The following is a 288,358-nucleotide window of genomic DNA, read 5'->3' as shown; positions in this document are numbered from 1 at the left end:
AATGCTCTGCCAACCTAACAAGTTATCCACAGGTTATAGTAAAGCCAAGAATACTAAAAGGCTGGAAGCCAGTTGAATCTTGTATTTCAATATCAGGGCTTATTTGTCTTGTTTGTAAAGTTTAAAGACATTAAGAAAAGTTTTGCCAACCATTAAGACTTGCCAATCATTCCTTCCTGTCACTCATATCACAAATGGTTATAAAGTGAACCCAATGGGGAAACTCAAAGTCAAGATTAATGTCCCACTTATTTGTATAAGTAAACTTAGTGGTTCATTTATCAGCTCCCACTAAGTTGCATTAACTGTCTCTCCAGATTACAAATCATTCTTATTAAACCAGAAGCATTTCAGTGGCAAGGCTGGGCACTATAGCCAGGAAAATAACTCACCCCACATGCTCTTAAGCCAGAGGAGTCTGTAACATCTTCACTCTAAAATCAAAGTTAAGATTCTTTATTATTGGTCACACATTATTTCTCCTTCACCAAAAATATCTGATTTCACATTGGTCAAATCACCATAATGAACATTACTAATTTCCTTATTTATTTTAAATTCTTAAATGTTTTTCCTTCTCCACTACCTTCCACCCTTCGCTAACCAAGATTTAACCAAAGACAATCCACTGCAGAACCACACTTAGATGTTTTTGTTTTTTTTTTAAAGGCCAAGAGTTTCTTGGCTCACTGAGGCCATCTTGATGTGTGGTGCAAGACAAAAAGGTGCTATGCTTCCTATAAAGATCTTAACTGCAATGGCTGGGCCCTGGAACCACATTCTAAATTATCCATTGTCCTTTGTAGGCATCCGTTGTGCCCCATCGTGTCAGATAACCAAGCTAACATTCTGTGGGCAAACATGGTCCCATTCATTCCATCAAGCAGTGAATAATTCATATAGCAAGTTTTACCCTGGGCAAAATACACTGACATCAGGAGGCATTAAACTGGAGTCATTCAAGGAACAAATGGTTATTCATGCTTTCAATGTGAACCATTAAATCTTGCCAGTTAAGTTAAAGAATGAATTAACTCAATTCATCAGACATATCACACGAGTCCATAATAACACAAATGCACGAGCAAGTTTCTTTCTTGGACTATTTCTACCTGAGAACGGAAATGCCAGTCATTGTCAAGCAAGTCCATACCGGTTGGGGGCAGGGGGTGGCTCTGGAGAAACACTGCTTCTTTTGAGAGGTCCTTAAAAGAAAATGGTTTCCATTTATCATTTTTGTTTCATCTTGTTCCCAACCCCCTTCTCTTTATTATTTTACCACCCACCTGTAGCCAAAAAAAAAAAAAAGAAGAAGAAGGTTTAAGAGTTGTTGGCTTTTCTCTATAGCAACTAACTTGTGCCTAGGGATGATGGACTTGGATATTTTTGGCATTTGTTGGCTACTGCTGGCTATGGGTCCACTATTTGCTTTTTAAAAGACGGATGAGGGGCGCCTGGGTGGCGCAGTCGGTTAAGCGTCCGACTTCAGCCAGGTCACGATCTCACGGCCTGTGAGTTCGAGCCCCGCGTCAGGCCCTGGGCTGATGGCTCGGAGCCTGGAGCCTGTTTCCGATTCTGTGTCTCCCTCTCTCTCTGCCCCTCCCCCGTTCATGCTCTGTCTCTCTCTGTCCCAAAAAATAAATAAAAAGCGTTGAAAAAAAAAAATTTAAAAGACGGATGAGAATAGTGGCTACACATGCCTTTTGGAATTAATTTTCCAGAGCCAAAGACACAATGCACTTGACTGCTCCTGAAATGGTGCTTCCCTTTGGCTTCCAGTCTCAGCTCCGGGTCCAGATAAGAATGGTCTCCCACAGACACATGATTTAGCCAAAATTCTTCCCAAATGGGTCTCCAAGGAGAATAAAAATTTCTCCAAAAGATGGAGCAAGAAAAGAAAGGTTTCCAAACTATATGCACACACATGTTTTCCAACCAGCTTTCTCCCAGCACCTGACCCAGCCTTTCTCCTCAAGAAAGGAGGGAGAGACCCTTGGCTTCATTTCCTCAGCACCTGCAGTTGGACACTTTATTGTAAAACCGTATTGTCATGTTTAAGGTTTCCAATCAGACTGAAGAAATCTGGGGAAAAGAGTAAAGTGGATGGCAACCAAATACACATAAGAGGGAAAAAAATCAATAAAACTCCAGGCTGAAATGTCAAAACTACCACTATCGAGGTATTTTACAGCATCATGATATTCTTATTCCCAAACTACCCCCCCCACCCCAAGTTATAGGTCTCAGGTAAACATCAAACCCTGAGTTGATATTAGACTTTTAGCATTCAATACAGGAGAGTATTTGAAGATATGAGAGTATGAGAGAGGCAGCGGTGGGGAGAGGGAAAACCAATGCTGTATATGTGAGTTCACTGAATCCCACCTGTGAGTCTGCATTATTAACATCTGTATTTTATAAATGAGGTCCAGAGAGGTCAAAGGGCATACTCAGCTAATAAGTTGCTAAACTAAGATTTGATCCCTAGGACTTCAAAGTCTGTGCTCTTTCCACTGCCCTACAGTGCTGGAAGATTATGATGAAATCTTTCTCTCTAGGGAAAACAAATAAAATAAAATCCTACATGAAGTATTTAAGTATTCAAGGCTCGGACCAAACCTACCTTTGTCAGCACGATTCCCACTCTTTTCCTACGTAAACCGTCTGTAGCCAACTGGGTGTCTCACCATGCCTTCACACTGCTGGATGTAATTCAAAAGGATTTGCAAACTCAGGAAATATGTATCCACAGTGAAAATAATTCCTTTATTAAAAGAATGAATGACCAATTTTTTTTTTCAGAAAGTGATGATGTTTTATCATGAACCAAACATTGTTTTATCATTGTAATTACCAATGGTTTTCGGCAAAGACAGAATCAACGCTGGGGCATTTGTTCTTGTGCAGGTCAATATAAGTCCAAAGTTTATTTCTGATCACTTTTCAAATAATTCTACTCTGTCTCTTCCACCACTTTACCCAGTGCTAAAGCAAGAGGAAAGGGGAAAAAGAATGATCCATTCATTTCATTTTTTTAGGTGGATGCATGATTTCAAGATAGACCTAACCTTGCCCACTAGAAGAAGGTGGCAGAGACCAGGGGGAAAAGAAGAGCTATGAAGATCTTATTGGGAAAATTGATGAAATATGATTACTGACTGTGACTTACCTAATAGTATTGTATCAGTGTAAGTACCTGATTTTGATAAGTATACTGTGCATATATAAGAGAATGTCTTAATTTTTAGAAAATTAACCCTGGAGTATATGCAAGGGTAAAGTGGCCTGATGTCTCCAACTTACCCTCAAATGATTCAGAAAAAGAACACGAGAGAGAGAACAATCACATAAATGGGGAAAATGTGAACAGTGAACGAATTCTGGAAAAATAATATATGGAAAATACTTGTGTGTCATTTTTACAACTTTTTGTAAGCTTCAAGTTATATCAAGTAAAAAGTTTGAAATAAAAACGTTCATGGAGTTAAGTTCCAGAATCTCATGGGGAAAAAATGACTATTAGTGTGAGAAACAACTTTAGAGATCTCCCAGGCAAACCCCTTCAATTCAGAGTTGGGGAAATTGAGGCTGAGAGTGGGGTAGGGACATGTCTGAGCATCTATAAAAGGCAGAGTACACACAAGTGCAGAACCAAGCCCACCAACGCCCAGTGCAATATCCTTCCCCCAGGCGACCCCTTTGCTCTCACATACTTTTTCTTGACTAGTTTGTATCTCCTCTGATTACTTTCTCTGACTTTCTCAACTTGCCTCAAATCATTTTTATACACTTTTCCAAAAGTGTATTTCATGCACAGCACACTAATTCTGCAGGATTTTAATAGATGTTATATAAAAAAAGTCTGTGCCCAAATAAGCTTGGGAAATACGCGGTCAAATAAGGTGAAACAGACATCTCAAGTGTGATAACATGTATTTGCACAGAGGAGACTCTTTACTTTTTTTTTTTTTCCAGAGTCTTAGGGCCACATACGCCAACACGTTTTAGAAACGCTAGCCGAGAGCAGCAAATGAATCGTGACTAAATGCTGCATGACAGATGCCACGTGTCATTTCTCCCATTCAGCATGACGAAGCTCCATGTTTCCAGGACCATTGGGACTTATACGGTGTTGTTAATGGAGGGATGGAATATAGGGCTGAGTCCTAATTTTGGCTTTGAGTTTACAAACTACAACTTTGGATAAATTAGCAAATCCTTTTGAGCCCTGTTTCTTCATCTGTAAAAGACAGATAATATCTATATTGCAGAGTGCTTTGTGTGGGCTAACCCATTTCATCTGTGAAAGTTCTTTGTATTCTACAGACTGCAAGGTGGCATACAATGTTTCACTAAAGGTGAGGGTGGTCTCTGAAAACAAAAGGAAATAGGATACTGCTGCAGACTGTAGAAGAATACAGCAACTTGGTTTGCATAGATGGTGACTTTGCAGACTATGCAGTTACAGACTTGCTGATGACTAGCTTTATAAGCCCATTGGAAAAACAAAGAAACTGGGGTACATAACTGGCAGATGCTGAGAACCATTTAAGATACAACTAGGGAGGGGCGCCTGGGTGGCCCAGTCAGCTGAGCACCGACTCGATTTCGGCTTAGGTCATGATTCTAGGAGGATGGGATTGAGCCCCGAGTAGGGCTCTGTGCTGAGCGTGGAGCTTGCTTAAGATTCTCTCCCTCCCTGGGGCTCATGGGTGGCTCCTTTGGTTAAGTGTCCGACTCTTGACTTCCATTCAGGTCATGATCTCAAGGTTCGAGCCCTGAGTGGGGTTCTGCACTGACAGTAAGTGGCCTGTTTGGGATTCTCTCTCTCTCCTTCTCTCTCTGCCCCTCCCCTACTCTCCCTTTCTCTCTCAGCATGAATAAAATAAAATTTAAAAAAAAGAATAAACAAAAATTCTCCCTCTGCCCCTCTTGGTTGCTCACACGCCCTCTCCCTAAAAAAATACAACTAGGGAAATGCATGTTTTGTATTTTGGTTTGTCATGCTTGGACAAGAAACACTGCTCTAACACCTCTATCATCATTTTGCATGGTACTTTAACTAAAACGTCTCAACTCCCTAAAGGCAGCTCTTTATCTCTGGCAGAAGGAGTTCCCTTGCAGTCAGCCCGGTCAGAGGGAACAGCACGACCACCCAGCGCCCAGCACGTGGCCTCAGCCGTGGGCTCTGCTCACCTCACATGCAGTAGAAGCATGCCGCCACAGCCGTAACATTTTGACCAATGTGCCTCCCAATACATAAGCTGGTTCCCCTGTGGTTTTAGTTGCCGTTTTGATATCCCTTGGATGCAGAACATTTACAGTCTTGAGATTCTCTTAAATAAGCAATTTTATTCCTCTTTATGACAGTTCTTTGAGCAGGGCTTGACCAATGCTGTCATCCCCATGGCAGAGATGAGGACACTAAGGCCCAGGATAGTAAGTATGTTCCTAACCTGAGGTCACAGGGCTGAGATGAGACCCAGCTGGTTCATGGTCCTGCACACTGACCCCTGGTCCAGGCTGCCCCACAAAGCCTTCTGTTCCAGCATCTTGCCTGCAAGTCAGAGGCAGTGGCAGTAACAGGGCTGGGCTCTCTCATTTTAGTAGGGGAAAAAAATGGATTATCCAGTGTGGTAACCCTAGATATCCCCCAAACATCTCCCTACCTGGATACTTCAGTGCTAAAAACTGCACCACTAAAGAATCATCCTGCCCAGTTCCTTTCTTTGATGTCCTGTTTTACCCTGCAAAATCTCCCAGAAGGCCACCACTGAAACAGACCGGAAGGAAGATGAGTTGGCAATGGTCTCATCAGAGACTAAGAACAAACCAGAATGCTGGGCCTGGAGGGGAGGGAAAGCTGTGTTGACAAGGAAGGCAAGGGGCAGCTGGGACCCACTATACCTTCTTCCCATGGGTCCAGAAGGCAAAGAAGGTGTGGCTTCTATAAGACTCCCAAGTGCACAAGCACCGAACGAATTTGGCCGAAAGCTCTGCTCTAAGGTGCTGCGTCTCCAGGGTCCAGGGGGTGTCTGCTTGCACATGTGAATTCCAGAGCGGACGGGAGGCTTTTATTAAAATGCAGGATCCTACGGAACCCAGAAGGCCACAAGTCAAGGAAAGGAAGTGGTGGAAACAATTAAGAAATCTAAGCAGAAACGGTTGCCGGAGAGAGGGCCGCAACTGTTCTTTCGACCACATCCGATATTTGCTTCAAATTGTTATGCAGGACAGTAATTGTCTCCTGGGAGGGCAAGAGGCAAACTGGGCCGGGCTGGCCTCTAATAGGGTTTCAACAGCAAAGCACCCTCATAAATAGTGCATATTGTGAAACCAGAGTTTTCTCCTTTTCCAGTAGACCTCTCCCAACCCTCCTCCTTTAATTAAAGAAACGTGGCTTACCAAGAAACAAATACCTCTTTTCATAAGGCATTAAGTATGGATTAAGGAGTGGGGGGAAAGAAAAAGAGAATTCTACATTGAAGAAATGAACGTTTAATAAGCCATTCATGCTGAAGCTGTGATGTACAGATAATTCTATGTTTATGATCATCAGCACCACCTGACTATTCCCCAGCATTACCTGTCTGCCAAATGACAATATCATGCCCCTGAGGCCCTGGCTAGACCAAAATTTGGATGCGTCAGGGCGCAGTCTGGAGCGACCCTTTGTTCTCCTCCATCTGGTTCCTCACCAACTCTGATTTGTTACCTGCACCAACCATTCCAGTTTTGTTCACACTGTATTTTCTTGTGCCATCTGGTGGATTTCAAGTGAATTTGCAGAATGATTTTCAAAAAACAAAACCCACACACACACAAAAAAAACCCAACATAAAACAGTTCCACTTAAGTGTTGACTCGTTTCATTTCCGTACTCACCTCAGAGAACCATGATGACACCTCTAAAGCCACAATTTTCTTGATCTCTAATCAATTTGTGTTCTTCACACATCTACTTTGACTTTTTAAAAGTCACTTATATTTTTAAATCAGCAAATCAGGCACATGGTACAAAATTCAAAAGGAATGCCTCATGAAAACAAGTCTCCCTGTTCTTGCTGCCTAGTTCCTGTTCTAAGAGGGGACCTTATTCCAGGAATGCACAGCACACATGTGTGTCTTTAACAAACTGAAGTATGTTTTACACACTGATTTGTTCTGCTTTTTCCATGGAATCTATCTCAGGGGGCTTTGCACATCAGTATCTATCACTGCCCCATTGTTTTAGAGCTCTATCTCATGTCCCCGTGCATGCTGCCATGGACACTACTTAACCAGTCCCGTGTCTATAGATATTTAAACAGATTTTCATTTCTCCATATTCAAAACAATACCACAGTGAATACTCTTGTACATCTGTTACTCAGCTTTAATGAAGGCATATCTATCGGGAAGTCCTAAAAGGGATATTTCTAGATCAAAGGACCTTAGAGGCACTTTTCAAATTACTCTTTAGTGGGAGTAACAGTTGACACTTCCATGCGCAATGCAAAAGCAAGCCCGTTTCCTAGAATCTGGCCCGTGGTGCATGTTATCAGCCTTTTTGATCTCTGCCCACGTGATAGATGACAAATGGTTTTACACTGAGGTTGTTTTTTTTTTTTTTTAAATTTCTGAGTGAGGTTGAGAATTGTTTCATATACTTAAAATCTATGCGTACTTTCTTCTAATTGTCCACTCATCATCTTTGTCCATTTTTCCATTGAGTTGTCAACTGGCTTACTTATTTGTAGGAGGTCACTGTATATTAGCAAAATTAGTTATAGGAGTTTGAAACTCTGTTCCCAATTTGTCATTTCGCTTTTCTTTTCATTTGTGATGTGTTTTTCCATGAAGACATTTCTTCTTATTGTACTGTCAAATTTATCAATCTTTCCACTAGACATTAGAATCAGTCTGTCCCATTTATTTTTTATTATTTCTTATTTTTTATTGTTTTAATATGAAATTAATTGTCAAATTGGTTTCCATACAACACTCAGTGCTCATCCCAACAGGTGCCCTCCTCAATACCCATCACCCACCCTTCCCTCCCTCCCACCCCCAGTCTGTCCCATTTAAATATCTTTACAAACTATTGGTATTTTTCCTGGTGTTGCATTATATTTCTAAATTAATTAACGGAGAATGATCATCTGTGTAATGTTGCCTTCCTATCCTAGGATATGCTATGTTTCCTATTTGTTAAAGTATTGTTTTGTGTCCTTCAATGATCTGGTCCAGCTGTGCTCATGTAAGTTCACTCTTGCCTGTGTGTGAGTTTTTCCCAGACTCCACCTGCCTCTTGCCACCTTCACTCCTACTGCCCTTGCCTGAACTCCATCATCTCTCCCCTGGATCACTGCGATTAATCTTCCCAGCTGGCCACCCCTCATCTACCTCTTGTCACCAGTCTATTCTCAATGCAGCAGCCATTTAAACACCAGCAGATCACACTTCGGCTCAAAGCCCTGCAGGACTCCAGTTTCCACTCAGAGTAAAAGAAGAACTCATAAGAGCCTGTACCGTCCTTCATAATCTGCCCATCCATTCCCCCTTGCCGGCCCATTACCTCTCTGACCTCAGATTTCATTTCCTTCCTCTCACCTCCTGCTCCCTCTACTCCAACCTCTGGCCCCTCCCTGAGCTTTGGACATGCAGTTCATGCTCCCTTCTAGGGCATTCTACCTGGCTATTCCTTCTGTCTAGAACAGGTTTTGCTCTAAGTATGGTAGATTATCTTACCTGCTCCAAATCCACCCATATCTTATCTTTTCAATAAAGGCCGCTCTGACACCCTTATTTACAGTCACACCCTATTCACCCATCTTTCCCTAGAACTTCCAATGCCCCTTATTCTGCTCTATTTTTCCTGTAGTATTTATCACATTGTATTATTACTCTTATTACACTGTATAATTCAATTATTCATTGTGTTTATTATTTCTTGATTTGTCTCTCCCAGCTGAAATGCAACCTCAGTGAAAGCAAGAATTATTGTCTATTTTTTCACTGATTTAAATACTTAAAAGAGTACTTGGTACATAATAGGCACTTTATAAGTATTTGTTGAATTAATTAATTAATTAATTAATGAGTCCATCCATTGATGAGTCCATTAATGGTAGGCTTTTCTTCATGGCTCACTTTGTCCATGGGAAGGACTCATGCATTCTGGACTCCAGTACAGCCCTTGTCCTCGCTGGACCTTTGGACACTGAGCTGCAGCCATGTTCTCTTCTCCCCTGATTGTTCAGGTTTGGCCTCATACCAGCCCACTGTGTTCAACAACCTGGAGACCACTGACCTCCGAGTGGTCCCAGCAAAGCCCCTCTCATCTGCCTTAAAATAAAACTGTGCACCTCCCCTTTCTCAAAATGATAGAAGGGGACTCTTGTGGATGTTTATTCCAGATATTCCAGAGCAAACCTTTTACTAAATCTCCATTATCTCGACCTCTTCATCCTTTTTTAAAGATTAAAGTTGTGATCAATCACCACATAACCGGGCTTCAAATTACTTCTCTGTAAGTCCCGCACCACTGGTCTAGCATCTCTTTTTAAAATGTGGGAGCACTTCTGCTTTTTGATTTGGGGTCTCAGTTTAAAAAGAAACAGAAAAGCTTATTTTAATATCTTGTTTCATATGATTTTATAAACAATATAGAATATTGTCTTGTGTGTTTAAAACTGACAGTGAATGGGGCACCTGGGTGGCTCAGTCAGCCGAGCATTCAACTTCAGCTCAGGTCATGATCTCACAGTTTGTGGGTTCAAGTCCTGCATCGGGATCTGTGCTGAGAGTTCAGAGCCTGGAGTCTGCTTGGGGTCTGTGTCTCCCTCTCCCTTTGCCCCTCCCCCACACATGCTCTGTCTCTCTCTCTCTCTCTCTCTCTCTCTCTCAAAAATGAATAAACATTTAAAAAATTAAAAATAAATAAGTAAAACTTACAGTGAATGGTTTCATAGTGTATAGAACACTCCACAGTTTGATTTTCTCGATCAATATTATGCCTTTGAGAGATATCATGTTGATACAAAATAATCCAGTTAATTCATTTTAGTTGCTTTCTAGTATTCCATTGTATACTTCAATTTACTTATTCGTTCTTCCATTCATGGATATTTCCGTTGTTTTCAATTTTTAATATTACCAATTGCAGTAACATCCTTGTATATGTCCCTTTGGGCACAAGCAAAATAATATATCCAGGATATACAACCTACAAGTAAATTTGTTGAATATGCACACTATCAATTTTAAGAGTTATTGCAAAATTCCTCCCCAAATTATACTCCCACCAGCAAAATACTAGAATTCCCTTTTCTCTAAATAGTCACTTCCTTGCCAACCCTGGTTATGGTTGCAATTCTTAGTTTTTACCAAATTTATGTGCATAAAATAGCATTACGTTTAAAAATTGAGTTCTTTGATAACTAATGAGAGTATCTTTTTATATTTATATTTACATTGAAAAATTTTATGGATATAATTGTAGATTAATTTGAAGTTGTAAGAAATAATATGAAGGGATCCTTTGAGCATTTTGCCATTTTCCCTGTGGTAATATTTTGCAGAACTATAGTATAACATCACATCCAGGATATTAACATTGATACAGTACCAATCTTGACATTGATATTGTACTGATCTTATTCAGATTTTCCCAATCTCACTGGTACTCATTTACACTTATGTGGATGCCATTTTCTTTCTTATTTTGGGTATTCAAATTTACTCCTCTAAAAATTGATTATTTGTATCCTTTGGTGATTTTCTTTTAGTTTTTTTGTTTTTCTCATTTATATGTAATATATGTCATTCTAGATGACAATACTTTGTCATGTGTATTAGAACATAGTACCTTTGTTCCTTCCACTTTGTCTCTTGTATTTTAACTTTATCATGACTTTAGAAAATGTTGAATAATCAAATTAAATATATATTTTTTTCTGTTTTAATTTAAGCTTTTGCTGTTTTGCCTAGAGAAATCATTCCCTATCCTGAGATCATGAAATGTTCTCTAATATCTTCTTCTAATACTTTTTTAAAGGTTTTAAAATTTTTTTATGTTTCTTTCTTTATCTTTTGAGAGACAGAGAGAGAGCAAGATGGGGAGTGACAGAGAGAGAGAAGGAGAGGGAGAATCCCAAGCACACTCTTCACTATCAGCACAGAACCTAACACAGGGCTTGAACTCACAAACCGCAAGATCATGACCTGAGCTGAAACCAAGAGTCATATGCTTAATCGACTGAGTCATCCCGGTGTCTCATTCTTCTAATAGTTTTAAAGGGTTTTTTTCATATTATGATTTTTAATCCATTGTGAGATTGTTATTAGTATGATGTGAGGCAGTGATCTAATCTTATTTTTTTATATGAGAACCAATTTTTTATATGAAGAGTTATTTATTAGTTAAAGCCATCTCTCTGATTTATCTAATTTCCACCACCACCACCACCCCTCCCCAGGTATCTAATGTACTAGGGCCTATATATGCTTGGTTTCATTCCAAGAGTCTCTGTTTTGTTCCAATGATTTGTTTGTCTATCCATGCACCAATACCACCTTTCCTTACTTTAATTACTATAGCTTTATAACTAATCTGGATGTCACACAGAACAAGACTGTACTTTTCGTTCTTATCTGAGAGTAGTTTTAGCTATTAACTATTGTTTTATTATTTTCTGACTTCTTATGAAAAATAAAATTTTTCAAATTTCCTGAAAAATTATTGACACAGAATTTTATTGGCACTTATAGACAGCAAATTTTCTACTGAGTACTGCTTTTAGCTACATTTTAAAATGTAATACTATCATTTTAACTCAGTACTAAATAGTCTTTAATTTCCATATTTGTCCTCTTTAACACTTGAGTTTTTTAGAAGTATGTTTACTCCCTAAAGGTATGACAGCTGCTGTTGTTTTTAACTGTCTTTTTATTGTTTTTTTTTCTAATTTAATTATTTCTTTGTGGTTAGGTAACATAGACCATATGAATAGATTCTTTGGAATTTGTTGAGACTATTCTCATGACCCAGTGTGTGATTAATTTTTATAAACATTCAATGGGTTCTTTAAAAGAATGCATTCTTGGTCTGCTGTGCACAAGGTTCCATATTTACCATTAGATTGAGCTTTTAAGTTACGTTGTGCAAATCTTCTACACTTTTACTAGTTTTATCAGGTTCTGGGACAAACGTATTAGAATCTCCATGATTCTGGATTCACCTCTCTTCGTAGTTCTCTCAAATTTTGTTTTATGTATTTTGAGGCCAATTCATTAGAAGGGTGTGGGCTCATGATATGCATATCTTTCCGGGGGACTGTTAAACTATCCCTTCACTTTCAAAGGTCCACAGTCCCCAGAAAGCATTTGTTTGTTCCTGAATCATATAAATCACAAAATATGTCAAATTGCAGGTGTCAGTGTGCAGTTGATTTACTTCTCACTTGGGTCCCAACACAGCATCTTGCAAGCGAAGTAGCAAGAGCAATGGACTTCTGTATCCAGTGCAAAGCTATGTTATATAAAGAAGATAAATATTTTTAGATCTTTATTGACTACTAAAATCATTAAACATTGGTACAACTATGAGTACCAGTTATTCTCCTGAAACATGCCAGGCAATACAGCTAACTTAAAATATTTTCTCTCACTATCCCCGGTCCACTTTGGTCTCATCAACCTATACTCACTATCCTCCAAATGGCTAGTGTTTCTTGAAATGTTTTTCCTCCTCCCACATAATGAGGCAAACCCTACCCATCTTTCAAGAGTTGGTTCAAGCCTCATTCAGTGTCCCGGAGTGCTCTATGTGAGGAAGCTCTGAAGACAAATTATTTCTGAATCAAACTGAAGCTTCACACTTAACTACTATGAGATTATAGAGAGGTTAAGAAATATAACTATAACCTCTCTCTGTCTTTGCTTTTACATAGATTAAATGGGGCTAATGCCTGTTAGGGGGGTTAAGGATGTTTAATTTAAAGAAAAATGTAATGCTGCTAGAAACTTAGTTATATCTTCCTTCTTCTCCTTCTGTCAGCATTTTACCTAGAGGACCCGGTGCACTGTGCTTCTTTCCATTTATGGTCTCTCATAGTAGCTAGAACCACAAAGTTTCATACACAGTTGGTTTCTATCTTTTCAGGCCAGTGAATTCTGTCTCTTTCAGAAGGTTGAGAAAACGCCATGAAGGCAGGGAATGTTCCCTGTGTCTCTTTATATCCCTGATAGAGCTTAGAAGAACACTGTATGAGACATAGAAAATATTTGCTGTTAAAAGGAATAAAATTTACCTAATTAATTATTTTCTTGTTCAATTTTTGGTGGAGATTATAACCTAACCAAGAAGAAGAAGAAGAAGAAGAAGAAGAAGAAGAAGAAGAAGAGAGGAGGAGGAGAAAGAGGAGAAGGAGGAGGAGGAGGAGGAAAAGAAGGAGAAGGAGAAGGAGAAAGAGAATAAGGAGAAGGAGACGAAGAGGAGGAAGGAGAAAAAATCCTGGGTAATCAGACCTTTCCCACAGCTGGATTCTTGTACCCAAGTCTCACTAACAAGGAGAGAGATAAATGAATAGGAAAAATATATATACCAAATAGATTCCCATAGCTTCTGATACCAAATTTTCTAGAAAAAAAGTTAAATTTCTTATTCACTAAGTTTGAATTTGCACTTGAGAATTTGAATGATTTCTTTCCTTTGGAGAGTTCCTATTATAGCAGGCATGCATTTCCTAAATACAAAGAGAAGGCAATGTGGGCATGTGGAACTGTGAGCCTCTCTCTGTCACCTCTGTATCCATAGGGATTAGCAGATGGCCTGAAACAAAGGAAGCTTCTAGGGAATGTTGCAAATGAATAATTGAATGGATGAATGAAGTAGTGATGCCTGAACAACTATATAAACCCAGAGACCAATGCCTACCCCCATGCAGGTTCTGATGTCTACTTCTCAGTGCTGTTTCACCCAGGAATGCAATTGTAGGCAGTGGCCTACCCCCAGAGAAGTTGCAGTAGAGAAAGCAGCTGCTCAGAGATATACTTAACCTCTGTCAACTGAGCAATGTGGTGCCCGCAACCTCTCCAGAATGGGGTCCCTTGGAAATCTGAGCTAGCCCTGGGTCGGCCATGGCAAAAATGTAAACAACAAAGAATCAGTTCCTAGCATTCTGCCCTCTTCTCTTGCCATGGTTCTGTGTCCATCCTCCACTTCCCATCTCTAGCTTCTAGAGCATTAAGCCCTATGCCCATCTAAGAAATAGCATTCTATCCTCTCCCTCTAAAGAAAAAAAAAGAGAGAGAGGGGATAATGTTAGTGCATTAAAGGCAATGAGATAGGATGGGAGTTAGGGAAAGGGGTAGAGGTGATCAGAGAAGAACAAAGGTTATCAACATCTATTTTATTCAGATAATGTAGGAGACTTTGAGCTGGGCACTGTTAATACATTATCTCATTTAATTTCCCCAATTATGCTATGGGATCAGTATTATTCTGCTGAGAGTGGTTAAGTCATATGCAGAAGCTAAAATAGTAACAGGCCACAGACCTCAAATTCAGGTGTGTCTGATTCCAAAACCAAAGTATCTATGATGTTATGCCAAATAAATTGTTTGATTAATTTTCCAAATGGTGTTAGAAAACTGTCTAATACTGGCTTAAAATACAAAGTGGCCATAAAATCTGGTGACACAGATAAATTATTTTTTTTCCCAGATCAAACCCACTTGGTTACTTTTTCTGGGGCACCCTAAAGAAACAAGTATATTCACTGCAAATCAGAGACACAAATAAGGCAATATATCACATGTGAATATACAGGGATTGATGGAAACACTGAATTAACAAAGTGTGTTTCTTGCAATTTTGCACAGTGCATTGAGATATATATTTTTAACAAGAAACAACACAGTAACTACATTATGCAATATCATTGAACATATCATGTCTTTTTATGACAATTATCCATTATCTTGTATAATTGCTCATGTTTCCAGACTTTTTGCCCATCCTGCATAATCCAGAAATCAAAGAGTAACCTGAACCCAAAGGAGTAATTACATAATGAGTTTTAGACAGTGTGAGAGAGAAGTAGGATAGATATTTTTGGAGTAGCAAGGACTCCTAAAATCACACTGCATAAGAGATTTTCTGTTCTTCCCCCATGCAGGATGGGATTAATTCTGGGCCCACTTTTCACCTGATGCAAATGGTCTGACTATACTGCCACCTCATGCTGAATCTCCAAACTTATCTGCAGGAAAGGACCTTAGAAATCAGTGATTCCATTAGTCAAAGTCCTGGAATCCAAGCCTATGTGAGAATGGTCATCACGTCCTCTTATTCAGTCTGGAATTATATAAGGTGTTTTGCTCAGATCACCTCCTTCCCCCGACCTACTCCTCTACTTTAGTGCCTTGTACAATAAAAAATAGCAAAGTTGAGTGAAAATAAGACTGAAAGAGTTAATTAAGCTGTGGCCCTTAGCCCAAGTCTATAACATCGATCTTATTGAATCTCAATAAATGCTTACAACTCATCACTACTAAGAATCTAATTAGACATTTATTGCTTATGTAATTCTGAATTAATGGCATAGCAACAAGATTTATATCTCACATATTTGTTACACCTCAGCACTCTCCACTTTAATAATCAATTGATATTTAGTTAACATATATTAACTATCCTATTAAAACTAAATTAAATGCTATTCTGATTTGATTTTATTAAATAAATGCTAGCAACACTAATGAGGTGCAGGCCATTTAAATCATGAGAGAACAGCCAAATTCAGCCCCTCTGTTAAGTGAAGTAATTTCAGAGTTAAAAATAATGAGCAGATATGTTCCTCAACTTGACAATTTCATAAATACTGCACAACTCAGTCATGATGGATTCCTGACCAACATCTCGAAAGAGATGCAAAGACACTTCCATTACATGTACTTCATTTCTAATAAGGCTGTGCTAAATATGCCTTAGGAATATTTCTTAGGCCTTAGGAGATATATTCTTAGGAATATATCTCCCCATTGGCCTCTGTTGTAAGGTCACTGATTTTGAGAAGAGCAAGACAGTGTTACCTCATGCCAGGAATTCAGTTTAGCCCCCAACTTCTCTAGTAAAAGTACTTTTGAAACAAATGAAACAGGACTTCCTTAAGCAATTGATTATTTCTTTTTGGGTGGGAAACTGGATTTTGTCCTATCCAGGGAATAGCACTGAAGAAATAAATTATACAGGAAGTATTCATTCATTAAAAAGTTTTTTAGTGTTCTTATTATTTACTTTTGAGAGAGAGAGAGAGAGTGAATAAGGGAGGCACAGAGAGAGAAGGAGACACAGAATCCAAAGCAGGCTCTAGGCTCTGAGCTGTCAACACAGAGCCTGATGCAGGGCTCGAACTCACGAACCGTGAGACCATGACCGGAGGTGAACTCAGATGCTTAACCAACTGAGCCACCCAGGCACTCCAGTAGTCATTTGTTTAACAATAGTTGAGCACCTGCTATGTCCCAAACTAGATAGAATATGATCCTATGTTATAGAAACAAATATTCTGAAGTTACTTCTACTCACTGTGCCTGTCTATGAAAAATAGAAAGCATGAGGAACAGGCTGTGCCCTCAAGAAATCTACAGTATCATTAGGCAGAAAAGTCATAGACATGTGAAAATTACCTGGAACTCCCACACCAGAGGTCTGAACTCACCCTAGCTCAAGTGTCTTGTAAAGTGCTCAGCATGTAAAACATACTTAGTAAATGCTTGTTGAACAAACAAAAGCTTTTCTGACACAATGAACATGTGCTTCTCTTGATCTAAGGCCCCATTCAAAAGCATGCCATTGGAAGTTTCTTCTTCCAAAACTGCAGATTTCTAATCATAAAAACCAAATATGTAGGTACTAGCAACAATAGTCAAAAAGAGTGGATTCAACCATGTGTCTTGGCAAACATTTGAGCTGGTAACTCTTCACTTCTGTGCTGTCAAATTATGACTGATACATGGGGCTTACTTTTTTACAACTGAGAATTCATACTGTTCCAGCAAAGTCTGTAATTGGGAACTTGAGTTGAGCAGGAAGATCAGGAAGGGAATCATACATCCTGGTGTGCATAGGACAGTCTCTGTTTTCGCCTGCTTTCTGATGCAATTATTAATAAACTTTCACTCTCAAAAGTGTGCTGCTCAACATGATAAATTGTATAATCACCATGAGTATAGGCTAAAGTTTGCACAACCAGAAACCTGAGGCAAGGCTTCTGGTGAAGAAGGTAGACTGCACACACTTTTTCCTTGCTTTTTTCAGCTATGTTCTTTTCATGTGGTTAAGGTTTTTAGTACTTCCATTTTATAAGGGATGACTATGATTATCTTCTGTGCTTTGTCTACCTGTTGACTCTAAAATTAAGAGTACTTGTGGTAAATTATATTACCGATTAGTAAATATTCCGGTTTTCTTCCTTGTGGGAAGAAGATATATCCTTGTCTATTGAAGTCAGAAGTAAGTCATAATACTTGCTTTGGCTAATGTGGGTGGAAGTGATATGTGCCATTTCCAGATAGAAGTTTTGAGTAATAACACATGTATTACTGTCTCTTCTCCTTCTTCCATGAGATCATGAATGTTTCAGCTAGTGCCTGCTCCATTAGCCTTGGTCCCCCAGTGAAAGTGATATAGAGCACAGCAACAGCCACCCCACAATAGATGTATCATAGAAACAAGAAATAGATCTTTCTTGTTGTAAGCCATGATATTTTGAAACCATTTGTTACCTCAGCATAACTTCACCCATCCATACTGATACAAAAATTATTAATGGACACGAGGTGTTTTTGTAAACAACAACAACAACAACAACAAAGCTAAAATTAGTTGCATTGACTCTAGGGCTCATTAGTGGAAAGCAAGGAAATTGCTATTGGAGGTGAAAGGATGAAAGACAGTGTCCTTAATAAACTTGTAGTTTTAGAAGAAGATGTGACCAAACAGAATGTCAGTAGCTTTAGTTGATTGTTATTAGATGCATTTGACAAAAAAGAGATGAGCTCAAAAAAAATCAGTCATTTTGGAAGCAGAAAAAAAAAACAGAGCATCCAGAAACTTGGGGATTTTTAGTTTGGAATATACAACTTCTTCTCACTTCCACTCAACAAAACATAGAAAAATAATATCTTTGAATAAAAAATTCCTACAAAAACTTAGCCTCATGTCAAGGACCAAACTAAGGAGTTGATGCATGTCATTTGTTGAAACTTTTTAATGTATTAAGATGGCATCTAGTAAACCCTTTTAATCAGACAAAATGTCTCAAGAAGAGATTAAGAATGTGGGGGTCTTATAAAGAAATCAGATGGAGACAAGGTATTAGCAATTAAACACATACTTCACTGTCTTTTTTTTTTTTTTTAATATATGAAATTTACTGTCAAATTGGTTTCCATACAACACCCAGTGCTCATCCCAAAAGGTGCCCTCCTCAATACCCATCACCCACCCTCCCCTCCCTCCCACCCTCCATCAACCCTCAGTTTTAAACACATACTTCAAAACAGAATAGGAATTCTTTGACAAGAACCAGTTAGATAAGTTAAAAGTTGAAAACATTGTGCCACCAGGAGAACCACTGGTCTAGACTGAAAGAGACTGTTCAAGGCTTAAAACAACCCTTCCCTTTCACCCATCCATCCTGCTTGAGCTTGAGGCAGAGGACTAAAGCTCTTCAGCCTCCAGGAGACCATGTTCTACAATTCTTTGTGAGACATAACCAAAGAGAATACTGGAAAGAAAAAGACTTCCCAAATGGTAGGGCCAAAGACTAAGGAGAAAAATGACTAGGAGCTATTCCCCGTAAATGGAATCAAGGTTTAATCAAGGTATATTTTCCTCTCCCAGACAACATATGCCCAAGAGGATTCTAGAAATTTGTAGAGACTGATGATATCTGTGTGTCTCTCATTCTTCACCTTTCCAAATGGGAGTGCTTGTTATGGTTTCCCTGTTCCTATTCCATCATTGCTTATGGTTATGTGAGAGACAGATAGCTTCTCCTTTTGTTTCTGCAACTTTGTATTAAAAAGAGCTACTTCCAGACCTGATATGGAGACTACCTCACATTACCTGGAGATACTGGTCTTTACCTTAGAAGTTCAGGTAAAGAACAATTTCCTATTTGGGACTTCTGGTTGTCTCTCTTGGAGATGGGGTGAGTGGGTTCAGCATATGGGAAAAGGTTATTGAATAGTTGAATACTGGAAAGGTGGCCTAGGGGAATTGGTATTACGGTTCACCAAATATTTTGTTTCCATCCCTATGGTGCCTCTCCCTGTGGGAAGATTATACACACACCTAGTGTTGAACAAGGAGTAGTTTTGGCCAATACAGTGTAGATTAAAGTGATGAATGGCTGTCTTAGGCAGAGTATCAAAAATATGGATCATGAATGTCTTTTCTTTCTGCCATGAGACAGACAATACTCCGGACATAGTCCAGGTCCCAAAATGTAGGTAACATACATCTGAGTTGACCTATGATGGACATTTAATGTGAGCAAGAAATAAACTTTTATCATTGGATGCAACTGAGATTTGGGGTCATTTGCAGCATAACGTAGCTTATCCTGTCATGACCATAAACAACATTAACAATATTAAGATTATGTAAAGACTATTCACCATAGTCCCAAGTAATGTGATTAGACCTATAAAAAAGAAGATATCATTTCACATACTTAAAAGAGAGAGCTCCAAGTATGTAGTGACACACAATCTTGCTACATTTGTTTGCTTCATGCTTGAACTATGACTTTCTCATACAGCATTTAGTTTTTCCTGGACTTTCTACTTGCCTTTATTTTTTTTGCACTGAAAATTTTGGGAATCTTTGTTTTATCTTTGGTGGTCTGAAATTTCCTCAGGATAGGTTTAAATGTGGATCTCTTTTCATTTATGTTGTGTAACGTTGTCTTTCTGAATACAGTTCCCTTCTCTCCACTGCCTCATCTCAAAAACCTATACCAGACTTGCATTCATTATTTAGCTCTCCATCCTATGTTCCTACTTGCAATTTTTTTAGAATTACATTAGGAACTTTATCTTCCATTAGACTATGAAACACATGAGTACCGGGACTGAGTCTTGCTCCATTTTCTATGCTTCACTTAGCATAATAACTAGGGCAGAGAATAAACTTAATAGCAAGATGCTGAATTTTTTTACTTCCTATATGCTTCTGATGACAAAAGTACTTAATCACAAAATGGTAAGTTGGATTTTAAGAGACAGCTGTCCTTGGCTTTCAGTAATCAGTGATGAACATTGTCCACTAATACCCACAAAACAGGATAGGAAACATGAATGTGTTCCAATGTACAGATGCTCTAATAGCATGAAGCAGTGTATGGTGTTTCTCTGCTTCCTAAAATCAAAACCATGCTGAAACAATATTCAATGAGATATAATAAGGTTGCTTCAACTATAGGCACAATTCAAGTTCTTAGTACAGTTCAGTATCTAATTTACTTCCTGAACTATCTGGACTTATACATTCCAGCCTTTCTCCAGAGCTTCCATAGAGGAAGAATTAGAGAAGCCGATATTTGGAATTCCTACTACAAGATCTTAGTTGATTTTAATGGCTTCTTTGATATCTGTTAGAACAATATCTTTGTCTACATATAACTTTAGTTACGGCTTGATAGAGTGAGCAACAAGTGTATGGTGGAATTTCAAAGCTTTAAGAAAATTTATAATCTCTCCAAAATATCTATCTAATTCTTGGCTGGTCCTCCAAATTAAGTCTTTAATCCTTAGGTTAGAAGTTTAAAAAACCAACTTTTTTAATACCTGGAAGGAAACGTTATATAAAAGTCCAATTGTGACATACCTTGCCTCTCAAACCAGACTCTGGAAACTCTATGGAATTTAGATGGTTATGAGAATCATAGTTTGAAAACCACTGCAAAGCTCAAGGTTATATCTACCTAGAGATGTTTGCATTAAAACAAATAAAATATGCCTCCAGTCAGTGATACTTCAAGGTAGAGAATTTGAGATCCTTTCCTAAGAGAAGATTTTTCTCTCAAGTGCAGAGAAAGTACAATAGACACTGGTCTTTGGAGCATAGGGACCCTCTCCCCACCCCACAGAAAATAGACATTGGACAGATACACCAAATGTCTTCAATGTGCTTCAACACAACTTCCCAGAGGTCAAACCCTGATCTTGGCTACTTCTGTATAGTATCCTAACACCCTTCAGATGCAGGAGCTTCAATAAGATGATCCATGTGAGTTTTAAGAGGGGCTCCATAAATACAAATTGATGTTTTAGGCAGCCAAGAGTCTGCTAACTTTCTGGAAGATTCCAGTCCAGCCCCCACATACCCAGCTGCCTGCACCTGATTGGCCTTTTGGATAATTGATCACAGCTGGTGGCTTAATTGGGCCTGTCACAGGAAGGCCAGCTCCTTTTAGACACTAGGTTCCATCCTGCACAGTGCCCTCGGGGCCAGTGAACTCACTGGGAGGAAATGTGACTCCCACTTCTTCAGTTAAAGAACTTGGGGCATTTCCTAGATGGGGCTCCATGCCAGCAATCTGGTCTCAGCTTGGTGGGCTTGAGAGGAGAGTGTAAGTTACCTCCTTTCTACTCTGAATCTTCTAGTCTCTCTCTAGTTTTGTGTGACTTGTTTTTTAACGTTGAATGAGGTGAGAGTGGTTTTCTTTAATATCGGTTCATGGTAGGGAAGTCCGAATTAGTGGAAGGCCCAATTATTTGCCATTTTAAGTGTCTTTTTATTGGATTCAAGTCATCCCAATAGCAAGGACTCTGGGCCCAAACCCATTTGATTGACCCATTTGTGAAGAGGTAAGAGATGTTACCAAATATTTAGCCCTTTATGACTGAGACAGGGAGAAGGAGCTGGCTGTGGAGCAAGACCCCATCTTTCCAGGGTGGCCTTGAGGGCTTCATGAAGGGAAGAGTGCCAGTGGTGGAACTCTGTGCTGAGGTGCATCTTCATCAGGATGTAGACAAACGGGCTTTATCTAAAGGGGCACTGGTTACTTGAGGATGAGAGAACAGATAAGGATTGGCAATGGGAGTAGCTAATAAGAAAGTTGGTTAAGTTGGTAGGGCAGGACCCAAAGAAATTAAGGGTGGCAAGACCAGGTGAACTGGTGCTATTATTGCACTATGAACTCTACAGGACAGAGCTGTGTCCTCTTCTTCCTTGATGGTTATGTCAGTTTAGTGGGAAATATATTCTATTTTGTCTGAGATTTCCATAGGATAAGCAAATAAAGACTATCATGAAGAAATTGAATATACTCCACCCCCATCTCCCTCTCTCTCCTCCCTCTCCCTCTCTTTCTCTGTCTCTCTTTCTCTTTCTCTCTCTCTCTCTCTCTCTCTCTCACACACACACAGATAGCAAATGGTATAATATTCCATGGCAAATTAACTGAGTCTGTAGACACATATTAAGGCAAAAAAATTATGTGAATAACTAAATAAACAAACTGAATTTCAGCACCTCCATCAAGAAATTGAAAGACAAACTAATTACAGTAGAAACATTTGCTGAAACTTACTTTTTCCAGGTTAACAGAACCCTAATTTTCTGTACTCTGGTCCAAGTGGTCGTATCCTTCAAGAAAAAAGGACTCTAGCCAATGATCATGGGATTCTCATTCTATACCCCAATGATTGGTTAAGCATGGACACATGATATAATTCTGGCCAATAAGACATGATAAAACTTCTAGTTACTTCTAGAAAAGCTTTTTGGTTCTTCTTTAAAAGGGATATGTGGTGGGGGAGGGGTACTCCCTTTTCTGACTGTTGTCATGTCTGTGTGTGACCCCTGAAAGAGTGATACACATTTTATGACCCTGAGGAGAGAAGACTGAGGACAAAAGTCAATATGCTTCTCCCTCAAATGTTGGTGTTCCAAAGACAGAAGAAACCTTGCTTTTTGGTGTGTCAATGGGCCAGTGAATTACCAACCCTAAAACCTCCCTCAGGACTTCCTGTTACAAGAGATGATGAATGTCTTATTTTGTAAACTCCTTTTTGTTTGGTTTTCTGCTACTTCAGCCTGAAAGCATCCTAACTGATACACTAATAAACCCATAAGGCATCAACATATGGGTGACTTAATAAGAAATTCAACACAGAGCTTACTATTTGTCAGGTCTGGTTCTAAGAGTTTTAGCCAGTTTAATTGATGACTATTATTTTCATTTCCCGGATGAAGAACTTAGTTACAGTGCGGTTAAATCACTTGTTCAACGTCACAGGCCTAACTAGTGGTGGAACTCATACTACAAAGATAAGCAGGCCTCCAAATATGAGCTCCTATAACCAGGAAGTTAGAATGCCTCTCAGATTAACAAATAGAGCTGGGTTACTCCTATTCAAAGCCCGTTACTGGGAACCATTATGAACAGCAAAGCAGAAGTCAGACCAACACAGTTTTTACTTCCTCTTCAGTAAAATTCTTTCCACTCACTTTCTGTAACATCACCAGGTTCCTACTAGCTCTTGGCTCTGCCCCCCAGGCAAAATCTTCGCTCAGGCCCTGCTTCATCCTAAAGGTGCAAATGACTAACAGGAGTGTTTACATATGAACAACAATCAGAGCCTTCAACCCAACTTGAATTTTATCCTTCAGCTTGCCTGAACTTACCTGGTGAACAGTTCATTAAATTCAGATTTATTGGGAGCTGACATTACACAGAAGGAAGCAATATCCCTTCCTCCAAGGGGCCTATGGTCAATGAGAGGAACCAGAAAACTAAACTTAGGAATGACTGTGAAACCAAGGATATAAGTTACAGATAACGGTGGTTGCCTCTTGGAAGGGCACTTGGGGGGTTAGGGGTGGAGCGCTACAGGGAAGCAACTGAAGAGGACTCACTTTCTACTCTGTTTTATGCTGTTCTGCACTCTTTGAATTTTTTCCCATATGCATGTACTGCCTATTCAAAAACAATTAGAAAAGTTTAAAACTCAATAAAATATGACAAATCCATTTAGAGGTATAGGCAAAAGGCTTTGAGAGTACAAAGAAGTGAAAGAGACAGGGGAAATGTATGAGTTTGCTGGGGCTGCTGTAACAAAGTGCCATACACTGGCTTGGCTTAAAAAAACAGAAATTTGTTGCCTCACAATCCTGGGGGTTCATCAGTCCAAGATCAAAGTGTGCACAAGTCCATGCTCATTCTTCTGAAAAAGCTAGGGAAGGAGCTATTCTAGGCCTCCCATTTAGCTTCTGGTGGTCTCAGATGTTCCTTGGATTATACACAGACATCTTCTCTTTGTCATGTCTGTCTCTGTGTCCAATTTCCCCTTTTTTATAAGGACACCAGTCATAATTGGATTTGGGCCCACTTTTCAGAACTTTTTTTAACTTGATTACTTCTGTAAAGACCCTATCTCCAAATAAGGTCACGTTCTAAAGTACTGGGGGTTAAAACTTCAACATGTGAATTTGGAGGGTTGGTGGGGCACAATCCAACTCCTAACAGAAGGTATGGAAATGCTTTCTGGAGAAGATCTATTCCTTCAATACAGTACTGTCAGGAGACCACTTGAGGTTTCTTGTCTTAGAACACTAAATTTTCTCAAGTCCTGATAATAAGCAACCCCTTGACATTTTAATACAGTGGGATGAGAGCACATGGGCTCAGCTTTGAGGGACACAACTTTTTAAGTGAAATACATGACAAGCACATGTTAAATCAGGGAGCCTGGTATCTAAGCAACAGGCAGCTTATAATGCCATGTTCCCTAGTTTTGGCTCACTTCTCCCATGTAGCTACAAAATCAGAAAAGGCATATTGTTGAAGCTTGAATACTTACAGGCAATTTCCATTCTTATGCTACTGATATTGCATTTGTGGAAACATAAGGAGTCCCTGGTGGCTGATTCAACATGTACTAATATCTAAAATTTTATTTTATAATCAAATAACATACCCCACCCAAGAGAGTGTTGCCTTGTGCAGAGACAAGATAATTTTAAAATCATGTTCAAGTTATGTTTATAACAAATCAAGATAAAGCAATGTTTTCTTTCTGGTTGACCTTATGAGTGTGACTTAAAGGCTGGAATGCTAATGAATGCAAGAAATTAGAGAATCATCATGAGGATTGTTGTACATCCATGCCAGAGGACAGGCAATGGTGAGTATACAGTGGGTGGCCAAGATATTCTAAGTAAGTAATATGGTCAGAAATTAATATGAATAAAGGAAATTTGAATTTTTAAAATTAATAAATATTGTGAGTAGCATTAACATTAATAAGTGAATTAAATGGGGGCCTGGGTGGCTCAGTCAGTTAAGCGTCTGACTTTGGCTCAGGTCATGATCTCACAGTTCGTGAGTCTGAGCCCCACATCAGGCTCTGTGCTGACAACTCAGAGCCTGGAGCCTGCTTTGGATTCTGTGTCTCCCTCTCTCTCTGCCTCTTCCCTGTTTGTACTCTGTCTCTCTCTGTCTTAAAAAATAAATATTAAAAGAAATTTTAAAATAATAATAAATAAAAAAATAAGTGAATTAAAAGTAAAATTAATCATACATTTAAAATTAATATGTATTATATAAATTAGAACGAATAAGTATTCTGAACATGGATACCAGTAAAAATAAGAAAATACAAATCAACAGAGGCACCTGGGTGGTTCAGTTGGTTGAGCGTCCGACTTCGGCTCAGGTCGTGATCTCACAGTTTGTGGGTTTGAGCCCCACATCGGGCTGTGTGCTGACAGCTCAGAGCCTGGAGCCTGCTTCAGATTCTGTGTCTCCCTCTCTTTCTCTGTCCCTCCTTCGCTCATACTCTGTCTCTCTCTGTCTCTCCAAAAATAAATAAAAATGTTTAAAAAATTAAAAAAAAAAGAAAATAAAAATCAATAAAAAATCCATTAATGTGTTTTTTCAATAAGTTGATCTGTTACATAAGAATTTAATAAAGCGGCAAAGAACTTCAAAGCAGCATAGAAAAAATAGGCTATTTGAACCCTACATTAAACTATAAACCAAAATAAATACCAGATATATTAGCATAAAAGGTTTAAAAGTTAAAAAAATTATACATGAAAAATTTGAGTCCATTAAGGAAATCAATCTACAGATGAAAGTATACAAAAATTAAACTTTTTCCATGTTGATGAATTATAAAAATTAAAAACCTAAGAACAAACTAGGAAAAAAACATTTACAAAGAATAAGAAAATAGCAAATTTGGGGCACCTAGGTGTCTTGGTTAAGTGTCTGACTTTGGCTAGAGTCATGATCTCATGGTTCCTGGGTTCAAGCCCCTCATCAGACTCTGTGCTGACAGCTCAGAACCTAGAGCCTGCCTTGGACTTTGTGTCCTTATCTCTCTGCCCCTCCCCTGCTTGTGCTCTCTCTTTCTTTCAAAAATGAAAAAAACATTAAAAAAAAGAAGTAGCAAATTTTAAAAGGTGTACACTTTAACAGACAAATAGTTAAAGTAAATGAAGGGCAATGTATAAAAAATACTAATTATAGTAATAAACAAATGAGAAAAATTTAACTGCAACACTGATCAAGAAAATGCAAACAAGGTAACTTGTTATACATAATGACTTCACTAAACAGGGTAGACTCAATATTGGTTGTAGCGCAAAAGATGCATATAAAGTGGTACAACATTTCTGTGGGCCAGTTTGGCAAGGATATCCTAAGATATCCTAAGTTTATCCAGAAGGAAAATATCATGGATATATGCGGCAGCAGATGTTGTCAGTGCCTATCCATATCCCTTCCGTGCACACAGCCAGGTTTCCAGCTGCCAGCCCCAGCCACGCTCTGCCTGGGATCTTTCCTGGGTAAGGAAGTATGCCAGATCATACAGGAGGGTGGTGGGCAGTTCCAAGGAGTTAACACCCTGGAAGCAGTCCTCAACTCATGGCACAGAAGTTAAGGATTTCTCAGTCTCAATGGGGACAACCGTGAGGTGAGTTCAATACAGACCCCCAAAGATCACAGTGGAACTGAGCTTCAGTTCCCCAAGGTGTAACCTGCTCATTAACATACCCTGTATTGACTTTCTTTCCTTCCATTCTCACTCCCCTTACTGATGTTTCCTGGATCATTCCCAAACAAGCAACTGAGGCTCAAATCCTTATTTCCAGGTCAGCATCTGGGGGAACTTCCGAAGAGCATGTTGTCACAATGTCATTTACACTACTGGAAAACCGGAAGTACCATATATTAATAATAATAATAAGAATAGGTTCATCTGTATTATGATACAGCTTATACCACCAAAATATGATAGAAGGGGGAGGGGAAGGAGTAAATAGGCAGAGCATAGAAGATTTTTAGGGTAGTGAAAATACTGTGCATGATATTATAATGATGGATACATGTCATTATACATTTGTCCAAATCCATGGAATGAACAACACCAAGAGTGAACCCTAAGGTCAGCTATGAAATTTGAATGATGATTATATGTCAGTGTAGGGTCATAAGTGTAACAAACATACCCCTCTGGTGGGGGATGTTAATAATTGGGGACATTTATTTGTGTGGGGGCAGGAGGCACATGGCAAATCTCTGTAACTTCCCCTCAATTTTGCTACAAACTTTAAACTGCTCTAAAAAATACAGTGTTGGGGCACCTGGGTGACTCAGTTGTTTAAGCATCCAACTTCGGCTCAGGTCATGATCTTGCGATTCATGAGTTCGAGCCCCACATTGGGCTCTCTGTCATCGGCGGGGAGCCCGCTTCAGATTCTCTGTCTTCCTCTCTCTCTCTCTGTTCCTCCCCATTTTTACTCTCTCTATATATCAAATAAATAAACATTAAAAATAAAAAATTTAAAAAAAATTAGTGTTAATAAAAAATACGATGTAAAAATATTTAATGTCTGGAGAAGGAAAGCATTAATTACATTACAGGTTATATCACAGGTTCTGAAATGTTATATCACAGGTTCTGAAATGAGACATCACTTCAAGTTCTAAGTCCACCAACTACTTGCTTCATGACTTCAAGCAGTACTTAAATCCTTTAAGTGTCTATTCCTTCACGTGTAAAATGAGTGATGACAGTATCTCCTAAGGTTACTATGAAGATTAAATCTTAGCCCTGTGCCTGGCACACAGTAATAATCATTATCACTATCACTACTGGTATTAAAATATATTACAAAGTTTAAAATATGAGTTTGTAAAACAATATGTCCTATCATTTTAACACACATGCACACATACACATATACACATAAAACATACATATAAAAAATCCTCACACCCATATATATTTATAGACATAGAAAAAAATGGGGAATACATGCAAAGAAACATTGGCTATCCCTGTGTGTTGTGTGCTAAGATGATGGATATTTTTCTATGTGCTTTTCTATATGTTTTTAATTTTTATAATTATTATTCATGTTTTCAAATGGTAAAAGTTACTCATAATGAATTTTATGAATAATTTTAAAGTGAGTCAAGAAGGTGATTTAGCCAAATTTCATAAAAACAGAGTTTTTAGCCTATGCTTAGTCAGTCCTTATTGGTGAAATCAGGGAGAACAACACTATTTGGCCAATTCAATCTTTTGGAGAACTGAAGGTACATTCAGTCAAGGACCATTGCAGTTGGGATACCAGGTTTATATCATTGATGATGGGTCTCAGTGCCAACGAAATGAAGTGCATTGTCACAGAGCCATGAAAACACAGACATTTCCCAAAGATTGAATACAAGTACTCCAGAAACTGAGTGACACTGATAAGACAGATACTTGATCATTCAGGAACCTTCCATGTTTAAGCATCAAAAAAAGCAAAGAAGCTTAAAGCATGATTCATAGCACCAAAATGAGTGAATTGCTTCCTAAAGAGTGATTTCATTTTCTCAAAGAGTTCTGCAGAAATTTCTGATTCTTCAGAATTTCTGATTCCATGAAGTTCAGACCAGGCCACAGTGGAAAATAGCTCCAGCTTCTCTTTGTGGCCTAATAGATTGATGCTCTTGGGAGGCTCACACATTCCCAGGAGTCACAGACTGAAGTTTGGTAAATATCTTCAACAACTTTCTGCTACTCAATCATCTAACTGCTTAAAATAACCCAACCTTCACGGTAAGCTTCCACTCCTTCCAAATGACCAATAAGTTGTCAAAGGTCAAAGGCATGAGAACAAAGGAAACCCACAATTTTGATCACTTTTTGCATTGGCTCATGTAGTGAATTAATTTAAAAATGCTATGGTCAACCAATGTGACAATAAATTATATTTAATGTAAAAAAAAAAGAAAAAAGAAGAAAAAAATGCTATGGTCAAATTGTGATGAATCATAGAACGAAAGAAGAAAACACTAAACTTCTCATTGGATTTGGAAAATAAAACATAAAAACATATCTCCTTTTTCAATATAGGTGCCCTACCTGTGGTAAATGAATTCCACATTTTTTTTTTTAGATTTCAAGCAAATTTCTTTATTTTACTTGCAGCAAATGGTTAGTAAATGCTCTTTTTTTCCAGAGAGAGAGTGTGCACACAATTAAGGGACAGGCAGAGGGGAAGAGAGAGAGTGACTCTTAAGCAGCCTCCATGCCCAGTGCACAGTCCCAATGTGGGGCTCAATCTCATGATTGTGAGATCATGCCCTGAGCCAAAATTGAGCCAGATGCTTAACCAACTGAACCACCCAGATGCCCCTATGCTCAATTTAACAAGGTTTTTCTTTTTTTCTTGTGAAAAGCATCAGCCAGGCCAGGTCTCTGTCAGATTGCCACTTGGATGACCTATTGAATGCTGCTGAAAGAGCTTGATTAAAGGTTGAAGACTAAGGAAGAAAGTAAAATATGATATATACCGAATGTGATAGGGAGACTAGAACTATGGACTAAGAAGCAGAAGATTGACACCCTGTGCTGAACACGTCACCAAACAGATTGTGACCTGACAATTAACGACTTCAGCTGTCATGTCTCTAGCACAAGGGTTCATAAGATAGTGATCCTTCTACTCGTCAGCTGTAAAATTACCATTCTTCAGCAGGACATGACGAATCTGGAGTTTGCAGAAGAAAGCAGAAAAAAATGAATGTACCTGTCAAACACCAGTGGAACAGAGAAGGGAGAAATAAAGCTAAAATGGATTGATTTCACCGTTTCTGAGTGCAGACTCTGTTAGAGGCATTACCACACAGTCCTTCCACCAACGCCAGGAGACAGATCAACCATCCATTCATTCAACAACTATTTATTGAACAGCTGCTGTGAGTTAGGCTGCGTACAAAGAGCTTGGGATGCCACTGTAAGCCAGATAAATACTTCTTACCCCCATGGAGCTTATATTCCAGTGGTGAAGACAGATTACACAGAAAGTGATTTCATTATGATCCTCTTATGTGTTGTGAAGGAGTAGGACAGTGCTTTGAGTGGGAGATCATGTAATGAGGACTTACAGAATATGGAGATCATGTCAGGAAAGTTTTTTTTAGACAATCATGTTTGCAATGAGATATTAAGCATGAATAAGAATTGGCTACGCAGGCAGATGAAATGATGTGTGTAAGGGCTGAAAGCAGAAAAGAACACAGTAAGTCCAAAGGGCATTGTAATTCTTATCCTACAGGAGAAGCTCAGATGTATATTTGTCTCTTAAGGCACTTGTCTCAGCTGGGGGTAAAGTTTAATATTAGGGCTATTTGAGTTCAGAGACTTTTGTTTTTCCTGATAAACTGTGCCTGGTTTCTCTTTGATGACTCCATCTGCATCTTGTTGGAGTCAGGGTATTGAAGGGGCCCCAAAATGCACACAGTTTGAGTCCCCCATCTGTTGGAAGAAGAGCTGTTGGTAGTAAATTATCCATATGCATCTCGGAAAGGTTTGTCCAAGGCTGAGCAAGGGATTCCCCTTCTGGGAATCCCACAGCAGGAAGAATTGCTAAAGAGCTAGACAAAGGGCTTTATCTTCCTTGCTCCTGCAAAGATAGATAGAGAAAGTATTCCTGCATTTTGCAAAGCCCAAAGGAACACTGGGCATTATATTTACATTGTGCGAAAGATCTCCATTCCGACTGACTTACCATCTTGGAAGTTTCTAGTTACTGCCTACCGACACTTCTCACCAACTCCCAATGTGCCAAGTTGATTATAGTTATTATTAAGCTGAAGGTTAGGAAATTGTTCATAAGAAATCTGCATCCTGTCATGAACCAAAGCCGCATATATTTGTCCCAGTTCTTTCTCTGAGGGCAGATAAACATTTCCCCATGTCAGGGGGCTGTTCAACATTTCAATGGCCTAGTAGGATGCTCTTTTGAGCCCAGAGGGCAATTACTAAAACTTAAGGTAAGTGGGGAAGTGAACAGAAGACGTGATTGCCAGTCCAAACAAGTGAGGTCCAGGGGACGGCTTAAGTTGTGCGTTAAGTATAATCTTTTGGCTTTGACGAGAAGGTGAGGTGACCAGTAATTAGCCATTCAAGGCGAACCCTAAGCAGCATGACTGGGATAAGAAGTAGGCGGTTGCCACGCCCACAGATTCTGGTATTGAGAGCTTTGCAGGCAGGAACTCATCTTGAAACGAATAAAATGATTTGCTAGAGTGAAGTTGTTTGTTGATTTGTTTTTTTGAATATATACGTTTTTATTTTTTCCCCCCAAACATTGGCAGAGATGGAAAAGGGCACTGGCTCAACATGTACAAAGGCCTTGGAAAGACAGAAACTGGGGCGGCTCCTCTTTCATGGCCTGAGCACCTCTTTTTTCACTCCTTTGCTCAGCCTGTGGTGCATACCCATCCCAAGCTGGCAGAGCTGGATCCCTGAGAGCTGTCAGGGAATCCTTTCCCATCAGCAAGGCTTTCAACAAATATTTAAAATAGGTGTAAATCTCAGTCTATAAATTCATGTGTTCAAGAAACATGAATATTTTAGATTTCCTTACATCAAATTAAATTTGGATTCTGAGTAACCAGCCCACCAAGCTGGCAGGAAGTTTAACCCAGCCATGCTTGGACTGTTCCCACACCCCAGATACCAAGATTCTATAGAAGTCTGGTCTTAGGCAGTGTAGAGACACTGGGGAGACTCCTCCAGTACTTTTTGTCTGTCTACACTACTTAGTGTTGAGATAGCAATTATCCCCTGTGTATGTGGCCCAGCCAGGTTCCACTGCTGCTGCTTCTAGGCCACATGTAGGGTGAGGTTCTGTGGTGAGTGAGGAGACCTGATCCAGGGGTCTAGCCCACCTCTGGGCACACAGTCTTCCTCTCCGAGGGGTGCCGTATAACCACACTGTGTCTGCAGAGCCCCACAGCCCACTGTAGCCTCCCTCCCCAGCCTTCTTAAGTCACCCTTCCAAAAGCAGCCTTTCTCCTTTCTTGCCTTAAGCAAGATATAACAAGCCTGACTACATGTTGGAAATGAAGAGAAAGTGTAAAACATAAGGAAAGCAAACACAATTGAATTCACCAGTCAAGTGTGTGGGTGGGTGGGTGTGAGTGTCTGTGTGTGTGTGTGTGTAGGAGAGGAGGTGGGGGCTATAACAGCTAACTGGGTATCAGGTGAGGAGATTATAGGCTCAAAGTCCCTTTTATATTGATTGGTGGTGGCAGTCCCACCCTGTACAAAATATTCCTATGTATACTGGAGTTTGAGAATCCCTGAGTGTGTTAGGTAGATGTGAGCATTGGAAGGAATGGCCTGAGGCAAAGATCCAAGTCCTTGAAGGGAAATGACAGAGACAGAAGCTGGAGGCAAGGGCCTGATAAATAAACTACAGATTAGAAGTGGGGGGGCAGGGCACAACATCCTGACTTTGTGGCTTCCCAGACCTCAGGGCTGACTGATCAAGAGCCACAGGTGAGAAGCCTCTTCCACCTCTGCCCCAGAGTAACCCCTAGATTCATTTCAGTGTATTTGCATTGCAGGAATAGCCCACTCCTTGGACAAAGACTGCCTTGATGGTTTTGATACAAATCTTGAAGAAGCAAAAACCCCTCCTCCGTACCTATGGGAGGAGCTCCCCCAAAGGACTGGAGGCAGCCTCCTTTAGAGACCACTGTACTGTAGGTCACAGCTCCTCCTAGACCAAGGCTAGGCAATAATAGCCAACCCCAAACAGCCCTGGGTGGTTTCTACCTCTTGGAACCTGCACTCCACACTCTACCGCCTTGAGAGTGTACCTTTGCTTTAATAAACTGCTTTGTGCTTGTGGCTTTCCTTCTGGATGCCTTTATTTGAGCATGGATCCCTTATAAATCGTCAGGTGGGGAATCCAAAGAGACCTCCATTCACACAGAGCAGACTCTACCACCAGTAAGAGAAGGAACGTGAAGTCTATTTTCAAATGTCTAAAATCCTGAGTAGTGAAAAGAAGATGGTGTTTGCCTGCAAAATTTGCACCATTCTGAATCAATACACCTTAATAGATGTTGATTGGTTTGCTTATTAAAGGAGAGAATTCAGGTATTTTATGCAGGGATTACATTCTAATTTAATTTCTGTAAGTTTCCCCCTTTTCTTTTGTGTTCTGTAGCTTTACTATGAATGGATTTATTATTTTCTCTTTAATCCTGTTTGGTACTTGTAGAGACTATTCAACTCCAGGAGTATCTTTCTTCAATTCTGGGAAATTTTATAGCCAGTTTCTAATTTAATCAGGGCTGATGTGACTTTATTTCAGGAAACTATCTTTATTGAGCACCTATTTGGCAGGCACTGCATTTACTGGAATGGGGTACGGTGGGCATGGATAAATCTCTGGGTGCCAAAGGGGAAATTCTCTGAGTGGAACTGTGGTATAATAAGAAAGATATTTGGTCTTTGTCCCTGGTTCTGGGCCCAGAGTTCCTAAAACGCTTGGGACTTCCTAAGTGATCTGAGAGTGTCTTTTGTTATTCATATACACCCTATATCACACACTTGAGTTCCTGCTAATGAGGTGACATGAGGTGGGGGCCCCCTAGATAGCCTCAATGAGGCTAGTCACAAGAAAGACCAAATGAGTCAAGGCCTGGAGATTAATCTATGAAAATTCTTAAACAAGATTTGATGAGCTTCCAGGTTGGTGAACACGTAGGGGTGCTGGAAGGAGTGGAACAGTTGGAGAGGGCCTGGAAGCTCCATGCCCCTGCCCCCCATACCTTGTGCTATGCATCTTGCTATGCCTTTTATAATAAACCAGTAAACACAAGTAGTGTTTCTCTAAATCATAGCAAAGTATCAAACTTGAGGAGGGGGTCATGGGAACCCTGATTTATAGCTGGTCAGTCAGAAATACAGGTGACAACCTGCACTTGAGATTGGCATCTAAAGTGAGGGCACACTTGTGGGACTGAGCCCTTAACCAATAGGATCTCATGCTCTTTCCAGGTAGATAGTGTCAGAATTGAGTTAATTTTGTAAGTCACCTGGTCAGTCTCTGCCAGGAATTGGAGAACTGTTTAGTGTGAGGAAAATGCCTACATATATGGTGACCAGAAGTGAAGTGCTTGGAGTTGAGTGTAGTGAGTAAAGGAGAACAGAAGAGTTTTCCCCTCACAGGAACGTTGGAAGGAAAAGCAAGGCAGGGCATCCCAGCTAAGTCCTTCTCTGAAGAGGTGGATAGAGTTTGCTCATGTGCATTGCAAAAATATCCAAAGGTCTTTCTTTCTTCAGGCAAGATCTTACTCAGGAGTCCAACATGTGAAACAGTGGCTTTCCTCTTTCTCCTCCGCCTGTGGTAGCCCTCAAATTCCAGAACACCCCTGGAGCAGTGACAGACTCGGCTAACTCTGCCAGCTCTTCTACTGTTCGGTTTGTGGCCCGCATGTGACAGGATGCCCTGTGGAGACACTGACTGACTTTTAAAGAATCTGACCTTCCACAGTGCAAAAGTATATTTGTCTTGAGGCCTATATCATAGTCCTGAAGAGTCAGCTCTAGAAGAATCTGTTATGCAGATGAGATTGTGTCATTGGAGGAAAACTTGGGTCTCTCTCTGGGTGGAGGAGATAGTAGGGTCTAAGCTTAGAGGCATAAGCTATGGATGACAGAGAAGATTTGCAGGCAATGACTTGAATTGTTTGACTTTGAATTTTTAATATGAAATAGGAAGACTTTTGGTGGGGCATGTCCTCAGTTTATTACAAGTTCTACCATTCCCAACTGCCTTGCACCTGGCTGGATTCACATATTTATGGTGCCTGCTTGGCCCTTTTGGCATCCATGTTCATAGACCCCTGGCCTACATAGAAAGACAGCACTGACTCTGGATTATCTAAACCAATGAGGCAAAGAATCCTCCCCACACATTCCATTTTCTCTTTGACCAATATTCTCTGATTTGTACTCCTTTCTTTCAACCCCACCATCAAAATAATCTCTATTATCCCTATTAGTGTTGTTTATACCTCTCTTAGAGCATAAGACCGTCTACATCATACTACCATTTTGTATATTACTGTTTTGTATATTACTGTTACTCATTAAGCCATATCTCTACAGACACTTGGACAGTGTCATGTCTTCATAAAGTGCCCAATAATTATTCTTTGACTTGTTCTCAGTTTGAATCAGCTCTGACCACCATGGTATCTAGAACAGAACCATTGTCACAGACTCTAATGCTGTTACCTCCTACCTCAATTGATATGGCCTCTCCCAAGGGCTGTTTGGGTACAGGGATGAGGACAAGACCAAGAGCAGATGACACATATGAGATGATATTTGCTTAAAATGTAAATGTAAAAAATGTAATGTAAAATGAATGAAATGTAATATAAAAATAATGGTGCAGAATGTAACGGATTTTTATTTTTAAAAGAGAAATGGACTTCCTCCTTGCTGCTGATGGATTGAGAGGAGGAGAACATGAGAATGAGCACTTACATACGGAAACCAATTGCTTGCTCCACCCCTCCAGTCTCTTATGGGCTCTGATGGGTTGCCGGTTATTATAACAATATCCAATCCCTCTACCCAGATGGTGGCTCTACCTCCATCCCAGATCATTTTGGGACAGTAGGCAAGGCTCAGTAGTGCTTCTCCAGCTATGAAATGGGAAGAAGGGAAGAAGGGTATCACCATGATGAATGGAGCTAGTGTGTAGAACGAATTGATCATAGCAAAACCACAAGCAGTGCTATGCTACATTCATTTAAATAAAGAGAGCCGACATATTTTCCCAGGCTGGAAACAGAAATTGCATTAATGTGCTGTTAATTACAATCAAGACTATATCACTTTGACTTTTTATTCAGTTCATATTTTTGTTATTCCATATTAAAAATCATATACTTCTTTGCATTTCCCTAAATATTTTAATTGGTACATTTTAGTCTGAATGTGTGTACATTCTGTTACCTCCCATCTGGGTGTAATTTTCCATAGTCTCCCCTGACGATCTGCATTTTCTCCTTCAAGTCCTTCCTCTAAACCCACTTCTGTGGATCTTGCCTTCACATTATGCCATTAAAATCTCCAGCTGGAAGGAAGTGCCTCTGAATGGAGTCCAAGAGAAGAAACAAAGAAAATGGAAACCAGATGCCATTTAAGTCATCCCCGTATGAGTCATCATTTTCTCCTGGAAAGTGTCTATCTTAATGATGTGCATCTCTCTTCAGTCTGAAGCCCACCAGACAGAAGCCCTACCTCTTAACCTATATGTGTTTTAGCCATCCTCAGTAGACCTAGATATTCTGAATATTATTGGCATACAGTAAATTTATACATAGTCCTAGTAATAGATATTTGCTAGATTTTAGATCCAACATAAGACAGTCATTTCCTTCATGGGTCATTTACCCACTCTTATTCCAGGTTCCTTGTAATTCTCTCTTACCAACTACCCTCAGGACTTGAAGTGAAAGCTCTAGTTTGATAAGGCATGGCTTAGAATTGTTTAGCATTAAAAACAAACAATAACAACAACCCTTTAACCTCCAGAGGTTAGAATCAATTGATTTTCATATGCACCTCTTCCTGCTTTTAAACGCCAACTTAATCTGATTTCTGTGTAATATCTATTATCCCTGAAGTCGAAATCCGAATCGTTTATTCATTAGGGTAGCAAAACAAACAAGCAAAAACCCAATTAATTTTATTTAAAAGAAAAAAAAAGCAAAAGGAAGTTCCTATTTTCCCAGGGTGACTTTGACAAACAAGTTTTAAGACTCTCACAGAACAGTATCCAATTAAGCCAGTGGCAAAATTGGCAAGGTACAATTTTGTTTTAAAAATTCTATCTATCTATCTATCTATCTATCTACAATATTATATATGTATATATGTGTGTATGTTCAAGACTAGCACATGCATTTATCTATACTCTTTCAAAATTTTGCTGAAGAATCAGCAAAGGGAACAAATTGATAACCATGCTAAAGATAAAAAGAGGACTGTCAGCAGAGATTTGATAATTTTCTGTAAGATGGAAAGGAAGTGAATAGGACTGATGGAAGAAGCAGAACAGAGGAAGCAGCATCCCAGATTTACTCAGGAGAGGTCTGTAGAAAGGATAGAAATATTCTTTCCAAAGAAGCCTTGGGAAATCTCCACACTGGGCATCAATACATTCAGAGCTCAGGATTGGAAAAAAAGCCCAAATCAAGGTTGCTCAGAGAGCAGCTGTACCATTTGGCCTTTCTCATTCTTTTTCACCTTTTCCATGCATGCAAATAGGCTGGCAAGAGAAGATCCGGAATCTTCATCCACTCCCTGGGATCTCCCTTATTAAGAAAATAAGATTGCTGGGGTGCCTGGGTGGCTTGGTCACTTAGGTGTCTGACTCTTGATTTTGGCTCAGGTCTCAGTCTCAAGGTCATGAGGTCTGGCCCTGTGTCAGGCTTGGTGCTGAGTTTTGGAGCCTGCTTGGGATTCTCTCTCTCCCTCTGTCTCTGCCCTCCCCAGTTCTTGGTCTCTCTTTCAAAAAAAAAAAAAAAAAAGAAAAGAAAAAAGAAAGAAAGAAAAAGAAAAAGAAAAAAAGAAAGAAGATTGCTACCTGGGCAGAACTAAGACTCTGCAGGATTTTGTGTTCCACAGGGAAGCCCTCTGTTTTTGGTGGTGTGAGAGGCAAAAGAACACCATTTGTACAATTCTTATGCTAACACCCCTAAAGGAAAGTTTGTCAGTTGACACCACCAGCCATGTGCACAGTCTCCACTTTTAGAGATATGCAGTTGGAGGAAACATGCCTAGCCAGTGGCAGAGAACTTCACTACCCACACCCAGCCACCTTTATTAACTACTGAGTCTTTCCTCCATAAATAGAAACAAATACCTTGTATGATCAAGGTGATAGAAGTGGGAGATGTGGGCTTAAAGCAAACTCATGAGTATGATGTCAGGTGATACTATCTAAAACCAAAGGCTCAAGAAACAGAGTTTATAATATTGTTTAAAGTTATAATCATTGTGGTCTGCCATCCATTTCCTCTTCCTGTGGCCAATAGAACTGTGATCTTGGTTTGAGGTAGCCATTCTTCTTCCACTCTTAGTCCACATGTTTTGGGTGAATCTGAATGTAACCTCTACCCCCAGGATGGAATACAGACCTAGACTTAGACCAAAGTTTATGATCCACGCCCTTGGCCACCATCACTAGTATTGAAATGAGCAAGCTAAGTGCATCTGCTTTTAAATATTCACACCTTCTTTCTCACTTCTATGGGAAGAGTATATGTCCCCATTCTATTGATTTGGGGTGAGGTCATGTGACTTTGTTTAGCTAATGGGATGTAGTTATGTAGCTGGTCTTGTGCTCCTGGGCTTCTGTCATCACCATGAGGGCATGCTTGGTGTAGGTCACCTGTCCCAGGAAAAACATGAGAGATACACGGAGCATCCCTGAGCTATCCCAGCCCAGAGCTATGAGCAGTTTCACCCAAGATTAGCAGAAACCTCTCAGCCACGTCCAGCCAACCTGGGCCCACCTGATCTCAGCCAACCCACAGATACATGAGTTAAAGAAATGCTATGTTGTACAACACAGAGAGTCTGTGTGTGTGTGCGTGCGTGTGTGTGTATGTGCATGCGCTTAGCATTATTTTGGCCACTGTTAAATATCACAACAGTAAAGGCACATGAATTCTTTCCTGCTAGTCTAGAATCTAAGAAGTTATGAAGCTACAGCCCTTGCAGCTGTGGCCACCACATAGGATTAAAAAATGAAGCTTACAGGCCAAGGAGAACTAAGCTGGAATCAAGTCCTACTCACATTGTTTGAGCTCTGAATTCAGCCTTCATAATGTCAGTTCAACCTCTAATCTTAGAGTTTATATGAACCCATAAATCCCCCTTCATTATTAAAATCAGATTTATTTGGCTTTTTTCCCCACTTGCAATCAGAAGACTCTTATCTGATACCAAAGCATATAGATAAACAGTGGAAAAACTAAAATAATTAACAAAAGTTAGGAGGAGAGAAGGATGTGCAGGAGGGGCCCACAAACAAAATCCTCATCTTGCATGGTATAGTCAATCCAATGTTTAATTAAAAAAATATAAACAGAGGTGTATTTTGTGAACTTAGAAGAGATGAGCATGGGAGGGGTGCCTGGGTGGCTCAGTCTGTTAAATGCCCAAACCTTGATTTTTGCTCAGTTCATGATTTCACAGTTCATGAGATCAAGCCCCACTTCAGGTTCCTCGCTGACAGTGTGGAGCCTGCTTGGGATTCTCTCCCTGTCTCTCTGTTTCTTCCCCACTCATTATCTCCCTCTCTCTCTCTCTCTCTCTCTCTCTCTCTCAAAATAAACATGTAAAAAAGGAGAGAGATGAGCATGGGAAGGGACTAAAATCGGAAATAAACAAAAGTAGTTATCCATGACTGCTAGTCAGAGTGCGACAAAGATATGGGGTGTCCATTTTTTAAATCTTATATAGATCTGTGCTGCCCAATGAACAAGCTACTAGCCACGGTGGCTATTTGCAGTTAAGTTAATTAAAATTAAATGAAATGTAGAATCCAGTTCCTCATAAAAGTAGTGGCATTTCCGGCCACCACGCATATCTGGTGGTTACCTATTGGACAGTACAGAATAGAATATTTTTATCATTGCAGAAAGTTCAGTTGGACAATGCTATAGTAGAATGTCACATGTCACTGTGTAAAATCAATCAGTCAAACAACAGAAGTTTAGCTCTATGACTCATTACTGTACCACAGGGCTTTAAGGTTACAGGCCCTGGACATAAACTGCTTGGATTCAAATCCCAACTCTGACACTTGGGTAAGTTACTGATTATAGAACCCTGGGCAAGTTACTGAACTTTCTATAAGTTAATTCTGTTACTTGTAAGTGGCAAAAAAAAAAAAATAACAAGAAAAAAAACAAACCCAGACATACCTTACAGCGTAATTGTGAGAGTTAAATAAACTAAATATATAATAAGCTATTATATATGTTGTCCTTCTAAGAGTACCGAGCACTTGGTAAGCACTAACTGATTATTTTTTATTTGTTATCCTCCTGTAAGTTAGATTTTATTTTACCAAATGTGCATATTTTAAATAAACTATATGCGTATAGATGAGATTTAGAGATCAGTATTTACATATAATATGTAATATTTTGCATTTTGTATGTGACCTATATACATTTACCTATCTCAGCTCCAGTTCATGGGCTCTAAATGCTTTCATTTTCTCCTTTATACATTTCTATATTTTCCAAATATTTATACTCATCATGTGTTGTCTTTATCATCAGAAAAAACGAAGTTTTTATTTTTAAAGATACCAACATATTTTGAAATGAATAACGTGCTACATCCGGATCATTTGCTTTTGCTGATTTGGTCCACAGAGGCCCATTATATAATCTCTGTCATTAATCAATCAGGGCTTCATGACCTCTTTCATGGACTATTACAACATCCTCCTGGCTGGTCCCATCTCCATGGCCAGCCCTGCGCCAGCTTCCCGGTCTCTCTCCACAGCGCTGCCAGAGCAATCCTTCCACAGCATAACACTTATAACACTCCCCTGCTTAAAATTTGTGAGTATTCAACCTTTACAAGTGAAGTGCCCAGTCCATGACATGACCCACCAGAGCCTCCCCATGTTGATCTTGCCTGCCTTTCCAGTCTCCTACCATGGACATCCAAGTCCCCACCCACAGGCTGAAGAGTGAACACTCTTCTGCTGCACCTTTTCCATCTAGGAAAGTTCCATTTATTCTGCAAGATTCACCTAACACTGCCTTCTATGAAGGTTTCCTAGTCTTCCAAAGCAAAATAAAGCTCCCACTTCAACTGGTACCTCTGACTTACAGCCTGTTCTGTGGAACAGCAATCACTTGTTTACATTCTCCACTCACCCCCATTATGTGCTCCTTGCCAGCGTGGTATCTCTTGCCCTCCTATGAGCAGTCCAGAAACTGGCCCCACATAGTACTCAATAAACAATTGTTGCTCAGATACATGCAGGAAGAACTCATTTTATTATTTAAAAAATTTTTTCATTTTATTTATTTTAGAGAGAGAGAACACACAAGTAGGGGAGAGAGCAGAGGGAGAGAAAGAGAATCCCATGCAGGTTCCATGCTCAGTGTGGAGTTCCATGCAGGGCTTGATCCAGGACTCTGATATCAAGAGTCTGACACTCAACTGGCTGAGCCACCCAGGTGCCCCCAGAGGAAATAATTTTAAAATGACTTTTATTGTTTTACTAAAACAAGGGTTCATGATGGAAAAATTAGAAAATTCAAGATAAATCAAACGCAGAAAATGTAAAGTACACATAATGTCACCTCTCAGTAACTTTTAACACCTTCATCCATTCCATTTGCTGCTTTAGAGGCTCTCAAACTTTCTTGGTTCGTGGCACTCTTAGTGGTTCGGTAGTATTTTTCTGGTACTTTAAACCCATACAAATTATGTTTATTATGTAGTTAGGTCCAAACAATTTAATAGTAGAGTTCACAAACTGAGGGTTCATCAAGGGGAGGTAGGTGGGGGATGGCTAGAGGGGAGATGGGTATTAAGGAGGGCACCTGTTGTGATGAACACTATGTGTTGTATGTAAGTGATGAATCACTGAAACCAGTATTGCACTATATGTTAACTAACTACAATTTAAATTTAAAAAAGTAGTAGTTCACTGTGTCCAGAAGTGTTGCTTGTGTTCCTCTTGAAAATTTAAAATATCCTGTGGGGCCCCTGAGTTCCCTACAGTGGCCCAGGATGGCTTGGCACACAGTTTAGGAACCACGGGTCTACACTTTCTGAAAGGGTCTTTTAAAACAAAATATATTGTTATACTATACAAACTGTTTTGTTAACCTGTTATTTTTAGTTAATAATTAGTAAAAAATAATTTTCCTCTTGGTAATTGCTTATCTAACAATATCTAATATTTGATAAATATTTATTTTGTTTCTTATGAGGGAGGTATAATACTATACCATTATCTTCATAAAGAACTGAGGCACAGAGAATTTAAGAAACTTGTCCCATGCACCACAGCTAGTAAGTGGTCTAACTAGGTTGTCAACCCAAAAAAACTGGATTCTAGAATCCCTACTCTTAATACCTTCCTCTAATGTCTTTTAACGTTCACAGCATCATTTTAATGGGAAACTCAAGATGCAATGGTAGTCTGTATTCTATATTATAATTTACATATTTATACTATAATGTACTTTACCAAATCCCAAATATTAGACATTTAAGTTGTTTCTAAGTTTCTACTGCTCTCGAAAACCTAGAGTTGCACATCTTTGTAACTGAATCAATCCCTGCATGCTTTTATGTTTATTCCCTTGGGAAAAAATTTCTAGAAGTAGAATTACTTTGTCAAAGAGTATGCACACTCCAAGGTTTTGGGTACATATCATCAAATTATTCTACTGGAGAAGTTGGATAAATATCTATTCCACTCTGTCTTTCTCATCCTCACGAATACTGAGTATTTTCATTCTTTAAAAAAATTACCAATAAATTAAGGGAAAAAAGTTGTAGCTTATTGTTTTGTTAATTTGTACTACTTGACGTTTAAGGAGAGTGAGCATTTTTATCTTTTTTTTTCTTAAGTTTATTTATTTTGAGAGAGACAGAGATGGCGCAAGTGGAGGAGGAGCAGAGAGAGAAAGAGAGAATCTCAAGCAGGTTCCATGCTGTCAGCACAAAGCCTGATGAGGGCCTCGAACCCATGAAGCTGGGAGATTATGACCTGAGCCAAAACCAAGAGTCAGGCGCTTAACCTACTGAGCCACTCAGGCATCCTGAGCATTTTTATTTTAATAACTAGAATTTATTTTTTTATATTAGAAGAAAGAGGCAAAGCCTCAGAAGCAGCAAGACAGCTGCAACATGGTTGGAAAAGCCCCTTACTGGACCTGTCTAGGGTCTATTCACATTCAACTCAAACTACCCCACAACCCACACCCCATGTTGCCCTGGTGATGAGAATGTAACATGTGGTCTACATTATCCAAGATGGCGTTCCTTCTGCATTCTAGTCTGCCTACGGCAGGAAAATACTCTACTCTTAGAACCACTGCCACAACAAAGAATCATAAAGAGAATGGTAGACAAGGATTTAGGGGATGTTGGGCCAGTCATGCTATGACCACAGGAAAATCATTTATCATTTTTTAGTTTCAACTTGTCTCCTAAAATGACCAGTGCTTCTCAAACTTTTCACAGAAATAGTCCAAATATACCAGAGAGTGAAAATTCATTCCTAGGATTACTACCTGGGATGTTTCCACCCAAAAGGACTCATTGTAGATGTGAAGTTTTTCTCTTCTTTAAAATTCAAACCCAAACTGCCTTCTCTTCTATAAGATATTGGTGTTTTTCACAGGTAAGCATGGTTTGCTCATTTGTTCTCTTTGTTGTTGTTGTTGTTTCTCAAATAGAAGTGGTGCTCTTGGGGAGATATGCTGTAATTTTATACGTAGCTTTTAGGACACTGACACATTGCTACATACTCTGCTTTGAGAATTCTCTCCAAGATTCCTTCAACGTTGGTCAACGTAAGATTCTGGAGAACAAGATCTGCTTCATAGTTAACAGTAAAAGGCAAGTTCATTATTCTGGACGATAGTTAATTTTCCTAAAGGGGTGAGCATTTTTCCTTCCCATCAAGTTCCTTGATCCTTGACACAGAGATGATCCTTCTAGTCAGCCTGGACCATAACTGACCATTGTCAAATACGCTGCTAAGTTAGGTCCATATGCTAAAATCACTACTACTACTAATATGCCCACCTTCATCCTAAAAGCAACACACAGCTGTCTCATATAACTTTCTTCTTTCTATGCTGAATGCGTTTCGTGATAGAAGTAATGTGGTGCAGTAATGGAGAAACAGCGTTCCTGGCATAGAAAAATCTAGGCTGACATCTTAGATCTTGGGCAAATCACACTTCCCTGAAACTCTTATCATCTGTTAGTTTCAACTAGTCTATTAAAATGACCAGTACTTCTCAAGCTGCACTGACAAAATATTACCTGACAGATGTGTGTGGTGAGGAACATATAAACAACCTTAGGGCTACTCTTATTTTTTAAATATCCACCCTTAATCCATGATGAAGGAAAGATTACTTAGGCATGACAGTCCTTCAGTTTGGAATGCTGGTCATTGGGAATTACCTACTAGCTCTAGGAAGATGTAACGCTCTGCTGGGTGCTGCTGCGGACCTGCCTGTACAAGTGCTCACCAGACACCGGTGAAACCCTCTGGGAAACAATGATGGGCATTGTTGAGCTGGGTGGGGCGAGAAGAGGAACGTTGGTAACTACCAATGAACCTTGGCCAAGCCCCCATGTGGCAAGAAAAGCCGTTTCTCCTGTGATTCCATTTTCTGACTAGAAAGTAACGCTAAACTGTAAGATTTAACACCCCTGAGGCATCAAAGCCTCCAGGCTGTTAAGGAGCAGGCAGCAGAGGCCTCCTAGGGTCAGGGGCAATGAAGGGCAGAGGCCCTGCACCAGCTTCCACCTTTCTGCGGCCGCCAGCCCTCACCCTCGCAGCCCACTGAGCAAGACGCGTCAGGGAGGAGTACAAGCCAAGCTTCGTCTCGCCGCCAAGCCAGGAGGACCCTTGCGGCTAAATGAGACAAGCTATTATCTAGCAGCTCAAATTGAGCAACCCCAGGGAGGAGGCAAGCACAGGCGGAGACCACAAGCAAAACAAGGGCAAGAAACCCGGTAAGTGCACCAGTAGCTGCCACAGCAGGCGAGGAAGGGAGCCTCAGCACCCACAGCACAGGAAACCGGAAATGAAGGGCGCACCGGAAAAAGAAATGGCCGCGCCTCCTCCTGGATCTTCCTCGGATGGGCACGCGCAGTGTCGTTTGCCCAATCCGCAGCCACAGTTTTCCTGGCACTTTCTGTGCAGAGGCTTCACTTGGCGTAAGGGTGGATGGAGTTTGTAGGTCTAAAAGCGGGGTAGTGAGAATCACTCCTGGGTTGGAGGAAACAATGAGCAAATCTCCAGATTTGATGACTTCACCCTTGATCTCCAAATACTGGTTTGTTTTAGAAAAGGCTCTTGAATCAGCCGCATGCAATAAATATAGAAAAATGAACCTTATATCATGGGAGTGTGTGTATCTCCTAAGGTAGAACAAGTTGCCCATATTCGTTTTATTTACCAAGAACTATGTCCAGAAAATGTTCATTGAAGCCCAAGTCACACATATTAAAATTAATTTCTCCAAACACCATGTCAGCTGGTCATCTGCTACTAGTTTTTTTTATTTGTTTACTTCCTTCTTGAGGTGTTTTTGTTTGTTTTCATTGTTTTGTTTCTTTGTTTTTCCTTCTAGCTTCATTCAGAGAGGTAAAGAGTGGCAGAATAGACTAGTGATTACCAGCATAGCCTCTGATGTCAAATACCCAGCTCCACCCTACAGGGCAGAATTTGCCAAGCTCGGTATAAAATGAAAGTGCAGGGCTCTTTGTGTACAAATTATTAAGTACCTCAAGACAGTGACCTCTAAGCACTAAACCAAATATAGGACTTTTCTGACCACAAGGTCAGTGTGACTCACTAGGTCTGCACCCATGAAGCCAGCCCTGCTGTCCCATGCTAACCGTGTGACTTGGAAATGTTGCCCTCCAAAGCCTCAGTCTTCTTATCTTTAAATTAGAGACAGTAGTAGTACTTATAACACAAGAGTGGTGGAATGATATTTTATGTTAAATCAGATGATGTTTGTTAAGTGCTTTGTACAGTGCCCAGCATATGGCAAGTATTTAAACATTATCAGCTATTGCTCTCACCAATGCCCTGCTAATATAATATGCTTAAGTACCTCAATTAAAACAACGAGATCCCACTACACACTTATTAGAATGGACAAATTCTGGAACACTGACAACACCACATGCTCACAAGAATGTGGAGCAACAGGAACTCTCATTCATTGCTGGTGGCAATGCAGAAAGGTATAGCCACTTTGAAGACCAGTTTGGTGGTTTCTTGCAAGACTAAACATACTCTTACCATACAATCCGGCAGAGCCAGCAATCACACTCCTTGGTATTTACCCAAAGGAGCTGAAAATTTATGTATATACAAAAACCCGCACACGCACATGGATGTTTATAGCAGCTTTATTTATAGCTGCCAAAATTTGGAAGTGACCAAGATGCCCTTCAGTAAGTCAATAGGTAAATAAAATGCACTACATCCAAACAATGGAACATTATAGAATGCTAAAAAGAAACCAGCTATCAAGCCATAAAAAGAAATGGAGGAAACTTAAATGCATATTGCAAAGTGAAAGAAAGCAATCTGAAAGGCTGTATGCTTCACGATTGCAACAATATGACATTCTGGAAAAGGCAAAACTATGGAGACAGTAAAAAGATCCGTGGTTGCCAGAGTTGCAGGGTGGAGAGAGGAATGAATAGAGGTGGAACACAGAGGATTCCTAGGGCAAGTGGAAAGACTCTGTGTAATATCATAGTGATGGATACATTCATTATACATTTGTCCACATCCACCACATGCACAAGACCAAGAATGAACCCTAATGTAAACTATGGAGTTTGGGTGATTATGACCCATCAGTTCAGGGAGTATGTGGGAAATCTCTGCACCTTCCTTTCAATTTTGCTGTGAAACTAAAACTGTTCTAAAAAAGAATAAAGTTTGGGAAAAATAAAGAACCTCAAAATCCAAACAAAACGAGGAATTGGGGCAATAATCGGGTAACGGAGGACAATCACCACTAGACTCTTTCTTTTTAAATTTGTTTTAATGTTTATTTTTGAAAGAGTGAATGAGCACGTGTGAGCGGGGGAGGGGCAGGGAGAGAGAGGGAAACAGAATCCCAAGCAGGCTCCCTGCTGTCATGGGGCTCAAACCCACGAATCTGTGAGATGATAACCTGAGCTGAAGTCAGACACTCAACCGAGCCATCCAAGCACCTCATCACTACACTCTTTTCTCTGCTTTTCTTTAAATTATCTGAACAAGTAAGGTTTAATATAAGTTACCCAAATAATTACTTTAATTATTCCCATTCACTTTGGCATGAGTAGATCTGGTCAGATAAAATGTAATTGGAAGTTATAAAAATATATAGTAAAGGTCACATATTTGACATAAAACGAATCGAGCTAAAACTCACACAAAAGAGTTAAGGAACCTAGAAACTCTGGAGATCAAAGAGCTAATTTCAGTAGACAGTGCAAAATAAGAAGGTGCTAGTGACAATTTGGGGATGACCGTCATTTGCTGTCACTTTGGACAGACATCAGAAATAAAAACCTGTAAAAAAATTCTGTTCTTTAAAAAAAAAGTTGGAGGTCAAGGAGGAAACGGTTTTAATTAAACTTTTATGTTATGAAATATTCCAATGATACAGAAAAGCGTATAATGAATTAAGCACTAAAAATGTACTCATCTCATAGATTTATCGAATCTTGTCTTTATATATTTGCTTGAGATTTTAGGATTTTTTTTAAATTTTTTTTAATGTTTATTTATTTTTGAGACAGAGAGAGACAGAGCATGAGGGTCAGAGAGAGAGAGAGACACAGAATCTGAAATAGGCTCCAGGCTCTGAGCTGTCATCACAGAGCCCGACGCGGGGCTCGAACTCACAGACTGCGAGATCATGACCTGAGCCGAAGTCGGCCGCTTAACCGACTGAGCCACCCAGGCGCCCCGAGAATTTAGGATTTTTATTGTAAATTACAAAACACAAAAAACAAAACCCCTACAAAGTGAATTCATACTTTAATAAAAGAGGAAGGCACATGTAGCCTCCATTCAGGTAAAGAAAAAGAACTTGGGCACCTACCCTCCATGGACACTTTTGCATCCACAAGCCCTTCCCTTCCCCACCAAAGTAACCACTTTTCTGACCTATATAGAACTCACCAAAGACAGACTTTTTATTTTGGTTTGAGACAAAGAGAGAAAGAGGAATAAACTCTGACCATAGAATACCAAAATAACACAACTGATAAATAGTATCATATGTATGAACCAAAATCCAAAAAAAGTCAAAATTTCTCTTGGGCAATAAAATACTTCCTTTACTCCCCCTCGGATGATTGAGAGTCTTCGTCTTTTTTCCCTTCTCTCACACATGGACTCAACATTTTCCAGATCGGACCCATTTTGGCATTTTGCAACCTATTCTACCTCTAACAGTGAAAACATACTGCCTCTGTTTCTGTAATTATTTAGCTAAAGCCACAAAAACTGGGTAATGCTCAAAGTTAGAAAAAAAATAATTAGCAAGTATGTTAGGGTCTTGTTTCTAAGGGTCCTTACTTCTATCAGTAACTGTACTTTCAATATTAAGGTTAAGATATGTCACGTTTTGCTTTTATTTTTATGTTAGAGTCTGCTTTGAATAAAGCTGCTAGTGCCTACGCATAATGTTCTCTTATCCCCACATAGGATGGAGCCACAGCCAGAACCCAGGTGAGGCCAATGCTTTCAATGTACTAGATCTACAGTCCCTTAGATTTATGAGAAACCTTAGACCTTCTTAACCTCTCCCAACTTGGGGTGCTGATACCTGCAATAGACACGTAATACCCTCCTTAAAATTAATGGTTTAGGGCGCCTCGGTTGAGCATGCGACTTCGGCTCGGGTCATGATCTCGCAGTTTGTGAGTTCAAGCCCCGCGACTCGCTCTGTGCTGACAGCTTGCTCAGAACCTGGAGCCTGCTTCAGATTCTGTCTCCCTTTGTCTCTGCCCCTCCCCTGCTCACACTCTGTCTCTGTCTCTCTCAAAAATAAATAAACATTAAAAATGAAGAGTTTATTTAAAAAAGTAAAAATAAATAAAATTAATGGTTCACACACACACACATATCAAATATTAGTCAGGACTAAATGTAAGTAAAAGAAAAACAACTTAAAATAGGCTAGTATGAGAATTTATGGGCTCATGTAACCAAACTGCAAAAAAAAAGGGTAGAAATGACTACAATACTTTCAAAATTATTTTTGTCTCTTAGCTCTGCCTCCACATTGATATGTCAGCTTTCTTATCTCCAGCTGGCTTTCAGAATCCTCAGCTAGAGTCATAATTGCCCCACTCTGGGCTCACATCTTGGAGCCTCACCTTCCAAAAGGGAAAGAAGCTTTCTCTCTACTCCTCCACTCCTGTGAAAATAAATCTTGAAGGTACATATTTTTCAAAAAAAAACTCTGCAAATATTAAAATATGTGCATTTCATTGTATATGATTTTTATGTCAAAAGGAAAACCCACTGTAAATAAACACTAAACCTTACTATTTGAATGCATCCTAAAACTCTTACATCAAAATGTACTAATAATGTCTGTGATGTACTTGGAAATGCACCAACAATAATTTGAATTAATAGCTGGATATAAGGATAGATAGATAATAAATCAAATGTAGTAAGATGCTAAATGATAGAGTTGAGGTGGTGGGTGTTTACGATAAAATTCTTTTAGAACTTGTTTGAGAATTTTCATAATGAAGCATTGGGTGCGGGGAGAAACATCCTGAGGAAGGACTCTGGTTAGACCAGCTTGGGTGCCCCTCCCAGCCGCAACCCAAAGTGGAGTGTGAGACACAGACTGCTCAGTTTAAGTCAACTACCTACCATTTAACCCTCCGCTGTGGCCAGCAGTGCACTGTTGCAGCTCTGTCCAGGACATACAGTAGAACAGGGAGTAGAAGGATGAGAACTTGTGGAAGGAAAGTCATTCCCCGCAAAGAAAGGGTTATGGCACAGACATGGCTACTGGGGCACATCACAAGGCAGGCAGCCACCCCAATTGGACACCCTGAGAGTCTTCAGAACAATAGTCTTTGCACAATGACCACATGTCTCCTTGACATTCACAAAACAAAAACTAGTCACAGAAGACCTGACTTTTCTTAGCTGGTGACTTTTAATGACATGCCACAAGGCGTTGGAGAAATTAACAGACCATACCAAAGAGTATAAGTGACTGGTATTTCAGAGCAAAGACATACTGGTCTAAGGAAAAGCTACCTTTCACCATTTGCTAGACATTAGTTTAAAGCCAAATCAGCTTATATCATTCAGCATCTGGCTCCTGTAAAGGCCAGATCTACATTAAAAGTACATTGAAACAAGGGTCCTCAATCTGGAGCCTACAGGTATTTGGCTCGGTTAGGTTAGGTGTGAAGAAAAGAAAGGTTAGCCCTTTTCCTCCCAGCCAAAGGAGTACTCAAGGAGCTGCTTTTTAGGGTCAACTTATTAATTTATGTTTTTGTGCTACATTATTAAAAGGCCTAAATTTTTCCTTGACTCTCTCTCTTTCCTGCTGTCCAACTTTTGGAGGTTGGATTTTATCAGGAATTTTAATAGTCAGCAATAGGAGGTAATACACCCTTGCCTAGAAAATTCAAAACACATTTGCATAGTTTTTAATGGACAGGAACACGAGGTCGAGTTTGTTAAATGAAGCCGTGTGTCCTCAAGTTGGCTGAGAATGGACACACGTAAGCCAAGGCCATCTCGGCATTTTTGTCTTTTCTGTGTGATTTAGGAGCATCGTCCCTGCTCCCCTGCGCTCCCTTCACCGCCACCTCCCACACGTCAAACCCAGTAACTTGGGTTGCTTGCTCAGACCAGGCCAGAGCAGAAGAAGAGTTCCAGATCCAGCCAGGCCCTCCACCCAGGCTGGTGTGGAAGCTCGGAAGTGTACAAAATGACCAGCAATTAGGGAGTTGGCTGCACTGGCTTGTTTGAATGACTCTTCCCCCCCTGGAGTTTATGGCCATTAATTTCCGCAAACTCTACAGCAGCCATTTTCAAATTTTATCATGATTTTAAAAATCCCTAGAAACTCTATATCTGAAACTGTTGCTATGTTTCCTTCTGTCTCATCCTCCAGAGTTATAAATGTAAATTTAAGTAACAGTAATGATAACAGCGTCAGCCACCACTTATATAGAACTTATACACCAGGTACTACACTACTCCTTTTACATATAGTAGCTAATTTAATCTCCCCAGTAACCGAGTGACGTTGTTTCTATTACTATGTCCATTCTACAGATGGAAAGATTGAGGCATACAAAAGTTACGCAGCTTGGCCCAAGTCGCATGGATAGGAAGTGGCAGAACTATGATTCAGAGCCAGGGACGTACTTTTAACTACTATTGCTATGAAATTAAAGAAATCAGAGAAATTGAAAAGGTAAGGCTCTTGCCCAAGATCACACAGAAGCAGAGACTGGAAATCTGAATTTGTTACTCAAAATTCTGTGTCCTGTTCTTGCATGGAACAAATAGAAAGGTTTGACTTCTGAGGAATTTCTCATAAATAAGGGACAGAGGAGAGAGCCACACCAGAGTGTATTAACCTGGGTTTTCAATTCTGTACCAACAGTTTGGCTAATGGTCACAAACTATGTCTATATAAATGCAAACTGTTTAAAAAGGACCAAGTGACTTAGCCAAATCTGCTCAACCCCAATCTATAAAGGTATCTGTGAGGTAGGGACTGAAAGATGCTGGATCTCTTTGTCCCATCCCATTATTTACCCAGATGGAGACCCTACCATGGTGTGATGGGAGCCGATGAAAGACAGGAAATAATGAGATTAGCAAAATATATTGCAGACATCTACTTTGAAACAGTGGTTCTCAACTAAGAATTTTACATGTCTGATTCTTTTTTATAGCAAAAATGTTCCAACATACACAAAAGCAGAGAAAATGGTATAACGAGCCCCATGTACCCATCAGCCAACTTGAACAATTATCACTATTTTGCTATTCTTGCCTCATGGATTTCTTTCAAAATAGAAATTGTTAAGGCTCCACTCCAGGAGGGTCTGGAATGTATCTTTCAAGGAGCTGCCAGGTTGGAATAGCCTAAACTCCGGTCCTGGGCCTGGGGCCACACCTGCCTAAGGAAGGTAAGAAGGCTTCCCCAGTGCTGAGGGCATGGGGCTCCATGACTCAGAGAAGAGACCCAAACATCAGAGGTTTATCCGTCAAACAGGCAGGAAGGAATTCATTCCAGATGATTTGAATGAAGAGGCTGTAATGATAGGACAGAGGTGAGAGCAGGGATAAGAAAAAATTAGGGAGGTTGAGGTGCCCAGAGACCATCAGATGACCAGAGGCCATCATCAGTCCTAGAGCACAGGGCCCAGGGGAGGACACAGAGTCCTCAGAGCCTATTGAGAGCTGGAGCGCTAGGTTAGGGGCTGCTTGGCAAGAGCTGTGAAGTGGAGTAATTAGACACAGCTACTTCTAGAGACACGCTTCAGAAGCACAGGGTTTGGAAGATCTACATTGATCTCGCTCTCTTCCCACCCTCTTACCTGGGCCCCTCACTGGCCAGAGTGAACTGCACATCAGGGGGCAAGGTGGGAGATGTACCTGCAGAGGCCAGCCCCCTGGAGCCAAAAGCAGGGCAGAGAAAGGCAGAGAACACATCCAGGAAGCAGAACAAGGTGAGAAATGGGAGCAGAGAATAATCAGTCAAGAGAACAATCATTCTTTCCAAATTCTGAAGTAAGAGAAAGTAGTTGACTCTTTCTGGAGTGAGTTTGATGTTTCCAGTCATAGAAGAAGCCAAGTGTAAGAGCAGAGGGACTATCTGGTCCTTGGTATTATCAACCACAGCCCCTTTGTCATGGGTGGTATTGAGTGTGCTTTGCTGTAACAGCCCGACCCCAAGTTCCTTCCCCTGCTCCTGCAAAGTCAAGCTGGAAGGGGGGGGGCAAAAGCTCAAGGACTGTAATCATTGCCTATTTATGTTGTCACTGTGGAGAAACCTGGCTTACTGTTTTTGTAAGTTAACATTATTGACTGGTCAGAGGGACATTAGTTCTCAGTGAAATGTAGTTAGAGGCGATTACTTTCTGTTTACCACTTATTCTCAATTTACCAACTAAAAGGACAATGTAGGGGTTCCTATCACAGAATTTTTACGGAGCCCGTTTTCCCCTTGAAAGCTTGAAGTCTATTATTTGCATGTTGTTTAAAAGCTAGCATTTCAGTTTTCAAAGCTACAATCGCATTTATTTTTCTGGTTAAAAAGCAGAAGAAAAACAACTCCCCAGGTTGAAGTTAATCTTTTCAACTCCTTCTCCCCAAGGGATATATACATATGCAAGCTTGTACCTCTAGACTCCGGAAACATGTCAAGCAATGTAACTCCACAGATTTAGGAAACTGTTATTAAGACCCGAGTATCCCAACATGAGCAGAAAAGCCCAGGATGTAGAAATTCTGAGTAGTCTCCTTTCAAAGGGTCATTGACCAAGTGGACCGTGTCCAAAGGAAGGAGTGACCAGAATGACAATGGACTTTGAGGGGGTCTGATTGTTGTCTTCAAGTTTTTGGAGAAACGGAATAGCCAGTTATATGGTTTCAATGGGCCAGATGAGAGCTGGTCATTACAGAAAAGCCACTTTGACCCCATAAGGAAGACGTTGATAACTGTCTGATTGATTCACTGCCCCAGGGTCTGGCTCAGAGCTTGACATATAAAGGGCACCCAATATTTGTTAGATGGATGGTAATCCCTGATACTGGTCAGTGGTGAAACTTGTCACTGTCAAGCTAGAGAGCTGTCACTGGGTAAAGTTTGGATGAGCATTTGTAGGGAACACTGTAGAGGGTATCTCTGAATCAGAAAATTGTATTTATTCCATTTCTGGAATTGATCAGTTCTAAAGCTATTGCTGCTAAGTTTGGCTAGGAGTTGGTTGGAGGTGAAGGGTAAGAAAGTTGTCAGGGCAGGTCCATCCTTATTCTTGGGGCCAATTAGTAGCAGAAGATAAATCACATAAATCCTTCCAATGTGGGAGATAAATATGGCCTCTAAGGACAGAGAAACAAAAATCCGATGTGATTCAGTGATAATAAATAAAAATTCTTGCCTACAGATGTTGAATTATAATGTTATGCACGTGATACATATTTAATGTTATATACCAGTTTTATCTCAACTTAGAAAAAATGGTCCAAAGACCTTGACAGACTACTCACTGAAGAAGATATAGCAATGGCAAACCAGCATATGGAAAGATGTTCCACATGATATGTCCTGGGGAATTGCAAATGAAAACAACAATTACATACCACTATTCTCCTATTAAAATGGCCAAAATCTGGAACACTGACAACACCAAATGCTCACAGGGATACAGAACAACAGGAACTCTCATTCATTGCTGGTGGCAAAGCAGAAAAAGAACAGCCACTTGGGAAAATAATTTGGTGGTTTCTTGTAAAACTAAACACACTCTTACTATACAATCCAGCAGTTCTGGCAATGGCATGTCTTGGTATTTACACAAAGGAGATGAAAATTTATGTCTCCACAAAACTCTCCTCACAGATGTTTACAGCAGCAGTTAGGGTTCATAGTTGCCAAAAGTTGGAAGCAACCAAGATGTTCTTCAACAGATGAATGGGTAAATAAACTGTGCTACATCCAGACAATGGACTGTTATTCAGCACTAAAATGAAATGAGCCAGCAGGCCACAAAAAGACATGGAGGAGATTTATATGCATATTACAAAGTGAAAGAAGCCAGTCTGAAAGGGCTGTATACTATATGGTTCCAACTATATGGCATTCTGGAAAAGGCAAAACTATGGAGACAGTGAAAAGATCAATACTTGCCAGAGGGAGGAATGAATAGATGGAGCACAGAGGACTTTTTGGGCAGTGAAAATACTCTGTATGATACCATAATGATGGAAATATGTCATTATATGATTGTCCAAACCTACATAATGTACAGCACCAAGTGTGAGCCATAATGTAAATGACGGACTTTGGGTGATTAGGATGTGTCAATGTAGGTACATCAGTTGTAATAAATCTACCTCTCTGGTTGTGGGGAGGGTTTATAATGAGGGGAACTACACATATGTAGACAGGGGCAGGAGGTATATGGGAAATCTCTGTACCTTCACCAACTTGTGACCTTAAAACTGCTCTAAAACAATAAAGCCTTAATTAAAACGACAAAACTATGCAGAGACTCCCCGAGAAGTCATCTGAATATTTTCATTTGGTGGAAAAGAAGAAATCAGGAGTTGAATCCACTACAGCCTATCCTGGGAGGCAGATTTCAGGAGGCAGGGCAAACAGTGAGTTTGTGAGATGTAGGCACAGGAAACCCAGGAGGATTATTTATAAGTTGATCTTTAAGCACCTGAAACAAAATTAGTCCTCCAAACCATTAAGAGTAACACAGAAGAAAATGGATCCATCATTTCAACATCAGCAATCACAGCATATGACTGTGAGTATTTCCCTCCACCCGATATACCACCAAGTGAACACCTTTAAATATCCTCCTGCTTTTGCACACAGATAATTAAAGAGTGCACTTTGATTGCTCATCTCATCTGTTCTATAGATGTGAGTCAACGTATGGGATTTACACTCTGGCTGTGGTTCATCTCTGAGCATTCAATTTAGCAAGGAAATTTTCCTTTTCTCTTTCTACTTAGGGTCCTAGTTCTTTAAATTCTATCCTTATTGGCAGGCTGTTGTCATGGAGAAAAATAACTTTAAGTAGCTCTTTGAAAAGCTTTGAGTTGCTGTTCCCTGCTATTTAAAGATCCCCCAGTAAAGCGAAAAGTACACTCTGCTTCCATATAAGGCTCTGCCACTCCAAGGCAAGAGTGTCGCTGGGGCCTGATTCCATGTGCTCATAGCAGAACATGACATGTCCTGAACATCTGGGGATCACATTTATTAAGCATGTCTACCCAGTCAGGAGGCAAAAGAAAATCAGAAATCCAAACTCTACTATCTGAAATCTTTGGCCAACCACGCTTCTGAGTCATTATGAGCTGAAGCAAATAAGACAAGCCAAATCTTATAATCACCACCTATTTTGCCTCCCACGTGGAGCATTTGCTCTATGTGGCCTTGGAACTAATTGCCATAATCCATTTTCCCTGCCACCTCCTCGTCAATACTCAGTATCTAAAACTTTCTTCCTTTCAATTCACAAGCATTTACTAGACACTTAAGCTATGTCTAGCTCCTGGTGGGACACTGTAAGGGATACAAAAGTGTAGAATAGGGTCTCAACAAAGTAAGATTTGAGAGATAAAAAAATGCAGATAAAATAAATGAAGCACCAAACACAGTTGAAACACTAAGTGATACAGAATATTAGCGATTCCCAACTTTGTCTGATGATTGGACTCAATCATGAAGATATTTTAAAAATGCACATTCCCAGACCCTTGCACCTGATCTACCATATCAGAAAGTCTAGGAGAATGCCTTGGAATCAGCAGGGTTCTGCCTTAAGTGCATGACTGAATCCTGTAATACTTCTAACAAGAACAGCCTCTCTGGTCCCCAAATGCCTTATTTGTAAAAGAAGTGAGGTGATCTAGATAGTTTCTGAATTCCTGCTATCTCTGACATTCTATGATTTTGTTATTTAAAGTACCAATATGTATGATTTAGATAATAATCAATGTGAAAAGTCAAAAAGGCTTCATGGACAATGAGAGACTAGAAAAAGACAATTCCAACAAGTGCTTGAAGGCTATAAGCAGGGACGTTAGAATCAGACAGTCTTGGATTTGAGTCTAGTTCTGCCACATACTGGCTGGATGACCTTAGCCAAGTAATTTAACCCCTTGGTGATCCATTTCTTATGTATAAAATGGGGATAATAGTACTACCTACCTCCTTGAGTCATAATAAGAATTCGAAGAAACATGTATGTATATGTATATGTATAAAGCACATACTAACTGCTCAGTGGTTATTATGAGCACTGTTCTCATTATTGGTGAAGAGAAAAGAATAAGGAATTCCAGTTGGAGCAGAAGATATTGGGCAAATGCATATTTTCTTTAAGGTGCAAGGCACGTGGAACAAGGGGAAGAAACTGGCTTGACTCTATTGGAGGGAGAGAGAGAAGTTTGGTGGGGAGTTAGATGACCCAGTTTGTTGTGCAAACTTGATTAATAAAACTTGATTAAATAAGACCTCTTCACTCCCCCCAAACAGATACTTCTTCAGTGCCCTGAATCCACATGCTACTAAAACAGATCCCTCAACATTGGCTACTCAAGCAAGCGATTTCTCTCCTCCTGCACCAAAAGAATCCACATGGTGACTCTTTCAACAGTTGACGCCAGGGTGGATCACATACAAGAGAATCCAACTTTAGCAAAGCAGGAAAGCACAAGTCTCTGGAACCACAGCTTTCAGGGAAGTGGGCTGTGGCTGGTGTGGAGATGATTCAGACTTCCACTGGGGTCAGAAGAGCAGGGGTGTAGCCAGATTACTACTTTAGAGAGGAGTCTGTGCTCACCATTTTGTTTGCTGTAGCTATGTTCTATCCCTGTCTAGAAAGCAAGCTTGTTCTTCAGCGAACGTGTAGCCAAATCTAGTTATGCTCAGGTTCCAGGGAGGAATACATCGGAAAAACAAATTCACAGAGAAGTTGTCACGGATATTTAGGGGGTTGAGGTCCTAGAATGTTTTGTCTTCATTTCTAAGTGCCCAAGTATTTAAAAATAAATATTATTCTCCGTTTCAACTTATTTACATTTGAGACCAAGAGAATCATTTAAATGGTTTGTCCTCTTGGTTGTCAAAGAAAATGTCTTGCCCATCTAAAAAAGGGGCTTTTGGGGCACCTGGGTGGCTCAGTCGGTTAAGCATCCAACTTCAGCTCAGGTCATGATCTCATGGTTCATGAGTTTGAGTCCTGCATAGGGCTCTGCACTGATGCTGTGGAACCTGCTTGGGATTCTCTCTCTCTCTGTCTCTCTCTCTCTGCCCCTTCCCTGTGTTCTCTCTCTCTCTCTCTCTCTCTCTCTCTCTCTCTCTCTCTCTCTTGCTGCCTCTCAAAAATAAACTTAAAAATGTTTAAAAAAATTAAAAATACAAAAGGGTACTTTCTACTTTAAATGAAATAATGTGCCTCATCAAATAAATATGGTTTTAAAGGAATGGCTTCAGAGATTGGACCTAAGTTTGAGAGACTGCTTTATCTTTGTATCATTCATGTATTCATTCTATTATTTCCTGAGTCTCTAACATATACAAAGCCCTTTGCTAGGAAGTGGGGCAGTGATTGACAAGTGAGTAAAATAATGGATTCCCACGCCTGCTTGCAGAGATATTCTTTCTTTAGTTCTGGAGTAGGGTTCAGGACTGTGAATTTTAGCAAAGCTCTAGTTGATTCTGAATGATCAGACGAAGATCTTAGAAACACTATTATAGAAGATACAAAGATGAACAAGGGAATATTTCTGCTTCGAGGAATTTAAAATGATCTCTCATACCTTTCAAGTAATCAAATATGTTTTCCTGCTTCCAACTTTCTTCCCTCCTCTCTCCCCCAACCAATGCACCCATTGTCGGTATAATTTGTATAAGGAACAGAGCTGGCACTGGTAGAGGCATCTCCTTCTAAAAGCATGTATGTCAGAAGCTCATAATCATTAAAGTTTACCATGGCAAAGTATGCATAAGCTGCACTCCGACCCATATGCATCTTATATAACAGACATCCATGTAGGGCAATTTCCTTATCACAATTTAGCAGTCCCATAAATAAGCATATGAGATTAATTTCAAGAAGTTCATTTGGTGATAAACTTGAGAAAGTATAGGTCACAGAGGTAAAACATCTAGACTACATATATGTATTTAGCCACTACTCTGTCCTGAGAACTGGGCCGAGTTCTCAGGAGTATCAAAATTTAAAGCGAGATGATGTTTTTGAGGGATTTCAATATTTAGATTGTGTTGGCTAGGGTCTGTTTGACCCCCAGGAACAGTAGAACAAATTTAATAGTGGTGTAAATCATAAAGACATTAAATTAAATAATAAGAAGGATGCTCATTCCAGAGCTGGTGCACTAGCTCCACGCTCAAGAGCACTGGGTTGGCATCCCCAAGAGTCTCTTGGGTTTCCCATTTTGTTCACCAGATGGTTCTGCAGATCCAGGCATTACATCCCTCATAATCTCATCCAAAAGAAGTACAAAGGAAAAGCCAAGGCCATGAGAGAGGCTCCACACACCCCCTTTTCCTTTGCCATGGAGAATATATATAGTTATATAATTATATAATATATCTAATATATATATATATATATATATATATATATATATATATATATATATATAAGATACCAGTATATCTCCTCTTACATCGCTTTGGCTAGAACTGCATCATTTTTCTCATCCTTAGCTGCAAGGGAAGCTGGAAAAGGAATGGATGTTGGGTAGCCAGTCAATATCTTCTTTTAACAAAGATGAAATGATTATAAAATACTAAGAATGCAGTATTTAACCAAACTGCTCAATTACATGAGTGTTTCTGGAATAAAGAAAAAAAAAACAAAAGAATGTGCTTGGCATGCAGGAAAATTTTAAAAGAGACACAGATCCACTAAATGAAAGATGAGGTGGATTCAAGGTGGAGGGTCTTTCAGGTAAGAAAAGAAATCAAGAATATCGGAAATGGCATTAAGTGACCTGTCATGACTAGAACACATGTGCAATCTCAACAGCACCAAGCTCACAGTACAGTCTTACCAATATTTATATCAGAATCAGGATCATTTTCTTATTGATTGAAGTTATGCTTCAATCTTCAATAACTCATTGAAGTTATGCTAGGTAACTTTAACTTCAAATGAATGATATTTTTTATTTGATGTGTGTGTGTGTGTGTGTGTGTGTGTGTGTGTGTGTGTGATATTTCCCAAGAAGTGCTCCAACTATTCAGACAAAATGGATGCCAGTTAGCCGGTTATGTCACAGAAGTTTCCATTCTGAAGTGCAGAATGGAAAGAGACAGGCATATTCTTTCCAGCTGATGCCTCTCTCTCTCTCTTTTTAATGTTTATTTATGTTTTGAGAGAGAGAGAGACAGACAGAGTGAGAGCAGGGGAGGAGCAGAGAGAGAGGGAAACACAGAATCCGAAACAGTCTCCAGGCTCTGGGCTGTCAGCACAGAGCCCGATGAGGGGCTTGAACTCATGAACCATGAGATCATGACTTGAGCTGAAGTCAGATGCTTAACTGATTGAGCCAGTCAGGCACCCCACGGCTAATGCCTCTCTTAATGAAGCTTTCCAAGTGTCTGTGAGAGATGTACTGAGGGAGGGGGATGCTAGCACTAGCTATCAGTTACCAGTCATATTTCAAGCTTGGAAGGCACCAAAATGCTGAATTATGAGAACCTGCCAGAATCTATATAAGAGGAAAACAACCAAAGTAGGGCATAAATGTATCTCTGAAATCTGCTAGTTAGATGGAGAATAGCAAAGCCTTAGATAAAGTAATGCTTGACCTAATGTAGTATCTCTTTTCTAACTGCAGGTATCCTCTGTCTTACCCTAATACTTCTTTCTTTTGTCTGTCTTGTTAAAGCTCATGATTATTTTAGTGATGCATTTGTTTACCTGGCTTTTGTTATTTCCACACCCCCCCCACAATAAAACCTCTGTGAGGACAGATATTATAATATTGTTCACCATTGTATGCCCAGTGCCTGTCACAGACCTGTGGACTCCCAATATTTATTGCATAAATACATGAATGAATAAACTTTCCTATCTGTTAACTAATTTTCCAGACAGCTACTACAAAGCTGTCCAGCACTAGCTGTCCTTTCATCAGGCCCATGTTGTGCATCATAAAGGAGCAGTACCGGGTGTGTAACATGTTCAGCAAACAAAATGTATCGAACTAAACCAGGCAATCAATAAAGCAAGAAACATCACGGGAATACGTACTAAACCAAGCAAGTGGTTTGTGGCAGGTTAAGGAGAGCTGATTCATTATCAGCTGTCACCCCCTAGTGGTAAAGAATATACCTTCCAGGGCTTCATATTTCTGGTTCTTTTTAAAAGAGAGAATAGAAGCCAGGGGCTTTTCCAGAAAAGTGCATTTGCTACCAATCTCACATCACAGCCTTTGAGTCACATATAATATACATGCACACACACGCACACATACACAGATAAATTTACAAGGAAAAAAGTGTATGAGCTACACTCTACCTTAATGATCTGGCTGTTTATTAACTTACTGGAAAACAGAGCTACAGTTAAAAACAGCTTGCTTAAAATTCCTTTTGAATTTATCTGCTCCTGTCATTTCACATGCTTATGGAACCCTTTCCTAAGAAAGATTTAAAATAGGTATTTATTCTCAAAGCCGCTCAGAGAAGAATAGTGATTTTCTACTTAAAATTTGACGTTTATTCTATTACATGAACAGATCTTCCTGAAAGCAAGAAAATCATAATGAAGTTACGGGCTTTAGCCTGATACAGATCACCTTTTTTAGATGAATTTCAGAAAACTATGTGTTAGAAGAAAATTTAGACAAACTGCTACTTACAAATCATTATTTCCAAAACAGCCAGTTACTTAACTGAATTCAGCATTTCTCTGATTCCACCCAATACTAGCCCCCAAAACACCCACAGAAACCTATATTTGTATCTATGGGTATAGATTGAGGAAGGCTTTTAAAAATAAACCATCCCAAATGATCACTAATTCTGAAAGTATTATCAGAACAAAGAACATATTTTTTCAAATATACATTTCAATTTGTTATTGACTCTCCCTCTTAGCTAGAGAGAGGTTAGAGTGAGTTTATAAGAGAATTTAAAGAGAGAATGTCATCCTCTTTGTAGGACTTGTTTGAAATGCTTGGTGTGTGTGTGTGTGTGTGTGTGTGTGTGTGTGTGTGTGTTTACTAGGAACATTTTTTCGAGCATCAATTTTGTACCATGCATTGAACTTAGCATATAACCTTCTTAACCAACCTATGAAATAGACACTATTATTTTCACCATTTGACAGACCAGTCTGCTCAAATATATTGAATTCCTGACCCAAGGCTGCCAATTGGAGGACTAGATCTTACTGGTTTCCAAACAGCTATCCTTTTAGCAATTTTTCAGTTAATTGGTACTATTCAACAAGTAAGAACCTAGTTAGTGCAAGACATTGGTAATCAAGGGTGCTAGGCAGGATTCAAACAACTTCAGGGAATATTTATCTCCACTGACTAAAAAACTGATGAAAATCATTTTACCTTAAGAAACAGTGAACCTGGGGCCCCTGGGTGGCTCAGTTGGTTGAGTGTCTGACTTGATTTCGGCTCAGGTCATGATCCCAGGGTCGTGGTTTTGAACTCCACACTCACCGCAGAGCCCACTTGGGATTCTCTCTCTCTTTCTCCCTCTGCTTCTCTCCCCTAGCTCTCTCTCAAAATTAAAAAAAAAAAAAAAAAAAGAAAAAAAGAAAAAAAGAAGAAGTGAACCTAATTGACAACTAAAGTCTTATAGGGCATCAAAATTATTATTCTTAATGTTACATTTTTCATGTGCTATTATTGATAACCTAGACATATTTGAGAATTTTTAAATTTAACCAAATCTCAGTTATTACTTATTTTCTTGACAGTTGCTTTCATTTTTCCTAAATGCAAAGTATGGTGCTTTATGCCTTCTTTTCAATCATCAGGAAAATAATTTAATTAAGGATTTTAGTTACTTTAGTACCAGTCAAACAATATTTTATTCTATTAAATTTGTGTGGCCATTGGAACTTTCCCATGTGTCTAGAAGAAAATTCCCATGGTCTGGAAATTGGCTGCTTGCCTGGTAGGTTTGCAAGTAACATGCTAATTGTAGTATCTTCTCTAATACACCAGATGGCGGTGGTCCCTATATATGTATATAAGTGAACCTTACAAAGATGTTCAGACTAGTGCATCAGTTAGGTTGATAAAGAAAGGAAAATTACAGTCTTAAAGTATTACAGTATAGAAAACCAAACACCAAAGAGGTGATAATTTCCATCAGCTTCAGGTGTAAAATCCTATCATCAAAGAAAGAGCACAAAATGCCACAGGCCCATTAGAATGTGTGACTTATCTTGTACTAATGCCAAAAAGTCATTTTCATTCAACCAATCTTTTGTCAAATACTTCAGATCGCATCATATTTGAACATGCCATTCATCCTCTTGACTTATGGGAAACAAACCCAATTAGACAGAGTCAATATGTTTTAGAAGAAAAGATTTCATTGTTTTCTTGCAGTGGAAGGATTCAAGCATTACCAGGAGTCTAGAGGGAAATGTAGCTGTAAAGATCCATGGTAAAAATAATTTCCAAGCTAGTGAACAGAATGGATCCCAACTGGGACCAGTTGATTTCTGGCAATCAAACCATTCCAGATACCCCTTAATTGGGAACAAAGTGTTTTACCATTGTCTTTGTCAGGTGAGGTTATTGTAAGTCTTTGGTTCTATAGAACCTCGGTATTTCTTACTCATTGTTATCCTTTAATCTTTTGAAAATGGGTTACGAAGATTTCACAGCCCTGAGGTTGGAGAGCCTTACACTGCTCCTGCACTTAAACCCCACAAGTAATCCATACAAAAGGACTCAGAAATACATAAGGGCACCTATGAGGCAATAATAAAACCTCTTCATTGGGAACCAACATTCAGAAGGTTAAGTTCATCAGAAAAAAGTTACCTCTGAACACTAGGAAACCTGGCCCCTACCCTCACCATTTTCTGGGTAGGTCCTCTGTCTTCCCTAGACCTCCATTATTCCACCCACCAGACATGGAGACACAAACTTACCTGGGGGTAGGGCAAGTCCCATCTAATTGTCCTTCCTCTTTGTTCTTACCTCTGTGCAAGGGGTTGTGAAAATTAAATTGACAAAAGATAGATTAACAGGAGAAAAAGGGTTATTTCACATGCATATGAAAGGCCTGAATAAATGAAGTGAAAATCCCAAAGAAATGGTTAGACCAGGGGCTTAGATACCATTTTAACAAAGAGCAATACATTTGTGGAATACTGACCAAACAAAGGAAAAAGGGGTTTAAGGCTCTGATGGTCCGTAAATGATGAGAAGGTAGATATATGAGGGAAATGAATGTAAAATAAGGATTATTTTAGGAAGGTGTGTTTTTGTAGGTCCTCTGGGCCAGTGCCCAGGCTGTTTTTCTCCTCCTGATACAGGAGAGCAGAGAGGGGACATCTTCACGAAGGGAATTTTGTGCCCTGCCTTTAGACAGATGGGCGGAGGACAAAGAGCTTTTACCAGCATCTGCTGTTTCTTAAATCAGCTCAAAATAATATTTATGCCAAAGTCGCATATTTTAGGGTAGCATATTCTGATCCCCTTCACCTTCTAGAATATAACCTCCAGAACATCTTCTAGAATGCACTCAGGAACGCACGTTATTCACTACTGTACTCAAAGGACCTAGAAAGTGCCTGGTGCATGGGAGGACTCAATAAATAACGTTGAATACATCAATAGATGAATTTCCTCAAGTAATAGTAGTGAACACATGAAAGAATGAATTTATGATTTTTGAATTTTTGCTCTTCAAAACAAGTTTGCTCCAATGTCTCTTGTCAGCAGATGGGTTTGTGAGAAGAGATTAAAGTTGCTCAAAGAAGATATCCAGAGTTTGTGCTCTGTAATGGTGACACTGACTTTGTTCTGATTTCTGGTACATTTCTTCGCTTAGATGACTAATGTCCTATTATACCATCCTTGAACTGGTGCAGACTCTCCTGCTTCATGTTGAACCAGCTCAGCACAGTTTTCTGAGTGAGGTCCCTGCCTGATTTTGGTGCTTGCCCCACTTACTGACATTCTTGATGCTTTCATTCTGTTGATTTCAGATCTTGTTAATATGCCAGAGAGAAAACTCAAGAAGGGTCTTAAGCTTTTTAAATTCCAGAGTGAATAAATTATTCAAGTCCTTCCTGAGAAGAGGTATTAATTTAGAGCAGGAACAACACAGAACCCTTGAGTAGCTAAGGTTGAGTGTCCCCAAGACAATCTTCATATATATTATAATCTGGTGGCAGACCAGCCCCACCAATATTTTTCCACCCACAAGCTAACTTGATTTGTTATTTAATTCTTACCTCCCCAATTTGGAGGGAGGGGGGAAAAAGGGTTGGTATTTTGAAGGATCATTTGAGCAATCTTAGAGTTGAAAGATATCTTACTGATCATCTAATACAATGTTTCCCAAACTTGTCTGAACAAAAGAATCACTCAGGATGATGGTTAAAAAAGTCAATTCTCAGGCCTCACCCTGTTGATTTGGACTCAGTAGGCTTGGGTGAGGCAAGTGATTTCTGTACTTTTTTTGTTCTGAATCTTTATTTGTTTTTGAGAGAGAGAGAGAGAGAGAGGGAAAGCAGGGGAGCAACAGAGAGAGGAGACGCAGGATCCAGGCTCTGAGCTGTCAGCACAGAGCCCAGCACAGGACTTGAACTCACAATCTGTGAGTTCATGACCTGAGCTGAGGTCAGATGCTCAGCCAACTGAGCCACCCAGGCACCCCTACAAAAGGATCACTCAAGATGCTGGTTAAAAGGTCAATTCTCAGGCCTCACTCTGTTGATTTGGACTCAGTAGGCTTGGGTGAGGCAAGTGATTTCTTTAACAAGTGCCCCAGGTGATCCTCATACTCAAGCAAGCTTGGGAAACACCAATCTAACACAACCTGGATGTGTTTTGGATGTTCATCTGGGTCACATGACTCAAGAATCTTCATGTTCCTTGACCTGATTCTTGTTCTTATGCCACCTGACCTCCACTAAATCCTCATCCCCCTTAAAAAAAAAACATATGCAACATGAGAACTGAGCACCTACAAATGCTTCCTCAGTATTTCCAATGAAAATGTTAGCTGACTTCTTTCAATATTCTCTGATTGTGAAACATCTTTATTTTAAAAACTCTCTACTCATAGTGTGTGTGCAGTCCAAATTAGCATCCAGACTTTAAAAACAAGCTCTGCAAATGACAGCGCACATGTTCTCTGGACCAGTCTTATGGCTCTGTGGAGTTGGCCATCAGTCTCTTACATCCTAATCTGGAACCTCATCAAGTATCACTTGGTTTATCTGGTGTGTGAAGAATCCAGTGAGGTAGGTGTTCAGGGAAGTGTTTTCATCATCAGGAAATAAAAACAATTACTAATCTGCTTTCACTAATGCAGTCCATCTGTGCATGAGCAATGTGTGTGGTTTTTCCGAAGAAGGACATCATATTCTCCATATATTTCAATGCTTAATACTTGCAATCAGAGAGACATAAATATCCAGCCAGCCTCAATTCTTATAAAACACAGCTGAAAGCAGGTGATTCAGCTGACTCTAGATGACTCAGCCTGCCTTGATGGCCAAAGTTGGTGAGTCATCTGTCTAGTGTCTGAGGGAATTCATTTCAGGAACTCAAATTCCAGGGACCTCCAAAAGATCACTAAACTTTTAAGTAACTTATTGGTTCTATTTGAGTTATCCTTGACTTTTCCTTAATGCTCAATTTTTATTATTCATCAAAGACACCCAAGCTGAACTTAAGAGATACCAAGCAGTAGGTCCTATTGGAACATATCACATCTGGGGTGAACTTGTACTTCCTTTTGGCTTGATGTCCCAGGTAATCTGGGCTTTCAGGGGAAACCCAAAGCATGGAGTGGTTTTGCCAGGGACAAATCCATAGATTTGCTAAACCTTGTAATGAATGAAAAGTGAGTGGGGAAAAAAAAAGAAAAAAACAAGTGAATAGAAATAAATGCCTACTTTGTGTTTACTAAGAGAGAGCTCACTGTAAATTTTAAAACTTATAATAAAATATGCTAGGAACTGAAATTTTTTATATACTATTTGGGTCATACCCTAATATTTTTTCTACCTAGATTCTCTTCGGTTCTATTGATATATTTGAAAGTCTTCCAGATCCTTAACCTTATCTTAATTGGCTATTGCAAAATTGTTCACCTTCTGTCATTGTAATAGTATTAATAGTTGCTATTGTTTAGTGAGCATTTACTTTTTACCCAGTATTGGACTAAATTGAAAATATGGAGGTATTAATTTACTTAAGAGTGGCCTAAAAAGATGGTGCCTTTTTAAGGAATTTTAAAATATTAATTATTTGTTTAACTGAGAGATTTAGAAAGAGAACCCAGAAAATATCAATGGTCAATCTTTCTGTGCTAGATTTGTGAATGCCCAAGTGCCCATTTCAGTGAAATACTTTCTGGAAAACAGACTCCAAGATGGACAAGACCAAAGTTCTCAAACTATTGAGCAGTGACACTAACATTCTATTGTCCCTAAGGTTGTTCTTTACTCTGGAAGATTCTGAGGGTTGGATCAGGTAGAGTATTGGCTCAAATTCCTCCTGGAGCTGATGAGCACATGTCTAGGGCCAAATGACAAAGACAATACAGGAAACATGAAAAATGTTTTCCTAAAACATCTTATACTTGTAGTGCTAACACGGACACAGGCTGAACTCACCAACAGACCCCCTGTTCAGAGGACTGTAGCTTCCAGGTTGGAGCACATCTACTCATGAACAATACTCCCAGGAGCCCTATGTGGCAGACACAACACAGAAAACCATTTTTAAGGGTAGTTTTAAGGATAGTTTAGAGATCTTCCAACACTTTCTTTCCACATATGAGAAAGCTGAAATCCCAAGAGGTGATTTGTCAAAGATCACAGGGTGTTGTGACCAACCATAGCATGACCTCAGGTCTCCCATTCTTTCTTCCATATCAAATCTTTTTTTTTTTTTTTTAGTATTGTTCTTGGATCTCAATATTATTAGTGGAGTCTATGCTTGCACTGGGCATTAAAAAAAAAAGCAAGTGATAACAAAAAAAAGTACAAATGCTACTTTAGACTCTCTACTTACAGTGGCAGAATGGAAAATTTATCAGATGGTTCTTTTTATGACATCCTCCTTAAAATATTACCCATTCTTATTTCATTCTTACATCCCGAATTTCATGATCTGTTCTGTTTTGTCCTTATCGCTGAAAGATTATTTTGTTACACATACCCTTTGACCTACAAACTCATCACAGAGATATACTCCAAAAAGTCTTACTGGAGTCTACATTGTGGCAATGATTGAGACCATCAAAAATAGGATATATCCATCAGTAGGGAACTGGTTTAAAAAATATTGCATTAGAGACATGTGTAGTCTATGTTGCTGTTAAAAAAAAAAAGATCTCTACTTATTGATATAAAGAGATGTTCAGGATATGTTGTAAGTCAACCAACGACAGTATGCATGTGTATAGGATGACGCCATGTGGGTTTGTTTTTCAGTGTTCATATACATATACACCTTTGTTTCTACATAGAAAATTCTGGAAGGATACCCAAGAGCAGTACTGTTTTTACTATTGGCACTATTACTTGATAATAATTTCATAAGTAGTAAGAAAGAGCAGGTGAGGGAAAAGCCATTGTGTTTTTCTAAATCTGAGGCTGTTGACCAAAATCAATACATTTGGCCTATTTGTAAAAAGAAGTTAGTTCTCCCCGGCAGGGCTCCTGGACCTGCAACCAAGGAAACATGATAGAGACAGATGGCGAAACACTTGACTTTTACCAACTGCTTTGGTTTTCCCCTTTGGCCAAACACATTTAAGAGCCATTTAAAAGGGAAACACTATAATTACACCCTCCATGATAAATAAAAACAGCAGCAAAATGATAGGATTAGACTCTTAATTCTTATTACCACCTCCTTAGACAATGGGTGTGACAGCCACTCATTCAGGAATACACCTGAGGCCACACCTTGTTTGTCATATTACATCTTGTTTGTTAGATACCTTATGCTTAGTGTTACAACAGAAAGAAAAATAACCAAAGAAATTCCACCCAACAAGCTATCCAGGTTAGCTGAGCATTTGCACAGGCCCAGAAACTTGGCCAGTGTCCTTCTCCTTCCTATTCTGGCAGCTTGCACTTTGGTGATGAGTGATGGGTGATTGTTTGTAAATGTCACCAAACTAATGTTTCCTTTCTCCAGAATTTTAGGTTTAGGGCAGATAAAGCTTAAGGTAAAAACCTCACAAGAGTCCATTCCATTTGATTTATATTATTAATTTTAAAATGAGGAGGGCTCTCACTCTTCCCTTTTAAGGAAAATGGGAATCTCATGGAAATACTATCTTTTAAAACCTTTCTCAAAAGTAGTGTCAGGTCTACTAAACAAGAACCTTAAAAATGTTTTTACTTTTTACTCTCATGCAGTGTTGGTGGGAATGTAAATTTGTACAGCTGCTGTGGAAAATAGCACGGAGGTTTCTTAAAAAATTAAAACACAGAAATACAATATGATCCAATAATTCCACTACTGGGTATTTACCCACAGAAAATGAGAGCACTAATTTGAAAAAATATATGCACCCCTATGTTTATTGCAGCATTATTTACAATAGCCAAGATATGGAAGCAGTGTAAATGTCCACGGATAGACGGGTGAATAAGGAAGATGTGACATACATGCATGTACACACACACACACACACACACACACACAATGGGATATTATACAGCCATAAAAAGGATGAGATTGTGCCATTTTAGAGGCATAATAGAGGGTATTATGCTAAGTGAAATAAGTCAGACTGAGAAAGACAAATACCATATGATTTCATTCATATATGGAGTCTGAAAAACAAAACAAATGAATAAACAAAGTGCAGAATCAGACCTATAAATAAAAAGAAGAAACTGGTAGTTGCCAGTGGTTAGACGGGTGGGGACTGGGCAAAATGGGTGAAGGAGAGTGGGAGAGACAGGATTCTAGTTATGGAATAAATAAGTCACAAGAATAAAAGGCAGAGCGTAGGGAGTATAGTCAATGATATTATAATGGCATTGTGTGGTGACAGAGGGTAGCTGCACTTGTGGTGAACACAGCATAACGTATAAATAAGTTGAATTACTGTGTTACAGTATTTACAGTGAATTACACCTGAAGCTAATGAACATTGTGTGCCAGCTATACTCAAAAAAAATTTTTGTTAATGTCTTTACTTTTTGATCTAATGGTTTTACATCTATAATTCCATCTTAACCATATAATCAAAGAGGTAGACAGTATTTAGATACAAGGATGTTCTTTATTGTTGCATTAGAGTAATACTGATGTAGACTAGTAAGAGTAAAATCAGCTGTAGTAAAATCAGTAAAATTCATATGACAGAATAATACAGTGTCATTAAGAATATCAATGACAAGGGGGCGCCTGGGTGGCGCAGTCGGTTAAGCGTCCGACTTCAGCCAGGTCACGATCTCGCGGTCTGTGAGTTCGAGCCCCGCGTCAGGCTCTGGGCTGATGGCTCGGAGCCTGGAGACTGTTTCCGATTCTGTGTCTCCCTCTCTTTCTGCCCCTCCCCCGTTCATGCTCTGTCTCTCTCTGTCCCAAAAATAAAAAAAAAAAAAATAAGAAAATAAAAAAAAAACGTTGAAAGAATATCAGTGACAAGATTCATATAAGTCACGCACATATAATATCATCCCATTGTTATTATTTTTAATGTTAACTGTCACTCTTTCTGAGATTTGATGAAAATCTATTGATTTTATGCTTTTCTGTACTTTCTAAGTTTCCTACAAAGACTATTTCTTGTTACTAGAAAACCATCAATGGAAAAATGTCACTGATTTTCATGAGAGTTTGCTCAGTAACCACCACCTGCCCATTGGGAGTTGGTGGTTGGCTCCAGTCAGCCCTCACCTAGGGGATGACCTGCACTCACCCTGATGTCAGCATCAGCACCATCATTGTAAGCATGCTACCAAAACTGAGAGTGAACCTAAGTAGCTTCTATGGTAAGCAATGCTAGTACAAGAAAGCCAGAACTTTTCCCCTCAATTCCAATTATGCCTCCTAGTGGTAGGCAAACATGTACATTCAGTCTGTCTTAGTTTCTGATAAGCAAAAGACAGACAGTAACCCCAAGCCCATCAATAAGAAAGAAGCGCATTCCTTCCCTGACATTATAACCCAATTATTGAAACTTCCTGATAAGTTAGAAGAATGATCTAAGACACATCTGATATTACTATGTTCCCATTAAGTTGAACTGTGGGAAACAAAGATATGAGCATCCAGAGAGTTCTACCCCACAACACACACACACACACACACACACACACACACACACATATTTCCAGAGTAATAAACTGACCCCAACTTGTTACCAACAATTAGATAAAATTATTCATCTGATTTATTTGAAAGGTCAAAATCTAGTCTTCTTGGAGTAGTTCATCAATTAGCATGTATGAAGGGAACACCAAAAGGACTCAGTAATCCTAAAGGAAGTTTATTGCTTACAATCTCTTTAAATGGCAAATATGCTTATAACAATTCACTTTTTTATGTAACAAAAATTTGAGTTCCTAGAGGTGAAGTGCTAAACAGGAATCAGTACCCATTTTGTCAAATGGGTGAAATGTCAAATGTCAAATTGTGAAACAGGGTTTCTCAAATGGGTCAAGGCTGAGATTGAGTCATACCCTAGACAACAGTGACAACCACACTCCTTCTCACTCTGTGCATCCACTGGTTTCCCTGGGGACTTAGATGCTTCCAGAAAGAATTCAATGTCCATAACTAGAGATGACACCACAGGCATTTCCGGTTGGAGACAGAATCGCAGAGGTGTGTTACAGCCAGCTCTTACCCGCTAGAGAGGCCGCAGTGATCCTCTCTTCTCAACTTCCTGTTCAGTGACTGCACATGGATAGCCTGAAACTGACCATGCTGTGAGCATTTACACTATGGAAGGCAACAAATGCTCTAAATCAGGGCCTTCCCCACACCTACACCTTAAGTGAGCTGTTAATGTTTACCAGCACGCCACTGGGAGAGTCCCTGAGAGAGAACACGTTTGCGGAATGAGGTGTCTGGAGTGACAGCCATAATCAGCAACATGGTGTGCAGCTGTTAGTCAGATGAGTTTCGCCCCATCAATCCTGCGAGGGCCTTCTATGGCCCCTTTACTGTTGGGTTGGAAAGACAGGATGTGAGATCTCCATCTCATAAGTCTTTAAAAAGCTAATATTTCCAACCTCACCAGTTGTACTATCAGAACTCTTGATGAAGAGCTGTGGTAGGAGAGGCCACATAAAAGTGAGTATTGTAATATCCATTGTCCTGACATGTTTCCCTCTAGGTCCTGTCTCCAGAAAGACGAAGCAGGAAATTAATCATATAGGATCAATTACGGAGCAAGCCAGGTGAGGAATGGTCTCAGATGGAACCTGTGGTTGAAGCTACAGAGTCCTGTACCCCTCTCACTTTTTCATCTTACTCGCCTCTGTAATATTCAAATAAAGCGAATACAGAATTTTCCCATATATTTAAGCCTCCCGTGGCTATTTCTCAGCAACCTTGAAGGCTGTTCTACAAGAGGCACTGGCACCTACTGCAGCAACAGAACCAAGAAGATCCCAAACACAGGAGCTGCCTTCTAGCATCTAGAAGAGTGTCAACAGGGAGGGACAGGTGCCATTTCACAGACTGGACATGAGCAAACGCAGGGCAATTAGCAGGGGTCAGCATTTCTCTGGGTTAATACCATGCCGTCAAGTAACGCAAGTACATGAATTACCAAGGAAAATTACAAAGTATTATGGGAGCACACTGGGAAATATGAAATTTTTCTGCTGGGAGAAATCAGAAAACTTCCCAGGGGGAAACTGATATTTGAACTGGGACTTAAGGGCTAAGTAGCCTTTCAATAATAGATGTGGAGGAAGGGGAGGGAGTGTTTGGCAGAAAGTATTCTAGGTCATGAAGACAGCCTAGGCAGAAGTACTTTATTGCTAATCCTATTTATTTGCTGTGTATGATGATGTTTTGACATCTTAAAAACCCTTCTGGCTGGAGAGAGACTGACTGTCCTGGGACAAATCAATTCTTAGAGCTAGCACGGGCCAACTGGGACCATGCCTTTGATATGCAAAGTAACCAATCCAGAGCCCTTTCTCCTCTATCTGGCCAGTGCACCCTAGGCGCCAGGGGCCAGGCAGCTAGAGACCATCCCAAGTCTTACAGCCTTTGGAAATGATTCCCAGCAGCCAATCCTAAACTGTTTACCCTACCCTGCCTTGTTTCTACTGCAGCAACTCCAAGAAAGTCTCCATCTAGGCTTTCCCCTGGCTCCTGTCTTGTGTCACCTGACAATCTGGTGTTTCTCATGTGGCCCTGCCTGGCATGGTGTGCCTTCTGCCTCCAGGATGTGTGACTATAACACAGTTTGTTTTCCTGAACTTATCCTGTGTCTCTTATGGCCATCTCTGACTGACCATCTCATAAAAGAACATACAACAACTATAAAGTAAGAGAATTCTGGTATGTTGGGCTGTGCATGTTTAGGAGGGGGGACTGAATGGTGGTTGTGGAGTATATATACCTATATATATCTATATATCTATGTATCTCTCTTATATATAACATCTTCTGTATCCATTCATTCATTCATCAATGGAATTAAGAGAAAAGAAAAAAGAAATTGGCCCTTGCCTGGAATATATGTTACAAATATTTTCCTCATTTATGTTTGTAGGTGTATTGCCATATATTTACCATATATGTGTGTATCATATTTAGACATGATTGCTATGTAGAAGTATTAAATTTTATGTAATAAAATTTATCAATCTTCTCTTTATGGCTTCTAGGTTTTGTGTTTGATTTAAAAAGTTCATCCCCTCTCTGAGCATAAAGAAAAATTTACTTTTTTTTTCTTTTAATTTTATGGTTAAATTAAAAAAACACTTAGAACTTAGATCTTCTGGAACTTATATTGTAATAAATACAATAGGGTTCACTGTTTACAAAACGAAGGACTCTTGAAATTAAAAAACTTCCACACTCCAAAAAACTGGATTTCTAAATGTGATATAGCAGGCAGGGTTGTGTTGGAATTAATTGGGAGAGATCCTACTAAATTCTACATTCTCCAGTGCCACCAGCCATTCTCTTGAGTCTCATTTCCTAAAGTGCTCCTATGGCACTCAAGTTCTACAAGATGACTAAAGGTATTCAGCCAAAAAAAATTCCCATGTTAAAATAAGTTTGGGGAGCACCCGGTGTCTCAGTCAGTTGAGCATCTGACTCTTGATACCAGCTTCAAATCATGATCCCAGAGTCACGGGGTTGAGTCCCACAACTGGCTCTGCGCTGAGCATGGAGCAAGCTTGGGATTCTGTCTCTCCCTCTCTCTGCCCCTCCCTAGCTTGCATGTGCTCTCTTTCTCTCCCCTCTCTCAAATAGCTACCTACCTACCTACATACATAAAAAATAAGTTTGGAAAATTTTGAATCATTATTTTTTAACTTTAGGGCGATCGAGATGCTTTAACACATTAATATCATTGGGAGTTTCCCAAAGGATCACTTTGGGCTATGAAACCCTTGTTTTGTGAGGCATCTTGGCAACCAGTGTTCTCTACCTGGAGCAGTGGTTCCAGGCTTGGTTACATCAGAAATACCTAGAGAGATTTTTATAACACAGACTGTTGAACCTCATGCCTGTTCCTCTGACTCAGAATCAGTAAGGACTACATGCAGAAATATTTTAAGCTCTCGCTGGCTGGTGTTTGGAAATCAGTATCTAGGGTGGCCTCTATCAAACAGGGTTCCGCTAGAGAATTAGCCTTACAGAAAATTATTTGAAGGACTATTTTCTCAATTGTCTCAAGGACGGGACGTAGCTAGCATTGTTCTTGATGCATAGGAGAGAAGTTAATTCACTGCATATAATAAATTCCTGAGGGCATTGTGATTTAATTCTTTCCCCAAACCCAGTTTGAAAAGAGCTGGTCTACAATATCATGTCATAGATGCAATACAGCTATATATGGTTCCTGCAGGGGGAAAAAAATCTACTCCCATATATCTTACCACCTCATCTCCGTTACAAACAACACTAAATGTTGAATCTGGTAGCAAAGATGGGTAATAGGGCCAAAATTATACTAAACTTCATTGGGCCGGCACACTCACTCATGGCTGCTCAAATTAATAGAGTTCTCAGAGACTGGGCCTGATCAATTATCTTTTGTTCTCTCTACACATAATAATGTTTGATATGGTCTGTTATTAAAGCTCATTAATAACACAGTTATTTGTAATAAGATCTATTTTTTTCTAACCTCATGCCTTTGTCTTGTTTACAATGATTTCCTCCACCATGAACTTCAATGCATTGTACAAAACTAGATACATTCAATTTTTAAAATAAGAATGATTTCAATAATCTGAATAAACTAATGTGTAATCATAGTGCCAAATATATCATGCTTACTATTATAATTATTTCTCTTTCTAAATCAATTGGTTTGTAAGCTCAAAGAGTGCAATTCATTATATCCTAATTGGATTCACAGAGCTATGATCTCCTTGTAACCCTAATCCCTATTACAGAATGGAAAAATCATCATTAAATTTGATTTATACACTCCTTTTGGGTAGTGTCACCTACATTACCCTCATAGCAAGGATTTTCTATTAAAATCTCTTTCTGAACTAAGAATGTTAGTCATTTAGAATAATCAAGATGAGCACATCTTATATCCTAGCCAGTATAAAATTTAACACTTTCATTCCTGGCCATCAAAACTAATATTCAGTCAAAACCTGATTCACTGAAAACAACAGTTACCAAAGCAGGTTCTGAAAAGCACTACTCCTGTGAAGTGCTTTGTGAAGGAGAGGTTTTAGGGTCAAAAAAGTTTAGATAATGTTGAAATTCACAAAATATCTTAGTATCTTATCTCCTTTAAGGCTCCTGCAGGTTTTTAAGTTTGTATTCACATGTTTTCAAACTCATTACACCAGAAATTCGTTTGGAGTGTCTTATTTAGTGACATCCTACAGAACACAGTTTGGAAATTGCAGAGCTGGACTGACATCTGTGCATCATCTATTATATGTGCTGGTTCTCACAACAAATTAATTTAACATTATAATAAATCCCTTCTTTGCTGGTGCCAGCATACTATATGAAATCATCCATTAACCGGGTCCAAATATTCACTTCTTCAGACAACTACTAGTAGGGAAATCTTTAAGAAGCCAGGAGATGTGCTGGGTTTCAATCTCATAGATAGCTCTTTCTTTTTTCTTGTGATTATGGAGTGCTCTGTGAACACTCAATTTTATGGTTTGGTGGATGGTTTAACTCATCATGATGGACTACTTAGGTTGCATGGTCATACAGTAACCTGTTTAAGCATTCAACATTCCGTAGGACTGAGTGGAATACTAAGAATTATTTAATAAACTTTCAGATGAGGGCATGACTTTGCCCTAAAATCCTATGGATCTGCACTGTGATTATCTTATCGGGGTTTCTCAAAGCTCCATACAGTATCTGTGGCTGCCAGTCTGCCTGGTCATAAGGCTCAAATAGCAGAGCAGCATGCATAGCAGTCTGGACCAGCTACAGGGACTCTTTTACTCTAGGCCCATTCAAAACTGGCCAACTGACAGGCATTACCCAGTAAATGGGTCAGAGCAGTACATTCAAACACGGTGTATATTGCCTTTAAAATCTAAAGAAATGCATTCAACGTTGTACCTTCCTAGTAATAAGGGTAAAAAGTATAGCAATTTGTCTTCCATTATTTTAGGATATATCATATTTCCCAGGCCACTCAACACCTAGAAATTCCACCAAGAAGACATGCCTTGAATTTTCAAGTGGTGTTTCTCCCACTTCCAGTATACAATCATTTTACCAAGGCACCTAAAGTATTTGTTACTTTCTACTCACCTGGTGCAATCAGTGTGAGTCATCATAAAATGGACTAACACATCGTCCTGTAGAATGGTCAGACAATCTTAGTCTCTGTGGACTAGATTATTGCCCCAAACCAGAAAGTGGATACAGCTCTGAATGAAAATGATGAAGGTATACTGCTGTCCCTCGCAGATAAAAGCAAACTGCCTTTGATGTTTTTTGCTATTAAGAATGGGGGGGGGGAAACATTATCTAGATCAATAGCTGAGTGCCAGCTGTTGTTCCAGCAAGGAGTCCATACTTGTAATATCTGCAGTTGAAATTGCAATAGTCTGCTGTCAGTATTCCAGATTCATCTATGTTCTGCATGGACCACACAGATGAGTTAATGTTGATGTGAAATGAATCAATAGCCCTGCAGCTTTCAGGATTTTGATAATGGCACTGATTCTTGCAATTACTTCAGGGAGGCAGTATTAGTTACTGTTTACTATTTGGGGGAAGCAAATAATAGACACAGCCTTCCTCTTGGTCTTTCCTATCAAAAAAGTCTTTACTCCAGTGGTAAGGATGTTAATGTGGGGGTCTGGCCAGTAGAGAATTAAATCTACTTTAACTACACTTCTAGAGATGAACACAATATGGTTTTGCTGTGATATGAACCTTGGTTAATATTCCATTTTCTATCTAAACTCCAAAGTCCCCACTCTAACTAATGGACTATATGAGCATTTGGGGTCCTTACAGATTTGCATTGGCTCAGAACCAATGAGAAGCAATTTCTGAAAATTTGGTGTATTTTACTTTATGTACCCCAATTCATCCTGGTAAATGACCATACCTAGCCTTTGAGAAAGGCTAGGTAACAGATTTACAGTACATAATTGTGCCAATGTTGTAGGCTCCTTCATCAAGTTAACTAGACTTCCCTCCATTCACAGAGCCCTGTGAAGTGGCTCAGATCGGAAATAGGGGATAGGAATATAATTGTCAATGACTAAGGCTTCTTGTTATCAAACTAAATGGCTGCCTATCTATTTCAGTCCAAGGAACATCATAATAAATCAGGTGCTCCTCCAAGATGTCTATGGGTAAAATTATTCTGAATACTGCACCGGTTCTACCACTCACTACAGTAACCACATCTACTTTGTTTCTGGAAATTAAGTGCTGCTACTTTGTGTCTCCCACTTCAGGATCCCCTCATCCTCACTACAATTAAAGAGTAGAGCCCTTGGAGCGCCTGCGTGGCTCAGTCGGTTGAGCGTCTGACTTCGGCTCAGGTCATGATCTCACAGTTCGTGGGTTCAAGCTCTATGTTGGGCTCTGTGCTGACAGCTTGCTCAGAGCCTGGAGTCTGCTTCAGATTCTGTGTCTCCTTCTCTCTCTGCCCCTTCCCCGCTAATGCTCTATCTCTCTGTCTCTCAAACATAAACAAATGTAAAAAAATAATTAAAAAAAAGAGTAGAGCCTTTTTAAGTGATAGCATTTCCCACCATTATCTCTGAATTGCAGAAGACAGCTACTATAAAGCTTTCCAAGGATACTTATTCTTTTTCTCACTGCCTTGGTTATGAAAGCGCCCAATGGCCCTTCTGAGAGAATATAGTGAATGAGTGGGGAGCAGGACACACATGATATATCCACTCTGAGATTCTATGTTCCTAAGCCTTTACATTCATACCTCTGTATTATATCAAGAATGTTCAACTTCATTTAGTGTAGGTCATCACTGATTTCAGTTTAAACCAACAAACTAAACTAAATAAAGCTACTCTAAGTTGCTTAAGTTAACACAATGAGTCCAGAATTTCTGGCAAGTACCTCAAGAGAAAATGTTGGCCTATTCCTAACTGGTCTAGTATACTTGTAATCCATTCCCACACACATTCTCCAAGTTTCTGCCAATATAAGTCAGCTACATCATGCAATTCTTATGGCATTTAAGCTATCCCCTATGGGTTAGACTTTGTCATTGTTCCCCTGTAAGATGTTGGGGATTTCACTGTGGTTACCAGTCTAGAGACAGTGTGGGGTGGATGGGTCTTAACAAAGATCAGCATCCCTTTCAAAATAATTGCCTAAGGGAAAGTCATAATAGAATCATCAAGCAAGGGGAAATCAGAAAAGCAGGAAGGCTTAGTGGGATTTGAGGGATTTACTCATGTAAATTTCCCTATTCCAATTCTCAGGGTCTCTAGCAATGCTTTAATTTTTGTAAAAGACATCTACCCTTGCACTATAATTCAGCAATGTGAAGGATCAAACTTTAATGTAGTTTTAAAATATGTTAATACCATAATTATAAGAGATAATGTACTCTTTTAGGACAGTCATAATTATGATTTTTCAACTACATTTAAAGCCAAGAATTTAAAATTATGAGCTTGTAAGTTCAGTTGAAATTTACAGTAGCCCTTTTTATTATTCCTACCACAACAATTAATTGTAACAGCCACTTGGTTTCTCAAAGACTTCCTTTCAAATAAACATTTCATTCCAAGTAAAAAATAAATGAAATAGATAAATACATATTTTGCCACTGAATGTCATGAACTGCCACTTCCACTTATCAATGCCCTTAAACCTAAGTAGGCCACATTCCCATCTTTGGGAGTTTGTTTCCTGGAACCGCTTCTGGTACAAAATGCTTTCTCAATAAGGGTTCAGTAAGAAAAACAGAAATCACTCTAGAAGGGATTAAGCGCTTATAAAACCTAATTAGGGAATTAGGTTCTTATAAAACCACTGGAAGGGACAGAAGAAAGTCAGGGAAGGCTTGTTTTCAAGTTCACTGCCAAATTTCAGGGAATCAGGATATTACTTCTACAATCCAGGCCAAGAACTCAAAAAGCTGCCAGAGACAGAAAAGATTGCCAAGTATTCTATTTGCTTTCCTTTATTTCTTGCTTCCTTGCAGTTATGTGGGGTCATTGAAATGTAAGAAATTAGGCACATCATTTCTTCGTTAGAAAAGAGAAAATCCCACATGCAATTCTCTAGTCTCCTTACTTCTGTGACATGATTATCCAGTCTTGGTGTGCGCAGTCACAAAGATGGTGGAGGCTCCATCAGCCTGGATGCCTAAATAACTGTGGAGCAAAGTACCCTGTCAACTCACGGTGAACATCAGGTATTCAAATGAAAAAAAAAATCCTTCTTGTGATAAGCACTTACATTTCAGGGTTAATTTGCTGCTGAAGAATAACCTGGGTATGCTGACTAATATAGATGCTAGTGGTCACAGCTGCCTACAGCACTGAAGTAACAGGTTGCAGGTAATCTGGAGCTTGCTGCAAAATTTCAGACCTGCCCAAACTAACATATGTGCCTGCTGTTGCAAAAAGAATAACAGCCTCTGCTTCCCTCTGCCTTCCAAACTGTGTATGAGTATCTCTCACTGGCAGAAATAAATTGGGACTCAATTGGCAGGAAATTCTGGGAAATAGTTTTAAGGCTTCTAGTCCCTGCTGTATGGGGATACAAAGAAAACAGGCAAGATGATGCTGAGTACCAACAGACAAACCAATATATAAACACAAAAACAGTAACTTAAAGATATAAATGCAAAACAAAAAAAATATAAAAAATTACAATGATTGGAAAAAAAGAAAAACAAAATGTGGAAAAATTTAAAAACATAAGAATTGAGATGGAAAATTCATGGCTGGATGGAATGGCAGATTAGATATAGCTAAAGCAATCGTTATTGAATGGGAAGAGAGTGCCAAAACTGTATCCAAAATTCAACTCAGAGAGATAAAGAAATTGAATATGTCAAGAAGTTAAGAAGGAAAGAGGAGAGAATGAGGAGGACTAATACATGATCTCTCAAGTTTCCATAAGTAGATAAGTTAGAAGAGAAAAACAATCCTGAAAATATATTTGTTGAAATTTTCCCAGAATTGTTGGAAGAATCCAGTCTCAAATTCAAGAAGCCCAATTAATCTGGAAATGTATATAACATAAGAAAATCCATAAGCAGTCCCCTTATTGTAAAATTTCAGAACCCTATCCCCAAAACTTAAAAATGGCCAGAAAGAATTGAAAGATCACCCACAAGGAAGGAAAATTAGAGTGACAATTGACTTCTGAATAGCAACAATGTAAATAAGAAAAGAATGGAATGAATGATATCTCCAATGTGCAGAGAGAAAAGAATTGTCAATTTAGTATTCAATGTGCAATGAAACTCTTTCATGAATGAGAGAGAATAAAGTGGTTTAGATAAATGAAAACTGAATTTAATACAGATTGGGAACAGAGTGGACAACCTCCAAACAAGTAAGAGGAAATAAAAATAAGAAAAAAATCAAAATGAAAGGCAAAAAAGGGGAAAATTTTTAAAGCAAGACAAATAGAAATTACATAAGAAGACAGGGAAATTAATATAGATGTATACATCATCATAATCGTTATACATAATTAAACTCTAAAATAAAAAAGCAAGTAATCAGACCAGAAAAAAATTCAGTTATGTGTTATTTACAAAAGACATACCCAAAACTGGAGGACAAGGAAGACTAAAAGTTATACCATAAAAAGAGAACCAAGCAAATATCCACCAAAATTAGCTGTTGTAGTCCTATAAACATCAGATAAAATTGATGTTAATGCAAAAAAACTTTAACAGAGATAAGAAGAACCATTATGTAACAATAAAAGAATCAATTCTTCGGGAAGACATAAAGTGCCAAATTTTTTGTACCTAATAATATAGCCTAAAATAAATATAAGGTAGACATGGACAGAACTAATAGGTGAAGTTGATACACACAACATTACAATAAGAGATTTTAGCGCAGTTTCTTTCAATAATCAATAGATCACAAAGGTAAAATAAATTCAGTAGGGAAATAGATGATATAATGAATAGTCAATTAAGTTAGCTTACTTTATATGTACATGATATATATAGGTATATCATTGCAGCCAACATTAGGAGAATATACAGTAAACTTTGGTTTGCGAGGATAATTCATTCCAGAAACATGCTTGTAATCCAAAGCACTTGTATATCAAAGCAAATTTCCCCATAAGAAATAATGGAAACTCAGATGATTCATTCCACAACCCCAAAATATTCATATAAAAATGATTACAATACTAGAATATGATACAAAATAAAGAAAATACAAAATATAGAGAAAAATAAATTAATTTGCATTTACCTTTGAAAACCTTCGTGGTTGGTGTGAGGGAGTCAAGAGAAAAGAGGGTTATTGTAAAGTATGATTTTCACTATGACTAAGGGAATCATTGCCATCTATTGGCTCAATGGAATCTTTTTCTGCATGGGGGCCATTGCATACACTTGCATGGATGTTGACTACAGTACAGTATTAATAAGCCCTTGGGTCTATATCTGCAGGCACCCTGACCTAGAATGAAGCAAAGCATAGCTGAGCTTACTCTTGTATGGAAAAGCAGGGGGCTGTCCACAGGTGCTCTGAAGTGACAAAAAATACACTAGTACCAGTTGCGGGCACCTTCCAAAGTGCTGAAAAATCACTGATTTCTGCCAAACACTGCAGCCTGAGACTGAGCATCCAAGCATGGAGCATGGGAGATGATCACCCACAATCCCACAGTGAGGGAGAGAGAGAGAGAGAGAGAGAGAGAGAGAGAGAGAGAGAGAAGAACCATTGGCTCAGTTGTGATTATGCGACATTCTGCATCACGTACTACTCATGTTGTAAGACATTTCTTGTTTATCAAGTTAAAATTTATTAGAAATGTCTTGCAGAACACTCACAGAACAAGTTACTTGTAGGGTTCTACTGTATATATTTTTGAGTACATATAAATACTGATCATATAATAGGCCGTAACGCTAGCACCGACAAATCCAAAGAACTGGCATCAAAGTACCACGTGCTCTAATTAGTATGTAACAAATTTACAATTGATGGCAAAAGATAAATAGGGGAAAAATCCTTTCAATTGGAAGTTTTGAAAATATGCTTTCAAGTATTTATGGGTCAAAAAAGAAAACTTAATCAAATTAGAAAGTACTTAGAATTGAACATGATAAAAACATTTCACACTGGAAGTTTGTGGGATAAAGCTAAAGAAGTACTAAAAGGGAAGATTGTAGCCTTCAATGCTTGTATTAGAAAAGGAGAAAGCCTAAAACAGTGAGCTAAATTTACCATTCAAGAAGTTAGAAAAGCAATAACAGAAAAAACTCAAATAAAGTAGAAGATAAAACACAACAAAAGTAAAATTAATGAAATATAAAAAGGAAAAGAGCAATAGGAAGAAACAATAAAGACAAGACTTTATTCCTTGAAAAGGGTAATAAAACAACTTCTGGCAAGACTAACCAAGGACGAAAGAGAGAAGAAAAAACAAGCAAGTTAAGAAACTAGAAAACATAATTAGATGGATAAATTAGTAGGGGAAAATGAGGCATACCAAAGTTGACAAAAGTTAAGAAATAAATAAAGGACCTGAATAATCCCATCACCAATACAACATTGAATCAGTACTTTAAAATCTTCTCACACACACACACACAATACACCAAAACAAAAAAATAAAAAAATAAGAAATGTAAAACCAGGTGGTTTTACAGACACATTCTAAAAAAATATGTATTATGAGTTGATTTCAAACTTGCACAAACTGCTCCAGAAAATAGTAAATCCTAATCTAACTTTGATACCCAAATACGACAATGTCAGCATTAGAAAGGAAAAGTACAGGCCAATCCATCTCCTCCTAAATGCAATAAAGTCTATAAAGATAATAGATAATGACCACATATGGCTTATCCAGAAATTCAGGTTTAGTTAATATTACAACAATGTAATATAAGCTACTATACTTTCCTACATTAAGAAGTCAGAAAAACAGAATAAAATAAATCTCACTAAGTATAAAAGAGAACATCCCTTCAAATTTATGTGTATTTGTGGTATATACAATTAAAAAGAAAATCCCTTAGCAAACTAAGACTTGAAAGGAACTATAATAGCCTGGAAAGGGTACATTCCTAAAGCCTATAGCAATTATCATAATAGTAAAACATTAATATATTAGGATATCTCCATGACCTTGAGTAGGAAAAGAAACAAAAACATAGTAAGTGTAAAAGGAAAAGACTACGGAAAAATGACATTAACATTTTTGACCTTCTGCTCATCTAAGCACAAATAATAAAAACAACAAACAAACAAACAAACAAACAAACAAACAAAAAACTGTGAGAAAGGCAGAGAAGATAAAGATCTTCTGCAGGTTAATTTTGAAAAGAGAGAGAGATGGGGCGCCTAGGTGGTTCAGTCAGTTAAGTGTCAGACTCTTGATTTCCCCTCAGGTCATGATCTCACAGTTTGTGGGATGGAGCTCCCCAGCATCAACTCCATGCTGACAGCTTGGAACCTGCTTGGGATGCTTGCTCTCTCTCTCGCTCTCTCTCTCTCTGCCCCTACCCTGCTTGTGCTCTCTCTCTCTCAAAATAAATAAACTTTAAAAAATTAGTAAACTGCTTCAGAAATCAGTTTATAATTACCCAGCAAAGTTAAATGTGCATTTCATAATGGAGCAATTCTATGCACAGGGAGGTGTGCTAAAGAAACTCTTCTGCATTTGCACCTGGAAAATGTATAAGGATGCTCATATCAACATTGTAAGTGATAAAGTTAATACATGTAACAGAACCCACAAAATGGAGACGAACCCAGTGCCCCCATCCACCTCACAAATCTAAACCTAAGTCTGCATTTACTAGAAACACCTCACTGTCAAGGAAACCTAACATACACACATCATCATCCTCCAACTCAGCTTCAGCTAGCCGCATAAAGGAGTCCCCAACTTCCTAACCAATTGTGCCTTCCTTCTGCATCACTGTTTCTAATGCTCTATAAAACTCACTTTTGCCCAAAATCCCCTGGGGAAATAATGTTCCACTCCCTGTGAGACACCAGATGTCCCCAATTTATGGATTGTTTTCTCTTGAATAAAGGGCATCAAACTTGTTACTAAATTGGATTATTTTGTCATTTGATGCTAGTTATAGCAAAAACTGTAATCAATCCAAATACCCACCAACAGTAAAATGGATTTTTAAAAAATAATTGTAGTGCATTCATAGAACATCTCACAACAATGAAACTGAGTGAAATGCAGGTAATACATATGAATCTCAAATAAGGAAATATTAAGAAAAGAACAATCACAAATGATACAGTAAAATAGCATTTTTAAAAATTTCTGAAACTAACAAAACTAAAGAGAATATCATTTGCAGAGACTTGAAAATTCCTTACAAATGTTCTGTATCTTAAGCTAGGTAGGGATACCTGAGTGTTCATTTTATTAGTTTTTTTAAAAATTGGTTCATATATCACACATACTCTTTTGTATATAAAATGTACTTCATGCTTTTAATGTAAAAATGGGACTATTTGTTTTTCCTTTGTTTTTGGTTGTTGAAGTAGTGTTTCTTTAAATAATTACTAAAATTTACTAAGCTCTCACTATTTACCTGAGGTTGTGCTAAACTCTTTATGTGGATTATCTGTATTAATCCTCACAGCAAATCCTTGAGGTAAGAACTATTACTATGCGCACTTTATATACATGCAAATGTAAGCTTAGAGAAGTAATTTGCCCAAGGTGACAAAAGTAGTAAATAGTGGATCTGATATTAATCTGACTGCACAGCCTGAATCAGACCCGGTATATACCATCTTTAAAAACGACACAGTCCTGAGATTGGTCACGAAACATATATTATGCAATCTTTGGGAATAATCTGTATCTAAACGGGATGCATACATTTGCTGTTGGCTTTCCTTTCATAAGAAATACTGACCAGAGGTGAGTCTTTTGGTGTTATATTCAAATATCACCACTAGAAGATAGATGGCTTAAAGTCATTCTTGACTGTAACCCTGTTGGATTCTACTTTTTTTTTCCATTAGTTATTTGTGCATTTTGTCATTGTTTTCAAAGTTTTTATTATGTAAAACATTTACTTGATTCCAAAATCAATACCATAAAACAAAGTAATTCAAAGAAATCTTAGCTGTATCCCTGTCACCTCCTTCCAATTCTCTCCCTCACTTTAAAAGGAGAACTGATTTTTATTAGTTTCCAGTTTATTTTTCCATTGTTTCATTTTACAAATACACATTTACTATTTCTTCCCTTTTCCTTTTTGTGCAAGGGTAGCACACAACACACAACGTACATACGGATTCTGATTTAAGTTTGTTGTTTTTTCTTTTTTTTTTTATAGAGGTGCACTGTAAAGGAAAGTAAGTTTCTAAACAAAAGTATATTTGTTACTTGTTTTCAAGGAGTCCTAAGTTTAAGAAAATGAAGACTCAGACTATAGTTCTTTCTCTGCTACTAACTCAGGTGGTTCTTGGAAAAAAATCACACTATCAATCCCCAAGTATAAAAAAGAAAGGAGACTAATGATCTCTAGAGTCCTATCCATCTTCAAGAAAAAAGGCCACAATGTCTGAGTTGTGGGTGATGAAGCTAATCAAGGTTGAGTTAGATAGCACAGGGATTAAGGATGTCACCCCAAAATATGCTCCTTTGGTATATTGATTAGTTTGAATTAAAGGTATCTGAGAAACAGCCAGTGCAAGAAGGATGATACTCTGACCCTCCTCTGTCAATGTCCCATGTGAAAGTTACCCGCTCTGCACCAGGAGGGTGGAAGGCATCCTTACCACCAGACAGAGAATTTAGGGCCAATAAAGCTATTCGGACAAATCTTGTTACTTATTCACCATTTTATTGCCCCCTAGCCCAAACTTCTTTGTTTTGCCAATTCTTCACAAACTTATTGTTTCTTTGTCTAAAAAGTATCAAAGCTTCCTGCTTTTGGTCACTTCTTTGAGTCTCTTATCTTTGGGAGACTCCCCTATATACATATGTGCATATGTAATTAAAATTGCTTTTCTCTTGTTAATGTGTCTTTTTTTTTTTTTATTTAAGTAGGCTCCATGCCCAAAGTGGGGCTCAAACTCATGGCCCTGAGATTAAGGGTCTCATGCTCTATCAAATGAGACAGCCAGGCCCCTTGTTAATCTGTCTTTTATGGGGAGGAGGGATGTCACAGTCAATAACCTAGAAAAGTAGGAGGACAAATATTGTTTCTTCCTCTACAATAGATGTGACAACTATTAGCAAAGGTCCCAAGGTTTTTATTACTATGAGCTGATTTTCATTTTTTCTCACTTTCCATGCCAACCTTTCAAAAGTAAAGTCTGTAGAAAAGAAGTTTAGTTGACTCAAACATAACATTAGCAAAACAACAACAACAAAAAGAGCATGGACATTTTGTTCATGTTTAGGGCAGTTTCTATTTATGAAAGACTATTGAATGTTTTATCCACTGGAATCATTACTGGTATGTTTAAAAATGACTACCAGGGCACAAAGTACTAAAATAACCCATTCTAAGCACTTCAGACAGGATGCCCAGTAATAATCAGCATTTGGATAATGTATAAATAAACATTATAATGACGCAAAGTAAGGAGAAAGTGTGTTTAGCTCAAGTAGATTCAAGGAGTTGATGACCAATGTTGGAAATGTGGGGGAACAATGTAAGTGGTCATTTGGTAAACAAAGAAAGTACATTTTTTGTGGTTGGTTCTCTTGAAAGAAATACATACTTTAATATTATTTCCAATAACTCTTTTGTGAATAAAACAGGTCCATTAGATCTCAATTCTGAAATTCTCTGGGTTACTGAGCTACAGAGGGGCCTTGCCTTCAAGGGTTTTTATAATTGTTTGGAGAAGCACATCAAATCACAGTAATAATCTCAGGGTAAATGATTACATATCCGCTCAATTTCCTTTTCTCACTCTCTTTCCCTCTCTCACATAATATTTATATGTGAATAGAAAAAGTTTATTTTGAGCTGTAAATGTCACTTAATATTTCAGGATATATAGCTTTTCAAAAATCTTTAATCCATCATATTTTCTATTTTTTATCATCAAGAAATTGGAAGTAACAGGCTCTCTCTTCAAGATATCAGACTTGTGTTTTTTAGATTCACTATTAGGAAAACATGGGAATATTTCAGATAAAAATAATTCTCCAGAGAATGAATACCTAGAGAAAATATTTTCCCTTCTTTTGTTAGGAGAACAGTACTGGAGTACAAATAATCATTCTTTCACCAAGAGTTATTTCTTGCATTTGGCTCACTCTGCATTCAGCTTACACTGTTATAGTTTCATAATAGTTTTTTTTTTTTTTTTTTTTTTTTTTTTTGTAATATTCCATTTAATCAGGTGGAAGCCTAAGATACTTGATCTGTGCTGGAGACCTGTGCTGGGGAGGGATGACAGATTTGCACTTCCCAGAGCTGAGGGTAATCCAAGAAACAGAAACCAGAATGAAGCCAAAATGAAAAACCAGAGAAATCACGTGATCAAAATGTCAATCCAAAAGGCAAGATGAGAACATTAGATTCTGGGTGGAATGCGGCTGACCAATGCTTCCTTCAAGAACAGCTACAAGTACTATGTAACATATAGATTCACTTGTTTAAAAACATCAGATGGTTGCTGAATTAAAGAGGAAGAATGGCTAAATTTCTCAAGAGGAGAGAACTTCAGCTCTCTGGCAACCCGCAGTCACTTTTTCCTTTGGGATATATGCAGATTCTAAGAGATTGGCAGTCTGAGATTTTCCCAGATAGCTGTGGGAAAGAAAACCCAGCAGAGATTTTCATGGTCTTGGGGGGCTGTAGAGATGTAATTAAAGGCTTGAGGGACCTCAAACACACAATCCCTCAAGACATTTGCTAATTTCTGAGGCTGTAAGGGCAGGTGATTGAAACTCTAAACATAAAACCTCTGAAACACAAAGTAACATTTTTTCCCCCATGGACTTTTTCTGCTGGGAAAACAAAGAGCAGACTTTAGGACTTGGAAGGTAAACCAAAAGCTCTGAAAATCAGAGAGAAGTTTTCTGTTGTTTCATAATGCTGAAGAGACAAAGATTAGATCCTGCTAGGAATAGGGAGGCCAGTGAACACATCACCAAGCATTCAGTTGAAAACCTTGATGGACAACAGCTCAGTAACAAATCAGAGGTATACTAAACCTTGCCAAAACTAAAAGTGAGTCTCAACTGAGTTCAATCTCTGGCTGGCTTAAGATAATCAGTCCCAATTTCATTTGCCTAAGATGAACCCACTGTGAAGGAAGAAAAAGATATTTGGAAGTGTATATAATTATTATATACAATGACCATCATTCAATAAAAAAAAATTCTAGACATGCTGTGAGTCAGGGCCATATTATGAAAACCACCAGAAAAAGCATTCAATAAAAATAGAACCACAGGTGACATAGATATTGCAGTTAGTAGACAAGGACTTTGAAATAACTATAATTAGGGGCTCCAGCGTGGCTCAGTCGGTTAAGCATTTGACTCTTGATTGTAAGTCATGGTCTTAGGGCTGTGAGATCAAGCCCCATGTCAGGCTCTATGCTGAATGTGGAGCCTGCTTGAGATTCTCTCTCCCCTTCTCTGCCCCTCCCCACTCATGCTCTCTCTCTGTATTTCTCTAAAAAAAAACAAAAAACTGTAATTAATATGTTCAAGAATTTAGAGAAAATAACATTTAAAAATGGGGAATTTTTCAGACAATTTTAATCTCAAAAAAAAGAATCAAATGAAAATATCAGAATTTTAAAATATATGTGATATTATGCATTTAGTATAGATTAGACACAGAAGACAAATTAATGAACTGGAAGAATGACCAATAGAAAATATCCAAACTGAATCACAGAGAAAATAGATATGAAAAGTAATAGAAAAAGCACAAGAGATATGTGGGACACTGTGAAAAGGTATAATATGTATAATATGGATCCCTAGAATGACAGAGGAAAATGAGGCAGAAATAATATTTGAAGATATAATACCCAAGAATATTCCCAATTTGAAAAATGATATCAATGCACAAATTCATGAATATCTAGCACAGATTCAAGAATAAACCATGAGCAACATAAAGAAAACCATACTGAGGCACATTATGATAAAACTGCTGTAAACCAAAAGGCAAGGCAAGGGAGAGAATCCAGGTACATAGTGAAGGCCAGAAATGGGGGAAAGGCTGGAAAAAAGAGGATGGATTACCTGGATGACCCACTGAGTGGTACACCTGGCAGGCTACTTCAGAGATGGAGGTGAAAGCTCTTGAGAATAGGACTGGATAACCTTGAGCTTCACTTGTGTCAAGAAGCCTATAAACAATGATAAAATCCCAAGCAATTTTTGCACTAATTACCCTGAATCACAACCAGTGTTTTCTCTATTATATCCAATAAAGTAAGTTATGTAATTTATTTTCTGAGAAACACTGTAAGTTTCAGGAAGTGTTTGCTTTTTGCTGGATATCCTAAACATCTAGGACTACTATCCCTGACTCTTTCAGCCAGGAGTCCAGCCTTGGAAAATCTGAGCCAAAGAAGGGAATATCTAGAGCATATGACTGTTAGCTGGGCACTTTCCCCCCTTCTCTCTTTATACAAGAGTAAATCAGAAATTCTGATAAGACATGGTGAGAAGAGGGCCAGTAATTGGATATTAAATGGATCCCCATGTATTTATATACCCCTGATGAAGAACCACTTCTCTATATGCGTGCAAATGAATCATCTAGGAATTGTATTAAAATTCAGACTCCAATTCAATAACTCTGGGGAGGGACCTGGGATTCTGCATTTCTAACAAATTCCTAAGTGATGCTGGGGACTGCTGGTCCACAGATGACTTCAAGAAGCAAGGTTTTAGATAAATTCAAAATAACCTAAAAATTGGCCACCCCAGCTGTTAATTGAGAGCTGACTTAAGATAGAGGGTTTGAAATTCTCCTAAAGAGACAGGGGGGTTGCCCAGTGATTGTACTTTTGAAGTGTTTACTAAAGTATATTCTGGGCATCAAAATTGGCAAAGATGAAGTCAAGCTTTCACTTTTTGCATATGACATAATATTATACACGGAAAACTCAATAGACTCCACCAAAAGTCTGCTAGAACTGATACATGAATTCAACAAAGTCTCAGGATACAAAATTACTGTACAGAAATCAATTACATCTTATACACTAATAAGCAACAGAAAGACAAATAAAGAAACTGATCCCATTCACAATTAAACCAAGAAGCATAAAATACCTAGGAATAAACCTAACCAAAGATGTAAAAGATCTATATGCTGAAAACTATAGAAAGCTTATGAAGGAAATTGAAGAAGATACAAAGAAATGGAAAAACATTCCGTGTTCACAGATTGGAAGAATAAATATTGTTAAAATGTCAATACTACTCAAAGCAATCTACACATTTAATGCAATCCCAATCAAAATTGTACCAACATTCTTCTCAAAGCTAGAACAAGCAATCCTAAAATTTGTATGGAACCACAAAAGACCCCGAATAGCCAAAGTAATATTGAAGAAGAAGACCAAAGTTGGAGGCATCACAATCCCAGACTTTAGCCTCTAATAAAAGCTGTAATCATCAAGACAGCATGGTACTGGCACAAAAACAGACACATAGACCAATGGAATAGAATAGAGACTCCAGAATTGGTCACACAAATGTATGGCCAACTAATCTTTGACAAAGCAGGAAAGAATATCCAATGGAAAAAAGACAGTCTCTTTAACAAATGGTGCTGGGAGAACTAGACAGCAACAGGCAGAAGAATGAAACTAGACCACTTTCTTACACCATTCACAAAAATAAACTCAAAATTGATAAAGGACCTGAATGTGAGACAGGAAACCATCAAAACCCTAGAGAAGAAATCAGGAAAAAACCTCTCTGACCTCAGCTGCAGAAATTTCTTACTTGACACATCCCCAAAGGCAAGGTAATTAAAAGCAAAAATGAACTATTGGGACCTCATGAAGATAAAAAACTTCTGCACTGCAAAGGAAATAATCAACAGGACTAAAAGGCAACCAACGGAATGGGAAAAGATATTTGCAAATGACATATCGGACGAAGGGCCAGTATCCAAAATCTATAAAGAACTCACCAAACTCCACACCCAAGAAACAAATAGTCCAGTGAAAAAATGGGAAAAAGACATGAATAGACACTTCTCTAAAGAAGACATCCAGATGGCCAACAGGCACATGAGAAGATGCTCAACATCGCTCTTCATCAGGGAAATAAAATCAAAACCACACTCAGATACAACCTCACGCCAGTCAGAGTGGCTAAAATGAACAAATCAGGAGACTATAGATGCTGGAGAGGATGTGGAGAAACGGGAACCCTCTTGCACTGTTGGTGGGAATGCAAACTGGTGCAGCCGCTCTGGAAAACAGTGTGGAGGTTCCTCAAAAAATTAAAAATAGACCTACCCTAAGACCCACCAATAGCACTGCTAGGAATTTACCCAAGGGATACAGGAGTGCTGATGCATAGGGGCACTTGTACCCCAACGTTTATAGCAGCACTTTCAACAATAGCCAAATTATGGAAAGAGCCTAAATGTCCATCAACTGATGAATGGATAAAGAAATTGTGATTCATATACACAATGGAATACTATGTGGCAATGAGAAAGAAAAAATATGGCCTTTTGTAGCAACGTGGATAGGACTGCAGAGTGTTATGATAAGTGAAATAAGTCATACAGAGAAAGACAGATACCATATGTTTTCACTCTTATGTGGATCCTGAGAAACTTAACAAAAGACTATGGGGGAGGGGAAGGAAAAAAAAAGTTAGAGAGGGAGAGAGCCAAACCATAAGAGACTCTTAAAAACTGAGAATAAACTGAGGGTTATAGGGGGATGTGGGAGGGAGGGGAAGGTGGGTGATGGGCATTGAGAGTACCTGTTGAAGTGAGCACTGGGTGTTGTATGGAAACCAATTTGACAATAAATTTCATATTAAAAAATGATAATAAAATAAAAAAATAAAGTATATTCTGAGCACTCATTATTTTTGCAGTCGCAAAAGATGTTAATGCATGTTCCCTAGAACTAAACAGTTCCATGGTCTGGTAAGTTTGAGAAGCATTTGTATACTTTTTCCCCCTCTAGGAGATTCACAATGCACATTTGCATTTTAATGATTCTGAACCATCTGCAGTAGGGTAACATGTTTAACCTGATTATTTATTTATTTAACTATTAACATTCTGAGAAATTAGTATTCCTGGAACAAACGTTGGGAAATGCAGCCATACAGAGCACTAGTTTTCAAACTTTGGTGTGTATTAGAATTAGAGAGCTGATAGAGAACACAGATGCCAGGGCTTGCTTAAGTAGGATAGGTCCTAGACCACCTTTGTATCTTTACCAAATTCCCCAAGTGATTATGATTCCCACCAATGTTTAGGAATCACTGCTGTGGAGTAATCTCAGAAGAGTTTGTTACCATCTGGGGACACAGGCCTAGCTGTGAGCCCGGTTTCTGTCTTGCAGAAGCCTAGGCTATCCAGCGAGAAACAACATTAGCGATGAACTACTGACATCTAAGAAAGAACATTCAGACCACATGTGGGACCCCAAAGATTCCTCCCTCTATTCTACATACTGGAGGGATTCCTCCAAGTCTTTTTTCTTCCTTTGTAACCTCCCAGTCAACAGGGAGAGATATATTACTTAGCCCTGCTCCAAATCAGATCTCCTGAGAAGGATTCTCTCTAGAGTCAATTTATTTGTTCATTGAACAAATCATCAATCAGGATTTTGGCAGTATTCAGTGAAACAGACAGGCAAAGCCCTCCCATGAGGCCGGAGTAGGGGACAGACAATAAATAATTAAACAAATAATTTCAGATAGCAATCGATGTCATGAAGAAGATAAACAGTGTCACAGGACAGAGAATGACTGGGTCTGGGATTCTGTTTTTGTACTGTGGTCCTGGAAGACTACAAAAGCCCTAAGACCAGTCAGGGTAATGTAGACACCATTCCAGAGGCCACAGTGACTGATTGAGTTCAGAACACTTCACCAGCTACCTCAAATATATGTGGTCAGGAGGCAACCTATATCTCTTATACCTACTACAGTGATTGGCTTATTCACAGTCCCCCGTGAATAGTGGTGAGTGGCTGGTTGGATGCATGGATGGATGGATTGTTGTATGTGTATAAATTCAAGTGATTTTGCCAGGCAAACATGGCCACAGAAGGTGAAATAACATTGTTTCCCAGGGCTCACTGGTCTCACACTTCTAAAATGCTCTTCTTTCTTCTGCTGCCCCCAATCGTACTCATCCTCTAAATGCCACTTCCTTTTGATCCTTCCCAGATAAAAGAAAATGTACCTTCTCACTCTTCTTTGCTTTAAAAAAAAACATATCTGAGGGTACTAATGTTCACACACTCTGCAAATACTCACTCACTGAAGACTCACTCTGTGCCAGGTACTGCACCTGGCACTGGGGACATACTGGGGATAAAAGATGTAGACATGGCCTCTTGTTCATGGAATGACAGACTAGTGGAGTCAGCAGATGTGAGTCAAGGAATCATTCCATTAGGTCTAAAGGGTTTATAGCAGCACTCTCAACAATAGCCAAATTATGGAAAGAGCCTAAATGTCCATCAACTGATGAATGGATAAAGAAATTGTGGTTTATATACACAATGGAATACTACGTGGCAATGAGAAAGAATGAAATATGGCCTTTTGTAGCAACGTGGATGGAACTGGAGAGTGTGATGCTAAGTGAAATAAGCCATACAGAGAAAGACAGATATCATATGGTTTCACTCTTATGTGGATCCTGAGAAACGTAACAGAAACCCATGGGGGAGGGGAAGGGAAAAAAAAAAAAAAAGAGGTTAGAGTGGGAGAGAGCCAAAGCATAAGAGACTGTTAAAAACTGAGAACAAACTGAGGGTTGATGGGGGGTGGGAGGGAGGGCAGGGTGGGTGATGGGTATTGAGGAGGGCACCTTTTGGGATGAGCACTGGGTGTTGTATGGAAACCAATTTGACAGTAAATTTCATATATTAAAAAATAAATAAATAAATAAATAAATAAATAAAAAAAGAAAAAAAAAAAAAAAATAAAAAAAAATAAAGGGGCATCTGGGATTAGTCCTATAGGGCAAAAGTACATGGTGTTGTAAAAGTTATGAGGCTGCCTTGGGGCAGTGACAGTTGACCTGCAATCTAAAAGCTACGTAGAAATTAACCAGGTGGAGAAGAAAAAGGGCATTCCAGGCAGAGGGCACAATGGGATATAACTGCTGTGTAGGGGGACAGCAGGTTTTCAAGAGGCTCTGAAAGGGAGTCAGTGGCTGGCATGGGGCAAGTCAGCACTGCAGGGCTAGAGGAAATAGGAGAGGGAGGCCAGAGCCAGGGCACGAAGGCAAGCTCTGGGCTTTGTTCTGCATCCTGGTTACTGCATCCCTACTCATTTGCTCTTACCCACCCCGTCACCTCAAACCTCTGTGTTTATGATAGGTTACCCCTCACCCAATAAGAATCCTAGTTCCCCCCACCAGCCCTGTGTTTAGGATTATATAAGAAATTTCAACTATGCTGTCAAGTTACAGGTAGACTTAAATAGGGATGAAATTAAAAGGGTGCATTCTTGACAATGAGGGAAATGAACACCTTGCCTTGAACAAAGACCAGGGATTGAGATATATAACCAGTTGTTTCGCTACACATCCAGTGAGGTAAATGCAGTGTCCCTCTCATCAGTTTGCAAACTGCAAGTTTGAAGCGTCCAAAAACGTGTGCCCTAAATTCTGAAAGATCTGAAACTCAGGAATTCCTTGCCAACCTAGGGTGGCTCTATTATAAGGAGAGTATCTACAGATTGCCAAGTGGTGATATTTATATCCCCTCACAACAACTTGCATGAAATAGGTGCAATCATTAACAATAAATATTAAACTGAATTTTAGGACACTGGGAACCATTGTGCAATCAACAAATGCACACATTTAGGGCCATGTTCTGGGACTCTTGTCAAGGAGATGGCACAATGTGGTGAAAAGAGCACTGGCTGAGATTCAGGAAGATGGTATTCTGAATCCCACTCTCGCTCAGTCATGAAGGAGGTCTTGGGCCATGGGCAACTCTTCCCAACAATTATTAAGCCCCACCTTCATTGTAAAATATGGTGAAGTCACATTCTTAAGTATTATCAAAAGAAAGGCAAAAGTATCATCAAAACTACCTGAAAAATGCTTGAGAAAGGTATGATACTGGAGTCACACATCATCCCTTACTAAGTCAAATATTGCCAATTCCCCCCAATTTGGACAGAATTGCTATTGACGCAACTAACATCAGATGAAGTAGTTGGCTTGTATTCAGGAGCCATGTTGTAACAAAAAAATCATACTTTCTCTTTAAACCCTGAAAACACATTCAGTGAAGTGAGATGCTTCCCCAGAGTCACATGGTCCTGACTGAGGTAACCAACGCCAGTGTACATCTCCCATTTCCCCTGATGCTGTTTCTGCACATGCCAAGAGAAGAAAATGATATCTCATCCCTACCTACCTCAAAAGCATCTTCTGAGGTTAACTGTGGAAACATGTTCACAGCAAACGTCACCAAGTCCAAGTCAATGAAGTAAAATTTCCAAAATCAATTTATCACATCAACATTCAGTTTGATGCAGCCAACATTTACAATAATGTAGTATCAATACATATGATAGAATCCCAGGGCTCAATGTTCTTTGAAGAATCCAGTACAATTCCTTACCCAAAGCAGAGTCCCATCAACCACAAAGGAAAGAGTGGCACAGAGACAGGGAGCTCACTTTTCAACAAGGTGACCTATTCTGTGTTGCACTTAGACATTTTTCGTTCAATGACTTAAAAGTCTGCTTTTGTAGAACTTTCACTGACTGAAAGCCACACAAAAGAAGCATTCTTGCATGTGACAGCACTTCAGATATTCTGGGATAGCAATCATGGGTACCAAAAGCTCTCCTTCACTTTCCCACACACCTATCCTTACATATACAAACTTTACCAGTGTCCCCTTACAGTGTGGGTAGGAGAGCCAGGCCCGCCTCTATGTGAGGTTCCTCTAAGAGAAAAACTCATTTTTGGAACGGCTTGAAATATCTTAGAATAATGGCTACAAATGCAGAGTAAACACATCATAGTGCTACAGATTAAAGATCCCGTTCTTAAATGAACTTTTCAGATGTGTCCATTTTATTGATACAGAACATGGACAGAAAAGAATGAAAAAAAGAAAAAAATTCACCACCTTAAATCCACAAAAAATAATCCTACAATCTAAAGCTCTCCATTACTTAAATTTTGAAATGGTTCCAAGGTTTGTGCTTATCCCTCCATGTACGCCATCTCTGGAATTCACTTTTCAAGGATCCAGCCTAAGCAGAATCGAGACACTGGGATTTATTTATGTTTTCTCCTGCCCAGAGATCATGAAGAATGTCACCGTTATTTTTCAAGAATATTATGACCTGGTGAATCCATCAACCTTAACACGAATAAGTAGAAGAACAGACTAAGGTCATCTCCCTAAAAGCTCTAACAACTCCTGAACAAATGGCACCCTCTCGATTTTCCTAATTCCATGGTTCTTAAAAGACCAAATGGCTGAGTAATCTCCCAATGATATACAGTACTTCTCTCTGTTATCTATTGTAATCACTCTTGGGTCTTGCGATGACTGAGATGTATAGCCTATATAAGCTGGGATATACACTGTGAAATCTGTTCATGGTTTTTGCTAAGAGTTGCCAACTTTAAAAATAGAGTGTAGGAAAATTACTCATAGTGTGGAGGAAGATGGGAGAAAAGTACCAAATGGGCTTTTAGTGAGGACTTCTCAGGGTGAACATATGTAAAAATAACTTTTTGATATAGGCATTGTGATCAACAAAAACAATCAAGCTTAGTTTTTAAGAAAGCTTATAGGGGGGCGCCTGGGTGGCTCAGTCGGTTAAGCGTCCGACTTCAGCTCAGGTCATGATCTCACGGTCCGTGAGTTCGAGCCTCGCGTCGGGCTCTGTGCTGACAGCTCAGAGCCTGGAGCCTGTTTCAGTCTGTGTCTCCCTCTCTCTCTGACCCTCCCCTGTTCATGCTCTGTCTCTCCCTGTCTCAAAAATAAATAAAATGTTAAAAAAAAAATTTAAGAAAGCATATAGGTACAAGATCATGGTGATTATATGTGCAGTGAACAGTTTATTCACTAAAAACTATTTTGTTCACTATTAATGGACCAGTACACTTGGCTCCCCAGAAACATTTCAACTAGACAAAACATACCAACACATTAGTCATAAATATAGCTTTATTATTATAATATTTCATAATCTAAAAACTTTTTCTTATCAATTCTGGGAAAAGAACATTCCAACTTACATACAACTGATCTACCCTGCAGAATACTGGAAAACAGTGTCTAAGCAACCTGAATTTAGCATTTGAGAATCCATAACTTTGGGAAGAAAGAATGAAAGACTAGTTCAAAGAAAAATTTCTTCCTTACAAAACAAATCATAAAAATTAGATCCATTCTTCAGTTTAACCTTGAACATGTTTTCCCAGAAACTTTGGTAATTTCTTCAAAAATCAACTCACAGGTTGACTGCCCATGTGGACAAAAAATATATATATTTAAAAATAAGACCCCAGCTGGACACAGTACATGGCTTGGGCCATGGTATGTAGGTGGAATATCCCTTGGAGTGAGCCAGCTCCCATGTTTCAACAGCAAATTTATGTCTCTAAGGAAGCACAACATCTATAATGCATTTCATTGTATGAAGGTCAGAATTTAGTTGGAATTAAAAAGAATTTCTTAATATAATAAATCTTAAAATCATCTGTCTTATGTAATGTACATACAGTAGATATGACATTATGGTGCTTTCTGGAGATCACAGAGTACCACTGTCAAAGAGCGCTGCCATGCCCTCTAGGCATATTAAATAAAAATCGAAAATGTAGGTCACATTAAATAAACAAAACCAAATCTGGCTATACTACCTTTAAAAACAAGTTGTTGTCATTGCACACACATGTTACGGGACAAAGGGCATGCAATACAACAAGTCAGTTTTTTAGTATGTAAAAGGCTAGAGTGCAATCATGGTATAAACACCAATAATAAATAACTTTGGAGGAGATTAATTCTCCAAATAAACAATAATTATAACATTACAATTTTTACAGTGTTAGCCTAAACAGTGATATTCACTTCACAGCAATGTTTTTTCCCCACTTGATAGTTGCCTGTATATCATACGAATGGCCCACCCCCGTGAGCCAGATGTCAAAGTGAAGGTTCAAAAATCAACATTTTCACTATGATAGGTTCAAAATGTTTGTATAATGATAAGTTACACTTTTCAATTTATTGGAATTTTAAGTAACTGCTTTATACCTATTTTTAATGCATTGCTAATCTGATGCTTATTGTAATAACAATCATTCTACTAATGTTAATTAGGTTACAATTTTAATTTTTAAAAGAAGAGAATTCAACTTACATGAACTAATGTATATAGTTTAAAAACCACCCACCACAAACACACACCTTTTGCATGAGTATTTAAAAATAAATTATTAATATACTTGACATATATATTTTGTTTTATATATATATATATATATATATGTATATATTTGTGGACATAACTACTCTTTTCTTCCAGAAGGATGTCAGCACTTGTAAACTCTGCAGAAGACCTGATGATATTGTTAACGTTAAAAAAAAAAAAAAAAAAAAAAAAAGGAACATGGAAATTCATTCTCGAGGGAAATCATAAAGCAGAAGGTTCTTAACAGATGATTCCTTGTGGAAACAAAGGCTATTTTAGGGAGGGAAGAGGGACAGTCTCAGACTGTGGATCCCACGTGCACTGTTTGTTTCAGAAACTACTTTAAAAAGCAGTGTTCAGTGAACACTTCCAATACCTGGCTGAAAGGGAAGGACGTATATTTAGTCATCAAAGGGCACAGAGGCAGCAGGAGGTGAAGAGTGAGGCCAGCAAGGAGACAAGTCATGCCTGCAGCTCACGGAGGCTGCCCACACGACCAGGGAAATAGGTCTTGGGAAAGGCTGAGTAACATCAACAGTGTCCCAGGCTGGCTCTCAATGCACTACACGTGCCATCTGCTGGCATTCCAACCTTCAGACCCTGAACTGGTGACGGATGCTGATCAAAGGATTTTACGGTTTTAATCGGCTTTTCGGCCCCAACCACAGGCAATAATAACGGCTATGAAGACAGAGGCTGTGGCTTGGTCTTAGGGTGCAGAATACGCAGCCAAAGAAGAAAGCAGAGGCTCCCCCAAATCTGAATAAACGTGCTTCCAGAGAAATAACAAACCTGAATCGAACAAAGTAGAAATGAGAACTGAAGTCTAACTGAACGAGTCCCTGAAGCAACCCAAACACTGAAATCTTGATTAACCAGAATACTTGGTTTGTGTGGCCTTGGGTCCTAGGTTTAATCACCCCTGCACAGAAACCCAGGTACAGAAATTACTGGAGAGTGGTCCAATTATTTTACAAGTTGGAGCTTTTACTAACATTTTGGAATAAAATTGCTTTCATTTTTTTTTCAATGCTTTCTGTAATCTGCCTCTTGCTTCTAAAAGGGGCCTATAATAAAACTCTGGTTCCCCGAGATTCCCGTTTGTCAAATTCTGGTTAATCCAGGTGCTTGTATGGACACAAAATAAATGTGTTATGCCCTTCTTTTTCCCAATGTGTCTTACTATGGGATGTATCCAAAAGGGCATTATTGTTGGCCCCTAGAACAACATTCCACAAAGTCCAGCAATGGTGGTCCAGGGCCACCCCCCTTTCAGATGATGTTCACAATTGCTGTGGGCTTTTTTTTGGCCACCTTGGGCCTGATGTTGCCTTTTCGGCAAAACCCCAGAGGCTCCCCTTTCTTCGATGGTCTGCAGAGTTCTCGTGGGGACTCAGCCTGTTCGTGAATGGACTTAGCGGGCTGCATGCTGGCTCTGTCATCCTTGGCTTTTTTCAGGTAGCTCCTTCCCTTTGGATGAAAATGGATCTTGAGATCAGCATGGTTACACACAGAATGTGGGTGCCCTCGACTTCTACAGATGGTCGCACAGAGGGAGATGAGCAGAAAGAAAGATTTTGTTTAGAACCTTTAAAGAAAAAACCCATCCCTGGCACAATCACTCCTGCATGCTAGAGTGGCAGTAATGCCACCAGTTAAGTCAAATATAAATTGGTATTTTTCCTTTAAAAATTCCTGTGGCCTTCACGAAACGACCTCATGACATCAAATTCCCAGGGAGATCTTGCTAGCTGTATTCACCAGTGATAAGACTGAGACATAGAAAATTTAAGTGACTATCTAGGATTAAACATACACAGCTGGTCCCTGGAAAAGTTGGGACCAGAATCCATAGCCCTGGACTCTTTAAGTGACTGTATATAGTAGTAGCAAAGCAATTACAAAGTATATGAATCATAGTATAAATTTACACATCTGTTTATATTATAGATATCTAATGTAGCACACACACATTAATAGCACTGTAGAGCTATTATGACTATAACTGTACTTCAATAAGAGAAAGTTACACTACAGAATACTGTAAAAGTACTCCAGTAATACTATCATACTGCCATATGGCATTTGCTATAAGGCTATCAGCATCGTTAAAAATCATATCCACAATTTACAAAATTAGGTACACGGGCAGGTACATTTTCACTTAAGACTTCCAAGTCCACTTATAATATAGATACCATATAAAACGTAACAGGAAAATACATTATGCAAACATTATCAAATGGCCCAAGTATAAAAAGATATACATACAGGCATTTGGGTTTCCTATTTGAGGAGATATCTGTAAGCTGAAGGAAAACAAATAAGAAGAAACATTACTTCGCTTGAACGTTGGAACTGACTTTAAAAATCTTTCTCGCTTCTATTTTTAAGAAATTGTTCCCATTAAGGAAGCCAGTAACTGCTATGGGTAACACGGCCCATGGCACCTGCTATCCCAGCACTGAACGAGAACGTCTCGTCTCGTGTTCAGCCTCAGCTGACTCTGGGAGCCTCTGTGCTCCCGGTTCTGAGATTTCCAAGAAGCCATTATCAGTAGATCTAAGAAATTTCAAAATGTTGAAGAGCCCTCTAATACAGCAACATTTGAAGAAACATGTTTTATAAAACTAGAATGATATGCCATTATTTCCTGATTAATTCAGGCTGCATATGCAGCTAATTTACCACAGCTGTGGTTGGTCACAGTGTATCAACTAAAGGGAAAATTGGCATAAAATGTTTATTGCCTAAAATACATCATTTCTAAAGTGAGAGCATATGAAGACCAACTCCACAACTGTCCCTGAGGCCATCTATCACTGAGATTATTTTCCACTGCCTATAAAATATGCACTTCTGTGGTTGGGCTCAAATATCATTTGCCAAACAAATTGATAACTATCATTTTGTGATCCAGATGTCACCATCCACTTTAGAGGCAAACCCAGCGTATTCCCAACCTTCAATTCCTGATCTCCCTGGGGTAGCCTTCACTCAAAGTAGTGGTGTCATATCAGCAGGCAGACAAACAGAAGAAGAGGAGGACAAAGAAAATATGTAGTAAGGGCCATCTTGGTCTTGGGGCCCAGTATGGCCAACACACGAGTCCCTACTGTATTCAAATAATCAGAGAAACTAAGTTCAGCATAGCAGGGTCACTACCCTGGGTCATCTGTTTGCAGCTTGAGCTTTAGTCAGAAGCAAATCAGAAAGCAGCTTTTTCTTTAATTTTTAAAAAAACATTTATTTACTTTTGAGAGAGAGAGAGAGAGAGAGAGAGAGAGAGAGAGAGAGAGCATGAGCAGGGGAGGGGCATAGAGAGAGGGAGGCACAGAATCTGAAGCAGCTTCAGGCTCTGAGTTGTCAGCACAGAGCCTGATGCGGAGCTCGAACCCACGAGCTGCAAGATCATGACCTGAGCCGAAGTTGGATGCTTAACCAACAGCCACCCAGCACCCCAGAAAGCAGCTTTCTTAAAACTTTGAGGGTCATGTGCCCAGCAGGGCAAGATGGGATTCTTGGCATCTGCCTTCTGATTCAGTCAAAAGTAAGCTTTATGGTTGACCCTGCTCACACTGGCTGGATTCAACACGAGATTAATCAATGTGTACAGAAAAAGGCACCTTGCCTGCATGAGGGTCATGAGGTTCTGCAATATACAAAGAAGACAGGACAGACGGCTCAGGCAAACACCAGGCTGGCAGCTTCTGGGAACCGCAGCAGTATGAGCCGTGGCCCCACAGCCACCAGTAAGGGCTTCTCAGCCCGGCTCCTTGGATAGACATTAGTATATGCGTAAACCGTAAAAACAAACAAAAACGTGTAGGGTTTTTCTTCCTCTAAATTGCCACCTACTTTGGGGCACCTGGGTGGCTCAATGGGTTAGGCATCTGACTCAATTTCAGCTCAGGTCACGATCTCACAGATTTGTGGGTTCAGTCTCTGCATCAGGCTCTGTGCACTGGCAGTGCAAAGCCTGCTTGGGATTCTCTCTCTCGCTCTCTGCCCCTCCCCTACTCACGCTGTCTCTGTCTCTCTCAAAAAATAAACTTTAAAATAAATAAAGTGCCTCCTACTTTTTAAAATTATTCTTAAGGCATAACAAATTTTTTTCACTTTACTATATCTATGTATGTAAGCATATAGTTTGATGATATGTTGTATATGTATATGTAATACTCTGGGATTTTATGTAAAACTGTGTGTGTGTTTACATACACATACATACTTCCCTCCCTGAGGAAAAGGCGAACAATGTTATCAAATGTTCAAAGAGGTCCCTGACTTCCAAAACGTTTTAAGAACCAAAACCTTGGTGCCTATGAATGTCACTGATGGACCCTGCTGGGACCTCAGGAAATTAAAAGAATTTACTGTATATTACATAAAGGGAAATGCACAAGTGTGGGTGCCGATGAGCCATAAGCCTCACATATATGCACATGTACAGGTACCATAACTTGTGCATGTCGGTACATCACCCGCTGGATAAAATACGGACTACATAACCACAATTAACCCTCAAAACAACCTTATGAGACAAGCATTGGCATCCCCCTTTCACAGATGTAGAAAACAAGGCCAAAAAGTGATGCAGCTGGTTTGAAGCCTCAATCTTTACCAGTGTTAGAGCTGGGCTTCAAACCCAAGTGAGCACATTCCAAGTCCAAACAAGACTTCACTCGGCACAGCCTTCTCAAAGAGTATGTGTTTGTGTAAAAGTGTGCAGTTTGTACACAAAAGTTTCGTGGAATCCATAGCTGGGCTGGTATTTCTCCAGTGATCCTATAGATCATGGGGCCTCGGGTGGAGGCAGGGCCGTTATCACAGTCCCCACAGAACCTCACATGCTCTCCTCCCTGTGAACACAAGAGGCCACTGTTCCTTCTGGCCATACAGCCGCAGGCAGACAGGAACGCTCTTCCTCCTTAACCCACCTCACTGTCTCTGTTTTCTCCTCGTCCAACTATTTTGCCTTCTTTTTGTTTAGGAAGAGGCGAGTTTGGGGATGGGGATCGAGAGAGTCCTCAAGGAAGGTTCCAGGTTGGAAAAATATAAATAAATTTGTACTGAGAGCCAACCTATGTACTTCTAAAACTCAAACGTGGTGTCTCGGGTTGTTTTGGGTTAGAGAAACTGGACACCCAGCTCTCCTCCAACCTCCCTTGGTGTAAATAGCAGCACTGCAAACTGAACTGTTCAGGCCAAAACGTTAGATCCATTCTTGATTCCTCCCTTTCCCTCACCTGCTAAAAAAGTAATCCTTCAGCAAGGCCAACTGGTTTAGTCAATTCTATTCCCACGATACACCCCATACCTGCCATTTCTCTCCATCTCTGCTCTCACCAAGCTACCATCTGCCACACCACCACAGCCTTCTAACCTGTCTCCCAGTCCTGCACCGATCTGTTCCCCCACCCCGCAGCCAGAGTGATTGTGCTAAAACAGCTCACCTCCTGCTCACAACTGTCCAATCAATGGCTTCTCTCTGTTCTAGAATGGGTCCAAACTCCTTATGTGACCCAGAAACCCCGGCATGATCTGGATCCTTCTTGAATCTCTGACTTCAACTCTTCTCACGCAAACATGCCAAGCTTGTTCCCTTCTAAGCCACTTCCCAGTGTGCACAGAGCTGCCTTCCTCTGGTTATTCAGGTCACAGTCTAAATGTGGCCTCCCGTGCAGGGCTGTTCCTGACCATAAGGACCACTCAGACACATCATCTTACTTTTTCCTTTAAAGGGGCTGTCATCACAGGAAACCATCTTTGTTGCATGTTTACTTGTTTATGATGCCGTCGCCTTCCTCATGAGAGCAGGAACCTCACCTACCTCATTCACCCAGTTTCCTCAGCACTCAGAAAGAGCTGTGTCCCCAATAAACGTGTATTAAATGGATGGCAGCTAGTCCTAACTTAGCAACCTACCGGAAATAAATGCAACACTTAAAATAAGATTATCCAAGCTGTTTCATGACCTTCCATTTGGGCAGTTGTGTGCGTGTTTTTGGCAGATGGGATATTAGGTCACTTTAGGTCTAATTCAACAGCATTTTTCAGAGCATAAAGACAAAGGATCTGAGTAAGCATGTTACATTTTTAGAAATCAGGCAGGTGAAAAAGGAACACAAATGCTCAAGGGAATTAAGGGGAAAACAAAGAGGCTGAAAACATTATTTCAGAAAAGGCACTAACTGGGGTGGCATGCCAGGCTGTCATAAGCTGAGGTGTGGAGGGAATGGGTCAGAATGTTCTGCTCCCTCCCAGGGTGCACTGGGGCAAGGAGCTCTCCTGGGTGGGGCTAGGCTCCAGAAGCCTGGGCTGGTCAGTGCTTTGTACCTTCACTAAGGTGGGCCAAATAAGTCAATAAAGCTATGATTCAGAGCTTTTCCTGCCAAAAGCATCCAAGTTCCTCTGTGTGTGTACAACAACCACAGGAACCCTGGGAGGCCAGACTTAGCACGCGCCTTACATCAAAGACACTGTTCCTAATTTCACAGGTGCATGTATAGTGTTAAGATGACACAGATGAAAGGAAAAGGGAGAAACGGTCTGAAGGACCAAAGACTGCACTGTGATGCGGTGCATTATGGTCCAACGCAGAGTTGAGAGGACTTCCATGAAAACAGGGAAAGTACTCAATCCTTTCGGAAACAAAGCACCTCATTCTTGGTCTTCTCAGGGCGATGTGTCCTCCCCACGGGAGTCCCACAGTCCACCTCACTGTGGCCTGACCATGTCCTACTCACAGTCAGTGCTCACTTCTATCTTCCCCACTATCATCTTGACTGCATTTTACTTTCTTTCCATTAGTCAATTCTTCCTTAGGTAGATCAAGTCTGATGAAGGCAGATCATGCCATGTTTAGGACACAGAAGGCATAAACACAACTATGTATCAAGTTCCTGCTGTGTTTGTATATATATGCACACAAATGTGTGCCTGTAGATCTACGTATTTATGTGTCATACGTGTGTGTTGTGTGTGTACAGGCAGGCACACACGCATGTAACTTCATATATACATAGCTGACTAGAGCCGCTGAGATGCTGTCCAACTTGTGACTATGTGGTGCCACTGTGATGAAAATAATGACTAGCAATGTCTTTGAAAAGATGTTTAATTTTCAAAGTGGAAAAATAAGCAGAGGAAAGTGAGCACAGAAATATAAGTAAGAGAGAACTATTCGGTTTCCTCTCTTCCTCCTTGCCTTCCATTATTTTCTCTCTTTCTTTAAGATCCTCTTGGCTTAGTATAGTAAAATTTTACACATTTCTTAGCTCTGGGTTACTTATAAGCCTAAATAGTCAAGCTGTTAATGCTACACTTTTATTTTAGAATTCTTAACCACCAAAGTCAGGTGATGATCGGAGAATTTAAGAGGCGCAAGACCCTAGCGAGCATCTAGTCCAACTGCTTCATTTTAGTTTAGTTTGTTATTAACTTTTTTAATGTTTATTTATTTTTGAGAGAGACAGAGACAGATAGACACAGATGTGAGTGGAGGAGAGGCAGAGAGAGAGGAAGACACAGAATCCCAAGCAGGCAAAAGGCTCTGAGCTGTCAGCACAGAGCCCGACATGGGGCTCGAACCCATGAACTATGAGATCATGACCTGAGCCAAAGTTGGACACTTAACTGACTGAGCCACCCAGGCACCCCCAACTGCTTCATTTTATAGAAGAATTACAGGTCCAGGAAGACAAATGGTCTCATCCAGTCAGGAGAGGGGAGCTAATGATCTGGAAGCCAGGCCTTTTCACCTCACATGTGAGCTCCGTGACTTCATGCTGCACTCCCTCCCAATAGAGGGCAGGATGGGAAAAAGGCAGGAAAGGGTTCAGTGTGTCCTTCCAGCCACAATGAGTTATGACTGGACTCTACAGAGGAGGGAAGTATAGGCTCCCTCTCAGACCACAGACACCAACAGGAAAATAATCAACACGCACACGGCTGCAACTGCTTTGATTACAGTAACTGAAATCTCACAGAAGTAACAAACTTACTTCTTTCCAGTCTATTTTTGTTCCTGACCGGAAACTTCTAGAGCTCCCATTGTTTCACTGCTCTAAGGCTGAGTGTACATTACAGTAAGACGGCAGGTTTCTTCACTTCTTCCTTCCTCTCTCCCTTTTTCTCCTGTTGTCTGTCTCTCCCTCTTGCCTTCTTTTTCCACCTGCTTTTCATCTCATTCCTTCTTTATTTAACATGTTTCCTTTTACTCTTGGCTTCCAGAATTCTCAAACTAAACTTTTTAATCAGCCAATAGCAACTTTTCCAACATTCTGGTTAGCATAAGTGTTTCCTATTTTTCTTCTCCTGACATGGACAGTCCACGTGTGGGGAAGTGAAGAATCATTTTTAAATCTTTTGGGAAGGGGGTAAGCATAAATAAGGTTGAATAGATCATGAAAATAGTATAAGTAAACCACTCTGGGGTTTCAAAAATCCTTTCTTTGGCTTTTGTTGCTTATAAGAAAAAAAAAACTGTTTGGAGGGCAAATCTGCCCAACCATCTCCCTCATCTGGAGCACGGGTGTTGCATCTCCTCCCACCCCCAAAGAGACCAGAGAATCTTGATCAAGCCACTGAGGAGAATCTGGACCTTCAGCCGTATGCACGGTTCTCATCTGGGCTCTGGGGGTCTCTTAAGTCCCTGAAACGATATGTAAACTTGTATGCAGAAATCTATTATAGAACTGTCACTTGTGAAATTTTCTAAGACCTTTTCAAAATCTACTTAAAGAATGTTTCAACTATAGAGACTATCGGAAGGTGCTGTCCTTCCGGCTAAAGAAAAAAGAGGTACGTGGCTAGATCCCACTGTTACTTAAAAAGGCCAAAGCTTTCTTAAGATTCTCTTGAAGAGCTCCAAAATGGGACATACTTTCCAATCTACTTGATCGCCCAGGTTGACACTGATGATCTGCTTGGACACTTCCAACTCTGTTACTCTATAATATAAAACTATTCCTGCCTGTTTATCTCGGTGTGGAGTCGCAGGCTGAAGACAACTGTGCATCCCAGATCTCGTCTTGGATCCCCTGGTGTCACTTCGTAACACAGGCATGGCTGGTGCAGGGCTTTCAAATGACGCCTAGAAGGTTCCTGTAAGTCATTCCCCAGCTCCCTCTTCCTCTGTCCTGGACCCAGTCTCGCCATATCCAAGGACCACAGCTTGGTGGCTGGACCTGTGTGACTCACCATGTGCTCACCGATGTCCCGGCAGAGGCCAGCGGCCTGCTGGCTCTGGTAGTACTCTAACTGCTTTTCTGCCACTTCTACCCGTTGCAGCAGATTCTCAATAAAGTCCTGGAGCCGAGCTTTCCCTTGAACCTCCTTCTCAGCTGCTGCTTCCAGGAAATGGTTGAATGTAACAACTTCTCTGCAAGGCAAAAATGTCAGAACACAGAGCGGAGAAATGAGACAGGAATTCATTCACTCAGCACATATTTATTGAGTGCTTACTATGCGTCAGGTACTGCCCTTGGCAGTATGCTCACGGCCATGACAAGAGATAATGCTACATTTCCTTCCGTGGTTACGTTTAGAGATTACATTTTAGTAGAAAGAGTCATTAAAAATATACAAATCAATACATATGTCAGGTGGTGGTAAGTGCTAGGGAGAAAACAGGGACATTGGACGCAAAGGGACAGAAAGTAACAGAGGGAGGGAGCGTGTGAGTGAGATTTTAGAAAGCAGAGTCAGGGATGACCTGGATGGGCATACATTTAGACAGACACCTGAAGGAAGCAAGGAATAAGCCAGGCAGATATCCAGGGACAGCAAGCCAGGCCTTGGGTGGAAACATGAAGACAGGACTGAGGTACAGCAAGGAGGCCTGTGTGGCTGGAGCACAGGGAGGAAGGGGGAGGACAGGCAAAGTAGGGGCCACCATGAGGATGCTCGATTTTCTTATAAATGACATCAGAAGCCACTGGACGCTTTTGAGAAATGTTCTGACTTACATTTTAAAAGTCTAGCTGTTGTGGGGGAGAAAAGAGTACAGAGAGGAAACAAAAGGCCAGGCTGAGCACTTCAGTGTATAAGATGAGTCACCTTGTCCAACTGTGTGTTTCAGCTAAAAGTGAAACAGTCCAAGACATGCCATCCCCAGGCAGATGCAAGGACCGCTGGGAAAGCTATTTTAGAGGACACAGGACAATCAATGTGCAGGGTGCCCTTCCCTAAAAAGCTGAGGAAAATACCTAAAACAACATTCCGTTATCCACATAACTGTGATTCACAAATCCAGAAAAAAATTTTTTAATTTACATTCAAGTTAGTTAGCATATAGTGCAATCATGATTTCAGGAGTAGATTCCAGTGATTTATCCCCTACATATAATACCCAGTGCTCATCCCAACAAGTGTCCTCCTTAATAATGCCCCTTGCCCATTTAGCCCCTCCTGCCACCCACAATCTCTCCAGCAACCCTCAGTTTGTTCTCTGTATTTAAGAGTTTCTTATGTTTTGTCCCCCTCCCTGTTTTTATATTATTTTTGCTTCCCTTCCCTTATGTTCATCTGTTTTGTATCTTAAATTCCACATATAAGTGAAGTCATGTGATATTTGTCTTTCTCTGATGAATTTCACTTAGCATAATATACTCTAGTTCCATCCAAAGAAAAATTTGATAACCTTATTACTACTTTGTATCTTCTTATTTCCAATGCATGTATGAAAACCATACTTTTTTTGATTTATAATAAATCAGTTTTTTTTTCAACGTTTTTTTTTTTTTTTTTTTTTTTTTTTTTTTTGGGACAGAGAGAGACAGAGCATGAACGGGGGAGGGGCAGAGAGAGAGGGAGACACAGAATCGGAAACAGGCTCCAGGCTCCAAGCCATCAGCCCAGAGCCTGACGCGGGGCTCGAACTCACGGACCGCGAGATCGTGACCTGGCTGAAGTCGGACGCTTAACCGACTGCGCCACCCAGGCGCCCCTATAATAAATCAGTTTTTTATACAAACTCAAACACATCAGAAATGTAAAAGAAACCCCATTATTCTGAAACAATGTAACAATTTGGTAGCCATTGTCATGAGCAACTCTACAAATACACACATACACACACACACACACACACACACACACGACCAACAGGTGCTTATTATCACAACTCCATCCAATTTGCCTTATTTAGTGAGAAATTATGAAGATCCTTTCAGCCTTTCCCTTTGTATGCCCTGCCACACCCACGAGAGGCAATGAATTTCTATAATTTTACTACCTGTTGGATATAGTATTTCTTTTATAGGTCTTCAGAATCTCTCTCGACCTTCAAGGAGTGCCCCCTCAGTTTTCTGGCCATGTTCAACTTATGCAGAACCAAGATTCTAAAGACTGATCATCATCCTCCCAGCCTCTTTCATTTTAGATTAAGAAATCCCACTAAAAAGGATGTAACCTCAGGGTGCCTGGGTGGCTCAGGCGGTTAAGGGTCTGAGTCTTGATTTCTGCTCAGGTCATGATCTGTTCATTAGTTGGAGCCCTGCTTGGGATTCTCTCTCTCCATCTCTTTCTGCTCTCAAAATAAATAAATAAATAAATAAATAAATAAATAAATAAATAAATAAATAAATAAATAAATCTAACCTCATGCAGCTGCTCTAGACAGTTGATGAAATTCATTGTCTTCTCTGTACTTTCCACTCAGTGCCATAATTTCTTGAGAGTAGAACTTCAGGTAGGTCTGGCCCAGGAAGTTTTGTAGAAGATCTTTACAAAAGAGCTGGTAGTGGTTTCCAGCTCCTTTATTCTGTACAACTAGTCAGTGACTCACTTTTACAATTAGTTGTGATTTTTTTTCTCACAAATATGTCACACTTGGTCATACTGAAACTTCTCTGACATTTCCTACAGAGTCAAACGTCTCTGTAAAACCTTGGAAATTATATACTTATAAAAACAGAAAAGAGACAGGTTCTAACATGATGCATCAAAGAATTGCTTATTATAGTAGCCCCTTTTTTTTTCTTGTTTCCCATCCAGGATCAAATATAAACCCCAATCCCACGATAATTCTATTATCTTTCAGTAGCTAAGAAATATTCACATAAAAGAAATGAGTCCTTTTGGAAAGGAGTTTTCTTCCATCATCAAGTTTCAAGTTTATTTCCAGATGTTTCTGTATGAGGCCTGAACGGAAGATGTGCACTTTCCAAGCTGTTCAGGCCAGGGACACAAGCGAATTTTCAAGCTCTACCATGGCTCATTCAGCTTTGATCTGCCTCTTAAGTAACCCTAACTAGCAGCAAAATAATGGAAGGTCCATTCAGGTGCTACATCCCGCATGCTACATGCTATATCCATCACAGCTCCTTGGAATGGCTGAGATGGAGCGCAAAAGTATCGCTAGAAAACACAGCCCGGGAAACGTCTGTTCCTTCCTCTTTCTAACATTAAGGTGCCCATTCGTTCAGAGTCAAGCCCACTGTAGATACTTCATAGGTGATATTTAGGATACCTGAATCATGACACAAGTCTCCAAACTGTACTTTTAGGGAAAGCAACCAAAACCCACAACCCTCTCCACCATCCAAAAGAAAAACACAGAGAATGAGCCAGTGAATTCTTTTTCAATTCATTTTGGTTTATAATATTTACTATATCTATCTCATTACAGAAATATTTTACATTTATTATGGGAAACATAAAAGTTGACCAATTAGAAGATCTAACTCAGCAAGGGCCGAATCAGCTTTTTTGTTCTCTGTTCTAAGCCCATCATTCAATATAATACATGAAACATAATGTTCAATATATATTTGTTGTAATGAATATTTTAAAAGGACAAGGAAGAAACAAAAAATTGACCCATAATCCCAACACCCAGAGGTAACTGCTATCAATATCCTTGTATATCTTTTCTAGTCTTTTTTTTTCTATGCATATGTACTATTTTGGGGCTCTCAGGCTATAAAGCTTAAAATGTAAAACAGCAATATTTGACAGCTTAATCCCATAGGATTAACATCCCAAAAGCAAGAAAACAAATCTAAGTGCAATATAGTTTATGACTGTAGCTGTATTTTTAAATCATGTAATGTTTTGCTACTGGTTCTATTTAAAACTCCTGCAAAGTAACATTAATGCTCCTAGCTGATCCTGGAGTGTTATGTTAAGTTGTAAAAGAGAAGCATCTTTTTCTAACCTCTCCCTCACCCAATTACCTTGTGCCCTGAAGCTGAGAAGTTAACACCCTTTGTATTTTTCAACCAACCTGGCACCAATACTAACTTAATTTCAGTTTATGAATGTTTCACATCAACTAAAAAAAAGAAAGACAAAGAAAAAGAAAAGACAGTTAAAACAAGTCTGATGATTTAATTTTAAATCAGAGGTTATACAAGACAATGGCTGGAAAAGTTCCTCATACCAAGAATATGTTTGGGTGTCTGTCTTAGATAGAAACAGCAACAAAACCCAGTGGCTAATTATGGTATAGCATGTGTGCACAAGTTCAGATTCCCCTTTCACATCCTGTTCAATCTGGATTAACAATATCCAGAAACACCTCATATTTCCCCAAGGAATCTTGGGAATTTCCTGAATGAAAAAGGAAGAGGCTTAACTATATCGCGTTTGTAGTCTCTTTAATAATTATACCCCAGGGGTGACTGGGTGGCTCAGTCAGTTAAGCGTCTGACTTCGGCTCAGGTCATGCTCTCGCCCTCTGTGAGTTCGAGCCCTGCGTCAGGCTCAGAGCCTGGAGCCTGCTTCGGATTCTGTGTCTCGCTCTCTCTCTGCCCCTCCCCTGCTCATGCTCTGTCTCTCTCTGTCTCAAAAACAAATAAAAATATTAAAAAATTTTTTTAAATAATTATACCCCAAACAGTAAAATATCCATTCAAAGTGCAAGGAAGACCAATGGATTTCAATGTAAGGGAGAAGAAAATATGCACTAATATGAGTACAGGTTCCATATCTCAAGTATTCTTGAAGAAACTACCAATTGTTGACTTATGGCACAGTATCGAAGCAGAATATCCTCTGTTCTCTGAAAAAGCTATTCAAGTACCCCTCCCTCGGGGCGCCTGGGTGGCTTAGTTGGTTAAGCGTCCGACTTCGGCTCAGGTCATGATCTCGCGGTCCGTGGGTTCAAGCCCCGTGTCGGGCTCTGTGCTGACAGCTCAGAGCCTGGAGCCTGTTTCGGATTCTGTGTCTCCCTCTTTCTCTGACCCTCCCCTGTTCATGCTCTCTCTCTGTCTCAAAAATAAATAAATGTTAAAAAAAAATAAAAAAATATATAAATAAAAAAAATAAAGTACCCCTCCCTCTTCTTACTACAGACACACAAGAGGATGGATTTCCTTTATCTACTCCAACCAAACAACAAAATTGCAACAGACTAAATGCATACGGAACAAGGTCCAGCTGCCTTCTATTTAAGCCAGATATTAAAAATATTTGCAAAACTCATAAAACCAAGCTGCTCTCTTTGCCAAATTGTTTTTGGAAAATAGTTGTTTTTCACAGAAATATGTTACTTATGTTAACCAGTAATGGGTTTTTTTATTGCTACTTTTAAATAATAAGTCTTTTTAAATTTCTAAGTTTTAAGTTCTAATAAAGGAAATATTGATAGATAAAACTCACACAAACAAAAACTTTTGAAGGTCCTCAGATATTTTTTTTTAGCAGTATAAGGAGAAGTTGTGTCAAAAAGTTTGAGAAGTGCTGTCAGGCTTTATACATGTGATCCTGAACCTCAGAACTCGGGTGAGGGTGGGCAACGAGGGCTAGAACACTAGTAAGATGTAGTCACAGACCATACACTTATTTATTTCACTATTCAGTAATTCAACAAGCATTTATTGAATGTTAACAGGTACCGGGCTTAGTGGTGAGGCACTCGTGAACCCATGACTGTCTTCACAAAGCTTACTGCCTTACCCAGGGGTCAGCCCATTTTTCTGCAAAGGATCAGGGAGTAAATATTTTACGTTCTACAGCCCATATGGTCTCTGTCACAATTACTCAACTCTACCTAGCACAAAAAATACATAAAGACTGTATAACAATAAAACTTTATTTTTGGACACCGAAGTTTGAATTTCATATAATTTCCGTATGTCATGAATTATTCTATTTCTTTTCATTTTTTTTCAAATTAAAAATTCTTAGCTCACAAGCTCCTCAAAAACAGCTAGCAGGCTGGGTCAGGCTGGTGGTATACTAACCCTTGATATGGTGGGAGAAGCAAACATTATAAATTTTTTTTTTATGTGTATTTATTTTTGAGAAAGAGAGAGCACGAGCAGGGGAGGGGCAGAGAGAAAGGGAGACACAAAATCTGAAGCAGATTAGCTTCAGCTATTAGCACAGAGCCCAACATGGGGCTTGAACTCATGAACCATGAGATCATGACCTGAGCCGAAGTCAAAAGCTTAACCGATTGAGCCACCCAGGCGCCCTGGGAGAAGCAAACAAATACTGAAATAAATATGTAATTACAAAGCTGAGCGGAATAACCAAGAAAAAGAATAATACGATGCCATCAGAGAGAAGAAGAAGAGACTTGTGTGGTTTTATTTTAGGTTCTTAAACCCTGTGACTTAGAACAGTGAGAAGGCTGGAAGGCCAGATGGGAGAGAAGATAAAGGCAAACCTGAGTGAAATCCAGTCAAGCTGTGGATACAAACCAGCTTCAGGGAAACTAGCAGACTCTAGGCCACTTACAGGCCCATTGCTAGCTTCTCATATACATATTTTTTAAAAAGTTAAATATAGGGCACCTGGGTGTGTCAGTTTGTTGAGCGTCCCACTCTGGTTTTGTCTTAGGTCATGATCTCACGGTTTATGGGACCGAGCTCCCCATTGGACTCTGAGCTAGCAGCAGGGAGCCTGTTTGGAATTCTCTCTCCCCCTGCTCTTCTCCTGCTCACACATGCATGCCTGTGTGCGCCCTCGCTCTCTCGCTCTCTCTCTCTCTCTCTCAAAAAAAAAGTTAAATATGATAGGATACAAGGTTTTAGGCTTCAGCAGAAAATACGCTTATTTAAATCACTATTTGATACTAAAGGAAAAAGTATCAGCACGGGATAAGAAACTGGCCTGAAGCTTACTGCAGAATGATTCACAGAGCTAAGCAATCTGTCAGTATCCTGAGATTCAGAAAGAGGCAATGAGTGAAAAAGCCCTTTCAGTGCTATCGAAGCTTTATTTAGAAAAACTATTTGTTCCCTCATGTGCTCATTCATTTACATGGTGGCCATAAGGTCTGAGACACAGATAATATTTCATTTTTTTTTACAGATTGAACCCCTCTGTTACTTCTGAGGTGGGTTAAAGGCAAAATAATTCAAAAAAAAATCAAAGATATACTATCATGTGACAAACCCACTCTAGAAGCAGGTGTAAAGAAGGGCACCTAGGGGCGCCTGGGTGGCGCAGTCGGTTGAGCATCCGACTTCAGCCAGGTCACGATCTCGCGGTCTGTGAGTTCGAGCCCCGCGTCAGGCTCTGGGCTGATGGCTCGGAGCCTGGAGCCTGTTTCCGATTCTGTGTCTCCCTCTCTCTCTGCCCCTCCCCCATTCATGCTCTGTCTCTCTCTGTCCCAGAAATAAATAAAAAACGTTGAAAAAAAAAAAAAAAAAAAAGAAGGGCACCTGGGTGGTTCAGTTGGTTAAGCGTCCAACTTGGCTCAGGTCATGATCTTGCAGTCTGTGAGTTCGAGCCCTGCATTGGGCTCTGTGCTGACAGCCCAAAGCCTGGAGCCTGCTGCAGATGCTGTGTCTCTCCCTTTCTCTGCCCCTCCCCCATTCATGCTCTGTCTCTCTCTCAAAAATAAACATCAGAAGCAGATGTAGCGATAGAGGGAAATGTGCATTAATGCACCACAGTGTTCACTGCAATTTTACATAGGCATTGAACCATGCGTTGTTAACAAGAGGCAACACACTGATCACATCATGTATTATAATTTATAGTTATTTCCCTATGTGTCCAGCTTTCATGGCCACCCTGTAGCCTCACGCTCCCCTTGGGCCTCATAAATGCACAGCACCTCCCTCTCTGCTCCAGCACCAGGGAACTCCCTTCATTCAGCCTGTGAACCAGATTCTTATTTCTGAACATGCTGTTCTTCCACTGGGGTCCCTTCCTCTGCATCTCCCTAGTCCCCCCCCCACTCTTCAGGAGCCTTCTAACCTCAGGGCTCTCCTGTTAGGAAGCTTTCCCACACATACCTAGGTGCGGGGTAGGTAACCTGCTGTGTTCTCCTGCTGTGTTCTCCCGCAGAACGCTGCGCCCTATCACACTGCACACTACAGAGAGGGTTAGTCATGCCATTTGTCCCATTCCACTGTGAGATCTGTAAGGTCAGGGACCTTGCCTGCCCTTCTGCTGTGCTACCCCAGTATCGAACATGAGCCCAGCACACAATACGGGTGCAAAAAATTCCTGCTGAACGCACAAAATGTAAAACTACATCTCTAGTTGAAACTCTGTAACTGACAAAAAGATCCTGAGGTTTCTTTTTATCTTTTTCCAAACAAGTACTGGGGCATAAAACCAAAAAGTAATCCACAATACAGGCACCTCCCACAAGGCTGAGGGTGGGATCTAAAATTGATGCCTCTCTTCTATTCTTAAATAACACTTTAAAATCATATTCTCCTCCCAAAGGCAAAGCCCTACCAAGTTATTTAAATTTCATTTTACATTACTGATTTATGAACCTCTTTGGAGGTATGTGAAATGGTAAAAATACCTCTAGCTAAAAATAGTCTAGCTATTGATCACAGAGCACTTCAGACAGACCGTAATGTCAGCCATGAGGCAAATCCTGAAGCTGGAGTCAACCCCTTTCCAATGCTGGGAGCCTGGCTGCAACCCTGGGAGCTCAGGGTTGGCTCCGATGTACCCCAAGGAGCCCCCCACAGGGTGGAATCCGCACCCACAGCCCGTCTGAAGTCACGTCATCCCTACTTTTGGTGACCCTTTGCCTCATCTTTCTCTTTCGGCTTCTTTGACTAAACCAAAAGGTATATAGTTCTCATTAAGATCTATCTAAGTTGGGGCGCCTGGGTGGCGCAGTCGGTTAAGCGTCTGACTTCAGCCAGGTCACGATCTCACGATCCGTGAGTTCGAGCCCCGCGTCAGGCTCTGGGCTGATGGCTCGGAGCCTGGAGCCTGCTTCCGGTTCTGTGTCTCCCTCTCTCTCTGCCCCTCCCCCGTTCATGCTCTGTCTCTCTCTGTCCCAAAAATAAATAAAAAACGTTGAAAAAAAAAATTAAAAAAAGATCTATCTAAGTAACTCAAATTACTCTTATTGGTAATAAGTAGGTCAACACTACATTCTAAGCCCCTCAGTCCAGAGAGAGAAAAAAGATGCACTAACGTGAGACACACAGAAAAACTGAATATTTTCCTTGGTCTCCAAATTTTACCATCCATAAAAGGGCATGTTTGACATCTAGCTTTTCCTATATTAGTTTGTAAATCTTCATGGGAAACAGCCTGGAAAGAGAGGACCTCATTTATCTAAACACATTAAAATGTGGAGCAAACAGACCCCTTCCTGTTCCACTGAACCCTACGTGTAACATGATTTTTCCTGGCCTGTTTCCTAGCAATGGATCCATCTGGAGACCAAGTTGTCTACTCACTGCTTTAGCTGATCAAAAATAGGAATGTTGTAATTAAGTGGCAAGAGGGTTTAGCTGTGCAAAGCAAGTTACCAAGTCAAACTTACCTTTAAATTTTTTTTAATGTTCATTTATTTTTGAGAAAGAGAGAGAGAGAGAGAGACAGAGCGTGAGTGGGGAAGAGCAGAGAGAGGGGGAGACACAGAATCCAAAGCAGGCTCCAAGCTCTGAGCTGTCAGCACAGAGCCCGACACGGGGCTCAAACCCACGAACCGTGAGATCATGACCTGAGCCAAAGTCGGACGCTTAACCGACTAAGCCACCCAGGCACCCCCAAACTTACTTTTAAAAGGCCAGCATCCCACAGCCAGCTTTGGGATAGAAACCTATTTGGATAGAAACCTGAATGCACATTACCTGGCTCAGGCTACCCCTGTATGCCTCTTTTATCATATCAAAATGTGTAATTTTACCTCCTGGTCTCTTCCTGCCATGAAAGGAGAAACTGGACTCATTTGGTTTACTACTGTATGACCTAGAACAGCACCTGGCATTCAGCAGGCACTTAGTGGAAGGTTTGTCTTCTGGCCAACTCCCAGCAGAGAACAGGGCAAATAATGAAGGAAGAAGGGAAAGATTATATCTATCGTAACCTGCAAGGGAGTAGGATGGGAATTAGGTAGAATTACAAAGAGGCCCCTCACCATAATCAAGGGCTGGCAGGGGCACATGCTCCATTTGGACTGGCCTCGGACATCCAGAGAGTCAAGTTAAAAGCCCTTGTGGCAAGTTAAAAGCCCTGGGCTGGTGCTCCAGAAGTTTAATATCATAACCACACTTATGACGCTAGCATTTCCCTATTTCCCACCACCTTTGATGCCAGCTGACATTTCCTTTAATCTCATCAGAAAAATACATGATGTCACCATTGCGGCTCTCTCAAAACAGCAAAGAAGCAAGCTCATTCCAAAATGGACCAGCTTCATTATTACATAAGTCTTGACGCTTTGGGCAAACACCACATTTTCAAAAGTCTGGCTGAGACAGTGAATTAATGGAAAAAAGCACTCAGCAGAGACACAGGGAATATTGGTTTCAATTTCAGCTCCACCACTAAATTTTTGGGTGAGTCATTCCACTGTGCTGGTCCTTATATTCTGCCTCTATAAAATGAGAGCGTTATCTTGAAGGAGACAAGGAGTACCTTCTAGTTCCAAAATCACATGATCTCCTCGGGGCCATCTCCAATAGTCTCCCTTCTCCCTGCTATTCCCTTCAGTGTCGATCTCCCCTGGTCACCCCGGCCACCAATGCAAATACTCGCCTTCCTCCTCATTCCCCAGTTTGGCCTTGCCACATAAAATGGTTTATCTCTAATAGTTTATCAATTTGAAACCATGGCTTGTATTTAAGCATTTGTTCAAACTACCTTGGGTCTGAACACAGACATGTTCACAGATACGTTTTACTCTTCCCATGAAGAGTGTTAGCCCCTCAGGGGAAAAGAGCATGAATTTCATATTCCCTATATACACCTAGCACAGTGCTGGGCACATCACGGGTACTCAATTAGGACTTTCCAGCCTTACCTGCAGGAGGAGGTACAAGAAAACTTGGGATTACCGTTATTCCACTGATGTCCTCCAAACTCTGGGTGACCAACTCGGCCACAAATCAGCTAGTATCCAAGTTTATCCTTTCTTGTTAAGGGATACCTTACAGCAAGGTTGGCTGGGATTGATTTACCTGATTACGGGCAGTGCTACCCTATAGCTCTGAATACTCCTGAATAAGTAAGTACCTGTTTCAATAGGACTTTTTAAAGTGGCAGAGACTTTGTGAAGACAAGACACACCTTTTTGGATGTGCACTCCAGAAACATACAGATACCTCTCTACAGACGTGTGATGAGACTCACCAGCACCAGAGTGTAAGATGCTGCCTATTCAAACAATCTCCTCTGTCATCGAGTGTACACAGGACTTCCACAGTCCAAGGGGTTCAGCCTGCAGACGGCTGCAGGGCAGAAGCAGCCCTGGAGTCTTTTATTTCAGTTCAAAAAAAAAGAGGATTTTAAAGTTGAGAGAACAAATCCGTAAGCAGAGGAGCCTCATGTGAAATCCATTAGCAAGAGAGCCTCATGTAGATGTTTGCATTTTTTTAAAACACCATCTGTGTCTCGAAGGGTCCCCAGAGTTTAAGGCGATTTCGAATCGGACTGTAACCGCCTACTTCCTCTCACAAATGAGTCTTGAGAGCTCATTCGGAGGGGGATAGCAGGGCAGTGCAGTTCCTGGTTAGTTCACGGCCAAATAGGATATTCTCATATCTAAAAGGTCACGTCTCCGGTGGAAGGCACAGCTCTGTGAGGGATGGTGAGGAGGGAAGGCACACATCCTAGCCAGGGAAATCCAGTCAAATTAACGCAGTTTCAGCGGTATGGCAGCTGCGCAGCTGGCTTGCATCCCCATTTTGGGGGCAGGGGTGGGCATCAGGGAGGCTGAACACTACTATAGACTCTGAGGGGGCTGGCCACAGTCACCCTCTCAGACCAAGAGCTCCAGTGTCCTTTCTGGAAACAAGACACTTTCAGTGCTATTTTATGTACAGAAAGAGTGATTATTTGAGGCCTGAATACAGAAACTGATACGACAGACCAAATAAAAGCTTAAAAAAAATGACGACTTTGTTAATTTTATGTTTAAGAGTGTAAGGCAGTTTCACTGTATTTTCATTTAAAGTTTTTTTTAATGTTATTGCTTTTTTCCCTGATAGTCCAAAATGACCTACTAAAAACCAATTCATAATTTATCTCCAAATATATTCACAAAAACGTGAACAGAGATGTATGTACAAGGATGTTAAGGGAGGCATTATTTTTAATACCAGGGAAATGGAACAAAACTGTGTATTCATTAATAGCAAACTGATGAAATCAGCCATGAAGCAGCCACACCACAGAATACCATGCAATAGCCAAAAGGAATGACATAATCCTATATTTAATGCATGAAAGATGCCTACAACACACTATGTTAAAAGCAAACTCCACACATAAGTGGTAGAACAGTATGTGCCATGATTCCGTTTGGGAAAATAATTCTCTCTGCATATAAAGTACAAAGGGCTGTGTGTACACAGGAATGGGCTGGAAGGACATTCACGGAGCTAAACAGTGGCTGTCTCTGGAGGAAGGAGTAGGGTACGCTTGGAGAAGAGGGAGACTTTTAGTACATGCATTTCCACCCTGTTAAATCTTTTTTTACAAGTATGGATTACTTTTTCAATTGGTCCTCAGATGACCACACTGGATTAACATTACTACAACTGATCCATGCATAGCCCACTAAGTCAGTTAACCACATGTTTTTCATAAGAAAGCACTCTTGAACCCACAACCCAAAATAAAAGTTAGAACCTTGCCAACAACCTAGATCTAACTATCTGATCCTCCCTGCCATCATTCTGTCTTCCCTCCAGGCAACCATCGGCCCAAATCCCACATTCATTTTGACTTGTGTAATTAATAAATAAAACATGACAATAAATATGTGCAATTAGTTTGTTTTACTTTTAAATTCACTGCTCGTCAAGCAAACAGAAATACCACAAATGTAATTCTAAGCTTTTCTTTGCACATAGGGGAACCCATCTGCCATTTTTCCAGTGACGCAGTATTAATCACCCTGGTGGCCATAATGGGTATTGGCACTAACTTCCCACCAGGAAACTCCCCACGCCAAGAGAGAAACTTTTTGTTAGAGATCATTTCCCTAAAAGCAAATAAATCAGTGGCTAACTCAAATCTGTCCTCACTCTGTAATTAAAAAAATTTCTAGTTGATCAGAGCAGGCTTTCCCTGTAGGTCAAATGTAGGCATTTAGTGATACCGGGTGATGATCTCTTTAATACACACGGTTTCTTATCCTCTTGCCAAATGAAGGAAGCTTTAATTACTACACTTTAAAAGGCAATGCATGATAGAAGAGTGCCAGTGGGCAAAGAGAGTATGAAATTAAGTCCATCTCTATAATATAATCTAAATTACTTGAAATCTTCCTTCTAGGTTGTCTTAGAGTACCAATTTGTATGCCCTTTGATTCTACGAATTCTGAACCTCCATTTAAAATTAAATTCAACACTCCACATTTAGGAAATACACTGCATTGTTATGTATGCTTTTCTAGTTTGAGTGGATGCCATAATTAATGATAAGGAAATGCTTTCCCAAGTATGATGTTTTTTAAAGTAATAGCTTGTCAACTCTTTGCAAGCAGGCCTGACCTACTCTAGTATCACGTACAATTTTACAAAAAGAAAATTCTCAAACTTAACTCATGGAAGTCAGTAGTATCAGGAAGTTTCCTCTGGGTTTCCTAATATCTGCTTCTTCCAAATAAAAACTATAATTAAATGGATTCTCAGTTAATTAACACTAGCAGATAATCCAAAATGGCAAAGCCAGAACCACTGGTATTTACAGCATATTTTTACACTTGAGTAAGACAGCATCTCTTGTTCCTGACTCGACTGCATGGAGCCTATTAAGGAGGACTGGCTCCCCTAGGGCCCCTCTCTGCCTTCACGTTCAACTCCCCCCCACTCCCCAGCTGGTGCTGGATCCCACCATGGATAGAGTGCTACTGCTCTCGCTAAAAATGTTCTGTAGCTTCTAAGGCGAGAAAGAACTAAGTATTTTGACTTTCCTGCTGCTGGGCTGCAGGCTCTACACAGAGAGGGTATATACTATCAAAAAGCCTTGTGCCTCCCAAGTTCAACTGTATCAGTGAGAAATGCAGCCAAGGTACCTTCAAGTAATAAAAACCAAACCTCGCCTTAGATGTGCTTGTAAGCTGGGGGGAGGTGCCTAGAGCGATGGCACAGCACCACTTACTCTTCCTTCCTGAGCAGTTCCTCCTCCGACTCGGTCAGACGCTGCCTAAGCGCTGCAATCATCTCCACGGCCACATCCACCTGCCGGTTCAGGGCCCGCTCCCGCCTCTGCACTTCCTGCTTTTTCTGCGTCAGCTGCACAAAGGCTGCCCGAACTTCCAGCAGTTCGGCAGTTTTCTGGGCCAACTCTTTGGTGAGTTTATCGATTCTCTTCTCGATGGTCCTGTCCACGGCCTCGACCATCCGGTTGAATTTTTCTCTGACGTGAGCCTCGAAAGCAGCCTTGGTGTCCGAGGTGGGCAGGCCGGGACTGGCCCGTGGCCCCTCCAGTGAGTCCGCACGCAGGTCCACCGTGGTGTAGGTCTGCACGTAGGACACTGGCCGCTCTGCCACCACCTCGAATGGCTTCCTGTCCTTGGAGTGTTCGTGTGAAATGCTATATAAGTTAACATAGCTCGGTTTCTGCTTCACCACGTTGCCAGTGCTCTGCAATTTTCCCTGTTTCAGGGGTTCTGCGGAAGTGACTAGGTCTGTGTCTTTGAGGGATGGAAAGAGGCTGCATTTTGTCAAGAGAGTTCTTTCCTGGTAGCTGTGACTGAATTCCAGATGGGCCCTCAGCGAAGACAGGCTTCTAAATCTGGTATGGTCTCCACACCTCGGACAGCGGAATGGCAGGCACACAGCAACATTCTCAAAGGACTCCTGCCAGGGGTATCTGCTTTCCTCAAAAGCCTTCTGTTGCATTACTCTTCAAGTCCTGGGCAGGGCCAAATGAAACAGGTAGCTTACATGTCTGTTAAAAAAATGCCTACTAAAATGCCTGTTGCCACCCATGTCCATGAGGGCAGGGACTTTTGGCTTCAAATTACTTTTGCATATAATATCTTATATTAAAATAAAAACCTGTGATCCGTGGGCCAAATCCAGCCACATTCACTCATTTCTGTATTGTCTAATGCTGCTTTTGCACTAAAGACAAAGGTGAGTGAGGCGTTGAGACAGAGACTATTTTGGTAAAGCCAAAATTACTACTTGACCTTTACAAAAAATGTTTGTCAACCCCACCCAGGATTAAAAAAAAAAAAAAAAAAAAGGTGGGTAACATTCTCTTTCAGCAGATATGAAAACTGAAGCAAGGAGGTAAAGTAATTAATTCAAAGCCAGATGGTAAATGACAGATCCAGAAGTGGAATTCAAGTTTCCTGCCCTCCTGAATTTAGTACCACTAACTGCAAACCTGTGCCCTATTTTATGGATACAATCCTGATAAGCATGAATTCCAAACGTGAGGAAAACTCACATGAGTTGTCAACATTTGTCCTGGGAATGCAAGTTCAGCGATCTTTCTTCAAGCATAGGAAAAATATCACTCAAGCTAGACGCAGTGGCATTAAGCACACAATGAGCTGGAAATTTTTCAACCTGAGATTTCGCCTTTAGTTATTGTTGTGATGACATAAACCAAAATGTTATCATTTCCCTCATATTACAGATTTACTGACATTTGGGAACTCAAGATATCAGATATGTTTTGACCCAAGTGGGGCCATGGCCGTGGCCAAGCCTTTATAAAAATACCATGCTCTCAATGGATTTTTCTCTGTGATCCTGTTTTCATAGGATAACCTCTAGAGATGACCAATGTTTGAACCATGCAGGTATCAGCGTAACTCTTTAGTGAGTTCTTGTTTCGTTGAAGGAATTTATTATCTTAGCCCTAGCAACAGATGACTGGTAGCAACCCTATTCTGCAAACAGGGCACACATATTCCCTCCAGGAGTAGTTTCTGCTTAAATGTAACAAGCATTGGGCCCCCAAGAGAGGAAGCTCAGCTAAGGGTCAACACTGTAAAGTGTTGTTATTGGGCCCTCAACCTCCTCAAAAGCAGAGGCGCAAATGGTCCCCAGCCAGCTAGGCAAAGCCTCCAGGTTAATAAGCCTCTGGCCCCCCAGAGAGGGGAAGCTCTTCCTGTGCTACACCTGGCTGTTTAACGACCAGTTTTGTGGACACAGGATGCACAGCCTGGCCCAAAAGGCCCAGGAAAGGGAAGTCTGGATTCCAGGTGGCAATGGGAAAGTGGTGGCATCCCTGAATGGGGAACCGGGTTATCACGCGCTCTGGGAGTATTCCTGCTTTCAAGGGCCCAGCGGGAACCCCAGTCCACAGGGTTGGCCGAAAAGCCCCAATTTCCTCTGCCTGAGCCGGGCAGCTGGCAAAGGCGCTGCACGGAGGGTCCCGGCTCCCCCCGCCCCCGCTCCGCCGCGGGCCGGCCCCAGGCGCCAGAGTGGATACATGCGCGCACGGAGTTTCCGCAAGTGGGGGCCGCGCGCCCAACTCCCGGCCGCGTGGAGGCGACAGGCCCCCTCCCCAGCCCGGGACGGTTCCGCCGGCCCCCTCCGCCGCGCCCTGCGGGCCGGGCCGCAGGCGCAGAAGCCCAGCTGCGGCCACTTACCCGACTTGTTGCTGCAGCTGCAGCCGCTGCTGCTGCCGCCGCGGCCGGTGCTGCTGCTGCGGGAGCGAAGCGGTTTTCAGCAGAGCCGTAAATCAGGCTGAACCGGGGCCCGCTCCCCCCCCCCGCGCACCCCCGCGCCGGGACCAGCGGCGTCCAGGGCGGAGCGTGGCGCGGGCCGGCGGGGGCGGCGCGCGCGGCTGCCGGGGACCCCGGGGCGGGGGGAGAGGCCTCGAGCGCTCTGCCCGGCGTGCGGGATCACGGTCTGCCCGCCCCCCAGCCGTGGAGCGGATGGGGCTCAGGATCCCACTGACATCACGCGGGGAGCTGCTGGGATCGCTCCCCGGGGGAGGGAAGGGGAAAAGCGTGCCAGGCTCCGAGGCGCTGCGCTTTCTGCAGGCCCTGGCAAGCTTTTTTGCACTTTACAGTTACTGGGGAGCGGGAGACTGTGGGTGAAGATGAGGCACGGCTGGGTATGTTCGCGGATCTGCCCGCAGGAAGGTCCAGGTATTCGTTTTAGGACCTCTTCGTCCTAAACAACGGGGCCGAGGATGTCCCCAAATAATAACCTAATCTACTCTAGCGGTACCAGCCGAGCATCCTGGTGCTAAGTTAACCGGCAGAACTAAATCTAGTAAAGTATAAATGTTGTGAAGAAATAAGGCGAGAAGCCCCCCACCCCGCACCCAATCTCTGATGGACACGCCTCCTCCCTCCCTTAGTCCCCAGGCACTCAATCTTCGCCCCTCCCCGCAGGAGCCAAAATTTCCCATCCTAAAGAGGTTTCTTTCCTTCTGAAAGACCCTGATGACTCAGCTTTTTTTTTTTTTTTTTTTTTTAAGCCTGTTTTGGTGTATTCCTAGGCAAATTCTTGAAATGTGAAACCAGGATAAGAGTTACTGCTGAGTTTTCTTGTCGCAAAGAGATTCTGTTCATCTGTAGAGTTATTTCAATGCATCTTCTTGACTCCTAAGGGTGTCTCTGTTATGGGCGCTTACTTAGTGCTTTCCACGCCGATTTTATTTGCATTGTAAACATCTCCGTAAGTATCTTAGATTTTGTTTCTTTATTTACTTTGGGCAAACGAATCATCACATCAGTGTATTTAAGAACCCACGCTCTGGAGTCAGACATGATTCAAGTCCTAATTCTAGGACTCAAAGCCTGACTTCTAAGACCTGCACCAAGTTAGACTTTTCTATGCCTTGGATTTCTCATCTGTGAGATGGAGATAATGAGGACCTACCTCTGAATATGGTGATGAGGTTGAAACAAGGTGATGAGCACACTGTCTGACCCAGACCTACAACCCTACACAGATAAAATCAGTGCTGCTATTTCACTTACAAGAGAGGAGCCTACAGAGAAGGGGAACGAATGTGGACTCATCTCCACCTAAAGGGTGATAGAGGCGGTTGTGCTGGGGTTTGTTCTCTCTGGGAAAGGTTATATTGCATTGAATTTATCTGGTGACTCTCTTAATGTTTATCCCCAAAATCGAGTCACTTAGTAAAATATTTGTAAGGATGAAATAAATGTACATGTAAGTGAAAGCGGAGTCATCTTGGTCATCTAGCTGATGCGAGGGAAATACAGGTGAGCCTCTCTCAGGGGCTGCCTTGTGAGCGCCCCACAACAAAATGTGCCAAAAGTAGCTCTTGAGAAAAAAAAAAAAATCTCTTGGGTTCAGGCTCCTCCCATTTCTCAGGCAGCTTTCTGGCTTCTGGTTCTTGAGTTCCTTCCCTGTAAAAATAAAAGGATGGGGATTTTCAAGGTCCTTTTTTCACCCTAAAAGTGCCCAGAATAGTATCAGATAATTGTGGAGAGGTTGTACTATACAGGATGTAGAGCTGAGCATTGTGGGAGATTCAACTTTGATGGAAGGCATTTGGGACCTTCTAGTTTACACCAATTGTTCTCAGGGGGTGTCCTTGCATGTCCAATGGCAGCCTGAGCTGCCTGAGGTAACTAGTTAGAAATGCAAAATGTAGGGGCTCCTGGGTGGCTCAGTCAGGTTATGATCTAACGGTTCGTGAGTTTGAGCCCCGCTTCAGGCTCTGTGCTGACAGCTCAGAGCCTGGAGCCTGCTTTGGATTCTGTGTTTCCCTCTCTCTGCCCCTCCCCTGTTCATGTTCTGTTTCTCTCAAAAATAAATCAACATTTAAATAAATAAATAAAAAAGAAATGCAAAATGCAAATCATGTGCCTCACACCAAACATTCTGAATCAGAAATTCCCAAGTGGGAGCAAGCAATCTGTGGTTTAACAAGTCCTACAGGTAATTCTGATGAATACTAGTTTTGAGAACCTCTCGTTTACACTGTACTTTTCATACATTATCTACAAACCAAAAGGTGTGTTATCTCCCTGATCATTATGTTTGTGCTGAGCACTGTGCTGAGCACTTTATAATCTCATTTTATCTTTCCAACACCTGTGAGGGAGGGGGAACCTTGTACACTCAGTTTAAGCGCATTGACATCCCTTTACTTCTCCGAGAGTCCAGTTTTTCCATCTCAGGTCCTTCTTCTCTGGCTAATGCCTACTTATCCTTCAGGACTCTGCTTATGTGTCCCCTCTCCCAGGAGGTCCTCCCTGATCCTGCTGGATTAGCTCCTGCTAGTAAAATTTATCACAACAGAATTTATCACAGTGGAATTTTTTGTATAGTTACCTATTTAATATTTGTATCCTCTATTGAATCATAAGCTACATGAGTCAGGGACCCCATCTGAATTACTCTCCAGTGTATTCTCAGTACCTACCATGGTGTTGGTCATATACAAAGTGCTCAGTAACTATTTGTTGAAGGAATGAATGTTGAATTCCTTATCTACTGAAGGGGAAAATGAGGCTCAAAAAAGTTAAGTAACTTTCCTGAGATCACACACCTAGAGGGTATTAGAGCCGGGACTCCAAACTCCAGACTTTTAGCCACTATTCTCATAGCCTTTCCAATTTCGGAAGAAGAAAATAAAGTTCTGAGATATAAAATGACTTGCCTGAAGTCATATAGCTAGTAAATAATAGAATCAGGATTAGAATTCATGTCTTCTAATATTTATGTTCTTTTATACCACATTATGCTGCTTTACTCTGTCCTTCAGAAACTTACAACTGGTGGGATGGACAAGGCATACATATAGGACAAGTTAAATTCATAGTAAGAGAAATTAAAAGGGACATATCTACAGGGCCTGGTATCTTGCCTGGTACACAGTAGATGTTCTATGAATGTCTCCTGAATGAATAATGATCATATGGCATCCAACCTTGGAATATTTACAACATGTCTCATGCTACTAAGTGTTTATGAGCATATCCAATGGGTTTCTCAAAGTAGGGCCCTTGAAGTCTGGGAAGCTTGCTAAAACGCAGATGCCTGGGACTTAGACCCATTGACTTGGACTCTGTGGGCATGGGTCTTGAGAATCTGCACCTATCTCCAGGTGACTCTTATGTCCACTAAAGTCTGAGACACAATCCACTACTAAATAAGCATTCAAGACAGACATCGGTAGCACAAGGGGAAATGCTGCTCTAGATGTAATGAAAGTTGTTGAAGGTCACACCACTGATAAGTATCAGAGATAATAAGGAATTGCATTGTTTTGACTCCAAAAGCCTGTACTCTTTCCGTGCCACTGTGAAAGAAGGGAGGGATGGGTAGAGGAAAAGAGGATGGGCAGAATGGAAGAATAGGCAAGGAGGAAGGAGGGAATAAGGCCAAATGAGTAATAAGGAAAACAGATTTCATAGAGAAGGGAAAGAGACTACGATCTGGCTGGGTTGTCAGAGAATCTTTGCCGCAAAGGAGTGGGAATTTACTGGGAACTGAATAGAGATTTACGAGCTGCCTTGCCCCTCACTTTATCTAATAGCATTCACTCATTGTGGCCAGAGGGACAGCCTTTCAAACACAGGGTTGTCGAAACACAGAGGCTTTTTAAATGAAAAATGCATTTTATTAAATACAGCGCTTGCATTTGCCAAAAAGTGACTTTAGAAGGACCAGACACAGACCGTCTCAAATGTGAATAAGCTGCCCAGATAAAAGCAGGACCCCAGATCAGATTCCTGTTACATTTTCCATGTCTGCAACAAGCATCTGTGTGCAGTTGGGCCCCTGAGTTGCAGAGCTAATAAGAGGCCTGAAATCAGAGGCAGTCCTTTGCCATCAGACAAATCATTTCACACGGTGTGTCAAGTAATTATGAAAATCGAGGGATGATATGAGTAAACTTGCTCCAGACTGACTTTAAGTATTGACTGTAAGTAGCAGAGAAGTTCTCTGCTGCTACATTTGCATCTCCCTAATGCATCTCATTGCATTTATGTATTCTGTTTTTCAACAGGTATAATAGAGGCATGCCTACTATGTTCCATCACTAATCGCTTGCATCATTAAAACTTCAGAGTTGGAGCTCTAATCTGGCTTTAAAACCTCCGCCAGAATAATCTACTAGAAAACTCTATTTCTGTTAAATTTTGTTGGCATGGCAACCACCAAGCAACACTGTGGAGAGTGCCTTAAATCCCACAGCAGCCGGTTAGCCTGAGTGAGTGTGCCGAGAGGAGGCCGTATATAGAGGCTAAAAATAGACAATTTACAGCAAGGTGCCCTGCCCCCCCACCACCTGGGAGGATTATGACTTACTTGCTCCCCTTGGTGGGGTCAAACGCGAGCGGTAGGAGAGAATGCACCAGTCTTCCAGCGTGTGGGTTTTTCCAGTCCACTGCCTGGACTAGAAATGTGGAGACCCAAGGGCTAATGCCAACTTCACCCCCCTAATTAGTTGTGTGAGAGTCTATTCAAGCTGGGCAACATCTCTGAGCTTAGTGTCCTCATTCATAAAGGACAGGGAGCTGGTATGGATTAAGGACTTTCCAGTGCCACAGTCCTGGCTGCTAGTCCAATGTGTTGGTCATTTCCTTGCTAACGTGGGTTGGGTGGCTGGGGGAGAAGACATGGCAGGCAGTCATGGTGGTAGTGAAGTTTGTCAACAGGCAATTTGGCAAAAATCATCAGTTGACATCTCTTCTGGTAATAACATGTCATATTTATCAAGTGCTTACCAAGTGCTTACTAACAAGTATCAAATGTATCAACTGTGCCAAGGATGGCCCTAAGTGATTTTCACATAATATGCTATTTTACCTTCCTAACAAACCTAGGAGAAAGGCATTACTGGTATCCCTATTTTATAAATGAGTAAACTGAGTCATAGAGAGGTAAAGTACACAGATCATTTCCACAGAAGCAGCTAGGATTCAAACTCGGAACTGCCTAAATACAGAATCGACATGCTTGCCCACGATTCCATTGTATCTCTGGTGCCTCCATCATTGTCTGGTACCCTGAGGGCTCTCAAAAACAAATTGCTGAATGTGCAATAAATGACTAGTATGCTAGAAGGTTCTCAGTGCCTGAATGCTTCAAGCCTTTTTCTTTCTTTTTAAAGTTTTTTATGTTTATTTATTTTTGAGAAAGAGAGAGATAGAGCATGAGTGGGGGAGGAGCAGAGAGAGAGGGAGACCCAGAATCCTAACCAGGCTCCCAGGCTCTGAGCTGTCAGCACAGGGCCTGAGGTGGAGCTCAAACCCACAAACTGCGAGATCATGACCTGACCCGAAGTCAGACACAATCAGCTGAGGCACCCAGGCGCCCCAAAGCCCTTTTTTTTTCTTGGTAGTTTATTATGTGAAGAGAAACCTTTGAGACATCGCCCTTAAGTGAAATGGTTGTGGGAGAGCTAGAAAGCATGTTGCTATGGAATAAAATATACAGAAAAAGATACAGTTAAAATAGAGTGATTGTTAGATAATGAGATTGAATTATGTAATTATGTGACAGATCAATTGTGGAACTGATGTTCTGTCAAAACAGGGCCTGTTTTCTAGGAGCTAGAATACATAGGCAATTTTATTCTACAATTTTAGGCAAAATTTTGTTTTTAGAAGCAAAGAGGGAAAAGAGAGCACTTATAACTATAGGCAAGAGAGAATTGAACTTGAAAATAAAATATATGCTATGGAAATAATTTTTTTTAATACTTGTTTATTTTTGAGAGAGAGAGAGAGAGAGAGAGCACAAGCAAGCAGGGGAGAGACAGAGAGAGAGGGAGACACAGAATCCAAAGCAGGCTCCAGGCTCTGAGCTGTTAGCACAGAGCCCAAGGTAGGGCTCAAACTTACAAACAGTGAGATCATGACCTGAGCCAAATTCAGACATTTAACTGACGGAGCCATGCAGGTACCCTGGCTATAGAAATAATTCTTATAAGGAAGGATTGCTTCCCTCCTTGCCCTCTCCCTCCACCCACCCCCCCCAACCCCAGGAATACAGGACTGATTCCCCAGGTTATGCTAAAAGATGTATTTTACTAGGTGGCTCGTAATCATAAGGTCATTTAAAAAGATAGCTTCTTGGGCACCTGGGTGGCTCAGTCAGTTAAGCGTACAACTCTTAATTTTGGCTCAGGTCATGATCTTATGGTTCGTAAAATCGAGCCCCCAGGCACGTTCTGTGCTGACAGCATGAAGCCTGCTTAGGATTCTCTCTCTCTCCCTCTCTCTCTCTCTCTCTGCACCTGCCCTGCTTGTGTGTTCTCTCTCTCAAAATAAATGAACATTTTTTTTTTTTTTAAAAGACAGCTTCTTTGGAACATGACTATTATAAGGTGAAAATAAGTAGTGTTTTTCAGTCTCTACTGTCTAGTGTAATTCCTCTCTAAAAATGAGTTGTTAGATTAGTTTAAACTTTTTATTAGAGATGAATAGACAGGTAATAATTTTTCATATTGTAAGTGTAAATCGTTATGAATTCTCACAAGTAGATACACTCATGTGACCAGCATCCAGATCAAGAAACAGCAACTCCCTCTCCCCAGAACACTCCTTTGTAGTCCTATCAAGTACTCGTCCTTTCCCCCCCTGGGGTAACCAGCATCTTGAATCCTAACAGCATTGGTTAGGCCGGCCTCTGTGCGCTTCACAGTAGTGATAACCTCATTGTGGTTTAGTTGCCAAGCGCCAGTGGCCAGCTAGGTGGAAGCACTCATTCACACGTTTTTTGGATATTTGATACTGTCTTGTGAAGCATCTGTTCATATCTTTCCTTCATTTCACCCTTGGGTTGTCTGCCTTACGATTAATGGAAGTTTGCGTGTGTTCTGGATATGAGTCCTTTGTTACATATACATGTGGGATTTTTCTCTATGGTTAATGCATTTTGTGTCTTGCTTAGGAAATCTCCACCCCCTCCAAGGTCATGAAGATGTCCTCCTATGCTCTCCTCCAAAAGCTTTATTTAATTTTCACATTTAATTCTGAGATCCATTTAGAATTAATTTTTGAGTAATAGTAGAGAAAGGAGTCCATACATATATATTTTCACATCACCAATTCATCCAGCAAAATTTATTGAAAATTTTTTTCTTTCACCCATTGCATTATGGCTTTGGTCATGAATCAGGTGACCATTTATGTGTGGGCTCTCTAATCTAGTTCATTGGTTACTTTAATATAACTTAGTGTCAATTCCATGAGTTCTTCACTACTGTAGCTTAATGATGGGTTTTGTTCTCAGATACGATGAATATTCCAGCTTTGCTCTTCCTCTTCAGTTACCTTAGATATCTTTGACCTTGTGCATTTCCATCTGAATTTTAGAATCAGCTGGTTAGCCTCTCTTAAAAAAAAATCCTGCTGGGATTTTAATTGGGATAGTGGTTTTGTTTTGTTTTTTGAAGTTTATTTATTTATTTTGAGAGAAAGATAGAGACAGAGAGCACAGGGGAGGAGCAGAGGGAGAGGGAGAGAGAATCCCAAATAGGCTCCACACTGTCTGCACAGAGCCCGATGCAGGGCTCCATCCCAGGAACCTTGAGATCATGACCTGAGCCAGATGAAGCATCAGATGCTTAACCAACTGAGCCGCCCAGGTGCCCTGTGATAGTGTTAATTTATAGATTATTTTGGGAAGAATTAACATCTTTACAATATTGAGCTTTTTAAATACTAAAAATTAATTTCTAAATGTATTTATATATTTAGTTTCCCTCAAGAATATTTATACTTTCTAATATTTGGGCATTGCAAATCTTTTGTTAGAATTATTCCTCTATAGTTTATATTTTGATACTATTATAAATAATACTTTTTAAAATATAATTTCCTCCTTGTGAGTGGTATATAGAAATACAAATGGTTTTTAAACAATCTTTTATCCAACAACATTGCAGATTTCAATTCTTAGTTCAAATGGTTTATGGATTCTTTTGAATTTTCGTGGAATATAACCATGCAGTTTACAAATACTGACAGCCTGTTTTCTTCCTTTCAAATTCTAATGTCTTTTAAAATATATGGCAATGGTTAGGACCTCCAGAAAAATATTGAATACAAGTAGTAATAGCTGGCATTCTTGTCTTGTTCCCAATCTTAGAAGGAAAGCTTTCAGTATTTCACCTGTTGGTATGATGTTTGCTGTTGATTTTTTGTAATATTCTTTATTTGTTTGACAGAGTTGTCTTTTATTCCCAGTTTGTGAAGTTTTTTTTTTTTTAATGTTTATTTATTTTTGAGAAAGAGAGTACGCAGGTGGGGGAAGGGCAGAGATAGAGGGAGACAGAGGATCTGAAGCAGGCTCTGTGCTGACAGCAGAGAGAGCCCAATGTAGGCTCCAACCCACCCATGAACTGTGAAATCATGACGTGAGCCGAAGTCAGACACTTAACCGACTGAGCCACCCAGGCTCAGAGTTTGTTTTTTAATATATTATAAATGAGGGAGAGATAAATTTTGTCAAATTGTTTCTCTGCAACTATTGAAATAGTCATATAAACTTTCTCCATTTTTTAGTTAATATGGGTGGGTTAATTTTTAAATGTTAAACTAATCTGGAATTCCAGAACAATTTTAATTTATATGTCTCTAGATTCAAATGTCTAAAATTTTGTTAAAGATCTGAGGCAGATCATTTGTGAGACATTTGAGAGACTGACCTGTAACTCTTCCTTTCATGAAATGCCTTTGTCAGGTTTTGCAATTGTGGTTGTATTGGTCTTATAAAAGTTGCATTTGAAAAACAGTTGTCTCTCTGTTTTCCTGAAGAGTTTGTGCAAGGTTTGTGTTATTTCTTCTCCGTAAATTTTTTCAAGAATTTACAAGTGAGACCATGTGGGCCCAGACTGTTCATTGGGGGAGATTTTAAATAATGGATTGACCATCTTTAATAGGTATTGAACCATTCAGATTTTCTACTTCTGACAGTTTTGATAAGTTGTATTTTTCTAGGGATTTATACATTTCACCTAAATTGTCAAATTAATTGTTGAAGTGTTTGAATTGTCAAGTAGTTGGCATTATTCTAGTTATATTTTTATTATTGATTTCTACTTTGATGCTATTGTGGAAAAATAGCAAACTATCAATGACTTTAATTTTTTTTCAAATTCGTTGAGACTTTCTTTATGATTTCAATAAAAGATCTATTTGCACTTGAAAAGAAGGTGCATTCTATCATTGTTTGATGTAATATTCTATATAAGCCAGTTAGATCAAGTTGGTCAATTGTGGTATGTTTTTACAGATTTTTTTTTGTTAGACTATTTTATGAGCTAATGAAGTATGCTAAAGTTTTGCATTAAGAGTATGGATTTGTCCATTGCTTCTTTTAATTCTGCCCATTTTGCTTCAATAGTTGAAGTTCTGTTACAGAGCACATACAAATTTAGGATTGTAATAGCTTCCTGCTGGATTCACCCTTTTATAATTATGAAATCTCTGTCTTTATCTGTGGTAATGCTTTTTTGCATTACATCTACTCTGTCTGATTTTAGTATAGATATACTACCTTTCATTGAGTGTTTTCGTGGCTTTTTGTTGTTGTTGCTCTTTTGCTGTCAACTCTTCTGTTGCGTTCTGTGGTCTCTTTTTATCTTTAGTGTGACTCTTTAAGCAAAATATAGTTGCTGACTAATCCAACCTGACAACCATAAACCTTGGTGTATTTAGTTCATTTATACTTAATGTAATTACTTGCATGGTTGAATTTATATATACCATGATGCCATTCATTTTCTATTAAAGCTGTAATATGTTACTCTTTTTCTATTTTATTTCTCTCTTTAGGACTAAACAGACATTTTAAAAAGTATTATTCCATTTATCCCTTCTATTATCTTGTAATTTTTGTCATTAACTATTCATATAGTGATTCTCCTAGATATCCGATATACATTCTTACCTTACAATAGACTAATACAAATTGTAATGTTGACTGTTGCCTATCTCTCACTTTGTGTTACTGTTCTACATATAATGCAAACCTCATGTGATTTATGATTATGATTTTGCAGAGTTCATATTTGTATTTACTGATTTAGTTTCCCTTTCTAGTGTTCTTCATTCCCTTCTGCATGTTCACGTTCCTATTTGGGATCATTTTCTCTCTGCCTGGAGATATTTCTTTAATTTACCTTTAGGGAATGCCTTCTATCAACAAATTCCCTTAATTTTGTTAGTCCGAAAATGTGCTTGTTTCATCATCCTTGCTAAAAGATATTTTCACTGAATATAGAGTTAGAAGTTAGAAGTCATTTTATGTTAGTTCTCTGAAGATTTCATCAATAATCTTCTAACTTCTATTGTGGGGGGGGCAGGTGTAGTGTAATACCAAGATTCTTCTTTGAGAAGGGAGATACTTACCTTCCTCTTGCTGGGAGTATTTCATGCTGACAGAACATAGTTTGGTCCCTCCTCAGGAATCACCCTTGGAAGAAGACCCCTGTTCAAAGTACAGCAAATATCTATGATGTGGAAACCAGCTAAGTGCTTGAGACGGGCCCCCTTCCCAAATGTGTGAAACTGCAGGAGACTTCGCTTTGTTTTGTAGGAGCCTAACTCCCCAAATGTCCAGATAGCCCCAGAATTCCCTGTGCCTTTGGGGCTCTCTACATCTCCAATTTGTTGCTAAGCCCCCGTGATCTTAAAGGCTTACTCGTTTTCTTTTCCCTGAGCAGAGGCTCTCCTTTTGGCTAAGCCAGACCTTTATCCTGAACCCAGGATCAGCAATGCTTCCAAGGAAAGGAGAGCTGGTGGCTGGCAGTCATCTGGGAAATTTCTTTGCTCTCTATAAATGCATCCTATTCACATAGTCCTTGTTATCAACCAAATGATTGGATCCCCACAAAATCCATATGTTGAAGCCCTAAGTCCCAATGTGATAGTATCTGGAAATGGGGCTTTGGGAGATAATTAGTGTTAGATGATGTCATGAAGGCGGGACCCTCATTATGAGATTACTTTACCCTTATAAGGAGAGACACCAAGGAGCTTGCTCTTCCTCTCCCTCTTCATGAGCATGCACCAAGGGAAGGCCATGTGACCACACAACAAAAAAGCAGCTATCTGCAAGACAGAAAGAGACGTCTTACAGAACCTGATCATACTGGCACCCTGATCTTGGACTTCCAGCCTCTAGAATTGTGAGAAAATTAATATCTGTTGTTTAAGCCACCAGGTCTAAGGTATTTTGTTATGGAAGCCTGAGCAGACTAATGCAGTCTTTATTGCTCCCATGGTTCACTAAGGTTTCTAAAAATCTGATTTTTAGAATTTATTTGGCCTTTTCTAGGTGTTGTGGTAGAGCGTTAGCCTGACATGACCTATTATGTCCCAGTGGGAAACAGAAGTCTGATTTGCTGCAGTTTTTAAGCCAGATTTTTCTATTGCTCTCAGTATGTAAATTATGTCATGGTTTCACTACATACTTTCTGTTGTCCCCAGCATCCATTCTCCCCTTCTTCCATAGTGAAAGAACCCTCAACCATTACCTGGGACATGTCTTCCCAGAGTAGAGACTACATTGTCCACCCTCCTTTGCAGAGCGGTGTAGGTCTTCTTTCCCTTAGAATGTGAGAAGAAATTTTGTGGACAACTTCCCGGTGGTATCTTCAAAGAAAAAGGATCTGTTCTTGCCTCCCTCCTTCCACCGTCCACAGTTTGGGATACACACGTGGTAGTGTGCCCTCTTGTCCTACATGGACAAAGGCAACTCCTTAGGAAAAGGGGGGGAGGCTCGTCCCCACATTTCAGTGAGCAGAGCCATCATGCCAGCTCAGAGTTTGACTTGAGACAGAAACTTCATTTTTATATTTTTATGGTTTGTACCATTAATGCTTTTTTTCCATTTATACTCTTGCCCTTAGTTTATCTCTTTTTTTTTTTTAAATTTTTTTTTCAACGTTTTTTATTTATTTTTGGGACAGAGAGAGACAGAGCATGAACGGGGGAGGGGCAGAGAGAGAGGGAGACACAGAATCGGAAACAGGCTCCAGGCTCCGAGCCATCAGCCCAGAGCCTGACGCGGGGCTCGAACTCACGGACCGCGAGATCGTGACCTGGCTGAAGTCGGACGCTTAACCGACTGCGCCACCCAGGCGCCCCAGTTTATCTCTTTTTAAAAACAGTTCTCTTGAGGTATAATTGACATACAATAAACTTCACATATTTAAAGTGTACAATTTTACAACCATTAATATTTTTGTCTCTGTCACATGCTGAATTTATATGCCTACAAATATACTTACAATATCCTCATTACTTGGTGTTAGAAAGTTGGTATTTGTGAGTACATTGATTCATTCGACAAAGTATTTACTGTGTGCTGTGCCAGGCATTGGTTGTGCTAACTTGGAAGATTGTAGCCCAGAGACTAAATCTGAACCCCAGATATTATTTATTTGGCCAAGTTGGTGGGGGGGTTACATGGCAATAATCGCCAGGAGCTGAGTAGAAGTTGCCCTCGTTAGATGACACTTTCACTGTTTCAGCCAGGCCACTTCATTCCTTTAATTTACCTGCCTGGTCACTATTAGAATTTGAGACCCTTCAGTTATAGATTCTAAGATATAAGACATACCCCTTGTTTTCAGTACACGTATGTTCTAGAGGGTGATGATCAGGTATGACGATCACCACCTCATAACATGGGTTGTCAGTCTACAGCCTGTGGGTCAAACCTGTCCTAGCATCCCTTTTGCAAATAAAGTTTTTATTAGAACACGATTATGCCCACGTGCTCACATCTTGTCCACACTGCTTTGACACTACTGTGGCAGAGCTTCATGGCTGTGGCTGGCACCGTGGAGCTCCCTACCTAGACAGGTTCCTACGGCAGCTGTAACAAGTTGGGTGGCTAAAGTAGCAAAAACTAAATCTTTCCCAGTTGTGAAGGTCAGAAGTCCAGGGTCAAGGTGTTGATAGGGCCACACTCCCTCTGGGGACTCTAGAAAATAATCCAATTTTTGCCTCATCCAGCTTCTCTTGGCATTGCTTAATTCCTGGCTTCATTGCTCCAATCTCTGCCTTTGTGGTCACATGGCTTCCTCCTGTTCTCCCTGTCTTCTCCTCTGTGTGTCTTCTATAAGAACATTTGTCATTGAATTTAGGCCTCACCCAGCTAGTTCAGGATGGTTTCCTCATCGTAAGATCCATTACGTCTGCAAGGATCGTTTTTTCAAATAAGGTAACATTCTCAGGTTCCTGGCTTTAGGACATGGATCTTTTTGGGGCACCTGGGTGGCTCACTTGGTTGAGCGTCCAACTTTGGCTCAGGTCATGATCTCATGGTTTGTGAGTTTGAGCCCCGGTCAGGCTCTGTGCTGACAGCTTGAAGCCTGGAGCCTGCTTTGGATTCTGTATCTCCCTCTCCCTCTCCGCCTCTCCCCACTTGTGCTCTCTCTGTCTCTCTCAAAAACGAATAAACATTAAAAAAAATTTTTTTTAAGCAGTGAAAATCTTTTTAATAACAAGGCAGGGTCTGGGGTTAGTTTTTGTAGCCACAGTTGGTCCTGCGGCCTCTGGCGCGCTCGAACTTCCGGCCCTTGGATCGCAGGTAGGGTTTGGTGTGGCTGTGTGGGGTTCTTGGGGCCTTGCCAAAATGCCTGTACACCTCTCGGCCCTTGCGTGGACCAGAGAGCAAGACGGTGCCACAGCCTTCGGGGGGTCCAGGGCCAACTGGTCGAAGGTGAGGATCTTGCCTCCAGCTTTGAGGATGCAGCTCCCGGCAAGGCTGCTCACATGCGGCGCGCACACGCGCACACCTTCACTTTGGGCACCTCCTGGACCCACACGTCATTGGTTACCCTCCTGGCAACCACAGAGGTTTTGTTTTCCCAGCCAGGCAGCTTCATCTCCCGGATCATCCGGGAAAGGGACAGAGGTGGCTGGTTGGTGCGACTCATGAACTTGGTTAAAGGTAGAGTTGGTCTTTCTGGCCAGAAACCGGTGCAGCTTGACCAACAGTCTCAGGTAGATGTCCTGGCTCTTGGGTTCCTTGCGCAGAACCTTTTGGTCCTTATTGTGGTGGATGTCGACTCCCATGATGGTGCCTCCTGCTCGGCCAGGTCCAGAAAGCAAGCATTTAAAAAATTTTTAAAAAGACATGGATCTTTTGGGGCACCAGGGTGGCTCACCCTGTGAAGCGTCTGACTCTTGATTTTGGTGGAGGTCGTGATTTCACCATTGAGATTGAGCTCCATGTTGAACTCTGTGCTGACAGCACAGAGCCTGCTTGGGATTCTCTCTCTCCCTCTCTCTTCCTGTCTGTCCCCCACCTCAAAAATAAATAAACTTTTAGAAAAAGAAGATATGGATCTCTCCAGGGTCTGCCATTTGGGCTACCTATACTTTCAAAACCTAAAATACTAATTATTTAGCCCTCCTCAGAAAAAAATCCCCAATCTTTACTACAGGGTAGTGCAAATGCAAAGAAGAAGGCCATTTAACTCAGACTACTGGAGGTGGGAGATCGAGAACACTTCATTCCCAGGGAAAGTGATGCTGGAACTGAATCTTGATGGTCAGATACAATTTAGCCAGGCTTGGGGAGTGTTGGAGACATGAGAGGAGAAGAAAGGGGGAAAGTGCTTCAAGCAAAGGGAATAGCAGCATGTCAGAAGGCCAGGAGGAATAAAACAGTGTGGTATGTAAGTGAATACAAGTAGCTCAGCATGGCTGTTGTGTCAGGTACGTATCAGAGAAAGGCAATGGTCGGTTCATTAGAAACCAAACTAAAAATTTTATATATAATCCAACATACTGTAGGAACAATGATGAAGTTTAAACCAGGGAGAAAGGCAATGAGATTTACATTTTATAAGAATCACTTGGCACTAATATGTACCAAATACATTGGATAAGGGTAAGAGTTGAGTCAGAAGACAATTAAGAGGTTATCACAGGAATCTGAAAGCTGTTATGGGCCCCTAAACTGAAGTAGTGGCAGCAGAGATGGAGGAAATATGGGACTTAAAGAATCAACAGGACAGGAAGATTTAATTTTTACGAATGTGGCAGGAGTTGAAGAGATAAGATGACTCCCAGATTTCTGAATTGGGGAAGCAGGTAGATGTTTGTGTTGAATATGAAGATAGAAAACATGGAAGAGTGCATTTGAAGGGCAAGAGGGAGAATTCCATGGTGCACTTGATGAGCTGAGAGTAGGATGATGGCTAGCATTTTGAACATGTTTGAGTTGTGGACATCTAGCAGAATCTACTGAATAAGTCCTTATATATGCAGGTTTGACAATTAGGAAAATATTAGGAGTGGAAGTATAGGTTTGACTATTATTTTTATGCCTTTTGAAGGCCACATTCTAATGATCCTTGTCTGTGCCAAATCTTTCCGTGTAGAGTAGGTAAAGACATTTTCTTTAAACTGGTAAGATTAAAGGTCAGTAGGATGTTATTCTTTACAATAATATTATGATATGTTCATTACTATCAGGTAATGAAAATCAACCACCACTTCACTTGTATTTCTCCTCCTACTTTACAAACACTAATTAGTATTCAAATTGCTAATGTGTGGTGAGTAAGAGCTTCACAGAAATTATTCATATACTTCCTGGTTGCTGGGGATCCAATTTATCCACTCAGTTGATGGGACACACAGGAAGTGACTAACACAGGGGTTAAGGTGCACGAAGAAATAAGCAAAGCAAGTAGAATTTCCCTGATTTGAAAACTTACAAGGAATAAAGAAAAAATTTTCCCCTTTGGAATAAGTTTTCGGGTATTTTCCAGGGTTCGATTACCCAGTTGTATCTACATATAATATTTTAATAGTATATATCTTAACAATGAAATGTATTTCTTATTTTTCTGTCTTATTACCAACCTGTGGCTATCTGCAAACAAAGATTCTGTAACATCATTCATTCTCTTGGGCATTGTACTACCCCGTGTACAACTCCTGGTTTACTGAGTCCTGGATATGGAAACAGAGTTCAGCATACCATGCTCTTATCTAACCTTGAGAACAGTCTAGAAGTCTTCCCATTGCCATCCCCAAATGTCCTAAACCATTTGAGTCCTTCTCATCCTTCAATTAGGAAAACTGCCCCCCCCTCACACCATGCTATCATTATTAGTTCAAGTGAGTTAATTTTTCATCACAGGACCTTGTTTGCTTCCTTATTAGAATTGAGCATAACCTGATTTATCTACATTATTTTTTCTCAATTAGACTCAAGAGGAATTTAATTTCAGTGAACTTTTCTATTTTGAAAGACTTGTCCTTTGAAAAACTTTTAGCTTTACATTTATTAATTTTTTCTTTCCTAACCTTAAAATCCCATCTTTCTAGTGCTTCTTGTTAATTTTGCTGAACTTTTTAATATTCTTAAGATGTATGCTAAGAATGTACTCCTTTTTTGTTATTTCTTCTTTAATAATGAAAGCATTTAAGGTTTATACTTTCATTCCTTACTGTGGCTTTTGCAGCAGTGTCTCATAGGTTGTTGTTTTGTTTTGTTTTGTTTTGTTTTTTGTTTTGTTTTGTTTTTAAGTAGTCTCCATGCCCAGCACAGAGCCCAGTGCTGGGCTTGAACTCATAATCCTGAGATCAAGACCTGAGCTGAGATCATGAGGTGGATGCTTAACTGACTGAGCCACCCAGGTGCCCATCATAGGATTTGATGTAAAGTGGTCTCCTTGTATTGCTGTCTAAACAGTTCATAATTTGTTTTGAAATCCACTGATTATTTAAAAGTGTATTTCTCAGTGTCCAAGTGGTTGGAATGTAAACACATTTCATTATGTAATATCTGATACATTCAATAGACTCTACGTAAAAGTCAGCACCCATCAACAAAACTAAAAAGTGGCGCATTAACAATATCACTAACGCTCACCTATGCGCTTTCTTTTCTTTTCTACTGATCAATTGGACCAACCCTAAAATAAAACCACACTCTCTCATTACTCTGGCTTTATAATAACTCTTCGTAACTTATGGAAAGCCCCCCATGTTATTCTATTTCTATTGTATTCTATCAGGGATAATGGCACGGTAAGGAGCTTCAAGGCCCTGATCCTCAACGGAAACACTGAAAACTGACAAAAAATATCAGAATGAACTTTATAGGAACTCTGGAAAGCAGTCAACGGCTTACAGCAACCAAGCAAACACTTAATCAGGAAAAAGCAACTGAAACCTGGTAGGAAATCTTTGTGGCATTTCTAACCTACCCTTGCCCCTGGGGTAAAACTGCCCCACTTCCCCTGCTCGGTGGTGCTCTGGAGGACTCAGCCCATGGAGAGAGCAGAGCTGACCTCGTTCTCAGAGAATTGTGGTTGTTCTTGAAGGTCTAGACAAAAGTTTGCCTTTCCTTTGCCTGACTTGGAACTCTCTCAAGGGCAAAGAAGCTGCAACATGGAGGAGTTTTTCAAAAACATTTACAGGCAGAATTATTACTTTTTGGCACTAAGGATATCAGTTGAGGCAAACAACTGACACTCCACAAAGCCTGGGAGAGAGCCGCACCTGCGCTTGGAACTGGCAGAGGCGTCATTGCAGCCACTGCCTCCACCACCATATCCACAGTCCTGCTGAAGCACGAGTTGTCTGTGGACGTGACCTGTGAAGGTTACTCTAATGCAGTCAGTCGGGTGCTCAACTAGCTAGGAGGAGTTGAGTCTGACGTTCCCCTGCCCAACAAGGTTTGCATAAACTCTGAGCACAGCATGACTCTGCTGGAGACCATGGGGAAAACAGGAAAGGCTGTTTCCTACCTCTGCCCTAAGTAGCGAGGGCAAGGGTGTGGACCCTAGAGGGCAGGACACTAATCCTTTTCTGCCTTCCAGACAGACCTGGGGTCTGGCAGTCTTGCTCAGTGATGGGAGTTCCTGCTGAGACCCTCACTAGCTCTGCTCTTCCCTAGTGTCCCTGCAATAAAGTTGAGTCACTTTTGTTGGGGGGAAAAAAAAAAGCCTGAGAGAAAGGCTGGGAAGTGAGATACTTTGAGGAATAAGAGTTTCAAAAATCTTCTACATACACCTGGGAATCTAGAAGGCTACATGTGTGCCCAGAGTGGAGCTCTCACACCCTGTCAGTAGGAATGTAAAATGGTATAGCCAGTGTGGAAAATAGCTTGGTATGTCTTTAATAAGTTAAAATAGAATCACTGTATGACTCAGAAATTACCATATGATTCCACTCCTAGGTATATACCCAAAAGAACTCAACACAGATCTTCAAATGAATTTGTGCAAAAGGGTCCACAGCAGCACTATCACAATAGCCAAAAAGTGGAAGCAACCCAGAAACTAACAGACAAATGCAGCATATCCTACACAATGGGATATTATCCAGCCGTAAGGAAAGCCCTGTCACGTGCTACCACATGGATGAACCTTAAAAACATTATGTTAACTGAAATAAGCCAGACACAAAAGGCCACATACTCTATATTTCCATTTATATTAAAGACCCAGAATAGGCAAATTTATAGAAACAGAGAGCAGATTAACACTTGTGGGGGATTGGGGGGTGGGGTGGGAGAAAGGTGAGTAGGGATTAACTACTTAATAGGTTTGGGATTTCCTTTTGGGGTGATGAAAATGTTCTGGAATAGGTGATGACGATGGCTGGTCAGCAATGCAAATGTACCAAATGTCTCTGAACTGTACATGTCAAAGTGGTTACGATGAAGAATTTTATGTTCTGTGTATTTATCTGCAATTAAAAAAATAAGTGAAAACATAGTGTCTGGGTTCATTTTAGGTCATGTTTCTCCAAATACAATTAAAAAATTTTTTTAACGTTTATTTATTTTTGAGAGAGAGAGAGAGGCAGACTGTAAGCAGGGGAGGGGCAGAGAGAGAGAGAGAGAGACAGAATCAGAAGCAGGCTACAGGCTCTGAGCTTTCAGGACAGAGCCCAACGCGGGACTCAAACCCACGAACTGTGAGATCACGACCTGAGCTGAAGTTGGACCTTTAACCGACTCCAAATACAATTTTTAAATAAACCTGTCAATATCCTTGATATCTGCACATAGTAAATCTTTCAACTGATTAACTATTAACATAGTATAGCTCTCTAAGTTGTCTTTACACCTTTTACTTACTTTAGTTTTAATTTTCTCTCTTTAAAGACGTTGCTTTCTTTGTTAGATTTTTTCCTAGACATGTTACATTTTACAATAATGTTTTTGTAAAATTTCATATATAGGGAAGAGTATAACTCATAATGCGTGGCTTGATGAATTAACACAGAATACACAGAGAATACTAACCAAATCAAGAAATAGAACATTGCCAGCACACCCCTGCCAGAAGTTTCCTTTGTATTTCTCCCCAGTCACCAACTCCCACCCTCGGCCCAAAACGAGCCACACTTTTCACTTCTAATTTAATGTAGTTTGATTTTTCATTGCTTCGGTTATAATGAGTGCTTTCTGTTTCCTATTCAAGAAATCTTCCCCCTCAAGTTTACTAAACTCTTCTTTCATGTTATTACATTTCAGATAGTTCCATTGTGACTTCTTTTTTGACTCATAATTTATGTAAATGTATTTGCTTAATCTTCAAAAATCTGGGCTATTTTCTAATTTCCTCTTTTTTTTTTTTTATTATTGATTTCTGGTTTAATCTCACCATGATCAAAGAGCATATTCTCTGTTTTCAATCCTGTCAAATTTGTAGACACGTGCTTTATGCCCCAGCATAAAGGTTTATTCCACACACATCCAGAAAGATGTGAATTCTTTCCCTGTTGGGCTGAGTATTCTATGTATGCTATGGATGTCATTCAGGTCAAATCTGTTAATCCTATTACTTAAATCTTTACATTTAATGAGTGTTTTAATCTTTCCTTCCTTCCTTTCCTTTTTTCTTTCTTTTTTCCTTTCTTTCTTTGTAAGAATGCTTGACACCTATTCAGCAAATTTCAAGTATATAATACAATATTGCTAACAATAGTCACTGTGCTATATATTAGACGTTTGGAACTCATTCACCTTATAACTGAAAGTTTGTGTTCTTTGACCTACATCTCCCCTCTTCCCCACTGCCAGTCCCTGGAAACCAGCTTCTTCTCTGTCTCTATGAGTTTAATTTTTTAGATTCCACCTGTAAGTGATACCATATAGTATTTGTCTTTCTCTGGCTTATTTTACTTAGCAAAATGCCCTCCAGTTTCATCCACATTGTTGCAAATGGTAAAATTTCTTTCTTTCTCATGGCTGAATAAGATTTCATTGTATATACATATCAAATCCTCTTTATCCATTCATCTATCCATGGACCTTAGGTTGCTTTCATATCTCGGCTATTGTGAGTAATCCTGCAGTAAATATGGGAGTACAGATATCTCTTGAGATACTGATTTCATTTCCTTTGAATATATACCCAGGAAAAGGATTGTTGGATCATATGGTAGCTCTATTTTTAATTTTTCGAGGAACTGTTTTCCATAACGGGTGTACCAATTTACATTTTCACCAACATTCTACAGGGATGAATTTTTGACTGCTTGTTTTACCACTCAGTGAAAGAAGTATGTAAATTTTCTCATTATCCTTGTGGACTTGCATATTCCTCTTTTTAGGTCTGTAAGTATTGTTTTATATATTTAAGAGACATATTGCCAAATGCAGTATACAGATCTTGTTTCTACTCTGATTGAAAAAATATATTTTAAGACACCAGGGACATTGGAATACAGGCTATATGTTGGATGATATTAAGAAATCATTGTTAAATTTGTTGGATGTGGTAATATCTACTAGATATACCGACTAAAGGGTTTATGGGTTAAATTTTATAACATTTTATAGAATTTCTCATAGAGTAAATCGTGAAGACTGAGAAATATATTTCCTTTAAGATTTTTATACCAAGACCTCTACTTACAAAGGTATGAGGAAGACATGATTGGCGAAGATATGATTTGTCACATGATAAATAAATCAAGTTGCTTGACATGGAGAGCTGGCCTCTGACAAGAGGACTTAGGCAAACACAGACAAAACCTGGATTTTTTAAAAAACCACTAATAGATAGTTTTTCCTTTTATTTCTACACACACTAACAAACATTTTGGGGAAAAAAATAATCCAGTATATATACTTGTGGATGGGTGGAAACATTTTCAGAGTAAACTAAAAAAATCCATGTAATGGTTAATTTTATGTGTCAACTTAACTGGCCTAAGGGTTACCCAGATAGCTGATAAAACATTATTTCTGAGTGTATCTGTGAGGGTGTTTCTGGAAGAGATTAGCATTTGGTTCAGTAGACTGAGTAAAGAATATCCACCTGCACCAACGTGGGCAAGCATCATCTGATCCATTGAAGGCCCAAATACAACAAAAAGGAGGAGGATGGATGATGTCCCTCCTCCCTTCTTGAGCATGGACATCCGTATTTCCTGCCATCAGACATCAGAGCTCCTGGTCCTTAGACCTTCCGACTCTGGAACTCACACCAGTGGTCCTCTGGTTTTGAAGCCTTTGGCTCCAAACTGGGAGTTACACCATTGGCTCCCCTCATTCTCAGGCCTCTGACTTGGGCTAAATTACACCACTGACTTCCCTCCTTCTCCAGCTTACAGGCAGCAGACTGTGGGAGTTCTTGGCCTCTATAACTGTATGAGCCAATTCTTATAATAAATCTCTTATACATATTCATATATATTCTGCTGGTCCTCTTTCTCTAGAGAACCCTGACTAATAAAACCCATAAGAAAATTTTTGTTTATTTATTTAAAAAAAAACCCACAAAACACACGGTCTGACTGAGGTGAGATTTCTGACTAAAATAAGTTTGCTAAGATGTAAGCTGTCATCAATGCCCAGGGATGTGAGCCAGCAGCTTCAACACAGGAATCAGCTAACAAGGCTGTGAGCCACACAATATAAGAAGAAAATGCCATTGGGAGGACATTCAACTAGATGTGGCTTTTGGAGACTGACCATGTGATGGATGAAATGTAAACTAATATTTTTCCTCTATTTCATGAGTTTGAAACCACTCCCAAGCAGTATTTAGGACATTAGGGCAGAGATACTAAAAGTATCATTTTCCAATTGCCTGAGCCCACCTCTTTATAGCCCATATAATAAGTACTAACTTTTCCTGTTTTCAGATGTGGAAACAAGAGTTGAGACTTTAAGACATTACAGCCTGGGAGCAACCCTTAACTGGGGAAATACTGGCAAGCAGAATGCCAAGTATTCTATCAACATAATTGTAAGGAATGTATGATTGTATCCATTAGACAGATGTGAAAACTGAGTTTCTGCAAGCTTAAGTGACCTGCCTAAAGCTAAACTCTAAGTGCTGGGTAGCTGGGATTTAGTTTGGCTCCAAACTCTACATTCTTTTTTTCTGTATAATAAAGTCATCAACTGCACGCGCTTCAGATTAAAATGATGGTTTAACCACATTCATATGGGATTGCTTTAGGACACATTATCTTTAAAATGCTCTTTTTTGTTTTCTTTGCTAATTGTTTTATTTCTTTGCCATTAAATTCGTTTTTAGAAACTAAAAAAGTAATGCTTGGGTGCCTGGGTGGCTCAGTCGGTTAAGCATCCAACTTCGGCTCAGGTCATGATCTCATGGTTCCTGAGTTCAAGCCCCATGTCGGGCTCTGTGCTGACAGCTCAGAGCCTGGGGCCCCCTTCAAATTCTCTGTATCCCTGTCTCTCTGCCCCTCCCCCACTTGTGCACTCTCCCGCGCATGTTCTCTCTCTCCCCAAAATAAATAAATAAACATTAGCAAAGCAATGCTTGCTTGTATTGTTTTAAAAAAGATCAAATACTAAGAAAAATATAGTTAAAAGTAAAACTCCCCCAAACCCTTTGTAGAGGTGACCATTGTTAAATTTCTCACATAGTCCATTGCAGAAAATTTCTGCCTGTATTCAAATATACACACATAGATTTATTTTACTTCGATGAACCCATATTTTGCATACTGTTCTGCATCTTTCTTTTTTCACTTAACATAACTTGCACATCTTTCCATACAAGTATGTACGTCTACATTTTCGTTTTAATGGTCACGTACATTGGCATTCCATTTATGGGTGTATATCATTCAGGCAACCAATCCTGATTAGAGCTGTTTCCCCCTTTTTATTGCAAACAATACTGCAATGATCAGTCCTGTACCAACATCTGTGCATACTTACATGAATTTAAACTGAATTATAATCAAGGATTACCCTATAAGTCAGTCATAATTTTGTTTATAATAAGTAATGGGACATAAATTTCAGAGACCCAAGAGACTCAACAGTGAGTTAAAAAAGAGTTACTATACAACATCTTTATTTTCCACTCAAAGCAACATATTTAACATTCAGATATTTCTACATTGGCTTCAGTCTGCTTGGGTGAGCAGAATTCTTTCAAATATCTGAGCTATCTGGACTCACCATGTTTTACCAAGATGATCACGGAAGGTTTTGTCTATAGGTGAATGGTACCTTCCAAGGGCAAGTAGGTTTTCATTCTTCTAATTACCTTCCTGAGGTCGGAATCATTGGGGTGTCCCAAGTCCCACATTATAATTTGTTAAAGTTATATTAAACAGCATGCTGGATTAGTTTCTTGAACAGCGATTTTCCATAAACTCTATAATCATTGAATGTTCAATTTGTGGCAAACATGTGAAGTTCTTTCTAAGAAGGAAGCATGGCCTCTTCTAATATGACTTACTTGCAAACAGTTCTTATCTCACAACTCGATATTTCTTTTTTCTCAAGAGACAAAAAGATCATTAAATACAGGGAGTGTGCTAAAAGGGGAATTTGGATGGATGTAGAGGACATAATGCTAAGTAAAATAAGTCGGAGAAAGACAAATACCATATGATTTTACTCACATGTGGAGTTTAAGAAACAAAGCAAATGAACGAAGAAAAATAAAAATGTACTCTTAAATACAGAAGGGGAGGTGGAGGATGATGGATAAAATACATAAAGGGGATTAAGAATACACTTAATCTTGATGAGCACCGAGAAACGTATAGAATTGTTGAATCACTGGGGCCTCTGGGTGGCTCAGTTGGTTAGGTCACTTCAGCTTAGGTCATGATCTCAGGGTTCACGAGTTCGAGCCCCGCGTCAGGCTCTGTGCTGACAGCCCAGAGCCTGGAGACTGCTTCAGATTCTGTGTCTCCCTCCCTCTCTCTGCCCCTTGCTCGCTCCCACCCCCCCCCCACACACTCCCTCTCTCTCTCAAAAATAAGTAAACATTAAAAAATTTAAAAAATTGCTGAATCATTATATTGTAGACCTGAAACTGATATAACACTGTATGTTAATTATACTTAAATAAAAAAAATTAAAACTAATTGGAATGAGGATAAAATTCCTCTAAGTGGAAGTGCTGACTTAAATAATATGCCTTTCAAGTTTTGATAATATTGTCAAAATGCTGTCTAAAAAGTTGTTTAAATGTATATTCCCACAAGCTTAGAGTGCCCTGAGTCCCATCCCTTTCCACACACAAATTCTCATCCTGAAAGTTACTAACTACAGACAATGTAATTCATGAAATATATTGTTTTTCAGTTGCATCCTTAAATTATGAATGGGTTTTAGCATCACATATTTCCTTTACTTATGAATTGGCCATTTTAAGAACTTCTTTTAAGCACCTCCAAGCAAAGTGGGGAAGTCATCTCATGATGTGTAAACATGAAGAGAGACAAGTCCCAATTGCCTTTGCAAGACAGCTTCTTTTCTGCAGGACTGCTCAGATTTTTTAGCACACTCATGTGCACTGTGACTCTCTAGGAGACCAGGTGGAAGAGGGATTTGAAGGAAAATCTTCATTCCATACCCCTCCTCCACAGCAGTTTATAATGACTCCACCTCTGGGTCCTAGATGCTGTGGAAATATTATTTATGACTATATATTACTGGGTATGAAATCTGTAAGGTAAAAGTTTATCTATTGTTATTCATTGTACAGTTGTGTTCTATATTTATCCTCAAGAACTTTCTTATGTGAGGACCAGAAAGGGGGTTAGATAATGTAGTAGATTGTCTGCAAAGATAACTGTCCCTCCCACCAAGCACTTAAGACTGTTTTACTTCCCCTTGCCTCCAGTTTATCTTGGAACTTCTGTAACCTACAGAATGCATTGGGAGTGTTAGGCAAGAAGCCTGGCATTAACGACAGGAGGATGGACCTTGGACACTCTTAAAGGGAGCCCCAACCTAGGACCACCCAGGGAGCATCCCATTCCACCCATCTACCAGTCCGTCCGGTCCGTGGTTACAGCATTCTGGCAGCGGAAGAGTTAAGTTTGTTGTGCGCGTTGCACTGGTGCAGAAAGCAGCCGCTTGTCCTTACCTGACCTCTGCCTCTAGAATAGAAATAATGTTGCGGTTTCTTACCCCTGCAGGCATTTCGAATACGTCTTGGGAAAGGACATGCGTAGTTGGTTAATTATTATATAATCCAGGCCTGTCACTCAAATGTTGCAACCCAAGGACCCACCCAAAAGAAAAAAGTGTCTCAAGCCCACATCCTGGACTTTCTGGGGCCTTTGTCTCTTTTGGAGACCTGCTCCTCCCTTGAAGCGTACTTTAATAACACTTTGCTCTGCTTTGTTTTAGTTTCACTGTCCTGCGATTCTTTACTGTGGCAGTGAAAAGAACCTTGGCTTCTTTCTTTTTCCATCTCACTCCTGGTAAAGGAAGCGACGTTGGGCAAGTTCTAGTGCCAGCCCCTAAGCGCTCTGGAAGTTTCTGCCTTCCCTTGTTTATCAGATGAAATAAGAGTTGAACCACAATGTAAAAGAGAGAGAGAGAGATGACCCAGTCTGCTCCCGGCCATGGTGGCCACCTAGCTGAGGTGCCTGGCTTGTAGGCAAAGCCATTTTGGACACCCCAGGTCACACACAGCTTCCAGCTGACCGTAGTCACAGGAGGGATCCTAGTTAATGCCAAGTGAAAAGAACTACCAGCTGAGCTCAGCTAACTCTCAGAATCATTAAAATTAAATAGATAATTGAAACCACAGTAGAGACTAAAAGAGAACCTGGAGAGAGAAAATCGTGTGAAATATAAAATGAAAAACAATTGTCAGGACAAGGGTGCTGGGAATAGATGGATGGGGAAGGCCCCAGGCCAATAGGAGAGTACAAAACTCCTATCCTGAGTCCTATCCTGAGTTACGGTTCAATTGCTAGGACTGTATATTGCAGATGGAAACATTGATTTGTGGCTATAGGGCACCTGAAATATGGCTAGTACTGGGGTGCCTGGGTGGCTCAGTCAGTTAAGCATCTGACTTCAGCTCAAGTAACAATCTCAAGGTCTGTGAGTTCCAGCCCCACAATGGGCTCTACCCTGACAGCTCAGAGCCTGGAACATGCTTCGAATGCTGTGTCTCCCTCTCTCTCTGCTCCCTCCTACCCCACTCATGCTCGTTCTCTCTCTCCTCTCTCTCTCAAAAATAAACATAAAAAAATATGGCTAGTGGAGCTGGGTTTTAAATTCTGTGTAATTTTAATAAATTGTATTCAAATTTAAATAACACTATATGGCTAGTGACTACCATACTATAGTGCAGCTACTATATCACACGTCAAACTTTACCCTGATGAAGGGGTGAAAATCAATAACTTGCCCCCAAATTGTGCCTTTTCATCTGCTTCTTTCTCAGAATTCTGATAGGAACCTAATTACTTACACTGTGATCTGCTTGAGTCCCAGAGAACTGCTTAGAATGACCACATAATCTGGGGCGCCTGGGTGGCGCAGTCGGTTAAGCGTCCGACTTCAGCCAGGTCACGATCTCGCGGTCCGTGAGTTCGAGCCCCGCGTCAGGCTCTGGGCTGATGGCTCGGAGCCTGGAGCCTGTTTCTGATTCTGTGTCTCCCTCTCTCTCTGCCCCTCCCCCGTTCATGCTCTGTCTCTCTCTGTCCCAAAAATAAATAAAAAATGTAAAAAAAAAAAAAAAGAATGACCACATAATCTGTCAACATTTCCATTTGCAGAACAAGAATCAGAAGTGGGTTCCCCCTTGTAGTGGTTTCTGAGTGAGCAGAGATGAGACTGGGAATAACAACTTAAAAAAAATCTGTCTTTCTATGTTTATAAGTAGTCTTGAGGTGAAAGTACCTATTATGAAGGACATTTCTAAGAACTTTAATTAAGGTATTGAAATTCAAACCCATATATATATATATATATACACACACACACACGCACACATATGGCTGCTGTGTTTCCCAAACTTCTTTTAATATAGAAATATTTTGTGTGTATGCCTTCCATTAACCTTTTACAGCAGCAATAGGACACATTTTGGGAATGCTTTTTTAGAAAATGGCAGAATTTTTATTAAACTGGGCTAAATGTCATTATGAAATATTGAACCCTTCAACCATGAATACTACATGATAACTTTCCAAAATCAATTCCATTTCCTTAATTAGAAAATTAATCATTTGAGATTATTAAACAAATATGAGGCAAGATTAAAATGATGATTTTCATTTCCTTATGGGTTAATTTTTAAATATTTAACAAAAATAGGATAATACCCTTCTCAGGGAAGGCAAGATTTTAGCTGAGATTTAGTTTAATTATATGGTAACTAGACTCCAAAATTTTAAAACACTGTCTTTAACATTCCTACCTCCTGAAGGCAATATTGACATTCACATGAACAAAATCGTCTTTCTTTTATACCCACCACTTGGCAATAGGCCATGATTTTCCAAGGAGCCAAGGACAAACGATTATTTCAAGGACAGTTTTTGCTAGAGAGAAATTCTTGCTTTCTTAAAGAGAGAATAGAATTTGTTCTGCTTCACTGTCTGATTTAACACCCCTGAAATTGAAAATGTATTATTTCTACTTCTGTGAGTCCTCAAAAGATTCTCCTACCCTCTGGAGCTTGTCCTAACTGGATTGTCAAATTAAGGTACTCCTCCCTAAATTCCTATTCATGTGAATTTTATTGTTGGTAGCAGTCCTCAAAGATCATCTTCCTTGATGGTTCTCACGTTGGCTGCATATTGGGGGGGGGCGGCTTTAAAAATATGGATTTCTGGGCCCTACTTCAGACTAATCTCAGTGGGGAGTTGGGGAGGGTGTGGGGAGCCAGCATAGACATCCTTAAAGCCACTTGGGAGATTTAATGATAATTACACTATTGAGCTAGTCCGTCCTGTTCACTTAACAGACGTGGGGACTGAGGACTAGCCACCTAAGTGAGATGTCGCCATTTTGTTTCTTATTTATGAGGCTATTAGGACTGAAGCAGCCTAAACAAGCATTGGCTTCCAGCTTGTGCACAAGTTACCAGGGTTACAACTGGGTATCTCTAGGGCCACCTTGGGGGTAAAAGGGGACAGTGAAGGAAGGGGAGACTCTGATCTCCCACCAGAACATCTCTCTTAGCTGTTTGTTCATATTTTGTTTGAAGAGACGGTTCCACTGCTAAAGTATGCCCAGTCTGAAAAATCACCCCTCAAAAAATGTGAACATTGTGTGTCCATTTCTGAGATTTTTATCAAAATATCTTCGGAGCCAGACACCAGTTCAACTATTAATGAAATGTAAAAACACTTAACAAAACAGGACTGTTTATTCTTAAGTCACATTTCCCCCCAAGTGTTTGATGAGCAATAAAGGGGCTGTCTAAGCTCAAATATTTGCATCCATGAAAAATATGTGTACCAGGTAAGAATGTCAGGACACAAGTGCAAATTTTTAAAATGGATTTCATTTTTTTGCAACTAACTTAATTTCTATTTTATGTCCTATTACTTTGATACCTGATGCAGCCTGCCCCTGCCTGTGGTTGTGTCTAATCCAGGGGATGTCGGGAATTCTAAAGCCTCATGGAAGAGGTCTGGTCCCTGGTCCTCTTCTGTCCTGGATGGCATCCTCTGAAATATACTCTTTTTCTATCTGGCCTCAGGTCATGGGTACATGTGGTTTCTATTTACTCCTCACCACAAAGTCACTTATATCCGGCTCTATCAACAGCCTTTGTCCATACGTGGTCTCTCAGGAAAGCATTCTGTTGCTCCCCCAGTCCTCCTGGGTTTGGAGAACCATGTCAGCAAGTCTCAGGCTCCTCTGTGCAAGACCCCTCCACCACATCTATTCCAACACTTCCCCCATCATGATGCTGAAAGGGAACCCATGAATCTTGCCGCGTTTCTTCGCTTCAGGAGGAGCTGTCCCAGCAGTGGGGACCAAGGCACAGGGTCGGTGTCCTGAAAACAAATGTCTAAGTGTCCTCTGATTCCTCTTTCTTATGGATACTGTGGTTGAAAGGATGGGAACATTGTCTTGAACTGAGAACACTTTCTTCTGAAACCATTATTCTGTACTAAAGCCTTCAGAATCCAGGCTCTGGCAACTCAAAACACCTTTCCTTCAAGACTGTTATTTCTGCTATCATTCCAAAGGTCTATTTTAATACTCAAGCACAGAGAATCGCCTACTTATTCTTCCTTTCTCTTGTGTCATCTTGTCCAAGAAGCCGCCCCTGTGGTGGTGAGGAGAGTCACAAGAGGCAAAGGAGGATGGTGGGGGTGGGCATGGGGGGGGGGGAGGGGTGTACACACACACACACACACACACACACACACCAGTTAATACATCAATATCATACCTTTCTACATATGCGTAAGGGGGAAATATTGATCAAAACCTGACCTCCCTTCAATGCTTTCTTGACCTCCCTTCAATGCTCATCACCATTTCATCCTTTTCCCCTTGTTCCCTATATTTTCTAATGCTTAGTAATAGGGATTCATAATATAAATTTCAGAATTTCCATATAATGGACAACTATGTAGTTATTTATAAACATATTAAGTTGATACTAAATTGCATGAAAAAACTGCCATGATTCTGGACATTGGAAATGTTAGTGTGCCCGCCCTGACCACACCCAGTAGTAAGGGAAACAGCCCCACCCTCTCCTCTGACAGCAGGGAGTGGGAGGGGAGCTTGTTTGACCACTTGGTCTTCCTTCCAGTGTCTCTGATTGGCTAAGGAGTGAGTAACAGATGCAAGGAGTAACCAAACAGTAAACTTACCAACAACGCAGTCTCTGTGTGGACTTGACACAAAAATGAGCAGGGCAGAATTTGAAATTTGTACTAAAACCCCAGAAAATCATGAGGCAATAAGGGTGAGGGCTCAGTTAAAAGGTCATAAGGTAAAATGGACACTAGAGGAGACAATGTGAGAAGTAGGAAGCTGAAAATATGGGGGAGCAGACATGAAGAACGAGAAAGTGGTTGAGAGAGTGAGTGGTTGAAAGCAGAGCGAAAAAGACAGAGATGGAGGGCAGCCACTAAACTCCAGCTCCCAGGGCTGAGGTCTTGGCAGCTGCTTGGGGTATAGAACTTTACTCCAGCTTGTTCACATGGGACGTGCCCTAACCCGACCCCAGCTCTTAGATTTCCGAGACAATGTCCTCGGCATTCTTTGTAAATCATTTCAGTAAGCCCTTTACGTGGTCTATGCTCAGTGGGTCCCTAGCTTGCAACTGTTACAAGAGTATATAAACTATGAGCCCAAGTATATATCTTTAATGTGTGCTTACAAGTATGTGTGGATATGAAGCAGAGTCAAAAACTTACTAACAATATTCTTAGATGTACCAAGATATGTGGCTCCTTTATTTCTTCATTAACTAATTTGATCACCTAAAAGATGATAATCACTGGGTGCAACTCGGCAATGTTCCAGTATTCTGTGGCACAATGTCTCCATCCAGTTTACATATTCATTTAAAGTTCAATTACCTAGGTTTTTGTTAAAGATATACCTCATGTAGACAAAAATGACATATTTACGAGGTCATTCATTGCACTACTGTTTGTAATAGCAAAATTTTATCTATGTCCATCCATAAGGATAGAGTTGAATAAGTTATGAAGCATCCTTACAATGGAAGACTTTCCAAAAAACAGTGACTATATTATATACCATACAGATATGAAAATACCAGTGATGTATTTTAAATGAGAAAAAAATAGTTTTGTTCCCTTTGATTTAAGAAAATGAAAAACAAGATTAAGACTATATATTCACATTTGCTAGTAATAGCATAAACTCTGGAAAGATATATCAGAAGCCAATTAAAATAATGCACTTCGGAAGGAGTGCTCTTGGGGGACTAGGAATAGGGTGGAGGGAAGCAGGTCTTTTTCCTGTAAGTCTCCATACAATTGTATCAGTTTATGGACCATGTAAATTACACTGTTATAAAAATGAGGCCTGTTTTGGGGCACCTGGGTGGCTCAGTGGGCTAAGCGTTTAACTCTTGGTTTTGGCAAAGGTTCTGATCTCATGGTTCATGGGATCAAGCCAAGCCCTGTGTTGGGCTCTGCACTGACAGCATGGAGCCTGCTTGGGCTTCTCTGTCTCCCTCTTTCTCTCGGCCCCTCATCCCTCTCAAAAATAAATCAATAAAATTTAAAAAATAAAAATAAAAATGAAGCATATTTTAAAAAGCAATTAACATCCAACCTATGAAAGTGATTTAAATAGTATCTTTCTGTGACTCTGGGTAAGAAGACTGGTTCCCTCAGACTTACCCTAATTCTCTGATTAGGCATAAATGAAGTCATCTCCCTGGGGTGGAGTGAGGGGAACTTGGATCCCTGCAGGTGATCTCTCTTTTCTGCCTGGTCATGCTTTCCTTGCTGGCATCTGCAGCTGAAGTTGGCATTTGCTGTCCTCTACTGTCTGGACTTTCTTAATGGGTCTGGCTGAGTGGTGCTACCAGGCTGACTTGGTCTTATCTTAGCACTTGCTGGTGCTCAAGACTTCCCGGGCCTCCCCCATATTCTCCCTCTGGCTCTACTTGAGTCTGATCCCACAGCCTCTGCCATAAGACCATCCTGCCCAGGCCTGCCGACTTCTGTGGAGCCATCTTCGTATTTGACCCCTATCCCCTACCGCATTCCCCACCTTCACATTCAGGAAACCCTGGGCCCAATCAGTGGCACACAGGAACTGGAAGAGCTCTGGAAAGCTATACTTCTGTTCTCTCTGTATCTACCATGGAGAACACTTCCCAATTCACATTGATGCGGCCTACTCCCAGGTTGGTATGTGGAAAACTTGCAAAACTATGTCCCCCAGGGACGCTAATGTGAACCTGGACAAGAGCTGCTGCCTTAGTATTCCCTTCCACTTTTCTTACACAATTGGCTTTGGCCCAGAGAGGGATTTTGTTTTATAATTTTCATTTTGAAAATGTTTTTAAATGTTAATTTTCTGTTATTATTGGAGAGAACATGAGAACTTAATGTATTATCCTTTGTACTCTCCTGAATTTGTTTTCTTCTTCTTCTTCTTCTTCTTCTTCTTCTTCTTCTTCTTCTTTAATTTGAAGACAAAATATTCATTTGAGCCCTAGGTTTGATGATGTTTGGGAATCATGTTTAGAGCTATTTCTTGGGAGATAAGCTAGGATTTGATTTAGCATAATGACTGGTTTGTGAACTGCACAGGTGAGATGGAGAGGGATTTAGAAAATTAAAAATGGAAGATAACACCCCCCCCACACACACACCACAACATACACACACACAAAATATATCAGTCATTGTTGTTGTTGTTGTAGTTGCTGTTTTACTATCCAGAAAATTGTCTCAAATCACTAGTTATTTGACTAATTCAAATGCAGCCTAGGAAACAGATAAGGCAAGATCTCTCACATGGCTCTTCCATAACTATCTTTTCTCAGGTCTCAAAATGTGGTGTTTGAAATCCATCTGTTTGGTCAAGAGAATGCTGACTGTGTTCCTTAGTAATAGCAGATTTTATTTAAGGTAAAAATGTACTCAGAAAAACACTACCTCTTTGGAAATCTTGGCAAGTCTGCCTTCAGATTTCTTTAATGTAGAAAATAACTCTTGTGTTTTTAAGCCACTGCAGTTGGGTTTCTTTTAATACCAACCCAACTTAATGCCTAACTGAAACAATCATGGGTAGGAATTTGTTCATTCCTTTATTCATTTATTCAACAGATTATAATTGAGCATCAAGATTCCAGGTACTGTATTAAGTATTGGGTATTCTGTTACCAGATACTGGAATAATGGATATTTAAAAAGAATAATGGTAACAATTAACAATATTATGTTGAGTCGCTTTTCTATTTGCCCCTCCAAATCCATTCTTCATGCAGCCTGCATTGTGCCCCTGGGGCAGGGGTGGCTGACCCATGTGGATGTTGTCAGTGGACTCCCTAACTCTTTGGCTCCAGTTGGATTATTTTCCCCCAGCTCCCTCCGTGTGGGATTTTCATAAACTGGCTTCATCTCTCTCCTGAAAGTCACAGCTCCTGTCAGTCAGGCCTCTCCAACTATTCCATCTTCAGGTTCTGACGACTGTCCTTTTCTTGTTAATTTAGGCCTCAGGTGGTCATACTGTCCTGTTATACCCAGCTTGCAGTCTCACTACATTCTTCCCATGCCTTTATAAAGAGCTCCTTTCCAAACCTCTTCTCAAATCAATCAATAGGAATGTCTGTTTCTTTTGGGGAACTTAATAACACAGCCCTCATTTATCAAGAACTCCTTGTGTGCTACACACTGCTAGGTACGCCATTTCGTTGAATCTTGTCCACACTTTATCATGGTAGGCTGACAAATAGAGGTTCAGTTAACTATGACCAAGTTGTTGGCTAGATTCTTTTATTTTCCTAACCAGGACACTTGCAGACATAGGCTCACCCTTATATGAAACAGTATAATCAACAGTCAGCATGGGTGAACCCCTCCGTCTTGTTCCCCACCCCAGCTCCTCTTTCTGTGTCTCTTGCTCACAGTATCGTGTGCTCCCTCTTGGGATTCACTTTTGTGGTGTCTCTCTCTGGTCTGTCACATTGGCAATTCTCCTTGCTCGGACCACAGTTACCTTCCCTGTGGAAGGAGTGGCAGATAATTATTATTACCTCTCTGGATTGGGAGGGGAGGGTAGCAAGAAGCTTAGTTGACCCATTACCTTAATTTAAACAAAGGGCTTAAACTGTACTGGTAGTTTTAGAGACCGCTGTGATGATTTAAAGACACATTTTGATGGTTATGTTCTTATTGGCTGCAGACCCAGGAGTACGAGGGGGTCTTATGAGAAGACACTAGAAAAACTCTCATATTTGGTTTTGTGAAAAAATTCTGTGGCAAATCTCCATGAAAGTAACTTGATTCCTGAAATTGTCTTCCCATATGTGTCTTCAGAAATTCTGAGTTACATATTCTACATTAGGGGAGGAATTCTCCAGGCAACATGTGGATTAACAGAGGTAAAAAAGAAAATCATTTTTGGTGGTGGAACGATACTCCCTGTTACCTTCAATTTGTGTAGAAAAAGCCCAGCCAAGTCCATTTATTGTTATCAAGGACAATAAGTAATTTCACTTCCGAAACACTTTCACATTCTCTTTCCGCAATTGTAATACAATTTTTAAAAAGAGCTTGTCCAAAAGTACATTCAATATGTTTCCCCAGACAACGTACATCCTATAGTTTCAACTTATTTGTTTCTAGTATTACTGGGAGGCAGAGGGGAAAAAATCCAAATGGTTTGAATTGCATAACAAAACCTACAGGCTGAGAACTCTTTGAGTCACAATTCCAAAAGCAGCCCTCCAAATATGTATGTCATGTTTCCATTATCCAAACAATTTTTGAGTGGCTTAGTGTATCCTAACTACAGAAGCCTTGTTTGTAAAGAATGATAGTGATGGCAAAGAATTCTGCCAAAAACATTCTGTAGCACAGGTATGAGGCTTGCCTGGAACATAGAACTCAAGAAACCCAGTAGTCATTGGTGAAGTTTGGAACATTTAATCCCAATATAAAATTTTCAAGGATACATGGAATCCCTTGCCATATTCTCTTCCTATGACAGTGGAGAGAAATGTACTACTCACTCCTACTTTTCCTTGACGACTGCAGTAACAAGACAGATACTGAAGAGCAGAAAGGCTTCGGCAGTTTTAAGACATGGCTGCAAATTCTTTGACACTCCCATTGAGAGATGGGAGCTCAGCCCTTCCCCTTGAATTTGAAAAGCTTGTGACAGTTTTGACCAAGAGAGTATGGCAGAAGGAATGTTATGTGATTTAGAAGTCTCGGTCATAAAAGGCCATGCAAGGAAGCCTTCTTTGCTGGAACATTCTTCTTAGAGCCGTGAGTCACCATGTAAGAATCGGACTGCCTTGAGTCTGTTGTGCTGGGAAAGTTGGAGTAGGCATTCCAGTTGACTGAGTCCAGGCTTCCAGCCTATGCATCCCTGCTAAGGACACCTGAATGAAGCTGACTTGGACCCTCCAGACCAGCCCACATTTTCTAGCCGAATACCATCAAGCAAACAGAAATTTCCCTAGACAAGTTCTGCCTGAAATCCTGAACCACAAAATCATGAGATGATATTTTGACCACCAAAATTTTGGGAAGTTTGTTTTATAGCAATAGATAACTAAATTATCTAGTCGCTGGTCTGCACACCTATATTTAGTAGAATAGTAGAATATTTACTATAGTAGTATAGTAGAATATCTCATAGGCAAAAATCTGAACCACAATGTCACACAGTGCCGCAGGGCTGGCGCATCATTTCAGTGATTCCTGAGAACTGTGTGTTCTTCCTTCACTATGGCATCTCTTCATGTTGGTTATAAAATTTTCAAAGTAGAATATTAAAAACAATTAAGTCCATTGGCTTTCAAATTGTGTTTTCTGGAGCCTTAGTGTTCCAATAAAGGTGACTCAAGGATAGAATTGCCAAGAAAGGGAGGTTCTGGCTCTATTTCAAACCAAATTTACTCTGCTTTTAGTAGCTGTATAAAACATACTCATATTCCACTTAAGAGATCTTTAAAAAATGTTTCATTGCTAAAATTATCAAACAAAAAAGTTTTCAGAGTAGTGATCTCATCTGAAATTCTCACTTTACAATTAAAAAGCCAAGTCTTGGGGCGCCTGGGTGGCTCAGTCGGTTAAGTGACCGACTTCAGCTCAGGTCATGATCTCTCAGATCATGGGTTCGAGCCCCACATCGGGCTCTGTGCTGACAGCACAGAGCCTGGAGCCTGCTTTGGATTCTGTGTCTCCCTCTCTCTCTGCCCCTCCCCCACTCGCACTCTGTCTCTCTCTCCCTCAAAAACTAAACATTAAAAAAAAAAAAAAAAAAGCCAAGTCTTGTGATTACACTTATCGTGGTGAACACTGAGTAATGTATGGAATTGTTGAATCAATATGTTGTATGCTTGAAACTAATATAACATTGTATGTTAGTTATACTTCAATAAAATAATAAAAAGCCATATCCTGAGAAACAAATATTTTATTCAGTATTATATCTAGTTATGGGCTAGTCAAATTCTGATTCCTATCATAGTGATTTTACCATGATTATACAATTAGCCTATGTCATGAATATTAGCAAGACCAAAGATTAAGATGAGTTCATTTATCCAATTAATATTTGTCAGGTACCAGCTCCCATACCAGGTGGGGATGAGGTCTTGAACGCGATGGGTGTGGTCATTGCTCAGAATGGGGTTACCACTTGACAGGATAGAATTATCAACCAGTAATCCATAATCTTCTTTTCTGTAAATGGCTTTGGTTTCCGTCACCATCTTACTCATAACAAGAGATAGCAATAGGGAAATGTTTAAAGTTGTAGCATTTAGTATCTTCCTGAGGAAAAATGCCGAGTTGTGAGAGAAAGAAAAGGAAGGATGCAGGGAACTATAATAATCCAGAAAGAGTGATAATTGGGTCCCAATTAAGCAGAGAGGGCCATGTGTATAAGAGTACAAGGCAGTCTGGAATTTTTAAATCATTATAAAATTACCGAAATGAATTTTCAAGAAGTGTTACCCACTTCATTGAGTTGTTTATTCAATTTTGTTTGAGAATATGTCCTTAATTGTTCCAAGAATTTTTTTTAAGTACTACATGATTCAGGTAGCATTTACATAGCCTGCTTTATAAAGATTAAACTAAACTTAAGTAGGAATGTGAGACGGCTTTGAAAAAGGAATAGGCCACTTGAGAAGTATCTGGACGTCGATAATTTCTGAGCCGCTCCAGGTACAGAGATAACATATCAAAATATCTCATTAATTGAGTGATAAAAATTCAATCTCTTTAGGCAAACCCATTATAGAACTTATGAACCAAGTAACTCTTAATGACTAAGTTAACACCATGGACTCTTCATTTTTAAAGGTGCAAAAGAGATATTTTAAGCTTTGTATTTTAATTTTAATTTTAATTTAAATAGGCAAGGGCTCTGGTTGAACTCTTGAGAAAATCTAGTTGTAGGAACAATCTTTCCAACACATTCTCTTCTTTAAAGACTCCAATTTTGGCAAAATCACCTTCACTTCATCCACAAATCTTTTACTTTGCATAACCCACAACTTAAACTGAAAGTATTTTCCCTTTATAATAGAAAAAGCTCATTTTTCTGGCATCGTCATCATGGGATAGTGTGTCACTGCAAACTAAAATTCCAGAGAGTGATTTTTTTTTTAGTTTATATAAATTATTGGTTTTCATATTTATAAAATAGAAACAAAAATATCTCACACAAATGTATTTTTTCTTTTTAAAAATTGCTACTTTATTTGTTTTTATTGGTGTGTAATTGACATATAACAGTACATTAGTTTCAGGTGTACAAGATAATGATTTGACATTTGTATACATTAAGAAATGATCACTATAAGAAGTCTAATTAACATCTGTCTACCGTATATAGTTACAAAAATTTTGTCTTTTTTTTTTCTTTATGATGAGGACTTTTAAGTTCTACTTTCTTAGCAACTTTCAACTCTGCAATACAGTCTTATTAAATATAGTCACTATGCAGTACATTACATGACCATGAACTCATTTATTTTATAGCTGGAAGTTTGTACCCTTTCACCACCTTCACCCATTTTGCTCCTCCCCTCCCTCATCCTGGCAACCACCAATCTGTTCTCTGTATCAGCTTGGTTTTTTTAAATTTGTTTGTTTTGTTTATTAGAATCCACCTATAAGCAAGGTAATACAGTATCTGCTTTTCTTTGTCTGACTTATTTCACTTAGCATAGTGCCCTCAAGTTCTATCCATATTGTCGCAAATGGCAACATTTCATTATTTTTTATGGCTGAATAGTATTACAATACATTCCTCTGTGTATAAATATCACATCTTCTTTATCCATTCATCCATATATGGACACTTAGGTTGTTTTCCTATCTTAGGTATTATAAATAATGCTGCAATGAACAGAGGCGTGCATATATCTTTTTGAATTAGTATTTTCTTTTTCTTTAAATAAATATCCCAAAGTGGAATTGCTGGATATGGTAGTTCTATTTTTAATTTTTTTAAGGAACCTCCACACTGTTTTCCATGGTGGCTACACCAGTTTGCAATCCCAGCCAGCAGTACACGATGGTTCCCTTTTCTCCATACCCTTGCCAACACTTGCTATCTCTTGTCTTTTTGATAACAACCATTTTAACAGGTGTGAGGTGATAGCTCATTGTGGTTTTGATTTGCATTTCCCTGATGATTAAGGATGTTGAGCATCTCTTCATGTACCTGTTGACCACTCGTATGTCTTCTTTGGAAAAATGTCTACTCAGATCTTCTGCCCATTTTTAATTGAATTTCTTAGTTTTCTGCTAGGAATAGTATAAATTCTTTCTATGTTTTGAATATTAACACTTTATCATATATATGATTTGCAAATATCTTCTATTCAGTAGATTGAATTTTAATTTCATTGATGATATCCTTTGTTATGAAGAAACCTTTGAGTTTAATGTAATTCTGCTTGTTTAATTTTGCTTTTTCTGCATTTTCTTTTGGAGTCAGATCCAAAAAATCGTCACTAAGACTCATGTCAAGGACCTTATGCCTGTGTTTTCTTCTAGGAGTTTTATGGCTTCAGGTCTTACATTCAAGTCTTCCAGTTTGAGTTCATTTTTGTGTATGGTGTAAGGTAATAGTTTAGTTTCATTCTTTTGCTTGTGCTGTTCAGCTTTTCCAACACCATTTATTGAAGAAGCTGTCCTTTCCCCATTACACATTCTTGATTTCCTCATTGTAAATTAATTGACCATATGTGCATGGGCTTCTCACACAAATTTATGCTGATGATTATTTAATAATTGATGATTCACATGGCACAACAAAAATTAAGCCTCAGTATCACATTGCAAACATTTATTCTCACTGTTTATGATAATGTAAATGATGGCCAATATCAAGCCGGGTCTCTAGTAACGCATGAGTAAAACTTTGAAAAGGCCTTTAAAATAAATCTTGTATGTGAGCTTTTTACCTCCATTTGTTTAAAAAGCATCCCTAAAAATAAAAAAATAAACGTCATACACATACGCAAACACACACATAGTTACATATATTTACCTATCTCCCTGAATCAGAGGGAGATTTTGACTACAGCCTTTTTTCTTGAAGCTTTATATATCATGCTGTTAATACAGAAGCCCATCCCAAAGACAGTACTCAATAAATGTTTGTTGACAGAATAGATAATAAATAGTACTTTTCAGCATCTCACTTACATTGATTAATTTTGTTTTGTTTTTCGCAGCAACATTATGACAAAAGAAGGTCAACACAAAAAATGAGGCTTAGAATGCTTGTCACTTTTACAGTCATAGTATTATTATGTGGTGGAACCAGAAGTAGACTTTCCTGACAGATCCTATCTCCTTTCCATCCCTGGATACTAGTTTCTCTTGTAGAAGGAAGAAATAAAAGCTTTCAGGTTTTTAATTGTTATTGTTGTTATTCCAGAAAAATGAATGTGTTGGTTCATTCATTCATTCGTTCTCTAGCACTGTGCTTTTCTCATTTGTTTCACCGCACTTACACAATTTGTAATTCTCTATATGAGTGTGTATTTGCTTGTTTATTGCCTGTCTCTCCTACTAAACTGTAAGTTCCACAAGAGCAGGAAGAGGGTGGTTTTCATTACCCAGAGCCCAGCCCAATGCCTTTTGCATACCAGGCATACAAAACACACATAGGCATTCCAAAGACACTTGCTGACTGTTCAAAGTTACAGAATTGTTTCCATTCTGTCTTGAATCCCTAACTACAATGGCGTTAGGAAGCACGTTTCGGGTAGGAGGCAGGTGGCACTGAGGAAATGACGGCACAGCCAGCACGAGAACCAGGCACCTACGATCCCATCTTTGTGATCTCAGAGCTGAGTAACTGACATTTATTCTCAAATATTAGCTTTTTGTCTCATTCAGATGTCGATTCCAGTAGAATCTGACATTTTTGTCTGAGATTTATTTCCTACATAGGAAAAAAAGTTCAGAACCCTTATAACTTGGTAAGTACCTCTTGTAAATGTTGTAAGCTTTTTTAATTTTGAAAGTAAAACACACACTTGATACAAAATTCAAACAAATAATATATTAAAAATAACTCTTCCACAAAACCTGATGCCATTTCCAGAGAATACTTCCTGTGTAGTTCCCTAGGTTTGATTAATTTACTCCTGTAAAGCATGTGGGGACATGCATGTAAGTGTGTATGTGTGTGATTTTACAGTTTATCCACATCAGGACACTTTTTAGGGTGAAAGAAGGTGGTGTTAATAATTATGTAGGGGAAGCAAGCATAAACCAAGATTGTCCTTAGCAAACCTTGACATGTGGTCACCCAGCCTTGACGTGTTACCCAAACCTTGGTAGTGCGCAACAAGGTCACGGCTGGTTCAGGGCCTGGTTTGCTGAGCTGTCCAGCTCTTCTGCCCCTTTGCTTTAGAGCTTAGCCTGTGATGAAGATTTCACTGGTCCATAGGGAAGAAAGAAGAATTAAAATCCAGTTCTTAGATTTTCTTTATAAGGCTAAAGTGATTGAATTTAAAAATTTATATCCTATTCTGAGATGATGCTCTTCCCACTCTTTTTTGGTACTTAAATGTCATTTCAAGTGTGTAACGGTTGTCTCTTTCTTTCTTTCTTTCTTTCTTTCTTTCTCTCCTTTATTCTTTCTTTTCTTCAATGTCAATTCCAGCTTGGAATTCAATTGCAAGAAACAATAACCCATTAAAATAGGTCTAACAAAAGTTTGGAGGTAGGTAGTCATGAGCTACTATAAAGGATCAGTGGTGTCACCAAAGACCCAGGCCCCTTCTATATCTCTGCCCCACCATCCTTACCAGGAAACCTCCTCATTCATGGTAGTAAGGCAGCCGCTGCATTTCCAGGAATCACATTCAAATTCCAGGCAGAAAAAATAAAGGGAAGGGCTTTCTGCTCCTAATGCTTAGCTTATTAAAAATTTGGCAATAGGGGCGCCTGGGCGACTCAGTCGGTTAAGCGGCCGACTTCGGCTCAGGTCATGATCTCGCGGTCCATGAGTTCGAGCCCCGCGTCGGGCTCTGTGCTCACAGCTCAGAGCCTGGAGCCTGTTTCAGATTCTGTGTCTCCCTCTCTCTGACCCTCCCCCGTTCGTGCTCTGTCTGTCTGTCTCAAAAATAAATAAACGTTAAAGAAAAAATTTAAAAAAAAATTTTGGCAATAGATGCCTAGTAGTTGTTCCTTAACACCCTTTAGATGAGTCACTGACCATCAACACAGCTAGAGAAGGGACATCAGGGGACATCAAGACAGCTAGAGAGCTGTGTAAGAGCAAATCCCAGATCATGTGATGCCTCTGCTCAAACCTCCAGTGGACTCCCCATTGTGCTCAGGGTAAAAGCCAAAGTCTACCTGACCCTATGCTGCCTGACTTTCACCGCTATATTCCCTCTCTGATCTTTTCCCTCACCCATTCTGTTCCAACTGCCCTGGCCCTTTTGCGGTTCTGTGACATCCAGCATGTCTCCTCAGGGCTGCCACGCTTGCAGTGTCTCTGCCTCAGATGCCAGTACGACTCGCTCCCCTTTCACCGAGGCTACCATCCTCCACCTCAACCTATCACGTCTTATCTCATCTTGCTCAATTTTTCTCCCTAGCCCACCATTTCACATACTGTATTTGCGTATGTATTTAGTAGCTGTGTCTCCTCCCACTAGAATAGAAGTTCCTTGAGGGTAGGAGCTTTGTTTTGTTCACTGCTGTATGCCTGATGCTTAGGACTGTGCCTGGTTCATAGTAGGTGTTCGACGACACATTGAATCAATGGGTGAATGAATGACCACATGGTCTAGAGTCTCATTATTCACCCTTAGGCCTGAAGGTGAGGCCTACCTTTCCTAATGGCAAGAGATCTCCCTCTCTAACCGAACAGGTGTGACTTAAGCAGGGAAGAAAATGCTGCTGAGAAGGTAACAGGCAGTGTCTGCTACAAGGCTCTTACTTAGGGAAATGAAACATTGAAAACCATCTTTGGTTCCACCCAATTAAAAAAAAAACAAAAACAAAATTATAGTATCTAGAAACCTTCCTGGGCACTGACACTATTGCCTTGCTGGCTCATCTTTGCGCTGCCCTATCTACAGTGCTGGTGACCTTGGTCCTTCCCCTTCGGAGTTGGATGACACTTCTGGGACCCTTCTTAACTGTTGGCCTTCTCTGCCTTGAACCCTGACACTCTCCAGTTCCCAGGGCTGCCCTGTGAGTAGCTCCTTCTCTGCACTCCAATCTGTTGAAATTGGGACCCAAACAAACAAACCACTCTTCTTTTTGTCTTAAACATAAATTCCTAAGAAGCAAACCAACAATAAACCCTAAAAACTATATTAGTTAAAACTGAAACAAAATCTATTAGATACATTGAAACAAAATATCTTAGAAGGCACAGGCAATAAAACATTTAGCAGTGAAATAATTTCAAAATTATTTAAGTTGAATTTCGGAAAGATAAACTCTCATGCTCTTTGTTACTGATCCGAATCAAGATTTTAGTCCTTGGTCATTGATTGCCATTGGAAATGTAATTAGATTCAAAATAACATGTTCCAAATTGTTGTTTTAACCCTCACAAATTGTTTTCTGGCTCTAAACTTTACCCCTCAGCCTCCACTCCTCCCCCCTTCCCCCCCGCCAGGCTGTTACTAACTTGTGTGAACAAATCACCTCTATTATTAGTCTAAAATTGTTTTTTAGTAAAATGATCAAATGTCAGGAAATTGGTGGCATTCTGCTTAATACCGTATGGCAAAATTTGGAGAGAGGATGTATCTACGATGTGGACAACAGCCAGTGGGGTTGTGGGTGGGAGATAAGAAAAAGGAGGGCAGATTTCCCCCCATCCCTAGAGTGCACAGAACATCTGTTCCTTTATGTTAAATGGAAAATCAGGCTCACCACAGCATGATAAACCAACTTCTGAGGTATAATTGGGTATTTAATATTCAAAAGAAATAGTGTGCTCTATAAAAACAATTTTCTCTTGGCAAGTAGGACTTTACTTTTGAAATTTCATGTAAGATGAAACAAGCCTTTATCACCATTTCAACACTGGATTTCAAAACAAACCTAAAAGTGTTTTGTACTCATTTGGTCTTAAGATGATAAACAGATTGATGGCCCCATTGAGGAGAAACAATGTGTATCTTCTCATAGAATAAGGTGATGGCACCATTCATCTGAATGTCTCCAACCCCTTGCTTTGTTCCCTGGGTGCACATGTGTATGTATGGGCACTTGTGGGGGACGTACATTCCGTTTGGTTAAATATCTACATATTTGAACAATGGCAAAGAACTGATTGGAGCAAAATTTATGCACTGACCAGTCTTAACAGAACTTCCCTTAATGGTGTGGAATTCAGAGGATGGGAGATCCCTTTTGTTCAGAGTGGGAAATTATGGTGAGTTCTTTTATCCCAATATATATTAAATTGTAGTATTTTTTTTCTCTGTCTTGGGTGCTCCGCAAGCTGAATATCCAGTTAGCTCCATACAACCTAAGAACACTGTGTCTTAATTTTTTTTAAGTTTATTTATTTATTTATTTATTTATTTTGAGAGAGAGACAGAGAGAGAGAGAGAGACAGAGAGAGAGAGAGAATTCCAAGCAGGTTCTGCACTCACAAAACTGTGAGATCATGACCTGAGCTGAAATCAAGAGTTGGATGCTTAACTGACTGAGCCACCCAGGTTCCCTGAGAACACTGTTTTCTAAAATAATTACTTGGGTTCATATACAAAAGGTTGAAGCTTTCCAATAAAAGCAAATATGAAGACATGGTTTAGGTAAGCTAGGTGTGCCCTCCCATAGTTTTCTATGTCAAACTCACAGAGAAAAGCCCATTATTCCTCCAAATGAGTTTTCTGAATACTTAAACAAATAGAGCATTCTGTTACTCTCATTACTCGTCATAAAGAATTTTTTCAAGTTAATGTAACACAAGGTGAATATGTATGACATTGTTGTTTTCTTACAGATTTGCTGTCAAACTTTGAAATAAACAGGTCTATAGTCACAAGATAGATCTATACGGTTTCAAATATTTTCAAGGCTCATTTCTAGTCCTTCTATTCTAATGTCAGAATAACAGAAGCATAATAAGTGCTTCCTTTCTTGAATATAACTTCATGAATCTAGTGAGAAATATAGGACGCTAAAAATGCTAAGCCTCACGTCTGGAATCTTCCGATATTTGTTAACAGATATTAGCTTCTCATGTTCAGAAGTTGGCTTTCACAGATAGAATTTTCTATTGCTGTTGATGTGGTTTAGAGAAGTGAGATGGAGAGGGAAAAGAGTTGAGGATCTTCTTCATTTCTGTAGGAGAAGATGCTTTCTAAGATGAAGTTCAAGATGTATATAAATGTAGGTCCATTTCAAGTTAATATGGACATTAGGACACATTTTAGGATTATGTAAGTTTAAAAGGGGAAGATTTATTTTGATAGATAAAGTCAAAAGTCAAGGAGAATAAGTATGTATTTATTAAACAAAAGACCAGAAGATATTAAGAAATAAAGTGGTGCCTTTTTTTTTTTAAGAATAGGTGTCAAGTTCAGGATGATCAGTAATCTGGCTCCGATTTTCTTACACTCTTATCATAGGACCTGTCCCACGAAAAATTTTCTTTCCTCAATTTTACCCTCCCTAGGTAATTTCTGTTCCCTTACTTTCTCCTTTTCATTTTCAGAACTGTACTATACTATTCAGTGGGGGTGCAATGGGGGTTTAGTAATTCAGATTTTCACAGTAATTACAGTAAATGTGTATGAATGGGTCCTTGAAGCCTCAAAGGAGGCCAAGAGAACTCCAAGCTAAAAAGAAATAAGTATTGGGGCACCTGGGTGGCCCAGTTGATTGAGCCTCTGACTCTTGATTTTGCCTCAGGTCATGATCCTGGGGTTGTGGGATCGAGCCCTATGTCAGAGCCTGCTTGAGATTATCTGTCTCCCTCTGCCCCTCTCCCTAGCTTGTGCATGCACACACACTCTCTGTCTCTCTGTCTCTCTCTCTGTCTCTCTCTCTGTCTCTCTCTGTCTCTCTCTCTCTCTCTCTCTCTATATATATATATATATAAGAAAAAAGAATAAAAAAGAAATGAATAGCGACAAAACAAAAGAACTCAGGAAATGAACACCAAATGAACACCAAATAAAAGAAAAAAAAAAAGAAAAAAGAGATGAATAGTAACAAAACAAAACAACTCAGGAAAGCACCAAATGAGCTTTTAACTTTAAAAAGAGCTTTGTTGGTGAACTCATTGAAAGAAAAAAGTTAAATGTATCCCTAGAAAGTGGGTTGTTAACTATAAGGCAGTTAATTTTAGGGGAACATTTTCCAAACATGATGACTTTGGTTATCTGTTACTCAGTATTAAACTAAAGCCTTTTTCTGCCAGTAATTAGAAAACTGGGTCAGTTGTCAATTTCATGATGGATCAAAATTAAAAACTGTTTTTAGGCTTTTTCACATCCACAGAGATATTTGTAACAAGACAGAATAATCATATTTTATGTCTGTAAAGAATCATGGGAAAGTCCTCCCCTATCCTCTCTTTCCCTACTTCTCAACGCACTTTCTGCTTATTTACTGATGAGAAAACATAGAGGCCAGAAAACTTGTGGAAGGCCACCAGCAGAGTTGGAAATAGCCTGGAATCAACCACAGGCAGCACAGAAGTTCAGGAAGTTCCTGATTTTTCTCAGGAAGTTCTCACCATCTCAACTTTCTAAAACTCAGCTGCCATCTTACGAACTCTTGGAAAGTCTTATGGAAACCTTCACCTCACCCTTCCTCTGACATTCCTGGGCAAAACCATGACGCACAGTACACGGCATCCATCTGCTGTTTTGTAATCACTGATTTCTCTCTATCTCCTTCATTAGACTGTGAGGACAGATATTGTGTGTCTGACTTTCTGTATGGTCATATATTAGGATATATTAGGAGCTTAATGATCTATGTATTTAAAAGATTCAATCAGTAGAATTATAGTCTCCTTATTTCTAAGGCTACATTTTTCTCTATACATTCTATACTTAGGCAATGTAAACATTTATTTTTATTATTGCACCAAACATTTGGATTTTTTGTTGCTTATCTGTTTTGTCTACATAGCACCCATTTCCATTTTTCAGTTAGCAATATTGGGAAATAGCTCATTCTATGTGTGGTTGGGTAGGATGGACCTCAGCTCCAGGGGTCTCAGGAGACCTGATCACTATGTTTTATGTCTTTGGCTAGAGAAATTGTTCCATGGAAGAGTACAGAACTCAAGCCATATGGATCTCACTAAATCCTAGGATGCTTTGGGAACTCTTTTGGAGGAAACTCTCCTTAAACTAAAACTGATTATCAGTTTTAACCACCTGGGGCCACTACCTGGAGCCTGACAATGAAGCCAACAGTGAGGAAAAAAGTTGTGAGAAAAACAGATAAAGATTTGATAATATCCTTTAAGCTTTTGAACCTAACTGTACCAGAAATCAGTAATAGCAGTTACAATGGCTATAGCTGCAAATAACAAAACATTCCATTAGATGTGAGCACTTCATTTCATATAACAAAACATTTACGGGTAGATTGTTCCAGCACTGATTTGGTAGACCAAATTAGAGCTTTGGCCCCACACTTCATCTAACCACTACAGCACCACATCTCACACAACCATGACTAAAGACAGGAAAGAAAATTCTTTTATGAGGGTTCCCAGTTGACTTCTTCTTATATCTCATTGGCCAGGATTAGGTCACAGGCCAAACTCTAGCTACAAGGAAAGCTTGCAGATCTGTTTTTTCTCACTTCCACAGAGACAGGCCTTTCCGGAAAGGAAAAAAGTGGTATGGGGTGGGGGATGGGGGAAGAGAGCCACTACTAGCTGGGTCCACCATATTGATTTTCCATGGGATTTTCAAGTATCTGAGGAAAAATAGTTTATTTATTTAAGTTACTTTGAATCGGTTTCTGTCCTTTGCAACCAATCATATTTCATTTCAATATATCATTTTAAAACTTTATCTTTTTGCTATAAATTTTAAAATATTTAAGAGAAATTTCTCATAAATTAGTACAATATTACCAAAGAAATAAAAAATTATAAAGGTTATTTCTTTTTAGAATATGGGTTTGCCATCCATATTTTCAGACAGATGACCCAAACATTCATGTGTATTAAGTAGACCACTCATGCACTCACTGAGAAGATAGCTGAGTCATTATCTCACAAGTAGAGCTTTGGTAAAATTTCAACATAAAATCAGTTAGTATTTCATAGGGTTCTTCATCTTTATCTTGTTTTCAATCTCTGAGATAAAAATATTTTCAGAGGTTAAGATTACCGTGTTCTTTTATCTACCACACATTCTGTAAATGTCTGTCATTCCATTGTTCACTGCTTACAATTTTTTTTATAGAAAAAGACCAGAGAGCATAAAAACATAAAAGCTTAACTCAGACGACTGGCAGAATTGGACCTCAAAAATATTCTTCTCTTCACACACGCAAACAAACAAACAAACAAAACAAAAAACAAAAAACAACCGAAAGCAAAACGAGGGTACTTCCAGTGAAAATTTTATTTCTTTAGTGCATTTTTTGGTGATTAACTTTTAAAGACTTGAATCATAGTAAATTAGATATTCTTTTCAATTTTTTTTCTAAGTGATGTTGCTTTATTTTTTTCAAAAGCCAGGACCAGATGGCTTGTTTATTTTCAAATTCAATTATAGCTATACATAGGGGAAACAAAATTGTTACTGCCTTTTGTATTAAATTTCTCAAAAAATTTTGGACAATTTAGGAAATACTAAATTTCCTCGGTTTTCATAATGGGTCTGGAAAATAGATATCATGTCGGCAGGGCAGCTGGACTAATTTGGAATGACTATTATAAGTAAAAACGAATGGGGTGTTAGAGTGGCTCAGTCAGTTAAGCGTCTGACTTTAGTTCAGGTCATGATCTCATGATTATTGAGTTGGAACCCCAGGCTCTGTGATGATAGTGTGGAGCCTGCTTGGGATTCTCTCTCTCCCTCTTTCTCTGCCCCTCCCCAGCTCTCTCTCTCTTTCTCTCAAAAAGCAAATAAACTTAAAAAAATTAGCTTTGTACCCCAACTACAATTATAGTGAGATATCAAACTCTTCTGAATATAACTATAGATTAGTGAATAAAACTATAATCTGACGAGGGAACCAAAATGAATGCTAATCCTAACTGTAGTTTAGAACTCTCTCTAAAGTCATTCTGATTTTTTTAAACCTATGGTATATTTCAACTTATGTGTTAGAAATAATTACTATTTATTTAGTGCAAACCATCAGTACCTAAAAGATGAAGATGATAAAAATAGACACACTGAGAAAAGTTGGGGATAAAAATCAAACTTGAATGTGACCTTGCCTCTAGAGTTTCTCAACCTTGGCACTATTGACAGGTGAGCCAGATAATCCTTGTTGGGGGAAAGGGGCTGTCCCATGTGCTGGAGGATGTTTAGCAGCATCCCTGGCCTCTTCCCCTTAGATGCCAGTAGTACCCCCATTCACTATGACAACCAAAAATGTCTCCAGACATTGACAAATGTCCTCTGGGGTCAAAACCGCCTGGATGGAGAACTGCTACTCTAGATCCTACTACCAATTTGCAAGAATCTCAGAGGGCAGAGGCAGGACATGCATTCAATAAAGCCTATAGTATGGGGAATTATAAATATCAAATGACCTGGATTTTTGTACAAATAAATAGTAAGAAAGAGAAAAAAAAGGATTAGAAGAGACTTAAGAGGCATATCAATCAAATGCTATGTATGGATCGTATTTTGACCCTGATTCATACAAAAAAAGTATAAAAATGTTAGGCAATAGTAATAGAACTATGAACACACTGGCTGGATATTTGATGACAGTAAGGAATTGTTTAAATTATGGGACTGCAGTTATGTTCCTAGAAAGAGATCTTGTCTTTTAGAGAGCCTCCTGAAATACTTTCAGAAGAAGTGAGATGTATATTGATATTTGCTTCCAGTGAATCAGGGCTGGGGCTGGAAGGAGGGGAGCAACTTAAATAAAGCAAGATTGACTATGATTTGATAGTGTTGGACCCAAGTGATGGGTTCATGAGAATTCATGAAATTACTCCTCTCTCTTAGGATTATGTTTAATATGTGTCATAACAAAGAATTTAAAAACATAAGGGCGCCTGGGTGGCTCAGTCAGTTAAGCAACAGACCTCAGCTCAGGTCATGATCTCACAGTTCGTGGGTTTGAGCCCCACGGCGGGCTCTGTGCTGACAGCTCAGAGCCTGGAGCCTGCTTGGGATTCTGTGTCTCCCTCTCTCTCTGCCCCTCCCCCATTCACGCTCTGTTTCTCTCTCCTTCAAAAGTGAATAAACATTAAAAAAATTATAAATAAACCAAAACATTCATGACTAAATTAATATATATATATATATATATATATATATATATATATATATAGACATCTTTTTAAAACAGTTTTAGCCTCATACACTATCCTTGTACTAGCAGCTGAATTTTTTTACTCAGTGATTTAAGTTATTAATTACTAAGTGAATTGCCAAGAGAAAAACACAGTGCGTTTGCTTTAATCTAAATTTTTGGCTCAATTGATCAGCTTAAGTATCGATAAGTCACTCTCTTATCTAAAATAGAGCAAAATCTGACACAAGGCCCAGTAGGGTAGTTTTCAGGTGGTGCCCTTCATCAGTCCTGGGTTTCTACAGAAGTACTTCCAGAAAGACTTGATTCAAATTTCACCGTTTAAACATTTCCAAGTTTATTTATTTATAATTTCTTTTTAATATATATATTTTCTATTTAGTTTTGAGAGAAGAGAGAGAGAGTGTGAGCAGGGAAGGGGCAGACAGAGAAGGGGACAGAGGATATGAAGCAGGCTGTGTGCTGACAGCAGAACCCTGATGCGGGGCTCAAACTCATGAACCTTGAGATCATGACCTGAGCCAAAGTCAGATGCTTAACTGACTGAGTCATCCAGGTGCCTCTCCAATTACTTTTAAAAACTGTCATTAAAAAAATCTCAGTAGGGAGATCTATCTATCTGTTAACATGTGGGCACATTAATTCAATTTTTCTAAGGCCAAGAGCAAAGTTACTTCTGCCATCACTGTTTTATTGAATGAAGAACACCCTAAGAGTACAAGGTGAGTGGTTGAAAAGTAGTATAATTTCCATTACTGGTTTGTGTGATTCCAAGTTTTTTCAGCGTTTTGTAACCTGCCTCCAAAATGTGAATGTTTAAAATACTTTATGAATGCAACTTGCAATCATAATACCCAATATTAACATTTTGTTTATTGTTATTTTTAATCAATGTACTATTATAGAAATGTTTGTATATATAATAAAACAATTTTATGCTAATCAAGTCCTGAGTTGTTTCTATGTTTGAAAAAATGGTTGCAACAGCAAGAAGTTTGAATATCATTGTCCATGTGGAAAGAAAGTCAGGGCACCTGATGAAGCCTTGGGCATCAGCTTTGAACATTCCAGGTACACCTGAGGCAGGACCACATCTTGAGAAATGAGGCCTTATACGTTAGAAAATTCATTTAGAATCCCTGTTGGGTCAAGAATCCTATCTGGTTTATTCACAACCATATGCCCAGACTATTACTAAGGTTGTGGCATATGAAAGCTTTAGTTCCTGCCTGAATCTCTATTAGTTCTCACCAAGACACTGAACTCAAAATTTTAAATATATCAGTCAGGATACCTGGAGGGAAGAGAATTCAACTCAGAAGATTCAAGAGTTTCTGATGAAGGACTTCTGCCCTGAGATGTGAGCTGAGTGAAGGGAAACAAGGCATGGTGAGGTACCTAGGGTCCAGGAACCAGGGAGGCCATTGATGCTGCTGTGCCTAAAATGGTAAAGAGAGGAAGTGATACATACCCCTGAAACACAATGGCAGCTGGAGCCGTGAAGTAGAGGCAAAGCCTGGGAAGACATACAGCCACTACTCAAAGCAGGAGGGAATGAGGAAGAAACACAGACCCCTCCCTCTCTTCCCCCATCCTTCAACCACTGCCAGTGCCTCCCACTGGCTGAACCAACCAGAAACCAGTAGCAAAGGAGCCTGGAGATGCGGGTCACAGGGGTCAGGCTCCACAGCACAACCCAGGGCAAACGCAGTGTGAATGGATGATGGCCGTGGACGAACAGAGAATTATCAGAAACCATCTCCCTCCCCACAAAACTGGCAAAATGAATATTTAAAATCCTCAGGCTGATGATGTCATGTATTAAATAACAAAAGAATGAAATCAAGTAAATTCTTCCATGTAGGGTGACACTTGGGTGACCAGTGGGGATTAATGGCGGTCCTTGTTTCAGCTTCTACTTAAAGATTTCGTTTATGTCGACAGGGTCTACGTATTTCTAATATGTTCAAAAATTTCTTTTTGTGGTGATCTGTCAATTGAGCGTTCTCTCCCTGGTGTGACAATCTTGTATGGTGTGACTGCCTCTGCGAGGGGTTCCTGGAGCCAGCAACTTCTACCCTCAGTGACATCTGCTGATGCCGTGCCTGCCTTGCTTTCTCCTTAATTGGAGGTCCACTAGCTGCTGAGATGTGCCTTCACTGCAAGGTCATTTCAGGTTCAGTTCTCTCTGCAATGTTAGTGCCCCTCTCAAAATGTTCAGGGATCTGCCTGCTGCTCCCAAGCTATGCCGGGCTCTGGGAGGGCTGTCAAAAACCTCTTCCCCTGGGCATGGGAACACTTCTCTGTTCCAACAAAGAGGCAAGGGAAATTTTGGAGCCTTTTTCCAGGGCATCTACCTACCTAGACACCTCACAAATCTTCCTCCTCTGAGGTCTCACTGCTTCTCCAGTCTCTATCCAGGAGTGAGGCCACATCCTCTTTATCTTGGACCCCCATCCTGTCTTGGGTGTCTCTTTTCCAGGGACACACAGTTTCTAAGCTCTCTTAACTTCTCATATTTTTCTTTCTTTCTTTCTTTCTTCCTGCTTTTAATTTTAGAGACAGAGAAAGAGGGGGAGAGAGGGAGAGGGGCAGAGAGCTAGATAATCCTAACATGGATGCGAGGCTTGATCCTACAGCCATGAGATGATGACCTGAGCTGAGACTGAGTGGGATGTTTCACCAACTAAGCCACCCAGGTGCCCCAGCTTCTCCTCATACTTTCACCTCCCCTAACCAGTTGAATCTTACCAAGTTTGAGAGTGGTTTCTATGGTAGAAACCAGAGTCTTGACTTTTTTTTTTTTTTTTTTTTAACAGCAGAAAACATATGGTTCTAACCCTATCAGATCCAGGCTCTCCTATTGTACTGTATTCTATTCTATTCTATTCTATTCTATTCTATTCTATTCTATTCTATTCTATTCTATTGCAAGTAGAAAGGTAGTGTAGTAGGCTCTAAAATCAAACAGATCTGGTTTAAGTCCCAACCAGGTGGCCACTTATTGTGTGAATTAAGCAAGTTACTTAATTTGTGACTCTTCCTCCCTTCTCCTGTATTCACCTTCCTCAGGCAGTGAGGATTTAATAAGATAACATATAAAGCACCAAGTATCATCACTACAGAACAAAAATACCAAGTAAATATTAGCTACTGCTGCTGTTATTATCATGTGTAAAATCTCCAATTCATAGTTATCATGGGGCTACTGAAAGGATTAAGTTAATATCTAAGCAAACAGACTGCAAACCCATTTTTAAATAGGGAGAATATTTAGAAGGCATAGAAAACAGTCAGGAAAATGGAATGCTTTCCTAAGTACATCACTTAGTTAGCATACTAAGGTCCACAGAAGTAATTTAAGAGTAGGTATGTATGCTATGAAATTAAAGCCATTAGGAAAATATATACTACTATCCAGTAATGTAGGTAAGAAAGGAACTGACACCAATTAAGTTAAATCATAAGCTTAACATTAAGAATAATTGGTTAGTAGGACTATCAAGAATTGTGTTTTCTGGATAGTGATTCTGCTTAACTTTATTCTGCAGTTATTTTTACATTTTTTCCATTTTAATATTCATCTATAATTCAGCAATTGCTAAATGAAGTGGTAAATTCTATGGATACATAGAGGGAATGACCTTTCTCATAGAGGGAATAATCATAGAAGAGCTTAACCTTTGTCAGAAACCCAGCCTCTCTTCAACCTGCCCAAGATTCAAAGATTTAATTCCTACTCAACATTTCAGATCTGTATTCTTTACCATAACTTGCTAGGTAATTCTTGCTAATGTATCTTTTGCTAAAAGATAAGTCACAGTTAAATTCTTAACCTCTTGGGTTTTAGCTTAAATTAATAAGAGATTTGTGTAACATAGAGTCACAAAAATCCAAACCAGGGTACAAAATAATTAAAAAAATGAAAGCTGTTAATGTACCCTTTTATACCTTTAGCTAAACACCTTGAAAATAATTTTCTCCTGATCAATAGTGTAAAAATGAGAGGAAGGTTTGTACTGTGAAGTCAAATATAATTAATTATAGAACAAATCAATTTTTACAAAATGTATTAGAAGTAGAACTAATAAAATTACTACAGTAGTACCACATTAGTATACAATAATTAAAGAGAAAATGAGCACATCAAATTTAAGGGATGAAAACATGATTTATAATATCCATAAGGATTAATAACTTGCAAGAGAATTACTTATTTCTGTAAACAGTTTTGGTTTAGTAAAAAATAGAAGTGTGAAATGACTAAGACTCATTGCAAACTGACCTATTTTAGAAAAAAAGCAAGTTGATTATTAGGAAAGCAATTGAGAGCCAAGAGAAATAATCTATCCTAATTGATCATTAATTAATTTTGACTGGTTATTCTTGCTAGACATTTGTATGAAATTATTAATATTGAAAGTACTTCAATAATTTAGCCAAGTATTTGACATAAGTTATTTTAATGATACATGAAAGATATCTTGTTAACATTCTGGAATGAGTAACTTTATTCATACCATCATAAATATGATGATCATAATAATAGATTCAAATTTGTAGTCTCATTTTTTAAATTAATTACTATGGCATCAGACTGACATTTTACCTAGTATTGTATAAACTTTTGATATTAATCTTGTTAATTTGAGGTTTGATATGTAGCCACAGAAATAAATAATAATGATCCTGAAGAATTATTTAATGTTACAAAGTATATGAGAATAACGAGGCTGAGGGTGGAGGTGGCAAGGCTTTTTGTTGTATTTTTCATCTGAAAAATTAAAGACTTAATATTCAACAGATGAAATCCTATGTTTGGTTATACTTCCAACTATAACTTTTCTCCAATAAAAACTGTAAATAAATTTAACATTGAGGCTTACTCTGGCTTTAGAATCCTATCTTAAAAGCTAGATTTTGTTTTATATTTGAAGAGAAAAATTGCTGCTGCTACAAGGAAGAAAGAAAATGAATTTCTCAGTGGACGAATGACTGTATTTATTCTGTGGCGGGTGCAGCTGTACCAGAATGCAATCAAGGAAGGATTTTATTTAAAAGACATTGCAACTGTCACGGCCATTGAGCTCTTGGATGATTAATGTCATGTCTGATATAAACTATGCCAACTGGATCTGGAAGCCAGGAAAACAAGTATCATGGCAGACTCTTCAGTGGTGGGCATCTTTTCTTTTTCATTCTCTCTCTTTCTCTCCAGTTAACTGTCACGTCCAACAGCCCTTACAGCTCTTTAGGCTCACAGCTGGAAAGACAAGCCATAGCAGGAGCCTTGCACATATTACTTTAGTCCTGGGGAGGTGAACATAAGGAGATGGTCCTTGGGGAAATCATGTATCGCTACCTAGGTGAAACCCTTGCAAATACTGTAAGCGGTCATTTTTAAAAGATGGAAAAAGCATTGTGGTAGTTTATCATCAACAACCAATTCATGTCCTTAAGTAAATGTTGTCACAGAAAAGACCATCTCAGAAAACCACTCTGTGAAATGTCTTTTTTAATCATATATTGAAATTGTACCTCATGCCATATAATATATATCAATGTTTATATAAATACATAATAAATGAAAGCTGGCAATTTATCATATTGCTAAGATATTTTGGAAGAGCTTGCCAAGATGCCCAGTGGTATATTAAAGGTACTTAATAAGTAGTAAATTTTTTCATTATTTTTATAATGTTTTATAATGATTACATTATTTCTACTTTCTTCTGCAAAATTATAGAATAGAGCTGGATAGATACCCTCTAAAGCCTGTTCTACTTTCTAAAATTCTATGATTGAATCTTTACTCTGAAAATCCTACGATACATTTTGCCAATAGTCATAAAAATTCTGACCTGATTAAGCTATAAAGAACTGACATCAACCCAGATCTTTTTGTGCTAACATTGTTACATGATAGATTTTATTCTGTACCTTAGAAAACCATAGCATAGCATCTGCCTTGTACACTTGGTGAGAATTACCAAACCATTCTCATATTTAAAATACATATTTATTTAACATATCTAACCAGTCTTTCTATTAAAATGAATTTTCTGGAACAATCAACATTTTTTTCAGGATAAAATATCTTTTTTTGAATAATAAAAGGTGGTTAAATGCTTAATCAATAATTTATTTCCTCTAATAATGAATTAAGATATAGAAAAATTCAATAAGATACACAAAGGACTTTTAAGTATTTTTTGCTCATCTCCACAGACATTTTCAACTTACAAAACTCATGTTTGTTAATGCATTATATTAAAAAGTAATTTATGATAATCCAGATTTCCATAGTCTTTCTTTTTATTTTATTAATTTTATGAATTTGAAGCACAGTTAATAGAGGCAAATTTAGTTTGAGTAAATAAGTAATGTCCAAAGTTGAAACAAATTTCACTTTAAATAACAAAATACATATAATTTTGTATGTAATTCCTATAATTCGCTTGAACACAAGAAACCATTAAGCAAAGAAGCAAAGTACAGTTCATCAGGGCACAACAATATTTTTATTTTAATGTTCATTTATTTTTGAGAGAGATAGGGACAGAGCAAGAGGGAGGAGGGCAGAGAGAGAGGGAGACATAGAACCCAAAGCAGGCTCCAGGCTCTGAGCTGTCAGCACAGAGCTCAACGCAGAGCCCAAACCCATGAACCATGAGACCATGACCTGAGCTGAAGTCAGATGATCAACAGACTAAGCCACCCCAGGCATCCCTCTGGGCACAACAGTATTTTGAAAGAATATTTTGGTTAGACACTTTTCAAATATGAATCCAGTGTTATGATTAGTATATAGAATTCTTCAAGGTATTTAGAGTTACACATTCAGGAAGACACATTAAACCTACAGATAAAGTTTCAGATTTTATTTATACCATGCTAGGAATAAAAAGTGACATTGTTATAACAACATCCACAAAGCAAAGGAATGAAAATCCAAAAGATGAAGATATTATTAGGACATAAATAATTTAGATGTATATCTGATGACTGTACATACACAAATGTCCTTTCAAGAAGTCAGAGCCACATTATTTGAGTCACAAGTGACAAAAAGTTTCTTATTGATACTATATACTATCTTACACTTTATTTACTTCAACTAAAGAATTTAGTGCATGTTTTATAAATGAATGATTTCTGGGGCACCTGGGTGACTCAGTCAGTTAAGTTTCCAACTTAGGCTCAGGTCATGATCTCACAGTTTGTGAGTTCAAGCCCCATGTTGGGCTCTGTGTTGATGGCTCAGAGTCTGGAGACTGCTTCGGATTCCTTGTCTCCCTCTCTCTCTGCCCCTTCCCTGCTTGTGCTCTGTCTCTCTCTCCATCAAAATAAATAAACATTAAAAAAAATAAAATTCATAAATGAATGACTTCTGTAACTAATAAAGAAATGAAATTATTTTCATGGCAGAGTTAACAAATGGAAAAAAATTAGGGCAGTGATCAGCAAAAAGCAAGCTTTCATTTAGCATTAGCTATTATCTAACATTTAATTTGAGCATAATTAATCAGTTAAGCTTATACAGCTCAAAGTGAAACCTAAATCTTTAAGTTGATTTCCCATTGCAAAACTAGAAAGGACAGAGATAAATAATCCAACCCAGGTGTCTTATATATGAGAAAGAGCTCAGATTTTTCATATATAATTACTCATCACACATCATCATCATTACTGTGATAGCACCAGTCAACATAGCACTTTACAGAATTAACATGGAGCCCGCCCTACCTGCCTGGCCATTCATAACAGCAAATGTCAAGCCAAAACTAACAATCCTGGAGACCGAAAGTTCCTGCTCATGGACAGCTTTAGTGTTCAGTTTATGGTCTTTGTTAACCAGTGCAGAACTGCTAAACAGGCTGACACATTCTGGAAGGTGGTCATAGGATTTTTTCCTGTTTCCTGTGCTGCCTTTACATTTTCAGACAATGATAGAAAGGGCATTTCTTATAAGACTCTATGACATTCTTTCTAGTGTGGTGATCTCAATGGAAGACAGGGGTCAACTACTGAGAACTCAGAATTTTGTGGTGAAGAAAAGGCTGATTAAATTTGAAAACAAAGCAGTTTCATAAACTTGGCTCTGGAATTCATGGTAAGCAAGTGAACTCAATGCTCACCTTGATATCACACATGCACAAAACTTCGTTTTTAAGGCCAAAAAAACTTTCTTCCTTCCAAAATTACCTTTGGTTTTATTTTTTTCAGTTATAACTCTTTGACTCACAATAACATTTCAAAAGTGTTTAAGACTCTTTAAAGAAGTGCATGTTTACAAAAGAAGGTGTGTGTAATTATTTAGATATTTTAGATGGACGTATCGCTGCTTCATGCTGAAATTATCAAGTCATTCATTACACCATTATCTGATTTAAGTCTCAAGTTTTCATACCTCCTTAATGCTTTCTTCTTGGGACTGGCATTATATAGATAGGAATAGACCAATTCAATGCTGTTAATGATACTACTGGTACATATTTGTGCCTCCTTGACATTTTTCAAACACCTTTACAATTGCTGGATGCCAAAACCAAGCCAGTGAAGCAGACAGGGGAAGAATTATTAGTCCCACTTCACAGGTGAAGAAACGTGGGTCCAGAGACACCAACTGACTTGGCAGGTGGATACTAGGTGGCAGGGCTAAGACCACACTTTAAGTCCTGCCTCTCACTTTTGTACTTGCATCAGTCAGGATGGCCTACGTGATGCTGTAGCGACAAGCAATCTCCAGATCCAGAGGCTCAAAAGAGCAAAGATATATTTCTTGCTTTTTAAAAAAATTTATTTATTATTTTTTAAATTTTATTTTTTATTTTTTAAAATTTACATCCAAATTAGTTAGCATATAGTGCAACAATGATTTCAGGAGTAGATTCCTTAGTGTCTCTTACCCATTTAGCCCATTCCCCTTCCCACAACTCCTCTAGTAACCCTCAGTTTGTTCTCCATATTTATGAGTCTCTTTTGTCCCCCTCCCTGTTTTTATATTTTTGTTTCCCTTGCCTTATGTTCATCTGTTTTGTCTCTTAAAGTCCTCATATGAGTGAAGTCGTATGATTTTTGTCTTTCTCTGACTAATTTCACTTAGCATAATACCCTCCAGTTCCATCCACGTAGTTGCAAATGGCAAGATTTCATTCTTTTTGATTGCCGAATAATACTCCCTTATATATATATACCACATCTTTATCCATTCATCCATTGATGGACATTTGGGCTCTTTCCATACTTTGGCTATCATTGATAGTGCTGCTATAAACATGGGGGTGCATGTGTCCCTTCGAAGCACCACACCTGTATCCCTTGGATAAATGCCTAGTAGTGCAATTGCTGGGTCATAGGGTAGTTCTAGTTTTAATTTTTTGAGGAACCTCCACACTGTTTTCCAGAGTGCCTGCACCAGCTTGCATTCCCAACAATGCAAAAGATATCCTCTTTCTCCGCACCCTTGCCAACATCTATTGTTGTCTGAGTTGTTAATGTTAGCCATTTTGACAGGTGTAAGGTGGTATCTCATTGTGGTTTTGATTTGTATTTCCCTGATGATGAGTGATGAGCATTTTTTCATGTGTTGCTTGGCCATCTGGATGTCTTCTTTGGAGAAGTGTCTATTCATGTCTTTTGCCCATTTCTTCACTGGATTATTTGTTTTTTGGGTGTTGAGTTTGATAAGTTCTTTATAGATTTTGGATACTAACCCTTTATCAGATATGTCATTTGCAAATATCTTCTCCCATTCTGTCGGTTGCCTTTTAGTTTTGCTGATTGTTTCCTTCACTGTGCAGAAGCTTTTTATCTTGATGAGGTCCCAGTAGTTCATTTTTACTTTTGTTTCCCTTGCCTCCAGAGATGTGTTGAGTAAGAAGTTGCTGCGGCCAAGATCAAAGAGGGTTTTGCCTGCTTTTTCCTCGAGGATTTTGATGGCTTCCTGTCTTACATTGAGATCTTTCATCCATTTTGAATTTATTTTTGTGTATGGTGTAAGAAAGTGGTCCAGGTTCATTCTTCTGCATGTCACTGTCCAGTTTTCCCAGCACCACTTGCTGAAGAGACTGTCTTTATTTCATTGGATATTCTTTCCTGCTTTGTCAAATATTAGCTGGCCATATGTTTGTGGGTCTATTTCTGGGTTCTCTATTCTGTTCCATTGATCTGAGTGTCTGTTTTTGTGTCAGTACCAGACTGTCTTCATGATTACAGCTTTGTAATTCATCTTGAAGTCCGGGATTGTGATGCCTCCTGCTTTGGTTTTCTTTTTCAAGATTGCTTTGGCTATTTGGGGTCTTTCTGTTTCCATACAAATTTTAGGATTATTTGTTCTAGCTCTGTGAAGAATGCTGATGTTATTTAGCTAGGGATTGCATTGAATATGTAGATTGCTTTGGGTAGTATCGACATTTTACCAATATTTGTTCTTCCTATTCAGGAGCATGGACTCTTTTTCCATTTTTTTGTGTCTTCTTCAATTTCTTTCATAAGCTTTCTATAGTTTTCAGCATATAGATTTTTCACCTCTTTGGTTAGATTTATTCCTAGGTATTTTATGGGTTTTGGTGCGACTGTAAATAGGATCGATTCCTTGATTTCTCTGTCTGTTGCTTCATTGTTGGTGTATAGGAATGCAACCAATTTCTGTGCATTGATTTTATATCCTGCAACTTTGCTGAATTCATGAATCAATTCTAGCAGTTTTTTGGTGGAATCTTTTGGGCTTTCCATATAGAGTATCATGTCATCTGCGAACAGTGAAAGTTTGACCTCCTCCTGGCCGATTTGGATGCCTTTTATTTCTTTGTGTTTGATTGCAGAGGCTAAGACTTCCAATACTATGTTGAATAACAGTGGTGAGAGTGGACATCCCTGCCTTGTTCATGACCTTAGGGGAAAAGCTGTCAGTTTTTCCCCATTGAGGATGATATTAGCATTGGGTCATTCATATATGGCTTTTATGATCTCGAGGTATGCTCCTTCTATCCCTACTTTCTTGAGAGTTTTTATCAAGAAAGGATGCTGTATTCTGTCAAATGTTTTCTCTGCATCTATAGAGAGGATCATATGGTTCTTGTCCTTTCTTTAATTGATGTGATGAATCACGCTAATTGTTTGGCGGATATTGAACTCTGCATCCTAAGTATAAATCCCACTTGGTCATGGTGGATAATTTTTTTAATGTATTGTTGGATCCATTTGGCTAATATCTTGTTGAGGATTTTTGCATCCATGTTCATCAGGGAAATTGGTCTATAGTTCTCCTTTTTAGTGGGGTCTGTGTCTGGTTTTGGAATCAAGGTAATGCTGGCTTCATAGAAAGAGTTTGGAAGTTTTCCTTCCATTTCTATTTTTGGGAACAGCTTCAAGAGAATAGGTGTTAACTCTTACTTAAATGTTTGGTGGAATTCCCCTGGAAATCCATCTGGGCCTGGACTCTTGTTTTTTGGCAGATTTTTGATTACTAATTCGATTTCCTTACTGGTTATGGTTCTGTTCAAATTTTTTATTTCTTTCTGTTTCAGTTTTGGTAATGTATATGTTTCTAGGAATTTGTCCATTTCTTCCAGATTGCCCATTTTATTGGCATAGAATTGCTCATAATATTCTCTTTTTTTTTTTTTTTTATTTCTGCTGTGTTGGTTGTGATCTCTCCTCTTTCATTCTTGATTTTATTTATTTGGGTCCTTTCCTGTTTCTTTTTGATCAAAGTGGCTAGTGGTTTATCAATTGTGTTAATTCTTTCAAAGAACCAGCTTCTGATTTCATTGATTTATTCTCTCTCTCTTTTTTTTTTTTGGTTTCAATAGCATTAATTTCTGCTCTAATCTTTATTATTTCCTGCCTTCTGCTGGCTTTGGGTTTTATTTGCTGTTCTTTTTCCAGCTCTTTAAGGCGTAAGGTTAGGTTGTATATCTGAGATCCTTCTTCCTTCTTTAGGAAGCCCTGGATTGCTATATACTTTCCTCTTATGACTGCCTTTGCTGCATCCCAGAGGTTTTGGGTTGTGGTATTATCATTTTCATTGACTTCCATATACATTTTAATTTCCTCTTTAACTTCTTGGTTAGCCCATTCATTCTTTAGTAGGATGTTCCTCAGTCTCCAAGTATTTATTACCTGTCCAAATTTTTTCTTGTGGTTGATTTCAAGTTTCATAGCATTGTGGTCTGAAAATATGCATGGTATGATCTCGGTCTTTTTGTACTTACTTAGGGGTGGTTTGTGTCCCAGTATATGGTCTATTCTGGAGAATGTTCCATATGCACTGGAGAAGAATGTATATTCTGCTGCTTTAGGATGAAATGTTCTGAATATACCTGTTAAGTCCATCTGGTCCAGTGTGTCATTCAAAGCCATTTTCTCCTTATTGATTTTTTGATTAGATGATCTGTCCATTGCTGTGAGTGGGGTGTTGAAGTCTCCTACTATTATGGTATTACTATTGATGAGTTTCTTTATGTTTGTGATTAATTGATTTATATATTTGGGTGCTTTCATATTTGGTGCATAAATGTTTACAATTGTTAGGTCTTCTTGGTGGATAGACCCCTTGATTATGATATAATGCCCTTCTGCATCTCTTGGTACAGTCTTTATTTTAAAGTCTAGATTGTCTGATATCATTATGGCTACTTCGGCTTTCTTTTGTTGATCATTAGCATGATAGATGGTTCTCCATCCCCTTATTTTCAATTTGAAGGTGTCTTTAGGTCTGAAGTGGGTCTCTTGTAAACAACATATAGATGGATCTTGTTTTCTTATCCATTCTGTTACCCTATGTGTTTTGATTGGAGCACTGAGTCCATTGACGTTTAGAGTGAGTACTGAAAGATATGAATTTGTTGCCATTATGATGGTTGTAGAGTTGGGAGTTTCTGGTAGTGTTCCCTGGTTGTTTCTAATCTTTGTTGCTTTTGATTATATATATATATATATATATATATATATATATATATATATATTTTTTTTTTTTTTTTTTTTTTTTTTTTTTTTTTTTTCCCTCTTTTCTCCCCTCCAAGAGTCCCTCTTAAAATTTCTTGCAGGGCTGGTTTAGTGGTCACAAACTCCTTTAATTTTTGTTTGTCTGGGAAACTTTTTATCTCTCCTATTTTGAATGACAGCCTTGCTGGATAAAGAATCTTGGCTGCATATTTTTCTGATTCAAAACATTGAATATATCTTGCCACTCCTTTTGGCCTGCCAAGTTTCTGTGGATAGGTCTGCTGTAAACCTGATCTGTCTTGCCTTGTAGATTAGGGACTTTTTTTCCCTTGCTGCTTTCCTGATTGCCTCCCTGCCTGAGTATTTTGTGAATTTGACTATGATATGCCTTGTTGATGGTCTGTTTTTGTTGGATCTAATGGGGGTCCTCTGTGCTTCCTGGACTTTGATGTCTGTGTCTTTCCCCAGGTTAGGAAAGTTTTCTGCTATGATTTGCTCACATAACCCTTCTACCCCTATTTCCCTCTCTTCCTCTTCTGGGACCCCTATGATTCTGATGTTGTTCCTTTTTAATGAATCACTGATTTCTCTAATTCTTAAATCATGCTCTTTTGCCTTAATCTCCCTCTTTTTTTCTGCTTCATTATTCTCTGTAAGTTTGTCCTCTATATCGCTGATTCTCTGTTCTGCCTAATCCATCCTTGCTGCCGCTGCATCCATCCATGATTGCGGCTTATAACATTTTTAATTTCATTCTATTTTTTTTCTTCTTTTATCTCTGCAGAAAGAGATTCTATTCCATTTTCGACTCCAGCTAGTATTCTTATTATCGTGATTCTAAATTCTGGTTCAGACATCTTGCTTGTATCTGTGTTGGTTAAATCCCTGGCTGTTGTTTCTTAGTGCTCTTTCTTTTGGGGTGAATTCCTTCGTTTTGTCATTTTGAAGGGAGAAAAGAAATTAATGAGGTAGAAAAATTAAAATTAAAAAATTAAATTAAAAAATATTAAAATTAAAAAGTTAAACACACACACACAGACACAAAATCTAATAAATGATGCTAGATCCTAGGTTTTGGTCTGGGTGTTTAAAGCGGTGTGGCAGATTAGAGAAAAAAAGGGGGGGGGGAATAAATAGTTTGAGAATTTGAAAAAATGAATACACTGAAGTAGACTAAAATGAGATGATGGGAGCAAGATAGAATTTGAAAAAAGTTACACAAAAGTAAAGAATATAGTAGAAAAAATTAAAGAAAAATATTTTTAATAAAAATTAAAAATTAAAATGAATTTTTTCTTTCTGCATTCAAACAAAAGAAAAGAAATAAAAAAAGAAAAAAGAAAAAAGGAATCGTTTGAAAATTTGAAAAAGTGAATACACTGTAGTAGACTAAAATAAAATGATGGAAGTTAAGGAGAATTTGAAAAGAATTACATAAAAGCAAAAAAATATAGTAAAAAAATTAAAGAAAAATATTTTTAATAGAAATTGAAAGTAAATGAATTTTTTCACTTTCTGCATTCAAGAAAAAGAGGAAAAAAAGAAAACAAGGAAATCGTTTGAAAATTTGAAAAGGTGAATACACTGAAGTAGACAAAATAAAATGATGGAAGTAAAATAGAATTTGAAAAAATTTACACAAAAGAAAAATACAGTAATATAAATTAAAGAAAAATGTTTTTAATAAAAATTGAAAATAAAAATGAATTTTTTCTCTTTCTGGTGAATTCTGTCGTTCAGGTTGTGCAGATTGTTGTGTTAATCTTCCAATCAGTTTTCTAGGTGTGTAGGACGGGTTAGTGCTGGTCTGGCTGTCTTTCATGGCCACGAGACACACAAAAAACTTCCATGCTGTTCTGCCATCTTGGCTTCTCCTATTTCTTGCTCTTAATACATGTCTATCACAAGATTTCTGGGGCTGTCTTTAGTTCTGTCTCTCTCTGCAACCTAGGATATTGTACCATCCACTATCTGGAAAGTTGCCCGTCACTGGGACACCAAGAGAAAATTCTAGCAAATCACATGCTTGCTCTTAAAGTTGCAGGAGAAACACTTCTGTTCACGGTTCATTGGTCAAAGCATGACTCACAGTTGTGACTAACTGCAAATGGGCAAACCTATGAGGTAGTGCACCAAACCAGAGATATTTTGTGAATGTCACTGATTACAATAGTCAGTCCTTCAAGGCTCCAAATATTCAATTCATTCTCCTTCCACAGGCAATATATACTCACCTGTCCCCGAAGGATAAAACTCACAAGTTTCATTTAGTGAGGACAACAAGCACAATGAGCAGGGTCTTTGGATGACACAGTGTAGTCTCTACATCAGGGAGAAATGTTCTTCATGTCTGGGTGTGGCTCCTCTAGAACCAAAAGACCTATGAACCAAAAAGGCAAGTCATTTGCTTGCTGAACATCTAGTACACACTGGTGAAACATGTTCAGGGTAACTTCACTAACTATTCCTATTTAGAAAAGAGGAGTATGGAAGACATAGCACTGTTGTCTCTAGAAGGTATGAAATTCCAGGGGGCAGATATTTTAAGGATCCTCTATCCCAAAGGGAGAGAAAAGTTTCTTTGATTAGACTTACAAGGGGCTTTCCAGTCCATTTATTCTCCATGGCTCTTTGTTATATTCTCTGAAAAATTCCATCTTTGTCTAAGGATGAACAATGGTGACCTTGTTCGGACACGGAACAACTTTTTCAGGTAGCTACACTTGAAGAAGAAAAAAAAAACAAAGATGCTATGGCAACTTTCCCTTAAAACCAGATGTGTGCAATTTAAGACTGCTCTTTATTTTTCAGTGAAGAATATTACAGACTTCTTATATTTTTGGTGTTAAAATACCCTTTCCTGTGGGCTTCAATATCAGCAGTATGGTGGATTTCATGAACAGTGATTCCTCTCACTATTGAACAAGTTTGGGTGAAATATAAGTTTTTCATGAAGTATAACTTTCGCACCATTGCTGAGATCTCAGTAAAGAAGAAATATCTTTAGGGGCTAAAAATAGAATAACAACAAAACCACCAGCCAAACATGAGTTGAAACACATTCCCAGGCACATACACAAATGGATTTGTTCTGTCAGTGGCAAGTCGATGAACCTGCAGCTGAGATTTTTATATTAAACCTGGGAATCTTGGCTAACGGGTCTCAGGTGATGAGAGCCTTATAGCAAATGCAAATACTCCCTTGAAGAAAGTTGAGATTAGCTACATATGAACATCCAGTTAAAGGTTACAAAACACAAGGAAACAAGTCACCATGAGTAAATGTCTGTGGAAACATCAAATTAATATCCTCAAAAGCTACAAAGAGTAGAATGACTGGATACAGAATATAGAGTAACTATGAAAAAGATTTAAATTAAAATAGAATCATAGGAATTCATAGGCAACAAAAGATTACCCAACATGACAAGGAAGATACCAAAAAGTAACTAAAATGGAACTGTTATAAATGAAAAATGTGATTGTTGAAATAAAGAAACTCAGTGGTTGAATTTAAGAGAAAATTAGACACTGAAAAAGAAATAGCAAGATGGAAAACATACTCAGAATTCAGCACAAAGAGGAAAGAAAATGGAGAACATAAAATAAAGGCTAGGAGATAAAGACAAAAGAATAAGATTTAACCTATGTCTAATTGTAGTTCCTAAATGACAGAATACAGAAAACAGAGGAGAGGCAATTTTTAAAGAGTTAATGCTTAAGGATGAAGGGCATAAATTCAAAGTAGCAAGATACATGGGTAGTGAAATAAAGTTGTTAAATGTTAGAAACATTTCTTTTAAAATCAGAAAGAAGACAAGCATGCCTTAGAAGCATGCTTCTATTTAACACTCTATTAGTGGCCTGCCCTAGCAACTGCAATAGGTCAGGAAAAGAATAACAAGAGTTAGAAACAAAAGAAACAACATTGTTATAATGAACACTCAGTTGAATCCTGCCTGCTGCCCTCTGCAAGCCTACCATTTAATTAGAACTAATGAGAGAATTTAATTTATGAAGGATAAATTGGTATTTGGATATAATACCAACAAACAAAAAAAGGGTTATTTTAATACACTAGCCACAAACAGAAAACATATTTTCAAAGCAATTATTTAAAATAGTACGAAGAGATACAAGAAATAAAAAAAATATGGAACAAAGACATGCAGAGCCTATATGGAAAAAAGTATAAAACTCCTACTGAAAGACATTGAGGAAGATCTAAATTTGCAGTGTTTGTGATGTTCATGGATAGGAATGCTCAATACCCTAAAGATATAAGTTCCTTCTAAATTCAATATAATGTTAAGGGGCACCTGGGTGGCTCAGGTGGTTGAACATCAGACTCTTAAAATTTTTTTAATGTTTGTTCACTAGAGAGAGAGAGAGAGAGAGAGAGAGAGAGAATGCATGGGGGAAGGACAGAGAGAGAGGAAGACAAAGAACTTGAAGTGGGATCCAGGCTCTGTGCTGTCAGCACAGAGCCAAACCTGGGGCTCGAACCCATGAACTGGGAGATCATGACGTGAGTCAAAGTCAGATGCTCAACCGACTGAGCCACCCAGGCATCCCGAGCATTAAACTCTTGATTTTGGCTCAGGTTATGATCCCAAGGTCGTGGGATCAGGCTCCAGGGAGCATGGAGCCTGCTTGAGATTCAATCTCTCTCTCTCCACACCCCCTATCCCCTGATCATGTGCAAGCTCTCTCTCTAAATAAAAAAAAAAAAAAAAAGTTAAATTCAGCACAATTATGATAAAAATTCCAACAGACTTCTTTTTTGTTTCTTCAGAACTTGAGAAAATCTATTAAAACTTTTACATGAGAGATCAGAGGCCCAGTAATAGCCAAGATACTCTTGAGAAGGAGAAAACAATGGTGAACTTTTACGAAGAAAACCATTTCTAGAACCAAAACAGGAAGAGAAAAATTTGTCCTTCATCTAATTGATGGTATTCATGCACCTAAAGAAAAAATTTCCTAGAGAAGGACCTGAGTCTGTCTGGGAAACTTGAAGTAGGTAAGAGGGACAGTGAGGGATGGTGGGAAGCAGAGGGAGCAGCATCAGAGAAAAATTTGAGGAAGTGAATTTGCAAGGGCGCCTCTGTCAGACATAGACACATCCACGTCATGCAGTGTGATGTTATAGCATCATACTACATCAGCAGTTTGCAAAAATATTTGTGCAACACTCCTAAAAGAATTGTTAAAAACTTTTTACCCCTTAATTTTTAAGGTGGCATCTCTTATGCTTTAGCATATATTTAAATAGTTATAAAGGATGTGATTGCTGGTATATTTAAAATAATTACAGTTTAAAATTTAAATATTTATTAACTTACCTAATAGAATCCAAAATGTTAAAGATGGGATACTCAGCCACTATCATCCATTTAGAAAATACATGAACAGCTTTATCTCTAAATTGGAAATTTTACATTGTTCCTTTTCCTACTTGAACTTCTATTTGTATTCCACTTTCTTCACAGAATTTTATGCTTATATAAAATATTGTTATGCTTGAGGTCTTCATTGCTCATCCTATCATGTTTCTCTTCAGCAAGCATATAAATGTAAATTGGAATTTTATACATTTTTGCATTTCATGTGACTGAAAGACTTAATGGTCAAGAGGGTTTTTTTTTGGATTGCAATATTAAAATTAGTAGTAGTATAAAATTGATAACAAAATAAGCACATTACAAATGATAATGGATCAACATCGAACATCAAAAGTAACATTTTCCTGGAAATGAATCTCATAATGAGATAGATGAGCCCTTTTTTCCTTCAGTTTATGTATCCATGGGCAAATGTTAAATAATGCCAAAATGAGCCCATTTTCAACATCAAGTCTACATCTGCTTTTCATTTTTATACAAGCAAGCACTGAGCTCCTCATTCATTGCTTATAGCAATGTCAACATCAATGAATTTAATTGTCCCTTTGGCCCCCAGATAGTTTTTATAGCCTGGAACAATGCTGTAGGGTTGCTTAACAGTGACCTTTCTTTTGTCATTTGGGAGAAGGTAGTTGTGCAAGGGGAATCAATGTAAGACCCAGACAACAGACACCTTACTTAAATCAATTTTAGGATGGGGAATATAAGTTGAAGATCTTGACAGTGATTGCTGTAAAACTGCCCAAGCCCATTAAAACTTTGGAAAGACTTTGTGTCCCGCAGCTTGAGGACCACTGATTCAAGTCATTAACTAATTCCTCTGATTGATTTGCTTGCTCAGTAAGGAGCCTTCTGATTTTTTTTAATTTATTTTTTTTCAATATATGAAATTTATTGTCAACTTGGTTTCCATACAACACCCAGTGCTCATCCCAAAAGGTGCCCTCCTCAATACCCATCCCCCACCCTCCCCTTCCTCCCACCCCCCATCAACCCTCAGTTTGTTCTCAGTTTTTAAGAGTCTCTTATGCTTTGGCTCTCTCCCACTCTAACCTCTTTTTTTTTTTTTTCCCCTTCCCCTCCCCCATGGGTTTCTGTTAAGTTTCTCAGGATCCACATAAGAGTGAAACCATATGGTATCTGTCTTTCTCTGTATGGCTTATTTCACTTAGCATCACACTCTCCAGTTCCATCCACGTTGCTACAAAAGGCCAGATTTCATTCTTTCTCATTGCCACGTAGTATTCCATTGTGTATATAAACCACAATTTCTTTATCCATTCATCAGTTGATGGACATTTAGGCTCTTTCCATAATTTGGCTATTGTTGAGAGTGCTGCTATAAACATTGGGGTACAAGTGCCCCTATGCATCAGTACTCCTGTATCCCTTGGGTAAATTCCTAGCAGTGCTATTGCTGGGTCATAGGGTAGGTCTATTTTTAATTTTCTGAGGAACCTCCACACTGCTTTCCAGAGTGGCTGCACCAATTTGCATTCCCACCAACAGTGCAAGAGGGTTCCCATTTCTCCACATCCTCTCCAGCATCTATAGTCTCCTGATTTGTTCATTTTGGCCACTCTGACTGGCGTGAGGTGATATCTGAGTGTGGTTTTGATTTGTATTTCCCTGATAAGGAGCAACATTGAACATCTTTTCATGTGCCTGTTGGCCATCCGGATGTCTTCTTTAGAGAAGTGTCTATTCATGTTTTCTGCCCATTTCTTCACTGGGTTATTTGTTTTTCGGGTGTGGAGTTTGGTGAGCTCTTTATAGATTTTGGATACTAGCCCTTTGTCCGATATGTCATTTGCAAATATCTTTTTCCATTCCGTTGGTTGCCTTTTAGTTTTGTTGGTTGTTTCCTTTGCTGTGCAGAAGCTTTTTATCTTCATAAGGTCCCAGTAATTCATTTTTGCTTTTAATTCCCTTGCCTTTGGGGATGTGTCGAGTAAGAGATTGCTACGGCTGAGGTCAGAGAGGTCTTTTCCTGCTTTCTCCTCTAGGGTTTGGATGGTTTCCTGTCTCACATTCAGGTCCTTTATCCATTTTGAGTTTATTTTTGTGAATGGTGTGAGAAAGTGGTCTAGTTTCAACCTTCTGCATGTTGCTGTCCAGTTCTCCCAGCACCATTTGTTAAAGAGACTGTCTTTTTTCCATTGGATGTTCTTTCCTGCTTTGTCAAAGATTAGTTGGGAATACGTTTGTGGGTCTAGTTCTGGGGTTTCTATTCTATTCCATTGGTCTATGTGTCTGTTTTTGTGCCAATACCATGCTGTCTTGATGATGGCAGCTTTGTAGTAGAGGCTAAAGTCTGGGATTGTGATGCCTCCTGCTTTGGTCTTCTTCTTCAAAATTACTTTGGCTATTCGGGGCCTTTTGTGGTTCCATATGAATTTTAGGATTGCTTGTTCTAGTTTCGAGAAGAATGCTGGTGCAATTTTGATTGGGATTGCATTGAATGTGTAGATAGCTTTGGGTAGTATTGACATTTTGACAATATTTATTCTTCCAATCCATGAGCAGGGAATGTCTTTCCATTTCTTTATATCTTCTTCAATTACCTTCATAAGCTTTCTATAGTTTTCAGCATACAGATCTTTTACATCTTTGGTTAGATTTATTCCTAGGTATTTTATGCTTCTTGGTGCAATTGTGAATGGGATCAGTTTCTTTATTTGTCTTTCTGTTGCTTCATTGTTAGTGTATAAGAATGCAACTGATTTCTGTACATTGATGTTGTTTCCTGCAACTTTGCTGAATTCATGTATCAGTTCTAGCAGACTTTTGGTGGAGTCTATCGGATTTTCCATGTATAATATCATGTCATCTGCAAAAAGCGAAAGCTTGACTTCATCTTTGCCAGTTTGGATGCCTTTGATTTCCTTTTGTTGTCTGATTGCTGATGCTAGAACTTCCAACACTATATTAAACAATAGCGGTGAGAGTGGGCATCCCTGTCGTGTTCCTGATCTCAGGGAAAAAGCTCTCAGTTTTTCCCCATTGAGGATGATGCTAGCTGTGGGCTTTTCATAATGGCTTTTATGATCTTTAAGTATGTTCCTTCTATCCCGACTTTCTCAAGGGTTTTTATTAAGAAAGGGTGCTGGATTTTGTCAAAGGCCTTTTCTGCATCAATTGACAGGATCATATGGTTCTTCTCTTTTTTTTTTTATTAATGTGATGTATCACGTTGATTGATTTGCGAATGTTGAACCAGCCCTGCATCCCAGGAATGAATCCCACTTGATCATGGTGAATAATTCTTTTTATATGCTGTTGAATTCGATTTGCTAGTATCTTATTGAGAATTTTTGCATCCATATTCATCAGGGATATTGGCCTGTAGTTCTCTTTTTTTACTGGGTCTCTGTCTGGTTTAGGAACCAAAGTAATACTGGCTTCATAGAATGAGTCTGGAAGTTTTCCTTCCCTTTCTATTTCTTGGAATAGCTTGAGAAGGATAGGTATTATCTCTGCTTTAAACGTCTGGTAGAACTCCCCTGGGAAGCCATCTGGTCCTGGACTCTTATTTGTTGGGAGATTTTTGATAACCGATTCAATTTCTTCGCTGGTTATGGGTCTGTTCAAGCTTTCTATTGCCTCCTGCTTGAGTTTTGGAAGAGTGTGGGTGTTTAGGAATTTGTCCATTTCTTCCAGGTTGTCCAATTTGTTGGCATATAATTTTTCATAGTATTCCCTGATAATTGTTTGTATCTCTGAGGGATTGGTTGTAATAATTCCATTTTCATTCATGATTTTATCTATTTGGGTCATCTCCCTTTTCTTTTTGAGAAGCCTGGCTAGAGGTTTGTCAATTTTGTGTATTTTTTCAAAAAACCGACTCTTGGTTTTGTTGATCTGCTCTACAGTGTTTTTAGATTCTATATTGTTTATTTCTGCTCTGATCTTTATTATTTCTCTTCTTCTGCTGGGTTTAGGCTGCCTTTGCTGTTCTGCTTCTATTTCCTTTAGGTGTGCTGTTAGATTTTGTATTTGGGATTTTTCTTGTTTCTTGAGATAGGCCTGGATTGCAATGTATTTTCCTCTCAGGACTGCCTTCGCTGCGTCCCAAAGCATTTGGATTGTTGTATTTTCATTTTCGTTTGTTTCCATATATTTTTTAATTTCTTCTCGAATTGCCTGGTTGACCCACTCATTCGTTAGTAGGGTGTTCTTTAACCTCCATGCTTTTGGAGGTTTTCCAGACTTTTTCCTGTGGTTGATTTCAAGCTTCATAGCATTGTGGTCTGTAAGTACACATAGTATAATTTCAATTCTTGTAAACTTATGAAGGGCTGTTTTGTGACCCAGTATATGATCTATCTTGGAGAATGATCCATGTGCACTCGAGAAGAAAGAATATTCTGTTGCTTTGGGATGCAGAGTTCTAAATATATCTGTCAAGTCCATCTGATCCAATGTATCATTCAGGGCCCTTGTTTCTTTATTGACCGTGTGTCTAGATGATCTATCCATTTCTGTAAGTGGAGTGTTAAAGTCCCCTCCAATTACCACATTCTTATCAATAAGGTTGCTTATGTTTATGAGTAATTGTTTTATATATTTGGGGGCTCCGGTATTCGGCGCATAGACATTTATAATTGTTAGCTCTTCCTGATGGATAGACCCTGTAGTTATTATATAATGCCCTTCTTCATCTCTTGTTACAGCCTTTAATTTAAAGTCTAGTTTGTCTGATATAAGTATGGCTACTCCAGCTTTCTTTTAGGAGCCTTCTGATTTTAATGCCATTTGAATGTCCTTAGGCCTATGTGTAATATGCAGTAACACATTGACAGTAAGAACGCCAATGGAACTTCACTTTGTCCCCATCTGCTGACAAAACTCTTATCCTCTACAAATTTTACCTCTCCTACCTGCCACTCAAGCTCCCAAGCAGTGGCTCTTAAGTGTTCACAGATAAATCCATGTGGCCAGTTCTCATCTCTCACTGGGCATAGCCACTAACCAATGCATTACAGCTGTACTTTCAGAGTTTCACATAGTAGAATGTACTAGAAATGAATCAAATGTAAGTCCAATTTTGGAAGCCAAAAATATATTGTTATTTTGCCAAGTAAGAATCTTCTAAAATACTGTACATTATCACCATTGTTTAACCTGTACAAGAATATTTCAAATATCTTATAATGATTTCTTATTATGACATGTTTGAGGCACACAAAAGAATATATGCAATATATATGTAAGTTTTTAAGTAAACATTAAAATAAATACCTGGGAACCCATTACCCAGCTTAAGAATTAAAACATTACTAGTAGTTTTATATCTGCATGCTCTGTCTCCATCCCATCCCCTTGCCTTTTTCCCAGAGATAGTCACTATGCTGAGTTTTCTTTTTAGCACTCTCTTCCTTTTTAAATATAAGCTTTATCATATGAACATGTTCCTAAACAATATGTTGTTTAGATTCTCTCTTATTTAGCATTATAAAAATTATATATTCTAATACTCTTCTGCAACTTTCTTTCTTCATTCAATATTTCCAAGATTCAGCCATGATGTTATGTGTATCTATGGTTTATTCATTTTTACTGACATATTTCATTGGGTACACCACCACAATTTTTTTTTATTCATTGTCCTGAAATGAATATTTGGATTGTTTTATATTTTTGCTATTACAAACAATGTTTCTGGTACATATCTGTAAGAATTTCCCTAAGGATATTTGTATATAAAAGTGGAATGGCTTGGTATATACATTTTTAACTTTACAGAATAGTTCTGAATTTTTCTCCAAAGTGATTGAGCAAATTTACATTTCCTCTATCAGTGTATAATATCCTTTTGACCTATAACTTCACCAGTTCTTAGTTATCAAGCTCCTTAATATTTACCAATCTAGTAACCACAAAATAGATTAAGAGATCAATTGATCTTATTGGGATCTTAATCTGTAAATTGGTAATTTGCAAATGTACAGACTAAAACTGATAATAAAGTTGAGCAACTTTTCACATTTTATTTGCCATTTGGGTGTAATCTCCTACAGTATGCCTACCATAACTTTTGACCATTTTCCAGTAGGATTTTTATTTATTTGTTTTTCTTTATTTTTAATATAGGTACTAATTATTTTTCAGTGGTAGGTGATATATCTTGACTATAGCCAATCCTACTCACATAAGCTTTTCTCATTCAGTTCTCAGTGTTCTGTGGGTCCTGTACAACTGCCCATAGGTGCTGATGTTTCCTTCGTATGAGTAGCAGTTCCTCATGTTTGTGTGGGATAACCAGTTTATAAAGCACTCTCACAAATCTTATCTCATTTGAGTCTCCCAACAATTTCTAAAAAACTAGACAGAGGCCAAGATGGCAGAGCAGCATGGAAGTTTTCTGCTTCTCTTGTCCCTGAAATGGAGTTAGATCAGTACCAAATCATTTTGCACACCTATAAAATTAATCTGAGGATTAACACAACAATCTGCATAACTTGAGCCATAGAACTCAGCAGGTACATGGCATGGAGAGGTGAAGTGGGGGAGAGAGAAGCTGCGGAGGTTAGGGGGCTGTTTTTGCTTGTGGAGAGAGGACAGAGACTGGGGAAGAGTACAGGAAAAGCACCTCCCCTGAAAGCAGCTGGAAAGAAAGAGAAAGTGTGAAAACACCCATAAGGGACTGAACAAAAAAGGGAGAAAGGAGAAAGGAGAAAGGAGAGGGTTTCAATACCATTAGGACTCTACAAACGGGGATAAAGAGTCAGGAGAGGGAATAAATACCATTAGGACTCTATAAGCAGGGAAGTGCAGAGTCTGAAACCCCACAGCTTGATATCTGGTGGAGCTCTGGTGGGAAGGGTGAATCCCTAGGAGCAGACAGTGAGGTCCGAGGGGTCCTCAGGATGCATGGGGAGAGGCAGTTTCTCTGCTGGGAGGACATTTGGTAGAGGCTGTGTGGCCTCCCCACAGGCAAAGGTCCCAGCTGATCCCGGAGAACAGCCACATTTGCTGGTAATAGAACAAGGATGTTAAGGGTTCACTGAAGCCTGGCACCAGATATGTGTTGTGATTTACCATAATCCCTGAAATGCTGCAGCTACACAATCGCACAAACTTTTTCTGGGGCGGTCTAGCACCCAACCACAGTCTCTGGGCATCTGCAGCAGTGTAGTTGTGCGAACATTCCCAGGGACAGGTCAGTGCCTGGCCACTGCTTGGGTGGATCCTCCCCTAGAGGGTTGGAGCAGGCTCAAGCCACAGGGCCCTAATAAGTGAGGGGTTTGGAAACACAGCCCCATCTGAGATAAAATTCAGAAGGAAGGTTCCACCTGGCAGGCTGATGGCTTGGTGGTGGACAGTGTAGAAGTGGGGAGTGGATGGAAGCAGGAGACAAAGGAGGAGTGCTTGATTGCCATTTGGCAAAAGCACAGAATTCTCATGCTAGAGACTGGGTAGCTGGTGATGCCATTTTCACCCTTCCCATGCATGCACATACATGCGTACACGTACCACAATGATCCACTCCATTAAGCTAAGCAGTGTCTTCTAGTGGAGAATGGAGCCATTATACTAAGCCCCGTCCAACTGTGTCAACCAAGTTCTAGAGGAAGAGCACAAGTCTCTCCATCTGCTTAGTTTACAGACTATAAAGTGCTTAAGAGTTTGGCTTTTAGGGGAAACTGGATGTAATTTCATTCATAGTTCACTCTATTCGCTGGTTCATCTATTCAATTTTTTTCTTTTCTTATTCTTGAATACAGACAGAGAAAAACATTTTTATTTTCCATTTTTATAAAAAAGATTTTTATTTTTTCTACTACATTTTTTTTGTAATTTTTAAATTCTATTTTACTTTCAGCATTTAATCTTATTCTATTTTATTGTGTTCATTTAAAAAAAAATTTAAACATTTTCCTTTTTTTCCCCTTTTTTCTTCTTTTCTTTCCCTTTTTTCTCTATTCTATCAAGCTTCTTTCAACAGCCAGACCAAAATACACCTAGGATATAGCATCCTTTATTTAATTTTTTGTGTTGTTTTTAATTTTTTTATTTAAATTTTTTATTTTGTTAATTCTTTTTCTTCCTCCAAAATGACAAAAAGAAGGAATTCACCCCAAAAGAAAGAACAGGAAGAAATGACAGCCAGGGACTTAATCAACACAGAATAAGCAATATGTCTGAACCAGAATTTAGAATCATGATAATAAGAATACTAGCTGGGGTTGAAATGAGCATAGAATCAATTTATGTGGTGATAAAAGAAGTAAAATCTTGTCAGGATGAAATTAAAAATGCTATAACTGAGATGCAATCTCAAATGGCTGCCATGGTGGCAAGGATGGATGAAGCAGAGCAGCGAATCAGTGACATAGAGGACAAGCTTACGGAGAATAATGAAGCAGATAAAAAGACAGAAATTAAGGCAAAAGAGTACAATATAAGAATTAGAGTATTCAGTGACTCATTAAAAAGGAATAACATCTGAATCATAGGGGGCCCAGAAGATGAAGAGAGAGAAAAAGAGGTAGAAGGTATATGTGAGCAAATCATAGCAGAAAACTTTCCTAACCTGGAGAAAGACAAAGACATCAAAATCCAGGAAGCACAGAAAACTCTCATTAGATTCAACAAAAAAAGACCATCAACAAGGCATATCATAGTCAAATTCACAAAGTATACAGAAAGGAAAGAATTATGAAAGGAGCAAGGGAAGAAAAAGTCCTTAACCTACAAGAGAAGACAGATCATGCTCACAGCAGAAATTTGGCATGCCAGAAAGGAGTGACAGGATAAATTCAATGTGCTGAATCAGAAAAATATGCAGGCAAGAATTCTTTATATAGCAAGGTTGTCATTCAAAATAGAAGGAGAGATACAGACTTTCCCAGAACAAACAAAAACTAAAGGAGTTTGTGACCACTAAACCAGTGCTGCAAGAAATTTTAAGGGGGACTCTCGGAGGGGAGAAAAGATGAAACAAAACAAAAAGACCAAAAACAACAAAGACTAGAAAGGACCAGAGAACACCACCAGAAAATCCAACTCTATAGGCAATACAATGGCAATAAATTCATATCTTTCAGTACTCACTCTAAAACGTCAATGGACTCAATGCTCCAATCAGAAGACATAGGGTAACAGAATGGATAAGAAAACAATATCCATCTATATGCTGTTTACAAGAGACCTATTTTAGACCTAAAGACACCTTCAGATTGAAAGTAAGGGGATGGAGAACCATCTATCATGCTAATTGTCATCAAAAGAAAGCTGGAGTAGTCATAATGATATCAGATAATCTAGATTATAAAATAAAGATTGAAACAAGAGATGAAGAAGGGCATTATATCATAATTAAAAGTTCTAAACACCAGGAAGACCCAACAATTGTAAACGTTAATGCCCCCAATGCGCAACACCCAAATATATAAATCAATTAATCACAAACATAAAGAAACTCATTGACAATAATACCATAATAATAGGGGACTTCAACACTCCAGTTATAACAATGGATAGATCATCTAAGCAGAAAATCAACAAGGAAACAATGGCTTTGAATGATACACTGGACCAGATGAACTTCACAGATAAATTCAGAACGTTTCATCCTAAAGCAGCAGAATACACATTCTTCTTGAGTGCATATGGAACATTCTCCAGAATAGATCACATACTGGGACACAAATCAGCCTTCAACAAGTACAGTACAAAAAGATCGAGATCATACCATGCATATTTTCAGACCATAATGCTATGAAACTCGAAATCAACCACAAGAAAAAAACTGGAAAGACAACAAATACTTGGAGACTAAAGAACATCCTACTAAAGAATGAATGGGTTAACCAAGAAATTAAAGAGGAAATTAAAAAGTAAATGGGATTCAATGAGAATTATAACACCACAGGGCAAAATTTCTGGGACACAGCAAAGGTAGTTATAAGAGGGAGGTATATAGCAATCCAGGCCTTCCTAAAGAAGGAAAAAAGATCTCAGATACACAACCTAACCTTACGCCTTAAAGAGCTGGAAAAAGAATAGCAAATAAAACCCAAAACCAGCAGAAAACAGGAAATAATAAGGATTAGAGCAGAAATCAAATCTATTGAAATTAAAACAAAAGAAAACAAAACAAAAACAGTAGAACAGATCAATGAAACCAGGAACTGGTTCTTTGAAAGAATTAAAATTGATAGCCCTCTAGTGAGTTTTATCAAAAAGAAAAAGGAAAGGACCCAAATAAATAAAATCAAGAATGAAAGAGGAGAGATCACAACAATGAAGGAATACAAACAATAATAAGAGAATATTATGAGCCAATATTATTTACCAATAAATTGGGTAATCTGGAAGAAATGGAAAAATTCCTAGATACATATAAACTACCAAAATTGAAACAAGAAGAAATAGAAAATTTGAACAGACTCATAACCAATAAAGAAATTGAATTAGTAATCAAAAATCTCCCAAAAAACAAGGGCTGGATGGCTTTCCAGGGGAATTCTACCAAACATGTAAAGAAGAGTTAAAACCTATTGTTTTGAAGCTATTCCAAAAATTAGAAATGAAAGGAAAACTTCCAAACTCATTTTGTGAGGCCAGCATTACCTTGATTCCAAAACCAGACAAAGACCCACTAAAAAGGAGAACTATAGAGCAATTTCCCTGATGACCATGGATGCAAAAATTCTCAAGAAGATACTAGCCAACGAGATTCAACAATAAATTAAAAGAATTATTCACCATGATCAAGTGGGATTTTTACCTGGGATGCAGGGCTGGCTTAATACCCTCAAATCTGAAAACTATAGAAAACACTGAAAACCATAGAAAGCTTATGAAAGAAATTGAAGAAGATACAAAAAAGTAAAAAAAGATTACATGCTCATGGATTGGAAGAACAAATATTGTTAAAATGTTAATACTACCCAAAGCAATCTACATATTCAATGCAGTCCCTATCAAAATAACACCAGCATTCTTCACAGAGCTAGAACAAATGATCTCAAAATTTGTATGGAAACAGAAAAGACCCTGAATCTCCAAAGCAGTCCTGAAAAAGAAAACCAAAGCTGGAGGTATCACAATCCCAGACTTCAAGATGTATTACAAAGCTGTAATCATCAAGACAGTATGGTACTGACACAAACACAGACACTCAGATCAATGGAAGAGAATAGAGAACCTAGAAATGGATCCACAAATGTATGGCTAACTAATCTTTGACAAAGCAGGAAAGAATATCCAATGGAATAAAGACAGTCTCTTCAGCAAGTGGTGCTGGGAAAACTGGACACAATGACAGGCAGAAAAATGAACCTGGACCACTTTCTTACACCGCACACAAAAATAGACTCAAAATGGATGAAAGACCTAACTGTAAGACAGGAAGCCATCAAAATCCTTGAGGAGAAAGCAGGAAAAAACCTCTTTGACCTTGGCTGCAGCAACTACTCAATCGACACGTCTCTGGAGGCAAGGGAAGCAAAAACAAAAATGAACTACTGGGATCTCCTCAAGATAAAAAGCTTTTGCACAGCGAAGGAAACAATCAGCAAAACTAAAAGGCAACCGACAGAATGGGAGAAGATATTTGCAGATGACATATCTGATAAAGGGTTATTATCCAAAATCTATAAAGAATTTATCAAGCTCAACACCCAAAAAACAAATAATCCAGTGAAGAAATGGGCAAAAGACATGAATAGACACTTTTTCCAAAGAAGACATGCAGATGGCTAACAGACACATGAAAAAATGCTCAACATCACTCATAATTAGGGAAAAACAAATCAAAACCACAATGAGATACCACCTCACACCAGTCAGAATGGCTAAAATTAAGAACTCAGGCAATTACAGATGTTGACGAGGATACAGAGAAAGAGGATCTCTTTTGCACTGCTGGTGGGAATGCAAACTGGTACAGTCTCTCTGGAAAACAGTATGGAGGTTCCTCAAAAAATTAAAAATAGAACTACCCTATGACCCAGCGATTGCACTACTAGGTATTTATCCAAGGGGTACAGGTGTGCTGTTTTGAAGGGGCACTTGAACCCCAATGTTTATAGCAGCGTTATTCACAATAGCCAAAGTATGGAAAGAGCCCAAATGCTCATCGACAGATAAATGGCTAAAGAAGATATGGTGTATTTATACAATGGAGTACTACTCAGCAACCAAAAAGAATGAAATCTTGCCATTTGCAACAATGTGGATGGAACTAGAGGGTATTATGTTAAATGAAATTAATCAGTCAGAGAAAGACAAATATATGACTTCACTCATATGTGGAATTTAAGATACCAAATAGATGAACATAAGGGAAGGGAATCAAAAATAATATAAAAACATGGAGGAGGACAAAACATAAGAGACTCTTAAATACAGAGAACAAACTGAGGGTTGCTGGAGGGCTTATAGGTGGGGGGGTGGGCTAAATGGGTAAGGGGCATTAAGGAAGACACTTGTTGGGATGAGCACTGGGTGTTACACATAGGGGATGAATCACTGGAATCTACTTCTGAAATCATTGTTGCACTATATACTAACTTGGATGTAAATAAAAAAAAATAAAATGACAAAACAAAACAAAGCAAAACAAAACAAAACAAAACAAAACTAGCTGGGTGGGGCACCTGGCTGGCTTAGTCGATTAAGGGTCCGACTCTTGATTTTAGCTCAGATCATGTTCTCACGGTGGAAACCCATGTCTGGCTCTGCACTGACAGCATGGAGCCTGCCTCAGATTCTCTATCTCCTTCTCTCTGCCCTTCCCCTGGCTCTCTCTCCCTCTATAAATAAATAAATAAATAAATAAATAAATAAATAAATAAATAAATAAATAAATAAATAAAACTAAAAAAAAAAAAACTAGCTGGCTATTATTATACTTGTTTTATAGATAAGGACACTGAGTGGCTTGCCCAAGGTCATATAGCTAATGAGTCTTCAGATTCTGTATTCCATTTCCTTCTTATGATTATATGATGCTTCTGCTATTTGTAGATTATGGCCTATTCATTTAGACAAATGCTGCACCTCTGTTTAGCATCTTTACTTCAGTTTCTTTTCTCCCTTTTTGTGTGTGTGTGTGTGTGTAATTTAAAATACAGTTCTAGTCTATGAAGTTCATTTTAAATGCATTACCTACAAGATAACACATGAATAAAGGAAGCACCAAGAGGATTCTTTAATAGGATTTTTTAAAGAAAGTCTAGGAGGATATCAGAAACCACAATAGTTACCTGTTCTGGGGCAAATCACATTTTAAAAAATAATAGGTTTATTATGTAAGAGAGCTTATTTCAAGTTCATTATCTCCTTTCTTTGGCCCTTTAGAGAGTTAAAAAGGCGAATGTAGGGAATAATGAGAAGAAAAATATGTTTTAACATTTATTCATATTATCTAAATTGACTGTTCTATGTCAAATACTGATTTTATATTTATTAATTATTAAATATTATCTGTTTATTATATTAGAGATAAGAGATACTTATAATTAGTCTTAAATGTTGAAGTTATCATGGGAAGTAATATTGGTAGAACAGAAATGCCACCATTCAACCTTCAGCTGAAGCTCTTACACTTGGGCAATTAGGCGGGGATCCATCAACTGTGGGAGCCCAAGGAGGGTGGGATGTTAGCTCTTGAATGAGAGATACCCAAATATTATCTTTCAAACAGTTGAGGTGGCAAAGGGTAGTACTTCTTACTTTCTGGGAGTTTTAAAATTCATTCATTCATTCATTCATTCTCTAACCAAACCACTGCTTGTGAAATCTTTAACGTTTTTTAGTTTCCATCTATTTTTATGTACATCACATGCATCAGAGAAAACTATGATGAAACTACCAGAAGGACCTGGGGATAAATAAGGAAACAGCATTCCTACTCTGAGGTATTTTAATCACCATATAATAGTTATATCTTAAGCACTTCCTGGGCACATCCCTTGATGAATAATAGATAGGACTACATCATATCTTCTCCAAAGAGAAAGGTCTTTAATAGCAATTGTCAATTCTACAGACAATCGCTAAATATGACTTTTCCTAGATCTTTTTCTTCAGTATTATAAATAAATGCATCTCCAGTTAGTATTTATCAAATATTCCTACATCAGTGTCCAATTTTAAATTGGCTGGCTTGCCTCTGTTCTCATGAAGTGATGGCTTCTGTAAGTATTTTGGTCTGAGTCTAAGAGCTGTGTGTGTTACATGAGAAATAATATATGCCTGATGATGAGCTCCCTGTGTGTATTTCTTTTATGAGTCAGGTACTCTACTAGGTTCATGCCGCTCACTGTGAGTAGGGGATAATTATACCACAAAATGGTAAAGCATTAGAGAGAGGAGTGCATTGGGGGAAGGGTACCTAATGACTTTGGAATTCAGATCTGTGTTTGGAGAGAATGAGGTGAACTCATTGTGTTGGTAATTTTCAGCTCTCCATATTTTATAGTTGTGTGTAAAGATATGGTCATCTGTAATGACCCATACATTCCTAATTGTAAGGGGATGTCATTCCTAGCTGGGCAGCTTCTATTATCATCTAGTCGAAAGGGCCACAAAGAGGAAAATTACTTATTTGAGAGGAAGGGCACTCTTCATATTTTCAGAAGTAAATCTACAAACTAACTGCTTAAAAAAGGGCCTTGTGGATAATGTGACCATGCAACTTAATATCCACTTTGGACAAGTGCACGATTGGTGGGACGTTGGGACAACAAACCCAAACAGGGAATGTCTCAGGCAAATAAAAAACATGGTCACCCTATTTATGGAAGGAAAAGCACCCAAGGCCGCCTTCTGTGAGGTTGCGGGTGCAAGAGTTGATTTGGTTGATTTTTCCTGTAGGAGAAAAAAACGTCAGAAGCCAAAGCAGTGTCCTGTTGCCTTTTCAAGGGTAAGTCAGGATAGGCCAGGATAGTGGATTATAAGGACCTTACAGGGTTCTGAAATCTGTAGCACTTCAACTTTGATTTTTAAAGATTCCATTCTTTCCCATTATGATTAATAACAAAACTCTTCAAAAAAGTCTTTGTATGGGTCTTTAGGGACAGCAAAAAATGGGGCTTTGGGAAAATAATACCTTATTCTGCTATCAGAATGGGAAAGAGTAATGGGAAAGAGTAATGAAGAAGTATTTTGCAAGAAAAGAATAGACTACTTTTAAGAAAGAAGTCTTTGCAAGAACAGACTACTTACGTGTTTGCGGTGGGGGTATCTGGAATTACAAAGAAACACTGGGGACAAAAGAAAAGACCTTGTGAAACGTCTGACGTAGTATCTCTCCAGCTTGATCAACAGGGCCGTGGGCTTCCAGTGACCCTGAGTGACAATGCTCTGCTGTGTGGGAGCGCTTGGGAGCAGTGTCCCTTGGTTCTCTGGGACTGAGGCCACGGGCTCCTGGTGACACCGCGTGTCCCTGAGTCGTCCGCAGGAAGGCAGGGACGGCAGCCTTGAGTCAGCCAGCCGCGAAGGGCCTTGGCTGGGAAGCAGGCAAAATGCACTGGGGCGTGCCTCGAAAACCACCTGCCTAAACCCTGTGCCCGGCCAGGTGCGCTCAGTGGCCAATGTACTCCCCACGGCCCTGCCCACTCTTGTCCCAGGCCCGCCCACTCCCCAGTCAGTGCCTTAAACCTGCCCGCCGCGCCCCACTCACTTCGCCGCCGCACTGAGGGCTCGGGTCTCCGCGCGCTTCCGTGCGGGAGGCCCGGGCGCTGCCACTGCGCGTGCGCCCTCAGGCTGGAGGCCTCCTGTGCCCCTCCCCCTGCGGCCGGACTTGGTACGGCCGGGCCGGCGGTTGGTGTCCTCCGCGGCTCAAGCGAGCGGCGGGCTTTTCAAATCTTAGGAGGAGCGGCGGCGGGCCTGGCAGTGGTGCTGAGATGGAGGCGCAGACCGTGAGGGGTCCCGAGCTCCGCCTGGCGGGCCTTCCCGCCCAGCAGGTGAGTGAGGAAGGGCCGGACTTCCAAGTCTTCAAGCCACCGTTTTGCCTCGTCGTCGAGAAAGCCCCCACTCCGCGTCTCGTATTCAGCCGTGTCCAGAAACAAAGGGACGGACTAGGAGACCGCACTTTGCAGGCTCCAGTGGAGCTAGGAAATCTCCTCATCCCCCTCCGGCCCCCGATTTCTTTTGGAGGAGACAGACCCGAATGGGGAAGCGATGCCGGAGTTCCTCCGTGCGTTCCCGGGCGCACCTGCCGGCTGCTTCCGTCCACACCTCCCCGCCACCCCCCCCCCCCCCCCGCCACACACACACACACACACACACACACACACACACACACACACACACAAGGTTTGGATCCCAGTGTAGGTGACGCAGGGGAAATGGGGGTCCCGGGATTTCCAAGAAGCCCACCCGAGGCCAAGGGAGGACGGTTTGCTTATTACTCGATTTGACGGAAAGCACAATTACTGGAGCGATGTCCACACACGACATAAACTCGATGGGGGCAGGGTGGAGAAGCAAACTGCAAACTTGGAACTTTAGAAAAATTTGGTTTGATAGTGGATTCTTTTCGAATCGGATAAGAGAGAAGTTTGATGTTTTGCTATTTCGCCATGTAAAGTATGTGTTTTTTTTTACTGAATAGAGACCAATCAGTTATTAAAGTGTTATATTTTCCCCTGAACTCTAACTTTAGAGTCTTAAAACTGATGTCTTTATGCTTGATCTTCCCTTTAATCTCCACCTTCTTTTACCTAGTTCTGAAATAGATTAAACCATGTGAAAATGCCAGTTTTGTAGGTCAAAATTAGTAGACTGTTAGCACTTTTATATGGTCCAACCTATTTTTTTTATTAGAAACCTGGGTAAACCTAACCTTCTAACCTTTGCTTAGAAACCTGTTATTTTGTTTAGAAACCTCAGCAGATACAAAATTGTTAGAAATTCTTCAATAATACTGAGGGAAATAAAGCAAGACAGTAAGAACTATTATGCAAACCAAAGTCCAACTCCTTTATTAGTAATGCTGTTTTATGCCAGCATTTTCAAGAATTTCAGACATTTTGATGTAAAATGCTTTTCTGTCCTATCTGTTAAGTACTTTGTCTGTTCTGATAACAGAATCTTGATTTCTAGTGAATGGGCAATCTGTTGAGGTTCTCGTATTTATTACATAGGTGTTGGTGTAGCCGTATATTTATTTAGCTGTGTGCAGCAGTAATATTTAGGAATTTTACAAAAGAGACAAGAAGATAAGGTCATGAAAGAAGTTTAGCTACATGGAATGAAAGTAAATAAATATACATAAGAACTGGGTTATTTACATGTGAGACGGTACAGTAATATTTAATGATTTCATAGGCAGTAAGAAAACCAAGTAATTGAGTTGTGGAAATTCCTTCTATTTGGATCTTGGATAAAAATTGCAAAATAGTAATAGGTTTCAATCTAACAGGAATATTGAGGGTAACAGAATTTTATACTTGACTAACAGTGATTTCTTATTTGCTGTATTTCCTCTGATATTAATGAAACTGCCACCTAATAGGGATAGGACCAAAGATTCTGAGGTGGTCATAACACTAGTGAAACATCTACTGAAACCTTGGAGTCAGCTGTGAGTACTCGCAGCATAAAGCATTGGCTTTGGAGTCAGATTAAGGTCAAATCCAATTCTGCTTGTTGAACAATCTCAAATAAATTAACCTGTCTTTTCTAAGTCCTTGGTTTCCACGGTTGTAAAATGGGTAAAATGCTTATCCTAGAAAGTTGCTGGGAGTTGAGAACCTTTTTGAAGTACTTAGCATAGTACCTGACACTCAGAATGTGCTTGAGGGAAAACTTTTTCTTACTATCTTTTGTCCCATTCATCTGTTGGGGCAGCCACCTAACCGTTCTTATAAACTTTCAAGCTTTTGAAATCTTAATAAAAAAGAAATTCAAGAAGTAATGCCATTGATGCCGGCAGGCTGGTTCAGGGATCCAGAAGGGGTCCCACAGGACCAGTCCTTGGCTTCCTGCAGGATGGAAATCACATGTGAGCCAGCAGGAGGTGAGTTTATTGAAGATACAGAGAAAGCAGTTACAGACAAAAGTTCAGGAGACTCCGAAAGGAGAGGAGCACGAGTCTTGTCTTCATTCGGGGTCTGGGGGTTTTTACTGAGGACGATGGTCTAGTGTACGTGTCCTCTCAGGCATCTAGGAACCTGTTAGAACAAAGATGAGGGCCCAGGTATTATTGCTTGGAGCCAGGGGGTCTTGGCATTGAGATGTCTAGTGCCAGTGGTCTGGAATACACATATAGTAGCTTCTTCCATTCATTCTCATCTGGTTCATCCTTAGATGTTATCTATTCTAGACAAATCATTAACTCCTTGTCCCTTACAAGGAGGACATACACTATTTTCATTATAAGACATGTGTAAAGTGGAGTGTAGGGGCAGGTTGTAGCAAGGATAGAAGCAGGAAAAGGAGCAAAAAGCATATTTTAATGGAGTTCTTCAGTTTCCCTGTCTCACTATCTCATTGTAGTAAACATATACAGAAACATGGATTTAAGAATTCTTTCTGTAATACCATTCCACAGAATAACCACTATTAACAGTTTCCAGACTTTTTCTGTACATAAACAATTCCTTTTTTTTAAAGTTTTTTTTTTAAGTTTATTTATTTACTTTTGAGGGGGGGGGCAGAGAGAGAGAGAGAGAGGGAGCAATAGAATCCCAAGCAGACTCTGCATTGTCAGCATGGAGCCCAATGTGGGGCTTGAACTCATAAACCATGAGATCATGACCTGAGCCGAAACCAAGAGTCAGAAGCTTAACCGACTGAGCCACCCAGGCACCCCTGTACATAAACAATTCTTAAAATACACACAATTTCTTTTAGAAGGATGTATGCTATATATACTATTTTGCAGTCTTCTCTTTCACCATGGTCTCTTAACTAACGCGGTTTAACTATATCCATTAGGTGGGTGATATTTTCTATCTGGATTACTACAGTTGTCTTGCAGCAGCCCAGCTTCATTTATTTTTAAGTCAGTGCTTAATTTCAAAATTAATTCCATTTTCAGGGGAGCGTGGGTGGCTTAGTCAGTTGAGCATTTAACTCTTGACCTCAGGAATGTGCGTTCAAGCCCTGCATTGGGCTCCATGCCCAGTGCAGAGCCTACTTAAAAAAAAAAAAATATTAAGGCCATTTTTTTTTTGCACTTCCTTTGTCCCATTATGCTCTTAAAACCTGGTATCTTTCTGTTTTCTACATAATCTAGATTTGCACTTTTAAGTCATTTCCCTGTTTCATTTTTAGCCTTGCCCTGTCCATTTTTATCAGCCTGACTAGGTATCTACATGATCAGGACAGTACCATAGGCTTCTGTTTGACTTGATTACAAGGTAGCTCATATTTAGAAAATTGAAGGACAAATGGCAAGAGGAAGGTTTCCCCCCACCCCATTCTTCCCCACCCCATTTGCTCTTTCTGGAGACTTGCTTTCAGACACTTCTAAGAGGGATGAATACATGCTTTTGTCATGGGTGCTAGTCAGTGTTTACTCTGTCATTATGGTTGAGGCAGCAGCAGTCTGCCTCAGATTTTAGCTCCCTGCCATACCACTTTGGGGTTAGTAAGCACCATCACTGAATGCTCTATGCATGCCCTCATTATGTGATCATTGTTCTCACTGTGCATGGCACGTCAGCTCTTAACCCCGGGAGCACTTTGCACCCCTTACTAACTAAAATTAAGTTCTTCCACTCTGAAAAGACTTTCTTGGCTGCAGTAGTTATCACTTGACCAGATGGGTTTCCCTGTATGTGAAGTATAGATGTGTACTAAAAGAAGTTGCATGGAGAACAAAAAACGGGTAACACCATACCTCTTTTTTTTTTAAACCCCAGTACATTCAAAAGCATACATACGCTTAACAATTCACCCCACTCATGTCAGCCCTCCCAGATCCACATCTGCTCACTGTAGAATAGGGGAGGTAAGGTCATAGTTTACTATGTATGTTAATTTGGCTGAATTAAGGATCAGCAAACTATTTCTGTAAAAAGGCAGATAGTAAACATTTTCAGCTTTGTGGGCCACATAGTCTTTCTCGAAATTACTCAACTTTGCCATTGTAGTTTGAAAGTAGCCTTAGATAATACAAATGAGCATGATTGTGCCCTGTACAACTTTATTTACAAAAACAGGCATTGGCTAGGCTATAGTTTGCTGACCCCCACGCTATTAGAATTCTAATACTAATATCTGTTAGATATATCTTATTTCCTTAATGAATATTTAATATTACAAATAAGGTGATTTAAAAAACAAGCCTTAACTTTGCATTTCATTTTTGCACTATTTCCCAAGCCTCTATAATTTTATAGTCTTTATCAAGTGATGAAGAGAAGACAGTCTTCATTTACAAGATGGAAACCCTAGAAGCCCAAACTGATTCTTTAATGTGTTTGTGGCCACCTACTGGTTTCTTAAGGTTGTTGCAACTTTCCAGGTCACTGGAATTTCAAGCACTACCGCCTATCTCTACCCTGGCTCTACATTGAGTCACCGGAGGAACTTAAAAACAAAACAAAACAAAACAAAACAAAAAAAACCTCAGGCTCCACCTCCAGAGAGCCTAATTGTTTTGGGGTGGGTCGTAAGTTCAGGTGCTTTTATAAAAGGCTCTTCCTCTACCAGAGGTGATTCTCATGTGTAGCCAGCTTTAAGAACCACTGTGCTGGTTCAGCTGGCTGCCTCACTGTAACATTTAAAAAGCAAAATTGAATTTAATGGCACCAGATGGTATTTGTTTATATTTGGGTTATGGGGTAAAACTATTCATCTTGCTTCAGGTTGCCTCCTATGTGTGTGTGCTCCCCAATACTAACCAGCTTGACAGAGCTTAATCTTATAGACATATGGGTCACATAGATAATTCTTAAAATTCGTTATTAATTACATTAAAGAAGAATTTACTTTGGGGCTGACAAAGTCATACAAAGATGAAATGGAATTGTTGAGATTCAGCCATGTGTAAAGAAGGAAAACTAGCAAATGACTACATTTATGTAGTGTACCAGTTTTGAGTTCTACCACTAAAGAAGGCTTTTATGTGGTAATTACGTGATGTAATTACAGCAGGTAATTAAACAGATCTGTTTTCTGCATGTGAATAGTATATTTGATTGATTTGGATAGTCAAATCATCTACTATAGCTTCTCTTTAAAAAAATTTTTTTTAAATGTTTATTTATTTTTGAGAGACAGAGAGACAGAGTGTGAGCAGGGGAGGGGCAGAGAGAGAGGGAGACTCAGAATCTGAAGGAGACTCCAGGCTCTGAGCTGTCAGCACAGAGCCTGACACCAGTCTCGAACCCATGAACTGTGAGATTATGACCCGAGCTGAAGTTGGGCTCTTAACCAACTGAGCCACCCAGGCACCCTTATAGCTTCTCTTTTAGCGTAATTTTCATTGACTTGCCCTCCTAACTTTTAGGTTTTCTTTTTGAAAAGATTGTCTTTTTAATACCTGGAACTTTTGTTATTAGGTTCCAGTTACATTTTTTATATAGATTTTGATTCAATTAAATGGTAAATTATAGCATTCATTTTTTTTTTTTTTTACCACAGAAGCCAGGATAATGGTCACTTTACTTTTAAAAATAGACGTACTAGAGCATTATTGTGTTTGTAGTTTAGTAAAGAGTATATCTAATGATTTATAATTGTTTAAAAAGCCACTGTGAATTAAATCAGAACAGTACGTTTCAGCTTCTAGAATTCTATTGTTACATGTGTAACTTGTATATAGAGCTGGCCACTACAAGATAATTGTATGGAATAAAAGACTTTCAGAACTAAAATGATTTAGTAGTTTCATGGTGACTCTTTAAAATAAACAAAAATCCAAAAATATATTCTACATCTCTGTTCCATCTGATAGCTAAAGCTTTGGACATTTTTTAACACAGTGCTTTCCCTCTGTAGCTTCTGGGATTTTATTGACTTTGTTTACCATAGCTGCTAAACCTCAGTCCCTTTTCCAGCATCTGCTCCTTTCCAACATCTGTTTTTCCTTGGTTAATTCAGTGTCATCAACCACATCTTGCTATCCCACAATACAACTTAAATAATCTGTACATGTGCTATAATATTCACATTAGTTACTATACATATTATTGTATTCATTTCCTGGACTGTCCCTTAACAAATTACCAAAACTAGGTGGCTTAAAACAATGGAAATTTATTCTCTCATCGTTCTGGGGTCCAGAAGTACGAAATCAAGGTATCTGCAGGCCCATACTCCTGCTGAAGGCTGTAGGAAGAATCTTCCCTGCCTTTTCCAGCTTCTGGTGGTTGCTTGGTAGTCCTTGGCTTATAGACTCATTACTCTCATCTCTGTTTCAGTTTTTACATGGAGTTATCTCTGTATGTCTCTCTGTCTTCACATGGCTTTCCTATAAGGACACTAGTCATTGGATTTAGGGCCCACACTATTCCAGTATGACCTCATCTTAACTAATTACATCTATAAAACCCTGTATCTGAATAAGGTCACATTCTGAGGTTCTGGGAGGACAGAAATATTTGGGGGGACACTATTCAAACTTGCGAAGCTATGCAAAGAATATGTAATGTTTCTGACCCTTGTTTCTGTTGTGTTTCTCCACTAGATTGTAGACTTCCTAATAAAGCAAGAAATTAAGGTTTTGCAAAGAGCATTTTTGAATAGCTATATTTTTTGTACTATCATACTTCAAAACTTTGTTACTTTCCCAATATGTTATAAAATCACTAGCACATTTTTACTAATAAAAAGAAATGTTATAATTTTGGATTTTTGCTATCTTTAAAAAAATGCTTTTCTTTTTTTTTTTTAAGGACTGCAGCATTCAAGAAAAAATAGATTTAGAAATTCGAATGCGAGAAGGAATATGGAAACTCCTTTCTCTGAGTACTCAGAAAGACCAGATCTTGCATGCAGTTAAGAATCTCATGGTATGCAATGCTCGAATAATGGCTTACACATTGGAGCTACAGAAATTAGAAGAACAGGTTGCAAATCAAACTGGAAGATGGTTAGTAGTATAGTTTTCCTATGGATTTTAATGTACTGAAGTATTTGAATTGAGAACACAATATAATTTAACCTTAATGGCAAATATCAAATCACCAAAGCTTTTAAAAAAATAAATACACTGAAATAGACTCTGATACTATAAACATTTTGATAGTAGAGCTCATAGTAAAGTTACTATTAAAGTATCAGTTTTCACCAGGCGATTTTGTTGTGTTCCAGATTGTAAAATGAAGTGGTTAAGAATCAAGAACTGAGGGAATATTTTAAAGAGGACCAAGACTGATAATTAGTATATAGAAATGTGAATTTTTTAAAAAACGAGTTGCTTAAAAAATGCTAACAAAGAGGTACTAGCTGAGAGTAACGGAAACAGGTATAGAAATTGAAATGCACACCCCTTTCACATGGTGAACATAAATCCTAGAGAGGCAAGCAACTTAACTCAAGGACTTGTAACTGGCTAGTGACAGAAGTTAACAGGAGGTTGCTTAGGATTTGCCAAATAATGTTACTCTGTGCTGCCATTTTGGATTGGGTCTAGAATGTGTGTATGAAATTTACATCCTATCCTATTTACAATGCCCAGTCTTGTGCTCGCTTCAGCAGCACATATACAATTCCACGTCTTACTTGAACCCAAGAATTAGCTCAACTTAGTGGCTAGATGGGGATTTCTTTTCTAATATAAGTGGTCTTACATCATCCATCATTGATTGGTCTTAAAACTGTACTGCTAGTGAAGAGTTTCTTTTGATACGTTAGTGGCTATGTGCTGTTCATAGTGCATCTGCATTAAATTCTTGAAAAGTGAGATTTTGTAAAAATGTTGATGAGATTGTGATATAATAAAGACTTGTGTACAAAGTAACTAATATTTATTAGCTGTATTGCCTTTGGATAGCTATTTAATCTCTTTGTGTCTCAATTCCTTAATTACTGTTGGTAAGATAATATTTACATTTTGAAAATTAAGATTATATATATTAAAAACCTAATTTAATACTTTTTACATATTTATTATTCAACACATAACACATAATTTTCATTATTATTTATCCCTGATGTTATAAAATGAAATTATTCTTACGTCATAATTCAGGAAAATATTTTTCACATGGGCATACACTGGTTTAAGTCAGTGCTTCTCAAACTGGGTCATATAAATCACTAAGAGTACATAAGTATGTGTCAGGAGATATAAAAAGCCATAGAATAAATATGACACACCTTCTTTATTAACCGTGGATTTTTAAGAAAAAATGAGAAATTTATAATTGTGGCATAATTTGGGCTGTTCTCATGAAGAGAGATATATGTTCTCTTATCCTTTTTAAGGATATTCGGTCAGGAGGGGGCTGTTTCAGTGGAAGAGTTTGAGAAACACTGGTTCAAGTACAGTGTGGGACTAAACACTTGCTATTTATTATATCATCTCTCACAGTTACATGAAATGCTCCTCTGGAAATCATATCTGTCCTCCACATTTATGTTCTTTAAATACTTATAGTGAATTGTGAATTGACTATTTTCTTAATTTGGCAGTATAACTTTTCTAAAGTTACTGATTTGTAAAAATGCTTAAATAAACTTAATCCTTATGGGATTTATATAAAAAAGATAGGAAAAAATATCTGAAACTCTCAACTGGAAATGTGCATGTTTTTCAGTTTCTTTAGAGATTATCTTCATTAGATGAAAATAGCTTTGCTGCTATACATACATTTATATTCATTATTCCTATAAAAAATTGTCTCCCTTAATTATAAAATTATTTCTTTAAAGAAACCTGAATATTCTCTATGAATGCTTTTGTTTATAATTCCATATTGTTATGTGCAGATAGAACCTGATGTTACTGATCATATAAATATAACTGGAGGGGCACCTGGGTGGCGCAGTCGGTTAAGCGTCCGACTTCAGCCAGGTCACGATCTCGCGGTCCGTGAGTTCGAGCCCCGCGTCAGGCTCTGGGCTGATGGCTCAGAGCCTGGAGCCTGTTTCCGATTCTGTGTCTCCCTCTCTCTCTGCCCCTCCCCCGTTCATGCTCTGTCTCTCTCTGTACCAAAAAAAAAAAAAATAAAAAAAAAATATAACTGGAAATTATAATACTTACCTTCTTATTACATAAAAATGACCTAAATATTTTTTTATTTCTATTTTTTAAATTTAAAAAAATATTTATTTATTTTTGAGAGAGAGAGAGAGAGAGAGAGAGAGAGAGAGAGAGAGAGAGAGAGGAGAGACAGCATGAGCAGGGGAGGGGCAGTGAGAGAGGGAGACATAATCTGAAGCAGGCTCCAGGTACTGAGCTGTCAGCACAGAGCCCTACACAGGGCTCGAACTCACCAACTGTGGGATCATGACCTGAGCCAAAGTCAGAAGCTTAAACAACTGAGCCACCCAGGTGCCCCCAAATGATCTAAATAGTAAGGCAAGTCTTATGATAAGTTTTTTCAGTATCTTGAAGAAAATTATGTAAATTATGCCATTTGATGAATCAATCAAATATTTACCAAATATCTACTACTTGTAGAACAATTATTAAGTACTGTGCTAGTGTGTACAAATTCAAAGAACAGAATATGTCAAAGTATGAGAATATTTGTATATTCAGAAGCCAAACATTTTACCTTTAGAGATGCAGTAGTCTGTTCCTTAGCTTGGTTTTGATAGTCTTTGAGGTAGAAAAATGGTTTGCTTTTACATTGCTGCCAGAGTTAAAATAGCATTTTAATGAATCCACTGCTTACCATTAGTCTACCTTCTCTAAAATTTTACTATAAAATATAAACAAATTAATATAATTTTTAGCTTTGTTAAAGAAGAATCAAATCAGGATGAAATGATAGAATTGAAGAAGATCTAGTGGAAGAATTGGGTCTTCATGACCTTCGAGATCATGAAGGATGATCTAGTTTGGTTGGGTGAGTAGGAAGAAAGTAGCATTTCAAGAAAGAAAAATAGCAAAATAAAAGCTCAGGGTGAAAGATAACCATGAATTATTTTTTTTTAATGTTTATTTATTTTTGAGAGGGAGAGACAGAGTGTGAGCAGGGGAGGAACAGAGAGAGAGAGGGAGACACAGAGTCCGAAGCAGGCTCCAGGCTCCGAGCTGTCAGCACAGAGCCAGATGTGGGCTGGAACTCACAAGGGTGAGATCATGACCTGAGCTGAAGTCTGACGCTTACCCGACTGAGCCACCCAGGCACCCCTGGCCATTTATTATTTAAGAGCAGTGAAGAGATGTGTTTGGTTGAGGCTGAAGATGAAGCCAAAGTTGAAAAGCAAAGGGATAGCAAGATTCAAGAAAGTTTAGAAGGCTAGCTAGCACGTTAACAGTTGTTAACTGACAGACTTCTAGGTGCCAGGTGTGCTAAGGGTGCATAAATATCACATTATAAACTGAAAGAGGTATAAACCTTGGTTTCAATTTCCTAACATTCTTTTTGTCAATTTCTTTGTATATTCTTAGGTTCTGACTTTTGTTGTCCTCTATGCTTGCTATGTTACAGATTTTCATTTCTTATTCCCTACTTTGTTCAGTTTTTTAATCAACTTTTTATTATGAAATTTCATATGTAAAAAAATAATAAGAATAGTATGATAAAAATTGTAAGAATAGTATATTCTCTACCTTGGTAGACCATTAATAGTTTACCATATAGTTCATCTACTCACCCTCTGTCTTTGTGCTACATGCACACACATACCTTTTTCCTTTTTTGTGTTGATCCATTTGAAAATAAGTTGCAAACAACATGGCATATACATCTCAGTGGTTCTAAAAGGAGGAACATTCTACTACATAACCAAAATATGATTATCATGTAAATTATTAACAATAGTTCCATAGTAATAATCTAACATTCAGTCTGAATTCACTTTCAACTAGTTGTTAAAAGAAAATCCTTTCTGGTTGTTTTTCTAAAACCAGAATTCAGTCAAGGTTCATATAATACATTTGGTTATGTCTCTTTAATTTCTTTTAATCATTTTACTTTTTTATAAAGACTCCTTGCCATTAATGCCTTGAAGAGTCTGCACTTCTAACAAATATCCTTTATGAATGTCCTGCATTTTGTATTTATTTAATTGTTTCTTATGGTATCATTGACCTTTTATCCTATTTCCTGTTTTAGCTGTACCTGGAATTTGCATCTAATGGCTTATTAATAAGACTCAGGTTAAACATTTTTGGGGCAAGAATTGTTTTAGGGCAGATTGAGCAAGATACATCTGCCAGTGTAATGTGAAGAGACAATTGGTTTTACTACCCTGTGTGATGCAGTTTGATCCCTTGGTTTGGATGGAAGTTGCCTGATTTCTCCTTTGTGGTATAATGGTTTTTCCTTTGCAATTCACAAGTAATCTGTGGGACATTATATTCTGTTATCTGTTATATTCTGTTATCTAACTAGCTTTCACTTAGCGGTTTTATCCATTTATGATCCTTGCCTACATTATTACAATGAGGTTTGCAGATAGTAATTATCTGACCCTATTGTTTTTTCTATACTTTTTAGCTAATCTTCTGTAAGAAAGGGCATTTCTCTCCTTTCTCTCCCACTGCTTCATGGATTGTTATTTATTCAGTGTATTATATCATTTATAGTCATTAATCTTTTTGATAGATAAATTGTCCCAAATTTGTTTGATGGAAGTTCCTTCAAAATGGCTTCTTTATTCTTTTGACTTGCCTCTATTAGTCTTTAAGAACTTCCTTACTTTCTAGCACAAAAAGATGACCTAGGCTTGTCTTGCATTTTCTGTGCCATACACCTGGAATCAGCCATTTGTCTAATGAGTTCTGGTTCCCTTTAATGGTAAATGATATTTTGAAATCAAGATCTGGGCACTGGCTGTGCTTATTGCTACTGGGGATCACTGCTTTTAGACCTTTTTAGTAGACATAGCTATGGGAGAGACTTTTTAAAAAATTAGGAGTTTGTGGGGTGCCTGGATAGCTCAGTCAGTTAAACATCTGTCTTGATCTTGGCTCAGGTCATGATTTCATGGTTTGTGGGTTCAAGCCCCCCTGTTGGGCTCTGCACTGTGTCACAATGGAGCCTGCTTGGAATTTTCTCTCCCTCTCTCTGCCCCTCACCTCACGCATGTGTGCTCTCCCTCAAAATAAATAAACTTAAAAAATTTTTTTAAATTATGAGTGTGTATTGATATTTTTAGGTTTTTTTTCTTCAATTATTTTATATTTGCGTCTCTTTGTTATTCTGAGAATCTTAATTCATAATAACAGTAATTCTATTTCCTTATTTAATAATGTGATTATGTAAAGTAGTTTCATAATTTTAGTATCAATATGATTACTGACCTAGGCCAGTTCAAGATTTCTTTGCAGTTTTTTCCAGCATACAGAAATTAGAAAAAATTTCCAGTATACAAAAAGATTGAAAGACTTGTACAATGAAGACTCATATACCCACCACCTAGATTCTACAATTAATATTTTAACTATATTTTCTTTATTCTAAATTCATCTGTTTATCAATTCATCTTATTTTTTGTGATGCAATTCGAAGAAAGTTCTTTTTGTACATGTGTCTATGCGCAAACATGTATACATTCCTGTGGATAGACAGGAGACCATGATTAAAAGTTCCTTAAAGTGATCTTTTTCTTTCAGTTTCATAAACAGGGTCATCTAGTGTTTCAATTTGAGTTTCCCTTTTTACCCTTGGACTAAATTGAACTTCTTGATATGTCATGTTTCTTTTTCCCCAACTCCCAATTAGTATTACCTACCTCTGCCCCTACTCTAAGGGGCAACCATTGTTAACTGATTTTTTTTTCCCACTATAGGTTTTGCCTATTCTAGAACTTAATGTAAATGCAATTGTCCAGTATGTACTCTCTTTTTGCCTTTGTCATACATAATACTTTTGAGATTCATTATGTTACTAGCATGTATCAGTGATTTTCTCCTCTTTATTGGTAAGTAGTATTCCATTGTATGAGTATACTTCCTTCTAGTGTTGACTCTTCTCTGACTTCTTCTTACTTTTGGTTGCTTGCCAGTCCCTTCAGGTAGTTGTTTTTTAAGTAGTTTTTCCAGACTTTATATTGTTTTCTGTGGAAAACATAAGAGGGGGAGGTAGAGTTTTTCTAATATGAGCTACTCTGACATACCAAAAGAGGAATGCATTTTTTATCTTGATCAGATTTTTATTTTTACTATCTTAAGAAATATAATTTCTTTCTGACTTAATATAGTTAATTTTCATAACTTTCACAGCCTTTTAAAGTTCTCACATTTCTTTTTATCAGGGTACAAACTTTCATATATGTTCAAAAGATATATGTTATTGTTTTTAAAATCTTCTACAGCCTGGCTTATTTTTGGGCCACTTGAACTGTCTTGGACTGAAAGATAGATTGAGATCTTTGTTACTAAAGTTTTTCTGTCTTACCCCTTGTATGTCTCCTACTTTCCGTTTTATGAAACGTTTGGTATCTTAGTGCTTGTTACACACATATTGTCAATTGCAGCCTTTAGCATTGTTATCAAGTGTTCTTTTGTTACTGTTGTCACATAGTGCTTGTCACATAGACTCCAATTCAGGGGTTGCCTGATAACAAGATCATAATCCCAGGCATTTTTAGGTTTGCATTTGTTTGGTTTACCTCTGCCCATCTCTTTATTTTAGCCTTTATGAATCACTTTGTTGAAGGTGTATTTCTTGTATTCATCCAGAGTTGGGTTTTATATTGTGAACCTATCTGAAAATCCTTTAACTAGGGGATTTAATAAGCCTATTTACATTTATATTACTGATATATTTAGCTTTGACTTTGTTATATTCTTTTATGCTATGTTAACTTATGTATGTTATAATTGAGGTTTGTCTTACAGTATGCCGCCTATCTTCTCTGCTTTTTAAAATTTTATTTAATTAAAAAAGAGTTATTGGTTATAGTAGTTACTAGAACTTTATATTAAAAAACTATATACTGGTAATTTTATAATCACATTAATTCTTTTTTATTCCTCCCCTTAGGCTTCTACTGTTTTGTTTTTCTACTTTGAATGATATCATTTTATTTTAACTTTTCATCTACGTGGAGATCAATGAACTCATTTTATTTTTCCATTTTTTCCTTCTGTACCTTTCTATTTTATTTTAGTTTACTATTATCTTTTTCTAGGTTGTGGTCAGTTCTCCTGTGATGGAGTAGATAATACATACTAATCTTGTACTTATGTCTCCACTTTTGTTTTAGTCTTTGATCCACTTTTAAACATGTATAATGTTCACTACCTGACCTTTTGTTGTACTTTCCAAAATCATATCTTGTTTGAGGGAAGTTTATGATCTAGTAGATTTCTCAATGTGAGTATAGCTTTCTTCATATTCTTTTATCTTTAAGTGCTTTTCTTTAGTGTTGGTCTTTAAAAGGACAGCTTGGGTGTATACAAAAATCCTTGGTGAATGCTTTCTTTCCTGGAGTTTCTTGAAAACCTCACATCCCTGTTTTCTTATAAAAAAATCTAATGTCTAATTTTCCTTGCTTTGTAAATGACTTGGTCATTTTGTCTAGAGGCTGAAAATAGTTTTTGCTATCCAAAGTCTGATAATTTTAGTGGAGTATGTTTAAAGGCTGACCATTTTGGCTCACTTAGAACCCTTTCAGTATGTAGATTCAGCTCTTTTATTTTCAGACAGTTTTCTTGGAGTTAAAGCCTCTAGAATAAAGCACTAAGTGTCTCCTTACTTTGTTTTTCAAATCTAAGGATTTCAATTACACATAAGTTGGATCTTCTTTGCCTGTCTTCTATGTCTATCACGTTCCTTTGATATTTTTAAAATCTTTATCTAATTTTGCTCTTTTTGCTCTTTTCATTCTCATCCATTATGTCCCTTAATATACTTTCAGTTTTATGTCTTCATTCTTGGGCACTGTGTATTTTACCCTTCATTTCAGAAATGATTTTATTTTTCTTTTTCCAGTTTGTTTCCTGTTCCTACCTCTCATTTTTTAATTTTCTTTTTTTTTCTTTTTTTGCATATTTACCTATTGTTTGTCCTTTACTAGTCTGAGGCTTTAGATTTCAGATTCCCCACTTCTTTCACATTTGCAATAGCTTATTTAACTGCACTCAGTTCATTTTGGAGTATTATATTTTTGTTATTTTATATTTTTTGGAGAGTGGTTTGTGGAATGTTGAAGCATTTTGATGACTCCTACTTTTGTTTTATTGTAGCTTTCTATGGATTTTTGGGTCCTTTTCTTTGTCCCTAGTTAAATATGTAGCATGTAGAGTTTTCTTGGGCCAAGTGATGATAGGTGTGCAGAAGGGCTTACTTGTTTTTTTGTCTAAGAGTGTTTTCTATTATTTGAACTGTGAACACAAATTTCTTTAATAAATGATGACTTAGGGATGTTGGTTAGTTGGTTTCCTGATTTTTTGGTATGATTTTGTTTCTTGGGGTTTTTAACTTCAGTTGCTTTCTTCTTCTTCTTCTTCTTTTCTTCTTCTTCTTCTTCTTCCTGGTTTTTTTTTTTTGTGTGTGTTTTTTTTTTTTTTTTGGCATGGCCAGACTTTCAAAGGATACCTCCCTCATTGTGTGTCTCTCTTCTCCACAAGACTAACAACTTTGGAACCAGAATTCTTTTGGAGTCCTTCCCTTTCAACTCCCCAGGAACCAGTGCTATGGTATCCACCAGGTCTTTTATCAGTTTTCTTTTCTTCTAGGGGACATCAAAAGTTGATATTGTGTTTTGCAATGGGTATCTGACTCTACTTGGGTGAGGCCTCCAGGAGCTGGCTTTGATGGTTTCAGTTGTTAATTTCTCAAAGTTACATGTAAATGTAAATTTTTTATAGTCTCTGTTTTCTAGTTACACTGTAAGTATGGGCTATACGTGATTTTATTTGCTTTCCTTGTTGATCTGAAAACTTTTATAAGATACCTGAAGAAATTCAAATTTAACTACCATTATCTTACAGGAACTAGAACTAGGACTCTGATCACTTTAACAAATGCTTTAGTGCCTCTTCCATGTAAGCTCCATGTTAAATACTGAGGCCAAAAATATAAATACACAGTAATCCTCAGTAATCTTTGTATTTGTGTAACATTTCTAAGAATGATATAGATTCATTGAAAATATTATTTCATTCAGTACCTATGAGGTAGATGGATACTTCTGTTTTACAGATGATGATACTGAGGCCAAGAGGTTAATGGCAATTCTTTCACATAACTAGTTATTTATTGATGGTAAGATTCAAACCTAAGACTTCAGTCTGAATCTACTAAATGTTCCCTGCTCCATCAAAATGGCCATATATATTTCACTTCATTTAGTATTCACTAAACATTTGTTGAGTGTCTTGAAGGTACTGGTGATTCAGCAGTGAACAAAATAGGCCAAAAAAATCCATATGCTTACAGAGCTTACATTTTAGCAATAATATTCCCTCCTACCCAAACCTGCCAATATATCTCTTAAAATCTGAAATACTTTATTTGGTTTTGTAAAAACAATATTAGTCAAAGCAATTTGTAGCACCTAATTATGTATATCATTCAACATAATTGTGATTTTAATAATGCCACAATAACCAGTTTCTTATACTCCAGTTGCCTAATTTATTACTTACATACTATAACTAAAAAAAAGAAAAAGTATAGGTGGCAAATGAAAATTGTGTACTCCTGGTATTTCTATAATAAAACATGGTATATTAAAGACATTGCTGATTTTATTTTTTAAACTTTATATTGTTTGGGTGTATGTTGAAAGAGTCTGTTATATCAAGGTTTGAAATAGAAACCTCATCTTTCCAATTTTAAAATACTTATGAAGTTATTAATTTTATACCACATAATTTTAGGATGGTTTAAAATTCCATAATAAAGCACTTCTGAATATTTTAGTTTTCACTTATTTGCATAAGAGGTGAAGGATTTTATAACCTGCTTCCAAATAATGGAATCCCAGTTAGAATTCTTTTAGTGCTTCATTAAGAAAATATAAAATACTTTCATCAATTTCTCATTATACCTTGTTAACTTTGGCAAATAAATGCTATTTTAAGTTCCCATATTGAATAATATAAAATGGGATAATCTGTATTTACTCAATACAGATTTTTGAGCAACAAAGTGGTTGATTGGCACCCTCTGTTGGTCATTTTATTTACCTACAGGCAGAAATTAAGTAATAAAGCAAAGTTAAAAGTTTGTCTTTCATATTTTTATCTCTTTTAAATTAGGTTTTACAAGTCTTACCAAAATAATGCTCTAAACTAGGTCTATAAGAATAAGGTGTGCTATTATTTAGCTGTGCTTCGGTTTAGATAATTTTGTGGTTATTTGCTTTTTCCTCAAGCTGGCTCTCTAATTGTAGCATTTAGAATTGGCATTAACATTGCAGATTTTCAAACAAGTATTTATTTAACTGTAGCAAACTATTAGCTACAGTAGCACATTATTAAACAGAGAATGTTTAACAATTTTATTGTCAATTTGGATTAATTAGAAAAACATCACATTTTAGCACCCTAAATAACAGTTTGAGGAGTTATTTGAATTGAAAATAATTCAAGCATCAGCAAAATGAGGCTTAATTGCTTCAGTTTGTCTCATTTTTTAAAACATAGACTTAATTTTTCTATAAGGGAATATGGTTAAATGGATCTATATTATAGTTTGATAATATTTGATGTAATAACTTTGTTGGCTGGCCCTGGAAATGCCTGTGTAAGCGATGTAATTACAGGGAAGAAAGCTATACTCTGCCAGGTGATTGAAGAGTTTGGAGGGGAAAAAATTTTTTTTTGATGAATATTCAGCCATTTTGCTTTTGGTGGTTCTAATATTTCAGAATTTCACTTACCTGCTAAAGCATTAAGTTTAATCAAATTTAGAAATACCTAATGGATCTCAACTTTAGTGTAATCTATGACCTACATTCTATAATACTCAAGTTACTTACCAATATTAGAGCTTTCTTGTATTTTCTCACTGAAATAAGTATTTTAGGAATTTATATTATGCATTGCTCATATAGAAGGTGTTTTTAGAAATATTACTTAAAAGTGCCAGCCAACTGTATTTATATTGTACATCTTACACCAACCTGAGGAAATTGAGATTTGTGTTTGATTTGTAGTGTGCCTTATTCAATTGAACTTTTCACTTTGTGATGAACTAATAACCAAGGTAATGTTCTCCAGTGTGACAAACTAAGCTTGAGTATAAAATACTGAACTTGACTCTTTTTAAACTTATGATTCAGTGAAACATTATCTTGAAATAATCAATGAGTACTTTTATTTTTTACTTAATGAATTCCCTATTTTAACTTAAATACTAGTGCAACCATAAAGTAATTAGACAGTATCCTGAGAGTTTATGGCTTTAAATCTACTACATTACTTTAGTTATACCTCATGTAGTTCTAAAAATAATTATATACTTGTCTTATGTAAGTTTATCAACTTAAGTACATCAGTGTATTATTTCAGTGCATTTGGAATATATTTTGCCTAAAATGCTTATGTGCTTAATTCAGTAAGAGAGTAAGAGAAGTAGACTTATATATTTTGTTTTCAAGTTTTGGCATATGATAATATCTTTGCAATCTTTTTAACAAGCCTACTGAAATGCAATGAGATGGTGTCATACTCTTCTGAAAGTTAGTTATACTTAAAATCCCCCCCAATCTCCAAAAGCTCTCTTAGAATGAAACAGTATTCAAATGGAAAGTTTTTATCTTATCACATATTTGAAGTACCTAATTAAATTAGCCAGTAGTTAATTAGCTAACCAAATTAAGTGGAGACCCAAAAAAAAAAAAAATGTGCAAAGAATACTCTTGGAAATATTGTCCCAGAAATGGAATGCTAATTTCTTCTTCTTTTTTTTTTTAGGTTTATTTATTTTGAGAGAAAGCGAGAAAGTGCTAGTGGGGGAGGGGCAGAGACAGAGAGGGAGAATCCCAAGCAGGCTCCATAATGTCAGCACGGAGCCTGATGTGGGGCTTGAGCCCAGAACCTTGAGATCATGACCTGAACCGAAGCTGGATGCTTAACTGACTGAGCCACCCAGGCACCCCTGAATGCTAATTTCTAAGTGCAGGATATTAGGAAATAGAAAATTAGAAAATATTCAAGGGATTGATTTGATTTAGCAGGAGATAACTATTTTGAAATTTTTTTTTTATCATAATAGTGTATTCTAAAGTCAGATCTGGGAGTTTCTTGTATACCTAGAGATTTTTTTACTTGAGATTTTTTACTTAAGATTTTTTTCTATTGTCATGATAATGTTTTCCTCTCCCCATTTTATTCTCTCTGCAGAGCCACTCCCTTCCTTTAGCACCTGAGTTAATTTATTGTTTTAGTATGTAGTTTTTTTGAATTTCAAGGAAATGATATATGATATTATTGCATATAAATGTATAGCGGAGAATAATTTTTTTGATATTTGTTAGGTTATTATAAGGATAAAGTACTCCTGAGCAGCAAGTTCATGGTTGGGAAGCTCTTTAACTTTTTCAGGCAACTATAATGTGGTAAGTTAGAAATATAATTTGTGAAGTGGTGATCCAAGGTATTACACTTCCTAGGACACTTCCAAATATTGTACATCTCGCTTATAAATAAATGTTCACAGAAGACTTTCATTGTAGAGTAACCCAGTATATAATCATCAGGAAATGTAAAGCTTACAAGAAAAATCAAAGAGAGTGTCTGTATGTATTTCTCTTAAAGCCAGCTAGCTGTTGACTAAACATCTTGAAGTTTGAATCAAGTAGTTTATATTAACTGGAAGTCATTATTATGCATGGATGTATGTCACGTTTTAATATTTAGGCATTTATGAAAGGTTATTAAAACATTGCTTATTAGAAAATATCTTTTTTTCATTAGGTTTTTTTTCCTTTTGACAGTGATGCGAATTTTGAAAGTAAAGAACGAGCGGCATGTAAAGGAAAGATTGCCATATCAGGTATGCTGTAGATGGGTTGTTTTCGTATTGCTGAATAAGTTGTATAAAGTATCTTCCTAGAACTGGTGGGATTTCAATTCCCTGCGCCCATTCTTTTCTTTCATTTTATTTTGCATACCTCTATTTATATTTGTTCTAAAACACTGTTTTTATCATTTGCTGTACTTTTGTGTAAGATTTTACAGTTTGGAAAAGCTGTTCCATATGTACTACATATATTATGTGGTTTTCTGTTCAGCGTAGTTTTGTGAAATAGGTAGGATAGTTCTCTTTTCCTAGACTTGAAGATTAAATAACTTCCTGTAAGTCATTGAGCTGGACTGCAAACTCAAATCTTTGACTCTCTGTTCCTTTTCTGCTCAGAAGTTTCAATAATATTTTTAATGTTTGTCCAGGCTAGAAGCTCCTGGGTTGGAACAGTGTTTGTCTTGCCCATCACCCTGAAGCCAGCATGGTGCTTGTGCATAGTAATTGCTCATTGATGTTGATTGGATAGATGACTGTTTCTTGTTTTCCATAGGATAAAAACCAAACTCCTCTCTTCCCCAGAGTTTTCCCTTCTGACCCAACTCTTTTTCTAGCCATATCTTCTACTCCTGTACATAAACTGTCTGCTTTAGCCAGACATTTCTCTCCCTGTTCCGTCAATACACTGCCTGCTTCTGACAGCCAATTAGCTCTTGAAATAACTATATTATCTTCGCGATCTGTTTGCTCATCTATAAAGCCTTCCCTGTTATCATTCCAGCTGGAAATGATGTTTTCTTTCTTTGAATTCCTAATGCAGATAGAAGACCCTTTACCACTAGATGGCACTTAATGCTCTGTTGTCTCAGTTTCTCCAAAGTGTTAAGGAAACTAGACAGTGGCTTGGAGATGCCACAGATTGAAATGAACACAAGGCTGACTCGTGTACACTAGTTAGATAATGTACCTTTTACAAATATTATCTCATCAGTACATTTTGGGTACAGCAGACCTCCATCACCCCTTGAGTAATAACTAGCTTGTTTCATTGGCCTGAAGCCTTGTTCTCTTAGCTCCAGAGAACATGCTGCTGCATTTCAGGCTCTCTCACCCAAGGAACTGTTTTTAGAAATGTCTTTATGGATAAACAAAATTCTCATGCAGGAAGGATAGATTTGGATTTTACAGGATGTAATTGTCCTAAATCATAGGAATTGCCCTCAGCAAAAATTCTTCAGAAAAATAACTGTATAAAAATCTGTTGCTTGTTTTATGGTTATTTATATTCATGTTTTCATCTTTCCAATTATGACTGGAATAAAACATGTTTTATACCTCCTTATATGCTTTTGATGCCAAACACAGTACCTTTACATAGTTGTGCACTATGTTCAATACATTTTAATGTGAATAAGTAAAATATTATTGATCTTTAAGGGAGATTTTCTAAAAATACTTTAAACATAATCTTCTATTTCTTGCTTCTGATTTAGTGCCAGTAAATACACAAATGAGATATGTTAAATTGCTCTTGAAGATTCAAATGACATGATAGACTTAACATCTATTGACATCTTATAATAGTTTATTGGCTACAGCAATTTGTGAAAATAGCATTTACTGTACATTTAGAAGAGTGATAAAGTAAAATCAGTTAAAATAAGAAAAAAAACTATTTTCCTGACCACAAATACTTCAGTGTAGAAATTAAACTTATTTCTGCATGTGTTCCTTCTTTCCAAAAGATAATTTTAAATTAACTTAAGGAACTGGAAGTCTCAGAAAATTACATATGTAATTTCTTTTCATCTTTGCTTAGTCTTAATTATATCTTATCTGTATATTTGTAAAAAATTTGTAAAAAAATAAATGAAGAAAATTAAAAACGAATTCACCTTAAAACGAAACATATTTTCTTTTGACATTGGGATGAAAATGTGACTTTGATTTTGATCAAAATGAATATTTGCTACAAAGTTTCATAATGTTCTGAGTTTTCTCTGATTACTAGGTGAAACCTGGGTTTTCCATTTTCAGCTTTACCACTCATGGCCAGATCATTACAAAATTAAAAAGAATAATTCAGGTATATCCTGATCATTCCTACTAAGTACCAAATAATTGTATTGTAGCAATTGTCTTAGCTTATTCACTGACTACTAATTCAATATCTAAAGCCAAGTCAGTTCACAAAGTTCAAAAACAAAAGTTTTTACTTTTAAAAATAATAGAAAGACTTCTAGGACTTGATAGCATCAAGTTAGCCATTGTATTACATAAGTCTTTTCATTTTATAATACAAGTGTCATTGAAGACATAAAAAGAGACAAAAGCAAGAGTACTGTAAAACTAAAACTGAGTCAACCATTTGCAAGAATCTGTAAGGAATTTCTACTATTTGAAGCTGAATTAAAACACATATTGGTAGGTTACACATCCTTTGTCATCTGAACAGTAGATAGACCACCTGGTAAATAGATAAGAAATGTGTGCCTTCTCTCAAGGATTTGACTTAGCTAGGCATGGGAAAAGGCAAGACTGCTATATGCCATAGACTATTGGTGTATAGCAGAGAAAGTCAGGGTTCATGTTCCTCCCAAGATAGTGTAAATGGTTAATACCACCCTAATAGGACAAGAACAGCTGTGAACAAGAACAGTTGTGAAATGAAATGAGTCAGCAACTGTGGTCAAGCAAGAAGTAGGCTCTTTGACAGGGTAGCAGCCAAGTCATAATTATAAAACAATAAAGACAATCCCATTAAAATGAAGAACAAAGTAAAAATGTCTATTATATCAATATAATTTTAACACAGTTTTAGAAATTGCAGCTAAAATAGCAAGAATGAAAGATGAAACTGCTAAAAAGAAATAGAGAAACCGAATACTATTTTGAAATAAGAAATTGCATACCTAGAAAATCTAAGGAAAGTTACTGAAACACTATTTGAACTAATAAAGAATTCAGTAAAAGTGGCTAGATTCAAGATAAATATACAAAAAGTGGTAATCTCTCAAAACCAGCAATAACCAGTTAGAAAATATGGCAAAAGGGTCTCTTTTACAATAAAAATAGCAAAAAACCAAAAACATCAAATACCCCAAGCATAACCTTAATAAAAATGTAAGGATGACTGTATCATGCTACTGTATATTTTGACAGAATATTATAAAGTTAATGGCTCTCAAATTAATTTGGACAGTAGAATTCTAATGAAACATTTTGGAGGGGGAGTTTTGACAATATATTTCTAAAATTCACATAAAGAAATTAGCAATTGGGAATAAGATGTTTTGGAAGGATATATTTCTAACCGATGACAAAGTGTATTATAAAGATTCTGTAGTCATAATAGTATGGTATTGGTACTAGGATAGACAGTAATTAATAAATGATTCAATTAGATCTATAAAGCTTATAGCCAAAGAAGAGATACTTAGTCAGAATGGCATATATGATAAAGAGCCATTTAATCATTAAATCAGCAAGGAAGAGAAGTCCTATTAGATATATAAATGGAGTTGGAACAATTATTGTTATAGGAAGAATCTTTATATTTTTATTACATATACCCAATATTCTCATATAGATTAAATAATTAACTTTTAAAAGTATAAACCATAAACTATGTAAAGAAAAAAGTGGGTCATGGATACAAATATTCACTGAACTAATAAATGTGTTGACATTCTTCTTGTTAATCAAGAAAATACAAATCTAAACAAATCTTATCAATTGACTATTAAATTAGTAAATATATTTTTAAAATTATAGTTGGATGAGATGTATATAAAGTATTTAGCTTGGTACATGGAGAGAGCCCAATAAGTAATATTTTTTATTAAAACTGCTAAGGCAGCAGTGGTAAGGGCACTCATACATACCTACCTGGTTGGATAGGGTAGGGATGAAGGAGTATTGTAAAGCTTTTCTAGAAAGGAAATTAGAAATAGGCATTAAGAACCTTAAAAAGAATTCTAAACAAATGAAAATGTGGACAAAGGATCATAGGATTTAAAGTGAAGCACAACAGAAATGTAGCCAAATAGCTTATGTTCATAAAGAGTTGAAGGTATTTGAAAGTGGCATAATTAATAGGTATAAAAACATGCACATAAATGTCCTAAGTGTAATTGGAAAATGTCTTAGAGAAATTTTCCACAAAGGTTTGAGGTATTTATACTCTGAGTAATTAAAACAAATTTCACTTTACCATTGAGCTTTCTACTGTCCTGTGTTATGCTGTAATTCATACATCTTAATCTATTTGGTAGAACTTTGATTCTCTTTGAAGGTATATAGATAACATAGGAATGTCTGGGGAAAATTGTTAATTGAGTATTAAAAGTAAAGGGAAGGATGGAGGAAGCTAAGAAGGAAAAATTTTGACTGTGACAAAGGTCTAGATTAACATCTGAAATAAGGATCATTAACACAATTACTTTCAAATTTGAAGCATGTGTGAACGAGAGAAAATGTATTTCCATCACTTTTAGAATATATACCTTTTTCCTCGTCTGAAGGAAGGAATGCATTGCTCTTTTTAGTTTTCTTAAGGGAAATGCTGTAGTTTGTGTAGTTTGTAACATGAATATACAAAGATCTTGCAAATTCTTTTGTAGACAGGTTAAATCTTCTTAACGGAATGAATTTGGTCTGTATGTCACAAACAATGATCTTAGACAAGTCATGGAGTTTTCATCTTTCAAGTTTGCATAGTAGAAGCCTTGAAGTCCTTTCTATCTACTATTTTATGGTTTTGAAATGTTTTTAGCTATGTTTGTTGCTACTGCTTACCCAAAGGAGAAATTCAACTATTTCAAAAACATAAATCACAAAATGAAAATGTTATGGCATAAGCGTATTACAGATCTTACTTAATTTCTTGAGTCATAATTGGTAGGATTTTTTAGTACATTATTTAAATAAATAGAACAGATTTTATATTCCTAGTCTAAGCTATGTTTGAGAAAATATTGCCTGTGTTAGAATATTTAAATAATAAATTTTATATTGGCTTTAATGGTCAGAATCTATTATGGAATTCAGAGCTTTATTTCACTCTAAGAAATGAAATTTATCAAGACTATTACTTGTCATTTCTTTTTCCCCTCCTTTGTAGATATTCGAATACCACTAATGTGGAAAGACTCTGATCACTTCAGCAACAAAGAACGTATGTATGATTTTAATTTATAATTGGAATGTATTCTTTAGGGTATAGTAAATTTGTGATTATTGAGAGAAGAGCTGCTTCCATGTTGAAATAAATTGATGTCATTTGACAGAATAAGCAGTATCTTGCTGAACTGTGTTTTTTCCTAGTTTTAGTAAATATGTTGTAATTGCTTGATACTTACTAAGATAATGCCTATCTGATGTACTTGTAGTTGTTGATTGGAACCTAGGCAAGGACAGTTACAGGTTGTGGGGAAGAGAAGTGTGTAACAAAGGAAAATGTTTAAGGAGAAAAGGTAAAGGCAGCATTTCTATCTGACCAGAATCTGGGAGATCTTTTCTGCCTTGTTTTGTTACTTCAGATTATTTAATAGGATGTAAAAGGGAAAGATTTTTAGCTTGATCTGATTTTTCCCCCTTCAGCATTTTATGGCTTTATATAGTCTTCACAAATCCATGTATTGCTAAGGTCATAGAAATTAACCTCAAATGATTTCTAGCTGTTAGAGGCAAAGCAGAAAAGATATGATAATCCTTTATTTTTCTTGTCTATTGTGATAGCTTTGTTCTTCATACTTTAAAAACTGAATCATATTGAGCATAATTAGTTTTATATGAAGAATCCAAAATCAGGTTAGTATATTTGTTATTCAATTAGGAAATATAATTTACTTTAAAATGGAATGCATATGGGGATTAAGCGTATCTTTGTGATTACTATGGAGAATAAGTTTTTCTGAAGAGCTACATATTCTCAATAATGAGGTTTTGGCCCTTTAATCACCTAATACTTTTAAAAAACATCACCAAATTAAGAGGCTCAGCAGCTATGTTTTTTGGACTCACATGTCTACTTTTTATTGTTTTTGTGGTTTCCTCCCTTGCTGTCAGTTTGGTGGAAAATGTTTTGCTGTTGTTAACGTGCCTGCTTTTGGTCTCTCACAATAGAGAACTTCTTAAATAGACTTGGATGCCAAATGACAGAGGTCGTAGTAGTATATATACAATAATAAATTTGCTATTAATTAAAGCTTAAAGAGTTTTCTAGGAATAAAATTTATGAATGTGGTGGTTACAGTAGGCTGCTGAGAGGCCTATATTTTCGGTTTTAATTTTTGATACTTCCTGGCTTAGTTGCTTTGTTCTGGTTGGGTAAGGTATTAACGTGTACTGACAGAGCAGTCACTATAAAAAGTTAAGGTTACAGTGTACCATGTATGAAAATAAGAGTCTATTAATAAATATTTGAGATAACTTTGTCATTTTCAAGGAGCTTTTAACATAATATAGGTATGATACATCTCATGGGGCACTGTTTTTTCCCTAGGATCACAGCACTATGCCATTTTCTGTTTATTCAAAATGGGAGCTGAAGTTTTTGATACTGACATGGTGATTGTGGATAAAACAACCACAGATATATGTTTTGAAAATGTAACTATATTGTAAGTATATTTAAATCTTCAAAGAATGAGAATAATTTAAAATTCTAAAATTTTAAAATTCTTTAAAGGAAGACAAAATTTTGGGGTCTTTGGATTATTTTTGAAGCATTAAGGTGTTTAGATGTTAAATTGATTTTGAAAATTATTCAAAAGAAGTCCATTTTTGCATTTGAAACTTTTCAACGTAAAATAAAGTGGAAATCATGTAGTATTAGTAAATATTTGACTCATTGGATATGGTAAATTTTTATTAATTTTTATTAATATTTATAGTATTATTAACCAAGCTATGAATACAATGGAGTCTCATTATACCAGTATTTTCTAGAGAGTGAATTTGGGGCATAAAACAGGTTATTACATTTCCTACAGGATGTTTAGGTATAGCAATACTAAAATAGTTATAACAACTTTACTTATAAGATAGTCCTGAAATATGTACCATAGGAAAAGCACTTTGGTAAAATTTCAAGATGTTCTTTTTCTTATGGAGTGCTCCTTTCATGTACTGCAAAACAATAAAAGATTGGGTGATCATCAGGGTTGTTTTTATTGCCCCTGCTCTTTTACAGGCTCATTTTATTGTGGTCATAATACAGAGCCAGAAGGAACTCCTCAGGTAGCCATAGAAATCATTTTTAACTAACATAAGTTTTTCCTGGCCCTTTCAGAGGTGCTATTGGCCTAAATCAGTGTGTGATTTGTATTTCTTTCAGGGTTTCAAAAACACCATCTTTGTATCTAGATATTAATAGCTACTTAACTAATAGTTAAGTAAAATTGAATGTCCACGTCTTTTGCCCTTTTCAGCTATGGAGGTAAACAGTTGAGATTTGAGAGTAGTTTTGCCACTCACGTAACATTAGAAAAACTATTGCAAGCCATGTTTTGTGGCTTCTGTCCAGTGTCCCATAAATAGCTGTGTAGCATGGAAAAATAACATGTACTGTTCTGAGTTATTAGCAGTTGTGCAGGCCTTCTTACAAACTCTTTTGAACCAAAGGAATAAGGAATTTATTTAGGATCCCCAAAATATCGCCAAATGTTTACAGAATTGAGACTAAAAGGATAAATTTCCTTAGTTATCTAAATACATTTATTTCCATTATCAACTTTGCTAATGCATTTTTTTTTCTACCAAAATTGTCCTTTTAATGATCTCTTTACTTCACATCACTTTATTATTTTTTTTTACCACAAAGGCAAAATTATGATTTGTTTTCATTGAAAGAATGATGTGAGTTACTTGGGAAGACAACACGTGATTTATAATTTTTACAAAAATTCTGTAAATATTTTAAATTGTTCCAAAAATAACTGCTGACAAATGTTCTAAATGTTGTTTAAAAATGTGCCTTTGTTATGATTGCTTTTAATAAGTATTCAATATTTATGAGTCTCTGGTTTTTCTCTAAATATTGACATTTGTTAGTCATTACCAGGAATACTGTATGTTTAAAAGTTGCCAAGTAAACTATAAAAATATCTGGGAGTTACTCCTTGGGTGTATCCAAACTATAGATTGGCCATTTTTATTCTCTAAGACTGATGGATCTTCCATCTAAGGCAACATCTACCGCTGATGGCCCTCTCTTGCGGTTTTAAGTAAATTTTATTGTTAGTAACACCACCGCAATCTTTTTTTTTTTTTTTTAATTTTTTTTTTTTAACGTTTATTTATTTTTGAGACAGGGAGAGACAGAGCATGAACGGGGGAGGGTCAGAGAGAGAGGGAGACACAGAATCTGAAACAGGCTCCAGGCTCTGAGCTATCAGCACAGAGGCCGACACGGGGCTCGAACTCACAGAGTGCGAGATCGTGACCTGAGCTGAAGTCGGCCGCTTAACCGACTGAGCCACCCAGGCGCCCCAACCGCAATCTTTTATAGCAAAGGTAGTTCACTGTGTCTGGAAAAGGGTAAAACCAATCTTAGCATTTGCTAAAATTGCAGAATTTTTTTTTTTTTTTTTTAAATTTTTTTTTCAACGTTTTTAATTTATTTTTGGGACAGAGAGAGACAGAGCATGAACGGGGGAGGGGCAGAGACAGAGGGAGACACAGAAGCGGAAACAGGCTCCAGGCTCTGAGCCATTAGCCCAGAGCCTGACGCGGGGCTCGAACTCACGGACCGCGAGATCGTGACCTGGCTGAAGTCGGACGCTTAACCGACTGCGCCACCCAGGCGCCCCTAAAATTGCAGAATTTTTGCATATGGGTATAATAATGCATTGAGTACCTTTTATGCTAAGTTAAGAATACAGAGATTACCCAGGCAGCACTCTCCCTCAAGGAGTTCCTGCCTTGTAGTATAGCACTTTATACTGTTTCTTGCTTGCTTGTTATCCTTTTTCTCTAGTACTGTGCCTGTATACATAGATTGAATTGAGTTAACTTTGCCCTATTTTAGAAGCTCTGGAAGTTGCAGTGACTCTCTCAGGTCATTTAGATACTAAATAAACACAGGGAGATTCTGCCTCATTAACATATATTAACATAAACTCATTTCAAATTGTGATTTCAAATGTTATGAAAACATCAAAGGGTGTTACGATTTTATTTTCTACCAAGTTAAATTTCTAACATTATGAATGCTCTTGATTTTAGTAATGAAGCAGGGCCAGACTTTCAGATAAAGGTAGAAGTATATAGCTGCTGTACAGAAGAATCTTCTATAACCAACACACCAAAGAAACTAGCCAAGAAGCTGAAGACATCTATAAGTAAAGCTACAGGGAAGAAAAGAAATTCGGTGCTTCAAGAAGATCATGAAACATGCTTGTCCTACAGTTGTGCTATTTCGTAAGTTTTTTCATACAGTATTTATAGTGACATAGTATTACTATATATTTGTGACATTTTGAAGTATTGTATGTGGAGTAGAAATTTACATGTTAAATGGAAATGACATCCTGAAGCAGAAACAAAACTGACACTCACCCAATTGAGGTATCCTTAATATCTTCCTTTGAAAGTAGGAAGTTGGGTAACCGTGTTTTTTAGTGATTTGGAATTCCAGTATCTACCACAAAAGCAGAGACGTTTTTCTTTCTTTCTTTTTTTCAAGTTTATTTATTTATTTTGAGAGAGAGAGAAGAGGGAATTCCAAGCAGGCTCCATGCTGCCAGCTCAGAGTCTAACACAGGGTTCGATTTCATAAACTGAAATGGTGGCCTGAGCCAAAATCAAGAGTTGGATGCTCAGCCTACTGAGCCAGCCAGTCACCCCTGGAATGTTTTTCTCAAAAATGGACTATCTTTATGTCAGAGTGTCATGCATCATTCTTACAGATTTTTAACAATATTTTATCTCTTGATAACAGAACCTCATTACCATAATCACATCTAACAAAATAAAAAATAAATCCTTAATATCATCTGATATCCAGTCTGTATTCAAATTGTCCCAATTGTGAAAATGTCCTCTTATAATTTGTGCAAATCAGGATCCAGATAAGTTCTACAATGTTCCATTTGAGTGATTAAGTTTCTTTTAGTCTTTGATTATTCCCTGTCTACTTTTTTCTTGCCATTGTTTATTGAAGAAATCAGATCTTGTAGAATTTCCCATATTTTGAATTTATCTAATTGCATCTTTGTGGTCTTTTTATTTTTATTTTTTTATTTTTTATTTTTTTAAAGGTGTTAACAATTTTAAAGTTTATTAATTTTAAAATGCAATCTTTAAGATGATTGTAATTATATGTAAAACTTTAACTTAAGACCATGTTGAACAAAATATATTCATCAGAAAAATACCAATGGCAGAATATTAGAATATTATGAAACTGATTAAAGCACATTAACATATACCAAGAATATGTCATTTTTAGAGTTCAGATAATAGATATAAATAATTAAATTTTTTATATATGATGATACCTTTCTTCTTTCATTCTATAGAAATAATTTCATTTTTAAAAATCGTTTGTGAACAGACTTTATAGATCTGCCATTCTAATAAAATTAACATGTAGGTCAATACATACACACTTTTAAAAATATGTAATTATTTTTAGTACTCCTGTCATTCTTAAGTGTCTAGATTTGAAAAAACAAGACAAAAGTGTCAAGATTTAAATGATGAATTATGTGATCACTCTTTCCATAAAGAGGCATTTTCATACTGATAGTTATTGCAAAAAGTGGACTACAGATCGTTTGGTGGCTCAGTTAGATCAGAGTTAGGTGATCCTAAGATGAGGTAATGGATGGACTACAAAACACTGACTATACCAACAATGGACAAAATGCCTCCAACGATGTCCACCAATTTGTGGTCTTTTTAAATACTTTTTCTATCCCCTGTGTTTGGTAGTTAGATCTAGAGGACTGATTTGATTCAGGTTCTTTCTGAAGAATCAATATAATCATATTGATTATAGGTACTTCCTACTGTCTCCCGTTAGGAGGACTTGTCCCACTTACAGTTATGTTCAGATTGACCAGTGGGTTCAGGTGTTGCCAGCTTAATCCATCCTTTGTAAAGTTCCCTATCAATTTTTTATCTAATGGTTTTAGCAGCTATTGCTGATTATTTCATTAAGGATTATAATTTGCTGACTTTCTAAATTTATCATGCCTTTTTTTTTTAAACTTGGAATTTTCTCAAGAACTTTCCTTCATGAATTCTCTGGGTATAAGTGCAAAAAATTGATGGAGGAAAGGGAGAAAAAAAAATACTTGATTCTTTTATTTACCCAATTTTAGAATAATAAATTGATGTCCTAGCAACCATGGAGGTAATCAGTGTTTGATTTTATTTGAACTCTTGAATTGTTGTATATATTTGTGTTTCAATCTGTTACAGTTGTTATTCTCTTTGAAGCCAAGTTGTCCCATCTTTGATCAGTGGGAAATCTTCAGCGACTCCTGCAGCTTTTGACACAACCTAGTCTCTGATAGCTTCTTTGTTTTTCTGACACAAGGTGTTCGATATTCATCTTGTATTTTTCTGCCCAGACTTGGTTTCTTCAAGGAGCCCTGGTTTGTTTCAGATACTTTCTTCAAACATTGTGTTTATTACTTCACAGTTTTATGTTATGTTTCTTTTCTTCTTAAAAAATGTTTATTTTACTTAGAGAGAGAACGAGAGTGAGTGAGCATGAGTGGGGGAGGGGCAGAGAGCAAGGGAGAGAGAGAGAATCCCAAGCAGACTCTAGGCTCAGCACCCAGCCTGAAGTGGGGCTCGATCTCATGACCATTAGATCATGACCTGAGCCAAAATCAAGAGTCAGATGCTTAACTGCCTGAGTCACCCAGGCTCCCCTATGTTTGTTACTTGAGAAAACTGTTGATCAGTCTACATTCCCAGAATTTCTTTGCATGTCTCTATAGAGTTGGCTCTTCAGCATGTCAATAATTTTACTATGATTACAAAAAGCAAAATATTTCAGGTATGGAAAATGTTTTGGGATTCTAGCATTGTAGCTTTCAGTCTATTTTGCTTGAGACCCATGCTAAGAAATACCCTCATGACTGAGTGTACAGCAGAATAAGCAGATAGATTTCGTGAGGCAGTACTTAGCCCTACCTATTTATAACACCGTGATCAGACTTTTCTGTTCTATATTTAGTTTTTTAAAAATGCTGTTTATGAATCATAAATTGATGTCATGATTCAGTGAATGGGTCCTATCCACTGAAAAACAGTCATAGAAGATGTAAGTCTTTTCTCATAAAAATGTCATTAAAAAGTATTGTAATATTTAGTAATACTATATTGTATTAAATATTTAATATGTATTAACTATATTTAATACAACGTATTAAATACAAATGTATTATAGTACAAATACAAATGTGTTATAGTATAAATATTAATACAATGTTAATTAAATATAATATTAATTCAAATATTAACATAATAACAATATTGACTGTAGATACCATGCTGTAAATTACATCCTTTTGACTTATTTATAACTGGAAGCTTGTAACTCTTGACTCCCTTTCACCCATTTTGCCCATTCGCCAACACACCTGCCCTCTCACAAACACCAGTCTGTTCTCTGTATTTATTAGTTTTCTTGTATCAGTTTGTTTTGTTTTTAAGTTCTACATAGAAGTGAAGTCATATGGTATATATGGTGTTTGTCTTTTTCTGTCTGACTTATTAGCATAATATCCTCAAGGTTCAACCATGTTGTTGCAAAGGGCAAGATTTCATTCTTTTTTATGGCTGAGTAGTCGTCCATTATATAAATATACAACATCTTCTTTATTCATCCATTGATGGACACTTAGGTTGCTTCCGTATCTTGGTTATTTTATTTTTATTATTATTTTTTCAATGTTTATTTATTTTTCAGGGAGAGAGAGAGACAGAGATAGAGCACGAGCAGGGGAGGGGCAGAGAGAGAGGGAGACACAAAAATCTGAAGCAGGCTCCAGTCTCCAGGCTCCAAGCTTCAGCACAGAGCCCAACGTGGGGCTCAAACTCATGAGCCATGAGATCATGACCTGAGCCAAAGTCAGTCGCTTAACCGACTGAGCCACCTAGGCGCCCCACTTATTTTAAATAACGCTACATTGAACATCCGGATGCATACACATTTTTGAATTACTGTTTTCATTTTCTTCAGATAAATACCCAGGAGTGGAATTGTAACATTAAACTCAAAAACTTCTACACAGTGAGGGTAATCATCAACAAAGTGAACAGGCAGCCAACTAAATGAGACAAGATATTTGCAAATCATGTATCTGCTAAGGGTTAGAACTTAAGAGCCAAAAAAAAAAAAAAAAATCCAATTAAAATATGGGCAGAAGATCGAATAGACACTTTTCCAAAGAAGACATATGAATGGCCAACAGGCACATGAAAATATGTTCAACATCAAAAATCATCAGGGAAATGCATATCAAAACCACAATGAGATATCACCTCATACCTGTTAGAATAGCTGTTATCAAAAAAGATAAGAAATAACTATTGGTGAGAAAATGGGGACCCTGGTGCACTGTTGGTGAGAATGTAAATTGGTGCAACCATTATGGAAAACAGTATGGAGGTTCCTCAAAAATTAATGATTGAAAAAAATAAAAATATAGTAAACATTTAAGAATTGTAGCTCTTTCCATTATTATTATTTTTACTGTTGTGAGACTAGTGCTTTTTCTGAATTATTTTCTTCAAACTTATGCTGAAGCATTGCAGTTTAAAAACAACATAGGATTATAAAATGTAAGCAGATACTTTCAAATTTAAAACCATTGTTTATAATTTCATGGAAGATGACCTAAGTGATATTAGACCTTGCATTTAACCTCTATTTTTCTTTGAAGTCTGGCAGAAGTTTTGAGAGTGATTGGTGTTAAGTTCTTTTAAAATAGTGACTGACATTATTTGTCTTGAAGTGTTCATTCTCCTACTAGATTTGTTATTTTACTTGTTTTATACCTGAATCCAAACACTAATTTTCTTTGTGAACATGCTCCCATGTAACTTGCATGCCATTTGCTTATTTATACCAATTAAAGTTGGTCAAAGACAAAGTAAAATCTTTTACATTTCACTGACTCATGTTCTGCTAATACCTGTATTCTACTGAGTTTCTGATGTGAATCCAGAGTATACTAGTTAAAGTCATAGCCTAGGACCACTCTTAAGTGATAATTCCTTAACTGACCGTGTGAGCACCATATAGGAGTTTGAGACTAGCACTAGTGATCAGAATGTATAAAGGAATCAGTTTTGTTTCTTTAATAGTAATCTGGTTCAATGAGAAGATTCCCAATATGGCTATTAATTTTTAACCAAAATGGACATAAAAGATCAAATTTGGGCTGTATAGATCTTCTCTAGTAATATGGCATATAACCACCAAATATAGCTGTTCTTTTTGCGTTTTTAGACTACCATTTAGACTAGTCATTTATTTTTTCATAGCATTTTTGAACCAATCTCCCCCCCCCCACCCCCCGCCATAAATGTTATAACAATTGGTTTATTTGATTAAAAAATGTAGCTGATTAAACTGTTGGGAACTCAATATTAGGGTTGGCTAAAAGGAATGAGTGTAATGTTTTAGTAAGAAAATGTTATCCTGACAGGAATGTTTTAAAAGTGAGATCATTGTTGGTTTTGGAAGCATTGGCGTTGTAATTAGTCATGGTTTAAAAATGAAGTAACTTGAAATATCATCATAAAGTATTGTTTGATCTGAAAGAAGACAGTGAACATTTTTGGTAATTTTTAGCATGCTCCCTGATGTGATTCATTTATTCATTTTATTTGTGGAATCTCACTTACTGAAATTCCTTTAGCTGGATTTTCCCAGTGTCTCTAATAGCTGAGTTCACTATTTTATGCCCCTTGAGAACTATTTCGAACATTATTCGTCACTGTATAAATATACATCATTTTAAACAATCATTTTGTGAAAACTGGTAAAATTGAGAGTGATTATTTACTTGACAAAAAGGTGTATTAACTTAAAAAAATAAGCCACTATACTACATTTTAAATTAAATTGAAGTTGTAAAACAAGTATCTTAACACTTGTCCAGAATAAATGGATTATTTATGTTTTGAGGAACAATGATGTTAATGTTTTGGTCATTTGAAAGACAATGCAGAGTTCAAACATAATTAAGGAGTACTCAGCTATTGGGTGTAATTTCTTCATTTACTCATCTTAGAAATGATTATTCAGCAGTTATATCATATAGCACATTGGATTCCAAGGTCAATGAGTCATGCTCCCTGCACTCAAAATTCTTGCAGTGGTGAAATATAGTCGCTTGTATCTGTTTTAACAGAAAAAGTACCAAAATTTTAAACCATTTCTTAATGAAGTATAAAGGTAGTAAGTGTAGTATAGTGGGGTTCTCTTTCCATTATACTACTTGCTAGGTATAGGCAAATCAGTGATATTCTCTGAGCTTCAGTTTCTTTATTTGAAAATATGGACCAAACTATCTGCCCTGCCTACCTCGAGTAGTTACTGTGAATCTTTAGAAAGATATTGCTTGTCAAAATGCCTTAGGTTGTACCTATGTGCTATTATAATTCTTCACATGTCTCTGATTTTTATGGGAGATTTCCAACGTACTACCACATTTATTATTTGATTATAAAAACGATCAAATAGAATCTAGAAGAGAAAAAAGTTATTCACACACCACTCTAAATCAAATACTTTTTATAATTTTGAACTGATAATTTTCAGGTTTTTAAATACCTAGCTTTGGGAGATACTTAGATATTCATAATTACACATTTGGCTCTTTTTCTGTGCTCATTACAGAGTCTTCACATAATCATTTTAATGACCACATTATCTAGCAGTTGGCTCTTAGTTTATTTAACCAGACTTAGAAGTTGTCAACAATCTTTCTCATATTGTTATTTTCAGATACATCATTCATTGGAAATAGAGGCAGATGTGTTCTATGTTGAGGAAAAGTTGTCTTAGTTACAATTATTTCTTAAGGCCTGAGAAAAAATATAAACGTATACTTGGGTGATCACATAATTTCAGCCTACTCTGCCACACAGGTTGCTTTCTGAGCTTCCTGCCTCTCCAGGGCCCTGGTGCAGGTGCGCAGCCTATAACCCAGCTGCTTCCTGTGCACACTCATAGCACTAGCATTTTGTATTATACAATGTATTGAAATGATGCTGTTCCTCAGGTGAAGAATACTCAAATGTTTTCAGTGGTTAGTAAGAATAAATTACAATGTCACTCTGAAAAATAAACCCAAAAAGTATCTTCATCTCTTTCTCTCCCTCTCCCTGCCTCCCACTATTTCAGATGTTTCTCCTGATGGACTTAAAATGACATGTAGACTATCCATCTAATACCTTGACCTCTCAGTCCTATGACCTCCTGCCTGCAGTGATCTTGTCCTTTTGCCTGTTTCAGTCGTCCACCCCATTGTTGTTACTATGTTACTTGTTGTTATTAATAATTGTATATGCTCTGTGATCTTCATAGCAAGTATCTTGCTGCATCCACCTCCCACATTTCCAGCTTGTTCCCTTCAGTGCTCTGCCTTGAACTTAAAGTAGACTCCATGATTTACCACTTTATTTTTTCTTAGCCTTTTTCTCCTTATGTCATACTTACCTTGGAAAAACTCCAGCCTTGGTTGAATCTCCTTTTAGATCCTCTGCAGCTGCGTTCATGAGAAATAGATGAGGAAGCTGGAGAAAAACAGTCCAAGGGGCTGGTATCACTTTAGACACATGATCAGTAACTTTAGGTGAGTTCTCAGTATGACTGAGCAATCCTACTAAGTTTCCATGCCTTTCCACTTTGCCTCTCTTCAGGGGAAGTATATCCCATCACATTGCTCTCTCTTCCGAAGCCTCCGATTCCCTTCCTCTCTGCTCATTCAAAGCTGATGACTTTGTCTCACATGTCACTGACTCTGCTGAAACAATCAGGAGAGAACTTGCATGTCCTTCATCTGCCAAATCTACCAGCCTCTCTGCATCTGTGTCTTTATTTGCTGCTTTCCTTCCTTGGGAATTCTTTCCCTCATCTAAGGCCGCCTTCTTGCACACTAGATCCCATCTTCTGAGCCACTCAGAAGTCAGGTCCTGCACACGTACCCCGCTCCCCCACATTATCAATTTTTCTTTTACTGCATCATTGCTACAAACATATACCTACTGCCACATTTCATAGCTATCCTTTACAGAAAAGAGTTTTCTATATACCTTATCTCCACTTCTTCACCTCTTACTCTCCCTTAGACACTGTAGTCCATTTTCATCATGTTACCTCTGTTAACTTGCCTTCCAGGATACCATTTCCCTGGTTTTTCTTCCACCTGTGACTGTTCCTCACCTGTCTCCTTTGTTCATTGCTCTTCAACTTAATCTGAAATTATGAACTGTGTCTCAGTATTCAGTCCTTGGACTTCACTTGACTTTCTAACTTTAATTAAATTGCATTTGTATACTGGTAACTCCCAAGTTTAATTCTTCAATACCTTTTTCCCTCCTAACTCCAGATTTGTATAGCCAGCTGCCTACCTTGTAGCCCATCTAGATATCTAAAACTATTTTAAACTTGACTCATCCACAACTCAACTCTTACTTGTCTGGTCTTCTCTCAGTCAGCCTCACTGCAGTTTCCAACAGTTCCAGTTTTGTCCTCGGGCCCAAAGCCTTGCAAGTGTTTTCAGCTCTTTTTTTCTTTCACATCCCATGTCCACATTGGGTCAGCTTTAAGAATATGTCAAGAATATTGCCACGTCTCACCAGCTCACCCGCTACCATCCTATTCCAGGCCTGCATCAGCTCTTTTGACCTCCCATCAGGCCCATTGCAGAAGCTTTCTAGTTGGCATTCCCATTTTCACTGTTGGCCCTTGTGGTACGTTCTCCACATAGCAGCCAGAGGGATCATTTCAAAATGCAAGTCAGATCATAGCACATGCCTCTGCTCAAAACCTACCATTTGCTTCCCATCTCACTCAGAATAAAATCCAGTGTCCTTCTGACGCCGTACAAAGCACTGTCATGTACAGTGTCCGCCCCCTACTTACCTTTTGGACATCACCTCTCCTCCTTCACTACTCCAGCCACTCTGGGCATGTTTGCCAGTCACACCTGGCATCTCTCTCTCTCATCACGTACCTACTTACTGACAACTGTTCCTGAAGATAACACACTGCACTCAAATGCTACTGGGGAGTCTATTTCCCTCTATTCTAGGTGGGAGTCATTAAAATGCAGTTCTGTAAACCTTCTATATCAGTGACAAATTACCACATTGAGATAATGCTTAATATATTGGACCCTGATCACCAGACAATTAGGGATTGTTAGTAGGCCATTTGTGCATAGTAATGTTTGCTCTTCCGTTGTAACTGCTCTTCTCAAATGCTTTCCAGTTTTCTTTAATACTTTCTCAACTTTTTTGGTGGGGGGGAACTCATTGTGTAACACTAGGGAGAAATAAGAGCTAACTATGGAAGACTAGAAACCCAGGCTAAGTGGGTAATAGTAGAGAATGGCCCACACTGAGTACGAGGCTGGTGCCATTTAGCTCTTGCAACAGTGGAGATTTTTTGGTGCTTAGTGAACTTTTCCAGGAGTTTCCATATGAGTCTGACATCATACCAATTGTATTCAGAATGTACCTTGAAATTGTAGTCCTGTGTCGTTTCATTAAAAAATTTTTGTTGAGTTTTAGAGACAGAAACATAAATTTTCTTTTATAAACACTGACAAAAGACATTGGATATTGAGAGATATTTCTAGTCTTTGGTGGTTGTATATTAAAAATAAAGATAAATCAAGCCGCCATGCTGTACTTAGTAAAGTATTTCAATTATTTCTCAATAAAACTGGAGAAAAAATAAACCAAGAGCTCTTCTCCAAGGGAGTAACGTTCTTGGGGTATGCTTTACACACCTACATGTATACATACTTTTTCTCTGTAGTAGAGATTCTATTAAAGATTTAGTAAGAGATGAAGAAGGTTTATGAAACATATCACCTGATACAGTAAAAATTCCCATCAGAAGTTTCTCTTCTATGAAGTTTGTGTACATTTCTGTCTGTCTGTCTGTCTCATTTTAACATGCTGTGTTTTGAATGTTGAGGTTTTGCTGTTTTGGAAAATAAATAATAAAGTTAAGAGAAGTCTTGAAATAAGATTGCTAGCACAGAAAATATAATTATTGAATAAAAATTCACTTTTTATCACCACAAGGTACCAGGATATGAAATTTAGGATCAGAATTTTTAGATACTTTGGCAAGAGTGCTATTTTAACACAAGTAGCGTAAAGGGAACTATAATGGAAAAAAAATGGAATTGGTAATGAAGTCCTCCATTTTCCCATATGATGGGTGAAAACCCCAAATCTTTGAAGTTGGTAAACTCCAGGAAGTAAATGCCAATCCGATCCCATCACTCCCTTCTTCTTAACCTTCTCCAGTGACTTCCTATTCTACTTGGAATCAAATCCGCCCTTCCTCCAAGCCTCACAGCAAAGTCCCAGGGATCTAATCCTTGCCTGTACCTCTGACCTTGGGTCAAGTAGGGTGGTGTTTCCTGCAGGCTCCTTATGCTTCAGCCACACTGCTCTTCTTTCAGCCCTCTCTGTTTGGAATGTTTTCCCACATTCTTAGCCTGGATCCATCATTTTATGAGGTTATAACCATTACCCCTTAGAGAGTCCTTTCCTGCTTCTCCTTCTTAACAGACCCCTCAGTTTTCTTACCCCTTCGTTTCATAGAAAAAGTTGCATTATAACTTACAAATGCCAATGTCTTATTTATCCCTCTGCTTATTCTTTTTTTCCCTCCCCCTTGCATCAGAATGTAATACTGAGTCCTGTTTGTCATTAGTGTCCCATCACCTTGCATAGGACTTGGCACATATTAGGTATTCAGTTCATATTTTTGAATGAATGGAGATCTTCCAGAGAAACATTAGTGAGTTAAACCAAATAACTTGAAGGTTTTCATAAGATAAAATAGCATAAAGAGATAAACATGCCAAGTTGATAATTCATTTATGTTTATAATCTATCATCTATAACATCTAAATATATTTTACATTTTTTATCGTGGTTAAATATATATAGCACAAAATTTACCATTTTAACCATTTTTAAGTGTGTAGTTCAATGGCATTAAGTGTGTTCACAATGTTGTACAACCATCCCACCATCCATCTCCAGAACTTTTTACCTTTCCAAACTGAAATTCTATACGCAATAAACAATCACACCCTGATCCCCCCTCCATCCAGCCACTGTCAACCTCCACCTCTACTTTTATGTTTCTATGAATTGGCCTGTTCTATGGGCTTTAGATGTGGAATCAAGCAGTATTTGTCCTTTTGTGATTGGCTTATTTCACTTAGCATAATGTCTTCAAGGTTAATCCATGTTGTAGAATGTGTCAGAATTTCCTTCCCTTTTTTTTTTTTTTTTTTTTTTTTTTTAATTTTTTTTTTTTCAACTTTTTTATTTATTTTTGGGACAGAGAGAGACAGAGCATGAACGGGGGAGGGACAGAGAGAGAGGGAGACACAGAACGGAAACAGGCTCCAGGCTCTGAGCCATCAGCCCAGAGCCTGACGCGGGGCTCGAACTCACGGACCGTGAGATCGTGACCTGGCTGAAGTCGGACGCTTAACCGACTGCGCCACCCAGGCGCCCCTCCTTCCCTTTTTAAGGCTGAATGATATTGCATTGTATCTATGTATCACATTTTGTTTATTCTTTCATCCTTTGAATGGACAGTTGGCCTTCTTCTACTATTTGGCTATTGTGAGTAATGCTGCTATTTATACAGGTGTACATATATCCGTTTGAGTCCCTACTTTTAAGTTCTTTTGGGTATATACCCAGAAGTGTAATTCCTAAATCATATGGTAATTCTGTTTCTAATTTTTTGAGGAAACACTGAACCATTTTCCATAGTGGCTACAGCATTTTTACTTTCTCATTAGGAATATACAAAGGTTCTGGTTTGTCTACATTCTACCCAACACTTAACTATTTTCTGTTTTGTTTTGTTATTTTTAATAGAACATATCCTAATGGATGTGAAGTGGAATCTCATTGTGGGTTTTAATTTGCATTTTCCTAATAATTCATGATCTTGAGCATATTTTCATGTTTTTATAGGCCATTTGTATATCTTCTTTGGAGAAATGTCTATTCAAGATCTTTGGATGGTTTTTAGTCAGGTTGTTTATTTTCTGTTGTTGAACATCTATTTTATGTAGTAGAAAGTATACTAAAATACTTAAGGTATGTCTTATTTCTCTCTATTCTTAGGGGTACAAAATATAATTTGCTAGCGCATACTACTCTGACCTTGGAAAGTGCTGAGGATAGCTTCAAGACCCATAATCTGTCCATTAATGGAAATGGTGAGTACAGTCTATATTTTACTTACTGTGTATGTTATGTCAATAGATAACATTGTGGCAGTAGTAATTTCTAATTTTAGTATGCCCCTCTGAAGCAGATGTTGGCTTAAATAATGTAGGCATGTATGATTCTGTAGGTTCTTTCTAATATGTCCATCTCCTCCCCCAAAAGAGAAAAAAATGTTATGTTTCCCTCATGCCATTTGCCAGAGATTTGTTTGTGAGGCTACTAGCTCAGTGAGAACAGAAAGGGTTTTGTGTATTCTGAATCCTTGTCTTGGACTTGAAATTGATTACTTCAACACCCTTCTAGTTGGCAAAGACCTATCTTATTTTTATTTTTATTTTTTTATTTTATTTTATTTTGTTAATATGAAATTTATTGTCAAATTGGTTTCCATACAACACCCAGTGCTCATCCCAAAAGGTGCCTTCCTCAATACTCATCATCCACCCTCCTCTCTCTCCCACCCACCTATCTTATTTTTAAAGTTGAATTTGAGGAAGCCAACCCTTATGTTGGTAGAAACAGAGGATTGGGGAAGGTAGGACCAAATTAATCTTAACTGTGTTATCTCTGGATAATATTGATAGTTGTAGTGTGTCCCCGCCAAAAAAATAATAATAATAATACAGCAAGGTGAAAAAGGGACTTAAGCAATTAGGAAGGTTCATAAAATTTAGCATAAGCATTCTCCATTCTCCCAGATTATTTTACCTATGAGGAATCATACAGAGTGGTGATGGTAAAGTAGTTTGGAAATATAACTTGGCCACTTATTCTTGTCCATTTTCTGAAGCAGAATATATAAAATTACGTACTACCCTATTTGTACATATTGTTGTAAGGATGCGTGGCTCTGTAGTGATGAGATAGATGTTTTTACAACAATATTTTTTAAGTTTTATGCTAAAACTTACGTTAGGGGTGGCTGGGTGGCTCAGTCGGTTGAGTGTCCAACTTCGGCTCAGGTCATGATCTCGCGGCTCGTGAGTTCGAGCCGTGTCGGGCTCTGTGCTGACAGCTCAGAGCCTGGAGCCTGCCTCTGCTTCTGTGTCTCCTTCTCTCTCTGCCCTTAACCCACTCGCATTCTGTCTCTGTCTCTCTCAAAAATAAATAAACATTAAAAAAAATTAAAAAATATATATATATAATTTACTAAAACTGATCCAAGAAACCATAAACCTAAAGAACCCTACAACTATTAAAAATAACTAAATAAGTTACATACTGATATAATCATACAATGAAATACTTTAAGCAATAAGATATATAAATACTGAATGAACAAAAACCAAGTCACTAAGAAAACATAATGTGATTTTTATCCATATAAAGTTCAAACCAGAAAAAAACTAAATTGTATTATTTAGAGAAGCACACATAGGTGGTAAAACCAAAAATAAATGCAAGGAAGTGAATACCATAAAAATTGGGCCACATTTACATCTAGAATAATTAAGAAATAATGTTGGCAATTTTCTTTTTTCGTGATGGTTTTTCTGTTGTTTCTTGCCTTTTTAAGGATTGATAGTTTCATCATTTCAGTTTTTCCTTGTTCCAACTTAAGTTGTAATTCTTTTTCTCATCTTTTAGAAATTACTTCTGGAAATGCCATTAATCATATATGTTAAAGTCTAAAATTAAAAGATAGTTTTACAGGGTGCCTGGGTGGCTCAGTCGATTATGTGTCCAACTGTTGATTTTGGCTCAGGTCATGATCTCACAGTTCACAGGATCAAGCCCTACATCTCTCTCTCTCTCTCTGTCTCTGTCTCTATCTCTCAAAATAAATAAATAAACTTAAAAAAGAGATAGTTTTACCTTTTTTTAGGCAATGCAAGGACTTTAGAACAGAAACTCCATTTCTCTGACCTGTGTGCTATTATTATATATTATAATTCTATTTGATTTTTAATTTCACAAGATGTTTTATACATTTTATATTTATTTAAGTTTACCTAAAGTTTCTGTGCACCACTTGTATCTAATACCTTACATCTGGGATCATTTTCCTTATGCTTGAAGTATAATCCTTAAGAATTTCTTTTAGTATGTTCCACTGATATCATACACCTTTGTTCTTGTGTTTGAAGATAACTGTTTTTTGCTTCATTCTTGAAAGATATTTTTATAGGATACAGAATTTTGGTAGTTCCCATTTTTTTCTTTTTGAATATTACAGATATAATTCTACTATCTTCTGGCTTCTTTTACCAGCTACTGAAAATCATGTCAGTGTGTCACTTCTGTGACAGTAGCTTTCTTTTCCTTTTAGCTTTGGTTTTCTGAAGTTTCATTATGATAAAGGTACATAATTTAATTTTATTTATTGTGCTTTTGGAACTCTAACTTCTTTAAATTATTGATTGGTGTCTTTCATTAGTTCTGGACAAAATCTCAATTTTCCATTCAGAGAGCCTCTGCTCCTCCATTCTCTTTCTTTTCCCCCAGCATGCCTGTTAAACCCGTGTCAGTTGTCCTCACTTTATCCTCTCTGTGTGTTACCCTTTATGATGTGTTTCCTGCATGCATTGTCAATGTTATTTCTTAGGTTTTTGGTGAAAGAGCATGCATTGCTGTTTTATAGCCCGTGACTAATAATTCAGATGTATAACGTCTTTCTGGGTATATTTCTATTGTTTTTTCCTACAGGTCATGATGTCTCAATTCCTTGCATATTGGGTTATCTTCATATAGTTGTCATTAAAATCGAAAGTTTATGTACAGGAATAAATTGATGCAGGCACCTGGAGGGACTATCATTAGGGGCCCACTTTATTCAAAGATCATGTCTGAGTTTTTCCGGACTCCTTGTATCCCCATCTCTAGGCACTGAGAGTCCTAGGCAGCAAGGCTGGTTTATTTCTGGTTCACTGCCTAGGAACCCTGTCGGTGGTTCCTCTGGGATGTCAGCCTAGCATGGGGAGGATCTCCCATTAACCTTGTTACATAGTTCAGGCCCTAGACTTTGATTTCTGTTCTGCTTCCTCATCTTGCAGGATCATTAAATCATAACCTCAGCCTTGCTGGGATTGGCAAATGCTCTCAGGACAAACACAGCATCTGTGCTCACTTAACTCACTGGTTCTCATCAAATTTGTACTGGTAATTTCTTATGGTCTTGTTACCTTTTTGTCGCTCTTGGAAGAAATTTTAAATATATTTGATACAGCATTTTCAATAGTTGTCAGTGGGAAGATTGGTCTGCACAATCTACCCTTCTTACCCAAGATTTGAAGTCCGCAATATTATTAGCATTATCAATTTTATCACAAAATCTAGCAGATGAAGTTTATTGTCATTTCATTTGTGTCAGTTCTCTGATTATCAATATTGCCATCATATGTTGAGTGTCTATTATGTATCAGACACTGTTCTATGAAATATTATTCAGCCTTAAAAAAGAAGGAAATTCTGCAATATGTGACAACATGAATACCCCTTGACAACATCACACTAACTGGAATAGCCAGTAGAAGAAGGACAGACACTGCGTGGTTCCATTCACATGAGGTATCTACAATAGGCAAATTCAAAGAAGCACAAGAGTAGAATGGCAGTTACCAGGGGAAAGAAGGAGTTGCTAATTAACAGGTATAAAATTTCAGCTATGCAAGATGAATAGGTTCTAGAGACCTACTGTATGATGTAGAGCCTATTGTTAACAATACTGTATTGTGCATTTAAAAATCTATTAAGAGGCGGGGTGCCTGGCTTAGTTGGTTGAGTGTCTGACTCTTGATTTCGGCTCAGGTCATGATCTCACAGTTTGTGAGTTCGAATGCCACGTTGGACTCTGTGCTGACAGTGCAGAGCCTGCTTGGGATTCTCTCTGCCTCTCCCTCTGCCGCCCCCCCCCCCCCCCCCGCTCTTGGGCACACACGCTCTCTCTAAATAAATAAATAAATAAATAAATAAACTTAAAAAAATCTCTTAAGAGGATAAATCTTCTGTTAGGTGTTTTTACCACAATAAAATGTAAATAAATAAATAAGTAAACAACCAAAGAAACAAACAAACACTTCTAAGCAATTTTCATTCCTAGTTGTCTGTGGGATATGTCTATAAAGAAGCATTACCATGAAGTGATTAATGGTGTGGACTGTGGCACCAATCAGCCTTGGACTCATATTCTAGTTCTAGCACTGTCTAGTTCTGTGACCTTCACAAGTTCTTCATTTTATTGTCATTTACATTTTACAGATGGGTAAATTGCAGCCTAGAGAATATAACATGCTAGGTCATGTAGCTAGGAAGTGGGTGAGCCAGACTTTAAATAATCCAGGACAGGCTGTGCTCTCTCTGCTATGCTTTCTGGTCAGGGATGATGACTATTAAAGCACCTGAAGACTCAGAATACTATCCATGTGTGAATAATGGAATTGATGATGAAAGGCCCCATTCTTTCAACCAAATCATCCGAAAAGTTGAGGAAAAGAATACAATTCATAAAGGAAGCATTAATTTTAGCAGTGATTCCTCAGTTGTCTTCAGTGTTCTGTAAGATATTACTAGACTCTTGTTCAATAAAATACTCATGGGTAGATCAGCATGGGCACTGTGTGGTATGGCTCTTTTTTAGAGAAATGCAATACAGACTCACACACTGTGAGAAGTCTGAGACTGCGCTTAAAACAGTAACACCCAAAACTGTGGGCACTGGAGTTTGTGGACTCCACAGAAGAAAGTTAAAGAAACAATAACCCATATGCCTAACTCTTCATAGGAGGTATATTCCTAGAATGTGTATGAATTAAAATCTTGTAAATCAATCCTATTTGGAAAAAGAAGAAATATTCTAATTTAAAGGAAACAATTTTATACTGAAAAAAAGCCACCCTCAAATTTATTCATTAATATAAATCTATGTTAATACATTGGGTTTTCCTGAATAAAGTTATGTCAGTGTCTGTAAAATCAAGAGGAAATAACTATATTTTCTAAAATTTATAACTCAGTTTTATTATTCTTGATAATTGAAAGGAAAAGCTAAAATGGTATCTTCATCATCAAGAAATTTTTATTCTTTTTATGAAACAATGAAACCACATTGTGAAGATTGACTCACGGGGAACTAAGATGTTATCTGGATTCTTTCCCTTGCCTGTGTTTTGTTTTTGTTGTTGCTGTCATTTTTAAACACCATTTTGTTCTCCATTTGAAAATATAAATGAATTAGATAAAATCTTTAAGTAGTGAAAAGTTAAATTGCTTTTTCACTTCCTGTTTCATTTCATTTTGTCCTAATGTCGCCTTTGGTTAGAAAAGAAGAATTAAGCATTTGGATTAGATAATTTGTGCAGGGATGGAGGCAGCACTGAAAATGGAAAGGGCGTGGTCTGGGGAGTGAGACTGCCCTGGATATGAAATAACAGGAAGCTGCTATGTGACAGACACAATGATAGATGCCATTTCCACATTATTTGATTTTCACAACAGCCCTCCTTCTGAAGATGGGCAGTATTTTTAAACATGAAGACTTGGTCCTCAGCTGGGTTAAGTGACTAGATGGATGCCATGTTTCCTGTCAGAAGTAGAGAGAAGAAGCTGTGACTCTGCACTTCATCCATGGTGGTCCTCAGCTGTGAAGAGACCCTGGTCAGAAGGGATAGGTGATTGCAGAGTATATGGCAAGGGGTCTGCAGAAAAAGGAATTCTACATCCAATATTGCTTTCCAAGGACCATAGTCAGGAGGAAATTATTTTTCTCTGCATGCTATGAAATCTAAACTTCTTTTACTGGAGAAGCACATTTGTTACGAGTGGTACTTTCCAGGATACATTAGTGATGGAACAAACTTTATGAACTCGTATGAAAAGCTAATCATCATTTATGGTTCTATTTTTTAACAAAGTGTATCCTAACTTAAAAATAACTAGCCTACAGATATTTAGAACATAAGCCATCCATAAATCTAAGATTGCTACATAAAGAAATTTGCTTTCAAAGTTTAAATTCATAAATCACAAAGTTGATTTCAGATGTTTTACTCAGATGCCTGCTTTTATCGAATTTTTATTTCATTTCCTGCCTATTTTAGAAAAGGAGTTTCTCCTATATCTATTTATTTATGCCTGTGTTTTGGAATCATTGCCTGTGTTCTATTTATGCATTTATTTTTCCAAGGTCAAACCCTTTATTTCTGAAAGGTAGCAGCTTTACCAAGATATTAGTAAAAAAGATTTGAATAGTCCCAGACAATTTGTTGTGCTCTATTCTTAATAATGAGCAGGTAGGTTGTTAAAAACTTTTTTGTTTTCCTTTGTGTACTTTATTTAGGCACATCTTTTTCATGTAACTGATGTACCAAACCTTGGCATGGCATTTGTATATAATTGTACTTTTACCAAAAAATGTTTCATTTTCCAGAGTTATTTTCCAGAGTTTCCAGATTATTGACTTTGGGGTCAAAAATCGTAACAACCAATGGCTAGCAATTTTATAGGCACTACCAACAGGGATGCACTGAAAACTTTGAAAATCAGTTTTGTGTGGTCCATTGTGGGCAAAGGGCCACATATTGGGAATCAATTACACAATGCTTTCTTTCCATGCAGATGTGAAGGCTGTATGTCTATCTACACACTACATTAAGGGAATATCTTAATGTTTTTTGAAAGAACTTTTTTAAACAATTGCAAACTTACAGAAAAGTTACAAGTTAAATGTCAAGATCTTTTTCCCAAAAGAATTTATGAGAACAAGTTTACGTGATTCTCCACTGCCTCCAAATATGTTATTATATATTTCCTACTAATAAGACATTGGTTACATCACTACCACTATTCCAAGTCAGTAAATGAATATTAATACATTACTACCATTTAATCATCAAACTCTATTAAATAAAGTATTGCTCCTTGTCCCAATAATGTCTTTTATGACAGAAGGATCCAGTGCAGAATCATTCATTGCATTTAATTATCACGCTTCTTTTAGTTTCTTTCAAACTGGACCATTTCTTCTGTCTTTTCTTGGCATTCATAACATTGACATTTAAAAAAAACTTTATGTAATGTTTATTTATTTATTTGGAGAGAGATAAAAAGAGCAGAGGAGGGGCAGAGAAAGAGAGAGAGAGAATCCCAAGCAGGCTCCATGCTGTCAGTGCAGAGCCTGACATGGGGCTTGAACCCATGAACCACAACATCAGGACTTGAGCCGAAATCAAGAGTCAGATGCTTAGCCAACTGAGCCCCCAGGCAGCCCAATAACCTTGATATTTTTAAACATCATAGTCAGTTACTTTGAAGAAGGTCCCTAAATTTAGGGTTGTCTGATGTTTTCTTGGGATAAGACTTAGGATATGCATCTTTGGCAGGAATATCACAGAAATGATACTGAGTTCTTACTGAGTTCTGTCAAGTGGCATGTAATTTTGATTCATCTCAATACTGATAATTTTTACTTTGATCACTTGATTAGTGTGGTGTCCGCCCAGCTTCTCTACTGTAAAGTTGCTCTTTTGTTTCCCCTTTGAAAGAACTTTTAATATGTATTTTGTGTGGAAGAGGGCGGTGGCTTGAAACTATGTAAGTGTATGTCTTACTGGTCTTTCAATTTATTCATTTGTTTATATCAATATGGACTCATGTTTTCCTGTTTTATTCAGTGCATCATAATCTGTCAATATCATTGCTTGTTTTAAGGTTCAAGTTGTCTCCAATCTGGCCAATGGGAACACATTCAAGAAGGGTTCTGTTGTCTTTTTGACAGTGTTCTCATCATGAGTACTTCCTTGCTTTATGGCATAACAAGGTATTTCAGGTTCATCCTGTACTTTCCTTGCCCCAGTCATGGAATCGGTCATTTCTCCAAGGAATGCTGGTTCTTTGTAATGGAAATAATATTTAGAAGACATGAGCTGGTCTCTAGATATATTAGAGTGGTACTGTTAGAGTGTGGCTTTCCACGGGCGCTCTCAGTGGACACAGCCATACACATGCTTATGTGTTTTGTCCTGTATTTCCTAATCTCTGTATGTTGGAAATCATGAGTCCATACCAGTGCATCCAGTTCTAATCTAACAGCACAGAGTTCATTCTACACATTTGTAACTCCTTTTTCTGACAGAAAGAAACCTGTCTTTTGTACCTTTAATGCATTTTCTTCTTTGATCAGCCTTCCTGAAAGCAACCATTCTTTTATCTCCCTTGAATAGATACTCTCTTCTCCTTGTTGGAGCTCTGACTCCTCATTCTAGGCTGCCTCTTGCCCCGTGTAGACTCTCCTTACCTTGCTGAGGCTCACACAGGCCTGGCCACCCCAGGCTTAAAGTTCCCCTGCCTGGCTGCCCTCTCCCTTACCTCAAGTGGACACCCTCCTCAGCTGGCCTGTGCTCTGACACCCCATGCCCACTGCCTCTGTTCTCAGATGCACCCCTCACTGGGCTCTGACACACTTTTCTGGGTCACTGAATGTGACCTTGCTGCTCTCAGACTCCAACTGCCATGGCTGAGTCACCTGCCAAATATGCACACTCTCCTTACTCTTTGCATTCTGACTCCTCACATTGGGCAGCCACACCATGTAGACATCACTCTGCTTGGGCCTTGACTCCCCACACCAGGCCACCCCCTGAGGAGAAATCCCCCATGGGCTGTGTCCCACGTGGTCCATCTTCCTCAGCCCATTCAGGCTCTGACGCCTGGTGCTTGACAGCTCTCCTACTCACCATTCCCATCCTTCCTGGCTCCAGCACCTGGCATAGGTGCCCGTGGGGGTGAGCTCTACCTAGTGACTTACAACTGAATTGTGCAGTAAGGGAAGGGAAAGAAGAAGGGCCAAGAGGCTTATACAAGCATTATCTTGAAATTGTCCTCTGAAATGTTATGTTCAGATCACTTTATTAGATACTACAATGAAAATCAGAACACGAAGTAGAATTTGACATATAAAAATCATTTTATTAGAATGTTTTTTATTTTAAATGAGTTTACTTATATGCCCTGAACTACCTTCATTGGTTAAATACTTTAAGATCAAACCAGAGATCAAGAGACTAAAAGCTCCACGTCTGTTTTGGGTAAAAGCATTATCAGTTTAACATCATCCTGTCCTATTTTCTCATATTTGATTTTTTCGTTAACAGTGGCATCGCTGTTTGAGTATGATGAGCCTTTACATATGTTCTTATACACAGCAAAAAAAATTGCAAAATAGAAAAAAAATGAAAATGTATAATGACCTTAAATACACGTTTGTAACTTGCTTTTTTTTCTATCTTGTTTAACTAGAGGAGTCTTCATTTTGGCTTCCCTTATATGGCAACATGTGCTGCCGCCTAGTTGCCCAGCCAGCATGCGTGGCTAAGGATGCATTTGCAGGATTTCTACATCAGCAGGTTGGAGGACTTTGAATATCCTACAATTATAGCTACAGTCTAGATCTTAATATACTGGCAGTTTGGTCTTCTGATAATGAAAAGTATTATTTTTAAAGTGTTCCTTTAAATGGCCATTTTCCCAATGTTAGGCATAGAATGGGGGTGAGAAGGTGGGAAGGGGAGGGGTCTAATGCAGGCTTGATGGCTAAGGAGCCACTTCCAGGTCCCTCTGCTTCATAATGGCCGTAGCAGGACAATCAGCAGCAGGGACCCCTCGTGGAAGCAGATTAGGGCTGTTCCCCACCTTTCAGAGAAGGCCTTCCTGGCAGACAGCTTTTGGCACACTTAAGGCCTCTGGGCTTCCAAAGTTGCTTCTGTGGCACCTACTCCTGATTTATTTACAACCACAGTTATTTACATGCAGTAAATAATTAATTACGGGCTTCAGTGAATCAATACCTTTTTAAAAAAGATTCCATTAAGAGGAAAGAAAATTTGCATTCTTACAGGGTGGTCAACATTTTCCAGTATTCTGAGAACAGTAAGGGAAAATTATATTTTGAGTATTGAGTTATTTTTATAATTTTTTTGAGTTATTAGATGGATTGCTGTGGAATTTGAAGCACTAATTTTTAATAGACTAGCTTTTCTAAAACTGCATTGATTTATGATCCTATATGTGTAAAAGTTATGTGGTAATCATTACCTCCATTTGCTTAATGCTTTTGAGAATTCCAAACCTTTCTTCTGTGATATTAACTTACTCTTTCATTTTGGACTATTGACTTATTGTACATTAAATTAATGGGTAACTCTATCACATTAAAAAAAATTTTTTTAAACTAACATAACTTTGGTAATTTAAGTATTTTGTTGAATTTAATGTTAAGATGATAAATAATGATTAAGGTTGATGGCTTCTTGAATTTTTTTTCAGCAAATGGTAGAAAGCCTGATTAGTTGGAGAAGGCTGTACTGTGTTTTAAGAGGGGGTAAACTCTATTGTTTTTATACACCAGAAGAAATTGAAGCCAAAGTGGAGCCAACTTTGGTAGTGTCCATTAACAAGGTAAATAAAACGCTGTTTTGAAAATAAAGACATAACATTTTATAGTTTGTTCTTTTCCATACAATTCACATTATTGCCACCTTATGAAGGAAAGGGAAGGACTGCTGAAAATAGGTTAGTTCATAAAGATAAATTAATCTTCTCTTTTTCTTCTATTACAGAGCTTATCCAGTAAAGGAAATACTGTATATTTCCTAAGAAAACATAGTAATTGGAAATCTATACCAGTAAATAGATTTTAAAGCAGAGAATGTAACTCCACATTAACAGGATATTTAAATTTTTCATGAATTTATTTAAGAGATAATGTAAACATAAACTGACAGCTCATGTTACAGTGATGGTTTTCCTAGAAAGTTAGTATTCAAATGAACCCATAAAAAGATATTCCCGGGTGTACTTCCTGATTTCTTAGGGGATTGATGGGCAGTTGTCCAACCTTCTGTCAGAAAAGGAAAGCCTGATTCTCTCTCTCCCCCTCCCCTCCCCCCTCTCTCTCTCTCTCTCACACACACACACACACACACACACACACACACTTATCACATGATCTTAAAGTTATCTTCACCTGTTACCTAAATCTAGTGTTTATTAGAGGGTTCCTCCCCTTTTGGCATTCCTACTCTAGAACACTTCTTGGCATTTCTAGAGCAGAGTATCATGTTTTCTGTCCATAGTCTATACTTACTTGTTTCTAGTTGTTTTACTTTGCTTGTTTTTGCTTTTGGAGTGGTTGAATTGAAGTATCTGGTAAAATATGAGCCATCACATCTGTTAACTGTACATGTTCTGCTTGACTTGAAATTATCTTTTGGAAAAACATAAAGTTGTATGTCTTGAAAAACATGTGGATACTGTTTTACTAATCTATAAAGACTTGAGTTAATTTCTGTGATCATTTCCAATAATGACATTTAGTCCATTTCTATCCTGCTTTTAGAAATTATACTGCTTTTTCTTAAAGGAACTTCTTCAGTGAGACCTTTTACATTAAGGTCCACTTAATTGATCTGTGTTGTGTTTTAGAAAGATTAGTGTTGCTCTTAAATAATATAGCTCAATATTAAAACATGGTGAATTTATTTTAGTTTAGGTAATTAGGTTGGTTTGTGAAAAGTATATTTTTTATTGGAAAATTGATATATTTTTTCATTACTTGCCAATGTTTTGTTTTGTCTTGTCTTGTTTATGCAGTGTCCACTTTTGCCTGGTCTTTTGAAAATTGCAGATGTGCAGAAAAGTTGAAAGAATAGAATAACAAACACCTATATACTTTTCACCTAGAGTCTTTGGCTGTTGTTAATATGTTGCCATATTTGCTTTCTCTTCACATAGTTTGAGAATTTTTTCAGAACCATTTGAAAGTAAGTAGCCCACAGCATAACATTTCTTCCCTGGAATATTTCAGTATGTTTCAGCTAAAAACAAGGACATTTCCTTCATGACCGTATTATTTACCACAGTCATGAAATTTACTGTTGATAAAATATTATCTAATATATAGAGAGCAAATTGTCCCTAAAATGTTCTAATTTTTCTTTATTGTTTGATCTAAGACCCCCATCAAGGATCACAAACTACAGCTGGTCACCAGGTCTTTTGATTGTTTCCTTTTTACCTAAATTGGACCCATCACTCATTGCCTCTTTTTTCTTTTTTTGTCTTTTACTATATTGACATTTTGTAAAAATCCAGGCTAGTCCCTAAATCTGTTTTTGACTAATTGTTTCACTAGATTCGAGTAAATATTTTTGGCAAGAGTTCTGCATAGATGATTTTATCTAACCTGGTTTTCACTAGGTAGCTAGGTAGTGAAAAATGGAATTCTACTGATTTTTTTCTTACATGTTGTGCAGTGGAATATGGATAGTCAGACAACAAATTAAAATGTAATCTAGACAGATGATATTTTAAATTCATTTATTTTATTTGAAAACAGTCTTCAAGGTATTCATTTTACCTTATCAGTCCTTTATGGTAGACAGAGCAGGTAAGTCAGCCCTGTTTTATAGGTATGTTATTTCTGTTTTACAAGTGAAGAAACAGACTCACAGATCAGATAGAACTTGTCTAGCTAGTAAGTAAAATTATATGGCTCACTGTTTTTCTGTTTCCTTACAGACATACTGCTAGACTAGATTTGGAAGGCAAAATTAGACTTTTTCCCATCTCTGTACCCACTCTGAATAAGTTATGAGAGTAAAAACAGCTCTGAAGTGAGGTTTTGAGTCTGAGGCCACAGTTAACTACCTACCTATAGGCAATGGCTTAGACACGTATTGAATCTTTACCATTTAAATTTAAGAGGCAGTTATAATGGAACCCCTTTGTTACTGTAACCAGTGTATTTTCTTGTCTGATGACAAGGGTGTAATTCCAAACAAGCAGTTAACAGTGTTTACATGGTCTGGCTGAATTAATCTTTTTTCAATTGACTCATTTTTCCATGTAGTAATAAAAGCTGGTGGCCTGGTGACTGATAGGATTCTGTAGTCAATCAGCTCCATTATTAAGATGACTAAAATCACCATACTTAGAAATCCCAGTGGTGGTTCCACAATTGACCATTACAAATTCACAGGAAAATGATTAATCTAGTAATTTGTATAACCTCAGCCTTAGACTTGGGGCAGTATGGGCTGTATTTGACCCTGACGACCGATGACATAAATTGTCATTGCACATGACTTTTGTCTAAAGTACAAAAGAGAATTTTAAGATTAAACCATGAGGTAAGGGTTAGGTCGAGAAGATTAATATAATTTAGTTGCTGATCTCAAAGATTAAACTGATAACACAGTCTTCCATTCTCTAGCTTTGTGACATTGCTGTCTTAATTTTCTCCAGGACTGATTCCTGCCCTTTCTCTGTAGCAGCTTTTCTCTTTGCAGTTCCTACTTCTACCTCAGGCTTCTTTGAACCCTTCCATTTACCTGAAAACTTCACTTTTAACAGTAAATGCCCTGGTCTTCTTGTTTAAATATGACTATCTCAGTCAAGAAATGTATTTGTTATTTCTGTAAACCTGGCCGTTATGTAATTACATCTCCTATTAAAGTAATTTTTACTTATTTTTTTCTCAACTTAGAAAATTATTCAAATTTATAGAAAAGTTGTAACAATACTATAGTGACACTTTCATACCACCTAGCTTTAACAGTTACCATTGTTGTCATCTTTGCTTTATCTCTTTTTTTCTTTTGGGGGGGGAGTTTAAATGTTTTTTAAAAATTTTTTTAATGTTTATTTTTGAGGGAGAGAGAGAGAAAGAGAGAGTGTGTGTGAGCAAGCGAGGGGCAGAGAGAGAGAGGGAGACACAGAATGGAAGCAGCATCCAGGCTCTGAGCTGTCAGCACAGAGCCCTACTTGGGGCTCAAACTCACAAACTGCGAGATGCTGACCTGAGCCCAAGTCAGAGGCCTAATTGACTGAGCCACCCAGGTGCCCCAAAACAAAAGTATTTAAAAAAATTTTTTTAATGTTTATCCATTTTTGAGAGAGAGAGAGAGAGAGAGAGAGAGAGAGAGAGAGAGAGAGAGAGAAGGAGGGCCAGAGAGAGAGGGAGACACAGAATCGGAGGCAGGCTCCAGGCTCTGAGCTCTCAGCACAGAGCCCAATGCAGGGCTCGAACCACGAACCGTGAGAACATGACCTGAGCCAAAATCAGACACTTAACTGACTGAACCACCCAGGTGCCCCATAAACTCTTTGTATTTAGTTTTTTTTTTTTTTTTTTTTTTTAATTTATTTTTTTTTTTTAAATTTTTTTTTTTTTCAACGTTTTTTATTTATTTTTGGGACAGAGAGAGACAGAGCATGAACGGGGGAGGGGCAGAGAGAGAGGGAGACACAGAATTGGAAACAGGCTCCAGGCTCCGAGCCATCGGCCCAGAGCCTGACGCGGGGCTCGAACTCACGGACCGTGAGATCGTGACCTGGCTGAAGTCGGACGCTTAACCGACTGCGCCACCCAGGCGCCCCTCTTTGTATTTAGTTTTAATTTGCTTTATGATGGTATAGTTGACATAAAATAAAATTCACCAATTATAAATGTACAATTTGATAATTTTGACAAATAATATACAGTTGTGTAATCATTACTACAATCAGTATTGGATTATAGGTTTTTTTAAGCTTTTTTGTGACAACATTTAAGTTCTACTCTCTTAGTAAATTTTAATCATACAGTAGTGTTATCAGCTATAGTCACCCTCAGATCTTATTTATCTTACAGCTATAAGTCTGTAAAGTCTCTTATCTGTATTTTTTGCTGACCATTTGAACATAAGTCTCCAACATTGATACTTTATCCCTGAATACTTCAACATGCAACTCTTAAAAATAGGACCCTTAAAAAAAAGTGTGTTGTGTAGATGAAATTACAATAGCATCGTCACAGCTAGCCAAACTGACAATAATTCTCTTATAACTTCTAATATCCAGTCCATATTCAAATTTCCCCATTTTCCCTAAAGTGTCCTTTTAGCTTTTGCTTTCAATCTAGGAACATTCAAGGATTGTACATTCTTCTCAACTGTAAATTAGGTCTAGAGGTTTGCTTAGATTCATTCTAAACATTACTTACAAGAATATTTCATGCATAATGACAAATACTTTACAGGGCATTCTGTTCAGAGGTACATGATGCTGGGTTGTCTCATTTTGGCAATGCCACATTTAATGACTTGGTTAAGGTGGTGACTACTAACTCTCTCCTGCATAACGGTAAGCCATCCTCTTTACTATTAGCAAATAATCAGTGAGGTGATAGTTTGGCACTGTTTGTATATCTTTGTTGTCCAGTAGTCTTTCACATAATGGTTTTAGCGACCAGATTGCCCTTGTCTGAATTGGTTATCACACTGGAGATTGCATATGTTGTTCTCACAATACCCTTTTATAAAGAAGGACTTTTTCTCATCAAGCAACAATGAATTCCAGTCCCTCCTGAAATGGCAGGATAAAAGCTTACTGTTTTAATTACCAATTTTCAGAGTAAGGAGTTGGTATTTTGGTCTTGTATTGATATTGGCAGTATGTATCGGAGCAGCATTACTCCCTCCAGAAGAAGCAAATGAATGTTGTGTCTATTGTGTTCCCCCCAGATTAATGGTAAACTCATAGATTTTTATTTATTCAATGTTTTAAATTACTTGATCTTAAAATATAAGGTAGGTATTTTAATTGTTTGACTTTGGAAATTTCTATGGGATACATGCTAAACAGGATCTTTGATAAATGCCAACTTGGTATTTTCTGATATGTAGAGCAGGTAAGCACCAAATAAACCTTTTTTTAAAAATTTTTTTGTTTTTAATGTTTATTTTTTATTTTGGAGAGAGAGAGACAGAGCATGAGCAGGGGGAGGGCCAGAGAGAGAGGGAGACACAGAATCTGAAGCAGGCTCCAGGCTCTGAGCTGTCAGCACAGAGCCCGACGTCGGACTCAAACCCATAAACATGTGATCATGACCTGAGCTGAAGTCAGACGCTTAACTGACTGGGTCCCCCAGGTGCCCCCAAATAAAACTTTTAAGAATGGTTTTGTTTCAGTTTTTAGTATATTTTCAATTCTGGGTCTCTAACATCTTTTTATGCTTAATACTGTTAAATATTAAATATAAATCAGAGTTCTTTTCTCTTTGCTGTCTTTCTTCTTATCTCATGATTTAGAAAATAATAATTTTGCTTAATGCTACTATAAAAATTATGTGAAATCATAAATTTTGCAGTTGCTAAGGTATATAAACAGTAATTCTGTTATTTTGATCACAGGATCTGTTCTCTAACTGTAATTTTTTCTAAATGGCATTTCCTGTAAAGCTAAGTCAGTTTATTAATTTTCATAGGGAGCCATCTGTGGAAATAGTTACATTAAGGGAAGAAAAGCCTGAGCTATTCCCCTCCTGTTTTCAATCCAAATTTGAAAGGATGATTTACTTCAAAGTGATTGCTTCAACTTCAAAAAACTTCACTATTAATGTTGTTGAGCAAGACATTCCCAATAAGGGATACTTAACAGTGCCATTGAATCTTCTATATATTGTAGAAAACATTTTATTAGCCAGTTTTATCCATTGCCAGTGGGGTGAGTAGTGGAATGGAAAAGTGGTGTGGGTCTTTGAGATCAAAAGTTTTTTCTTGATTTAGATACTATACATCATTTCAATAATGAATAATAAAATTTGTACTAACCAAATCAATATTACTACTTGGTCTGATAGATCTTTGTTAAATTATCTTGAAATTGCTTTAACCATTATGTTTGTCATGGACCCTAACAAGCAAAATTATTATGAAGCACATGGGATTTTTTTTCTGATTATGTTAGTCCTTTAATGTCTCAATCCTATCAACTATTTAGATTGTCGTTTATTAAATACAGCAAAAATAGTTACTTAAGCCTTTTCCTTTAGGAGTTTACATCTGATTTCATTGACATAAATTGAAAATAATTATATCACACTAATACTAATCCTTCCTAATGCTTGGTTTGATTTATGGTTATGGTTTATGTATTTCCAACATTCCTTGCCAAATATTGTGAAAGTATGCTTTCTTTGTTACTAGAGTGTGTATGAGGTCTAAAGCTTGTTTTTCGTCAGTAACATTTTGTCTTCATTCCTGATTAACAAGACTTTAGACCAAACACCTTTCAAAGAACTCATTTATTCTTAACAACATGTTCATGAGGAAGCTGTGAGTGAAGTAATATTATCTCAGCATTATAGGTAGGAAAGCAGGCACTTAGTTCTTTGTACTTGTAGCTTATTTTTAATTTGGGGAGGGGACATTTAAAGATAATCTTTAAAGAGAATGATAGAAATAAACCTGTCTGTATCCTCGTACATTGTCCATCATAAAATTATTTTGAAGCAAATCCTGGAGGCTATATGATTTTACTTATAATTATTACAATTATCATACTTAATGAAAATTTATAGTCATATATATAGTCAATATATCATCAAAAATTCAGTGTTCAAATTTTCCAGCCTTGTAATTTTTTAAATAGCTTTTGAATCAGGATTTTAAAATAATGGTTATATATTGCATTTAATTGATTTGATCTCTTAAATCTGTAACTCTGTTGGAGTTGTCTCTTGGTCTCATGCATACACACACTCTCTCTCTCACACACACACACACAATTTATTGAAGAAATTGAGTCATTTTTCCTACAGAGTTTTCCATACTCTGAATTTTGCTGATTGCATCTTTGAGTTGTCTTTTTTTCTCCTATTTTTGGATCAGATTTTTGTTTGTTGGTTGATTGGTTAGTAACAATATATCTTAGGAAATATTGTGTACTTTTATTGGGAGACATTTAATTGCCTGGGTCTTCTAATCATGTTAACATCCATAGGTGAGTATTGATTGCATCCTTTATTTCATTAGGGATTGCAAATTGGTGGTATTTTAACATTCTTTCTTCATTTATTAGGTGGGATACCTCTATATCATCAGCTATTTGGCTGAGGTACAATTCTTATAGGAAAGACAGAATAAAGACTTTAAGATTTAACTAGTTGCCAAAACAATGAGGTGGTTCCTTAGCATCCTTCAAAAGTGACAAGTGAGTCCATTTTTTTTTTTAAATTTTGAGAGAGTGAGTGAGTGGGGGGAGGGGCAGAGAGACGGACAGGGTGAAAGAGAATCCCAAGCAGGCTCCACACTCAGCACAGAGCCTGACACGGGGCTTGATCTCACAACCGTGAGATCCTGACCTGAGCCGAAATGAAGAGTTGGATGCTTAGTTGACTGAGCTATCCAGTTACCCCCAAATGAGTTCATTTTTAAATATCATTAAGAATTTATGGGTTTAAAGACATTTCATGCATTAATCCATTACCATTGGATTCTTATTGACATTTAGATAGTCCCATCTTTGGCTACTGGAAGCCTCTTCAGTTTGGCTCTCGAGTCCTTTTGATACAATCCTATTAATCTTTGATTTTTGGTAGGATAAGAAGTTCAGGGATTATCCTATATATTTTCTGGCCCAAGCTAAGAATTAGCCATGTCTATAAAGAGCTCTGATTCCTTTTAGTAGGAAATAATATTTAGAACCCATAATCTGGGTACGGAGTAGACTTTTTAAAGATCGTATAGTCAAAAGTAAGGTAAGAAACAGTGCATAAATCTAGTCCCAATTTAGTAATTTTCCATTACCACAGAAATAGAGAGGTTGAAGTACAGTTTTAATTTAAAATAATGAACAGCCTAAAAGAAACTTTCCTTTGATTTCAGGGTAAATTATATTTTGTTACAAAATTGACTTCTCAGATTATATCTGTATTGACTTCAGTTGGCCTTCTCTGGGTCCCCACCATCTCATGCAGTGGAAGGTTCCAGTTCACTATGTGTTGACTGATAAAAGGAGATCCAGCCAAAGATTAAAATTTCACAATGAAGTCTGAAATTTATCTGCAGAGCAGTAAAAGTTGACTGTAAAACCTCCCTAATCAACTAAATGGTTTGGGATTAGCAAAAAGCAAGACAGGAAACTCTGATTTTAGATAGAAAACTTATTTTGGGACATAAGTTTCCTCATCTATAAAGTGTTGGATTAGGACTATTTCTGCGATCCTCATATGTCAACCTAAAACTGTCATTATCTGAGTTGCTCTTCTCTTATCTCATTAATTTATTCTTCATGTATTTTTCAATCACTTAGTGAGTGCCAGGCAGTATTTTAGGTGGGAGAAATAGTGGGAGCAGAAATGCCTGTTTCTTGCTTTCAAACCCTGCTAAGAGGAGACACTGCCCTCATCTAAGCGTCATGTGAGCCCATAATGATAACAGTCCTAAAATTCACCTTATGTTTTCTAATCCATTCCTCACTGAAGTTTCAAGAACTCTTATTGATACTTGGCCCAGAATGAAAAACAGCTTGCATGGACTTTCTGACATTATCAGAAACTTTATTTAATGACTTTTTCTTTGACATCCAGTTTTTGGTTGAAAAAATTCCCATTAGTTAAATTATTTGGGGTGATAAAATATAGAAGTTAATTCAAATGATCTATTCTGCGTTTCATTTGCACCTTTTAAAAGCTTCTCATGTTTGAAAAATTTAGTGGTATTTATGGTCCTCAGAGCTAATGGAGTGTATAGTGTACAGTATTTATATATTATTGCATTATATTCTCTTAGAAAGATATAAATGATCCAGTTCATCAGATTTTCTACATAGCTATTTTCATTTGAAATGATATCTTGGTATTATTAAAAATGTACATATTCATCTATAAAAATCACACTTTCCATATTTAAAAGTTGAATCCATTTTAATCCTACATACAAAAGGTAGTCATAAATTTGTATTCCGATAGATTTGAATGGAGAGAAAAGCACAATTTCAACAACAAGAATAATTCATATTTTATTGTTTTTTTTTAATACTGAGAGAATAGAGGGTTCTCCTGCCTTCCTCCCCCACTGAGTCAGCCTTCAGTAAGTCTTACTGAGAGCATATTAAAGATTCTTTCTGGAGCTTCAGTCATTCTCTGCTGGTGATAATAAGCGTTATACTTAAAGAGGTTGGTTACATGCATTTTCAGCCTGCAAGGATATCAATTAGGGTACCATTTTGTTTTTATATTGTATAAATAATTGCTTAAAAGAGTTAATTCACAAAGTTTATTACCATGGCATAGGAATGTAAAAAGACCATTATGTTAAATTACAATGTTGACCATAAGTCCATTACAATCCTCTGAAGACACTTACACTCCTAATTTTAAAAATGACAGTGTCTCTAAGATGGTTACTAATCCTTATGTTTTGTGATACTCCAGACTTTCAAAGTTAGGTTGCTACTTCATGCAGCATACATTTTTTCTCATGTGATTTTTGCATAAGAATTCCTTCCTTCAGGAAAGAACTTCTGTCATCCACAGTAGTCCCTTCTTAACTGCAGGGCATATGTTCCAAGACCCCCAGTGGATGCCTGATACTGTGGACAGTACCTAACCCTATATATACTGTGTTTTCCTATACATACATACATACCTGTGGTAATTTGGTTTATAAATTAGGCACAGTGAGAGATTAACAACAATAACTAATAGTAGAATAGAATAGTTATAACAATATACTGTAATGAAAGTTACATGAATGTGGCCTCTCTGCCTCTCAGAATATCTTATTATGCCATACTTACCCTTCTTGTGATGGATGTGAGACCATAGGATGCCTGTGTGATGAGATGCAGTGAGGTGGGTGACGTAGGCATTATGATGACGTAGAAGCATTAGGCTCTGCTGACCTGATGACGTGTCAGGAGGAGCATCATCTGCTTGTGGACCACAGTTGACTGGGGCAACTGAAATTGCAGAAAGCACAGACTGAGGATAAGGGGGAACTAGTGTTTATATGGTGCTCACCTGTCTGTATTTTCCCATGCTTCAGGGAATGTATAGCTTTTCTTTGTAAGTCTTTGCTCCTGTCCATAGACATCATTATATGTATATGTTAGTTTTGGTATGTGAGAATACATGCAATTTCTCTTCACTCAGTACCGAAAGAAGTGAGGAATTTCTTCTCACTCCTAATCAGCTTTTGTAACTGCCAACTAAATCCTCTTCTGCACACACTACAATAGGTTTAAACATATTCCTCTAGAACTCTTCTACCCAGGACAGTAGACACTAGCTACCAGTGGCTGTTACTTATAATGTGACTGATCCAAATGGAGATGTGCTTTAAGTATAAAATAGACACTGGATTTGGGAGACTTAGAATGAAAAAGTGTAAAATATCTCAAAAAAAAGTTTTTCAATCACACATTAAAATAATATTTTGGATGCATTGGGTTGCAGAAGAACATTTTATTTTTTTAATTATTTTTTTAATGTTTATTTTTGAGAGAGAGAGGGAGACACAGAATTCAAAGCAGGCTGCACACTCTGAGCTGTCAGCATAGAGCTTGACGCAGGGCTCGAACTCACCGCGAGATCGTGACCTGAGCTGAAGTTGGATGCTCAACCTACTGAGCCATCCAGGCACCCCTTTTATTTTATTGTTTTTAAGTTTTTAAAAAGGTGTTTATTTATTTAGAGAGAGACAGAGAGTGTGAACGGGGGAGGAGCAGAGAGAGGGGGAGAGAGAATCCCAAGCAGACTCTGCGCTGAGGCTTGAACCCACCAACTGGAAGATCATGATGACCTGAGCTGAAATCAGGAGTTGGACGCTCAGGTGCCTAAACCACCCAGGCACCCATAAAAACGTTATTTCAAAATATTGTAATAATTATTACATAATTATTTTCACCAGTTTTCATTTTACCTTCTAATGTGATACTAGAAAATCTTCAATTACACATGTGTCTCATTTATTTATTTTTTTAATATTTACTTTTGAGGGAAAGAGATAGAGCGTGAGCAGGGGAGGGACAGAGAGAGACTGGGAGACACAGAATCCGAAGCAAGCCCCAGGCTCCGAGCTGTCCGCACAGAGCCCGACATGGGGCTGGAACTCACAAACCATGACGAGATCATGACCTGAGCCAAAGTCAGATGCTTAACCAACTGAGCCACCCAGGCGCCCCAGATGTGGCTCACTTGTGCAGGACAGCACTGCTCTAGAATAATATCACTCATTATCCAGGCAGCCAAATCCCCATTGTTTCCCCAAAACTCCTTGGAAACTACATGTAGTTGCTAGCTTGTCATGTGGCATGGTGGTGCCTGTGTCACTTGGGAACAGACTTTCTACATGTAGACACAGTAAGCACCATAATGTCGTACCTAGTACCACTCAGAAAAAAAGCTTAAGACTATAAACATGAATGAAACCATTGCCTTTGTTGTAGAGTGTTGCATTCAGCATTTAAAAAAATAATTGTTACCATCGTGAAGGTTATAGTACTTGGTGGATCTTTAGCTATGAGCTTTGTAAATGAATGTTACATATGAAATAAATGTTAATGGGAAAAACCTAACTGCTTTGCTGCAGTAAACACTAAGTTATGGTTTTACTGCTTTAAGTGATAACACTGTATGTAATGCCTGAATATTAGAATAACAAACGTACTTTACTGATTCTTTTATTTTATTACTGTTGGAAATGTAGTTAATATAATTCACATTACAGTTATGACATGCCATACTTGTTTTATTGCAAATTTTAAGATGTATATAAAAGACAGCATACTCCTACTTAAAAGGATCAAAACAGGTTATGTTTTAATCTCATGTAATTTAATGTAAGTTCTATATGTAGCATGCTTTGAAACACTGTTCAGTATTTTTACTACAAAGCATTTTTTAACTCGGTGATCTGAGTCTGAATTTTGAAAATTCTCAAAGTTCCACATTTTAAATGATCAGCAACAAGATTTATAAATGTATCTGCTCTAAGTGTGGTAGTGAGCAGTAAAATACTTATTTGTTAATTACAAAAATATTCTCTTGTAAAACATTAATTTTGTCTTAATTTTTAGGAAACCAGAATTCGTGCAATGGATAAGGATGCCAAGAAAAAAATTCATAATTTTTCTGTTATCAACCCTGTTGCTGGACAGTCTGTAACTCATATTTTTGCAGTGGACGGTAGAGAAGATCTCCAGAAATGGATGGAAGCCTTCTGGCAGCATTTTTTTGATCTTAGTAAGTTAATTTTTGGATTTGCCAGTATTATATTCATGTATCATGAAAGGATGCACAAAGCAATCTAAATATTACAATTATAATGTTATAATTTGTATCAAGAATTTTTTATGCTCTTGAATAAAATGATAGTATATCATCAATGCATTGATCACTTTTTCTCTCAACTTTTCCCCAATGCCTGACTTTAACTATAGTTTATTATACGTTTGAATTCCTAGTATCTCTACCTGTTACTTTTTAAGTTCCTCTGGTCCCTAAAACAACTAGACCACATTTTTTCAAAATATTAGGTTTTAATTGGTTAAAGCAGTGTGTTTAATCGAAGGGATAACAATCCATTTGAGGAGTGAAACACTTCTCTAGGTTAGTGATGATTCTAAAATGTTGAAATGTTCAGAAGGAAATTCATTTTTATGTAACCTTCTGTTAACTCCAGATTCGTTATAATATCATTTTGGACATCATCCAAAAAATTTTTTTAAACCATACATGTGGTTTTTCAGCTTCAATAGTACAGCCCATGATTTTAAAAACAATGTGATAGTAATATAATAAGAGTTTTACTATGTAAAATGTGTGATCTAGTATTCTCAAGTTAAGGAGGAATTTTATCAGCAAGAAAATATTGAAATGATATATTGAGATAGGAGGGAGGGAGATGGGGGATGGGCTAGATGGGTGATGGGTATTAAGGAGGGCACTTGTGTAAATGTGAACTATTGATAAGGGCTATTTCTAGTCAAACTAAGCCTACTGTTAGATTCAACCAGCATTTTATATCTTTAGAATGCTTTTTTACAGAATTACAAAGGATAGCCATTTCCAAACAATCAAAGTTATTTCTTCAACCCCTAGAAATAATCCAACAGAAATTTTAGGACTTCGTAATGAGCTATTTTGGGAAACTTTATAAAAGAGTTAATACCTCCTGTCCCCAGTGTGATCCATGGCCTGGTCAAGTATTCTAGTGATGGTTGGGGAGGACGCAAAAAGGGAACTGAACGTATTGATTACCTTCAACATACCATATAGCTTCATTTATTTCTCACAACAGCCCAGCAGGGCAGAAATTATTTTCCTCTGCTCTAAAGTTGAGAAAATTGAGGCCTGAAGAGATGTCTGGTTTACTGCAGGAAACTAGACGACTCCCTCTATAGCCTTCTGGAGTTCTTTAGGACTTGTTTTCCTTAAGTACTATCCCTAGGCACTCAATAGGCGTTTGAATATTTGTTCCATGCTTATCAGCATGCACTACATTTTTTTTTTTTTAACTTCAGCTGATCTTAGATGTGTAACTTAAAAGACAACAACTTCCTTTTGTTTGCTGATCACATCTGAAATTTTAACTGCTTTCCTAAATGCTCTGCTTTAGAGAGTTTGTCTTACAAAGACTATATTATTTTTAGAAGTGATTCTATAAAAATGTTTATGTGTATAAAAACAGGAACAGGGTAAGAGGAGGTAAAAATGCAGAATATTATAGTCTGGATATCAACTACTACTAGATGATCTCATGTTTTTATTGTCCAGATTACATAAAGTAATTTATCATGCTAAAATAGGGAGTTGGAGGGATATAAATCTTGTGATACAACTGTCGAAATAAGAAAGCGATGACAACTAGGTTCTTAGATCTGGCTACTTCTTTAGTATTTAATGATTTGGGATAAAATCTGCCAATCTATCTAGTTTTTGAAGTATAAATTCTATTAGATTCACATTTTACAATACATTGTGTATGGGGCACCTGGATGGCTCAGTCAGTTGAACATCTGACTTGATTTCAGCTCGGGTCATGATCTCACAGTTCCATGGGTGGGTTCAAGCCCCGCTTCAGGCTCTGCGCTGACACTATGGAGCCTGCCTGGGGTTCTCTCTCTCTCTGTCTCTCTCCCTCTCTCTCTCTCAAAATAAATACATAAACGTTTTTTAAAAAGAATTCATTGTGTATGAAGATATGAAGCAAAGATCAAATCCTAAAGATTGACTTGTACTTTAAATGTTTTATCTTCCTCATGGTAAGTATAGCCTGTTGTGATCTTAGGTGAAATGTGATATGTAGAACATAGTAGAGGATGGATATTCAAGGCAGAATAAACTAAGAGTAATTTAATATTTAGAGCAAATTTCAATTATTTGACTCTGTGTAAGAGTAGAAAATTGAAAGAGTGAGGTTAAAAATCACAAGAAAACATTAATGGCACTAAGCCTGCAGAAGAACAGAGATGAATGAAGAGTGGAGGTTGGAAGCCAAGGGGGATGTGATAGCTAATTTTTAATATTTGAGAGCTGAAAAACACGTAAAAGGAATGACACTGTTCTGGATAATCAAAAGGGGTAGGAGTGGTGGGTCAAAGATAAATTTGTTTCAAGTATTTAATAATATACATATTGAGTCAACATAAGCAGCTTAGCATAACAGATCATTTGACTGGGAACATTATAACAAATATTATTGTGGTAAACACCTCCAGTAGACAGATTTTACGTGAAGACAACATAGCCATTTAATATTTCATACTGGGGCCTTTTTTTTTTATGTTAACATGTTGGTATCATGTATAACTTTGCATACTAATTTATTCACTGGTAAAATAAATGTTTCCATTGTAAAATTGACCAGTGAACATTCCACACTTGTACCTCTGACTTCAGTTACACATGGATAACATGACTTTATATTCCAGTTTTCAACATGATTAATATTCTGCTACCACTTTAACAATGAACAGCTTTAATCTATCAATATAGAGAAAATACGGCACTTTGTAATTTGCCTAAGATTTGACAGAGAAATGTTTGCTAGCTTAAAGTATTTCATTATTTTTCCAGTAGATAAGACCTTAATTTTTTTCTGCCCCAAGAAGGAAAAGCTGGCTTTTATATATTTATCTAAAAAAGGAAGTGGAGGGGAGGAATAAGTTATCAGATCTCAGATCCTACTAGATTTAAATTCTGCAGAGCAACCTTTGAAGCCTCAAACTCAAGATTTTGTTCTCTCTCTGAGATGCTATGTGGGCTATTTTGAAATTTTTGCCATATTCTATACTTAGCATTGTAATAAAACACACTAAAAGGTTTTTTATGTTTCTTAACTATTTAAAGTGATGGATTTAAAATTTATGCATATTACCATATAACCATGGCTGTATATTAGATTTAAAACAACAAAAATGAATAGATAATTTGACTAAACGTGAAATGTCTTTCATTTTTAAGCTATCGAAAATAACTAAATTGGATATTGAGAACATAATAAAAAGGAAGAGAAATATAGATCATAAATCATTCCAAAAAGACACATATGTGTATGACATTTACTTTTCTACAGATGTAAGATAGAGTGTAAGCATAGTGAACCCAGTAACCTGCTTTTATAATATGAACAGAGAGACGCATGGTTTCTAGCACAGCTGTTACCCAGTGCGTAGGTGCACAATAAATATGGAAAGGTTAAGTTGTTTATATCCACCACTCATAAGAGATTAATCTGAGAATTTTAAGATGAAAATAATAAAACATAATTAAAAGAAAAATTAATGTTCACACTTCACAATTTTAACTTAAAAATTGAAACAACTTATTTAAGAGTACTTTTTATTCCTAGTAACTACTGGCTTTATTTAAAGTGTCCTTCCTGAATAAATTAGATCCAGTTAGAATTTGGAGTAATGTGTTTTTATTGTAATGGGCTTTTATATACCTTTTACTTGACTGAAAATGCAGCACTTTTCTAGTTATGTGATTTTTGAAAAGCATAATCATTTGAAGAAATAATTGTTAAACAATTCTTATTTCTTAGAATTTTCAAAATTAAAGCCATTTTTGAGAAGCATTATTTCTAACTATATTTTGGTTGATTTTTACCTTTCAAATGTCTTAAATACTGGGTATTTTTATTTAATATTTAACAGAGGAGAACTTGTGCCAACTTTTGCCATGAATAGAAATTTTAGTTATTGATCATTACTGTGCCAGTGAAATCGTACAGTATTTAATAGCCTAGAGATCTTCGTTTCTTATATCTGTGCACAGAACTTATTCTTAAAATAGATTACTTTTGTGCTCAGACGTGGACTGTAAAATCATTGGTAGTATTAGGTTTTTGTGGCTTCCTTAAGGCAATGCTTTATAAATTCACTGTTATTTTTCACAGCAAAAAAAATATGTTGATATCTATTGAAAATGAAGTATACGTCTTCACATTTATGTTTTAAACTAGGCTGCCTTTTTCTGTCTTTCTTAGGCCAATGGAAGCATTGTTGTGAAGAACTTATGAAAATTGAGATTATGTCACCACGGAAACCACCTTTGTTCTTGACAAAAGAGGCGACCTCAGTCTACCATGATATGAGTAAGTGGGGTTTGTCTTTTCTAAGCTTCGGGGTAACAAAAACAACATTGTCCATACTCAAGCAGCTTATTCTATTGACATTAAAATGCTAAAATTTTCAGGGTGCAGTCAAAACGAATGAAAAAAGACTATGATTATAGACTGAGGAACTCATGTTTAATAGATGAATTAATACAAAATTAATGAATACACATTTTTCATAGTTTGAATGCTTAAGATCAAACAAAAATGTTAAGGCTTCAAAATGAATAAAGGTGCACTGAAAATAAATATTAGCTGAGTAGCTGATGAAAATTCTGAAAATGTGAACTTGCAGATTCTAAAATATAATCACGTTCTATAATTTTTTCTGTATTTTATTAAATTTGTTTTAAAGTAATGTTGATAAATGAATACTAGTAAATGGAAGTGTTCTTTCATCTCAGGTCAAAAATTTGGTTAAGTTTAATGCTTTGGAAAATTTTAAATTTCTAGACTCATTAATATTCCATTTTCCCACACTTTGAAGGGTAATTATTTATCTTTGTAGGATTGCCTGAGTGAACAGTGCTGTGAACACAGGTCAACACTAAATTCTAGTCTGTTTTGCCACCAATATATACTTTACACTTACTTTAAAATGTTAGATTAAAAATGATAGATTTGGGTTTACACATTTGAAAATACCAGTGATTCATTCATTTAATAGAATTATCTCTATTCTCTTATTTTTCCCAAGGAAAAATTCATCCAGAACCCTTATCACCAAAATGTTTCCTTGGGTTTCTGGTTTTGGAATTTTTTCTCTATGAACAGAGACTTTTGCTAGTCTACAGGAAAGGATACTAATCCAGTTACATTTGTCCCAGTTTACATATCAGGCTTTTATAAAAAGGGAATCCACTCTTACCTAGAAATCAGAATAGATTTTAAATCCAAGAAAAGTTATTTAATAAGTACTTAATCTACAGAATTGAAAAAAAAAGATCCTGATGTAACTCTACTCCTTTGAAAGCTGAGTTTTACGCGTTTATTTAGGAACATTTATGCGTGTGCGTGCATGTGTGGCGCACAGTGAATGAGCTCCTTAGTTTTTGGTTCTGTTGGTAGGGGAAGGGTTATTTTTACAAGCAAATGCTTAAAAAAAAAGAAAAAGAAAAACAACTCCAAATCACTTGCTTATCCAGTGTGTTTTGATGACCGTTATAGATGTTGGTTTAGAAAACAATAACTGACTCAAAGTGTACACAGCTTCTGAATTTTCCCCATGCATTTTCTTCTCAAAATCATTACAGGCATTGATTCACCTATAAAAATTGAAAGTTTAACTGAGACCATACAAAAAAAACTTGAAGAGACAAATGGACAGTTTCTTATTGGTCAGCAGGAAGAACCCTCACCACCTCTTTGGGCCAGCCTCTTTGATGGTAATCATGAAGTGGTTATCCAGAAAAAGGTGTTATCTCCTGCAAGTAAGCAGTTACATGACGGGAAAGGGAAAAAGAGACGTGCTCCCCTTCCTCCTTCTGATAAAGCTCCATTCAGCTTAAAAACACAGAGCAACACAGATCAATTGGTTAAGGACAACTGGGAAAAAACAAGTGTATCTTGGGCCTCGCCTTTGGATACCAAATTATCAACCCTAATGCATCACTTACAGAAACCAATGGCTGCTCCTCGAAAACTTCTCCCTGCCAGGAAAAATAATTTAACTGATGGCGAACTCACAGACACTAAAACCAATTTTGAAGCCAAGCCAGTGCCAGCTCCGAGGCAGAAATCTATCAAAGACATTTTGGATCCTCGATCATGGTTGCAAGCACAAGTATAGAAAACCCTTAATGTATAAAACATTTAAGAAAATCTATAACTGTTAGGCTTAATTCAGAAGCACTGGTGATATAGTAATACATAATTATGTTGGTAAATATGATAGTGATTTACATCAATAATTAATAAGCTATTAGGTATAAAAAATGTTTTATAATGAAGAAATGGATTTCTCTTTTACTTCTGATTTTCAGAACGTAAGTGATTTCCCCAGTAGAGTGCAAGAGGCAGTTTCTAGACAATATCCTAATTGTTGGAAGGGTTAATTTATTCCTAAATTAGTACCAGCAGTGAGCAAGCACTAGGCAGAAGAAGGCATTAAAATTTCTTTGGGGAGAGACTGTCTAGTAACTTAAAATGTGTTAAATCTGAGCCATATTCTCATTGTGAGAATTTTAATACTAATGGAATGTTTCAAAAGTTTTATTTAAACCACAAATTATAGAATCCACCCAAGAAAATTTCTTCTTAGCATTCTGGAATTCTCATCTAATGGTTCACTGGCTCTCATCTATTGTTTAACTCACTAGTTAACTCACTGACCTTTCAAATTCCTGGGATAAATTTTGGAATATTAAATTCTTCATCTTTAAAGGGGATTTATAATGTGCTATTCAAAGTTGCTTCCTTGATGAGCCCTGAAATCCTGTTGACATTAACTCATAAAGTGAAGCATAACATTTATTAGTTTAGAGAAAAGGTAAATGAAATGTTCTTTATTTCCATTTTTCTATGCATGGTGCTAATTTCCATTGTGACATTGGAATTTGGGGAAGTGAGTAGCTGATTAACACCTTAAAATTCATTTAATGCTTATTTAAAAAGCAGATGGCTGATTGAAAAATATCAGAAAAGTTGGCCATGATGATAATTTTCAGAATTAATCCTTTTAAAACATTTTAATTAAATTTCCTTTTTTCTAGTAAGGGTTGATGTCCGCTATTGATATTATTCATTAAAAGTCATATTCTTACAACAATGACATTGGAATCATTTCCATAGGAGGTAATTTCCATAGCAACTAATCACAGTGACCCAAACAGGATTATGAAATCAACAGCAAGAGGATGCATACCTTAAGGAACAAAAAAATCCATTTTTTAAATAATAATGATTCTTCTAAACAAGAACTGAACAGTTTTAAAAATCAAATCAGAATTTTCAAATAAAACAGTTTCCATAAGGTGTCAGCAACAGCACCAAAAAATGTGAAATCACACTGAACCCTAAATGTCATTGCAAGAAATAAAAATTCAAGAATTAAATTACTGGCCTGCGTATAATCTCTAGAGATCTTTTTAAAGCTCATGAGAACTCTATTTGGATCAGAACTACATTATTACAAAGTAAAATGAACACTTGACAAAAAATAACATTAATTTAAATGGAGCCTTTCATTATTTTTAGATAGCAGTCTTTTTTCATTTATAGAGAATGATGTAACTGCCAGGTTACTTTTGTGTTTCCCCGGGCCTCCTAGTCAGAATTGCAACTCGAGGGAGTAATGATACAAAAGGTCTCTTGTGACCACGAACACCAGGACAGACATAGTATTTGATGAGAAGGAAGCCCCGTATGCATGCCTTAGAGGGTGTAGAGACAGTCACGTGTATGAAAACCTGCAAAGGTAGGATTAATTTGTTTTTTCTAACTAGGAGGCTCTCCTCAATGTCTGTTGTGGTTGCCAAATCAGTAAAGGGCATATTAAAAATCTACAGGATATTATGGTTTGAATTTTTGTTTATTTTTTAAGCCTCACTGCTGTTTTTGACAGCATTTGTGACTGTCATCGCCACTAAATTATTGAGCTAGAAGATGCTGCAGGCAAAATTGTTTCTGAAACTGGCATCTAAGCTTTTTTTTTTTTTTTTTTTTGTTAGTGGAAGCCTTCCTTATAACAACCGGTGTTAAAACTTCCAAATTATATTCTTGTCATTTCCTCATGCATATTATATCAAGAAAGATTTAGGGTGTACTGGAAAGAGAATGTACTCCTAGAGAACCTACGTAGCAGTTGTGCCCTCAGTGGGGCACTTTGAAACAAGGCTGAAGCCCTTCCTGCTAGAACCGTCTATGTGAAGCCTGACCAAGGGCCACCTCCCTCCCGCAATTATTCAGGCCGTTTCTGGGGGCCCGTCTCACTGTACGCTACGCAGCCTTTGCACTCAGGCTGAAGTTTCCAGCCTCACTTCCTTTAACGTTGTGCTCATTAAATGTTCATTCACTTCCCCCCAAAAGGTATAATACAGAGTTGAGGCTCCCTCCCTTCCTTCTTTCCATCTTACTCCCTTCCTTCCTTCCTTCCTTCCTTCCTTCCTTCCTTCCTTCCTTCCACAGTTAAAAAAAAAATCTAAAAATACTTAAACACTTTGTCAAGGAGTTCGTCAAAAGAAGTATTTGTTTTCACATTTCCTAAACCGGAAGTTTATGATATATAAAAATATGCCGTGTAATGAAAGACATTTCAGCTTTTTATGAGCTGGCTTTTCACATTCTTTGTCCTTTTAATTTTTTTCTTGATAGATGAAGACCATAAACTTGAAAACAAAGAGTTAGCTGTCAGATCTTGATAATAATATTATAATTAGAGAAAAAAGAATAGATATTTTATGATATTATGATAATTCTGGTGATCTGAAGATAATGTCTTAGAAAATTACATTTACATTTCAAACTCTGGGATATAAATTACAACAGCATTAAGATAGTATTATTTTTACTTGCTACAAAGTGGTGAGCTTTTTATTTAAACATATTGCCAAGGACAAAGAAGGCATCTTGTTACTGGAAACACACACCTCCTAAGGTAAACAGTCTTTCAAAATATCAGGCATGCCAACTCTTGGGGAGTTTGGTTAAATCCTCCTTAACTGTCTTCAGTGCCCCCTGACTTCTTTTAAATGGATGTGCATGTATGTGGAAAACTGATTCCATTTATTATAAATGCCTTATCTTTACCCTTTAAGATCCTACTAAATACATTTTTCTAGTATTTATTAAAAATAGAAGCTGCCTTGAGTTAGAGACAATTCATCTAAGGTAGGTTAAGCAGTCAAGTATTTCCTTAGGCTTATGTTCAGCACCTCAGTCACCTACTGAGAAGTTAATTAATTCAGTCCAAAATGAAATTGTAGGGCAGTTTGATGCAATTTATGTTAAATGCCAGTTGAATGTAATCACCTGTGTTACCATGAATGAGGGGCAACTGTACTAGATATAGATAGAGTGCTATACCATGAACAAGAAGAGAAATGCTTTGGCAGGAAAATATCTGTCCCTGTGGTCAGAATTTATCAAAATCCTTGTCTTTTTAAAGAGTGAATTATTGAACACTAATTAAACTTTAACTGATGACCATTTATACAGGGATCTATTAGTCTTAAACTATAAAGTAGACAGAGTTGACTTTGTGCACTTAGATTTCAAAAGCATCACTATTTTTAAATGTTTACATGTTTAATGTAACTCTGCTAATAATAGTCATGAAAAAGCAGTTTATTTGGGATCATGCATATTTTTAGTTAACACTAGAAAGGGTATTACCTTTGAAGTTTTAAAAGACTTCATTTGAAAATATGGTAGTGTGTGTTATTTTCTATGACATGCTTGTATAATTGGCATTTTTGTAATTTTTATTTTGTTTTTTTAAAGTGTATTTATTTTGAGTGAGAGCTCGTGCAAACGGGGGAGGGGCAGAGAGAGAGAAAAAGAGTATCTTGAGCAGGCCCTACACTATCAGCGTAGAGCCCCACATGGCACTTGATCTCAAAACTGTGAGATCATGACCTGAGCAGAAATCAAGAGTAGGAGGTTTAACCGACTGAGCCACCCAAGTGCCCCTGTAATTTTTATTTTTTATTTTTTATTAATTTTTTTTATGTTTTATTTATTTTTGAGAGAGCATGAGCTGGGGGAGGGACAGAGGGAGAAGGGGACAGAAGATCAGAAGGAGGCTATTATGCACTGAGAGCAGCAAGCCTGATGTGGGGCTCAAACTCACAAACTGCAAGATCATGACCTGAGCCGAAGTTGGGTGCTCAATGGACTGAGACACCCAGGTGCTTCTCATTTTTACTTTTTAATTAAATGTAGGTCAAGTATCTGGATTAAGACATATTCTATTATGGTTATATATATATATATATATGTATATATATATATATATATACATATATATACATATATATATATATATATATGGTTATATATATACATATATATATATGTGTGTGTGTATATATAAGAGTACAGTGATTGGTAAGGAAGCCAAGGTCATGTGATTAAAACTTCTATACATTAAAAGAACTGATTTATGAAGACATTTGCTTGATTTTTCTTTAGATACCCCTCTGTGCTACATTGATAGAAGTAAACTCTTGTGAAGTCAGTTTAATCAGAGAAAGACATACCCAGTAGCTGGTGCTTCTTATTATAAGACTAATATTTGATATCCTACATATAACTAACAATTATTAAAATGTTTGTATATAATCCTTCTTATAGGATACTCTTTTAAAAATCTACTCATATAACCTTAGCTTTAGGCTACTGATGCAGAATTTTCCCAGAGCTTTAGGTCACTCTAATGATAAATTAGGGACCTGGGATACTCAGTTGCTGTAGCCACAAGGAGACTCCTTATTGTAATGTACCTCCCTCAGTGCTTAATTTATTCCCATGGAGCTCCTCAAGGGAGGGGGAGAGAAATGAACAATCCTGGCTCAATTATATTATTTCAACATTTTATTTTGAAATTGTGAAGCGTGACCAGAAATATTTAACATTTCATTTTAGGAAAAGCTTCTCTTTCTCTGAGATTTATTACAGAGTTATTTTTATTAATCTGAATATCGGAAAATACCAATCCTGGCATGTTTGATCATTAGAAAATTAGGCAAGATCATTCCAAATCTTACTGAAAATTGTGTTTTAAATCACAGCAGTTTGCTTTTGGAGATATGGTAATCTCTTATTGTAACTACTAAAGGAGAGAGGGATTGAAAAGACCTTGTATGTACATAATTGTGCCATGTCATAAACATGTTTCAAGATTATCAAAATAGAATGTCTTAAACAAAAAGCAGAATCAGACCTATAAATACAAAGGACAAACTGATGGTTGCCAGAGGGAAGGGGGCTGGGGGCATGGACAGAATGGGTGAAGGGGAGCGGAAGACACAGGCTTCCAGTTATGGGATGAGTAAGTCACGGGAGTGAAAGGCATGGCCTAGAGAGGACAGTCAGTGATACTGTCATAGCCATGCATGGGGACAGGTGGTGGCTACACCTGTGGTGAGCACAGCATAGCGTATAGGCATGTCGCATCACTGTGTTGTACACCTGAAACTGACTAACGCCGTGTGTCAGCTATACTCAAAAACATTTTTAATAGATTTTTTGTTGTTGAAAATGGGTACTTTCCTGAGTGTTATATTTTTACGTTTGTTAACTCAAAACAAATTTTCTCTCTGTGTGTGGATATATTTTTGTTGAATTTAGCCATCTTAATAAATGCTTCTTAATTCGTTGTTGGCAATTTTAGTTTTATATTAAAGAGGAGAGAGTGTTAAGAGTTATCCATCCTCTTAGCTCGAGCATTAAAACATGTTCGTTTGTATAAAATGTAAAACTATAGATACATACATATACTCTGTTAAGTCTTCAATCCAGATATTTTCAATTAGTTTTTGAAGATGCTTTTAAAAGTATGTCCAGTGCTGGAGGAATGGAAGTCCAGACCTCTCCACAGACGACAGAAAGCGTCCCAGTCTCACTCCAACCTCCCCCACCCTGCTCGGCCCATTCCTCTGCTGCTCTCAGCATGTGGACTTGCCTCAACAAGTTTCTGCTTACTTATCATTTTCTTGTGCTAACCCCTCTGCCTAGAATATCTTTCCTCCCTGTCTTCTCCATGAAATCTTCCCTCAACCCACAGCCAGCAAGTTTCATTCATTCTTCAAAATGGTAGCACCTCTAAATTCCCCAAGACTTCAGGCTTCTTCAGTCTCTCCACCTAGGTAGTTCCACTCCGTTTGTGCTTTATATCTATGTCTGTGGCCTAAGCCCTTGTTCATAGTGTTGTGTCCCCCTGCATAACAAAATACCATGAACTTATCAATTTAAAACAACATCCATTCATTATCTCACTTTTCCTTAGATCAGAGGTCTAAATGGGCTCCACTGGTTTCTCTGCTTGGGATCCCACAAGGCCGACATCAAGGTGTCCACTGGGCTGGGCTCTAATCTGAAGCGTCTGGGGAAGATCTGCTTCTAGCCTTATTATTCCTGCTGACACCAGAATTGTGTATTGGTCAGGGGTCACTCTCAGCAACTGGAGATCACTCTTAAGTTTTTGCATCTGGCCCCCTCAATCTAACTTCAGCTCATTAAATTTGCTCACAGAGGAGTTGAATCCATTGGATTCAAGTCTGTCTTACTTTTCCATCCACTACCAGCTGGGGAGAACTGCTCTTTACAGGCTTATGTGAGTATATGCAGCCCACCAGGATAATTTCCCTTTTGATAATTCACGGCCCACTGATTAGTAACCTTAAGTACATCTGGAAAAATCTCTTTTGCATTTAATATCGCATAATCATGCGTATGCTATATTCATGGGGCAGGAAGTCTTGGAGTGCCATTTTAGAATTCTGCCTACCATAAATTAGATTTTTCAAGGACAGGAAGCATGTCTTATTGACCTTTTAACCCTGTCATGGTGAAATGATAAGGAAGGAATATTACTGGGTAATTATGTGTAGGGCATTGTGCTAAGTACATGAATTAACTTCCTAGCCCACTAAGCAAATGTCGAAGACTTGCCCTGGGTCACACTGCATGGTAGCTGAGAGTATAGACTCTGGAATTAGACACGGATTAACTTGAGTCCACATGACCTTGTTGTATGATTTGGGGCTTTTTTTTTTTTTTTTTAAACCTCATCTAAGGTTTTTTTGTTTGTTTGTTTGTTTGTTTTTTATCCTTTAATGTAAAAATAGTATTTGCCTCATAGGATAGTCATGATTATTAAATTAGATAATACATGTAACACAAAGCCCAGGGCCTGGCATATAAATTCTTACCTTGTTTCTATAGTGTGCCATATAACATTGTAACATACATAAAGAAAGGAATGAGAAGATATAGCTGATATACACACATGCATTCATATGTTCTACTTTTTGTTTTTAATGTTTATTTTTTTTTATTTTCGAGAGAGAGAGACAGTGTGAGCAGGGCAGGGGCAGAGAGAGAGGGAGACACAGAATCCAAAGCAGGCTCCAGGCTCTGAGCTGTCAGCACAGAGCCTGATGCGGAGCTTGCATTCACAAACTGTGAGATCATGACCTGAGCTGAAGTCGGATGCTCAACCAACTGAGCCACCCAGGTGCCCCTGCATTCATATATTCTTAAAAGAACTTTAACCCAGCCCCGTGTTTCACTTCATGTGAACATGCTGGACTTACAGTACCCAAAAATGTGTTCAGATACTTGTTGTCCCTGTATTAGAACCCTATGTAAGGCACTATTGGGACTTACAAAATTAAAAAGAATACTTATACGAGAGAAGTTCATGTTCTAGTTTGTAGGACAAACCATAAGGTGAATTACTGTTTGAACTTGCATTCCATATATCTAACATTAATATGTCTGTAGAAAGACCTTTAAAACAATCCCTATCTATCATCAGTGAACTGGAGGAATTAGTTGAAAAGATGATTCATAAAACAAAAATAGGCGATAAAAAGAGA

General features: G+C 38.2%; 2 protein-coding genes, 2 long non-coding RNA genes and 2 pseudogenes across 6 annotated transcripts; 3 read left to right on the top strand and 3 right to left on the bottom strand.

Annotated features, from left to right (window-relative positions):
* Positions 1-44,749: 44,749 nt before the first annotated feature.
* Positions 44,750-57,944, top strand: LOC131492713 (uncharacterized). Its single transcript, XR_009252252.1, has 4 exons — positions 44,750-45,132; positions 51,461-51,602; positions 52,090-52,326; positions 57,420-57,944. It is a non-coding gene; the product is annotated as an uncharacterized LOC131492713 (long non-coding RNA).
* Positions 57,945-98,277: 40,333 nt separating this feature from the next.
* Positions 98,278-125,722, bottom strand: ZNF365 (zinc finger protein 365). Its single transcript, XM_058696449.1, has 5 exons — positions 125,493-125,722; positions 123,041-123,796; positions 108,752-108,932; positions 101,819-101,856; positions 98,278-101,081 (listed from the first exon to the last, which is right to left on the bottom strand). Exons 2-5 carry the CDS (start codon positions 123,781-123,783, stop codon positions 100,820-100,822), a joined length of 1,224 nt encoding a protein of 407 aa, XP_058552432.1. The 5' UTR covers positions 123,784-123,796; positions 125,493-125,722; the 3' UTR covers positions 98,278-100,819.
* Positions 125,723-139,271: 13,549 nt separating this feature from the next.
* Positions 139,272-139,907, bottom strand: LOC131492374 (large ribosomal subunit protein eL18-like; annotated as a pseudogene).
* Positions 139,908-143,281: 3,374 nt separating this feature from the next.
* LOC131492711 (copper transport protein ATOX1-like) lies at positions 143,282-143,597 on the top strand (annotated as a pseudogene).
* A 19,830-nt stretch (positions 143,598-163,427) lies between these two features.
* Positions 163,428-209,708, bottom strand: LOC131492710 (uncharacterized). The gene is made up of 4 exons (XR_009252251.1): positions 209,652-209,708; positions 209,195-209,232; positions 176,953-177,097; positions 163,428-165,171 (listed from the first exon to the last, which is right to left on the bottom strand). It is a non-coding gene; the product is annotated as an uncharacterized LOC131492710 (long non-coding RNA).
* Positions 209,709-209,820: 112 nt separating this feature from the next.
* On the top strand, positions 209,821-281,872 carry RTKN2 (rhotekin 2). 3 transcript variants are annotated; one of them, XM_058696447.1, is made up of 12 exons: positions 209,821-209,934; positions 216,820-216,936; positions 229,937-229,995; positions 235,085-235,138; positions 236,468-236,585; positions 239,191-239,385; positions 251,338-251,432; positions 260,674-260,780; positions 261,700-261,831; positions 274,276-274,441; positions 278,691-278,798; positions 280,073-281,872. In XM_058696447.1, the coding sequence occupies exons 2-12, from the start codon at positions 216,917-216,919 to the stop codon at positions 280,606-280,608; spliced, it is 1,590 nt and encodes a 529-aa protein (XP_058552430.1). In that variant the 5' UTR covers positions 209,821-209,934; positions 216,820-216,916; the 3' UTR covers positions 280,609-281,872. The 3 variants fall into 3 exon arrangements, with proteins under 3 accessions (XP_058552430.1, XP_058552431.1, XP_058552429.1); XM_058696446.1 differs by having other exon boundaries at positions 209,827-209,934; positions 216,820-217,016; XM_058696448.1 differs by lacking the exon at positions 216,820-216,936.
* Positions 281,873-288,358: the final 6,486 nt, after the last annotated feature.

This window comes from Neofelis nebulosa, chromosome 13 (assembly GCF_028018385.1).
Source record: "Neofelis nebulosa isolate mNeoNeb1 chromosome 13, mNeoNeb1.pri, whole genome shotgun sequence".
Taxonomy (NCBI): Eukaryota; Metazoa; Chordata; class Mammalia; order Carnivora; family Felidae; genus Neofelis; species Neofelis nebulosa.
Note: the sequence above shows the minus strand (reverse complement) of the source record. Positions and strands in the feature narration are given on the sequence as shown.

Excerpts from the sequence above, each read along its gene's own strand:
- ZNF365 (XM_058696449.1), bottom strand. The coding sequence starts at position 123,783 with ATGCAACAGAAGGCTTTTGAGGAAAGCAGATACCCCTGGCAGGAGTCC. Across the intron at positions 101,857-108,751 it reads GGGACATCGGTGAGCACATG|CTTACAGATATCTCCTCAAA; the intron begins GTGAGTCACACA and ends GTTTTCCTTCAG. Across the intron at positions 101,082-101,818 it reads AATAGGAAACCCAAATGCCT|AAGTCGAGGGCACCCACATT; the intron begins GTATGTATATCT and ends GACCATCTGTAG.
- RTKN2 (XM_058696446.1), top strand. The coding sequence starts at position 209,875 with ATGGAGGCGCAGACCGTGAGGGGTCCCGAGCTCCGCCTGGCGGGCCTT. Across the intron at positions 217,017-229,936 it reads GCAAATCAAACTGGAAGATG|TGATGCGAATTTTGAAAGTA; the intron begins GTTAGTAGTATA and ends TCCTTTTGACAG. Across the intron at positions 235,139-236,467 it reads TCACTTCAGCAACAAAGAAC|GATCACAGCACTATGCCATT; the intron begins GTATGTATGATT and ends TTTTTTCCCTAG.